At 40.1% G+C, this 288358-nt stretch overlaps 3 protein-coding genes across 9 annotated transcripts; 2 read left to right on the plus strand and 1 right to left on the minus strand.

Moving 5' to 3' along the window:
* Positions 1–2048: 2048 nt before the first annotated feature.
* Positions 2049–121336, plus strand: GLRA2 (glycine receptor alpha 2). Of its 6 annotated transcripts, none has more exons than XM_054271575.1 (10): positions 2049–2703; positions 4863–4996; positions 25567–25634; positions 32429–32652; positions 45377–45459; positions 46410–46547; positions 48891–48967; positions 93012–93161; positions 94944–95063; positions 119813–121336. In XM_054271575.1, exons 1-10 carry the CDS (start codon positions 2636–2638, stop codon positions 120089–120091), a joined length of 1341 nt encoding a protein of 446 aa, XP_054127550.1. In that variant the 5' UTR covers positions 2049–2635; the 3' UTR covers positions 120092–121336. The 6 variants fall into 6 exon arrangements, with proteins under 6 accessions (XP_054127550.1, XP_054127546.1, XP_054127545.1 ...); XM_054271571.1 differs by lacking the exon at positions 25567–25634 and adding an exon at positions 25731–25798 and having other exon boundaries at positions 48753–48967; XM_054271570.1 differs by having other exon boundaries at positions 2051–2703; positions 48753–48967.
* Positions 121337–154535: 33199 nt separating this feature from the next.
* On the minus strand, positions 154536–167324 carry FANCB (FA complementation group B). The gene is made up of 8 exons (XM_054271960.1): positions 166392–167324; positions 165239–165391; positions 164622–164714; positions 160722–160850; positions 159672–159838; positions 157126–157580; positions 156072–156309; positions 154536–154964 (listed from the first exon to the last, which is right to left on the minus strand). Exons 1-8 carry the CDS (start codon positions 167322–167324, stop codon positions 154544–154546), a joined length of 2589 nt encoding a protein of 862 aa, XP_054127935.1. The 3' UTR covers positions 154536–154543.
* Positions 167325–168425: 1101 nt separating this feature from the next.
* MOSPD2 (motile sperm domain containing 2) lies at positions 168426–199568 on the plus strand. Of its 2 annotated transcripts, none has more exons than XM_054272009.1 (15): positions 168426–168490; positions 168698–168764; positions 177673–177828; positions 178581–178667; positions 179923–180077; positions 182444–182504; positions 183677–183715; positions 184694–184818; positions 189727–189897; positions 192062–192174; positions 195454–195550; positions 196322–196418; positions 197081–197210; positions 198339–198441; positions 199005–199568. In XM_054272009.1, exons 1-15 carry the CDS (start codon positions 168482–168484, stop codon positions 199149–199151), a joined length of 1557 nt encoding a protein of 518 aa, XP_054127984.1. In that variant the 5' UTR covers positions 168426–168481; the 3' UTR covers positions 199152–199568. The 2 variants fall into 2 exon arrangements, with proteins under 2 accessions (XP_054127984.1, XP_054127985.1); XM_054272010.1 differs by having other exon boundaries at positions 168472–168490; positions 168701–168764.
* Positions 199569–288358: the final 88790 nt, after the last annotated feature.

Genomic DNA, 288358 nt, shown 5'->3' on the forward strand with positions numbered 1-288358 from the left:
GAACAAGGTCCTGCATTGAGGCAATCCCAAGCACAAGGGATTGTGCAGAGGATTGATTGCACAAGGCTGAGCAGAGGATAGGTTGATAGCAGCTCTCAGGGAAAGGACTTGGTGGTGTTGGCAGACAGGAAGCTGGACATGAGCTGGCAATGTGTGCTTGTCCAGAAATCCTCACACCTCCTGTACTGCACCAAAAGCAGCGTGACCAGCAGGTCGAGGGAGGTAATTCTCCCCCTCTGCTTTGTGAGACCCCTCCTGGAGTGCTGTGTCCAGGTTCAGGGGGTCAGCCTGAACGAGAAGGACATTGACCTATTGGGACAAGTCCAGAGGGAGCCATAAAGATCATCAGAGGGATGGAACACCTGTCCTATGAGAGAGTTGGGTTTGTACATCCTGGAGAAGGTTCCAGGGAGATCTTACAGCACCCTCCCAGATCCTAAAGGGAGCTAACAAGAGAGCTGGAGAGGGACATTTTACAAGAACATGTAGTGATAGATATTAAACTGGAAGAGGGAAGGTTTAGATTAGATATTAGGAAGACATTCTTTACTGTGAGGGTGGTGAGGTACTGCAAAGTGTTGCCCAGAGAGGTTGTGGACACGCCACTCCTGGATGTGTTTGAGGTCAGGCTGGGTGGAGCTTTGAGCAACCTGGTCTAGTGGAAGGCGTCCATGCCCATGGCATAGGGTTTGGAACTAGATGATATCTAAGATCCCTTCCAACCACAACCATTCTATGGTTCTCAATATTTTTAAATTTTATATATTCTATTTAATTTCTGGTTTTTTTCAGATTCATCCTACCCTATTAAACTAAAATAAACAAACAAAATGCAACAGCTGAGTTTCATTTAATGAACAGTATGCGGCTTTGATCTCTGGCTAATGTGTGAACAGAACAATTCTTTTTCAGAAACACTTTTTTTTTTAAGATGACTAGACACATGGTAACAGTAGTTGTCCTGAAGCTGTAGGTTTTTCACTTGGAGATGTGAAAAATGTGTGCTTGTGCAAATACTCTTGTGGAAGTGAAGCAGTGTTCAGATGCACTGGATCTGTGGTAGGAGAATACAACTGGACTTAAAAAATACAGATGAACCTAAAACTGAAGAAAGAACAATAGTTCCTTTTATTTGGGGAGTGCAGGATGGGTAAAAATCCCAACTTCTTTGCAGGAATTGATTTCCACACTGCTGAAAGTCAAGTTGGGCATGTTCAGGTGGAATTTGTGCATCAGCTTCTGCCTGGCGCCTCTCCTCCTAGCGGTTGGCACCACCGAGGAGAACCGGGGCCCTTCCTGTCGAGGCCCTTCCTGTCGATATTCCCGCAGGGTGATGGGGCCCGGCCCAGCCCCTCTTTGCAGGGTGGGTGCCCGGGCAGGGCGGAGGGCAGAGCGGAGGGCAGGGCCGCACCTACGGCAGCTCCCCGGGCAGCGGGAGCGCCCTCAGGGCCTGCCCGCGCCGCGACAGCGCCTCCCCGCGGCGGGAGCGCGCATGGCACCGCGCCGCTCCGCAGCCCCACGCGTGACAAACGCACCGCGCTGGCACCGCCATCCCACACACCGCAGCGCCACGCGTGACAAACGCACCCCGCCGACACCTCTGCCCCACAGACCCCACACACACCGCATCCCCACGCGCGACCAACGCACCGCGCTGACACCCCCCACACACAACACACACCGCAGCCCCACGCATGAAAAAGGCACCGCGCTGACACCCCTGCCCCACAGACCCCACACACACCACACACACCACAGCCCCACGCGTGACAAACGCACCGCGCTGACACCCCTGCCCCACCGTCCCCACACACACCGCACACACCGCAGCACCGCTGCCCCCACGCCGCTCTCAGCCCGACCCCCGGCCCGCGGGTCCCGCCCGCCTCCGCGCCCGCCCGCCTCCGCGCCCGCCCCCGCGGCAGCCCCGGCCCCGCGCCCCGCGCACGCCCCGCGCTCCCCCCGCGCCCCCCGCATGCGCAGCGCGGGCGCGGAGCTGTCCGAGCGCTGAATCCGGCGCTGCCGCCCCATTCCAGCACTGCCCGCCGCTCCCGCCCGCTCCGCCGTGCCCGCAGCCCCCTCCCGCACACCCCGCCGCCCTCCCCGGCAACGCCGACGCTTCCCTACCCAAAGAGGGGAAAGCAGAGCGACCCGGTAGCCCCACCACCGTTCATAAATACTAATTTTCAGCGAAAGGGGAATAAAACATTTCGACAACAGAACTGCTCTCAGCGCTGTTCCCTTTTGCCTGATGCTCCTCGCATAGTTGGGTTTTCTCCTCCTCTCTTTTCCTTTTTTTCCCCGCTTTCTTTCAATTTCTTTTCTTCTTTTTTGCTTGTTTTTTTTTCCCCCTCCATCACCAAAAACAAGTCGAGGGAACGACTGTGTCTGATGCCTTATCTCTTTTGTGCTGACTGCTGGAGATGAGCCTAGGCTTGACCTGACCATGATTCCAAGGACTGGCACTTGTCTTTTACCCCCACTTTGTAGAGATCCAGACCTTCTCTTCCCGATTGTCAAGAAAATTAAATTTTTGCTGAATTTGGAAATCTAGGCAGCAGCAGCTTACTTTTTCCCTGCATCTCTCTGGAATCATTTCTGGGATATTTCCAAATCATCACAGAAAGCAGGAGGAATGAACCGGCAGCTAGTGAAAATTTTGACAACCTTGTTTGCATTTTTCTTAGAGACAAACCACTTCAGGTAGGTGATACCACTCTGTAATAATATTTGTCAAAAGGTCGTGAGAATCATAACTATAAAGATACTACGTCACAATAACCTAGTTTGTTTGCTGTATTTGAGAGTGTTTTGTGTTCATTCTATATAGACTATCCCTTTTTACACTCAGAGACTCGTTGCCTGGTAACAAACACAAAAAATAATAATCTCAAGTTTGGGTGATCTATTTTCCATTTTCTGGTGCAAAGATGTGGGTTTCTTTTCACTGTATATCAGTACAGCTAAGAACATTTTCTTTGGCTTTTCTTCCTAAATGCAAATTCTCTGCTCCTGTCAAAGGTTGTTTAGGAAGTTGCTTTGGTTCCCTCCTCTTCAGTCTTTGGAAATGATTGTGCTGGTTTTGTCAGGGATGTAGTTATTCGAAATTAGAGAACCAGCCCTCTCTGATTTTGGTAAAACCCTGGATCAGACTAGTATTGTGTTCACTTAAAGTCCCAATGTTTCTGATTGTTTTTAACATTTTATGAGCTTTTTCTTCAGCTATTGACTTTTTTTTTTTTTGTGGTGCTAAGCAAACAGGTCAGCCTTATTAACCAGAATTTTGGATGAGATTTATTATTGGACTGTATGCTGCTGTGCATCTGCACGTACAGATGAATCTACACGTAAAAGTGTTGTTCTAAGAGTAATGAGGGATACATATAGAGACAGAGTGAAACTGTTTATATTTGTGAGCCTGGCTTCACAATACTCATAACTAGTGGGCTCTGAATGAAAACAGAAGTAATTTGTAGATAAATAAGTGTATTGTCTTAATTTTCCAATTTTTATTTTCTTAACTGAATTATTTCATTATTTAAGTTGGATAGATCATCTTCTGTGTATTAAATATTAAAAATATTTGCAATGGTGCCCTGTCATTGACAAAAGCAAAAGGAAGCAACTCCCTCCTATAAATGGAACCTGAAAAAAATGTGTGGAATCACACCATGAGAATTTACTATCACCTTGCCTTTTAACAATTCAGATGAATTGTTTCTCTTGTGTAGCGAGAGAGGATTTGATATTTTCTTCTTCTTTCAGATGACCAGATATTTATCTGATATTTTTATACTTGCATGCAGATGCATGAAAATACCCCATGAAACACTCCTGAAACTGAGAGGTTCCCTTTGGGCAAATATTTAAACAGAGAGTGTTTAAGAAGTCAGAGTCAGAATTGCTTTTAATTTAGCTCAAAGATTAAGTGGAAACAGACACAATGAAATTGGTTATTTAAGACTTAAGATAATGTTTTATTATTAAATCTGTGCCTCTACACACCAAATATGATAGTTTTCATTCTAGTTTCTTTTTCCCTGGGGAACAACCGTGGGGAACTCCCAAACTGTCTTTCTCTGCAATGTATGTTTGCAATATGCAATGTGCTGTGTACACAGCATTTCACACACATGATATCATACCAGAAGTTTTCCCTTAAATCCTTGAAACAGGTGTGTTCAATGAACTTGCGTGTGAATACCACCTGGTGATACTAAATTTTATTATTCAGTGCTCATGGAGTGGGGGTGAAACCCCCCTAAGATCAGTTCTGACTGACTCCAGAACCCTTCTTGCCGTGCTGGGAAGGAATCTGGACACTCATTAGCATGATTTAAATACTTTTTGGGCATAATTTGTAAAAAAGAATTAATTTTTTTTCCCATCTGTATCTTTCCCAACATTAAGAAATCCAGTATTTTTCAGTGGTGCTGATTAAATGTTGTTGGCTCTTGTTTGGAAGTTTAAGACCACCTTAAACCAGTGTTAACATAATATTTTAACAGCATCCATGCAATTAAAACAATGATATAAAAAAGGATATCAAAATTATTCTAAGATGTATCTACACATTAAGGTGAAGAGTAAATTGAATCTTCCTAAAGTCTTAAAACTGTAATGAATTTTTTTAAAGCTAAGGCTTTTTCTGAATGGAAAATTGTGTTCACGCATGATACCTGAAACTTGTCTTTATTTCTAGAATAAAGTTTTCAGATGAAAGGTAGAGTATGTTGCTCTGTAAAAACATTAATTTCTACCTTCACTGAGTTGAGACAAATTTATTTAGTTATGTAATTTCTCCATGACTTGAATACAATACAAGCTAAATATTAGCTAATGGTGGCTAATAATTTATTTAGGACGACTTTCTGTAAAGAACATGATTCAAGATCTGGAAAATCCCCCTCACAGACCCTGTCTCCTTCAGATTTTTTGGACAAATTGATGGGAAGGACATCGGGGTATGATGCTAGAATCAGACCAAATTTTAAAGGTAAGTTTTCTAAGACTTCTAATTAATTCATTGATAAAGTTTGGGATAAATTATAGATTTTGAGGGGGTTTTAACCTCTGGGTTTAGAGTATGTTTTCAATAACTTCACTTTTCCAGTGTTATAGTGCCATGGAAAACAGCTGATCCATGGAGTGGATTAGGAGACAGAACAGTGTAGGTAATAAAGGTCCAGAGCTTGAAAACCCTCTTTTGAAATGACAATAATGTTCAGCTGTCAGAAAATGCTTCTGAAGACTTTACTAATTTCACATAGTGAATAGGATTATGGGCTTCAGACTAAAACCAAATGAGATGACTTGTTCCTGAAATTTTTAAGCCACAAAGACAATATCATTAAAACTTTCATGCTGAGATATTGTCTTCCTTATAGCAGTGTCTGAAGAAAAAAAATCTGTTTTCTTTCAGCTTGAAGAAAGTAAAATCTTCTTCCCCAAGGTAGGGGGGACTCAAGGAATATACACAGAAGATTTTATCCTGCAAATGCTGAATGAATGATAAAAACCAATGGCTCAGGATCCCTATAAAATATAGAAGCTGTATTTTGTTCAGTACTTTTATAACAGTCCCCATTTATTCCAAAATTTGGGCTGAATTGTGGAACATCACCACGACCATCCCAGCACAAAGAAGGCCGTGTACTGGAAGCTTCTTTTGCTAACATTCTTTCTCAAAGCAAGTTTTCCTTGCTGTAGTCCTGTAAATCCCTATAGAATAGAGCACAGAACATCTTGTGGCTTTCTATGAAAGGAGTTGGGAGAGAAGTTTTCATTGCCATTATTTAGCATTTTGGGAGAGTCCACCAAAATCATCTCCTCTAGGCCAATTTAAAGCTCAATGTACGGTTTTACTTTGAAAACTGATAGAATGCTTTCTCCTTTAACAAATCTCGTGGTAATGTACATTTGCAACTCAAATCTATTAGCTCTGGCCACTGAAATGCATTTTTTCCTGCATTAAGCCTTTTTAGCAGTGTGAAAGTTGATAATGACTGGAAAAAATAATCACTTCTTAGCCAGTGAATGAACTGTAAGGAGAGAAGAAGCTCACATGTCAATGAGAAAAGTGTTTAATTAAATTTAGATCAAAGATTGGTTTCTTCCTTTTGTTCCACATGTGCAAATTACAAGATTTAGAACAAAGTGCCTTTTTTTGACTGCTTCCTATGCCTGAGCAAGGAGCAAACCAGTATGGATTTCAGATCCAAAGGTTTGAAAGCTGACAAATTAGGAAAACCGAGTCAGTGAAGTCTAAAGTCTTAATTTCAGAGTATTTTTCAAAGCGTTTATTGAGTTCCTGAACTGGTGTCCACATCAGCTTATAGTAAGCAATATTGCATTAGTCTCTCACATTAATTTTTTGTGTTTGCATGAGTATCAGTGAAATTTTAGAGAACGTAAATGAAGGCAGAAGTTGCCTGAATTGAGCACAACATCAATCCTTAAGAACATTTTCCTGCTCTTTAAAGAGGAAAGAGCAGGGGGGTGGGGTGGGGTGTGCACTAAAAAATAATCTCTTGTATCTCAGACAAAAACCAGTAACAGCAACAGTCCCATGTACAGACATGACTTAGAGACAGCTCTCTGTTGCTCCCCAGTATGAGTCTGCAACCATTTCAGGACAGCACAGGAGGCAGGCTCGTGGCTTTGCTCCCCTGACACTGAGGGCAGGTATTGTGTGGTGCACGCTGAGCTGTTTGACAGACACTTCTCCCCTCTGAGTCCTGTATTTTGTTTGCATTCCCAAAGTGAAGTTGCTGCCTGTTGACACAAATGAGACCTTACTGGGAAAGCATCTGCCATATTTTGGTTTTTGATTTATTTATTAAGTCACACTCCAGAGCAGGATGGTATGTTGCGGTAGTTTGAGCTGGTAAATAGATCTTCAATTCTTGCTCATAATTTCATGTCTGTGAGCTCTCCCAGAGCTCTCAGTATTCTGGTGAGGGGCCTGAAAGTTCTCCTTGTTCTTTGCTATGTTCATTTGAATGGTATTTTGGACCTCAGAGTTTAGAACTAGGGAGTTAAGTCATGCAGTTTTGAACTTCATATCACCAGTCAAAACCTTGCCAGCTAATAACCCTCTTTATTAGTCAATATCCATGTTTTCATTGCCCAAGTCTCAGCAATGGTTGAAAGAAATGGAAAATACTAATTGTTCTATATTACATACTTCTTCCTTTTAAAGAATAAGAACAGCTGCAAAGGAGTCAAAATAAATTTATTTTGCTTGAGTTAGTATGATAAAGATTATTTTTTTTACTGAGTCTTTACTCTGTCCATAATAAATTGTTCTGGTTTTTAACATTTATATGTATGTTTAAGATAATTTTGGGGTAAGGCCTATTGCACAATACTGATATTCTAAATCATATAAATGGAAGAATGCATGAAATGCTGAATAAGTACCTGATTCGTGACATTTTTCATATTTTAAGGAAAGAACTTTTTATCGTAAAAGAGGCTACTGGAGCAATGGTTTAAACTAAAGACCTTCTGTCTGGTTTTGATTTTAGTTTGGGGATAATTTTTATTTACTATGTTTCAGAAAAGACATTGTGAATCAAGATAGTTGTGCCATATTCAGCCTCTCCTCATAGGGTCTTGAGGGGCAGCTGTGTGAGGAGTGGCTGAGGGCACTTGGTCTGTTCAGCCTGCAGAGGAGGAGGCTGAGGGAAACCTCATTGTGCTCATGAACATCCTCACAAGGGGAGGTTGAGGGGCAGGCACTGATCTGCTGTCCCTGGTGAGCAGTGACAGGACCAAGGGAATGGCCTGAAGCTGTGTCAGGGGAGGTCCAGGTTCAATATTAGAAAAAGATTTTTCACCCAAAGGGTGGTTGTGCTCTGGAACAGGATTCCCTGAGAAGTGGTCACAGCACCAAGCCTGAGAGAGTTCAAGAAGCATTGGACAATGTTCTCAAGCACATGGTGGGATTCTCTTGGCCCCTGTGCAGGGCCAGGAGCTAGGCTTGATGATACTGATGGTCTCTTCCAACTCAGTTCAATCTGTGGTTCTGTGATTCTACTCATGCGTTTGTCTAGTTTTTTCTGCTTTAGACCAGTTACACAGCTTTTTCTGAGTCCACTACAGGGATTTTAAAGTGTCAGAAAACTCTGATTTCATGGAAATGCAACTGAGTAGAACACATTTATCTTATGCCACTGATTATACAATAATTAAATATACTTTTATGACTAGTTTGAATTACTGGAAAACAGCAGCTATTAGATTAATTTTTGAAATAAAGGCTGTGCACTCTAAAGAGAGAGGAAAATGCTACTTACTGGAACAAGGTGTTTTATCCAGATAAAGGATTTCTTCATTAGTGACTACTTCTTCCTATCTTGTTCTGGCAAATTAAAAAATTCAGGAAGATAGTGAGAGAGCAACAGGTGAATATATAAACATTTAGACATCAACAACAGGGGTTCTTTGGTTGGGATTTTTTTGTGGCTGTTTTTTTTTTTTTTTGGTTTTGTGCTTTTTTCCCAGCAGTACTGTATAATGAAAGGTACTTTCTCTTTTGTATTGTTCTGTCTTACATAATCATTCGAACACAGAAAAACATATTTCTTTTTCTTTTTGATTTCAAGTGTTTGGATACAAAATGTCCAGGCACTAAGAGGGGATATCTCCCTGATGAAAAGCCAGAAGGAAGTTCCAGAGTGACAGCTCTCAATACTGCCCTTCTTTAATCACTCTCTGTCAGATATTTAATGCATGCTTTTTCATTTTCCACTTATCTTTCTTTGAATTGGAACAGGCTAATAATTTGTGTAAGGACACAGAGGGAATACTTTTAAATGTAAATATGAAGACTGCAATCTAGTACTAACTGAAGTCCCTGAGAGTCTTTCTGTTGACAGCAAATATATGCTCATGGTCCTGTGAGTTGATTTGCAGTATCTTCTTCAGTTATAACATCAGTTGAGCATGACTTTTGAAATATAATAAAAGGTGAGACTTGGACAGTGCATTTTTACTTTATTAACATTAATTTTCTATTTTTTTATGGTAAAACACAAGAGAAGCAACGTCTTTTACTTTCTCCAGTTCTCACTTTGCTTTTAAAGTTAAAGAAAGGCAGGAAATGGCAGCGTAGAGCACCTCTGTTATGAAACTAGCCAAGAATGTGCTTTTTCATTGCTAGAAACAAGGGATGGTGAAGTGATATCTTAGCTTAGTGTACGTTCAGCTCAGGCTCAAGAGGACCGCATGTAATGCCAGGATACAAGGGATCAATCTAAAACTGAATTACAACATGAAATGTGGGGCTAATGCAGAGCCAACTTGAATTTAACATTTCCGATCAGGTGTAGATCTTCAGAAGTTAATAAATTTCAACATTTTAACACTTTCATCATCTACCATTATTAAAAATCTAAATGCAATCTAGAAATTATCAGACAGAAAAAACTCCATTATATATAGGCACTGCTATGTCTGTTATGCCAAATACTTTAAGTAACAGGCTGGCTGTCATGCCCTGCAGAAATGTGTTATCTTCAGGTATAGAAAATATTTACAATGAAGATGATAGTGATTTTCTTTGTATTGAATTTCATTCTATGTTTTAAATTCAGTCTTTCTGATTGAATCGCCATTTACTAAAGATTATTCTGATTTTTATGGAATTACACGAAGGTGTGCAGCAATAGTGCCTGTTAATATTACCCTCATAACTGCATGGTGCAATACAGTGTGAATTAACTTGCTCAAAAGCTGCTGTTTTGTTAGTGATGCAGTTTGGGGGTGTAGGGCCATAGTTGTAAAAGATTAGTCTGTGATTACAGCAGTGTAATGCCATTTTCATGCCGAGTTCGTGGGTTTATATCTGAATAATAAACACATGGACTAAGTAATTTACTGACAATTAGCCTGACAACTGTTACAGGAAATGGCTTGTGCACTTTAATACTTTAACTCCTTGGCAGCAAGGATCAGGTTTTCCCATATGTTTAAACCCATTGCTTACTTATTTGGCCCCTGAATTGACCAGTAATGAAACGCTTAAAGAACAGGAATGGAAAACACTGAATGACATTTAAGGGTGAAATTAGTGGCATCAAGCTTAATAAATAAAAGCAGTTTTCATGCACATGATAAGAGGATCTGTCTGCAAAAGTTGACCCTTATCTAGACATACAAAAGTTGAAAAACGTACCAAAGGTAAGCTGTGGGACTGTAGCAATTTGCTCTCCAGTGGTTAACAGCCTCCTCATTCCACTTCAGTTGGTAATAATTACTGGCCCTGAAGTCAGATGTGGTGAATATTCCGTACTGGGCTATTCTTCACAAAGGGCCAAGTTCAAAGGCTCAGAGGGCCAAGTCCAATGGAGACTCAAATCTTTTTCAGGCAGAGCAGTGTGCTGTAAGAAAGGACACATTATTGGTGCATTCAAGTCTTAGGGCATGGGATGAGGATTCTCTATAGGAGCAGGGTGACTAACGAGGCACTCTTCAGATCTGGCCAGACCATTGCACTCCCTAAATACAGTTGCTTGAGATGTCCTAGAATATATCATTAGGGAGGAAAGCTTCTGTTTTATTTTCTGTCCTGAAACACATCTGAAACTGTGCAATGTTTTCAGATAAAGCCATGTACATACACCTCATTGCCCAGCAAGATGCTGCACAAGGATACTTACCCACAGGACATGGGGTTTATTTGATTTTGTTTTATTTTTCTTCAACTGCAAAAATGAAGCTAAGGAAATGGTGCTCAGTCTCTGCCCTAGGTATGCCCATTTTCAGGCAGAAGGAGCATTTTAATTGTGTTTCTTTTAAAACTGCTAGGGAGGAGAAAAGGACTATGGACCTTGCACTTCTCTCTCTCTTTAATTTCAGGTTTTTCCTCAGAACATGAATAGGCTGGATGAGTTGCATGGCTAGTTAGGTTATGTCTGGGCTACTAGACAAATGGGGCCAGACAGCAAGCTCAAGGCACCTTGATTAGCTGCACTGCTTGGCTTTCTGCTCATCCCCTGGATCTCTCTCTGAGCTACCCACAGCCAGCTGCTTCCAGGGCAAGCCAGAAAGGCTGTGAGCACGCAGCAGGGTAAAGCACAAGTGAACCAATGCTGCCTGGCGTCCAAGCTGAGGATCGGTCCAGGTCTTCTTTTATATATAAATGTTTGGCCATGGTCATCTGTATTGTATTGGTGTGTTGCCTTTATTCAGAACCAATTATTTAATTGAGAGATATCAATAGATTTGGGTGTTGTAATGGAATATTATTCTGCTGCTGCATAAACTGCAAAGGGGATTTCTGAAAAAGAAATGTCAAAGCAGAGCCAAAGACCTTTCATATCAAAGGAGTACATCTATTGTTTGATCATATTCTAATATAAGTGTAATGTTTTTATCACATCCAGTGTCATGTTCACACTTAAATTTTTTATGCAGTTGAAGCCAAGGCCCTTGGGTCACTCATTAAGAATCTTGTTGTGTTCTGGCTGTTTTAGAAAGCATGCAGTTTATATTTAGAACATGTACATTAAATTTACTATAAGTATATACATTTATAATCTACAAATCTATTTTACACAGTTACTAGAAAAATGAATTCGTAAACCAGAAATATGCAGTTTTATTAGACAGTTTCAATACTCTATTTTTTTCCTCTGTAGATTTCCATAGAATCCTAGAATAGTTTGGGTTGGAAGGGACCTTAAAGATCATCTAGTTCCAACCCCCCTGCCACAGGAAGGGACACCTCCCACTAGACAAGATCACTCAGATCTCAGGTCAACCTGGCCTTGAGAATAACCAAGCATGGATCCTCCACAACTTCTCTGGGCAACCTGTTCCAGTGTCTCACTACCCTCACAGAAAAGAATTTCTTTCTAATATCTGATCTAAACCCACTCTCTTTCAGTTTAAAGACATTATCTCTTGTCCTGTCACTACAGTCCTTGTAAAATGCCCCTCTCCATCTTTCTTGTAGGCTCACTTTAGGTATGCTGGAAGGCTGCTCTAAGGTGTCCCCAGAGCCTTGTCTTCTCCAGGATGAACAAACCCAACTTTCTTAGTCTGTTCTCATAGAAGAGGTGTCCCAGACCTCTTCTCATGTTTGTGGCCCTTCTTTGGACCTGTTCCAACTAATCCATGTCTTTCCTGTGCTGAGGGTGCCAGAGCTGGATGCAGTATTTCAGGTGGGGTCTCATGAGAGCAGAGCAAAGAAGGACAGCCCTCTCCCTCTCCCTCTCCCTCTCCCTCTCCCTCTCCCTCTCCCTGCTGCCCACACTGCTTTTCATGCAGTCCAGGACAGGGTTGGCTCTCTGGGCCGTGAGCACACATTGGTCATGTCCAACTCTTTCTCCTTTCTCCTTTCTCCTTTCTCCTTTCTCCTTTCTCCTTTCTCCTTTCTCCTTTCTCCTTTCTCCTTTCTTTTTCTCCTTTCTCCTTTCTCTTCAGGGCTGTTTCCCATCCCTCTCTGCCCAGCCTGTGCTGGTGTTTGCCATTGCTCCACATGCAGCACCTTGCACTTGGCCTGGTTAAACATCATGAGGTTCGCACAGGCCCACCTCTCAAGCCTCTCAAGGACCCTCAGGATGGCATCCCTTCCCCCCAGCGTGCTCACCACCCCACCCAGTGTGTCCCACTGTCCATGTTGCTGACAAAGTAGCACCAGTCCCAACATGAGCTGATGGACTTGGACATTGAGCTGTTGACTGCAACTCTAGCAGGATTGATGAAAGAGGTTCCTGCTCTCCAGAGTCCCTTATCACCGTGCTTGGGGCTCTCTGATCTTTCCTGGTGCTCCTCAGGCAGCTCCTGGCTGTGCCACTGGCACCCAGATGAAGCAGCAGCAGTGGGTCACAGTGGGCTGTACGAGGGTGAGCAGCTCACCTCTCTTGAGAGCACGTGGGTTCTCCCTCCACAGCTTGTGGAAGAGTCACCCACTGTCCCCTTTCTCAGTGCACAAGATGCAACACAGGGAGCAGATGGAGCTGCCTTACTCGGCTCCAGCAGCGATCCTGATCTGACAAGTCTTTCCTCTTCACTCTCCACAGCAAAGAAGTGGTTCTGTGATGGCACCTCAGCCTTCAGGTGAAGTCTCATCCTCCTGCAGGTCCATGCCTGTCTAAACTTCTATTCTTCTTCATTACTGCCCCCCTCTCTGTGTGTACTGGGGGGGTGTTCTTGACTGTGCATACGTGTAAATCTCTGATTAAGTCGTCCAAAAATGTATGTATGAAAATTCATCTTCCAAATCAGCATTTCACAGTCTTTCACAGAAAGGTGTGATTTTAAGTCTGCAGAGAGGAGCCCCCCAGATGATGCAGGCAGGGAGGTACAGGGTCTGGCAGATCTCTAAGATGAAGTGTGCACCATGTATGGCATAAATAGTGGCCTGTCAATGTCATAAACACCAAGTCTGTGATTAAAATTCTAAATTTATAGATATAGAAAGGCTCTGATACTGGAAACTGTGCAAGATCTAAGCCATATATACATGAGAGAGAAGTACAATTCACCAAGCATTCAGTTACTTGTGAGGGTTAAATAAGAGCAGCCTAGTGGCTTATTTGAACTGTGCCAGCTACCAGCAATCCTCAAGTATTGCCAGGGAATGAAGACGTTATGATTACCCCTGATGCATGTTTTCATCAGGGGTATTCAGTATTTCATGAGTCAATAAAAGAAGAGAGCATTTAAAATAGGACTTAGGTGGAATATGAGCCCACAAACAAACCCCATGCCCCCTCTCCAGAAATCTCTCATCCACCTGCTTTGTAACTCTTGGCAGTGCATTACTATTTTACTTAAAGTTTCTCAGATTCTCTCAGTTTTGCTCTCAAGTGTGCACAGAAGTGCCCCAGTCTGCTTCACAGAGCACTCACCTCTCTCCTAATCCAAATTTAGACTCTCTGACGAGGCACTGCTCCACCTCCATCTCCCTATGTGGACCAGGCATCTCAGAGCCTGCCTTATATTCCACAGGAAAAAGATTCCTCTCAGTGTGGATCTGTAATCACTTAACATGCCATGCTGCCACCCCCAAACAAATGGTGTCTTCTGGGTGGCCTGACATCCTCTACAATGCATAGAAGGCTTTCTGGCCCAGTTTTCCCTCATCTAAAGAGTTCTCCATCTGACCCAAAGGAGTATAAATGATTCTGAGAGGTCTATTTTGAAGCAAAGAATTCAAACTTGAGCAAGCCAGGAAAAAAATTGCAAAGGGAGTGTGACTTTTCAACCTTTCAATGTAGCTGCTTGTCTGAGAAAGGAGAGCCTTTGCTCTTGACCACTTTGATGAGATGCACAGAACTGCCTGTTCTAGCCAGTACACTTTAGGGGCAACTGATGTGACTGTCACAGAAAATGTTGTAAGGACAGGGTTTGAGAAACAGCACTTCTCTCACATTTCCTGATGATTGCCCCAACCATTAAGATAGAAGTATTTTCAGCAGTAACCACAGATGCACTTTAGGATAAATCCCACCTCCTCTGAATAAAAGACAGTGAGAGATGTCCCACCCCATTTTCCTAGAAATCCACAGCCTCATAATCTGAGATGCAAGTCAACATCCTTTCAATCTGAGACAGACATAGAAGCTCTTAGAAGGGATCCTTTCTGCATGAAAACTCTCATTATTTTGTTATTTGCCACAAAACAGATTATATTTTAGAAGGAAAACCAGAAATTTTGGACTGATTTTTCAGTGTAAGATTGTATATGCTGATCTGGTGCAGTGGTCAGAGCAGTGGATCCTGAAGGGAGGTACCTCAAGCCCCCTGAGAATCACAGTTTCAGGAGGGCACACAAGGAGCCCGTCGCAGATTTCTTGCTCTCTGCAAGTAGAACCCTGCTGTGCTGAAGCACCCTGTTCTGCCCCATGGACCACCTGGTTCTTCACCATCCTGGGTGTTCTGCACCAAAGCAGCAGCCATGCAACTCCTGAGATTTTTTTGGCTGTTATAAACACTGGACTGTCCAGGGAAGCACAGTAGCAGAATGATGCTCTTCTCCCGAAGCTAATAACCTCTACCTGTGTATTTCTGTGTCTCCAAAGCCCAGGGCTGCAGAGAAACCACTGGGCACAGATGTGATGGCTGAACTGTGGGCACTCTCCACTAAGGAATGGTAACCAACACTCAATTGATTCATGCTGCACGAACAAACTCTTTGCTCCTCCACCCCAGGAACACAACTAGGGGTTATCTCCCTTTCTTTTGTCCTTGGGGAAATATATCTGAGAAAAGGCTAAATGCTTTCCTTAAACTGACATAATTAGTCAGGAAAAACCTAGGATTAAAATTTACCAGATCAATACCCTTTGTATTAGGCTGCCTCTAATGGCTGCACTCCCAATGTGTGCTGGTTTATGTCTGTGTCTCAGGCTATGAAACCATGCTATCAGAATTGCTATTTCTTCTTGCACTGTTTACTATGATAAAGTATTAGTCCTAAGTAATAAATAAAACAACAGAACAGTTTGCTCAGAAGGCTGCTGTAAACTCTCAGACTGCAATTTAAATCAGCTGTTGAAGAGATGCAAATTGCATGCATGGTGCCAAAGCAGGAGCATATGTAAAAATTCCTTTTTTCCAGTTGTGAATTTGCCTGTTGCCTGTGCATAAACACATGTGTATGTGTTTATGCACAGGCAACAGGAAAATTCTCCCTCATGTTAAACTATAATGGAGGATGTATTTACTCCATATAAGTTTCAGACTGCAGCAATTTTCCATTCCAGTGATATCCTATCAGATGGAGCAGTCTGAGGTGTTAAAGCCTTTGGTCAGTCTGGTTATAGGAAACATCCAAAAATAAGCATTTGGGAGAATTTTTCAGGTCTTTGCAAAAAATTTTCCACTCTTTGGCTTCATACCCCTGAGAGTTTTGGTTTTTGTCACACTTCAGAGCTGTGTTTTGTGTGAGGCAAAGCACACACACAATCTGTTAAAACCAGACCTTAAGTCCTTTTTTTAAAATATAAAATAAAAATTTGACTTATCAAAGTTAAATATAATTAGGGATAGATTCAATTTAGATGAATAGGTTCCTCAGGGTGGACACATTCTCATTTGGATGACTTTGTTGAAGACCTCTGCTCAGCATGACTGCTGGTGGCAGAAGACAGAAGAAGATCATATGCCCTGACCCTGCAACGCGGTCTATGTCAGCAGAGCTCTGAGCCTATGTGAAAGCTGTGTGGTGCTCCTCACAGCAATGCAGTGAACATCCTGCATCAAAGAGCAGATTTGGTATTGATAAAAAAGTAACGCAGTCAGTTTAGGAGATGCTTATTTTTTAGGCTGGCAAAGAGTTCTCATTCCCCTCCCGTTCTTGCAGTCTTTCTTGCAGTTATTTCATATATACAAAGAACAGATGATAGAAAAAATGCTTGTGAAAGACACCCAAGAAGCACCTTAATGATGTTTTGCAGTAAAAACACTAATTCTTTTTTGTATTTAGGATGTGGGATTCAAGACAGGATATTCACCAAAAGGAAGGAGATGTGTGAGGGAGAGGGGTAGGAGGCTCAGTTAAACAAGCAACAGATCAGCTGATGGGAGCATTGAAGATGAGAGTCAGTATGAAAGAATTAATTTCAATATCTTTTGCACACATTGTGTGAAAATGAGTTGAATTGTAAAGAGGTAAAAATTATAAAATACTTAAAAATAAAAGGAAAATTTTATTTTTTTAGTTCAAGGTCTGGTGGGTGGTTGCATCTGTGTCTCTGGCCTGTTGCTGATTGACATCTAGAGCAGCTCCTGACCATTTCTGTTGTCATTTGTCCCCATCACTGAGCCATCCTATTTGTCTAAATCCCATTGTTCACCGTGTCCCATGTATAATTTGGTGCATAATTCCATATCAGCCATAAATCAATGTCTGCTCTCTAATATTAGTCACCCAAACTGCTTTTATAATTCAAGTCCTGCATATGCCTTTAGACAGTAAAACAAGGAAGATTATGGAGAAAAGCTGATAGAATTGTTAAATAAAATGAATGTCTGAGGCTCAGAGAAACAAGAAAAGACTTAAAATGCGTTCTGAGTCCTTTCTGTAGCCACAGGGATAGGAATTGTCTAAACCTGTATTTGAGACTATAGCTGTTGACATTTATAGTTGAGCTTCCATTAATTTCTGCAACACAAGATCAGAATCACAGAGAAGGAAAAAAGTAAGGATAAATATAGAGAAATGAACAAAGTAACATTTGTTAAAAAATAAATATTTTGAAATGTGTGCCAAGAAAGAGTAATCAGTTCATTCTGACTTCAAATAGAAACCTAGGTTAGCAGCAACATTTTAATATTATTATTAGTACGTTTCCTTTTTTCTTTCTTTCATTAAGTAGTAGATCTTCCCTCCTACCTTCTCTTTTCAGTGAACATATCTGTATCTTTTGAACATATCTATATCTATCTATCTATCTATCTATCTATCTATCTATCTATCTATCTATCTATCTATCTCTTTTCAGTAAATATATATAACTCATGGTCTTGAGACCATGCAGTCTCAGATGAGTTGGCTACCCTGGCTTCATGAAACATTATTAATAAGATTACCCAGAAGGAGTTTGTCTGACCCTATGCTGGAGTGCAGATTTCATGATTTCATGACTGTATATATAATACCATCTTTTGTTTAACCACATACAGGAGTGTCCCAGGCCTCTGCACACATTATGCAGTTCACATGCCAATCAGCAGGGAAGAGCTCTGTTTCCATTAATGCAGAGCAACTGAGCAGTTTCTCAGGATCAGGTGTGAGGAGAATCTCTGCTGAGAGCCACTTCAGTGAGCACTGTTTCATGATAGGAAGAGAAGTAGAGATCCAGATCTTTTCATGTCAGAAGAAAAGCAAAATATTCCTTTTGCCCATATAGTGTCCATTGCTCTATTGCATTGGAAGAAGGAAAACTTTAGAAAGAGATGCCTTGCAAAGAGGTGCTTGTCATGACTTGGAAATTTGAAAGGTTAGTGGAAAGCTCAGACCAAGAAAAATAATTTGGTGGACATAAGAAATATTAAGGATTGATTTGAATATTCTCAAAATTGACATAAATTTGAAATAACTTTGTACTCTAGTCTTGTAGTTCCATTGAGAAGTTTCTAGATGTAAGATTTCTGATTTACTGTTTTTTAGATTGTTTCCACAGTTTCATTTGCACATGGAACATTTTAGCTCTGGGAGTGGCTGCACCCAGTCACAAGTGTTGTTGAAGGCTGTGTAGAAATATCTGAGTGAGCTTTCAAGTGATTTTCTCAGAGATGTGCTGCACAACACTGGGGTGATACAGAGCTCAGCAGGAGCTATAATGTCTGGGGTTAATGGCCTCCAGTGATTTCCAGCCTGCCATGACCACATTGGTGCCATCCCCCAAACTCCCTATGAGAAAGCCAGCTCCAGCACATTTATACAATCCATTGTGGCTGCTGGGGCTGTATATTCTCTGTAGACCAGCTCAGGTTAGCTGGGTAAATCAGGAGCATGTCAACTGTTTAACAGGTTTTTCTTGTCTGAACTCCCGGTTTGTCAAGCGAAATGAAACAGCGCCCGAAAATTGTTCTTGTTCAGTGTCTATTAGATAACCCGTGTGGATATATCCCACTGTAACCCAGAGCTGACAGTAATGTATGTTTCTGTTATCAGCCTCAGCAGAAAGAGTCAGGGAAGAATGAACACATCATATGGACTATCCTGTAATGCTGTAATGCCAAATGCAGAACTGAAGAGGCTTTGTAGAGTGAGACTTGCCTTCCTCTGCCAGAGCTGGGTCTGTGGACAAAAGCATTCCCTGAATGTGAAGCATGCCAATCCAACAATTTTCACAAGAGCTTTAAGGCACAAAAAAGTGCATCTTAGCAGGGATTCTCCTTCCTTGAAATATTGATAGGATTTTACCAGCATGACTCCAGTTAACTTCAGCAATAGTCCCACAGCTGAAAACTCACAAACTACTTCAGGAATTGACTATTCACTGTTTGAGCTCAAGCTGTGTCAATGTACATGTATATAGAGATGGCTTTAGCAGTACTTACTCCAGAGAATTTTCTTTCTGTGACTCTTCCTGTGATCACCTGTACCTGACAATCACTGGAGTATTTGTCTTGGGAGGCCTCAGTGGTATTTTGCTGAAGAAGAGCTTTCAATTCTGCAATATCACATGACCTCTTTACATCCAGGTCATCTCATAGGGCCACATTCTTGCTAAGATGCTTTTTCAAGCAAGTGAAGGGAAACAGCTAAAATCTCGATGTAAGAGTAGAGTTCTCTTTTTGTTTATTTGCTCATATACATTTGCACATGCACTTCTGGAAATAGGCAGCTGGAACTAGGGGAAATTGTACTTTCTGCTGTCATGCTTTCCTGCTGATTCCATCCAGCATTGCCTCTATAGCTCACCTGCTATGGGTAGGGCATGTGGTGTCTCCCCCAGTCTGAAAGATACCATTTTTATAAATGGTATTGCTCACATGCATTTCTCAAACACTCGGTAATTCTTGAACTGAGTGATATCAATGGGAATGAGAGTCCCAAAAAGATTTTAGACACCTAAAGACCTCTTCAGGTTTTTCTCTGATTCTGTAAGTGCTTTTGTGACTCTTATCCTCATTCTGTTGGCCATAAATATATATTGATTACACAAAATACAATTCTGAGTCTTGAATGCAACAGTAAGCACCCAAAATCATTGCCATATTCCTACCAGGGCAAATGGCATTCTCAGCAAGCTAAGTTATTATATATGACAGATGAACTTTCAGAGGATGTTGGTTTTAGCTTGATGAAGCAGAACAATAATTTTGTCTTTATTTGAGTTTACCAGCAAATTGAATCAGTGCAAAATAGCATACAATTACTGCATTGTTTGAGACCTCTGGCCTTACAGATTTTTGTGTTTGGTTTGACTGGTTACTTTTTTTGTTTGTTCTTGTTGTTTTTGTTTGGGTTTCTGTTTGTTTGTTTGTTTTTTCTTTGTTTGGGTTTTGGTTTTTTTGGTGTGTTTTTTTTGTTGTTTTTCTTTTTTTAAAATTGAATTTGGAAAGTTTTTTTCTTTGTTTATTTAGTAGGTATTATTATAATGAATTAATAATAAGTGTCATAAATTTAATAATCCACATTGGATTGTGTTGAACACTTCTAAGGAAGAAGGAATTCTGTGTTTACTGGGCATGATTATACTTAGGCAGTCAGGGTGATGAACTTGACAGAAAACCCATAGAAAGACAACCTCATAGAAGAAAAGCATCACTACCCAGCACAAAAATGTCACCTTGATTTGTCAGCCTTAGGGTAACTATGTCGTCCTGGTGCCATTAATTTTGCCTCCTGTGACTGAGCTGTTAAGACTCTAATGAGAGGATGATGTTTAAATAGAGGAAAAGATTGGTTTTGCCCAAAGGCAAAATGATAGGGAAAGAGAAAATCTTACCTAGGTGCTTGCAAAAAAAGGTACCTGTGGTCTGCCTCCTGATTTCTTACCATTAACCTTAAACAAACTCATTAAATTGTGTGAATTTTCTCATCATGGTTTGGACTACACATTATATGGGCCCTTGGAAACAAGTGTGCAGCTGCACTTCTCCTGGGGTAGCTGCAGGATCCCTGTGTCTCAGAGGAACCTTTTCAGTGCATCAAAGCCACATTTGTCCCCCTGGCCCAACCCATGGCCACTGGCCACAGGACTGGCTGAGCTGCCTTTGATAACTCTTCTCCAGGCGTTCTCCTGCATGCTGCACTCTGAGCAGGGAAGGAGCTAGGATGATGAACAGCTTGTCCCTGTCTAATGGCCATGGCCAGCTGAGGTGTCCCAGCAGCAGTTTATCCTTGTCTGACCTGCAGGGATGTGCCTGCAGGGCCATGGAGAGGTGCCTTGGCAACTCCTGAAGTGGTAACTCAGGCACCCGTAGCACTGCAGCTGCAGCAGCAGAGGCTCCAGAGGAGTCAGCTAGTTTCAGGTCTCATGAGGACTCTGATGGATGTTGGAGGCTGTTCAGTTTGGTTGGGGATGAATGATTTCTAAAACCCCAGCTGTCTCCAGAACTCGCATTTAAAAACCATCTCCAACAAGTTCCTCTATCCTCCCCTGCTGTCCCAGGATGTGTTACTGGTGCTCAGGTCAGCATGTGGGTCTGTCCTGCCACCACCCACATTTTGATCACCTCCCTTGTTTGAGCTCTGACCTGAAATCCCTGAAATCCTACAGAAAATGGGATTCGCTATCCCTGGTGGGATCACTACCTCCCCACTTAGCTCAGGTTCTGTTCCTGGATTCCTGCTCTACCTTCAAACTCAGGTGGGATTGATTTTAGTCTTTTCAAATAGTCTTGATTATCCTGCTCTCTGTGGTAAGGGGAGAAGGGAGATTTGGCTCAGCTTTCTCCTCTGTATATACAAAATAAATAATTTGAGATAGTGAGAAAAAAACCTCTGCATTGTCAAAGAGTTGAATTGAGAAGGTAGACCAAAAAATATTACATATAGAAAAAGATACAAGATTCTTCACAGATCTGTAAATATCTTGCCAATATTTCCACTGTCATTCCATAAGGTGGTTCTGCCTCATTATCTTTTATTTTTGCTTCCACATATCTCTGCTTTGCTCACAGTTCTCTCTGTGTACTGTATTTTAGTTTGCCTTACAAAATCCCTTAATAAATACACTTAACAAAGAAAATTGGCAAGTGCACAGGTATCATTTTAAATCTCTTGTGTGATTATAATATTCCCTTCCCACTAAGGACAATTTAGCTGTATGGTTGGAATTATTGTGAAGAGAAAAGTCTGCCAGGTGTGATCTGGAAACTCTACACCAAAAAAAGACAAGAGTTGGGATGAACTTGAGGATGTAGATATGATTACCTGCAGTTAGGATCATCTCCAGTGAAAGAGTATGAGTAAATCTTCTCAAGAATGTACCAAATGGAGCAAGATTTGTGACTGTGGGCTATCAATACTGAAGAATATTTAGCAGAGGCTGGAGTTAGGAGCTGGATAAGGCTCGAATGTATTCCTCCCAGCACTCATCAGTCCATATGGGATTGTTCCACACATTGGGATGGATTCACCTCCTCTGGCAGCTGAAAAGGAAAAGATTCATTCTCTAGCCAGATGGCAATAAGATCACAGACACCTTGGGTACAGGAGTTGTGAGGCAACATGCCACAGCACATTCAGGGAAATATTCTGTGTTTTCTGGTTTCTTGTGGGTAAGGTGAGAAGATGAGTGCCAGGGACTTTCTGTAAGTGTGAAGCGCCCCAAAGTCACAGGAGGAGTGTGATACATTCTCATGTCAGGGTTTTTCAGGAAGGCAGTGTATCAGAGAGCCCTGCTGACTGCAGCCCCAGCTCCTCTGGACAAGCAGAGGAAAGGGAGCTGCAGGGAGCAGAAGAAATATCTGAGCTGTTTATCAGAATACCAGACATTCACTTTCTGGTTTATTTGAGCATTAGCTGCCTGGTTTGGGCTTGGTTTGGTGGTTTTTTGCCTGAGTCCTTTTGAGAAACCTTTTCCTTATGACTCAAAGAACACTTTGATTATTTTGAATGTGCCTGAAAGGCACCTGGACTGTTACCTTGTTGCATTGGAAGTGACAAAAGGAAAACTAGGGGGAGAAATGGATTTAGTTATAAAGTATACTTTGATTAAGTTTTTGTAGGTAATGTCAACTCTTTTTAGATTTAAGGCAGTAAAGTCAAATTAATTATTTCCTTTGCCTTTAAAGATTTTTAGATTGTGCCTGAAACCTTGGCTATGCTCCATGGAAGTTTGCTGCTTTCATTTTAATTGAACTATTAGATTAGAAAAATCTTATAGAACAAAGTGTGTTTTAGTTTACCATTACGCCTTGACCATAGAATGTCCCCACTAAAAAATTTGTTCCCACCCTTCTTACAGGCCTGCTTTAAGTATTGAAAAGTCACAATAGAGTGTCCCTGGGACTTTCTCTTCTCCGGGCTGAACAAGTTTTACACACATTTCCAGTTCCCAGAGCAGGATGTTGTGGGTGACAGTGTCAAAGGCTTTACAGAAGTCCAGATAAATGACATCAGCAGCCTTCCCTTGACCACTGATGCAGTCACTCTACCATAGAAGGCCACTGGGTTGGTCAGGCAAGATGTGTCCTTGTTGAAGCCATGCTGGCTGTCCCAAATCACCTCCCAGTCCTCCACATGCCTTTGCACAGCTCCCAGGAGGATCTGTTCTGTGATCTTCACAAGCACAGAGGTCAGGCTAACAGGCCAGTAGTTCCCAGGGTCTTCTTTTCTCCCATTTTAAAAATGGGTGCAATACTTGCCTTTTGCCAGTCAGCAAGGGCTTCACCCGATTGCCATGGCTTTTCAAATATCATGGAGAGTAATCTGACAACTACATCAGTCAATTCCCTCAAGACTGGGATGCAGTACTCATTAGCATCTTCACTAATTACCTGGATGATGGGACATGGTGCACCCTCAACTAATTTGCAGGAGATAGAAGACTGGGAGGAATGGTGGATGCCCTAGAGAGTTTCCTGATACTCAGAGAGACGAGGAAAAGCGGCAGAAATGGGCCAACAGGACCTCACTGTGTTCAGGAAAGGGAATGCAGTCCTGCAGCTTGGAAGGAACAATCTGGGAGGTGCCCAGCTGGAATGCAGATTGCAAAAAAGGCCATGGGGCTCCTGGTGGACACCAAGCTGAACATGAGCCCGCAATGTGCCCCTGCAGCAAAGGCAGCCAATGGACTCTTGGGCTGCATTAGGCACAGCATGGCCAGCAGGTTGAGGGAAGGGATCCTTTGCTCTGCTCAGAACTGGTGAGACACACCTGGAGTGCTGAGCCCAGCTCTGGGCTCCCCAGTGTGAGAGACATGGAATTATTCTATGGGTCCAGAAAGATGTTATGAAGGTAGTTAAGAGACTGGAGGATCTGCCATAAAAGGAGAGGCTGAGATTGCTGAGGCCACTCAGCCTGGGGAAGAATGGTTCTGGGGAATCTCAACCATGTGCTTAAATAACTGATGAGGTGTAAGTAAAGAAAAGGTAGCCAGATTCTTCTCAGTGGTGCCTAGTTACAGGAAGAGAGGCAGTGGACACAAGCAGAGACCCATGAAATTCCATTTAAGCACAAAAGAAGCATTTTGCTGTGAGGTTCACTGCACACTGGCACAGGCTGCCTAGAGAATCTGTGAAGTGTCCATCTCTGGATATATTCAGAGTCTCACGTGGCACAGTCCTTCTCCAGCTGCTCCTGCTCTGGGGCAAGATGGACTATGGGGACTGGGTGATCTCCAGAGGTTCCTTCCAGCTTCAGTGATACAGTGGCTCAGTATGTCTGGGTGTAGAGAAACACTATGTTCAAGGTGCCTAGCTAGTAGAAAAACCACCAATTCAAAGGAACAAAAATGATAATATGGAAGGAAAATAGCAGACTATTTGGCTTGGTTTTGGCTTGGTACTGGAAATGGAAACACATTTGCAAAATAAAAAGGAAATGTTTTAAAAACAATTCTTGTAAAAAAACTGAGTTGAACAACACACCTCATTGGAATTTAACAGCCTCAAAACATGTTAATGTTGTGGTTTTTATTCCCAAACCCAACATGATTGTTTCTTTTAAGGTGGGTAGTCTAGCACTCAGGAAATTGACAATGGACTCATTAGTTTATTCCATTTTACAAAAATGAAAGTAATAATTTTTCCATCTTTTGTAAATACATTTCATTATAAATTGAATTATCAACCAAATGTGGATATTTATATTCTCTGCACTAACATTTTTTCATTTATAAGGAACATGATGTGATTAAAAATAGTAATGGCAAAAGAAAGAAGAAAGTACTTGATACTCAATGCTTGTACCAACTTCTGTGTCACTGAAATTCAGGCCTTTAGCATGAATCCTTTTTGATTCTGTTGAGAACCCCTGTTTATTTCGTCACACCTAAAAAATCAAGAAGGCTAATAGGCAACTAATTAAATATTAAATCTCCATTCATTCTGCCACATGTCAGTGACTGCTCAATAACAGCAAAGGTGGTGGGAGGGAAGAGAATGCAAATAGCTGTTTAATGAAAGCTATCTGTTCAAGCCAGAACAGATATTGCTAAATATTTGGTAATGGCGAGGCAGACACTTCCAGATCAGGTGCAGGAAGAGCTGCTTGTGGACTGGAGTCAATGTGAAAATTTCCCTTGAGGGGAATTTCAGTGGCAAATGTTTGCGTACAGAGTGGAGTAAATATGGAGAGAGAAAATTTTAAGTTCTGGATGAAGGGAGAAGGGAGAGAAGAGTGGTTGCAGTGCTAAAGTGTATTCTGCACTGGTACTGTGGGTAAGAAAAACGCCCTCACTCAACTCTCCTGTCAGTCTCTAAATGCAAGGATGTAGCTCTGTGTGTTTATATAACAACTTCCAATGAAAGTAGGTTAAATAAATTACTGTTGATAATGCTTCTCTTTTGATCAAGATTTACATGAACAGTTTGGGAAAACTCACTTTCTGCTTGTTTTCAGCCACATCTGTACCAGATTGTACGGAGGCTGAGGGATCTGTACTTTTGTTTCAATGTGTATTGCAACATTTTTATTGCATTCCACAGGTCCTCCAGTAAACGTTACTTGCAATATTTTTATCAACAGTTTTGGATCAGTCACAGAAACCACAATGGTAAGTGCTATGATGCCATTGGCAAGAGAACAACAATACTTAACATATGTCATGAACAAAACCTGTCAATTTTTCTATTTATTGTTCAACTTGCAGGTCCTCCTGTAAATGTTACCTGCAACATATTTATCAACAGCTTTGGTTCAATAGCAGAAACTACAATGGTGAGTGGGACTGATCATTGAAGCCATCTTGTGAAGGAGTGGGATGTGATGTAGAATAGAGATGCTCAGGATGCGGGGACATTTACTAAGTTATGAAGCTACTAAAAACCTGAGTAAAAATTGCATTAAATAAAATAACATAAAATAAATATAAAATAACTATATATATAAAAAATAAACTCCACTATCAAGTCTAAACACACCTACATAGGGACTGCACCACAGTCTGTAGTGCCTGTGATGGCAGCAAGCACAGGTGTGTGCAAACCTGCTTCCTCAGGTTTCATTAGCTCTGAAGAGGCAGAGGAAGGGCTGGAGCTCAGCTGTGGGTTTCCCTGCCAAGTGCACCATATTTGGTTGTGCTTTACACCACATGCTGAATCACCTGCTGCTGCAGAAAACTGTCTTGTTTAACTGAGACAGATCTCTGTGAATTGCAGCCACTTCAGTCACAGAAGGAAGTGTAAAACTTGAGTCAAATGGCTAGAACACGTGGGTATAAGACTTAGGTATTTTGAGGTTAAATTAGTACTAGGATATGATGGGATTCCATCTGTCTGAAATTTGTATTTTGACTAATGCAAAGAACAAAGTAAAAAAAAGTCAGATTTTAATTTAAAAAATTTCAAAATATAGAATAAATGAAATCAAGCTAAGAAAAAAATTTAAATTAAAATTTTCATCTGACTTTTAAAAAAAAATCTTTTAGTCTAGAAGTGTCAGTCTATTATTTTTTTTCATTATTTGCTAAGAAAAAAAAAAGCCAAAAGTTTTCTGATTCCATTTAAAAAGATGCTGAGTTTCTTCACTCTTTTTCAAAAGTGAATATAAAAGATTTGGTTTTTATTCAAGCCTACGTACTCCTGACTATGTGGGTTAATCCACGGAGATGTTTTTGACTAATTTATCATAATAATGTCATAAACCCATAATAATTATTAGGTGCTCATATCGATGGTACTTTTGAAGAAATTGCAGTGTATTTTCACAGCTCTGTTTTCCAGAGATTCCTACACAGCATCCAGGTTTTTCTGGAATTGCTAAAGCCAGAGGCAATAAAGGTGCTGGGCTTCTTCAGGACTGAGAACTTGGTAATTAATAATGAACTTGCTGCCCACTTGAAGTAAACCAAAAGAGGAGCTGTTTTGTAAGATGGAATAGATACTGCCTTGCAGGCCTTGTACTATGAGGGAAGAGAAGGTCTTTAGCCTGACTTATGTATTTTGTTTAATATTAATTTAGATTCAATTGTAACTCATGCCATCATTTTAGTAAGTGATGATTAAAGAATGTGGGAACACAAATCTTCTGCTCCTAAACAATTTTATTTAAAAACCCACCCTGTTATTTAATGTTTTCTAGAGATAAAAGGCAAGTTATTGCTAGGCTGGGTTGCTTTCTTTAACAGTGTGGAAAAGACTTTGCTATAAATGACAAGCTGTATCATACAGAGGTATAAAACAGATAAGTTAATGCTTTAGACTATGTATCTGTAATATTTTAAAAAAACACCTTAAAAGAAAACTAAAATAAATTTAAAAATTATAGGGAAATAAACATATCAGAGTGTAACATAATAATCAACAGACTTAATTTGCATTATTTTTGGAAAACAGTAATTGTTTTCCTGTGTTTTAAGGATTCTGAGAAGATAGTTGTGAGTGTAGCATTTTTACCCAGTCATGTCTGTTGATCCTAGTGTGTAGAGACATCAGCATAGCATTAAGTAGCAAAAACCCTGCACGTCACTAGCTTTACAAGATGGCATTCAATGAAAATATTTGCACGACCCAATGCTGATTGCATTAATTAGACTCCTTCATTGCTTTGATTAAATCCCCTCATTGCATTTTACCTTCTATCAAATATGTTAATGTGTACCTTTCCAATGTTCATTAACACATTTTGCTGAAAACAGCCAAACATTCAAGTAGATGAAAACAAAGACTATTGGCTTTCTTATTTTGCTTTGTTCATTATATCTGCTGAAAGTGTGGAAAGATTCTCTAAGATGCTGTTCACTGTTTTGATATTGATTTTCTTAATGTTGTCTCTTCTTTAATGACTATTGTGACTAGTTTTAGGAGTCTGCTCTGAGAGGCAGACATCAATTGCTGTTCCAACTACTTTGCCTTTCTGAAACAGATATAATTGTGTGGTAAAATTGTCGGCATCCCTTGTGATAAATAACAAGTTTGTTTGACTCCTAGGAATCATTTTTCCCTATAAAATGCTCTTGATGGTTTTGACATAAAACTAAATGATTCATTTAAAAGCCTGGATTGCAAATTCAATAGAGACACTCCTGTCTCAGAGGAGAGGAATGCTTAGTGAAACCACGTGCATACACTGAAGGGACATTATCAGAATATAACTTGGACCATCTACAGCAGTTCTTTGGGAACTTGGAATATGAAAACTTGCTCAGGGAAGCTTTCAGGAGGAGAGCTTAACATGGCAAATGGGATTACAGTCCCAGACCTACTAATTTCAGTAACATCAGGAGTAGTTTCTGTCCTCTGATTAAGACACGCAGTACAGGATAAAATTCCTCCCTATGTGAAAGGCCAGCACAACTCTAATATGCAGCACACTCTTCTAAAAATTAAAACCTTACATTAAGAAATAAACCTGGGATTTTATGCTGATTCAGATGGATGAATTCCATAGACTCTTCACAAGTTTTATTCCCAAAGATCTAGAGAAACAAAATGCAGATGTAACTGTCTTTCTGCTCTATAGTGCACATATGGGACAGTATCCCAATAGATTATTTTCCTGCAAAAGAAATGTTTTTCTTCCTTATTGAATTATATATATTATACCAAAATGAAAAGGGTAAAAAAAGGCCAGGGTCAAGATTATATAGTTGAAATTTTTCTTTGATTTGTCTTTAAGCCCTAACTTGCAAAGAAGGAGGAAAAGTTTTTTCTGAATAACTTCACTGAATAAAGCAGTTATGAGAGTAAACTGTATCTATTTTTGGAAGTATTTACACATGCAGTATTCAGCAGAAAATTCACTGTACAGCATGACTGCCGTTGAGTATCACAGATGAGTAATCTACATCAGCCTGGGCAGCATCCCAAAGAATTCAGATGTTCAGTGTTCCTAATGACCAGGATTTTTTAGCTATCAGCTGTAGGAGAAGTTAAGAGTGGTTTGTACATTGACAAGCTAATTGTTAATTACAGAAATGACTAACTGTGAGGATATTCTTATTGTTGCTGTGCCCTATAATCAATGACACTGTGCAGCAGGTTCTCTGTTAGGGTAAATAATCCAAACTCCAGTTGTGTTTTGAGTACTTATGTTAGCAGAAAAAATTGCCATTTCTTAATTTCAAAAGCATTGCTGTGGCTGGCTGTATGATACTATCTCCCATTTAGGGGGAAAAACCCCTGTAATTACAAATAAGATTATTAGATCCTGATAAATTAACATGTATACTTTTAACTAAATAAAAGGTTGCCATTGAACTATTGGGGACACACTGCATGCTTATACCCATAGGTAGCCAAGTGCTTTTTCTGTTGCATGGCTTTGGAATAGGTCATCAAACCACTGCTTTTCAGTGAAATCTTTAGGATTTAGAGAGAGAGTAGTCTTTTTGGCAAACCCCTGCTATTCATGGAAGGCCAGCAAAGTCTGCTGTTTGTTTCAGACTCCCAGCTCAATTCCTGGGCAATCGCTGCTGTTGGAGGGGAAGCTGGCAGGAAAGCTCAGACCTAAGACAAGTGATGGTTCAGAGAGAGAAAGCAGCACTGGGCAGGGCAGGGGCTCCCCTGCACTCCTCCTGCCACAGCAGTGCCTGAGGCCAAAGGGATCCAGGGCTTTGCTCTGTGAATCTGGATTTAGATTTGCTGAAAAATTATATTTATCTACGTTCCTATAAACAGACTAAGTATATCTGTGGATCAAGTCCCTAAATCTTCAGATAGAGCTACTAAATCTAATCAGATTAATATTCTTCCAGTGTGTTTGTACTGCTGCGAGCTTATGGCTTGAGAATAGAGGAAAACTGTTTATCTGAGTTGCCTTGAGCTATTGCTGACACTCGCAGTGCATCTGAGGTTGAATCTTCAGGTCCACACTCCTTGTTCAGAGTGGTGGTGCTGTCAGAAGGAATTTGCAGAGTAGGTGTGTTTGTGGTTGTGTAGGAGTGCTTTACTACAGCACACCCACTCCTACCCTCAGGACCTCACCCAATACACACTGTACTGTGCCTCAACTCCATGTTGTTCTACTATTCTCAAGAGAACTTTCCTTCAAAACATAGTTACAGTGGTAGCTCAGGAAAAGTAAATTCAAAATTCTGCACATGATTAGGTCTGACTGTGTAATCCCTCTCTACTGCTCATACAGCAATCATAGGAGGAAAAAATAATGCTGTTCTTGTGATGTGCATGTTATATTTACATTTTTATTTCTCATTAAAATATCCACACATATATATGCAAAGCCTATCAAATGTAAACAAAAGTTTCAGTTCTGTTTTGCTTCTAACAAAAGCAAAGAGAAAGCGTGCAGAGAAAAAGCATTTCTAAGTCTATTGGTGTGATGACTGATAGATTTATGAAGGGACATGTTGAAAAATATAGGGTAATCTTATTATCACTATTTATGATTTTGGTATAATATATATTATCCTATGCAATCTCTGCTATGAATAAAGATTTTCCAGACTGTTTTTTATTATCTAAATCACCAAGCACTGAAGTTCATCAAAGCAATTTTTTAGATATTTTTATATAATTTACTGATCTGACTTATTTATAATTTCTATGTCACGGGCAAAAAAATCCCTCTGTTTTCCAAAGACTTCAATATATATCATATCACAGTGAAGAATTAAAGCCAGTCTCACAACTAGTTGTAGCAATTTTATTCTATCAGCAGTTGCTTCTGCCTTCTTTTCTGCAGAATTCAAATCAGTGCATTCCTGGATTTATAGCTAAAGTTGTCCCATATAAACTCTGAGACATATATACTTAAAGATAAATATAAGCTTAAAGACACATTATAAACATAAGAAACTCTCAGTTTCTAAGACCAGGAAATAAAGGATAGTATGATTATGGATGGTGTTTCCTCACAAGATGTGATGACATTTTATAAGCTCAGAACTGCAAGTAGCTATTTGATATTTAAATGTCTGAGACAAGAACATCATAAAAAGTACAATGACTTGTCAAAAACAGATACAGGCTTTTGTAAGTATCTTTAAAAAATGCTGTTCTTGAGACCTCTCTCAGGTCTGTCTTGCTCTGATTAGTCAACATTCCTGTTTGGAATCACATCTACCCAAGATCAAAATGAAAATGAAAACAAGAAAAAAAGAAAAGTTATTCACCTACTGAGGTTGTAATGCATCTTCCCATTGGGTTCAAAATCTGCATCAGTTTGGATGTCAGAAATATTCTGTCAGGGCAGCAGCACGCCTTGCTACCAGCCCATGGAGCAAAGGGGGAGAAAACTGAATGGAGGGGCTCATTCAGAGTCCGCTTACTGGGCAAGCTGCTTTCTGCAGCTCTGATCACAGGGAGAATATTTATCTACGTTTCAAGGGTGATAAGTCCTTTTCTATGCAGTTCAGGTACCTGACTAAAGCCCAGCCAGCTCATACATTTTCCAAGTCAAAAGCACAGTGTTGCCATTTTAATGTGCAGCTGAAAATCCTAAATGTTAATGCTTTGGAGTATCAGCAGAATTATTTGATAAAGCATTCCTTCAGATAATATAATCAATAAAAATGTTATTAAATATTTTTCTTTTAGAGGAAGAGTAGATGGTATTTCTAAGGGAGTGTTCACAAATTAAAAATTACAATTTCAGAGAGATGAAGATCTTATTTGCTGACTTTGGAAACCTGGGATTAGGAGAGCAAACATTTGTTTCTTTCAACTCTCTTCAGAGAGTTTAGAACTTGAAATCTCTTTTTGTACTCCCCTTTACTAACCAGTTCTTGGCAAAATGTTAATGTTGCTCTAAATGAACTCTAAGTAATTGCTGCCTTTCCCAGTTGTGACTAGCAGACCACCAAGCAGAAGAATACAATCAAGCCAATTTTAACAGGATCCAGACAGGGAGGTGTAAATGAAGGAACATACACAGAATCATGCAGTAAATAGGAAAAGGAAACTAGTAGTAAATAAGAAGTGGTGATTTAATTTCTTCTATAAAATTTTGGCTTCACAGGAATTAAAAACTGTTCATGAGTACCTTAGACATAAATTACTTACATATCAGAATAAATTTATTTAAATTGGTAATTTTGTAGCCTCTTAGATGACATTGTATATATTTAGCTGCAATGCTTTTTGAATTTACAAATATCTCTTAGGTAATCCACAACATTTGAAATAGGATTACATTTAATTGAGGAGATTGCAGTTAATATTTTTCTCATCACTGAAGGAATTTTGATTTGGAAAATGTCTCAGTTGTGTTTGTCTGGTTCAATGCAGCACTTTGACAACTTTATTTCCCAATGACAACTCTGATGTTCAAAGGATAACACAAATGTTTGCTGTAATGCTGGTACTGCAGTGTATCTAACAACATAGAGCAAGCTAAAGTGGGCTTCCAGTTTTGGTGGCTTAGTAACCTGTTTACATGGCATTTCTGTAGGACTACAGAGTGAACATTTTTTTGAGGCAGCAGTGGAATGATTCACGCCTGGCTTACAGCGAATATCCCGATGATTCCCTGGATTTGGATCCCTCTATGTTGGATTCTATTTGGAAGCCAGATTTATTCTTTGCCAATGAGAAGGGAGCAAATTTCCATGATGTCACAACAGACAACAAGTTGCTGAGGATTTCTAAAACTGGAAAGGTGTTGTACAGTATCAGGTAAACCAGCTAATTATTTTCTCTTCATCCCTTTCTTTCCCTCTGTTTTTCTGGATGCAATGTAGATATTTAATTTTTTGTTGTCCCATGTGTAAAGCTAAAATGAGATTTACTAATATCAGGGTGGAAGGAAAATTTGCCTGTTTCTTTGCTAATATTTTACTTTTTGCGAAATAGTCTCTAAGTGGCACAGCGGTACTTCTTGGTCTTGTTGAAAACTTGAGGCTGTCTAGAACTTTAATGGCATGCCTCAGTAATTCCCATTAGCATTAGTTCAAGTCACTCCTCTTGCAAATAGGAAATCATCTCTTCAGTAGTCTGTGGGTTGCAATTTAAAAGTAAAGGGGAATATTAATTTAAATGACTGCTCAACACTCTAAGTAAAAACATGCTTGAAATGCAATAAATTTGACATGCAAGTCACTGGTTAATTGGATGTATCTAGTCACATAAAAAAACCCACCTGGAACTATGGAAAGCGTTTGTTTTTGGTACCAGGAGCACTGAAGTGTGTGTCATGTGACTAGCTTTGGCTGAATTAATAAACACTGACAAAATATGATTTGATATGACCTGATGAAACAGGACATAAGCAGAAAAACAAAATTGCATTCCACAGGCATAAATAGCAGCAAACAACCTGCAGTATTCATTTGACATTCAGCTTACTGTGAGACATTAATTACTTAATAGAGGTAGCCAAAGATGCAAAATACTCTATTATTGCTCTTAGGATTGTTTAAAATGAAGCAATTACTGGAGTTTTTTTCTTCCTGGGGATGGTTCTTGATTTTTTTCCTTTCTTGCATTATAGAAAGTAAACATGACAGTATTTGTTTAACAGATTATCTAGTGAATTTGTTCATCTGTAAAGCAGATTAGTTTAGAAGGCAGTTATTTCTATTGTGGTTTTGACTGTTTTCATTAAGGAATTACTATTGATCCAGGCTTGGAATAGCTGTGCTCTTTAGGATGTTAATAAATATTAGCATGGAACTTACATAATTCTTGAGGAAATTCCTTGATAAGAGCCCAGTAACATTTGGACAGACAAAGCAGGGTTACTGAGCAGGGTTTCAAATTGCTCTACCTGAAGGGTTTGAGAAAAATAGTAGGATACAAGGATGGTACCAGCACTAGCAGAGTGATAAATATGCTGTCACTTACAAATATTTCCTGTTTCACCCTGAGAAGGAAATGAATGCATCTGTTTGTTTGAATGACATCAGACACCATCTTATTGGAGGAAACAGTGCAGTTGGGTGCTGCTCTGCATGCAGATGGATAGTTTTCCTGACATTTGCTCATGCAGCAAAAGCGATATTTTGAGCTGCCATATCACATTTGTAAAATTCCTACACCTAAATGCAAATTAATTTGAAGCAGAGTAAGCAGAATTCCAAGAGAGCGCCGAGCAAAGCTCATCGCTTCTCACTTGTATCACACAACAGTAACAGAGTAACCCAGCACATCCAACGTGGCAAAGAATTTTTTAACACTTTCTGGAGTATGCAAACTTGAAATCAGGAGCAGTTAGAAATACTTGTCTTTACTCTCTAAATACTGGGCTAGAGACTTGTAGTCAATGTCAGCTGCTTGCAGAAACAAACAAGAATATTTTAGGGCTTGGTTTCAGTACATTGGGAATGTTCACTACTGCACCAATAGCACTTTGCCTGTCATTGTGATATTTAACATTTAGCGTGCTTTGAATGTTTAAAGCACTTCACAAATGCCTCTGGGATGTAGCAGGTAGGCTGCTTTGTCATATTTTCAAATTTAACAAAATCAAGATCAAATAAATCTTGCATAAATACAAACTCTTCTTTGCATAAAGTGAGTTTAGATGTGCTCCTGGTAATCAATAGGCAAGAAGCAAGGTGTGTGTATTATGTGGCAGTGGCATCCCTCTTTCCAATGTACTGTACCAAAACCCTGAAATGCACCATGCAGGAGGCTGAACTGCCTTGTGCTGTTAAATGCTCTCAGAGGCCAAACCTGCCCTTTCTGAACAGAATTTGGAAAGTCACCTGAGACAACAGTTCATGGTCCATACTTTACTAAAATGAGACATTTGGTGTAGGGTATGGGTGATCAGAAAAATCATGAAAAGGTGAGTGAGGGTCTGGGCCATATATCACCTCCTGTGCAGTGCTCAGCTGCAGGAATTGTCTCACCCTGTGGTAAGCATGAGGCTCTCCGTCCTTCTCTTGTATAGCTGGTCAAAGAAACAAGCCTAACACAGCACAGAAGAGACAGAATGTAGATTTCCACCAGAGTTTGCCTTATAACAGTCATGATGCTCATACTTGCAGATTCCTTAAACTATATTTAATTCCCTGGGAGTTGCTACAGAAAGTAAAAATTTGTTGATGGTTGATGTACCCACTTCTAAATCATAACTTTTGGAATCCAACCCCATTTTTATATGTTTGCTGCATGCTCAGATGATTACCTTGATATCTTTTTTGATCTCGGATAGCATGCTGTGTACAGCCTCAGGCTCTACAGCTGGGTAACTGCTCTGCACCTTTGGGTGCTGCAGGGAAAACGAGAGCCTTGGGGAGAGAACCCAGAACTGCTTAATACTGCAAATAGATGCTATTGCCTCTGGAGATGTAGCAACAGCTCTCAGAGGCACATGCATTCTGAGAAGTCTGCAATTACAGCAAAGTTATATTCAGCAAAGAACTTCACTTTAGTCAAGATCAATCTCAGTTCCACTCATATACAACAATTGAAAAACTGTTAAATAGCTATCTGTTATTTTAAAGCCCTCTGTAGAGAGCAGTCAACAAGAAATGTTTGTAATAGCAGTGTTGAATAAATTAGTTTGTGTTTATACTGTGTGCTGAAAAAGCAGTAAGAGTTCAAATAATAACCTACACAGTTTCACCCCCTAGACACTTGTGACTCATCTGCTTCCAATCCTTGACTGATTTCTGCATGGATTGGATTTTGGAGAGGGTTCTGCCCTTGGAAAGTGTTGCAGCATGGTGTGATGGTACCAAGAGTCCTGTTCCAGGCACTCACATTCTGTGTGACACCTGCATTTTGCATTGCACACCCCACTGCACGGGCTTTATGTTCCAGGGACAAGGATCGTGTCTTCTCTGCTCCCTGAGGACATCTGGGACATCAGGAAAATGCTAAATACACTCACAGAAAGCTTTATGTTCTCTCTGAGCCACCCATTTGTGCTACCTGATTCCCACAAACCCATTCCAGGCTGCCAGCCAGCTCAGAATATTAGCATCTGCCTAAAAGCTTATTTTAGCAAAATGATGGAAAGTGGTTTTATTTAAAGTTTGTGGCTTTTTTTTCTGCATTAATTGCCTCCTTCTCTTTTTAATATTTTCAGTGCATCTCAGCCATATGAGATTGATGCAGAAGGAGATATAATTCAACTGTAATATTGATCCACAGCATTGAATCTAGAATATAGTGGTCAGGAAGATAAAAACATTGTAAATTTATATATATATATATTTTAACTTGCTGCTCCAGAAAACGCTCTCAGTTGAGCTTTGCTCTGAATTGTAGTGCCAGCGTATTTAGCCAGAAATAGTCTCAAAGCAGATTACTACATATTTTTTAAAAGGAGGAGGTTTTAGAATGTGTTGCATGATTCTTTTAACAAGAGAGACGCTTGAAATTCTAGGCAGGAGATCTGTGCAAATTCACAAATTACATTTCTTTCCCTATTTTTGCTGTTCCTGCTCAAAGAGCAATTAATTACCTAGGAAAATTTTCCTCAAGTCTTTCAAAATACCTTTTTTTCTGTCTTTCTTTTTCTTCCCAGTGCCAGAACTGTTAGTTACGTAGACCATTAGTTCCTTGTGGTTTAACTATCGACCTGGTTTTAATTGCAAATGTTGCTGTGGCTGAGAGCAGAGTGCCTGTTTGAAAGCACTTCTGTGCTGGGGGGCACTGCAAACAGAGAAGGCTCAAGCTGTTGGATTGCTCTGTTTGTGTACCTGCTCTGGGAATGGTTACCAGCCCTCCATCCCACAACAAGTTGCTGACAGGGCAGTAGGAACATCCCAGCAGTGGGAGGTGGCACCTCCCAAAGCCCTCACCTGCTTATGCAAGCCAAGAGAAGTCTCTGTGGAGCAGTGCAGCTATTTGCAATGCTGCTTCCCATGCCAGCTGCCTTGCTCAGGAGTTTCCAAAATCAGCTTTTCCTGGTGTGGCCAAGCACTGAGCCAACTCCCTCCTGCACCCCTGTTGTCATATAGTTTAAGAGTTCTATTGTCATTACATTGCAAGGGTTCCACATTGCTAGCGTTTCATACCTCCTTGATGTTTCTCATAGGCAGCTCCTCTAGGCACTGACTCTGCCCTGTCCTCACAGCAGCCACCTGACTCCATTTCTCCTCAGCCAACCAATCCACTCTTTTATAACACTCTTCTGATTGGCTACAGCTGTGGCCTGTTAACATCAGGCCTGTTCCTAACGTTTACTAATTAACCCGGCTGCAACTCTTTAAGGGTAAGATTACATTCTATACCACCTTCATTTACCCATACTGGTGGGTGTATCCCCCTACACACCCCCACGACCCAATACAGGCCCAGGTGTTAGATCAGGAGTTATGACTGCCATGTCCATCATGTAAACCATCACAAGTAATCCATGACACTTTTATAACCCAGTTTTTCTGAGAGAAACTTCTGTGTTTTGTAGTCTCCTCTGTACTTGTGTTCTTTGCCTTCTGGGAAAGAAAAGCAGGTTAAAGAAATTCATAGGTAGCACTGCTGATCCCTCTGTAACAGACTACTCATGGCAAAAAGTTCACTATGCTGCTGAAATATATTGCTTTTAAATAAGATGCAGTCTGGGATTTTTTGCATGGCTACTATAGAATACATTGTCATGCTGTAGTAAAGTCAGGTGTAGGTTTTCTAAAACAATTTTGGGGTACAGACTTTATCAGCTAAATGATGTTGAGGTTCCATTTATACCCATTATGTGTGAATCATCCATGTCCCAGCACAGTCTGGCCTGGCACAGTGGTAGAAAATGTTATGTTATACAGCCCTGTGTGCATTCTGTGCTTTAATTTGATTACTTCAATTTTATTTTACAATCTAGTGTTGGGATTTAAGAGGATTTCGACTTGACTAGCAGCATTGTCTTTCCATGTGACAGATTGGCAGAGGTGGGATCATGGAGACGTTTATCATGATTGACATGTCTGTTTGCTTATTAAACTGCCACCTCACACAAACATATCTATTACCTCAGGTCCTATCAGAATAACACTAGTGGTATTGACAAGGTGGTGATTTTCCCTTGGAAGTGAATTTCAATAATCACAGGGACATTTTCACTGGGAATTATTTCATTATTGCACTGGCAAGATGGTACACTGCCCCATTTTAACTGCCCTGACTTTACAATAGCATAACATTTCTTCATATACCTATGTCAAAGTAAATTTTATACATTTAAACCAAATCAAAACACTGAAGAATAGTCAATGGAAATGCCAACTGAAACAGAGAACATCTAAAACATTTTAGTAGAGGAGGTAAATACAAAGACAAGAGGGGAGCTGCTTAGACCAGAGGACGATGCTGCCAGGAGAACAAATGGCTCTGAACTGGTCATAAGTAAGCTCAGAGAGGAAGTTACAAAGTTTACAGCCATATGCACGTTGAATTCCTGCAACAATATTCCAACAGAAATAGGGACACACAGAGTAGATTCAAATGAACTTTGATCATTTTTGAAAGGGTTGAGAGGATGTGACTCTGGGAGGAAGGAGATGATCAGACTTGATGGCATGAAATGTCACTTCTACAGCCCTGTATTCCTGTGTCTCAATTAAAAGGGGAGACTTTGTTCTGAGTAAAAAAGTGAGAAATGCTGCTGGAGACCAATTTGAACACGTGAAGTTGATCTTGGCTGACAGGATCAAAAATACTGGCAGGTGGCTCCTTCTGGATACCTGTGCCAATGGGATGGTTGCACAGCCAATAGATGTCTGTGTACCACCCTCCTTATGGCTATTGGCAATGCCTGCCCTCGACTGCTGGTGATCAATCACTTCATTTAACCAGCTAAAGGTTAGGTGTGAAATGATGCAGGTGAAGGAACCCTTCCTAAAAGGTACAAAAAAACATGTTTTCCTAGAACATGGTCCCACGGATAAAGATCTTTTGCCAGTTGGATTGAAATATATGGATTAGAACAGAGATGTCACAATGCCAGGAGGAAAGCAAGACCATACCAAACACACACTGCAGGAAAACTAAGATAGAAAATGACAGAGAAAAAAAGAAAAGGTGAAATACTATTCCTCATGTAAAGGAAGCAGGTACTTACAGAATTTACCTGTTACATACAATCACACTTGAATTTAATTTCATAGATTTGTTTGAGCAATAATTGGAAAATCATTTGCTGGCAGCTCATGTGCTGGCATTGTGTATCTGCAGACAGTGATTGCATTACAATGAGAAGTGGGATGCCTGAAATGAGAGCTCCAGCACCCTGCTCTGTGCCAGCTCCTGTGTTGTTAAGCAGTACATGAAGCAAGGCAAAGCACTGGGGGGACTGAGGACATGCTCAGAAACAGCAGCACTGAAACTCCAGCCTGTAACTCACATTTTGCCATAGCAGAGAGGGTTCCATGTCTCCTCTAAGCTCGACTTCAGCCCATTCCCACCTGGCAGAAATGAAGCTGCAGAACATGAAAATTATTAGAGAGGAATTCCAGGACTCCTCAAAAATAAGGGAAAAACCAGTCAGTTCAACTGTTCTATTTAGCAGGACAAAGCCTGTAGACTGTGAAAATTGCCAGAATCGGCATTCAAAATGATGAGTCAGGTCCCTGAAAAAATAATGAGATGGACAACAAAATGAAAAGACATTTAAAAGAAGAATGCCACTGGGAATTTTTTTCTGCCTTTTGATAGGTGATCAGTGTGTGTGCCCTTCTTTCAGGCACCCAAGAGAGGGGGCTGGGAGGAATATAAAGAGATTTTAGATTCTCCTCCCTGTTTCAGTGTCACTAGCCTGAATGGCATTTGCTCCTGTGTCATGCAATGCTGTCATGGTTGCTGTGCAACTTCATCTCCCCTGCCAGTTTAATAGGGAACTTTATCTGCTTGTGCTTAGGTAATATTTTAATGTTATTTCAGCAGCTAGAAGGATCAGGAGTTTAATCTTTCAAAGAAAAAAAGTACTAAAATATCTTCAACTTTATTGTCAGCTTGAAGCTTTAAGAAAAATACCAGAAACCTTGCAATTTACGATTTACAATAGCATCTTTAGATTTAACAATGCTGGAAAAAAGAAATCCCACTTGTCTCACTAAATCCAGCAGTGAGGGGTTTGCACAGGTATTAGTTTTGTGATAAAAATGGCACATAGCCAATGCTACCAGTGATCATGCATGTGCTATTTATGTTCTGGTATTTGCAGCATAAAATCCTAGATTGTGAAATCTCTTGTCCCAGCAGCTGAGGTGCAGATGGGCGTAGTGTGAAAGAATGAAGGGATAAGAATAGAAACAAAATGTTATTTTTAACATGATGCCTACTCATGGTGAGGCATTTATTGCTTTTCATGCTAGTGAGGAGATAATCTTGGGTTTTTTTGCAGACAGAAGGGATTTATATCCTTATCTACAGGACTTTATAAATTCCCAACAGTATTTCTATACATAACAGGACTGATCCCAGTTATTTATCATTACAAAAAACTCTGTGAGGAGGCTGCTGTTCTGTAGCCCACTCACAACCAACCTTTCTTGCAGAATAACTAATGAAAAGAATACTCCTCTGTCATGATGTACCACATATTATGATCCCCAGGGCCCTTCTCTTGTGGAACCAGTGTCCTCCTCTGGGATGACATGTCACTGTGATCAAGGGAAGTTTTGGGTGTTTTGCAAGGCATCAGGCTAAGGAGTGATGGCTGCTTGTAAAGGAGTGGGCTAGAATACAATTCAGTGGTTGCTGCAGACAAGGCAATACATCAAATCTCAGTTAAAATTATATAATCTCCTAAATTTATTTTTAAAAAATCCTGGATTATGTAATGTGTAAACACAATTCCTTAAGTGTTCAACACAATGCTAGCAGTTCATTACTTCAGATTTGTGTTGCAGACCATTCACAAGCAGTCTGTCTCTAAAGTACTGTGAGGTGTTTTTGTTGCATTGTGAGATTACCAGAGAAGTGGTGTGATGGCTGGGAGCCCCAGCATTCAAAACCCTCCAGTGAAAGAAGGAGATTGGAAATAATCTTCAGAATGATCCATTTACAAAAGTTTTATTTCTATTCATTTTTTTAAAATTTATTTATTTTTTAATTCAATCCTTACTGTCTCGTCTACTGATGGTGCTGCTTTGGGAGTTAGTTGTCAAAGGCAGACTGGTGTCACAACTCAATGCCCTGAAAGCAGGTGACAGTGACATTTGACAGGAATTGGTAAACAGGAGAAGGAGGGGGGAAGGGTGTGAGGATAGACCAGGAGGAAAGGAAAATGTCTGGGCTCTGTGTCATGTTGGTGTCCCTGAGAGAGATGTGGGGTAGATGGGCAGGCATAGGACGATATGGGGAAAATGTCTCCGGGCTGGAGAAAGAGCAGGATGAAGGCAGGAACAGGATAAAGGCAGGAAACGCAGTATCTCAGCCCCAGGAGTGAGCCCAGGACTTGGTTGCCCTGCACATAAACACCTCTGAACCCCCTGGCTGCAGGTGTGTGCCCCCCTCCAGTGCCTTTCCCTCGGAGGGGTGGCGATGCAGTGGCTGCATTCCAGGCAGCAGTGGTGCCCGTGCCAGGTTCTGCTGCTGGCACATCTGGGGCCATGCCAGCTCTCACCAGGGGAAAGCACTGACACTGCAAAACATGCTCAGGTGTGAAAGGCGACCAGCATGAGGGTTTCTGATTAAGCAGTCAGACTATTTATTTTCCCATGAAATGCCTTATTTTGACTTCTGTGACAGTGGCCACAGCCTAGAGGACCTTGCCTTTCTGCCTGCAGAAACTGGGGAACGCAGACCTCTGAGTGATGCTGTAAGTGAGTTCCTGGGGTCACCAGAAATTTAAAGATTTTGAGTGGGGCTGGGAAGAGAGGCAGGCCCAAAATCCACATCTTAGTGTTATCTCAGCACTTTGTAGTGAAACCAGGGGATGAAAGAGGGGAGTTTGAATGAAATGCTGAGTGAAGAAATCCCAGCAGTGGCCTGCTGCACTTTGAAGGCATTCAAGGTGTCAGGAAGAGGGTCCAATACATACTACAGAGAATGCTGCCCTGGAGTACTTGGATTATAGCCCTGTTTGTGTTACAGTACAACTCAGTGACATTATTTATTTATTTATTTATTATTTTTGTCACAGCGGCAGCCAATTGTTCATTCTTTGTTTTCTGGCTCTGATTCTGTATTTTGTTCTGTTCATACTCTTATTTGCATTATTCCAGGGCTTGATTCTTCCTTGGCTGTGGGTTGAGTGAGGGAGCAGGGAGGGACAGAAGAGAGCAGCTTTTCCTCTTCTCTGAGGCAGCTTGCTGTCCCTGGCACTTTGCCTGGTGTGCTGAGGCACTGGAGACGTGACTCCCTCCTGCTCCCTCATGAGCCCTCTCTGCTCAGCTGGAAAATAAAATGTGCTCAGCCCCAGAGCTTTCTGTGAGCCAGCTGTGCCACCTGGGCCTGGCTGCCGTGGGGTGGAGGGTGCTCAGGTAATGGAAGGCAAAATCGAGTCCCTGGTCAACTTCTTCTCACTTCAGTTTTACAGATGGCTCATAAAGCACTTCCCATCAGTGTTTTATGGCTCTCCACCACCAATCTGTTGTTTATGCATCTCAAATGCCTTGGTGGCAGGATGCCTGGAAAATAAAATAATTGTTCTGTAGCAGTTTGTTCTGTTTTATTAACGATTAAAGTATTCATCAGTGTAATTCCCCATTAAATTTGCTCTTTGCTTCAAACCTCTAGGGGCCCTTCTTAAATTTGCCAAGTGTGAGACATTCATTTTGCTGAAATATATTCTGTCAATGACACTGTTATTATCAGCAATGTGGGTAGCTATATCTACCTAACACTTTTCATTTATGACCCCATGTCTTTATTAATGTAGATATATATAAGTAGTGACATGGCACCAGGGTTTGGAAACATTTGCAGGCTCATAGTTTTAATGAAAAGGAGTCAACTGGTATAAATTGACCCACCACCATGGACTTCTGTGGATCTATTCCAAATTCCAGCTGCTGAATATTTAGTGTGTAGTAATCTTGTTGAAAACCAGTGGATCTGTGGATGATGCAAGGCTCTAACCACTGGTTTCAACACTTACATTACTGCTGCTAAAAGGGACCAGAGGCAAATGTGGTAATTCTGAATGGCTACTGTGCTGAGGTGACCAACAGGTAGAGGTAAAACTATAACTAATATAAACATGATGTCTTGAGCTACTCTTATCAACACAGTGAATAGAAATTATTTTTAATTTTTCAGGGTGAGAAGAGAATAATTAGGTCTTTGTGAAAGACAACAATGATTAGGAAGAGAAAGAAGGACATTAGGCTTTGTGTGGACCTACAAAATGAGCCTACATAATTTTCTTATCTCACCTTCAGAAAAAAAACATTGATATATCTGCCTTATATCAATGGAGATATATTATTTTTTCCTTACGAATCTTGAAAGCTGCATCTGTGTCTATTTGCTTTCTCATAAATTTGATATTAAAATAATGAGGGACCTTCCTGACCATGTATGTAATCAAACCCCCAAATTACTTGAATTACTGGGCAGTAGAAAGGGCTGAAGAAGAAAGGAAAGCAAGTCAGTGTGCAGTCCACACCTGACAGTCATTAAAATCCAAGGGGTGAGTGAATAGCCCATGCCTACTTCAATGGATGCAAACAAATAACATATTTACAAAGGCTGCATTTGCATAAAGGCATATTTGAAAAGAGCTTAAAACATCTAAGCCATATTTAGAAGATGACTGAAAATAAGGGAGTTTGACATAGCAATGTTTCAGGAAAGAGACCCAGGCACTGTTTTGTTAATGCTGGGGATTAGCAACTTAATTAGCTCAATCTTTAATGCAGGAAATTACCTAGTGAAAATGAGACTAGTTAACATTTGCAAGGACTTAAAACATTTAAATCAGGGAAGGACAGATTTTCAATGACATACACCTACTAGATAAACTTTTTTCTCTAGATGAAAATTTTATTTTTTTAATACTTCTGCTATTTGATCCCAAAGGTCAAATGTGAGTTTATTTGCTATGGAGATGTTGAGACTGGGGACTTTTCTTCATCTCTCTGCCACATAAATGTGATCTCTAATTTACTGATACTGTCATCTTGTTTGCTGTGTCAAGACTGTGTCAAGATGAAAATAGTGTAACTTTTCTAGGTAACCCACATGTAGGCAACAGTAGTGATGTTGAATGTGGTCTTAGATCTGAGTGAGACAATTTTGATTTCGGTTACCTAAACATCATCTTTTTGTCACAGTGTTTTTATGGCTAGAATTCCCAGCTAGGTGGTCTCCAAAATTTCACATGGTAAAGAAATAGACTGAAAGACCTTGAGTCAGTTTTATGTGGTAAAAACCACAAAATCATCTTTGGAGAGAGAATATAGTCAAATATTTCTCTGTAGAGATCACATACATTTGTGGGACAATGTAGTTTCAAGGTTATACTTCTAAACAGGTGACCTGTGGGTCCACTGACATAACTAAAAAGTTATTGTCATTATAATGTGTCAATGTTTCAGTGTCCCTTCAAATCAGACTTGTTACTGCCCTTCATAATAAATGGGTATAGAGGGGTTTTTTACTTGCATTCTTTGTTTCAGAGTGGGGTTTTTTTGTGCTGAATGTACTCAGAAATCAAAATGTACTTTAAAAATATTATTTAAAACAAAATCCTAATATTTATACTGTTTATCAAAGCTAGATGTTTGTGATTAGGCCATCTCAATATCTTCATTAGCTAAAAATGGTTTCTTCTCACACAAAAAAGAAAAAACCCAGAAAAGACAGTCTTGAAATAGATTTCAATCAAATCTTAAAAGGTTAAATCAACTAAAAATAAGGAAGAAAGAAGGAAACATTAAAAGTATTCCCATTTAAGTAAAGGTATGCTTTATCTAGAACAACAACTGAAAAATTAGAATAGAAATATATTTTGTATGATTATGTTCCTTTAGGCTTACTTTCTTCTATCTGTACTCCTTTAATGCAATCTGATTTTTTTACTGAGTAATGTTTTTTTCCTTCTTTTAGTGGCTGAGCAGTTAGAATGCAGGCTTGGAAATGGGATTCATTCCAACAGAACAACAGCACTCTGTTAAAAACCCCATGGTTGTTGTTTCCTCTTTTTCTGCTTTTCCAAGATAAAACTTAAAACCATGTGTCCCATGACCAGGCGTTTCAGCTTTTGGATTATTTGGTTCGGTACTGTACACAAAACATTCACTGGTGCTTTAGTGGAGAGCATATTTTACTGACCTGATGTTGTCTTCTCTGCCTCTGCTCTGCTCTGCTCAGCCAGGGCTGAGTGTGTGCTTTGCTGTGAGTGCTGTGAGCGCCTGCTTTGCTCACACATTTTGTCCCCACAGCTCGAGGGGGAGATGGGCCCAGCCTTTGAGGTGTTAAGATTTGGTCTTGATCCTTTGAACTCTAAGTATGGGGCTTTAGATGAAATCTGTACATGTCTAACATATTTTTTCCCCTCTAATTTTAGGCTCACTTTAACCTTGTCCTGTCCCATGGACTTGAAGAATTTTCCTATGGATGTACAGACATGTACAATGCAGCTTGAGAGCTGTGAGTGCCCAATTGTCTTATCTATCAAATAACAAGTTTTTACCCTAATATTCAGTTATTAGATTGTATTTATATCATCACATTTGTGTGGTGAGACTCAGTATTCCTGTTTCGTAAGGGAATTATGTTTATCACCATAATGTGAGGGTTGCCTGTTTCTGTGCTGTTCCTGCTCCCTTATCCTTCTCCCTCCTGGGTCACATCACCTTACCCATCCGAGCTGCATCACTTCTAGGGGAAAATGCAGCAATTCTCTCTGTATTCTCCAGCTTGTGTGAGAGAAATTACTAAATCTCAGGAAAGTGAGAATGATTATTACACAGCCAGGAATTTGCTATGTCCGACCGAGTCAGGCTCACTTTTGGGAAATGGAAGTGAAATACCCAAGAAGCAGAGTTCCTATTAGTGATTCCTAAGCTGGTGTGCTACACCCAGGCAAGGCAGGGGCTGGGGACCAGCACACACCCTCCATGCTGTGCAGCACACACCTCAGCACTGCCTCCACCTGCCCAGGTAACCACCACACAAACCCAGCAGTGGCTCAGCAATCCAGTGATCCTTCCCAGTATTCAGTAGGTACCAGCCTATCCTGAATTTTTTTTAAATTTATTTAGTGGAGAAAGGATTTAGCTGTATGGCTATGAACTGTGGGCTGCCACCTGCCTTTGTGCCCACAGAATCTTAGACTGGTTTGGGCCAGCAAAGTGAGTTTCTAGTGGCAAACCAGGGCAGCACTTCAGAATATAACAGTGTTTACTTCTTGCTTTTAATAGAGTAATGGTGTAGTTATAGCAACCGACAACTAAGAGGAATTGTGCTGTTAATTGAACAGTTTGAAAATGTAACTGAGACAACACATGTTGCAATAAAAGACATGCTTCTCAGACATAAGAACATTTGCTCTTTTCTGGTCAGTTGCCATCTAATAGACTCTGATTCCTTTATTGCAGTTGGCTACACCATGAATGATCTGATATTTGAGTGGCTAAGTGATGGACCTGTGCAAGTTGCAGAGGGTTTAACTTTGCCACAGTTTATTTTAAAAGAAGATAAAGAACTTGGCTATTGCACAAAGCATTACAACACTGGTGAGCATTATTCTATTTTTTTCTATCAGGTGTTCCAATGGTATCTATTGTCAATTTGTAATGGAAAAATATGGGTAAAATGAAAAAAAAATCAAATTAAAATCTGATTCAGTCACACTTATTTTTAAATCTGAATAGAAAGAAATTTTCTCTCTGTTATTATTTTGAAAGATTTAATTTCAAAGTTCAATTTAATTTCTTTTAAGTATTCTAATGTCCTTAAAATCATTGAAGTATTTAAAATATTAAAACACAGATAAAAAATCTAATTGTTTTGATATTCTTAAAATGAAACATTTTAAAAAACTTACTCTTTTATTAAATATTGTTTAATCACTTTTAAAGTGCTGATTTTTCTGGACTTAGTTTCTTTCTCCAGCATATCATATTTCCCATGAGGAAAAATATTAAATTTTCACCAGCCTTTATGTGGCCTCTAATTTATGAGATGTAGCATGTGAAAAGACAATATTTTCATTGCTGATCTGAATAGTACAGACATGGAATGTTGGGAAATTGTTTGTTTAATACTCTTAAGTTTTGTTCTTTCATTTGCTGTTTAGGAGTCTATAATGCTGTGGGTTTTAGCTTTAGTTTTACAGAGAAGAGAAAACTCTGTTAAAATTTTGATTTAGCTGCTTGGAGTTTATTTAATGGGGACAGCATTTATAGAACAGTTTTCTGGGTGCTTTCTGGGATTAAATATAATCCCTCTCATCTAAAATAGCTTTTTCATCATTTCAGCATAAGAGCTGATCTGGTTGCATCAAATGCATTTGTTTTAGTCTATGAAATAATACAATATGAGATGTTCTGCCTCTGCCAAAAATAATATCACATTTATTTCTTATGAAAATTGTTTGGTTTAATTTTTATAAATGCAGCCTCTCGTTTTGGAGCCCAAAGTACCAAGGAAGGAGAACTTTGTGACTGGCACCCCCACCACTGTCTTCTCTGTAGTTTGCTCCTTCAGGTTTAGTGTGAAATTAAAACGTGGATAAAACTTATTACACAGCCTTCTCTTAAACTCACTGTCCAGGCTGTGCCACAAAGTCTGGAGAGCCTGTGACAGATGGTGCACTTGTGCCATTGCTGCCACAGGTGGCCACCACTGCCCTTCCCAGTCCCCTGCCAGGAACAGCCTCTGCCCAGGTCTGAGCGTCTGCCTTTTCAGCCACTCACTCATTACAGAACTTCTGGGCTGTCAAAGGATATTATACAGCTTCCACTCCTTTCTTTGTCAAACACCCTCTGCACTCCCCTTTGTGCTGACTCTTGCACCCCCTATTCAGCATTGTAGACCACCGGGAAAATATAGGGACAGCATAGAAAGGAGCAAACAGTCTAATTTCCCCTGAAAGGGTGAAGGAGGAAAAAAGCATCTCTGTTCATTTTCCAGCCATCACACAAGGGCTAGAAGCCATTAGCATGACACTTTAGGAATGAGAGGCTTTCCTGCAGTCTGCCTGGAGTGAGTACCTAGCCCAGAGTAATTCTGAGAGCAGCACAGTGATTGCATTAGTGGCTGATGAGCTGTTGCAGCTCAGGGCTCTGCATCTCCTGCTGCACAACTGCAGGGGTCCCCTGGCAGGCACCCCAAAACCTCCGTCCCCTGGGCTGATGTGCAGCAGCTATCACTTGTTTGAAGAGTCTCTCACCTCCCACTAGAGATGGGTTTAGGCTTCCTGGAGTAAGATTTTTAGCAAAATTCAAAGTAGAGTTTGAGTTGATTCTGCTGTGAGACATTATCCACAGACAGAGGCAAGTGACATTGGCAGAATGAGGAGTGTGATCTACCCTAGGACTGTTAGAGCAGTAGTTTACAATTTGTCTGTTCAAACATGATTACTTAATCTCATGCCTCTAAAAGACCAAAATGCTGCCCCCTTTTAATACTTAATATTATATTTGACTAAAATAAAAGCTAAATGAATTTTGAGAAAAGAAACATTACGTGACATTTTCTGGAGGTGAAACAATTGTGCTAATATTCATTTTCTCAGTTAATATAGAGAACTGGGCACAGCATACTTCAGTGCTCCCATGCTTCCCCAAGCTGGTATGCAACAAGTGGCTGACCAGTGTTTGTGTACCAGGATCTGCCAACAGTATTAGGTTAGGAAAAAGCCCACACATCTATCTTATGTTCAGAAAATGAGATAAAAATGTGCAAAAAGCATTTATGAAAGTAATTTCATGTTCTAGGAAAGTTTACATGCATTGAAGTCAAGTTTCATTTGGAGCGTCAGATGGGATACTATTTAATCCAGATGTACATTCCTAGCCTGCTGATTGTCATTTTATCCTGGGTTTCTTTCTGGATCAACATGGATGCTGCTCCAGCCAGAGTTGCACTGGGCATCACTACAGTTTTGACAATGACCACACAAAGCTCAGGATCAAGAGCTTCTCTGCCAAAAGTAAGGAAATAATTTTGTACCATGAATTTGCTCTTAATAAGAAATGTTTGTGCTACTCCTTTAAATTTCACAAAGATCTGTGTAAATATGGATCTGATAAGGGTACATGAGAAAGTGGTAACAGTGTGGTGTTAAATTTGCAATACCCTTCTTGCATTTGAATTAAGGAATATTTCTGCTGTTTTGTTGGATGGCTGAATTGTGCAGCAGTGTGAATTTTTAATGAGTTTCTACTAGTTTTGACACTTATGAATGTTTAGAAACCAGATTTTCAAGGTATTTAGGTATCTTACTGGATTTGTTTCAGACTGGGGTCTTTAAAACCACTGGACTGCTAGACTCTTATGTATCTTGATGTTTCTAGATTTGGCACTTAGTTCAATGAATATATAAATATATCCTCCAGAAATGTATATATAAAATACATGTTTGTAACATATATGCAACTAAAAGATTTCTTTGGTGAACCTTTTTAGTGGAGAACTGCTGGTGTCTTTGTTTCACAGCAGAATTTGTCCATATTCCACTCATTCAAGTGTCAGCTGAAGACCTTCATCCTATCTATGCACAAAAATATTCTCTCATTCAAATTTTGTGGTCTTTTTAATCCTGGCCAGATGCTGTAGATGAATTTACAGATTAAAGACTGGATTCTCTGTTTAGTCAGGCTGACAGCTCTTTTTAGCATAGGCACAGCCCAAATACTTCTGATAACAGCATTCCCAGCCAAATTCAATGTGCAAGGTTTTATACAATTTTCTCGAAGGGATTTCAGAGGTAGGAAAGTTTGCAATAGTCTAAGGAGTTATGAGATACACTCCCTGAAGAGTCCTTTTCCAGCAGTCCAGCATCAAAGGGACTGGGATCAGACTATCAATGAAAAGCACAAATTTTGAGTGTTTGTGTAGATCATGGTCCATTCCAAGAAAGCAGGCTGTATATTGTGGTGCTTCACCCTCAGTGTTACATTTGGTCTCATTCCAAATAGGAAAGTTGTTCAAGTGGAGGGAAACTTCAAAAAATATAGGGAAACTTCAAAAAATATAGGGAAACTCCAAAAGGTGCACGGATTGTCTTACTCCTCTGTTAGTAATGAGAAAGTATCACTTAAAAATCTGGTGAGTATATTTAGTTCAGCTTCCCTTATTCACTTGGAGAGATGCATAATTTTCCATACAAACTGAAAGCCTCTCATGTATTAACTCAGAATTTCAAACTGAAAATTCATTAAACATTTCTTCAGACAATTCAGTCCATATTACCAGTGAACGTTATGTAAAAAATTTCAGAAAAGATAATCTTGGCAAGAGCATACTGGCTCTTTAAATAACAAGTTTGGAATAGCTGAAGACTGCGTCTAGATGGCACAACATGAATCCATGTGAAATATTCCAAGTTTCTTATAAATTGCCTGGCTTGAGAAGTATAGATAATGGAATCACTGTAGTGGAGATTCCCACCCACATTTCCTACTGGGCAAACAAACCCCCTGACAAAAGCTCTGCAGTGCTGATGTGCCCCAAATGCTTTCAAAGGTGTTTTCATATAGGCCTTTGATCCAGCTGAAATGTTTTCCCTTTTGCATTCTGTTGTGTTTGAGTAGAAAAGTATTTGCTGAGTGGAACAATGGGAAGATGCAAAATATGTTGACCATGATATGTTGATTATTGGAGAGGTTCTTCTCCAGCCTCAGGATTAAATACATTTATCTCATTGGGCGTCAGAGAATGGTGGTGCTCTGCTCATACTCCATCTTCTCCTATTCTGCTGTGTTCCTTTGCCAGAAAACAAGCACTAAGAAAAGTATTTCACCAGAAAGCCCAGTACAACTAATTTCAGTCAGGCTGTTGCATTTTTTCTGTGTAATTCAGCTGAGCTCTGTTTTATAGCTTTGATTTCTATATGTTAGTTAATGCTTGTGGGGGCTTTTGAAGGTGTGTCACTTGACTTAAAAATGTGATTCTAAGTAAATGCCAGCATTCTAGCCAGCTGACTCCCACCTTGGATGATTCAGGTGCTTGGAGAAACATGGGCACCATTCAGGTCCTGAATCACCACTACCTGATTCCTTAGACATAGAAACAAGATTTTCTTGCTATTGCTATTCCAGGCATTTAGCTATTTTAAAACCCATCTGTAACTTAATATGAAAATTGTATTTATTAATAAAATATATCCAGCTGAAATGCACTTAGAAATAAAAATATGAAAAGAATTGAATAAAATCAGTGTGAGATCTGAAGCTTCAAAATTCCTGTTTGAAAATAATGGTTTCCTAAGCCCTGTCTACATATTGCCAAAACACAAGTTAGGCTGCCAATGAAACATCCATTTAAAAGTTGTTCCTAGCATGAATGTTTAACAGAATAAGATATTTCAGGAGGGTTATTTTTGCAAGAATACTGAAAAACACAGATGCAACTTTGCTTTGTGAAAGCAGCCTAGGATTGAATACAATATAACTTCCTCATCCTTCTTTGTGTCCTGTTCTTATTAATATAGATTTATGCAATTTAACTTTAATTTACCCAGTTTCATGCTAAGAGTTTTTTTTCCATTCTTCTCTATTTTAATAGAGCTTTGCCACAGAAAACAATGAGGTATCACAACTTGCCAGCTTTAAAAGCAATAATTTCTTCACCTAAGAAAGACAAAGAAAAGTTGTGATAAGATTCCTCAGGGTTTTTGTCTGTTTCCAAGTCACTATCTAAATGACTAAAGTGTTACTGTTTAGAAGCAATTACCTACGTATTGTTCTCAACCCTGGTGTAAGATAACACAACAATATTCTGTTTGCTTAAAATCACTCTTTTGCATATTAATAATTAACATTCATTTCCGTACACTGATTTCATAATAGTAGGTCGTGGCCACACAGACATTAGGCACTCAGCTGTTGAAAATTAAACATAAGATTGAGATTGCTGAATAGAAAAGAAAGGAAAATGAAAGGAAATGAAAGAATGAAATTAATTCAATCTGAAGCTTATATTTGCTGCATATAAGAGAATTATCTAGAATGCACTCTTCTAAATGAAATATATTACTTTGGAATTTTTTTTAGTGTTTCTGTGGAATTACTATATTTGGAGTATTTTGTAATGCTGTCTAAGAATATGGGGTGAAATTCCAAGAAATATTCACCATGGAGCCAATCTCTTTTAAAGTGATGAAATTATTTTGTGTACGTTACAGAGGACTTGTGAGGTGTCCAGCATCTGTTATTATTATTATTTTTGTTATTATTATGTTACCTGAATTGCCCTGTGTTAGAGGGTGGTAAAGAACTCATCCAGAAAGCTGGGAAGGAATTTCCTCCTTCCAGTTTCACTAATGCACCCCTGGGATGCCCAGGAATGGTGATCCAAAATAGCAGGATTTCTATGATCAGTTCCTCTTCCCACATGTCCATATGTATAAGTATTACCCACATCTGATGCTCTCATGTCTGAATTCCCTGGTCACATCATCCCTTTCCACTTAGGAACTCCATCTGGGCAACGTTTGTGCGCCCAGCTGCACCAGCGGCTCGTGCCGATCAGCCAGCTGAGCAGAAATCCTGGGTGCCAGCTGGGCAATCACTGTGACCACACAGCCACAGGGAATGTCCAGGTAACCCTGGGCTCCCTGTGTGAGCCCCGGGCATGAGGCAGGGACATCCCTTGCAGCTGGGCTGTGCTGGGCTTTACCTCTGCAGAGGAGCTCCAGTTGTGAACCTGATGTGAGCGACTGTACATCCAGGCAGGGTCCAGCACGTGCTTGTCCTCTGGAAGCACCAGTCCCATGGACCCAGAGGGCACCATGTATCCATCAAAATAGGGACTGAGGGTTGTCTGGGCACCACAAGGGACACCAGGACATCTGTCTTTATTGCAGTCCCAGATGTGTACAAGCTGGGGGAGTAAAGTGGGGGTAATTCAAGGGCCAGTAGTGCAGAATTGTTAAGAGGGGTTACAAAACAGTTCTTTTCTTCAGAGCTTTGAAGCACCATTTTCTTGATATTCTTTTTACTTGTAAATGGCTCTCCTGTTGAATCAACAAAATAAAAAGTTTGAAAGGATTTTCAAAAGAGGCATTTGAAAGAATAATGAGTTCTCTGCTGTGCCAGTTGTGTATTTTTCAGACTGCTTTCTTTTTAAAACACTTACATAAACCAAACCTTAGCAACAACAGTCCAAGAAAATGAGTTACTTTTAATGCCATAAAGCAAAACATTTCAGGATATTTTAAGTCAAGTGATGGCAACTGTATTTTACACAGTTGCATAGCATTCATATTGTGTAGCTTTAATGCACAGTGCTTAATGAATGCATTTTCTGTCCCCAGGGAACAATCTGTGCAGAAAAAAAGGCTCATTCAAAGCTCACCAAAACTTCTGGGAGTCCTTTCATTCACTTCATTTTGCTTTAAATCATTCCATATATTACCAAATGCAATAAAAGCATAGGTACAGAGACTTGCAAAACCAAAGCCAAAGAAGTCTATCCCCTTTGGCAGCAAATGACTGTTTTTATGTGTCATCCACTATCCCCCAGATATTTGGAGACTTTTACAGATTCTTTGACTTCTGGCAGGCCAGTCTTCTTTCTTATTTTGAATGTCAGAAGCTATCAAGTAAAGAAGATACAAGAATATGGCACTTTTGATTGTTTGAGTTTTTTTTAAAATTAAGCTTAAAATGATACCATAATAAGAGGGGGGGAAAAAAAGAGGAGCAATACCAATAAGGACAAAGGAATAGATGCTATTATCAGTGATGATTTTGTTCTGTGTACATTTGCTTCCATAGGAAGTAGGGCACCAAAGGTGATCACTTACTGTTTCATTAGCAAAGCACAGAGATGATACATTCTGGGACAGCATTAGGGTAAAAAAAGAATAGTGAAGTGACTTGGAAGGGAAGCAATCTTTTGACAAATTGCTTTCAGTCTAGTCTCCGGATCTGAAGAGGAAATATGGAAGTAATTTGGCAATCATGAGATTTGTTAATTGGCACTTGGATTATGTGGGTGTCTGTGCATTTTACACACTGCTTAAGTGATTAAGACAACCCTATTGTAATAAGCTGTTTACAAATTCCTGCTGGAGACCTAATGGTCCTAAACCTTGGTACTTTAATGTGTCTGGTCTACATCACATATTTATGTATCCAGATAGTGTTACTGTAAACAAACTTCCAGTTAAAACAAATTTGTTTAGAACCCTTGAGTATTTTATTGGTTGTCAGTTTTCTAAAAGAGTGAAAGAAGATATCCTGTCCAAAGTCTTGGGCAGTCAGGCTGCATTGTCAGGTAGCCATGAGGAGCTACTCTTCAATCATGTGCTTGCATGGAAATGTTTTAAGATGCAGTCATTTTAATAATTTCCAGCATTCTTATATAGATTTCTTTTCTGTTCCCATTGTAGTTTTGACATACAACATATATTCCTTCTTTTACTAGCATTAAGAGATCTTGAAACCCACTTTAACTCTTTTTTTGGGGAGGAGTGGGGTTGACAAAGATAAGTACAACTAATTTTTCCATTGACACAATATTTTCAATATCCATTGGTGTATTCCACACAGTATTTGAATCTGGATATAGAAATCTGTTCTACTCTGTATGATGAAGGAAGTAATGTTGACTGAACCTAATTTTCAACAAAAAAGTTCTGAAAGTAAAAAAAAGCTTTTAAGTAAATGGACATTTGTTTGCATACTGTGAATTATTGAAACAATTAAATGGGTACAAACTGATTGGAACTAAATATAGACATTTGTGTGTAAGTAGAAGTCCTATAAAATGCTAGAAAAAATTATTCCTTACAAGTAGTTTATAAGTACCTAATCATAACTTATAGTTCAGGAAACGTTTTCTGGTTCTGCTCTACAGATTTTCGTATGTCATTTTTTTTATTCTTACTTCATCTCCCTTTAAGTATGCATTCTCAATAGTGGTTTTGAGACAGGATATAAATGTCTGTGTGCTTGAGGGCAGGAGGTTGTTGGAATGGCAGTGGGAGATGTGGTGCATGCATCAGATGATACATTGAGTACCAGGGAGAAATTTCCAGCCTCTTAAAATATTCAAAACACTGTGGCCATGCTAGTGCCAGCTTGAAAATACATCCTTGGCCCCACTTAAAAGAATCTGTGGTGCCCAGAAACTTCTCTGCTACTTCCAGGTACAACTGCCGGTCTTGCTAAAGACACCCTGCTTTCTTGAAAATTTTGCCCCTTTGAGACCTAGGTAGATAATTACAGAGCTAGTCTGTGCAGTTACAACTTCACTGGGAGCAGAAATCTCAATTAAAATTATGTTGGATGATCTTTGCCACAGTTATATATGCTGTGATCATGCATTCATAATAGGAAGAATTCTTTTTCTTCCATTCCACCACTGTTTCTAGTTCTATAAAACTAAAGTCTTCAGTATTCTGCATAGGTGAGAAGACAAAACCCAGCAGAATCCATTCTACTTGTGACAAAAGCAGCAGGAAGAATGATATAAAAGTTAAAACACAGCACCTAAATCTGATGCTAGAAATTGCAACATTATTCTGTTCAGTTTGGCTGCCGGTATATGGTACCCTGGACAGTCTTTGGGTCTTGCAATGGTTATGTGTGGGTTCTGGAATTTCCCTCTGTCCTTCATTCTCTGCAAAGCTGAGTGATGAGATATGACTGCTATGTTGTCTGATTAATACCAATACATTAGCATCAATAGCAGATTCTACTCTGTGGAAGTGAAAAATGAATGAGTAAATCAGTCACCTTTTCCACTGTACTCATCTAAACTTCAAAGTTTACTTTTCTGTGTAGTGAAGACGGTGGTATTTACTGTACAACAAAAGCAGTAGTTGTTGTCATGCGTGACAGCTAAAAATATGCAATAAGATGTGTCTGAATACCTCTGGGATGTAGTTTGAGTACTCCTGGCACTTCCTCAGCAGGTTTTATAATGCATTCATCTGGGAGGGCTGGCATTTAGCAGAGCCTATTTTGAGCATCAAAGAAGGGTTGAAGTTATTGTGCACACCAGTCTGCTGATTGTTTCATAACCCTGGCACGATACTGGAGCCTTCAGCCTCATTGTCACACCCTTCTGGTGGCTTTTAGTGTCTCTCTGAGGAGTGCCTTCTGCTGCTCTTTCACAGACATAAGCACTGCAAACCCTCTCTGAAGCAGTGACCTACTCTGTTGTGGCTCATGCATTTCAAGTAATTGCAAGACTTGACTCTATTAGATCATCTTAGACTATTACTTATGAATATATTCTGTTAATATTTCATTTGCAATAATGTTGATGGGACCCCCTGGAGTCTGTGAAAACCATTTTCATTTGCAGTTTACCTCAAGGCTGCTGCCTTCCAGTCTGAATATCAGTGCTCGCTGCACGTGGCTGCTGAAGCAGCTGGGCCATTGACGTCTTACTCCCAAAAGTTGGCTTTGAGTGACAATGGAACCATTTGAATTCTGTTACTTGAATGACAGGTCTTTCTTTTCCTTTTGGGAAATGTTTTCATGGGAAAAAAGAATTGCTTCTTGATATTGATACTTAAAAGTATTAACTCCGTCTTCACCTCTCCCTCTTCCCTGCAAGGAAAGCAGAGGGAGACAATTTAATTTTTCGTGGGTGCATCAAACAAACTTCTGCAGGAGCAGGAACTAAATGACTCAGTGTGTCTTGTTTTTACATAAAATATCTGTGTTATGACAAAACTACAACTTTAATTCGCCAATAGTGTGGCACAATAGTCTTTGCTGAATTAAGATCAGCTTTGGAAATGAAACAATTCTAAACCAGGTATTGCCAAGAAAATGATATAATTTTGATTTTTAAGGCATGTTTGTGCATTCTAGAATGTGCCCTTATTCACAAACCCTTGTCTTAATGTTTTAAACCGTGATGAAATATTGACTTTTTCTTCTTATTTCCTCTTCCTAGAAGCTTGGAGTTAATTGAGATATCTTCTCTCAGAGAGAAGGGATCATGAGAATAAAAGGCTTTGATCCACAGTAGCTTCTATCTGGTGTTAGGCTGCCCTGCCCGTGAGAAACAGACATGGTGTGCTGTCTTCCCTCATTCTACCAAAGGTTAAGGCTCTGGAGAGCAGAGCCAGAGCTTTCAGTATGTCTAGAGAGGAACACAATGACTAAATCACAGCAGAAAATGTAAGCTAAGAAAAAGGGAGAGCACATAAAAAATGTTGCTCAGTTCAATGATTCACAGAAAAGATAGTACAATTATATAACAAATAGTTATTGATAATGACACTTGTAAGGAGAATATATCAATATTTGTCACTTATTGGAGAAACCCTTTCTGTTATAAAGTTGTCTACTGAGAAACTAAAAATTGTCTTTAATTTCTTAATTGATGTAAATTATTGCATTTTCTGTCTCTTTCCTGCAGAAGGGCACTTTCCTTTGTGTGTGTAATAGCAATTGGAATACTTTATTGATTGATTTGTACTAAAATTTTGTTAACAGTTCTATTCTTTATATTTATCTGTGGTCATGAGGCATTGATGTCCATCCATTTCTTAAGGGATGATCAACTTGAAATCACCACTTAATTTCTGAGGGAGCCACATAGACTGGTGACAGACTGCAATAAGAGTACCACCCTCCTGGACACTCTATGCTTGAGTGTGCTCTGCTCATAAAAAATGACTTAAAACCACTTTGATTTTCCATAGAACTGACAAAGACTATAGGAAAAATTAAGAAAGTGAAGCAGCCGAAATGTCAGGATTATAATAAAAACTCTTTATGGTAAGACACTCTGTTCTGTTTCTTTTTCTAATTCAAACAATAAAGATATTCACTAGCTTTTTAAAGAAAGCTGTAGTTGTCTGACAGGATCTATTTTATGAGTTTGTTGGCTGCATTTTGCTGTCTCCTAAACATTCTAGCACCAACAGAGTCTGCTCAGAATGAAAACAAAATCCTGTCACTGGGAATGATGTGACTTTAGATGCTCAGGCTTTACTGCTGCCCTTATTTTTGCCAGGGCTCCCCAAAGTCAAGGATGACAGGGTTATGTTGTGAAAATAGCACAGATCAACTCGTTTATGCATATATCTATGCCTGGATATGAAAAAAAAACCCAAACCAACATTGTTTTTATGTATCTCAAAAGTGATTAAATACCACTCTAGGAAGCTCTATGGTCTCTTTTTTTTTGGTATCTTTTCTTTATCTACCCCATCTAGTGAGGGGGAAGAAAAACATATAATTACTCTCTTAATTGCTTAATTATTCCCTCTGAAGCTGCTTCGTTTCTCATGTTTTAGTAATGGTGTAGTGTTGATTTTAACTGGGTATGCTTGGGGATTTTTGGTAAATGAGAATTTTTTTCCCCAACAATTTTCCAGTGCCCTGTTAGGATCAGGATAAACACTGCATTGCTCATGCTAGAAGTGTTATGTGTCAGCTGCACAGCTGGAACAGACTGGGACAGCCTTCATTGACTGGAACAGCAGACAGATGTTTCACAAAAATGTGTGTGTACTACACATCCTTCCAGGGAACACCTGTAGCCTGGCAAATGATGTCAGGGTGAGTTGTTCAAAGGTAAAATTCTCTTGGTGAGTGCAGTTATAAGAGTGGATTAGCTTCTTACATTAATGAGGTTTCAGTAAAGGCTTTTCCCAAATTGAAAGACATATCTAGTTAAAGGCTGTGCATTGCCTGAATATGGGAACTTCATGGCAGCTCATCTGCCCAGCTTCATTCATGATTTCTGTGATTAGGCTGACTTCCTCCAGATGTACTTCCCTCTTAGTTAAAGCAAGGTGTTTTCTATAGCAGCTGTTGTCCACAGCAGAGTTCAAAATCATCTTACCCAGCTCTTCCGTCTGCCATCTGTGAAAGAGACTTTTAAAATGCATCCTTGGCACTGCTGGCTGCTGTTCTCATTGTGATTATTTTTTCCCTTCAATTTATACTCTTCTGAGATGCTCTTCTAAACAAAAGGCAAGTGAAAATCACCCTGAAGAGAGAATGAAAGTGAATTTTCAGATATGCTATCTCCAGCTAAAAACGAATTCTGCCGTTTACAGCTAAAATCAAATAAATAGTTCTTCCTTCCTCCTCTTTGTGTAGTACACATTGTATTAGATCTGTGCTCCAGCAGTGACAAACACTTTATGTGGGGTCAGGTATTTTCTCTGAGGAACTGCTTTTTGTAAAACATGTCCCTTTGTTGAAGCTATGAAAAAGATACTTGAGTATAACGTTTTCATTTGTTGGAAAAATTCCCCAAATAATTTCTGTTGACTTCCAGCCACCACTGTCTGATTTCTCCAAAACATCTTTTTTATTGTTATTATTGAAATGCCTTGATACCTGGAAATCAAAATTTAGCCAGTCTAAAAATGTCTGAAAGTTTTAACATGAAAATGGAAATTATAGACATTATTCAATTGACATTATTTAAAAACCCCAAATTTCTGGTTTGTGACTTTTTTTACATTTTCTTTTAATTCTAATTTAGAATACATTTCTGAAATGTCAAAAATCTTGAGGGAAGGGGAAAATTGCATACCACTCAGATCTAGCATTTTTGAGATACTGGTAGGTACTTTCTAGCATGAATAAGACTAAAGGTTCAGAGAAAAACTGCTCTAATTAAAAACTTACCACACAAGATCAAGCTCAACACACAAACACTGAAAAGAAAGGAATAAAATCAAACTGCCTCACACTGAGCTCCAGCCATGCTCTTTGTAGCCAACATATGAAGCTTCAAGTTACTGGGCAGAGTTTGGCCTGTTTGAATTCTGATGTGGCTTAGTGACTTGTAGAAATAATTTTCCAGCTCCAGAAGGGCCAATGTGGCTTTCCAGGATAACACTATTTTTTTGCATCCAATTTCTGCTACAGTTGTGTTTTATAGATATTCTGTATTTGGCTTAAGCTTGCCCTGAAAGTGTGCAGTCTTCTTTTGAAAATAGAGTTTGGAATTTTATTTCAATTACTACCTGGGCACACTCTTGAAGGGAAGTGTTTTTTAAGACAGGATTCTCTGGCTTTGTCCTCCAGCCAGTGTTCCTTGCTGTGCAATTCTTGTTTGGTCTACAAATGCTGTCCAGACCCACTGTCTTCTCATTCAGGAAATCCTGTGATGAAACCAAGTGACTTTTAAACTTTTTTTGTTGTTTGTAAACTAAAAATTGAGCTTCTTTTGTCTCTCACTCATTCAATGTCTTTGTCAGCCTTCAATCTTGTATCTTTCTCACTGTGCCAATATAATCTTTTAAAACATAGTAACCACAACTATACTGCTGTGGAAACTCTTGATATAGCTTCCTTCTTCCTGCTCCTCCTCCTCTGTGGGGTTTATAGTCTCGGTCATATTCATAATTTCCAGAGCTGATGCTCCATTGCCAGTCCCTTTCTGTATCTCTTGAAATAAAAAGGGAAAAGTTTCATTAAAATGAGTGGTAACTTAGAAGGAGTATCAGACAGGGCTGTAAAAACTGGCAGTTTTAGCCTCTTAAATAGCAGTAGAGTCTTGGGCAGCTGGGAAAAGTGAGATTGCCTGAGAGCTCCCAGGTTCCAACCAGACAAACAAGTGATGATTTGGGTGTATGGGGGAGGTGAAGTCAGAATTTTTAAGAAGTCTGTGTATCATCAAATAGGAACAATGTGGATTTGTATGGAACATGTAAATGTATGAGTTTCTTTAATTATAAGACAGAAGAATCCCAGTGACAGCATTAGTCTGAGAGAGAAAAAGTTCTTCCTGAATAAAGTGGATAGGCAATAATTTCTAATACCAATTGAAGTGAATAAGACAATTTTAAAAATAGTAAAAAATTCCAAATGTAGAACTCCTTTTGAGTTAGGGGAACTGTACCAATGTAACAAGTCACTTGTTCATCCATGCAAAGTAAAAAAGGAAAAAGAAAAAGCCTTTTAACAGATGGGACAGGGTGAAGAGAGGAAGAAATATAACAAGACCTTTAATAGTTTAAAATCAACTGGTGATGTACTAGTAACATCACTGGTGATGTTGAAGCCACAGATCCAATCTTGTGTTCAGCTTTGGGCCCCTTGCTACAAGAAAGACATTGAGGTGCTGCAGCAAGTCTAGAGAAAGAGCTGGGGAAGGGTTTGGAGCTCAGGTCTGATGTGGAGCAGCCGAGGGAGCTGGGGGTGTTTAATCTGGAGAAAAGGGGGCTGAGGTGGGGCCTTACTGCTCTCTACAATATATATATATATATATATATATATATAATATTCTCTTCACTGCCTGGAAGGAGGCTGCAGCCAGGGGGGTCAGCCTCTTTTCCCAGGTGACAAGCAACAGGAAGAGAGGAAATGAGCTCAAGGAGCACCAAGGCAGGTTTAGATCAGATATTAGGAAAGATTCTTCTCACAGAAGGGGTTGAAAAGCTTTGGAACAGGAAGGGGTTGAGTCACCAACCCTGGAAGTGTTCAAAAAATGTGTGGATGTGACACTTGAGAACATGTTTTAATAGTGAATATGGCGTGGTGCTGCACTGAAAGTTTGACTTGATGATCTTAAAGGTCTTTTCCAGCCTTAACAATTTCATGATTCTAAACATGCACTGAAAATATTAATGTGTAGCTCTATGGAATTTTGTATAGAGGGCTATTTTTCAGCTGTGGTTTGTAAGAGCAGACTAAAGAAAGAGTAAAATAGCCCATAATGGAAAGAAATTGTGTTCTGTTTGCATTTGCATTTCTCAAGTTGTTCAGAGAAAGCCAGATAAATTTTTTCTTTTTTTCCTAGTGATGGCTATTTTATTATATACATCTGTTTTTTTAGCAATAATATTAAATGAGAAAGTAAACAACTGACTTGTAACCCTGAAGTGAGATTCAGCTGTCGAAACTGAGGTGTCTGAAAGTGGTTTTGGACTGTCTTTCTAGCCACCTGAGAGAAGGAGGCACCTCCCCTGCCAAATTCTTCTGACACTCACGTAGGTGTGTGAGGCAGGTTAGGTCACCTCTTGTTTCAGGTGTCAAACCAGCAGTGCCAGCCTGACCAGTCTGAAAGTCAGATGTCTGAAGCAGTGTGAGGTAAATCCCATCCCAAACGTGCAATATGAAATGTACTAAAAATCTCATCATATTCAAAACTTTTTTTTTCAGACAAGTAGCCATACAAGAATTTTCTTACCTACATCTACTGTTTGGGTGTGATTAAGCACAAACCTGTTGTATTTAGGAAAATAAATCAGTTTTTTCCTTCTCACTCTTATTCACGTGCCATGCCAAAAGGGATTAGAAGAAATTAATTGTAGATGAAGCGGTATCCAAATTCTTGTTTCATTTCAGCCTGTTACACGTTTGTTAATCTTAAAGACAAATAGGTTACAGGAGGTGACTGTAAGACCCTGCTCAGAGGAGTGAGGCTGCCCAAAGGGCGTAATTCTGTCTCCAGTCCCAGTTTTGTAGGCAGAGAGCTGCAACTGCACTATCACAAAGACTCAGTTTGACTCCTGGAGCTGTAAATTAGAAAAGAAAATTGAATACATTACAAAGTAAAAATAATTCAAGCATGTGACTTCACAGTGGATTAAAAAATCAATTCTCAACATAAACTGGCATTCTAGGAGGAAATCAGAGGCTGATATTAGTGGTTTCTTCAGTGCATGCATTTCTGGATAAAAATGATTTAAGCATTTCAAGAAGGGAATGTCATCAACTAAACTTATAAAATCATCCTGCTTATAAAATGCTCACATTTCATACAGACTGGAGCCAATATTGGTTTTCTTACATCATTTAGAGTTATGTACCAGTGCAATTTTTACATTTATGCGTAGATCTGCCATGCATTGAGCATTTATGAGATGTTCTGTGAGAGCTCTGGGTTGCGCTCATTCACATGCTGGATGTCACTGTGATTATGCACGTTTGAAGGAGGGAGAGGCAAATGCAATTCTCTGACTTAGGAGGTATCTTTCCCTCTGTGATCAATGCTTGTGTCCAATATATAATTTTAGAGCTTCTTGCTCACTGGGGTCATGTTTTATTTGCTATTTTCTGTGTAAATGCATGAAGAGGTCAGTATGTGAGCAAGGTTACAAGTGTGTCTCAGAATTTAATATAAAGTATTTAATTGAGTCCTTTGCTCTAGTGTGCCAACAGGCTGCATGGGGAGATTCTACAACCTGTCAGAAAATGAAAGGCTGAGCTTTGCCGGTTAAATTCTGCAGTATTTTGTGTGGATACATGGATTTTTCATATGCATGGAGCAAGCACACACATAAAACTGAGATCTGCTTTTTAGAGTGAGGCTAAATCTTCAGTTCCTTTAAAATGACACAAAACCTCTGACTAACTTACCAACTGGAAAACTTACTTAAGTATATTTATTTTCTAGTGGAAGATTTTTTTTTCTTTAATTAAATCAACATTCTGCAGATAAGTGTCTTCTTTAAATGCAAAATTTAGGGGCTTACAAGTAAACCAGGAGAACAAAGAGCTAAACCATATCCCAGAAAACATGTGGTAGTCCTTCTTTATTGAATGATTTTTGATTTGTTCCAAATTTGAAAGCTTACATGTCTATGTTGTCTGTGCTCTTGCTATTTCCAGCGGTCCATTAGACAGAATCTGCTGTTAATATTTCAACACTGTTGACATAACCATTTTTGTGATTTACATCTCCCTGTGTTGTCTCTTGGTCACTTCTAAATCTAGGATCCCAAAACAGAAGGAAGTTTTGCTGATTAAGGAAAACAGATCTGTGAAACCCCGGCCAGTTCCCAATATGCTGCTCTTGTGAAAATGTTTGTTTTTATTTTATTCTACTAGCTAATCTCCAGTGCAAGAGTTTAGCTCTAAAACTAACAGTGGTCACATTACACCTTACTTTTCATGTGCAAATATTTAAATTTTCAGGTGTCATTGTTTATACATGAATTTGGTGATGAAGGCAGAATATTTTGTAATTCAGACTCCAAAAATGGATTGATATGCAAGAATTCTGTGAAGAGATGAAACCAGAAGTGAAATTACATTTTATCTAACAAACAAGCACATTGCCAACTGCAGAAAGCATTCCCCTCCTCTGAGAATTTTATCAAGGCTATTGGGCATGTTCAACAATTCTGCTTACTGCTACATCACAAAAAGCCTTTAACTATTTCACCATTGCTACCAATGCCCAGCAATAATAGCAGACAACAGCACTGCAACTGGGACTTCAGTGTTAGAATAGAAATGAAGGGAAGTAATTATCCTGCATCCTTTTTGCTTTTAACTGTCATTTCTGATTCTAGGAACTTGGGTAAAAATCTGCAAATTGGTGGTTCCATATAAAACCATAGCTGCAATGGAAAAAAAAAAAGTACAAAGCAGTCTGTTGTTGTACTGTACATGCCACTTGTAAAAATGAACCTGAAGTGAACATATTTATACAAGTGTTTTCAAACAGCACCACATCATTCCCCCTCCTCTCTCTCTCCCCCTCCACACAAGCACACTCCATCCAGAGTTGCCAGGATACGGTAAGAAAGGCTGGCTTTGCAGGCTCCCAGCTGCCCCCAGGAACAGAGCTGGGACTGTGGGGAGAGGGCTTCCCTTGCTGGTGTTTCCATGCTGGGTTGGCAGGCTCAGGAGATGTGTGTAGGAAGCACCCCCAGAAGCGCTCTCAGGGTGAGGTACATCATCACAGGAGAGCAACTGGAGCACGTCCTTCTGGAGACTGGCTCCTTGGTGTCCTTCATGGAACGTGAAATGTGTCTTTGGCATTTGTCTCAGATGAGCTTCACTGACCTGGAGACTGCCCAGCATTCATGGCTCTTGGAGGAGCAAAAAGAAGGTGATGATATCAACCACTCTTCACCCCCAGCAGTGCACAGAGGTCCAAGTGATGCTGTGGACTCTGTCAGGGAGCCGAGCACCAGGCTGTCTGATGGTATATATGGATTTTTGATCTTACTGGTTGCAGGGTTTTTTTCAGCACAATCTTATTTTTTTTAATTTGAAAAACCTGATTTGTCCACTTCAGAAAACTTTCCTCAGGACAGGATGCTGTTTTATGATCGAAGAGCAGCTAGCAGAACAAAGCAGGAAATAGAGATCTCTGAATCTGGTTTTACTCCAAGTACTTCCAAGCTCACATTTCAGGAAATAGGTTCTAGAAATCAGTGAATCCCACTTTTAGAAACGATAGGGGACAAGCAATTGCACAAGGACTACAGACAGATGCCATTTAAAAGGGACTGGTTGGATGTCAGTCAGTGGGGCATGAGCAGCTGTACTGTGCATCTCTTATCTTTCCTGGGTTTTATGCCTCTCTCTCTACCCCTAGTCCTCCATTGTTACTACTACTACTACTATTATTATTATTAAATATAGCAATAGTAGTGTTATTTTACTTTATTTCCATTATTAAACTGTTCTTATCTCAATTCATGAGTTTTACCTCCTTCTGATTCTCCTCCACACCACAGCAGGGAGTGGGGAGAGGGTGAGCAGCAAGAGTGAGCTACATGGTATTACATTTGCTGGGAATGCCCTGAAGAAGGCAGGAATGATGAATCTGACTCCATGTTCCCTAGAAGGCTAAGTTAGTACTTTATATTAGTATATTATATTAAAGAATACTATACTATACTAAAGGATACAGAAGGGATACTGCTAAATGCTAAAAGATAATAATAATGAAAACTCGTGACTCTTTCCAGAGTCTCAACACAGCTTGGCCCTGATTGGCCAAAGAGTCAAAACAACTCACACCAGAATCCAGTGAAACAATCACCTGTGGGTAAACAATCTCCAAACACATTCCACATGTGAACACAACACAGGAGCAGCAAATGAGATAAGAACTGTTTTCTTTTTCTCTGAGGCTTCTCAGCTTCCCAGGAGAAAAATCCTGGGTGAAGGGATTTTTTCAGAGAATGTGAATGCCACAGCATGGTACTTAGTTACTGGCTGGGTTAACACATCTGTACCAGGCTCTGCACCACAGAATGTTACTTGTGAGCTCCAAACCCATTCAAGTGAATAACACAATCACAAGCTGACACACAGCAGGGGAGCTGCCCTCTGCTCTGACCTACCTGCTATAGCATGTCCACTGAAAAAAACGAATAAATTTGTTACTATTAGCACCTTAGGACACCCTAGGGTTACCAAGGCATCCTCTCCTGCAGAGAACACCTGGTGGCATCCTCAGTTCTGGTTTGCAAACTCATCTGCAATACTCTTTCCCTGGTGAAGTGTGGGTGAACCCTGCCAGTGAGATGCAGGCTCCTGAGGGAGTTTGGGGACTCCCTGGCAGGCATCTCTTGCCATGCTCTGGCTCCATGTGGAGGCAGGAGAAGAGGTTTGGAGCACTCCCTGCTGTCTCCTGTGTGCTAGGACTCAGTCTTGCTTGAAAGGACCCAACACCAGGCTGAGGTCCCTTGTCCCTGCTTCAGAGGCAGCCAAACAGGGCCTGGATAGAGAAGTTTGCTGGTAGATAAAGTGCCACACTCCTCTGGAGACATTAATTCATTTCACTGTGGGTGTGTGCAAATGTGCTCTGCAGTTGGTGACCATATCTGTATATTCACAGGCATGGTTTAATTAATCCTCTTATGGACAGAGCCTACCATGGCATTAAGAGAGCAAATATTTTTAGCCTGTATAAGAAGTCAGTCCTGCCCACTCACATTAAATCCTTTAGAAGGCAACTTATCTACTGCAGGTTAGCTAGGATGACACAGGAAAGTGAGGTTTAGATTATAGTAATTAAAACTTCTTGGGCAAAGGAAGGCTTGTGCAAAGGGACAAGAATAATTGATGACTTCACCTTTTAAAGAAAAAGAACAACTATTTTGCAATGTGCCAGTCCCCCTCCCTGCCCTCAGGTCCTACTGCTTTTGATCGTGACTTTTATAAAGGTGTGAAAATAAGCCACATTAACAGCTGAGTTCCCATGGCTGACACTGATAGAAGCAAATTGAAAGGACTAAGGCAGAAAAAGCCTTGAGATAGGCAGGATTTTATATAAGAATTATGAACAGTATCTCTCACCTCTTTTTGTTAGTCAGACAGATTTGTACCTCTTCAAAATCATTAGGACAATTGCACATGTGAATTTTTAATAACTGTGCAAGCCTTAGAAGAAAATGAAAAGGAAAAGTGAGTTGCTGTTTGTCCCTTCTCAAAGAAATTGCAAAATCCAACAGAATGTCTGCTGTTTATTTGCCTCTATATTCACAATTTAGGTATAGAAAAGCCCTGTAAGAACACCTGAGTATTCTTTCCTGACTACAAATAATGCTTTTAATGATCTTTCATGACTTTTAGAACCAAAATGAATTCTTACCCTGAAGTTCCTATTTTATATCCCTTGCTCAGCCAAGTTCTACTTTCTGGAAGAAGGAGCTCTAGCATTGCATGTGAGTGTAGGGAAAGTGTTTAGAAGGGTGGTCAAAGGGAGGGACAGTCCTGCAAATACCTGGAGGAACACTGAGCCATGGCAGATACTGTCCTGAAAGTCTGTTGGAGGAGCAGTATTCAGGAACTCATTTAATTGAGATTGGTTTTACTCTTCAATTGCAAGAAACTTTCTTTAAAGCCTTTTATAACCATTTCCTTATAGAGGGCATATACACAGCTCTTGGTGAGAAAATTGTTTTCTGAACATATAATATTTCTTTGGGTTAGAAATTCAAGCAAATATTGGGATACTGGATAAATTGAACTGATGCTTTTATGAGAAAAGGATATCACTCATGAGATTTAACCCACTTACTGTATCAAGGAAATAGCTGTTATTGTTTTGGCATATTTACTTTTTGCTGTTATTATAAAATGGAGGAAAACTATTTTTATGCATGTCTGATCAGGATAAACCCATTTTGATTTAAACCAATGTGCTGTGCAACTTAAACACTTTGAAGGAGGACAAAATACAATTTCCAGTGTGAGGGCAGGCAAGAAGAGGCAGAGAGAATCACTTTCCTTTCCATTTTCCTTGCCTTTGGAACAGGTATTTCCAGTTGAAAGTAGAAAGCAGCTTATCCTAGCTCAGGTGTGTAAGCATTCATATCAATCTGCCAAGTGCAGTGGCCAGTCTTAAGAAGCCTTTTGAAGCCCTCTTTGTTTTGTCTTTGCCATGCCATCCACTCTCCAGCCACAGAACTTTGCTCCGAGATGGGAATCAGAGGAAGAGTCAGAGGAAAGGTGCGCCTAAAGTTCTCTTTTGCCTCACTGAAGGTGCCTGTCCCTTCCTGACAGGCTTCAGTTTCACCTCAGAAACGCCTCTGGATCATCCCTGTCCCTGCCTGTGTTCCTTCTGTGGCCACCCCTTTCCAGCAGCCTCAACTGAGCTAAAGCAGGGGAGGATGTGGGAATATTGGCTCGTTTCCATCAAAGGGTTCAAGGAAACAAGTCTGGGGAAAGACACAGGCACCTGCACCTCAGTGCACCTTTCCATCTGGTTCCTGCATGCCCTGGGGACAGCCCCCTGCCTCCTCCATGAGCACAGATCAGCTGAGAGCTGAGTTGGTGGGGCAGCCTCTGAGGCAGGGAGCAGAGCCTTTGAAGGTCAGACTCACAGCATGAAAGAGGTGGGAGCAGAGAATCCCCTCAGGGAAAGGGAGAAGGGCTCAACAGGCACCTTTATTGTACATGTGCTGCTTTGTTGGATGGTGATGCTTCCTGTCAGCATGATGCTTATAAAGGGTCTCTCATTCCAAGCCCAATCTCTTCTTCTTAGGAACATTGTCTGCCCTAATAAGAGAGAACTCATGTCCTTAAACCCACTTCTTTTTAAATCTGTAGCCCATCATGGCTACAGCAACTCTTCTGCTGTTATTTGTTTGCATTCTGCTGAGTTGCAGTAGATTTAAACTGTCAGCTGCTAAAAATTAAGTCCTTCCCCAATATTGATGGGATTACTTCTGGATAGTCCTGGAAAAATATCCTGGGGTGGCTCTGACTAAATATCTGCCACCATTATCTTCTGCAGTTTTAGTATTATAAAACTGTGCAGTCAAAGCAACCCTTGTGTAGGCTGCATGGTCACTTTAATTACTTTTTAAAATCTAATTATTTATTTTTTTTTTCAGAAAGACAAAATCCACATTTCAGTACCCATTTTGAACAGCCACTGTGAGATGGATCATTTAATTGTGTTTAATATCAGTTGAGTTATAAAATACATGAGAAAAAGACTTTGAAAGTGTCAGGGATTCACTAATGGAAATTAAAACAATATGCATCTCTAGTTAGTGCCGAGTGAAATATCAAACATCTGCTGCAGGCTATTATAGAGGTGAAGCCAAATGAGAAAGGCAAATGTGTAGTCTCAGCTGCAGGGACTGGAAGGAGACGGCAGATAAATACCATTTGGATTCATCCCTCATCACTCCACATGGCTCCTTGGAAAGCCAAGAGCTTTGCTGATGGACTCTTCATCTCCTGAGCAGAGGGTATGCAGAGCAGGGAATTGGCAAATGGGCTGGAGATCCTGGGGAAGGGACCTGGCTGTGGGGAACAGAGAAAAACAGGGAGCAGAGAGTGATGGTTACATGTGCAGTGATCAGATGAGGAGGCAGGAGGGATCCCAGGCTGATTCAATTTGCTTTCCACTGTGGAAATTAATTAGTTGATTGGGAGAGAAGAAAGGCTCAGTAGAGGTGCTTGAAGACAGGGCAGTCAGTGAGAAACAGATGCTTCCTAAGGAAGGGCTCTGAGCTTAGCAGTCTCTAATCTGGACACTGAGGAGTACTTACAGCACATCCCCATCAAAATTAATTTATTTTCCTGGTGATTATTATTCAGGGCTCAAGGGTTTAGATCCTGTTGTTTAGCTCCTACCACTAATTAAGGGCACCTCCTCCAGTGAGGTACTCTGGAAACAGAGTGGGTACTGGTCCAGATACAGATAGGTACAGGTACAGATGAGGAATTCCAGCATTCCTTTGGCCAAGTGCTTTAGGATTCAGGGTACCCACTCCATTCATTGAGATTTTAGGGCATGGCTCAGGTCCAGAAGCAGATGGATTATGAGGATGTCCATACTCAACAGAGCTTACACACACTGCAAACACAGAGCTTCCACATTTGCTCTTTTTATGTTTTCATACTGCAGGCTCCAATACATGCAGTCCTGTAGAGAGACAGTAAATATGGAGATAAAAGCAATGGGAGATACCTAAAACCCCTGGAGGTGCAGCAGGCCCAGGAAGTGTGTTAAACTGCTTGGAAAATCCTCTTCTAGCCCAGGCCTACTTGGCATGGTGAGCACATGCACTCACAAAATGTCACCATTTCACACCAGCCAGCTCCAAGAACCTGCATTCTCCCCGGGGCTCTGCAATTTTAAAACACTTGAACGGTATTTCTATTGTGTTTATCCTCTCCATTTTCACATCAAGGGAGCCTGTCAGCAATTTGCTGTGGGGATGGGTGCTGTACAGAAACACTGGAAAATCACCTGCCATCTTTGTCAGCTCAGTGCATAACAACCCCTCAGGCCAAGCACAGCTCCATGGTTCTTGCTGTCAAAAAAAGACAGAATTGTAACTTGGGCACCTAAAGGTGTGTGTCTACAGGGTGGCTGTAGGTGCTGGCTGCACCACCTCAGCATTCGGCTTTTAATTTTTCAGTTTTAGGCAGTGTTAAACTACACAAGCAACCTGTACAACAATCTTATCTGCTGGGAATGTGCAAACTGGCTTCTGTATACCACAGGTCTGAGCCAGAATTTTTTGAAGGTCCCTGTTCATTGTTGACAATGTTTAAGAAATAAAGGCACCTTGTGACAGGTGTCTTTACTCCAGAAACTGGTACTCTGAAAGTTGCAGTATCTACAAGGTCTTTCTTTGCCTTCATTGACATTCAAACATTTTGCACGTTTTCACATAGGCAATAGTGTGCTGATTAGTGTGGTCTCAAATGAATGTGTCAGTTTGAAACCTTATAACATGCACAAGAGAAATGAAATAAACACTTGGTACGTGTTTTCTTGATTAGACATCAGTTTTCCTTTCTGGAGCCAAAAATCAAACTAGCTAATGCAATGCTCTGCTTGACTGACTCTTCGGAGGAACTAAACATCATGTCAGCTAATTATGGTTAAATAGGTGACAGAGAGAGAGTTCTTCTCAGTTAATGTTGAAAATTACTGGCTACTCTGTTGAGTCAGGTTAGTCACGTCATTAAATTGTGATTAACCAGGTTCCATTTTTGGGAAGTGTGCACGGCACACATGGATGTTCTCCAAATGATGGAGCTGACAGTCTGTCTTCTGTCAGGGCACAGTTAATGAGACAGAACTGGAAACTTGCTAGTTATTTTAATGTTTATCTGAAGTTGACAAAACATAACTGTGACCAGTCTTGGTCTTCTGGAATTTTGGGATACTTGCATAGACACCTTCCAGGGGCTGGTTATCTGTAAGGCACATAAAAGTCAGGGCAGAGAAAGGCAGCAAGTAAACATGATATCCAGCAAAATTACACCCTGTTAGCATGTGCAGATTTTAACTTCTTTTTTTAAATTCAGGATCAGAACACAGTAAAAATATCATGATTGAAGCAAGAATTTCAGCAAGACATTTTTCAGGAAACAAGAAACAATGAATCAGTCTTGTAAAGAGTAAATAAGTTCTTCTTGCCCTTCTCAAGTTATGAATAACTAGTTTTGGCCTATTACTCTTATTTTTGTGTGAAGATTATAGAGTTGTCATACTCCTTCTCTTCCCACAACTCACCCACATTGAGTACATGGGTCATGCAAAAATACTTACAAAAAATGCAAGAAACATCTTACAAAGCATTTGCAAATTATGTCCCAATGGCATCATCATTGATCTTTTAATTCAGCATGTGTTCATGTAAAAAACTAAAGGAATAGAAGGCCTGCTGTGAATCTTAATGTGGTTACCCTTTTATTAAAGAAACCAAAAAAATGCTTTTATTTTGCCCACGAACTTTGGTATTTCTGAGGTTCTTTAGCATGACTATTATAGATTCATAAAACTCTTTTTGAACACCACTTCACGGGCACTTTCTTAACATTTTCCTTATAGTAACATGAAGCTTGTTTCTTGGAAAGAATCCTTTCAAAATCTGAGTGATTCAAAGATGGGAATAGAGCAAGTTTGAACCTGGAGCTGTCTGCTGTACTTTTCCACAAGACAACAAAATAGATGGTATCACTAAGGTTCAAGTTGTCCTCCTCCACAGAGGAACAAAAGGGCAGGAATTTTCTAGTCTTACATCACTATCTCCCTAAAAAACCCTGGCTTTATTTCTGAAACACTTCCAGCTACAATGAACGGGCCCTTAGAAAAATTCTGGGTCAGACCTATGGTTTATAGAAGACAGTTTGCAAATTCCCAGGAGACAAAATTGCTGTATGGTTTGCCTGCCTAGTTGGCTGTTGCCTGAAAGGGAAATGCTGAATGTTGAGGTGGTGCAGCCAGCACCTACAGCCACCTGCAGACACCCAACAGACACTCTATAGCCACCTGCAGACACCCTATAGACACCCTATAGCCACTTACAGCCACCCTATAGAGACCCTACAGCCACCTCAGACACGCTATAGACACCCTATAGCCACCTACAGCCACCTGCAGACACCTTAGAGACCCCTGTAGACACCTACAGCTGCCTGCAGTCACTCTGTATATACTATAGCCACCTACAGCCACCTGCAGACACCCTATAGACACCCTACAGCCACTTCAAACACCCTATAGACATCCTATAAACACCTACAGCCACCTGCAGACACCCTAGAGACATCCTATAGATGCCTATAGACATCCTATAGACATCCTATAGACACCTACAGTCACCTCAAACATCCTATAGACACACTATAGACACCTACAGCCACCCTATAGACACCCTATAGCCACCTACAGCCACCTGCAGCCACCCTATAGGCACCATATAGCCACCTGCAGACACCTGCAAACACCCTATAGACACCTACAGCCACATGCAGTCACCCTATAGAGACCCTATAAACACCTACAGCCACCCTATAGACACCCTATGGCCACCTACAGCCACCTGCAGACACCCTGTAGACACTCTATAGCCACCTACTGACACCCTATAGGCACCCTACAGCCACCTCAGACACCCTTTAGACACTCTATAGCCACCTGCAGCCATCTGCAGACACCCTATAGACACCTACAACCACCTGCAGACACCCTACAGCCACCCTATAGACACCTACAGTCACCTCAAACACCCTATAGACACTCTAAAGCCACCTACAGACACCTCAGACACCCTATAGACACCTACAGCCACCTGAAGATACCCTATAGACACCTACAGCCACCCTATAGACACACTATAGACACAGCCACCCTATAGACACCCTATAGACATGCTATAGACACCTACAGCCACCTGCAGACACCCTATAAACAACTTCAGCCACCTGCAGACACCCTATATCCACCTACAGCCACCTGTGGTCACCCTATAGAGACCCTATAGAGACCCAACAGCCACCTACAGACACCCTGTAGACACACACCTTTAGGTGCCCAAGTTACAATTCTGTCTTTTCCTGAGGGCAAGAACCATGGAGCTGTGCTTGGCCTGAGGGGTTGTTATGCACTGAGCTGACAAAGATGGCAGGTGATTTTCCAGTGTTTCTGTACAGCACCCATCCCCACAGCAAATTGCTGACAGGCTCCCTTGATGTGAAAATGGAGAGGATAAACACAATAGAAATACCGTTCAAGTGTTTTAAAATTGCAGAGCCCCGGGGAGAATGCAGGTTCTTGGAGCTGGCTGGTGTGAAATGGTGACATTTTGTGAGTGCATGTGCTCACCATGCCAAGTAGGCCTGGGCTAGAAGAAGATTTTCCAAGCAGTTTAACACACTTCTTGGTCCTGCTGTACCCCCAGGGAAGAAGAGTTTACAGGATTGTGGCTTACAAGCGCCTGGTCATTTACTCTGAGTGATGGAAAAAAGGGTGAATTGTGTGAGGGGTGAATCCTGTTTGCCCTCCTGATTGATTTGTATGCACATGGTGGAGTCAGTGTGTGTTCTTGCTGCCTGACTCCTCTTTACACCCTGAGAACACAGGATAGTTCCTCAGTCTGCTAAGCATTGGACTTCATTTTGGTAGAGAGCAGAAGCCCTTTGAGGATGGCTCAGGAATTTTACTGTGCTCAGGCTGCTTGGGAGCGGCCCAATTGTCCTGTCACCCATGGACAGTTCCTGTGGTTTCCACGTCCCCATCCCTCTGTGTCTCAGTGCAAGGAGTATGAAGTGCAGCAAGACTTTCTTTTAACTCAGAGATCATTATTCATAAATGCAGCATTTGAAAGGGAAGGAGCCAGCTGGGGGCTGGGGAAGGTTAAACAGCATTTCTTCATCTGTGGTGCTGCTAAAGACACAAAATATGCTTAGGGGTTTTAGCATGTTCTTGTATTGGCCAAATATAGATTAAAAGGGATTCAAGCTCTTCATATCTCCTTTAGGCAGGGAAATTTCATGTTTTACATGGAAAATATGATGGTTTGAAATTTCATATTCATATGCAACTGTGAATTAAAAATTACTCATTGAAAACATGTAAAATAATAATGTAGGGAAAGCTGAAGTTACTTCCACTTGTCAGAAGTCACCTTGCTGGCTTTGTTAGAATCTGTTGTGTCGGGTGCTGAGCCTTCCTCCTCTGTCCAAGCCCAGCCATGTTTCATTTTGGAGTGTGTGAGCTGTGAAGCTGAAGTCCTGCAGTGCAGCTGGGCACTGACTCGAGGATTCAATGAGTGTTTATGTGGAGACTGTGTGTTGCTGGAGACTTCAGCTGATTCCCATCTGCTGCAGATCAGGAGCTTCCTGGGGATGCTTCATGAGGCAGGTTACCATAGCACCAGGCTCCTCAGATGTAGCATTATCTTGTTTCACTTGTCTGAGCAGGACAAAAGAAGTGATGTGTATATTATGTTGCATTTCTCAAAGAAGTCATCTCTAGTCTTGTACAAAACAAAAATCATGGACATTGTGCCATTGCTTAAGGATAGAAATTGAGAGAGGAGGTTCTGCCATTACTTGTAAGTGAAGATGAGTCTAGAAATGACATTGGCATTGATCGAAGGGCAACTTCAGTGAGCCAGAAAATGTAAGATCAGGTAAAGAAGCTACACCAGATTCTTACAAATTGCAGTTAAGACATCTTTTCACACTGGTGATTTCTGTCAGACTCACAGGAGTTAAGGGAAAAATTTCTGCTGTGCTGGAGCCCAGTGAAGAAGAGAAGAAACAAAATCTTCTACCTGGCAGAAGAAATATCTGTGACTGTAAGGTCACTGGAAAATACAAATAAGTTTTGAAAATAGCCCTGTTTTGGAAGTTCTTATATTCTACCCCAGATTTGTGACCAATGACTACTTTTAGAAAGATGATGCTCAACTCATACTCTTAGCAAATTGCTGACATTCCCCTTTTGTGACACAGTTGAACTGTCCAGAAAAAAGCAATGATTTCACATTATATATATGTATATATAAAATAAATGTTCCTGTAAAAGTTATAAGTGGTATAAATGTTCATCACTACCCCTCATATGTTTCATGTTAGAGGATCAAAATCATATCATCCTGACTTCTTTTTTTCTTCTCTTGAATTTCATTCTGGTTTTAATGCAGTGCATCTTAAACCTCACCAAAACCAACCAGCCATAGAATCTGATGGTTTCAGTGTTGTTGTTTTGAGCATACTAATACATGAATCTGTGTAGCCAATGGATCAAGGACAGCTGGAGGCCACTGTAACACAGGTCACTGATCAAAGGTCCATGCAGGAGACCTGGCTGACCATGACCTGTGTATGATACAGCCCAAACTGGGCTGGAGACTGGTCAGGACAACCAATCCCCCATCCCCAGAGACCCCAGGGACCAAAGATCTCTTCATTTTCCCTTCCACATTTGCTTCTGACCTTGCTTAAGAAGAGGATTTGTCAAACAAACACTCTCTAAAGAATGGGCCCACATTTCAGCTGCAGCTGAATGTTAGGAAGCAATGCTTCATTTGAACTTTTCTGCAGTAATCATTATTTCTGCAGTCATCAAAGCCAAGAAACAACGATATATGAACAGCAGGTTAAGCCTTTGTCTCCTTAGAGAATCTAAGAAAGGCTTGTCACAGTTTGCAGTGGTCTCTCTAGCTGATTAAACAAAGCCTTCCTAGCGTGGGTTCTGAAACTTAAAAAAAAATCTTAAAATAATTCACTGAAAGAATAATGGATACATTGTTAATTGCAGCATGACTATATTTGCTACAATTGCACCAAAAAGGATTATCATTCAAATGCAAAATAGGAGGCATGTATAACTGCAGAGTCATGACATATTGTGCATATCATGGCCCAAGCAACTGAATAGTATTTGACATTTGTCTGCCCATATCTTTATCTCTTTCCCTTTGCTTGTGCTCCTGCTTTATCATATACCAGCCCTTCCTTTCGGTGTCTAGGATGAATCATCAGTGCAGAAAAATTCTGATGTAGTCTTGATTTCTGTAGCAAAATACTCCTTATCTAGGAACAAACTGTATGACAATGAATGCAACATCTAAGGATGTATTGTATTTCTAAATATTATATATAAGCATATGTGTGGGAGGTGGCTTTGAAGTTTAGACTACTCCATCAGAACAAAAAGTCTGAGTAATGCTAAATGCATTCATGACATTTATTTTTTTTCTTTTGTCTTTTTTTTTCTTGTTTGTTTTGGTATCACCGTTTTTATCCTGCAGGGAAATTACTACTAAGGAACTGACTTCCATCTTGGTTGCAAAATTGATTATGTTCTACCCTTGGAACCATTTAAATTAGTTGTGCTGGGGGCCTGAAATAAAATGTTATTATAGCAGAAGAAATTCTCAAGGCTTCATGTCCTAAGCTAATAACAAGTCTTGTCAAATAAAGCCTATCCAACCCTTTTAGTCTAAACAAATACTCCAGTTGCGGTTTCAGAAAACATTCGCCATTTGAGCAAAATTAGTTTGGTTGTTAGGATATTTTTAAGCAAAAATAGGGACCAGCAAGGTTCCTTTCAAAAGGCAAAATCAATGGAATAAATGACATTAACATGTGCAACTGCAGTCTGGTGCATATGACAGTATTAAACATTTTTGCAATAAAAAAAGCCATCGGCCTGGAACAGCTCGGCTTTCTAAGCTGATAACATTTCAGTGAGAAAATAACTTTAATAATCCCCCTGAACATCATATGCATGCACAAATTATTAGATTAGACTGTCCTAGTTATTTGGTTATTACAAGGCTTCTGCAGGAATCACACCCAAGCCACAGGAAAACACTGATTAAAAAACTCCAAAGCCTAAAGATAGCATAATTACCAGAGGAAAATCAGTTATTAAACAATAATATTTAAAATAAATGGCAGTGTTGAAAGGCTTTTCCAAAATGTGTTTTAATAATAAGTTTGTCTCTGTTAAGCCTTGGAGATAAATAGACAAACCAGTAGAAAAAACCAGGATCTTCTCTTCCGATTAAAACAGTGTTCACAGCAGGAAGGGGGACAGAGTGAATCAGGGAACCCTATGGCTTTGTGGTTTCTGAATCGAACCCCAAGTTAATTTAATTGGATTCTTCTCCCCTATATTTCTATGTTCGCCTTCCTCCCCCCTTTCAGTGCATGACCTGGTTTTTCAAATCAATTTGGCCAGCAGGTATCCTTTATCATAATTCCCTCTTCAGTGGGCAGAAATGGAGACTTCCAGAGAGCCAATTCATCCCTCTGGCAAATCAACACCTAAAGAGGATGGGTTGAAGTCTTCCCTGGAGCTCCCTGTCTATGCAGATGGTGAGCTGAATCCTCCCCCATCACTCACATGCTGAGGACCTTTCCTCAGACAGCAGCTTGAACAGAGAGCAAATAAATTCCCAACAAAATAAAGTGTTTCTCCATTCTAGCCAGTGAGTGACAATATACAACAGGCAACTAAGGCATAGCTCTTTTTCTCCTCTTCATTGAAACAAAAGTCAGAAATTTTGCTTTCTTTTCTGTGCAGAACAGTTCCCATTTGAGCTTTAAAATCCCTTCTCTTCCCATCTTTGCTCACGGCCTACTGTTCATATTGTGGGAGGTAGAAGAGCTGCACCAATATCCTATTAGTCTTGGAAAGGCATTTAAGGTGCATTTCCCTCTTCCTTGATGAGTGCCAGTGCCACAGATCTTCCAAGAGAAAGACTGGCATGATTTTTTTTTTGCTATTCCTGCAGTTACTGTGGCATTTCCTCAAAGGGCCCAAGGCTGTCAGAGTGTGCTTGGGGGACTCTGAATAAACTCCTGTGCACAGTCCTTAGATGTTCCTATTGTAGCTCCCAAATCATGTTTGACCCAACTTGGAGCTAGATACCTCCCTGCACATAGAAGGGGGGATTCTGGGCATGAGCAGCACTCAGCTGCCCAGAAAATGTGGAAGTTAAACAGTGAAGGACCTGCTGAACTTGGGTTAAGCAGCAGCTGAACAAGGGCAAAGTGTTTGGACTTAAGCACTTAGAGCTTTTCTGTATCTGTGATCAAAGGGACTGGATAGAGAGGAAAGATGAAACAAACACTTCCCTCCAGTTAATTTTTATCCCTTTGTACAGCTACTGGGTGAAAAAGAAAAGAGTAAATACTTGTGAGAACTGGATTGCTAAGGCCAAGAGTGGAGCATTGCTTGAGTCGAGTTGAAACAAGGAACATACAGCAAATTACTTTACAGGCCATTGGACCTAATGCAGTCATGAGAATTCACCTGCCCTGTAAAAGTGGGTTATTTTCCTCAGGAAAGAGATTTTGAGGTTTTATTATAGCAATGGAAAATCAGTGCCAACACACCTGCTGCATGGCAACACCGGTGCCAAGAGGAATATTGACTTTCTGTCTTTCTAAAGATATATTGAGGAGTACTCAAAAAATAACAGCCTTCAGATAAGAATGCAGAGAGCTCCCCAAGAGCTCAGCAGATCCTCTGTGGAGACCATTCTGTGCAGCAATGGCTGCTTTCAAACGTGCAGGGCAGCTCTGACAGTATCCTAAGGATAGGAAGCTTTTGCTTGAGGATGCTTTGTGCACCCCTTCCTCTGGAAAAAGCACATTAATATTGACTGAATGGCACTGATGGATTTTGATGGGATGTGCATGCAAAGGAATGTGGTGAGCATATTTGTTGGAGAACCAGGCCCTGCTTGTGGATTTTTCTAAGCTTTTCTGCAGTTAGTTGGCAGCTGGGGATGTTAAACAGATGTGGGTTTGTTAGAAACAGGAATCGCTGTCAGCTCTGTTCCTTTGCTCCCCTCCCACCTTAACAGGTACACTTTAAGGTAATTTGTACCTGGGACATGACCTGTGTGAGTAGGACTGAGTGGCTGGGATGCCCTTCCTCCTTGCTGCCCTCACAGTTCAGTCTGGGGCTGGGCTGCTCTGGCACACAAAGCATGTCAAAAAAGCAGCCTTTAAATTTTAATTTCCGTACTTTAAAGTGTTTTTGTGTAGGAGTTTTCTGCACTTAAGCTTCCTGATATGCAATCGATCAAAGTCATGGCTCCTGAAATAACTTTAGGTTCAAGGTATGCTTTAGGCAGAGTAAGTGCTGCAAAATTGACAAATATGTTTACAACATAAACATTGTATTGACAACTTAAGCAAAAATCTGTCTTGCAACTGCATATGCTGAAATATCTCCTTTGTCCTCTCCTCACCTTAACCATGAGTATGGCCTGCTCTGAAAAACCTAAATCTGTTTTCATTTCTCTTCACTGCTTTTTATTATGTCCAAAACCAAGCTGACAGCAACAGCCAAGAAGGAGTGGGCACTATGATTGCACATTTTTTCCCTGCCTATCTCTCATTCTTCACCTGTTGTGTCTGACAGTGACACAGATATGCATTTTTTTGCAAAATGCCCTTTGTAGAATGTTGATGATGCAGTCTTCTCAGGAAAATTCTTCTGGGTTTAGGCAGTTCTGTGGAACAGTCAGCACTGTGGATTTGGGAAGGATGATCAGAACTCTAAAACATGGATTAAGATTTCATTCAGAGCTCTGCCACTGGCTCCTCCTGAAAACCTGGGCAATGTACTTACCATACACACAGCTTAATTTCCCTATTTGTAAAATGGAGCTCAGACTATTTCCCTACATTGCACATACTCATTGAGAAGCAGGCAGATTATCTTCTTTAAGACTCATCATTAAGATCTTTCAGAGGAAAGAGGCAGATAAATACTCCTTTTTTGAAATACTTGTAATTTGAAATACTCCTTAGTCTTTGAGTCTCATTAGATGCAATCTACTCTCTGCTAACTTGTGATGTTCCATGCAAAGCAATTCTCTAATTTTCTTTTGTTTGTTAAATTTTCTATCTCCACCATAATTGCAACTGATTAAATGTCATTTCATGTGAGAAACACGTAACAGGGTTCACCAGCCAGGCAAGTACTTCGCCATAGCTCTAACATGATGGAGTAAGTGTAAATGAAATTTCTGACGTCTATTAATAGCTTATCAAACTGAAAGAGAGCTCTTAAATATAATATGAAGTGTGTCCCTTCGTATTTCTAGCCATGTGTGACTCTCCTCAGAAAGTTGATAGTGGGGTTAGAGTTATTAAGTGGTAGGATTTTTCAAAAGATTTATTTGTTTATACTGAATGTGAATATTGGGTAGCATGGCAATACCATCCAGGCTTCTGTACAGGACCAGCAGACTCCTCTTTTGATCTAAAAGGAGTCAAATCTGTGTAATATGTGCTGAGTCATAATGGAAATGGAGGTTGTAATGACCACGTGGATATAAGTGATGTAGGTGTGAATTCCTACATCTAAGTTAGTAGCAGGAACATCGCATTCTTACAATGCTGTAAGAATATTTAGTGCTGGGAAGAAACCTGGTGGTGAGCTACTATTACCCTAGACTTACCAGTAAGGCAAATGCCCACAGAATGATTCAGAAAAGACACATATTCATGTCCAATTAAGCAGATAGAATTCCTGGCTTAGGCAGTTCATTAAAATCTCCTGAAAGAGTCATAGTTTGGGCCCTGATCTTCATGACTTAAAATTCTGACCAATGTGGTTTCTGACCTTCCTTTAAGAGAAAGAGAGAGAGACTGAGGGTGGGGTGGGGGTAACATGACTCACTTCAAAGCTTTGTTCTTCCCCAGCTACTTATGGAACTGACAGGGGGAAAGCTATATAGGTTGTTATTTATATGTAGGCTGTTTTCTTCTTTTGCGTAGGCTGACTCGGGTTTGCAGCTTCTTTTAAGTTACACGAGTCAGCTGAGCACCAGAATTGCCTGAGAGTCAGAAAAACTGTTCCATTTTTCCTTCCTCTCCCACCTCTGACACGTGCTGTGCCCAGCCTGGGGAGCCTGGGCTCCTGCAGTGACTGTGCCAGGTGTCCCCAAAATTGGAGGGACAGCAGAAAACAGCTCTGGGGCACCAGGTCTGTGACTTTGCAAGAGGGACAATCCCAAGCCAGAGATTTGAAGTGGATGTCCCTTTACCTTCTTCTCACAATAAGGTGCCACAAGGGATTAAAAGTTTTAGCTGAAAATTAAAAATTACCCATGTTTCATCAGAACATGAATAAAACAAGAATTTTTTTTTTTTAAATGAACAAAAGTTAGAGCAACTAGATAAGAGTAAGCAGGAGTGCAAAAGTTCATGCACAGCTCTCCTCGCACCTACCCTGTCCTCAATTACAGCCATCCCAATGATTTAAGTGTCAGAAAACTCAGTTTGGTCCCCTCTGGGCTTTCAGGAAATTATTTTGGTCATCATCTCTGAGAGTTTCTCAGTGCAGTTTCTCCAGATCCCATATCACTAAGGCTTTTGAGCCTTCTCTGTTTGAGTAGGATTAGTGCTTCCCCAAGGATGCAGAAATCTCTCTTCCTTGTAGGTTGTTCAACCTCATCTATTTACTGTTTTACAGACACAGTATATGACACAACTGGGAATACAAACAAACACACTCACAAAGAGAAGTAAAGGGACTATGCCATCAGTTTTAATGCCATTCTTGTAGCAAGAATGTAACCTAACCCATCATATGCCAGACCCTTTATATTTGCAAATAGGTATAAGAAAACCAGAAGAGATCTGGTCCTTCTTGCACAGATGAACAATCTTCACCGTGAATCTTCACTGAGCAGTGGTGATACCCTCAGTAGCTCCCTCCAGGATTGTTAGCTCCCTCCTGGTTGTCTCCAGCCTTTTCACAAGGTGAGCATTCATCTATCAGCATCATGAAGTCATTCTGGCAAGATTTTGCTCGCCACAGAGCAACAGAGTTCAAGAAGCCTTGAGCAGTGGTATCAGACTGGCATGAAAACCATTCCCTTTCCTTGTGCTGCAGTGCTCTGACCCCCGAGGGCCATCCAGCAGCCTGTGTGAGAGGTGCCTGTGCTGTCAGAGAGCTCTCCATGGGTGCTCCAGAGTGCTCCTGTCCCTGGCACTGGTGCTGTGGGTGCTGCTGGTGCTCAGTGCTGTGGGGCTCCTTGGAGAGTCTCTGGCTACTTTGACTGCAGCTGCAGACTGCAGAACCAGTGCAGCCACCATGGCTTTAGAAAGGGGATGAGGGAAAAAGAGCAGTTTGGAGGAGTAAACATTGGCCATCGGGCTAAGCAATCAAATAAACTTCAGAAAAGAGTTTTCCTGTTGTGAAAGTCCAGTACTTTGGCTCAAAGTTAAATTGAGAAGGGAATGTATATGTGCTCCATACATGAGAGTGCGTGGCTAAAAGGCTTCTGCACAAACATCTTTCAGTGAGAAGCGATGGTGGTTTTAGTTATTGCTTTGATTATATATTTGTACTGAGTTCCTAACTATTGTGACTCAAAATGATTTCACTCAGCCTGAGTGAAACGTGTGATGACACTGTTTTGAGCAAAGCTCTTGGTATCAGAGTGCTGGAGACAGTTTAGCATTACAGTATGAGTCAGAAAGTTCTTGGATTTATAGATCAGGTGAAAATGAAATTGTGTGAAAAACATGATAACTGCAAACAAAACCTTGGTTCAAGACTCTGCTGGCAGGAAAGGTTGAGGAATTGGGAAAACCAATTTTTACTCTAAATCAGTAGAGTTTTGTTTTTGTCTTTTGAATTACTGAGGAGACAATTGTGCAGCAGCCCATCAAGTTATTATCATAACCAAATCTGCATCAGAAAATGAGCATGAAAGGTGACTCTGTCTCTTCTGTGCTTAAGTAGCCTTGTGAGTCCTTGCAGGTGTTCCTGCTGGTTCCACACGAACACAAAAGGGAGCCTGAAATAATGAGCTCCTCTGCAGGTTTTTCCCAAGGGCTGGTCTTCCACAAAGGGGTTGAAAGCATAATTTACTTAACAATATCAATTGATCAGACATCTCTGGCTGGAAAGGACAGAGAGATCTTGATTAAGAAGTACTACAGAGAAGAGGATAAACGGATCACTACACTTCAGAGAATATGAATAGGGAAAACAGGGAAAAGGCACAGGCCAGTAGTTTCAAACTGTGCTGGTCTGTGCACCCCAAAGCCAGGCGCTCCAGGAGCCCTCAGGCCCAGAGTTTTCTCCAGAAGACGTCGTGCAGGTGGCTGCTCTGTGGCTGCTTAGTGGGGCCCAAGAGTGGGTCAGGCAGGTGCTTGGTTGGAGGAGTCCATGGGAGAGTATGGATCACTCAGCTTCCTCCACCATCCCAAGTGTGGTGAAGGACAGGGGTCTGGGTGTGCAACCTGTGTTTCACCACAGGCAGTGTTGATCCCAGGTCCTGAGCCCACAGGCTCCAGCTAATTTGGATGTGTGATAGGTAAATTTACATTAACGCAGCAGCGCCGATCCCTCTAGGATATGGAAACTGATTCAGTTAAATTAAAAAAAGAACTCTTTGCATGAGTCTTGCTAAATGCTGCTGTTCATTCCCCTTTATCTGAATTCCATTTCCTTTCCTCTAACCTGCCCTCTTTATTCCATTTTCTTTCTTTGTGTTTATTAATATTCAGACCATCAATTTCTTTCAGCGTACATTCTCACCTTTGCCATATTCTATTATTCCCATTATACACCCTCTTTCAATTCTGCATTTCCTTAAGTGCTTTACTGTGCATGAAATGTGACTCACTCACGCTTACAATTGGAATTGGACCATGTTATCCTGCCAGAGCCTGTTTTCTTTGACACCAGTTCAGCTTCAAGATCTGTTTTTTACAGATGTTTACATTTTTAATTTTAAAACTTTTTTTTCAAAGATAGAAAGAGAAGAAATATAAAAAGACAAAAGAATTTTCATAGACTGTATATACAGATCTATTTATGATACCATTAGTTACAAATTGCTTAAATTATCCAAATATAGAACATTTTTCCCTTTCTAGTTGAGTCAGCTGAAAGAAGCAATTCAGAATCCAGAGCCAGAAGATATGCTGGATAAGAATGATAAGTGGCTCAGTAATAGTAAGTAACTGATCAAGTAATAGTCAAGAAAGAAGCATGTGGAGTAACTGAGTAATGTAATGACTCACCCATTCTCAGGGTTTTTTTTTTTTAGACTAATCTTGTATTTATTATTGATAAGGCAATTTTCCCTCACCAAAGGCTTACTCTGATTTACCCATCTCTAATCTAGAGAGATTGGCAGTCATAAAAATAAACAAATGCCCTTTCCCACCAGATTACATTGCTGCAAGTCCTAGGAAATCCAGAATTTAAGAGTATGATCTTAGAGAAGAATTAGAAAATTAGCTCTCTTTTCACAAACAGCAGAGACCAGAAGTGGAAGAAAAAAAGCCATATTGCCCTATGCTTCCTTTTATAATTTGAGGGCTTTGTTGCTTGGTTCAGTGCATTGAATCACTTTCAGTGGTTCACTTAGTTATGACTACAACAGGAAATACAGCCCAGGGAAGATGTTGTAGAATGTTCTGGAGTCAGGTGAAATTTAACACAATTTTTATGCTATCCAATGAAGAAATAACTCCCGAGCCTGTATGTATAGCTGCACATGTTCTTAGCATTGATCACAGTAGCTTCCCTCCCATACTCCACTTCTGTGGCCCTTACCTGGTTTACTTGGAGGGAAGAGATTTGTTCCTATTGCTACAAAAATGAAATCCTGACTTCTTATTTGATAACAGTCATGCACTGAGTCAGTTAACTCTTCAAAGGTCAGTGAATAATGCAATTTGGTGCGATTCTTCCTAACTGAATGGCAGAGGTAATAACTGAACCTGCATGGCTGTGGCTGAGCTGAATGAAGATTACTTTTCACCTGAGGCAACTAAAGAACTTTTGGATCTACAAACAAAAAGAGTTTTCTAAAGCTGAGTTAACAAAAATAAAAAAAAAAATCAGAAAAGCATAATCACAGCAGGAAAGCTGACCTTACAGAAGTAGGCACTCTGCTGTGCTCAGATACATACCACGCTGAATCCTAATTTCAAGTGCATCTTAAATATAAATGCTTCTTTGGTCAATATCAGCATTTGATTCTCTTTACGAGTTTAATGACATTGTTCAAAGATCAGGCCAGTGGTTCTTGCTAGCAAACATGCAATCTTTCTCAGTTTTTTCTCCTTAGTGATTGTTTTCATCCAAGCGCTCAATCACTGAAAAATTTACCATTTAGAGTCCAAATATTCAAGTGAGCATTTAATGACATTAAAGAAATATTATCTGTTGATTTCACTGGGAAGGAAGAGCAAAATCTTCTTGTTGTAAACAAAACCCAAGACTGACATTGTCATCTATCTGCAAGGGCTGACAGGATATGTTTTTACCAGTATCTTAATGCAGCCACATATAATTCTCAGTTTGCACTGAGCTCAGCTCATGTGTGGGGGTGTTTCTGTGTGATGAATGTCTTTCAATTACTTAGCAATAAGAAGCTGCTTCCTTGTAGCAGAGACATCAATCCTTATTTGTCACCTTTGTAAACTGATCACCATGGCTGCACCAATCTGTTGATTACTTACTTTGGTTCATACACAAGAAACATTACAAGTATTGGTATTATTTATTTTATTTCTGCCAATATCAGCTTGCTGTGTTTACAAGCCAAATGAAGGGCACTGAGATGTGCTAAGATGGTAAGGCTGTGGTAACCTGTGGGGGCTGTGCGAGCACAGAATCCTAAGGTTTTTGTGGAGTTTTTGTGGGCCAGGAATATTACTTCTCCCTTTGACTGTAGAAAGCTTTACTGAAAGTCTGGTAGGTTTTCAAGGGAAAAAACAATACTTAATCAAACGGTTGTAAGAGCTTATTCAAGATCAATTTCTTGAAGACAGAAGAGGACTAGCCATACAAAGTGATACCAAGGAAAAGAACAAGGATGTGCAGAATACAGGTGATGAGAAGCTGATGTTTGGTGTTGCAGGTTTACTCCTGTGACAGCTCAGGCACTTTGTGTGGGTGTTGCTGCCTTCTCTGAAGTCTGACCAAATGGTGCTGCCTCTGCTCATGGCATTGGGTGGTGTCAGGGCCTCTTGGTCCCCAACACTCCTGCAGAGCATGCACACATTGGCCAGCTCAGCCATAATCTTTTCACCAAGAGGGCAGAGAGACACAACCAGGCTGAAGAGTTGCAAGAGGCGCAAATTGCTATTTACACATAGTGCTAAAGATGTGTCTGAGCTGCGGGGAGAGGTGTCCCCACCCTGTTCCTCCCCAGCATTTTTCAGGATCAGGGCAATGAGAAAAGTCAGAAGTGTCCTGGTACATGCCAAAGTCATAATAAATAATGAGCAGAGAGAATTTCACTTTTCCCCTCTTGTTTTTCTGTAGTTTCAATCTGTTTGCACTGGGGGCTAGGGCTCTGCTCAATCTTAGTTCCACTCTACCATGGTTTACAAGGCATGAACTCAACATAGTTCTTGGGAGGGGCCACCAGAACCTCCAGTTTCCAAATAATTTAGCATTTCAGTTCTATACTTTGTTAAATATTTCTGCAGTGGTCTGAGCTGGGCTTGAACTCCTGAGATATGAGACATATCCAGACTATTGTCATCTTAGAGGTGTTACAGCCAGCAGTTGACTATCAATTTGTAATAGTGGGCTTTTGACCCTGGTTATAATTTCATTTAGTGTTAGTTGGTGCTCACTGACAGAGGTCAGCCTGCCCCTGCATCATCAATCCACAAGAAAATCTCGCAGTTTGCTCCCAGGCTGAGCACCAGCACCATTTTCTGTCCAAATCACAAGCCTTTGTTTTCTCAGCTGTTACCTGCTCTGTTAGAAAAAGTGCCTTAAGCTATCACTCAGACTTCTTTTTCTTTGTCTGCAAAGCAGCCATACTATTTTTAGAGAAACTGAGGGCCTTTGAATCACAGAATCACAAAATGGGTAAGATTGGAAGGGACCACAGTGGGTCATCTGGTCCAGGCTCCCTGCTCAAACAGGATGAAGTGGAAATGCTGCATCCTGTCCTTAATTTACTCTACAGAAAGAAAGAATTCTCACAAATAGGAAAGACAAAGCAACTACACCATATGATTGTATGATTGCACAAAATGACACATGATGAGTATGCCAATACTTCATATGGCCTTGGGAAAAAGCCCAAGCAGTATTGGCTTCACCAATCTGCAAATTGATTTTGTATTCATGGTATTGCGTTTTCAAAGGTGAAAATACAGCATTTGGGAAGGAAATCAAAATGTGTCAACAGACTCTGCCCATGCTATGAAAAGAAATATTTTACTGCTTTTCTAAAGTGGCTTTACCTGGAAGACAGGTTTACTGCTTTTTCTGCTTTTTTTTTTTTTTTTTTTTTTTTTTTAATTCCTGCAGTTTTGTGGGCTCCAGCCCCATTCTGAAGTTGGGGAGCATTTTGTTTTCTCTCTTCAGTGGGAATTGGATAGATCTGGCACAGAGGTAGCTGTGACCACTCACAAACCAGGCCTGTATTTTTGGCATCTTGGCCTGGTTAGCACAACAAAAATAGCCAGTAGGCCTACTAGTGAATTTTGTTATGTGCCTGTTGGATCACCTCTTCAGGCCCCTGCCCAGGGGGCTCTCTGAGCATCTTTGGAAATTCCTTAACTCGCTGATCATCTTCAGAGACTTCAGAAAATTTCCCTTTATCTTTGAAGGAAAAACAAACCATAAATATTTCCCATACATTTCCTGGCTTGAATGCAGTCAGCATTTATTTCTGCATCAGCAGTGAGTGGGAGGTGTAGCATCTCATGACTTGGCAGAACCAGCAATAGAAATAGAGCAAAAATGTTTGGATGAATAGTTTATTGACTAAAAAAAAGAAGGCAATTTTGGGTGGCTGGAACAAGTTGTGAATTCCTGCTGAGCAAGGTGGACACTTTCATAAGGAATCTGAATAACAGAGGGAGAGTAGTAGTGATTTTTTCACCCCGTTTAAATTAAACATTTCTTGTTTTGTTTTGAAAATTGCCCACTTTTCATTTAAAAAGTAACTTTTGTTTCAGTTTTGATTTAAAATGATACTTTGTTCTATTTCCACCTTTCCAGTCTGGAAAATTCTTTGGAACCTTTTTCTCCAAGAGTTTATTTTAAGGCATGGGAGAAGTTAATTTCAAATTGTAAGATTTCATGGTAGCTGAAAATTTTATTCTTTAAAAAACCTTTTTATTCTTTAAAAAACCTTTTATTCTTTAAAAAACCTTTAAAAATTTTATTCTTAAAAACCCCAAAATATGGCATTGTGTAAAAACAGAGGTTTGTTGCTTCATATCACAAGTAAAAGCTATTTTTTCATAAGATTCTACCTACCAAAAGAAGTGAATATATGTTTTTTAACACAAACTGAGTACCTTTCACTGTATGTTGAAGCTATTTTCACAGTGCAGAACCCTGGGAGTGGATGGATGTGTCTTTATTTCCATTTTACACTCGTTTGACAGAATCAGAGAGTTAAAGCAGTTGTCTGGATTCTCATGAGACTGGCATTGCAGCAAAAACAGAGCTCACATTTGGGTTGATTCAAAAATGTCAACAAACGATAGCTGCTGAGCTGCAGGACCCATGGCCATGTTTTCCCCTGGATCCTCTCCACAAAGGCATTCTTCATTCTGCTGGTGACACACGAGAGCTCTGGGAGAGTCACGGTGACAAAATAAAAACAGTTTGAGAAGTGAAGGTTTAATCCCCTCAAGTCCTTCCCCAACAGAGTGATTCTCCTTGTACTTTCATTTCCAGGAACTTCGCTGGGGCCAGTGATGCTACAGCAGTGTATGGAGAACAAGCTGGTCTTTTTTTATCCAATGGGCATGGCCAAATAACAAATGAGGAAAATTAGGAAGGGAAAGAAGCAGCTTTGTCACATTTACTATACTTAGCCTTACCATACTTGGCTCTTGATGCAGACAGCTCTAATTCGGAAAAAGTTCCCTCATTAGCCGGCCCTAAAACATTTACAAAGCATCTGAATAATTGATACAATTTATGGTTTTATTGGTGGGAGCCATTAAATCCCCTCCTCCCAAACGGCATTAGGGAGGAAGCTTGGCAACATGCAGTAAAAAATGGAGCAGCTATTTAAAGAAAGTAAAGGACAAGAAAATCTTATTGGGCTTTCTGAACATGATAGCACTGAACAAGGCAGAGTTTCCAAATATCCACTTCTAAAAGTATTTTATAGTAAATGCAGCCAGTGTAATGTCAATGTTACAGGCTTTTCAGTGGAAGTTTTACAAGGTCTGCCTTTGAAACAACCCCACTTATTTTTTATTTTATGCATGCTAACTTAATAATGTCAACTTGGAATTTGTATTGGTGCTGAATTCTGTGCTGCAAGTGAAATTATGGGAAAGGTAGCAAATGCTTAGGTTACTGTCTCTATTACATAAGGCTCATGTGGGGTAATTTCTGTTATTCTGCTCTGCTCTGATTAGTTTTACATCAAGGTACTGGCTAACAGATATAAGTTATAGGTTTTATCTAGCCAAAGTTAGCATATATCAAATACACATGTATACCTGAAATAGCCTTCCAAAACTCCAGTCTTGGTCAAAAAAGGAGAGACTGGCATTTTTAGGGTACAGTTTATTTGACTATAGTCAAACATCTGTGTTCCACTTAAAAGAATTTCGTCCTAAAATTGCTTGTTTCTTAGCATTAGTTGAAAAAAATCCCCACATGTACATAGTGCTTTTTAAAGTAGGTGAGAAGAAACATCCGACAAAAAATCAGTCTGCACTGTCCTACTTGTACCCAGCAGTGAGTATGGAGCATGGAGCATGGACATGGTAGTTAAGGAAGCTGGAGAGAGAGTACTGTCTGATGAGTCCTTATCAAAGCCAATGCTATAAGCCTTTAAGTTGAACAAGCATAGGAGTTCTAATGCTTTACTATGATCTGGGGGAAAATCCCCTAGCTGATAATGTTGGTTTTGAGTTTGATGGAAGAACCTGCCTGAGCAATGGATGTGTCTAGGCTTTCATGATTTACTCAGTTTTGCAGACTCCAGGTTCTATGAGCATGTCAGAAAATTCCATAGGATTTTAGGCTTTGAGCAGCACAATTCTGTATATACTGGAGGTTCATAGGTAAACTACATAAATTGATTTGAAAACAAAGGTGCCAGCTTTTACTCATTACAGGATTTTACTGTTTATTTATTTTTAATATGGTGCTGGAAGCAATTGCTTTCTGTTTTCTTATTTAAAGCTGGGCCATGGTGTGGCCCTGGCCAAACAATAGAACAAGCTACGTATCTGCCAAGGATATCGTGATTCTCTGATTCCAGCCCAGCGGGCTGCAGTTAAAATAATCCAGCTGGCTCAGCAGCTATGGGGATACACATTTGTGGTAGCACAGTATAAGTGGCAGGACTACTAACTCAGGGCTTCCTTTATCATTCTGCCTTTCCTGCTTTAGGCCCACCAGGACAGGATTTGCACAGTCAGAAATGCTGATTCTTCTGACTTCAGCTCCCTGTATTGTGCTGTTTCTGACAGCACAGTCCAGCTGTTTATTCATGTTTAATACATCTCCTAAGGGCGTTTGTAAAGGAAACAAACTGCCCCTTCAAGGAAATCAGCAAACAACCAAATCTCAGCTGCATTTTACACAAATTACAGTGACTTGATTCCTGCTGTGCCTCAGCCTGTGGCACAGAGCGTCTGGGACACTGTCGAGTTTTCTCTGGTTTTCACAGCTGCTCAGTAAAGACGAAACTTGTACAATTTTTTATATGTGAGGGAGTGAGCTACATACCTGCTGTGTCTCTAATTGAAAAGCACAGATTCATGGTGTCACCTCAGCCTGTGTGAGCTGCATGGTGGGCGCTGCCACGTGGAGCTGCACTATTGCTGCTGAAAGGCATGTTCCTCTGATGCAGGCTGAATAACAGTGCTTGGCTCCTCTACAACGTCATTCTCAATGTTCAGGATGTGCAGGATGAAGCTCTGTATTCTTTCTGTTGTGCTTTAAATGGCAGTTCCTCTGCTCATACTGCTTGCTGAAGCACATAGCGCAGTATACTCCATTTGACATTAACAAAAGCTCTTTTATGGAGTTTGAAAAATGATGCTATTCAAGCAGATGGCAAATAGGAGCAAAACCTATTTGCACCTAGAGGTACAATTTACACCTAGAGGTATGATTCCTTCCATCACAGAGTGGTTGTCCAGCCAAAAGAGTGAGGTCATTTTGAATAGTATGCAAAAGGACAGAAGTGGAGTTTTCCAAGGTGGAGATTTGGTCTCCTTAACATGAGTGTCAGGAATACAACATCCTTTTCTGCTGCCTTTTCAGACCACTGTAATGAATTTTGGCTGTAATGAAATGTTTTGCCTGCAGGTTATTATCTTAATGTTTATAATATTTCGGGTTTAGGTACAGTCCATTTTGCTCATCTTGATTCATCTCTATGGGGGTGCCATGGGTCTCTGTCAAACTGAGGTGACCTTGAGTATCTGAGGCATCTCCAGGGCACTGGTTAATGTGAGATACTGAAGCTTTGTGCTCTGCTGAATTAGCAAATGGATGTTAGGTACCTAATGTGTCAATTTGTGATGCTGTTATTTAGACAACTATGTAAAGCCCTGGGTGCCTCTGCCTACAGAGGTATTCTAAGCTCCTCCTTCCAGACATGAAGAAGAAGAAACTCTATTTGGGTGTTATTAATCTCATTGTAGAGAAGACATGTAAAACAGTTCAAATACCTTGCATCCTAGATATGCCCATTTTTCTTCATTCCTTGATTTATTTATGTCAAAGTAATTTATGCAACTAGCTCACATGTACATTGTAGACATTAAGTCAGATCATTGTAATTCCACTCAGGAGGTAATACCTGATAAACAAAAGAGACAACCTGCTGTTACCTAATCATAAGATCTCTGCTTAAAAACCGCAAGACTACAAAGAAAGGCAGAGACCAAACACCCATGGAGAATGTGCCTTTGATATGCATAGTGTGTAGCTCATTAATTGGCTACTGTTTGGCCCAATGTGGGTAATATGATAAACATCTTGTGACATTGCAGTGCTGTCATATATCTGATTTTACTGTGGACCAGTCAATTAAAATCAGAATAGATTTTTACTAGAACAGAGGCAGATGGTATTTGGGTATTTTTAGTAGATAATATCTATGAAGATTTATTTTCTTATAGAGATGTTGGGTAAAGGTCTCAATGGAATGGATGGAATATTTAATTGGTAAAGTTGTATCAGCCCAATAGAATACCCTGAGTTTACTTTGAGGTTGTGGATACCAAATATAGCTAATTAAGCATTATGGTATAAAAATTTAAAAAGGTGAAACCTATAAACTTTCTACAATTGTTTTTCAGTAGGTTTTTTATCATATCTTGTATTTGTATTCTTTTTTCCAAACTTTGATTGTGACACTAAGAACACTTGTATTTTGTTAAAGTAACCCTGATCTTTCTCTAAAGGCAATAGCACATTTGTGCATTCTTTGTGGACACTCATTTTCATTAATAGTTGAATTATGTATTTTTTATCAGCCAATGAGTTAACAAATCAAAACACAGAACAAGAAAAACCCACCTCGTGGAACTCATGCTGTGCAAAAATGTGTTTATTTTTTTCACATCTATATCTTCAGCTTAGGAAGTAGTTTTAGATATAACATGCTGTGTCTTATTTCTTTCTAGGTCTCCTATGTAAAAGCCATCGACATTTGGATGGCTGTGTGTCTTCTCTTTGTCTTTGCTGCTTTGCTGGAATATGCAGCAGTCAACTTTGTTTCACGGCAGCACAAAGAATTCCTGAGGCTTCGGAGAAGGCAAAGAAGACAAAACAAGGTACAGCTGCTCTTTACCTGGGGAGGCTGAATGTGCCCTGACTGCCCTGCTCATCTGCAGCTGATTTCCCACCTCCCTTCGTGCCCTTGCAGGAGAGCCTTTTTCTAAACTTTCCTTTTGAGTGATTTACTCCTCGATAAAGAGTTCGTAATTGGCTGCTGAGTTTATTTGCAGTATATTAAGTTATTGACAAATGTCAGTTATTGGTCACCAATTCCAAGAATTTTCTTCCCTTCATGCAACTGCTGAGACAGCTGGACCTCTACAAATACTGTGCTCCTACATGGCACCATCAGTGGATAAGGAACTGTTGGATGCAATGACATAATAGAGGAATGATATTATCCAGGTGTGCTGTCATCAGAACATGCCTGAGATCTGTCTTTTCTAGTGCTGCCCTAGCTATGCTAAAATGGGAGATTCCCTAGGATAGCCCGTTGCAATGATTTGCAGTTCTGCCCTCACTTTTACACCACCAGCAGCTGGTGTCTTTCCCAGCTGAAACCAGGAAACATGGCCTTTTTTAAAAAAAGGAGAAGGATTAGGAGAATTTCCTCTTGGGCTTCTGTCATTTCTCAGTTTGCCTCTGATGCAAACTTCAAATTTTTAGCAAAAGACCTCTTTGTGACTGTCATCATCACAGAATTTTATGCCAGTGACTGACATGTAGAAGAGGGGATTGTTCGTAACCTAGATGTCAGTCTAGAAATAATTTTGGGAAGACTGTCCATCTGTCCTGGGTTGTTTTGTTGGGTTTTTTCCCATTAAATGGGAAGACAAGAGTAGACATTAAATTGAATTTTATTCGAGTCATGATCATTCCCATGTCTAGAGAATCTGGAACTGTAAACTCTACATATATATTTGTTAGGTGAAGTAAATATTTGCTTGAGCTGCACGAGTGCTTCAAGCCACAAATAATGGTTTCCTTTACAAGAGGGATGACAACAATGGCACAGGGCATTTGTGTTTTGACAGGCCTGTCTAATAAATGTTCTGTATGTAATGTAATATTTGATGGATACTCTGGGAAGAAAGCTGTTCTCTAGTTTAATATTATTGTCAGATGAATTGAGATTCCATTGAAGATTAGATTACAGGAGAGAGCAGAGCTGCTTGCCTGTCTACAGGCCACACGCACTGCCACTGGAAGTCTTTGTTTTCAATCCCAGCATGGCAGCAGCAGAAGCTTCTGTATGGCATCTGTAATTTCATTTTTGGATGCAAGATCTGTTTTTGTGAGCAAGTAGCCGTCCTTGGTAAGTAACAGTATCCAGTGACATTACTCAAGTTTATGAGATTTCAGTAGTAGTCATTTATCTGCTTCGAAAGCTATTATTTTGGTGACTGTGAAAAGAAAGTTATTTAAGCCAAATCAGCAGAAGACTTGTGTTTATCCTAAGCCTCGTGGTGCACGGATTCTTTGCAAAATAGGTAACAGCATAATTAAATACAAGGAAATATGCAGCTGAGTAAGCGAGACCTATCCATTTGCATAGGCTTGCTTTTTTCCTATGAATCTGGTTGTACACATTTCAAAATAGGGAACAATATTACTAAGACCTCTTTAGGAGGTATTTTCTGCACCTCTGTACTTGATTTTGTCTCTCACGATTTTGTCAGTTTATTTTGCCTTGAAAGTGATTCTCGTTGTTTTGCATGATGGTCTTCTCTAACCAAGCCATTCTTCTCTTTGCCTGTTGTGTGTGTGTGTGTCGTCATGCTGCTGCTGTGGTATTCCCATTCTTGCTGCTGCTATCTATGCTGACACTCTGGGGACAGGCACAGACTGTGGCTGTTGGGAATGAGAGCGTTGAGTCCGTGCGGCGCATGAATGGCTTGCGGAGCAAAGAGTCATCATCTTACGGGACAGTGAATCAGATCGGCAATTCAAGTTTGAGGGTAAAGCTGTAGTGAGAAAGAGAAAACAAGAGAGATTTAGTATGTGCAACGATGCCAAAAATCAGCAAAATGGACCATTTTGATTGGCATCACTAGTAGTCTCTTGCATTCTCTTTGCTAAATGCCCCCACAAAATACACAGTGCTGTCCCCAGCATGAACAGCAGTTTCATGTTGTATATTCTTATGGCCCACCCTTATGCTTGCTTTTACTGTGGCTGGGCTATGCCACCCCTATTCCAAACCTCTTGAGGAAAGTGCATGCGTATTCAGCAGCTTGGTCCTGTGTAAAGATAGAGTGAATGGGGTGGGGGGAGAGGGCCATAGGAAATGCCTTGAGACAGTAAATCCCACATTGTGTCATCTTTCAGATGAGCGTGTTCCAACAGAATGCGGTATGTATAACAAAATGCATTTTTCTTGCTGTGGTATTTACTCCTGAACTGTCAACCTGCAGCCTTCCTCATCATGATGTCCCAAGCTCTGCTTAGTGGAGTATGAATAGCTATGAATGAAAAAAGTATTTCCTTGGTTTCTTTTTATTTGCTTGGAGAAGAGCCATGAAGTTAAAATCTTTTACACCGTGTAACGTAGCAGATCAAAAGCAATATGATAGCAGCTGATGCATCCAGATCAGGGGTGAGTTGTGGAGGCAATAAAATCAATGATGGAGAAAGAAACAAGCTTAGTGTGCAGCTCACTGCTTGCTACTAGTGGCTGAGGAATGAAATGTGTTCATTTAAATAAAATGGGACTGGGGTTTTAATCTTTCAGACTTGATTTCCCAGAACAAAAACATTGTCTGAGATACTCTTGAGCTGTAAAGGGCTTCCAACTTTGATCAAGCTCTGTGAAGTCATGTTATTATAAAATGCAGATGAATTCAGTGAATTTTGTGCACTGTAAAGGGACTTAGTAGCTTCCAAAATCAAAGCAAAACTCACAGTTCATATTACACAGCAAAATTAAGATGGAGGGTTTACAATGCAATAAATAATTTGCTTTCAGAGCTACAACATCAAGCAGCAGAAGAGAGCCTTACTTTCTGGATACTTTCTATTGTACTTTCTAATAATATTTACATATATACAAAAACTGAATATAAAAAGAAGAAAAAATCAGGGGCTCTCTAGGAGATATGACCAGTATTAGTATGCTGCCACTGAAAAGCTGATGCATACAGCTACAAAAGAAGTCCAAGTACTCAGTGCTGCATATCTCACCAATTAGAAAGTGCTGGTAGTCCAGTTAAAGTTTGTGTAAGTTGTGGTTATCCCCTCCTTTAGGGAAGCTTGCAGAAACCTCTCCTCTCCTTTAGAATGTTGTGCATTACACAGACAGCCAGGGCAGTGCTCAGGGGTGCCGTGTCGCTGCAGTGCCTTTGCTGCAGAGCCCTAAGAGCTGGAGATGCTCTGGTATTGCTTTCCCCTGGAGAACTCCCATCACATAACTGATGCACACTTGAGAGGTCAACAGAGGAGATGTAGCAAGGCAGAGGTTTCTGGAGCAAAGCTACCATGGTTGCAGCTTTCTGCTCAAGAGAAGGATGTTTGTGCACAGAAGAGAACATAGGAGCAGAGCCTGTGGTGCCACAAGGAGCCTCACAGGCAGGGAACTTGATTTGTTGAGGTATTGCTCACTGAACCAAAGCTTGTGTTGAATGCAAATGTGAAAGTCGTAGTCAAGAGCAGACAGTGTAAGAGTGTGGTTGAGTATCTACACTGCATCACTCAGTGCTAATCTAGGGAGAGGAAAAAGGTGCTGAAGCGCACCTAGCCTTGATTCCTGGATTTGCAACTTCATCTACAGGACAAGAAAATACCTGTTCTCAGTTTTGTAAGCCTGTATCCCTGGCACTGCTTTTGTCATTGTCTGTGCTGGGACTTGCTCTTCTTAGTGCTGCAACCCTCAGACCAGTTAGTCTGAGCAGACATCTTAAGAGACCATCAAATCTCCTAAATCAAGCATCAGATTGTTATTGTTTTCCTAGGAAAAGTCTGGGTTGTATTGTTGTAATACAATTGTCCAGAAATTGTATTACAGATGAACCATTTGAAAAGACAGCTTTATCAGGACTTGTTGGCGTCTTCCACACACGCAAAATCCCATTATTCTCAGGTTATCAGTGCTTCACTCTGTGTTCCCCATACAGTCTCTCTTGAAGGAAGCATTCAAAGTTTGTCCTAAAGGTTCATGTAGTCTTTCTGCTCAAGTTAAATACATACAGCAGTGGAAATGAACTTGTATTCAATACTTGATTGCTGAGAGAAATAATTGCCTGTTTCTTCTATATCATGGTACAATAGAGAGAGTACAGGCTGCAGAAGCCAGGAGTCTAATGGTACTGGGGATGTAGTGAAGTTGCATGATATTAAAATCTAAATTTTTATGGTGCCAGATCACTTGAAAAAAAAAATTATTTTTAAAATACAATTTTTAATAATTAAACATTATTTCTTAATTTTCAAAATTATGGATTTTCAGGGAAGCAGAACTCTTTACTCAGGTTCAATCATTCCTTTTTGAAAACAATAATTATTATATTATATGATCAGTAGTCAAAATGAGTCACAGTACACTAGTATTCACATTATCATCTCAAAGATAACTTCCTAAATTACATGTGTGATGGTTACCACCGTGACCAAGACTAGGGGCTAAGTTTGGGATGATTAGTGTTAAAAGCAGTACGTTCTAGCTTGAATGAAGAACTGTGCAGCAGGAAGATGTGACAGGTTTAATCCCATGTGCAGGGAGCACAGAGCAATACAAATAACAACGCTGCAACCAAGGGGGTTCATATGCATGCAGATTAGCAAAGGGGTCACAAATGGTGTTTTCAAACGAAAGAGCTGGGACTGGGACTAAGTGTGATTACAGAAGCAAAGGATAACTCTTTAAGTAGAGCTGGAAGCACCTGGTTGAATTCTTCAGAGCATTGTTGGCCTTGGATGGAGCTGCCAGTGGTGAAGCAAGTACCACAAGTGCCCGAACAAAGTCACTGAGATAGTACAGTATCTCTACCTTTCAACAGGACAAGAGATATGCATTGAGCAACACCAGCTTCTACAGACCATCTCTATCATTTTAATCGTACTGAAATCCCTCTGTCAGATCCCCAAATAATTTTCTATGGTTTTCTAGACTTGCCCCTAGAAAAAAAGTCAGTGCCTTCAGCCTGGCTTTGCCTTTAAAGCGCTTGGCACGGCTGTCCCTGGTGGGAATGTTTTCCTGCTGTCACCGTGCGCAGCGCGTTCGGCGGGAGGATGTGTGCGCGCGCGTTATGTAAGGTGCCGCATCATGTGAATAATGGAAGTGCTCAAGGAAAGCCCTTTTGCTGAGCTATTTTTGGTACTCACTGAACAAGCTCAAACGCACGAGTTTCATTGTGAAAAACATGAATCTGAGTCTGAATGGCTCTTTCTCTCTCTCTCTCTCACATATTGCTTACTTAATGGATTAAAGCGCATGTAGCTTCTGCTGCAGATAAACACCCTCAAGATGCTGTGGTTACTTTTATTTCTCCAGGGCAATTGCATTAGTGCTTTAATGTAACTGTGCAGATAAAAATCCAGTAGAGGATAAGCACAAAAAAAATTATCATTTAGCTTGAAGTTATAGTTCCACATACAACTGCAGTGAATATTTAGCTGTAGTTAAACAATAGACACAATTTGCTGCATCATGTTGCCATGTCACTTTGTGGCTCGTCTGAATGTCCTTTTCTGTCTTTTTATATTGAGCTTGAATAAGCTAAGAGTGGCCCTATTTAATATCAGTGGAAGTATCTGTATTGTTTATGAAATGGACTCACCTCACGTACTTTAAACATTTTAAAACCCCGTCATCTCAAATTTGAAAATTATCTTGATATAAGTCCTTAGTCTAGCTCTAGGCACAAACCTAGAGACATGAGTTCCCAAAGAAAGAGCAACCTGTAAGAAAAAAAGCAATTCAGCCATGGGGGTGGTATCCAAGCAATGGATCAAAAAATTCTAATAAGACCAGTCTGACCAGATGGAGAGCCTAAGTTTACTGGAAATGTAGATTTTTCGGTGAAAAGCAAACATAGACAAAGAAACAGTGGAAGAGAAAAATTGGGTTTCATAGTGTCCTGTTTACAAGGGTAATTGAAAGTGAAATGGAAGCTTTTCCCTCCCTTACTGGAGAAGGGAAGGTTAAAAATTCTAAACAAATACTGTGTTTTGTGTGTGTTATTGCATCAGACACAAAATGATGATGGACTGCGGTGGGGTGGATTTTTTGCCCCAAACCAAGAAACAGAAGAGAAAATGGATAGTTGCATTTCAAGAGAGAGAATTCTGAAAACCAAATAAAAAACCATGAAACATTCTGTGACAACAGGCAGACCAATTTATGGAACATGTCATACCAGTTCCTGAGAAAGTCCCAAATATCTAAACAATAATTGAAGTGGGTAGAGTCTAGTGCACAAGATGGAGTAATGGAATCCAGGTACCAGAGTAGAGGAAAAACCAGGAGAACAAAATCAGGAGAAAAAAATAGAATTTCTGGGGGGAAAAACCCCCAAACAAGCAGCACCAAACCACAAAGAAGCCACAGCAAACAAAAACAAAGCAAAACAAACAAACAAGAAAAGAAACACATAAAAAATGAGAACAAGAGAATCATGGCTAATCTAGGAAGGGTAACAACCAGAGAAGTGGGTAACTGGTGGGGAGAAGGTAAGGCTGCAGAATGATGAATTTTTATACCCACTGAACTGATCAGAGGTACAACAAGTGGTACTCTGTGGGGCAGGGGACAGATATTGGAACTGTAGGACCATGCATGGCACCAAAAAAAGCAAGCAGGACATGATGCAGTATAATACCTCACATTGCCCAGCTTGCAAATACTTAAACAAATTATTCCTTATGGTCTAATAGGATAGGAACAGGACATAAGCTGCAGGACAACAATATTACAGTACTTCCAGTCTGGGGTGATGAAGTGACTGTGTGCTGTACCACATGGGACAGGTAGGACTGGAAAAGTCAGGAGTACTGGATAAAGTTTTTTCTTGTTTGCTCAGTAGTGGAACTTTGCTTTAGAAACTCTGAGTCCTCTCTTGTACCTGCCCAGCATGCGGTGGCTGGGAGGATCAGCTCTGAACTGACAAGCCTTAGAGACTGAAGTTTGCACTTCACTCAAGTTTGTCCTGTTAGTTACTCCTGAACAGCAGGAGACACACCAAAAATGAACTCTGCAGTTTTCCAGCTCATGAAAGGTACTCTCCAGCTGGGTGCAAATGTCTTATTTCTTATTATACCTAGGGGAGAGTGCAAACTGAAAATAGGGCAAAGGAAGTTAGAAAGAGACAGGAAATGTTCTTATTTTTGAATCTTTAAAGCAGCAAATGGCTTTTCAAGAACCATCTGCCACAGGCACCAGATTTTTGTTTTCCAGATTATTTTAGAAAATGGTGATTCTTTCATTGGATGTGTTCTGGCCCACCTCATATCACTCCAGACAGAGAGTGAAAAGCCATCACAATCCAAAGATATAGGCTTAGGCAGCACAGGAGACAACTTCACCCCCAAACTTTGTTCTTTCATTGTAGGTAGCTTGACTCTTTCCATGGCCAGAGTCAGCACCAGTAAGGCCTTGGTGTCAGGGTTTCTCACTGCTGTGATGGCCAGGTCCTCATTCCAATGGAGGAAGTGAAGGCACCAGGATGGGAGCAGTTTCTGATCCATCGTTGCCAGAGGTCTGTCATGATGCTTCATATCAGTTCTGAGTTCTGTCCCAAGCCTCATTTTCAGCAGCAAAAAAAATATTTCAGTGTTGGCAAATATAAATTAGTATTTCTACAAGAGAGTGAAGGGGTTGAGCAGTTAGAGCCAAGCACAATGCAGGCTGAGAATGGCAGCACTCTGTACCCATGTATTCCCACCCTCACTAGCAGCCCTGCTCGCCCTGTGGATCTCCAGAGCATACTACACCAGTTGTATCAAATTACATGGAAACTGGTGAGATGGGCAAGTGTTCAGTCGGATCCATGAAATGCATATTTACATCTGACCCAATTAATCCCCTTCTCCACAGGGGATAGAAGCTGCTATTTGAATGTAATTAATTGTGAAGCATTCTGTAATGATGTTGTCCAAATGGCATTGTTCAAAACCAAATTGTATTAAACAGGCTGCTGAAAGTTCATTCTCTCTCAAGTCTGAAAAACTTCATGGGTTCCAGTAAAATCCAGTTTTTACAGTACTTTTAAAAAAGTGACGTTGAAACCATTTATTTCTCCACCTTTATTTTTTTTTCCTGGGGGAAAACAGCCTTGTTTATAGTCATTCCTGTTCAAGTTGACAGCTTTTCTTATGGCAAACTGATCACTCAGAGCCTGATTCTGACGCATGTGGCTTGATTTAATGATCAGATGTGTTTATTCCTCTTGATCCACCGCTGGAGAAAGATGCTATTTACTACAATATGATAACTTGTACTTGGGTATTTCTCTTGTGGCCCGATATTTTAATTTGTTTGTTTGGTTGGTTGCTTGGTTGTTTTTTGTTGGTGGTTTTTGTGGATTTAGTTTTTGTTTGGGTATTTATTTTTGGTGAGGGATAACACTAATCTTGCACTGCATGTTACTGGAGGTAGATGGATAGGATAGGTGAGGAAGGAGATTTTCTTTTCTACAACATGAGGAGGGGACTAGGGGTAGTTGAACTGGAAGGAATTAACACCTTGAAACCCTACATATTCTGAGCACTTGTTGCTGAATCTTGCCAGAGTCCTCACAAAGACTCATTTCAAGTTGAAAACTCCATGTCAAGCCAAACCATAAGTCACTAAAAGTTTACTCACTTCCACTCTGTGAACTCCCAGTGGTATCTCAGAGCTGTCCACTGGCTCTTCCAACACTCTACATTCTTCACTACAGAATGATCAATGTCAAGAATGACTTACTATTGAAAAGCTCCGTTTTCCATTGGCTGCTTGAATATATCTGGCATACTGAGTATGTCAGAGTGTTTTTAGCTCCTGGAGAAACAGATTGGAAAGGTCAGAAAATGCTGCTGTGTTTTCCAATACACATGAGGTGCCAGAAGTCCAGAATCCTACCTGTGAATTTCTGCACTGATCCTGTAACTTCTCTCTGATTAAGGACATAACTCTTAAAGTCATTTAATTTCTAACTTTTATATGTAATTTTTCATATATAATACGTGTATGCATTTATACATACAAATAATCCACCTGCATAAATGCAAGTTTTTCACCAAGGGTCCAAGGTTTTATTTTCTCTGCAGTAACATGACAAGATTCTTAGGAGACATGACACCTTTGCTTTCATGCTTCACCTCATTCTCTTCAAGTGGTTCTCCATGTGTGTTGTGATATAACCCTTTCTGCTAGTCCTGTGGAAGTGCTCTGCCTGTGACTCATTCCCTTTTCTGTTAAGCCTTCCCAAGCCTGCTGGTGGTAGAGACTTGCTTTCAGGTTCTCTGTAATCTTCATCTGTCAGAAGAATAGCTACTTTAGAATAGAGAAGATCACAAACTCTGTTCATTAGAGATTATCTGAGTTGCACACGTGTGAGATCTTGCACACCATTCTAGTAAAGAAAATTGTGCATTTCCTCTTCAGGATGTAGAATCTTACAGGCATCTGCAAGTAGCAGCCTTGACACTCTCTAGCACAAAGTTTCCATTAAATTTATCTATCTGTTGTCTGTTAACTTATGCCAGCTTTCTTTTTGACTTCCTCAGTGGGATCAGGCACCAAGTCTACTCACTTGCACCATCAGCAGAATTTTCCTCTTCTAGGCTTTTTTTTGTGTGCTGATCCTCACAGGAAGAGAAATTCTACCAAGTCTAATACAGCATGAAGCCACTACAGGCTGGTGAGATAGAGAGAACTTGTGCATCACAGGATGCTCTTTTACAGCCCTTGGTAACCTCTGTCTGTAAGTCCTTCAAGGTGCGAATGCTCTTTTTTCACCATTAAAAACCTAGGTAGATGAATCAAGGGGTATTTGTCTGGTGCAAGTGTTTCATTGCGTGTCCAGAATGGGTGGGGTATACACCAGTGAGTGGATAATCAAATCTTCTGAAAAATCACTATGTGCTCTTATTCAGTAGTTTTCCTGCCCTGCTAACAGACTTTATTTGTTTTACTTATAACCTTCCAGCAGCTCTTGCAGAAGACAATGGCCTTTCTTTCAAGATTTGCAAGCTCTTGCCCCATTCTTTCTGGAGGAATAGAGGCAAATTATGCATCTATTTCATTACAGTTTCCTTGTTTGACCATAATGACAGCTGATATTCCATCAGACAGGTCCCTTCTGGGGTACAAACAAATACCTCCAAGGCATTTATTTTAGAACGTGTGTGTGTGTGTGTGTGTGTGTGTGCGTGCGTGTGTCCAAGACCAAAATGCAGAAGTGGCATAACTTATTTTAGATACTATTCTCCCTCCATTAACTTTACACTGTATTCCCCACAGAGGTCTTTGGATTTCTTTTGTGCCTGTCTACTTAGTAATTGCCACTTTTCCCATATATTGGCATATCCTGCCATGTTCAGTTCTCCTGAATTTATTAATTCTGGTTCTCCTTTTGTGCATCTTACAGTTGGATATATCATGCTTCTCACTCCAGGTAGCCTCACCAATATTTCTAGCTATGAATTCTCAAGCAAAATTAAAGAGGATTAGGGTTTTAAAAATTTATCTGCTACTTTCAAAATTATTGCTCCATATAGCATCTTTTTTAATTACTTCTCATCTGTTTCCTACCAAGCATGAGCTTAGATGTTTGTCCTCATTTGCAAAGATGCTTTTTGGTTTTTCAGCCTACTCACTGTGTTTTTCATGTAGCATTTGTTTTCAGCTAGCTAGCAACAGTCTAATTTCTTATCATGGACCCCATAAAAATGGATTCCTATCAGAAATAAGATATATCTTTATTGTAGATATTTTTTTTAATACTTATAAACACTTGTTTTAGCAATGCCTATGGAAAGGCATAACATTGAATTTAGATTCTCATTTTCAGGTTTACATCTCAGGAAAAACAGACTTGTCACCTTTTCAATCTTAACATGCAGCATTATAGTCATAAAATGAAAGGATTTGGTAGGAACATTTATTTGTGTCATTATCCAGACTTTTGAGTTAAATAGCCAGTGTAGCTTTGAAATTCATGAGGCAGTTGTTCAGCAGCTGGCCACATCTCTGTGCTGTGGGAAGCTCCATCTGGAGATCGCAAACTCCAAGAAGGCTGTCCTGTGTTGGGCCAGGGCTCTGCCTTGATGGGAAGCTCTGTGTGGCAGCAATCTGTCCTTGATGCATCCTCCTGGGCTCCAGGACTTTGCAGCTCAAGGACTTTCCAAACCAGAGGTGGTATTTTTGTGATGAGCAGCCTTTGCTATTTATGGATAGAGCAGTCAGTTCAATGTGATGATTCATGAATTATTAAAATACTTTTTTAAAACTTGCTATGAGTTGTTCATATGAGGTCTGCATCACTTGTGGGACTAGGAGTCTGTATGGCCACTGGAGCCAATGGGAATGCAGGCTGGAGGGAAAAGGGTATTGGAAGCAGAGGAAGATCTGGTGTGAGGTGAATCCAAAGATAGAAATGACCAAAGCTCAGTATTAGATGAAAGCAAACAGGATGACTAATGGTTTTGCAAACTGTAGTGCATATCCACAGTGTTTGGTGGGTATTTGTCACGAGCAAAGCAACCCTGAGTTCAGTGACTGTGCCTGCAAGGAGGGCAGGGTTGAAAGACAAAGGAGGGGAGGCAGTTGTGCTAGTTTTCTTTCCTTATCTGATGTATTTCTGTTTGCACAATTACACAAACAACAGCAGGAACAAAGTCGGCACATTTAGGGATTTAGAACAAGACAATTTCATTCTGCCATTTCAGGTTTCTGAGGTGGAGGCTTGGGGGTAACTGGTGGTCCTTAGCCCACGCAAAGAAGAAAAAACAATAGGGAAAACAAGATTATTTGCTCTCATAATTAAAAACATTTTAAAAGGAAATCATTAAACACTAAGTCAGTGCTGCTGTTCCAAACTTTCACCTTGGCTTTAGACTTTATTTAAAAGCAATTGATTATCTAGCTGTTGCAGTTCTCTTTTAAAATGTCTTTGAGAACTGACATTTTGTTCCTTATCTTGAAGATGTCCTAGATTTGTCTGTCATGAACTCTAGTGGAGTCAGTTTTATATTTTTTCTAATGGGTTGGTCTTTTATTATGCTGCCCTTACTGTTACCTGTGCTAGATGTTCATGCAATGGAGACACAAAATGTACTTTTTTCATAGGGACCAGACAGGAGTGTGAAGAAAAAATAATAAAAAAGTCGAGAGAGAGTAGCTTATTTCAGGCACAGAAAATGTTGTCTTGCTTCCTAAATGTAAATACTGCTTTTTTTCAAGTTTGCACAAAGGATGTTTTCCCCCAAAGACATGACAGCTCTTTTGAGATGCTCTGGTGCTGTATGCTGCTGTTCTTTGACTTCTAGATACTGGGGATGCCTGTTTATGTTGCCTGTCTCTTATTTGCTCTTTGATCTTTGTTCACTTTCCCTTGCGGCTTATATTGTGTTATTTTGTTGTAAAAATAATCTATTTGAATTTTACTTCTTGATGCATGGAGACTGCTGCTTTTGTCACACTTCTCTGTACTGTTAGTGTTTTCCTCTTTGGTGGGTTCTCTTGTGAGTATTTGTGTAGCTGGGGTTGAATATCAGACTTATATCATGACAACAGATCTTGTTCATCAGATGCTGTATTTGAATCTAACAGCTGCTATTTCATGAATATTTTTTGAAGCCCATGTGAGGCTTAGTGATGTTTTTATTGCATGTGGCATCCCAGCCAGTGTTCTCAGCACGTCACCCTTTTCCTGTCACTGCTGTATGTTCCTTGCTGCCACATTTGGCTCTTGTGAGTCTGTCCAACATTTGACTCCTTTAGCTATGAAACATGAACCCCATTCTCCCATGGTGAGGTCTCATTCACCTGAGGGGAGAGAGAAAGGCATTTAGCCAAAAGCATCATACCCCAGGGGTAGAGGGGTGCCCAAAGGGTAATCAGTATGACATGGTGGGATGTAAATTCTGACCTTTCTTTTACCATAAGTCTTCCCTCCTTGCCTTCAATTTCAGAGTGAAGATGTCTTAGGAATTGGTACCGTATGAATCTGGGGATCTTTTCTGCTGGCAGCTTTCAAGCCTTCAAAGCAAAGAGGCTTAGAGTTTAGCCTCTTTGCATTTTTAAAGCTTTACAATTTAGAGGAAGCTGTTTGGCCTGGATGGTGATTGATTTCTATTCTATTCTTCAGACTAAAAGCACAGAATTGTAGGATGGCAGGGAACAGGACCAGAAGAGCCCTTGAGAGCCAGCTGGCAGAACCAGCACCAGGCAATGCACTGGACAATTTACAGTTGCTGAAAATATTAATCAGTGCTGTTAAACATTCTTCTGTAATGTGCCCAGTATATCAGGAGTGAGTTTAAAAGAGATTTGTCAGGGATTGCTCCTAAGGGAGAGTGTGAGTTGAATTATATCTTTTTGTAGATGTGCTGACCCATAGTTGAGTATTTACAATTTACATCCTGTAATTCTCTTTGACTTGCAAGTACTTCTGGAGCAAAGGTGAGTAAAAAAAGTCTCTGAACAATTTACCGCTCTGGACAGAAATAGTAATAGGCTCTTTCTGTCCTAACAGTGTTTGCTTCCCCTTCCTTCTGCAGCAACACAGATTACAGCTGCAGATATGCTGCTGAAATATAGCTACACAGGTTTGTATTTTGTAACTCATGCCAATCTTCTACTGAGATGCCTGTTTTTTTGCTTGTGGGATCTCATTCTTTCTCAGCTGTCCTTCACCCTTTAGCCCCTTTTAGAGGCTGCCCCAGACTTTAACTTCTGTCTGGACTGAGGAAGCAATTTCTCAACATGTAGATGAGGAGCCAAGATTAATCCAACACTTATTTTGACAGAGATATATAACCTATAAATGCATTATACAGTCTAAAAACAACCTGAGCAATTAGCTCAGTAATCAGACATTTTAAAACAGTGGCAGAAGAGCAGAGCTATGGATTATGATGCACAATGATTTAGGTTATTTAATAGAAAGCATGCAGAATTTTAATTACAATCAGAAGATTTTACATTTGCTGCAAGTACTCCTGTGGGTTACTAATGTGACAACTGTGGTATGACGAGGAGGGAGCACATAAGGCAAGACTTGAAACCTGGCAGACAGGAATACAGAGACTATTTCATTTCAGGCCTGCAAGAGAGCACATTTCTGAAATGAATATGTGACAAGAGGGAAGTATTGGATTTCTGTGTGAGGAGCTGCCAAGTCAGACAAACAGCAGCCATGTATTATCTGTGATGGTGAAAAGATCACATCAATTGTAACCTTTGAAGCAACAGGGAAACTGAACGCGGCGTCATTTTATAATGATCTAAGAGAGAACCCTCTCTTTCCCTCCCCTCCCTGGTTATATATAGCTGTTAGAGAGAGCCCTGCTGAGCAGAAAATGGAGCATATGATCAAGGGCAGTCCAGTGAGTCAATTTACTGACTAATACTGTAGATTATCATGTCAAATATATACCATCAACAGTATGAGCAAAAATGAAGCCTAGTTTATTTCTTTCCTGTAAATTGAAATCAAGATGTGATTGGAATTGTCACACCTTGGATATATGAGCCCTATTCTCTTAATCATCCAAAACAAATTGCTTTATTCTTTATAGTGACTTGTATTTTAGGATCTATTCCAAAACTGGCAAGCTGAAACCATCTATTTAAATGTGTCAAACACGTTTAAAATATCCTCTAGACCACTGTCCCCTTAGGTGATGGTTCACTGGTCTCACACTTTGAAATACCTGCTCCCTTCAGACACAAAGAAGGGACAACTCAGCCTTAGTTGGGAAGGAATCATTCAGCACAGCTCCATGCAGAGACACCCTAAATGAACTCCAGTATCAACAGTAAAACATCCAGCTGTGAAGCCAACAGGGAAAAACACTCGTGGAAACCCCAGATGGCCATTGAAAGGACCTTTCCTTGCCTGGTTTTCTATTTTCCTGTGTCTCAGAGTGTCAGTGAGCAATTACGAGGGGGATATTGCCAATACTGTGCAGTCAATACTGGGTCAAACTGATCACTGCCTGAAGAGAAGTTACAGTTAAGCAACCTGCTAAAAATTCCACTCCAAACAGAAGGAATTAATTTTAATTTAGCTGTACAATATCAGACTTGCATTTTACTGGTTTCCAAGTCCAAGGTGAAAGTCTAATTGCCTTTGGGTCTGTCAAAATTTGAGTGGGAGCAAAAACTTAGGGAATTAACATTTGAATTGCAAATTACTGCCATTCCTTCAGGGTTAAGAATCATAATCAATGTTATTGATTTCCAAAGTCCTTTGTCTAAAAGATGAGTAACTGAAGAGGCTTTTACAAACTGTTTACTAACAGTAAGTCACAAAACCCAAATATTGCATTCTGTTAAGTATAATTTCCTGAAACTGGTGAGTAAACTTTTACAGAAATTAGCAGAGTGTTATAAATTTAGCACATATAAGGAAAAGCAGATGGTACTGCTGTGATTGGACATGTCATTGGAGTATTCCAGAGCATGCCAAGTCTTTAATCTCTTACTATTTGCATATACTACCACATTACTCAGTTTTCAGTAGACTAGAACATGTGCTATGCACAAACAACAACCCTTTTTACTGAGCTTTAAACTTAGAATAAAAACAAAATTCCATTTGCTAGTTTTGCAGCACTCGTGATCATTTTCCAAAGCCTCCCAAAGGTTCCTATTGCATATTCTGGTTGGTCAGAACACAGTCACAGATTGCTTCAGGGGCCCACGCACTTGGTGATCCTCAGCTTTCCCTGCCAGCAGTGGGACAGGCTGTGTGTCATGAGCAGTAGATCAAATGAGAAGCATCACATTTCAAAATGCTTTATGGTACTGTAAATTCTTTGAGCCCTTATCAACTCTGTGGATTTCCAAAAGCAGATTATTTTAATTAAAAACAAGCAAACAAACAAACAAACCCAACATCAAAACAAACAAACAAACAAACAACAACATCAACAAAACAAACAAACCCAACATCAACAAAAGAAAACAAAATCTAATTCCTGTCTATTCTTAAAACATAGAGTAACACCTCTCAGTTTAGAGATGGTCTTGACAAGGTGGAGTTCTACTTTTATGGCTTGCCTTTTCTTTGGAGGAAGATAATTTAGCTGCTAAGAGCAGAAAGGGCTACAGAAGATAGGACCTAAAGAAGGAACTGAATTTTGCGAGCAGAAGGTATGGGCCACATAAAAGGAAAACAGTGAGGATAAAAGCATCAAAGAGGAGGTAGGCAAAATCAGATCTGGGAGGCAAAATGTGTCAGAGAAAAAAAAAAAGTTAAAAAGGAGTTCAAAAGAGAAGAGACAGTTGCAGAAAGAAGGAGACAGGAAAGCAAAGGACCAAGAGTAGATATCAAATTGCCTGTGTTTCACATTAGACCCCATTCTAAGACCCCATCCATGTTTCCAGCTCAGAGGACAACAAATCAGTTTAATGCCCACCCATTCTGACTGTACAGTGTGTGTGATATCCTACTGTACAGAACGTAGGTTGTCACCAAACACCTCTTGTCTTCTACTGCCTGGTACTTATGGAGCTCTTGGATGTTCAGTGAAGTGGAAATCTGAGCTGCCAGATCTCCCTGTCTCTCAGGGTGCTCCTGCTTTGCTTTGTTCCTCGGCTTATTGGAATGTTTCCCGAATATCGTCCTGGCTCTGGTGCTATCCCTTCTCAGCAGTGGAACCCCAAGGTCAGGAGGGTGTAGGCAGTCACAGTGAGTCCTGACCTCTTCCATGCACCTCATGACAGGCCTCTCCAGAGCTCTGGCACTGCAAACAGTATTTTAGAATTACTCCAGGACATGATAGATGTAACATACAACATACACGTCTCAGGAAGGCTGCTGGAATAGCAACCCTTTACTTTTGTGTTATCCTTGTGAGCTGTCTTTTAGGTAAATTAACCAGGCATTTATTTTCCTGTTTTCCTTGATATTCTTGAACAAAACTTGAGTGCCAAGCATCTGAGATCTTCTCCCAAGAATACCTTTTCCAGTGCTACAGCCATGCTTCCACATTTCATGTGTTTGTACCTCAGTACTGATTTCTCTCTTACACCATTAAATCTCTTGTTTCAAGTTATCCTTGTATCAATTTTGCCAAGTAATAAAAGGCCATCACCAGGAGATCTGTTGCTTAGTTACTGGCCTGGCCAGATGGTCCTCCTGGAAAAATGTCAGCATCCCACCAAAGAGCCTATTATGGGCAGAGAGGATTGGGAAGGTTTAATGGCCATTGTCTGTGTGATCTGTATTCTTGCTCCTCAGAACTACTGCAGGGGAAAAGCTAGTGTAAAGTTAGCATTTTGAAAAGTTATTAAAAATTAATAATTAATAAATTCTCAGGAGAGTGCCCTTAATCTTAAAATAGAATAAAAATGTTCCCACTAGGTGAACTTGCCACTAGCTAATGCCTTCAGGGAATACATTAGAGGACTAGATTAAGTAATTGCCCACACCTATATGCAGGTACATCTGTCTCCATGGATGGGCGCATGCAGACTGTGTGTGTGTGTTTAATATAGTAAAAGAAAAACTATCAAACCCATTTTAAATGAAATATTATTTAATTTCCATTGTATGCATACTTCCAATGACCTTCTAGAATTTGTGGACTTATTACTTATCAGATGAGAAAAAAACACCCCAACAATTCCATGTAGAGATTGTACTGTCAAGTTGCTGTGGCATTGAGTGTCATTGATTTTTACCTCATGATGAATGTTTATTTTCCTGAGAATAAATAACACCAGAATTTTATAGAGTAACCCTCACAGAAGCAAATAAAAAATGAAAATACAGAGGTCTAAATGTGTAGTAAATTTCTAATACATTCAAACAGTCAAGGTGTTTCTAAGATGCAACAATTTATTTTGGAAGCAAGTTTGAAGGGCAGATAACTGGCAATTTTTTTTTTTAAGCCAATGATGCTTTAGGCCTGTACAAGAATAGCTAGAGTGATTGAGATCTTGACTAAAAACAAGAAATAAATTATATGGAAAGCCAAAAAGGGTAACTTGTGTAATAGAAGATAAGGAAATGAAACCAACTCCAAAACATTATTTACTGGAAGCCTGGTATTAAGAAATGATAACTGGAAAAGAAAGGCTTATCCAACTTCAGGAACAAAAAACACCCAAAACCAAAAACAGTGAAAGAAACAAAATGCCCCCCACAGCCGTCCCTGACTAAATTTATAAAATTTGCATGTGAACACTTAAGGATTATTCAAATATTCTTGACTATTTTTAGCTACAGAATTTAAATTATTAATGCAATTTGCAATATTTAATTCATTTTGTTCAGTATTTGCATGAATTAAATGCATGAATGTCTGAAAAAGCCCTGGTAAACTCTGTCTGCATTTGCTGGGGTTCATTCTGGGTGTTGGTTGTAGAAAATGGCTTGAAGGTGAGAGTCCGCCACCAGAGAGGAAAAAATCCTTTTCCTCGTCCTTCCCTTTGCCTGTCCCCTTCCTGTGCCCCTTCCTGGCACCGAGCAGGAGGCCTCAGCAAGGGGTGGGGATGCCTCAGGCCCCAGCACTTCATCCCCACCCTGGCCCAGGCAGGGACAGTGCTGCGGGTGGGCTGCGCATCACCCCAAGGAATGGGGGAGCTGAGACAATCAAAACAATGAGCCCTGAAACATCCCAGCAATGTATTGTTCTAGAGGGTAATCTGCAGGAATCCAATAATGAGTGCTGTTTATGGGCCCTGTGTGCACATTTATTTATTTTTTAATTATGACTGACAGAGTAATGAGGTACTCTGAGATGGCACAGCCAGGGCACAGGAGTGCTCTAGCAAAGTCTCCTAGAATAATTGCAGTTGAAGAACAGAACACTGAGAAATTTCACAAAGGTGTGATAAAAATCATCTCCTCCAAAGTATTTAAATCTTCTTTGAGAAAAGGACCAGAGAACCTGATGGGAAAAGTTCTGTGTAGAGGGTAGCTCAGATATTCTTGAGTGGGGTATTTGGGTAGGGGTGTCCCGCATGTTGCTGTGGCAGTTCCCCCATGCCTGTCACCCACCTGGGGACACCCTGTGCCCTTGTCCTGTGATATTGACCCTGCAGCAGGTTTCAGGGAGGGAGGGAACTGGAGTCTGAGGCTCAGGCTTGAACACTGCTGAAAGGAGGAAGGTGAGAGTCTGCTCATCTCTCCTGATGTGGACATCTTGCAGAAAGCAAGAGAAAATGGACTAAGTGAATTTTAGGTACAGTTCCATTGGCGTTTCAGGTTTTTGATCTAAAATTTTAGCTGATGTAGTCTTGCTTTATATTGATGTGCCCATTAACAGCTATTTCATGTTCTAGATGAAATAGTCACATATTTAAACACCAGCTTTGCATTTTACTCAGCCTTGCATGCAGACAGAATGAGCAGAAGTCAGTTGCCCTTTATCCAACAGATTTCTGGTCAGAGCAGATTATCCTTCAAATCTAGGTCACCAACATGTATTTGTCTGATGTAAAACAGAATAATGTGCCATTCTCACTGATAAAGTGGCCAACCTCTTCTTTCTTTGGAGAGAGACTGGCAGAAGTTACCCAAGAGCAGTCAAGTCTCCAGACTTTACTGTCCTGAGAGAATTTAATATCCAGTAAAATTATACCTGTAAGACTCACAAATCACTGTATCTGAATATTTTAAGGCATAACTTTCATTTAAAATAAAAGGAAACAAGCAACCAAGACTGTGTCAGGAATCAATCTACTGGTGTTTTAGGAGGAATGACTCTCTATCATAACATTTATGGTGCTTTGCAAAACAGTAGTTCATCTGGTTCTCCCTCCCCTAAAATGAAAATATTCATTATATTATATATAAAACTTGAATTTGAATAAGACATTTTCATTAATTGTGTTTGCAAAATTTACAGACAGAAGCCATTCTTTACTGAAGAAAAAGCTTTCTTTTTTTTTTTTTCCTAGCAAATCACTCATCCTTACCAACTGTATAATCTTTAATATGAAAGTAATTTTTGCAAAATTTTAATTCTACTTATAGTTATTTCAGGGCAGGAAAATATTTTTGCTCACAACATGTTTAAATTATGTTACTCTTTCAGTTGGATAATGTTCAATTCCTACTTGAAAAGGGCGAAGCTGCATTAACTACCATTTCATTATTGCATTAACAACAGTTCACTTGCTGTTCTTACAGACTGTGTAAGTAAATCACTCATGCTTCAGAGACTTTTTTGCTGTTTATTGGAGACAGAACATACTACTAAACACAGGTTTCCAAAACAAGCCTAAATTTGTGCAATGGAAACCCTCACCAAAGACAACAATGACCAATTTCACTTCCATTAATTAAAATGTCTATTTATAATAAAAGGTCTGTTTTACTTAGACTCCATAAGGCACGAGGGTTCAAATGAGAGCAAAGCAAACCTCAGTGAGCAGGAAAATCACTGTTAAGAGGGGCAGGAACAGGGTGGACACCACTGTCACATGCAGAATGATGGGTCCTGATGGAGTGTCATCTTGCAGTAGGATTAGTCAGAGACTGTTTATAGTTTTGATTAAACATCTTGGTGAATATTTAGAAAAAAATATATTTAAACCCAAAGTCTGGAAAGTATTTGGTCTATACTTTGGGCAGGATTGAAGTGAGGAGGTGACAATTTTGCATCACCTTCTGCTCCTCTGAAGTCTGTATTAAGAAGGAGCGGGAATGACATCTGGCATAGGTGAACTGACATCCAGAGCTTTTCAGTCTGTAAGAAATCAGAGAAGCTTGTTAGCATCCTGTGGTGTCACTTTCCAAACACAGCTTTTCTAAGATGAGGAGATCTCATCTCTTTTCTTCTTCCTTATGCAAAATAAAAGGCCTTTACGATCCTTGCAGCTCCTCTTTGTATTTTATCTACTTCTGCTATGTCTTCACTAGGATTTAGTGGCCAGAAATACCTCTAGTGTCCAAAACTTGAATGCTCCATGAGTAGATAAAATGGCAGAATGTCATTTTCTGTTTGTTTGCCCATTTCCTGACTGCTATTTAGCAGAAGACTAATGTCAGAGTAATTTCCCAAACTCACAAACATTTTGAGGCCACTACCATCTATGTGTAATTATGGTTATCTTCTGCAATGCTTTACCTTGCACTTATCAACTCTGTATTTCATTTACTGCTATTTTGTTACTTAGTCACTCATCTTTTAGAATCCTTCTGGAAATCCTGGCTTAGCTTTGTCTGCTTTGAATATCCTATTTCACCTGTGTACCTCCCCTTGGGAACCTTTGTCCCAGCTTATTTATAACTCAGTTCCTTCTGAGTGCTTCTCACACAGATTCTTCGAGATCCCCTGCAGCGAATCCCCCAGTTATGAAATCGATCACTTGCTCCTAAACTTCATTACTGCCTTTTAAACAGTTAATCTGTGAAAGGACCTTCCTTCTCATCTCCTCACAACTGAATTAAATTGAATTGAATTTTGTAAGAGGTTTCTGTGAGGAACCAAAGGGGATTTGAAAGCCCAAATGTGCTTCTCAGCTGAACTGTCTTTGTCCACATGCTCAGTGACTCCTGAGAACTGAAACCATGTAAGCATGACTGCCTGCAAACCCACACCATGAATTATGTAAAGTATGAGAGATGGGAGGTGTCTCAAAGTCGTAAAGATGATTTAAGAATGAAATCTCCAAAGATATTTTGGTGTCCACTCCCTAATGATTCCATTTTGCATTCAGGTCTGAATTGATTCTAGGTTTCCAACTCTGTGCTTATGAATACCAAAAGGAAAATTTCTCTGATGTTCTCTATCCTATACCTAAAATTAATAATCCGTGTCCTTGAAATTTAATTAAACCAGATAGTATTTTAAATAGTTTTTCCACCATATGTTGGAAAAAGAGTAGCAAAATTAAAAGAATAAATCACATCAGAGAGAAAATGAAATACACTGTTTGAAGCCAGCCTCTCTCTCATTTTCCTCATTGTTAAAACTTAGTCAATGCTGACAATAAGCATTTTAAAGTGGTGGGGACAAAGCACTTCAAAATGCATTGTACAGAAAGCTGAGCATGGAAGGCATTGAATGGGCTAGATTTTCTAAAGTGTTTTTCCTATTTCTGATTGCTTTGGTGTGAAAGTAGTAGTATGAAATACATTATAGCCCTGATGGAGTAGAAATAAAAGCTTTACAAAAATGAAAAAAGAAAACCATTTCAGAAGTATTACCCCCATTTATATGTTGCTTACTCTAAAACTAAATCAAGAGGACTTAATGCCATCAATTTGTAAAGCACAAAAAATCACTAAATTCATAAAGGGTAATTAAAAATGAGAAAAATATGTAATTCTTGTTTAATGAAAATTGTTTAAAGCCAATATCTAAGCCTGTTCATTATGATATCTTAAGACAATAGTCAAATTTATGTTGTTGAAAAAGCATCTATAGAAAGTATTTGCCCAAATCTCAGGAAATATAATTAGCTTTCAATGGATAATTCTTCTAAAATATTCAGGGTGTGAACATCTGAAAGAAAACTATCAAAAGAACACTTTCCTCTTGCTATTAATTTATTCTGTGTTTCTCATCCTAGTTTGTGACCCTTTCCCCTGTGCCTTAATCAAGGACAGATGGAGTTGTGACTTTTTTTTATGTAACACCTAACTTCACATCCTTTTAGAAAGATAAAGTTAATAACTTCAATGGCAGTGGATTCTGCCACTCCAGATGATGTCCAGTGGCTTCCAGCTGCTCTTTGATTTTTGTTTAAAATCTGCAAACACATAAATAGTCCGGGATTTATGCAAGTGAGATTCTGTCCAGTTTAAAATGAATATGTTTTAAGTGTATTCTGATTAAAATAATGATAGAGATGTTTGAGAAGTCACTTGGACTACTTTAGCAGTGACTAAGCTAGAGAGCAGGTTGAAGATTGTCAGTGGATGGGTGTCCATGGTAGATATGTCAGAGGGTATGAACTCAGTGGGACCTTGAGAATGAAGAGTGATTTTGGAGCCCCAGCAGTGGGTACCGAAGGTAAGTTGTGCAGTAATTCACCCCTAGGTCAAAGGAAGACATGTCCACTACTTAAGGGAAAGCACTTAAGGTCAGTTCTTCATCTCACATTTTGAATTATAATTTTAAAAAGGTTCTTTATCCTTTCGTGTATGGTGTATAAATTTGTTTTTCTTTCTCTGTGAATATTCCCCCAAGTCCTTTATATGTAACAGGATGTTGGAAGATTATCTGAAATGTCAAATTGTAGTTTTGTCATAGGATTATGGTGGTTTAGAGACAGATTTTTTAAACTACATCCATAATGCTGAAGTAAATCACACTGTGGGTTTTATTGTTGCTGAGGCCAGGTATCCCCACATGGCTCATGATGGCAGTTGTGGCAGCAGTCCCCAGTGGGGCAGGTTTCTCTGGGAGAAAGCTTTTTGGTATGATCCACCCCAGGGTGAGCTAACCCACAAGCAGCATGGACTGCAATGAATTTCCAGCACCTGGGCTGATTCCCCTGCCCCCCTCAGCAGTGTGGAGAAAACCTTTCTGTCCCCTCTCCTTCATTGTGGGTGGAACCAGTTTAGGGGCCCAGAGGCCCAAAAGGACACCAGCCCGCTTCTGCAGTCTCCTGGCAAAAGTATCCCCTTATCACAGACATGTGGGTCCTCATATCTCCAGGGTTTCATGGTTGACTTTCAACACTACTGGCCATTTTCATGGGAAAGGGCAGAGTTCTCACCCCCTGAGGTCTTTCAGGTGATGTCTGCTCAGGTGGAAGACTCTGATGGGGCCAGGTCCTGCCTGTGAGTCCTGGCAGCGCTCAGAGTGCAGGCACAGGCCAGGCTGCAGGGCCCCTTTGACTCCTGGGGGATTTTCCTGTTAAAAATTCCATGGTGGTTATGGAGCTGTGGCATCTCCAGGGCTGGACGTGGGGCTGTGAGGGCTCTGGCTTTCCTTGCTTCTGGTGGCACTTAAAAGATACCAACAGCCACAGCTTGTGTGTCTCTAGTGTTGTGTTTGTGTAAGTGCATAATATCAGGCACAGTAACAAGTGAGTATAGCAAGACAATGCTATTCTCCTAATCCATTATTTAGTCTTTGAAAAAGGTTTTTTTTTCTGATAAAGGTTAAAAAAACCCTACATAAACACTTCTTGGTTTTTGTTTTTTTTTGCAACCAGCAAATAGCTCAATGATAGGAAAACAAACCCATCCAGAGATCTATTAGGGAGAAGGAGATTAAAATCATTAAAATATGTTCAAGCAGAGAGGGAAACTGACCTCTGAGGGTATCACCCATGCCCTCATACCCCAGGTGAATGCTGTACCTCTTGTACCCAGGGTAAATCCCATCTGCTGCAGTCCTAAATAAAAAACTCATGTGGATACTGTACATGCTTCCCTCTGGCTTGTGTGAGAAAGAAATGGCACAGACAACTGTCTGGGTAGGAAAAGCAGGGCTCTAAATCCCATTGGGACATAAGTGGCTCCTTATAGAGAGGGCTGGGTGCTGAATAACTAAAATAATTTTATTTAAACATCCCTGTCCCTAATGTCAGATGGCCTCCCACTCAGGTTGCTACAGCATAAGCTCAAAAGGAAGGCTGTGACATTGAAGATGAATTGCTCAGCCCCATGTGACAAAGCTGTGATCCACCAGGGCACAGTGGAAGTCAGGACTCTCCAAGCTGGCGTTGAGCTCAGTACTTTTTATTCTTCCCACAGATCTCTCAGGAGCAACAGAAATTAAATTTTTTAAAAATGAATGAACTACATATGGCAACACAGCTGCTGAAAATCTGTTACCCTTTTTAATCACCTCTCATGTCCTGGGCATGCATTTCATCCTTCAAACTCAGTAAAATGAAAAACACTGAGAGGAAGGCATCTCCCTGTATTACTGGGGGACTAGGCAGTGTTATTAAGTCATTAAGTCATGCCAGAGAAGCCTTGCCTAATAGGGCTATCCAGAACTTAGGTCTCAGTGGGTTCATCTTTAAAAACATTTTACATGCTTATAATCACCAGGACGAGCAGTGTTTTCACAGAGGTACTGCAAACTGCAAATAAATAAAATTGAAAAAGGAGAGGACCATCCTTTTTCTTAATGATGGTGAACTTTTGAAATGGAAAGGTTGTAAGCCCTGGATAAGTGCTCAAACAGCCTTGCAATGATGCAATTTTCCACCTGCTTATGGATACACTGTGGAATAGACCTTCATGCTGGAGTGACAGGGTCTCCAGAGCACTGTTTACTGCCTACCCTCCTTCCATTAGCATTCAATGCCATGAGCAGTCAGAGGGACTATTTCTCATTTGGTAGCCTTGAATCACACTACTGATTATTCACCCTTGCGTGTCAGCTCCAAGGTAAGGACAACAAGTTGGGTGATATATTCAGTTCCAGTCCTGGAGCTGGGGAGAGAGAAAAATGCTACTATTGAAAGAGGTTCCTCTGTGAAGGAGCACTGATTTACATCCTGAATAGGTGCAAATTATCCTCCCTTCCCACCCCCAAGTTCAGCCAATATACTCATTATTCAATATCTTGCTGCTGTGATGCCTTTTTTTCTTGCAGTTTTTGATTTTCTGCTAAGTTCAGAAGGCTCTGGTTTGGTAAGAGATATGAGGATATTAAATATCTTCATGAGGGACTGGGCTCCTTATCAACCCAAGAAGTGGTTATTTTCAGTCAACAGTGAAGCATCTGTCAGTCAAATAAAAGGTCTTTAACTGGAACAAGCTCCTGAACTTACAATTCATCCCTGCTGGAATGAAAAAGAATAGAGCTGCTTTGTCTGTTGGTTTTGATACCTTCATGGAGAGCTGCCAGCAACTGTAAACTTGTGTATTATTGTTGTATCAGACAGGAGAAACATCAGGGAGAATTTACCAGCACAGTCACAAGCCTTTCATCACACAGTTATTATAGTGATAAAGTTCAGTGGTAGTTACTCACCTCTCCAGAAACAAATATCACCCACTCAGACCAGAGAAAATGGATTTCTGCAGGGTGAATGCTACATTAGCTTGTGCTCCTGCACCTGGCTCCCAGCAAGCACTAAATCCAAGTGCCCAGTGCACTTTGAAGTACAGATTGTCAGAGCACTCCTGTGAGCAGGGAGGGACCATGATCTGCCCTTGTTTCATAGGTCTGAGATGGAGCTGTGAGGCTGCTGTGAGGCTGAGCAGTGGAAACCCACCGACATGAGCTTGGGCCCTGGATCTCTGGGTCACTCAATTCAGCCTGGCTGCAGCAGACACCCTGCTACCAACATGAGCATGTATCCTCCCCACAGAAAGCTCAAGGAGAGCAATATAAACCTGTGGAGTCAAATCTCTTCCCTATAGGGCTGGGATACAGCTGACTATTCAGGGCACTTGATTTAGACATAGCTAGAAAAATTAAATCTTGGATTCACAAACACTGTAAGTCACCTGATTTCCACATATTTTTTAATGGGGTTTTAAACTTCTTTTTTGTCTTTAAAACCCAGACTTTGTATCATTGTGTAACCAGGTAATTTGCTGAGGTGCTTTGGAGGGGTGCATCTCAAGTACTCAACAACATGGCATGCTCAATAGACAGGTGATTGTGTGTCTTATTTGTCCTCTTTATCCTGCAGGAAGATGAAGTTGCTCGCGACAGCCGATTCAATTTCAGTGGCTATGGCATGGGCCACTGCCTCCAGGTCAAAGATGGCACAGCAGTCAAGGCTACACCACCCAACCCAACTCCAGCACCACCAAAGGATTCAGATTCCATCAAAAAGAAGTTTGTTGACCGTGCAAAAAGGATTGATACAATATCCCGTGCTGCGTTCCCACTCGCCTTCCTCATTTTCAACATCTTTTACTGGATTACATACAAAATTATACGGCATGAGGACATTCACAAGAAATAGGCAGCTCTGGTTTGCCAGGACTTCTTAGCCAAAGTGATCCACATGTAAATAAACAGCAAAATGTCATTCTGTCATATGGACTAAAGGTTTCTTCCCCACTCCCACAGAACACTGGAGAAAAAATTAGCAAAGAGGAAAAGAAGTGTAGAAGGAAAAGTGATTCCATGACAAAATATGCCGCGAGATCAGGCAGGAGGTTCCCCCTATGTACTCCTAGTGTGTTCTTCCAGATTCAGCATCAACAAGACATCTAAAATTGGGGCCAAATTATACCCAGCTTTATCACCAAAATATTACCTTTCAGAACAAAAGAGAATCAGAAAACAAACAATTCTCCTAAAACATCTATCAAGAGACTGTGGTGGCTACAGTACAGTGAGTTATAAGAGGACCAAAATTTTTCAGGATAATGTTGCCTTTCTATTTGAAACAAGTCTACTGAGCTACATTCCATGATCATGTCTGTAGGTAGTGGTTTCACCAAGGAGTCCTTTTGTGGGTTGTAAATTATTTCTACTGATAAGGGAGAGGGAAAAAAAAGGAAAAAAAAAATTTATACTTTACTATCCTTGTGGGTGTGCATTTTAATATTATCTTGCTTTACTAGAATTGTAATTTTGGGGTTGAACTTGTGTGTCATGTGATTTATTTGATAGTTGACACTCCAAAACCAGTGAAACTGCCTGGTTTATTTCTGTTGGGAGACAGTGCACTTACTTCATTTTATTTCTGCTGATTTTACATGCAACTTGAGGTGCCAAACTGTATTTTACCTATTGTGCTACCCTGTACCACACTACTTAGTAAGAACTTGTTTCCTCAAAGGTGTAGCTCAGTTTAGCGTTGAGTTTCTATTATCGCTCTCATTGTAGCTGCAGTCAATAGCTCTATAGGTAAACACAACTTGTTTACAGACCTCTAATTTATATCTTTACTCAAAGTGGCTATCATTTTAAATATCATTAATTAACCTAAGAATTTTAAAACTGTACTGTGATTTTCAGAACCTGTTACCTTTTGGTGCCGGATCTGCATTATTCAAATCCTTGCTACATGTTTTAAAGTAGAAAATTTAAAAAAAAAAATTTAAAAAGAGGAAAAAAAAGATGGTATTTTTGCTTACATGGAAGAAGACAACCTGTAACATAAGATGAGTAAAACATTAAAATTTTACACTTGCTGTAAAAAGGTTTATTAAAAAAAGGTATTTGTTCAATTTCAATAAAGCTAAATGTGGTACTAACATTTCTTCACTCTCCTCTTCATTTGCAGCAGCAGCAGCAGGGCTGTTCGTGCCATGGCCCAGCTCTTCCACTGCTCTGTCAGCAGAAAGAAGGTGGAAAGCAGCCTTCTGCTGACATGACTTAGCACACCAAATGTTTCTGTCTATCCTGCAGCAAAGGGACTACTGCAGCCCCTGGGAGTATGTCAAGGACTGTCAGAAGTGTGTCTGGGATATGATGGGAGCATTTGTAGAACATTTGGATGTGCTGAGCCAGGCCTGGGGGAGGAGGGATGCTGCTCCCCTCCCACAGCAGCCCTGCAGAGCAACAAATCCAGCCCAGCTTCACACGCGCTGTGCCTGGCTTGGGGCTGTCCTGAACTTTCATCTGGCTTTCTTACAGCTTCACCACTTTGGTGAGCTGGAGGACATGCTGAGATGGCCTGTGCCAGGTGCCTCTTGTAGACTTGGGAATGACCAATAATTTAAAAGCAAATTAAAAACTGGAGTCAGTTTTCTGCCCTTCCCTTGTGAAGCCCAAATACACACACTGTAGCTGCCCAGTACAGGCATTTATTCTCACTTCCCTAATGAGATGTGGAGCTGAGACATCTGAACCTTCAGCACCTCTCACTCTGCTTTGGCTCCTGGACCAGCTTCTGCTGAGAGAATTCAGGTCCACAGCCTGTCTGAGCCTGTATCTGTGTGTTCATGTGTCTGTGTTCCCATCTCTCTCCACATGGCTGCCTGTAGCTTTGTTCCATCCCAGAACTGAGGAGGGAATCTGGAGGTGGTGACAACTCTGATTCCTGAAAGATAAATGGGTGACAAAAAGCCAGTCATGCATTTTATCTTCCCATACCCTCCTCAGCTTTGTAGACTCTTCTGCTGCTTGCACCTCTGATGGAACTGGCAACATCACCTCCACCTTGTTGAGACAATGGATCCAGATGTGACTGACAGTGTGAGAACTCAAAACAACTGTCCAAACTATTCTGCTCTAAAAAATAAGCTTTTGATGCAAATTCAAATATCATAATATATGCAATTTTTATGGTATCAGATTTGCTTTTATTCATTTTTAAAATGGAATAGTATTTGAATACAGATAATGTAGTGGAGGAAAACCCCAGCACAATCCTAGCACCATGAACTGGGGCAGGGTGAAGATACCCAGCTGTAAACCATGTTTGTATGGGAAGTTAGGAGCCTTCACTGGTATGTAAACATTCAGACCTCACTTTTACTAACCCCTTGTTCCAAAACCAGTTTTTCAAATGAAGGTGTAATGCCAGCATTAATCAGGATTAATGCTGAGTGCCCAGATGTGTTGCAGAGATTCTCATGAATGTCAGAGCCTGCTGCTCACAGCTGCCCCAAATGGCTGCAGGCCACAGCCATAGGAATGCAAACCTGCTCTCAGCTGATGGATGAGTCTTTATGGCCCTTCCTGCGGTGAAGTTCATGTGCCTCCAGCATCCACATCACAAATTCAACTGCTCTCTTTGCAATTCTTGGCTATTAGCATTTATCAAATAGCTCACTAAAATATCTTGCTGATCAGAACTGAGCTTTGCTGACAGTATCCATGGGAAGATTGCTCTGCTGTTGCTTTCCGTATAAACTTTGGTCCAGTCACAAGAATTATCTGTGCACAAAATCTGAATAGGTCTGTCTCTCTCTTTTGAAGACAGAATTTAGGGATACATGAATATTATTCAACTAGTCATGAATATTGAAATTATCTAAATAAATTTTGGAAACAACATGTGCAAATGAACAAGGCCAGCAAGCCTTGACAAATAGGAATGGCCACATGATACAGAAAAGTTGCCACATTGGCTGTGACCCCTCTGACACAGAGATGGTTTGATACTGGCCATCTATTAAAGAACCTTCTCTCAAAGAGCATGGCTGGCACCAGAAACTGCCTGAGAAACTGCCTGCAGATAACACATCAATTGACAAGCATAGCAGGACACAACTTTCCTAAACAAATTCTCAGTAGGGTTAACAGAGAAAAAAGACACAAAAAATTATCACCTTGCACTCAGTGAAGCAGAAGAATTAAATAGTGAAGCAGTTTTATTCTAAGACACCATTGCAAGAGGAAAAAAATGGCTTAGAAAATAACTCTGAGACAAATAGCCTTTGTGAAACAGGAGACACATCAGGATGGAAGGAAAGAGACCCAGGATTAATTCTGAAGAGATTCCACACATGTTAGAATGCTTGCATGCTACAATTCTAGCTGGTAAAATAAAATCAGGCCCAAGGGCATTTAAACTACTTGCAGTTTGGTATAAGGCAATTATGATGACTTCTACTTTACCAAGATAGCTTAAAAAACTTTAAGAATTCTTTAAAAAACGCAACATCAGGTCTGGTCATTGGCATCCTGTTGTTACAGGCTGGACCTGAGTGATTCAGTGGTCAAAGGGAAATGTTTATGCATCTCTCACCAGATAGATGCTGTCAGGTGCTGTGATAAAACCTAACTGATAAAAGAGATCTTTAAAAAATCTTATTACATTAGGAGGAAAATGAAAAATAAAAAAAAAAATAGTGCAATGTGAAATGAGAGATTTCTCTTTGTTACTCTTTCCTGGTTTTTTCTCTTCATATTTTTTTAGGTAGCAGAGACATCACTTGTGATGTACTGAATCAAATGTGGTGTAGCAATAGAGGCTTCTGGATTAACCAGTATGAGATATGAGCAATTCCCAACTGCTGGAGGACAACTCTGGGATATGCAATGACTCTGGGGTCAGATGTTTTCATGTGCTACAGAGGTGATGAGTAAGAGTGAACCTCATCCACAGACATTGAGGTTTTCTTGCTTTGATTCCATTTTTTCCCAGCATGAGATGTTGAAAGCAATAGGAAAGAGCTGATGAAGAAACAATGTTTGTCTCCTGCAGGCTGAACTGCTGCAGCTCTTCATCTTCATACAAAGCTGCCTGACATGGGTGGCATTGGAGCTGCTGCCCAAACTTGAGGCTCCAGCCCAAACTCACAGCCTTTTGCAGCTGATGTTACTGAAAATATTGTGGGAGAATCTGAGCAAACCTTTGAGATTACAGACATGGGCATTTCCTGGGAAGGGCTTTCATTGGGGTGGTGTCTGAGTCAGCAAAGGGATTCTGCATCTGCACCTGGAAGTCACATTTTATGAATTTATTTAAAAGATCTTACTCAGTCCAATAGTGGCATTTCTGTAATTAGAAATATATTACTAAATACAAGAATAAATGTATTTAATGTGTGGTTATAAAAAGTATACACACAGCTTTCTTAACTATTTAAAATTAGAACACAGAAATGAACAAAGAAACAGAATTTTTGTAAAAATATCAGCTTTTTATTACAGAAAGTAGTGTGAAAATAATTTTATTTAATATATTCATTTTCATTATCTAAAATGTAGTATCTGTGGAAAATGATCTTCTGCCAGACTTTGAAAGTAATTTATTCTAATGGTTTTTGGCATAGAATTTTGTGTATTAAAATGTTTTGGAAAACTAAAAACCAAACCCAAGGCTGCCTAGAGAAACTTGTGCCTGTGAAAATACTCTAAGCAGGAACATATTTTCTCCCTAAATGCCCCTCACAGATTTTACATTAAAAAAAATCAATCTTCTCTAGCTTAACAGAAAGATAAAAAGAAGATATTTTTATCATTTGAAGATATTTTGTCATTTTCCACCTTTCCTAATTTTTCAAGGCAATTGTGAATTATCATCAAATTTAGGGCTTAGCTTCAGAACGAGAGAAGCTTCACCAGTTCCAGACAAGCTCATCTGTGCAATTACTTCCAAATCCAATGCAGTGCTAACTGAAAGCAGAAGGAAAAAATTTCTTCAATAGCTTCTAGATCAGTTTCTTTTAAAGGATTGGTTTCCAACACTAAGCACTAGAAATAATTTGAGAGGGAAAATATGCAGAGTGGATTAGCTCTCTTCCTCTCAGGAGGAATCGAAAATTGAGTCAAAATAAGCATCTCAGATAATAATTAGGAAAACTGACTCTGAAATACATACACTCAGTTCTTTAAGTTGCCACTGAAATGAACATGCTAAATAATCATCTTTGCTATGGAGAAATGCTCTGAGGCAATATCAGGAAAAAAGTAGTGAATACCAGGGATCCTGATCACATTTAGATTGTGTTAAAATGGGATTTTACTTGGACAAATTATAGAATATCCTCTCTAGTCCTCTGAACAGCTGTACCAATGATTCAAAACCAGCTCCTTCAGATGATCACAAGGCTTTAATCTGATGCCCAGCAGAGTGAGTGCCTGTTGTGGAGATGGTGGGCAGTGTGTGCCATGCCAGGAAGATGGCAGCTGGATGCATCCCTCCATTTCCCACAGGGAAAACAGCAAGGTCCCTGAGAGTGCACACAGGAACGATATTCCACAACAGTGCTCAGTGAAAATGCTTTAGACAGAGCAGTTGAGGGACTCACAGATTTCCACCTTACCTTTGCTTTGGCATGAATCCATTTTCCTTGAGGTGATTGAAGAGTGCTACCCTTGACATCCCAGGGTCAGGGCTGTGGCTGGACATGCTTGGAAATCACATTTTTATTGCCTGGCTTCCAGAGAATACCTTCCCTGATTTCCCTTTAATGCAATAAGAGAAAAGAGCTATGCCACTGTAGGAAACACTGTGGAACCAGGAAGAGTCTTTAGCAGGGTTTGCCAGTGAGAAAATGAGAGAACCAATGACTTAATCCACACTGGAGACACTACTGTCACAGACATCTTTTGTGAAAAATCCTTTCTTTAGGATTTTTCCCCTTTCTGAGAAGCTGTAGCCTCAGCAACAAAATGTAAACAATGGGTATCTGCTGCTGTGGAATGTAACAGGTGGATCCGTGATTGGTCTCGGGTGAATGTTTGGATTTATTGACCACTCATTCCTTTTCTATTCTTAGCTTAGCAAGCTTCTGAGAACTTTTCTCTCTATTCCTATTAGCATAGTAATAATGTAATATATAGCATAAAATAATAAATCAAGCCTTCTGAACATGAGGTCAAGATTCTCGTCTCTCTCTTCACCCTGAAAAACCCTTGCAAGCCCTGTAACACACTACCTGACACTAACTCCTCCTCCCTCTGCATGGTCAGGCCAAAATGTTATGGAAAGGCAGGAGAGCCTGGCAATGAAGAAGCTGCCAATGCATGGTTAAAATTTTCCTCTTAGCCATTGCTTGGAGTTCAAAGGGAACACATGTATGGCTGCATTAGGGGGAGACCAAGGAAAGCAGCATGGACAAATGCCTGTGATGAGCTAATTAACCTTTAGAAGAGGAGAGTGAGCACATTTTTCCTGTAATAAGCTAATGAACTCTATCCTCGGGGGAGATGAGGGACATAATCAATGAGGCTCCAACAGGGGTCTGCCAAAGATGCTCTTCAGAGGAGGGGTGAAGAGCAGGGCTGGCACTGAGTTGTTAGCTTAAAAACCAAGAGCTGAAAGAGCTGCCTGCTGCAGGAAAATTGGGTTCCCCTTCCATGTGTATTGCATTACATGGAATAAGGCTTTGAAAGCATGTTTTCTGCTTGGAAGAATATCACAATTTTCCGCTAATCCATGCAAGAAGCAAAACTAAAAAAAAAGATAAAGTATCTTTTGCTTGGCAATTTTTCCTTGTAGTAGCTCAAGTCAAAACCAAGAGAAACTTTGATGCTGACCCCAGATGTAAATCAAGTTGTTACAGGTTGATGGTGAAAGTTTCAGTATGGGCAGGGTCTCAGCCTACATCTTGGCTGTCTGCTGTTGTGGCACATTTGCTCCACACTTTGGAGCCCAGTGACTTTGTTTTCTTGAATTACCACAATGAGAGGTTCCATCACCAACCCTTCTGGTGTTGCAAGTGCAGTAGGTGAGGTCAAAACTGAAGAATTTGCTAAAGAACATTTAGAATTTCAATGAAATTTCCCTCTCATCAGAATCTGGGTGTATAACAGTCTTTCAAAGGCCTTTTCAAAAGGACACTGGCAGAGGCTAAAGAGCATTTTAATGTTTCCTTTGATTTATTAACACTAGCTCAGTTTTTAATTTGCAGAAAAGAAGTGCTCCATTAATACCCACAGTAACATTTCACATTAAACATCCTAAATGTTGTCTAATCTATTTTTAAAGGAATAATTCCCATGCACTGGTTGACTTATTCCAGGCATCACCAAGGCTGAAAACACGAGGTCTGTTCCAGACATGCAGCAAGGTTTCCTTGAACACCTGCACTGTTATTCTGCCTGTAGTTTTCTGCAATAATATCAGTGGGCAGGACTTGCTTTATGGCACCAAGGAAACAAAGGAGGATATTTTATCACAAAGGAAATTTGCTTATTTTCTGCTATAATAGCAGAGAGAATTTCCCTGGAAATAGATAGCTTCTGCAAATTGTAAAGTTTGTATTGCATTTGTGCAATACACACACACATTCCTTTCACTTTGCTTTCCTCAGCCTTATTGCAGTATTTCTTTGACTGATGTCCCTGGAAATTTCATCTGCTACACATTGCTAGCTAGTGTGGTAGCACAGATAAATATCCACCTTCTTTTTCTCTGACCTAGATATGGAAAAGGTCCAAAAGTTATCTTTAGCCTGATTAATCTAAGTCTGATCTGCTAATATGCTGTCGTGGATTAAATATATAATATATATGTCATCTGAAACAGCTGAGGCACAGCTCAGATATCCTGTAAATGGCAGCACTGGGATGCACCTGCAGTGGATTTTGCTAAGCAGGCACTCTGCCCAGGGCTCTCTGATAAAGTTTCTGGGTCACATCTGAAGACTTCTGCAGCAAATGTGATTGTGGTTACTACTGATGGGCATTTTTCCTGCAAATTAAAATTCTTAATAAATCACAAGTGAAACATGTACTAAAAAGGGAGGCCCTTTAACCTCTCCCTCTGCGTGGTGCTGGCACAAGAGCCACAACAATGCAGAAGGACACCAGAAGCCCCTTTTGCAGCTGAGGAGCATCTCCATGTCACTGGGGAAGCAATTCCAACATCCCAGACATGCCTGAGGGCACAGAGGGGCTGCCCTGCAGCAACAGACAGGTCAGGGGACATCCAGAATGCACCATCAGCAATGCTCACCCTTGGAGCAGCCAGGAAGAGGCTACTTAACAAGTGCTTTATTCTCATCACCATGGCTGGATCAAATTGTCTTTTCAAGGTTGCCCACACCCTAATGTTCACACTGTTCACACTTCAGTTTTCAGGCTGTGGTCGGGTGATGGCATGGCTGCACTCTGGTGCCTTTTGCAGCTGCCTCATGCACATCTCAGCTCTGGCCACTCCTGGGGTGCTCTAGCTGCCCTCCCTTTCCACTTGCTGTTCTCCCTTCAGGCTGGACAGAAGGAGTGAGCAGGTCCTCTGTAAAATTAGAAAGATGGAGACAGAAACCTATCTGCTATCTCCAAACCACCCAGAGAGCTGCTCCCCAGCTCAGCCACACAGGGGTGGGAGGCTCCCTATGAGCTGATGGAAGGGCAAGAGGGTGCAGCTCTGTGTGTGCAAAAAACCCCGAGTGTAACTGGAAAGTAAAAGGGGAGCAGGTTTTGAGACACCTCAAAAAACTTCAGAGGTTTCAAGACAGTCCCAAAAGCAAAAGGAGAACTGAAAACAGAGAGAAAGGATCCTCTTGCTCATTTCAGTGGTGATATGAGTGAGACAAACAGATCTCCACCTCTCCAAGGATATTGTCACCAATTGCTGTTTTTAATGAAAATTGCCTGGCAGATCCCCAGTTTCAGCTACTCACTCAGAGGGGCTTTTCTATTATTAGGACAGTCAGCTGGGAGAATGGCCAAGGTCTGTATTATCTCCATTACCAGCTGGCTTTAATGGTACTGGAGAGCATCTTTGATTTTTGGAAGAATAACTGCATCCTTTGGACACTACTCCAATATTTCTCTGTTTCAAGAAGGTCAGCACTGGCTCCTCAAAAGAAAAATTAAAGTTCTAGGCTGAGGTAATGAAAAATCAAGGTGTGAATGACCTTAAGAGACTGCAAGGTCTACTTTGGCCTCAAAGTGACTGGCTGAAGATGGAATAATGGCTATGTGTCCCCTGGAACCTCCTCTTAGTTCTTCTCTATCTCAAAGCAAACCTTTTGTCAGAGCATTTTCTCATTTATATATCCTCATAAGAAAAAAAATCAGTTTCTCCCTACAAAAACTTGCATCATCTTTACTAACTTTTCCTATCTCATGGGGGTTTACAAAAACAATTATTAAATTTAAAACAACAAAGTCATTCAGCAAAGAAACAGTTTGCTGGAGAAAGCATCATTCAGCTTTTTGGTCTTGAATATACAGGTGTTTATCCAAGCTGTAGGGCAAACTTGATTAAAGAGTTCCTGAAACCCCATTGTTTCTGCTAATTCCTGTAGAATTGTTATTTTCTAAACTACTGCATCTCTGTTCCAGAGGAGTGGCTTACTGGGAGGATTTTTTTTTTCTTTTTAAATTATATGTTTCCAATTATGATCGCTGGGCTTCAAGGACAAAGGATTTTTTTGTTATTATGCTTTTCATGCATCATTGGAGCACCTAAAGAGCTTCCAACAGATTCAGAAAATCAGGCTGCCTATAGTGAATGAATTCTTCAAAAACAGTGATATTATTAGCTCTTCTGTGTCATTGAACAGACAACCTAAATGCTAAAACCAGAAATTTCATTAAAGATTAAAGAAAAATCATTTCATGTTTCACCTGCTCCATTAATATCAAATATGAGTTCTATCTTTCATGACACAACTGAAGTGCAGTGTAAGATTTCAGATATACCAGTATTTAATGTTTCAGAGAAAGGAAAAAAATGTTCAAAATCCTTGAAGAGCTATGTCTGAGCATGACAATATGCTTTGTCTGACCATTTTAAGGCACTAAAGAATATCTTGGCCTTGTGATTTTTCAATGCCTCCTGTTCTTCATGCACCACTTGAAATATGTTAATGGAGACATAACTTTCAGGAAATGCCAAGCACTTATTCTCAGAGTCTGAGGCCTCCAAAGACTTCTCTGCTGGAACACCCAAGAAGTGAGGCACTCAAAATCACTAAGTGCTTTTGGAAATCTCAGTCTTGAAAATATGATCAAACTACTTTTACCTGGAGCTTTTCCTGATCACTTACTTGCAGCTCCATCCTTTTCCTTCTTCTCACAAAGAGTATTTTTCTGAGTTTCTGAGTTTCAGATTCCTGGCCTTTTCACCAGAGGCCAAAACCCCTGGGGACATGGTAAGTTGTATTTTATATCTCTGAAGTAAGAAGAGGACTGTAAAAGTTGCCTTAACAGGAAAAACTGGAAAAGATACCTGTCAGACATTTTTCTAAGAGTAGCATCCTAGCAAAAAGGCAAGTTCAGAAGGTCATTCCACCAGGTTAACATTCCCTATGTACCTTATAGCAGAAGATTAAAAAAAGACACCAAAAATCTTCCCAGAAAACACATCCCCATTGTTTCTGAATAATTTTCAGCAGAGGCTTTCAGAAGACTATCAATAGTCTAAAGATAAACTCTCTCACAAGTGGAGTGTAGTTCTCAGTTTTGTCCCCTTCCTGGGACTGTGAATACATATATTTGTCACACCAGTCCCATTGTCCTCTAGCAGGAGCCATGGGGTGCTCTACCACAATTCTCCATGTTGCCAGTTTTTGCATTTTCTCTGTGCTTTTTGCATTTTCCCTGTGCTTGTTGCATTTTCCCTGTGCTTGTTGCATGTTTCCACTGCTTTTTCCAGTGGGACATACTGGTGTCAGCATAGGGCAGGCCATGGAGCTTTGTACAGCAGAGAGATGAGCCTCTCCTGGGAAAAAGGAAACCTCCTGACAGACCCATCAAGCTTTTGAAGTGATTGAGGTTTCCACAGCACCCCTCTGGAAAACAACATAGCCAGGATTCCTCAGCCAGCCCTTCCCTGCCAGATATGTCCTGGCTATGGCAGAGCTGTACAGCTTTCCAGTCCTGAGCAAGAAATTGAGCCTCTATTTTAAGAAAAGAATAGCACTAATAAATAAAATGGAAAAAAAGGATAAAAGCATGCACAGCCCCAGGGCAGCTTTACAGAGACTGAGTCTCTGGAGTGCCAGGAGTGGCTTTTAATCTCCACTGTGCTTTGGGAAGTGGCTGCCAGCCCGTGGCTAGGTAGGACCTGACAGGTCTCCTCCTGTTCCTCATCACTACCCTGGCCCGTGCTCACGTGTCAGCACCAACATTCCCTTTTGCTCCAGCCTTGTCTGGGCCAGGGTAGAGCTGAGCCCATGGGAGCCACCCCTTGTTCAGTTTAGGCTTTCCCTCACAAGGTGGGCGCACAGGCAGCCTGGCCACAGGCTCTCTGCCCTGTCCCCCCTCCCTGAGCCTGTTTAGCCCAGGGCAGGGCCAGCTGTCCCTGAGTGCTCCCAGCTGCCTGGCACACATGGCTCGCATTGCCGGGGCAGTTCAGGCAGCGCTGCCAAACCCACAGTGACAGGTTATTGGGCTCCTACAAACCTTAATGTGATGTTTACTGCTCACACTGAAGCGCCACATGGGCTGCAAGCTGTTTTCTCTTGGCTTAGAGCTCGGAGGGAGACAACCCCAGCTGCCTGGTGAGCAGGGACTTCTTCCCCAGCTGCCGACCAGGCAGGGCAAGGGCGCGTTTGCTTTCTGTTTGTGGAAAACTCCTGGCAGGGATGCCTCAGCTTCTCACAGAAATCTCCTTCCTCTAGGTAGTACATGAGACAAAGATGAAAACACTCTCAAATGCACAGCCTTGAAAAAATCCAACCACATCTCAGCTCCCTGAAGTTGCAAGGAGCACAGGTATTTTCTCATGATCGATTTTCCCACTTGATCCTGAAAGGTTACAAGCATTCCTGCAGCAGCAAATGACCTCCACAACATTTGCTCCCAGTCGAATTCTCCTGGCTGACCTTCAAATCCTTTTACAAAGATTCCTGATATTCTCACTGCCCTGCCAAAAAGATTGCTGGGATTGGCAAAGGTCTGGTGAGCTGGGCAGACAGAGGAGAGCAAGTGCAGCTGAGTTCCTCGATGGTCCCAACTTGCTTCTCAGCCCACTAATTGCTCAGCAGTGCAAACAAGTGGAAAACAAACAGCTCCTATTGGAAAAGGGCTGTGAGCAAACCTAAATTATTTGGGAAAGAGAGTCCCTTCAGAGTCCCCTGTTTTCCTGACGGAAAGCAAGCTGAAAAATTGTAATGGAAGGAAATCTTCCTACTGTGGTTTCTACACTGAGGCTGCCATCATTCAAAACCACAAATTTGGGGTTATCCAGAATTGTTTCACAATCTCTCAAATAATCTTTTAAATCCTCCTACAAACTTAATATTATCCTTCAAGAATGTATCAGCAAAGAATTTTTATTTTATAAGTACTGAAATCTTCGAACTTATAAATTTAACCTTCAGTAGTACTATGGCAGTCATTAAAAAAATCTGAATTCATATTTCAGTAGTCTGAAAAGGTTATATTTAAAATTTTAGTTTAAAACTTTTTAACCTGCTGGTCTGGCCAGATGATGTCATAGGAAACATTATGGATGGGAGCAACCTGGTAAAAACATCTCTCCAAGGAGGGTTGACCTCACTAATTCAATAATAGTGGCAAGATCAAGCAGTTCAGTACTGGAACAAGCTTAATCACAATAACAACAGCAATGCAGATACAGCAGCAATAACCTCTCTGTGCTGTTCTCCAGGCAGCCAGGCTCTCAGATGGCTCTGACAGCTTGGAGTTACCAGATCATGGGTCTCAGTGCATTAACATGATTCTCTGATTGATTGGTATAATTTATGTATAGGGAATTCATGCATTCATTTCAGGTCAATACATAACTGACCTCTTAATTCAAAAAACATCGCCCTTGTTGGTATTTCAGAGAGGTACCATGTTGGAGAGAACCCAGAAACCCCTTGATGCTCTCTGTCCTCTGGAGAATGGCGAAAAGGACAAACAGGCATTCTGAAATGTTGTTGGACGACTTCTTTGGAGCCACTGTCAAAGGACACATTTTCATAATTGATCTAGGAGACTGAATTCTTTCCATTACCACTTGAATCCATATAACCCTCTGTAGTTCTGGCCAAATTCAACTTTTTTAATTACATTTTCCAAAGCAGAGTAAGCTTAAATCAATAATTAAACAAAAATTAGTTAGCACTTTTGATTTACTTTGCATTTTTAATGTAGACTTACTGAAAGCTGACATAATTTATGGACATCTCCTTCAAGCATGTACAGTCTAAACTATAATTTAAATGAACTGGAAAAAAAGATTGCTTGTATAAGTCCAATCAATATGTCATGAATTGGCATACAGCATTAAGCAGGGCAAGTAAAATTGGACAGAGCAGTTATACATTCTAGAGTACAAGGTGGTGGCTGTGTTCTCTGAACCTCAACATTTCACCTTCATGAGTGCTGAAGAGCCTTCTTGGTCTGGTGGTGGCAGCCCTTCCAGACTCGTCACTGTGGGCCAGTCCAGGTCCCAGGCTCTGCACACCAAGGGATTTCCATTCTTCATTTCTTCCCTTTTACCAGGCAGCAACCAAATTTCACAAAAGCCCAGTGTTAAATGATGACTGTGAAGTCCACCTGCCACAAAGGGTGCCTGTATGTGTAAAGACAGGAGGGAGAAATCCTGATGATGAGTGTTCACAGTGAGATAGGAGCAATTTCTGTGAAGAGGCTGTTGGGCTCAGTATGCCCCTGTCCTGCTGAACAAGAGCAATGGTATTTGAGAGAACAGAACCAGAGGGTGAGAAAAGAGGTGGCTGGAGGCATCCAAAAGCTGTCAGGCGTGTGAACTGGGTGATGTGGAGAAATCCTTACCAGCATGTACACCCTAAGAGCTAGGATAGCTGCCACAGGGAAGACTTCAGCCCATCTTGGAGCAGCCTCCAAGTCCTACTCTTGTATTTAGATTTCAGTTTACAAGGTTATTTTTAAAATATATTTAAAAGAAAGTAATTGGAGACTTGTATAACATGCATTCAGGATTGCAGAGATAACCTAAATGCTGATATTTTCTGACTTCAGAGTGATTGAATTACCACTCTTAAAACACTCTTAATGTAGTTAGTGAATGTAATTAGATCACAGCAGCTGGCTTAAAACATCACAACTGCATCACAAGTGAGATGTTCAGCATAATAACCCCTCATTTCATATCTCTCTGTGCATCAGCCCGGCATGCTTTAATTCAGATTCCCCCCATAATACCCACTGTTGATCAAATCACTTTTTTGAGAGGTAGCTCTGACATTCTGACAGCAAAAGTAGCAATGTTAATATCTTATTATTGTCAACAACAGGGAAGTGTCACAAGAAAGAGATGAAGGGTGAGAGACAAAATGCAGTCGGGGGAAGAGGAAAGGTAAGAAACAAAATTCTTTTTGTTCCCACTCATTGTGTGCTTGGCTAAGCAGGTGGGGCAGGGAAAAAATCCAAGAAAGCCTAGAGTCAAAATATCTATAAGACAGGAGTGCAATGGGAACTACCTTCCCCCACCAAAACACATTTGATGTTGACAAGCATGAAGCCATGGAGGCTGAGGTGGGCCAGTTCCCATGGCTGATGGCCTCTATTGCTGCCTCTGCTCAAGATGAGGTGAATATTTTGGCAAGCACCACCTGTGATGAAGACACTTGACGCCAGCAGCTGGATACATTACACATAGGTCATGGAATAACCAGGGCCTGAGCAGGTACCAAGCCTAGTACCAGAGATTCCCATTCACTTCCATGCCAGTAGAGTAGTAGCTCCTTTATAGAGGATGCTTTAATAAGTTAATAAATGATATATAGTTCCTATAGATGTAAGATACTTACATCTTTTCATACACCTCTGCAACCTGTATATGAGCAAGTGGATAAGTGATTTTACAGGATCTGAGTCACACTAGATGGAACTTCCCTAGTTCATCCACTGGATCTTTTTTATGCAGTAAAAGATCTCATGGGAAAAAAAATTAATCCCTTCATCTCCCTGATGAAGAGTTAGGCAGATTTCAGGTAGAACACATACTTGTAACAATTGCTTGCTGTGCAGCTGGCAGGTATCTTGCCCCCAGACTGAGCTATCACAAGGGACAGACAAGGAAACTGAAATTACTGTAAAGCAGGGAAGGTCTACAAGTATAAGGCTTTATTTCTCCTCACCAGTAGAATAACTGATTTTTCCTTTCACAGACTACTGAAGGGTCCTACCAATGGCACCACTTGAAGAAGAAATAATGAAAAAAGAGTCCATGTCAATGCCTGTTCAGCAAAGAGGCACTCACTCTAAGTGAGCCTGTGTTGTTCTCCCTAAGCCTTTGACCACCTTCAATGCCAGGTAAAGAGGTAGTGCTGATAGCCTCTTGGATTTAGGACTTTGACAGAAAATTCAGGGGTTCCTAGACAGAGCTGTCAATGGCTCACTAGTGCAGGCAGCAGCCCTACTGCATGAACAAGGACATGTGGTATCCCAAATCAGCTTTTCTCTGGAACCAGCAAGAGAACTGCTTTTAAACAGGCTTAAATCCAATGCCTTAGACATTCTCAAGTCTTCCTCTTCCCAGATGAACTAGACCAAGATGGAGAAAACACAAATTGAAGAGTAATCCAAGGGACATGGACATTACATGGAGATGTTTCATTACCTTCAAACCATGCATTATTTACCCAATGTGTTTATAGTTAATGTTTTATTTCAAAGAAAGGGAAACAATTGCAGGAATGAGAATACTCAGCTGGTGCCTGTAAATAGCCCTAAGTCTACCCTGCAGTGACACCTTGAGGGGAAAACATTAAAAATAAATAACCAGAATGTGTATTTAAAGTCAACGCTAAAGAAAGGAAGAACAAGACTACCTGGATGGACAGCTGGCTGGTCTCCTGGAGCAGCTCATGACAATGTGGGATCTATAGCATCACTCCTGACAAACAGCTTTCTGTTAAGCTGTACTGCTGTACTACCTCTCAACTTCTCTTGTACACATCCCATATTCCTGGTCTCACTTGCCTTTCCCTTTTTCCTCTTCTCCAGTGATACATTATCTTGTGATTTTCAGAAATGGCTCAACATTTGGTTTTGACATTACTTCTGCAACTAAAAATGATTTTACACAAAAAAAAAAAAAAAAAAAAAAAAAAGAGACCAGAAGAGACCATTTCTTATTCCTTGTGTCATCAAATAAATTTCTTAGCCTCCTGGAGAGCAAAAGAAGGCCCCAGGGTGACCTGGAGGGGGTTGCCCTGTGGGAGCCTGGTCTGGTCTGGCAGATTTGGTTGTGGGGTCAGCCTGGTGGGTTGTGCCCATAGTGGGGCTAATTTGTTCTGGCCCCTCTACTACTCACCAGCCTTTTCTTTTTGTTGCACACTCAAGACTGCTCGTAAATACACACCCTACAGAAGCTTTCTGTAGACATGACCCAAGAATGGCATCAGAGGTGCTCCTGGAAATGGCCCCCACTTAGGGCTGTGTGTCTCACCTCTGCTAATTGCAGAGGCAAATGTTGGAGAAATGTCCCCTCCTTTAGCAATCTACAGTGACCATTGATCTTGGGTGTCTGAGGGATTGTTGCTTATGCAGAAGAGCAGCTGCAAATGATCACTGCTCTTTCCAAAGGGCATCCATATGGAAATGAATATAAGTCTCCCACATATGTGAGCTGCACCTCTGTGCTGTGTGGTCAGCACTCAGAATGCTTTCTAACACCTCCAGCAGGGCTTTGGTCCAGTGAAGCTCAACGAGGGCAAGTGCAGGGCTCTGCATCCAAGGAGGAACAACCCCAGGCAGCAGCTCAGGCTGGGGCCAACTTACTGGAAAAGCAGCTCTGCAGGGAGTCTTGGTGGACAATAAGCTGGAAGGAAACAGAGGTAACTGAAGGATTGGAGCATCTCTCTTTCTAGGATAGGTTGAGACAGCTGAGCCTGTTCAGACTCTGCAAGAGATGTCCGAGAGGGCACTTTGGTGGTGTTAGGCAATAGGATAAGAGGCAATGGGCAGAAACCAATGCACAGGAAGTTCCACCAGAACACGAGCAAGAACTTTTTAATGTGCAGGTGACTGAGCATTGGAACAGGTTACCTGGAGCTGGTGTGGAATCTCCCTCAGGGAGAGTCCTCCCTCAAGAACTTTCAGGACGCAATCCTCCGCCCTGTGCTCCGGGATGACCCTGCTGGAGCAGGGAGGAGCCACTGCAGTCCCTTCCAACCTGATCCATTCTGTGATTCTGTTTCAGAGACCAGGTGACATGGCAGGGTTTGTGTAGCTTGCAGGCTCCATGTTTTGTGAGTAAACACAGCTGGTTTGAGTTCTGCTAGGGGAATGGGGAGATGGAGTGCTTTAGTAATGCTGCTGCCATGGACAAAGCAAGAGATAACAGTGCATGCTTTTGCTAAGGAGATAAAGGGCACAGGCACAAAAAATTTGCACATTGGTTTTTGCGTGCTCTGGTGTACTAATATGAATCAATTTTAATTTCTAATCACTATGTTTAATTTGTAAAGCCTTAGAAAATACAATTGATGTCATTTGGGAAGGGCACATACAAAGAAAATGAGAGGCTTTGAGTACAAAATTCATTTTAACCCTGCCTGTAGAGCTGCTCCTAACCTTCATAATTAAACTATCTCAAAGGTAAAAAAAATTATAAAATACATTTAGACTGAAGGTTTGTGAATTCAGTCAAATGACATAGTCAGTACGCTGTTTACTGCTGCACATATGAAATTCTACAAATTAAATTATATTCAAGGCAGATGGTGTCACCACAGCAGTCATGTGTCCTGTGTGTGCTGGCTCTGGGGAAATGGGAAATATTTTTTTCTAGTCATTGCAAGATTAGTCTCAATTACCTTGAAATGAAGCTACCAACAATATCAACAACAACAAAAATGTCAATCTCTTCTTTGTTTGCCCTTACAAACAGCAGCAAATGGGTTTGTAAGGAGTTAATCAATAATCATAGACCATTATGGGATTCAGCACATCAACATGTTGCTGACAGCCCTCTCTAGGAAATTCCACAGGTGTGGAACAGGAACATCAGGCACTGTTCCTGCCTTTTGCATGCCAGTATCCTTTACTGGTCAGGAAAATCCTGCCCCAGAGAAAATGAAAGTAGGGGATTTGATCTAATCCCAAATACCCATCCCTTGGCACTGGTGATGCACAAGCTCCATCAGAGGCATCTCATGAAGAGCCATGTTTATTAGGTGTGAACATGACTGCATTGTTTCTAAGAGTGCCTTGGGAGGCAGATGTGCCATTCCAGCTTGGTGAGACACCTGGACCAAGCTTACCAAACCCAAGCTCACCACACACAGAGCCAGACATGGGCTGCTGGCTCATGGTCCCTACAACTGGACAAAGCATCATGAGCACAGCTCACCTGTATCCAGCCTGCCTGGGAGGCAGCAGGTTTATTAAACCTGGGCAGATGTGTATACTTGGATAGAACCCAGCGGTACAAAACTTGGTGTAGGATATGATGGAGGGGAAGGTGATATTTAATTACAAACATCTGTGAGAAAGTTGATGTTACCTGTTCACAGCCATTCTCTTAAACACTTTATTCACACATTCTCTCATTCCACATAGGTACAAGAAACAAGATGTCTTGGACACCTGTGTGTGACACTAAGGACAAAGAACACAGGCTGCCAAGTCCTGTATTTGTCCCTGGAATCCTAAAGCTTTAACATCTGTGGTGCCTTCAGCCCAGCAGCACAGCCTTACAAACTGGAAATTGTCATTGTACAACTCAGTTCTGTATTATTGCATGAATGGTGCTCCAGCCTTCAGAAACTATCATTTACAGTAAAGACTACTGGGTAAGCCTTTTAAAAAAGGGTGAAAATAGCTTTGAATTGAACAAATTGCAACAAATAGTGGGTAGTTGTATGTATGCCAGTCTGTGCCACAGGGAAGGTAGATATTACAAATGCTCTGGGATTCCACTTCATCCTTTTCTAGAAGCTTTTTCTCCACCACTGCATCCTCTCCAGTAATGGTGTTAAATAATGCATATGTAATTTTGGTGTTTTACGCTGTGTTTTGCTTCTAACACTGGACTGAGACTGTGTTTCCCTCCCTACCCTGAAATTCAGTTGAGGATATAGAAATTCTATCATTTGTTGCTGCAGCATGTGAAGAATTAGAGAATATTGTTTGGAGCACACATCACTTCTTCTTTGGCCTCTCTTGACTGGATCAGATGGTCAGACACTGTCATGCCATCTCTAGTAAGCCCTGCAGGTGGATGTGCCATGCCAAGAGATTCTGTTTGACAGCCTTTCTTCATCAGATGGTTTTGCAGGCAGCTCATTACAGAATGATGAACCTGACTGTTTCTGGTTAATTATCAGCTTCACAGTCCGTTGGGTGAGATCAGCTCTCTTGTAAGTGACCACTGATTCCTGTAAAAATGATTTTTTTGTCTTTTTAATGCACCATTTAAAGGTAAACCAGCATTTCAGAAGCTTTAATCACAATTGCCTTTTAGTCTTCTACAGAGACATCTCCACTAAAAAAATAAATCGCTGATAATCACATGTACAGACTTCTGGTCATCTTTGATAAATCCTTTGTTTTTGCTTTTAGCACATGCACACTATCATTCATATTGGATGAAAGGCCAAATGCTCTCTTCTTTTAACTTCATAAACATCAGACAAGCTGCACAGAGAAGAGACAGAGAAGAGTTTGGCAGAATGAACAATACATATTTTTCTCTCTTTTCTATGTGATTAATGATATAAATATAAAAATTAGTCTGAAGGAATCATCTAGTTTCTTTTAAAGTTTGTGTTGTTTATTTGACGAGTTTGCACCTTTTCTTTTGTTGCTGGAAAGCATCTACTGCATTCTGGGTACTAGTTTATTTTGAGAAGTTATTTGGTTTGTTTACAAACTTTACCATTCAGAGCTCCAATATATGCAAAGGTGGATGAATAATTCCTTTCTTAACATCTTCCTGTGGGTCAGTGCAAGAGAAATGAGTCCAGAGCAACAGGAAATTGCATCAGGAACGATGGTGCATTGAGAGAGACTAAGCAAAGAGTCAAATGCCATCAGATACAGCTCTCAAAAGCACTTCTCACACCAAGAGAGGATCAGGGATGGTGTTTTACACCTGGAAAAATACTGCATTTGTTGGCATCGTAACAGTCACTCTGCACATTAATTCAATTTTTATTCCAGGGCAAGCTATCAGGTTGTGATAGTAGCATCACAGAAAGCTGTGCAAGGGAGGAAGAATAGTAAAGCATCACAGTAAAGCTGTGCAAGGGAGGAAGAACAGTAAAGGATCACAGAAAGCTGCGCAAGGGAGGAAGAATTGCACCCCTGGTTCCTCTCTTTGCACAAGGCTTGCAGGAATGGGGTGCCCCACGCTGCCCTGTCCCAGCAGGAGTGCTGTGGCCCCGTGCTGGCAGTGCTGCACAGTGCCCATGCAGAGCGCTGCCGCTGTCCCTGCTCCCCACAGCGCCTTTCCCCGGGCCCTGCCCAGCCCCGGGTGCTTCCTGCTCTGCAGGGGCCACAGCCTGACTGCCCAGCCTGCGGGGAGCACTGTGCCAGTGCCCCTGCCGAGCTCCGGTGGCTCCCAGCCCTGGGCTGCTCTGTCCCTCCTCTCTCGGGCTGAGTCACACGCTGGGTGCACCCACACATCCCTGTCCCCATGGCAGGTGTGGCTCCCTGCAGCAGCTCCCAGCCAGCACTGCACAAACACCACTCCCCAGGAATGCAGGGCAGCCCACAGGGCTGATCCCTGGAGGAAATGGCCCTAGCTGGTTTTCCCCTAGTTTCCAATAGGGGAAAATGTGGTTGAAATATGCAGGTTTGAGAGTGCAGTAGCCTGCAAGGGAACTCCTGGTAGGAAATCGTAACAGGCAAAACAAAGCAAAACAAAGCATTTTCTCTCAACAAAATGGATTCTGTCTTCACATCACTTCTCCAAACAGAATGACACAACTCTGGAGAAAGGACACCTTTGCAAAATACAAATGTTGTTAAGGAATACACAAACAAAAATGCCGTGCTCTTCCATAACAGAATTCTGGGTGGATTTTCAGAAATGGCAAAATGTCACCAGTGTAGGAGGTAAAACAAATGTCCCATGTTATCCAGCTGGCTCTCCATTCTGCCTATTGCAACACATCAAGAGGCATCTTGGGAAATGCTACCTATAAAAACTATAGTTAAAATGGACTGAGAAGCATTCTCTTTGGGAAAATGAATCCCAAGAACATTAAAGGATGTTTCATAACTGTATGGTGTTCTAATGAGGAGCTAAGAAATTTATTTAGTCCCAGTATGTATAGATTTTATAACAGAGTTCTCTAAGCACAAAGATAAATTATCTATCTTTAAAAATTATTCCAGCAGCCAGTTTGTTGCATTCAATACAGCAGTGTAAATCATCAGGTGCAATTCCTGCTGTAATCACTGGGTGGCATTTGGATGTGTTGGAAGAGTTCAGTTTTGGATGGTAAATGGAATGGAACATTGCATTTTGGACAGGGTAATGAAATGTGAGCAGCAGATCAGTGACAGAAATAAGAATTTCTGGCAGGAGAGTCCTAGATATAGGTTTATAAAAATTCTAGAATAAATATACATATGTCATTAAAATACTTAAAGATTACCGTAAGGTGCTTGGTGATAAGTAGAGTTACTAAGGCTAATCTTAGGATAAGCTTTTTATTGTGAGAATAGGGACTGTTAGTCTTGTGGCTATGTACCAAACATCATCCCACTGGGCAGGTGGGATCCAGGTACATTGCTCACCTCACCCTTAGGCTCACACAAACTGTGGAAAAGCAAAAAACCATTGAGCTCCCATGCTGACCCATCCCCTGGGTGCACCTGGATGGCCCCATACAGACACAGCTGCAGAGGCCACACCAGTCTGTGATGCTGCTCCTGTACAGGTTGGACTTCCTTCCTTCCTTCCTTCCTTCCTTCCTTCCTTCCTTCCTTCCTTCCTTCCTTCCTTCCTTCCTTCCTTCCTTCCTTCCTTCCTTCCTTCCTCCCCTCCCCTCCCCTCCCTTTCCCCTCCCTTTCCCTTCCCTTCCCTTCCCTTCCCTTCCCTTCCCTTCCCTTCCCTTCCCTTCCCTTCCCTTCCCTTCCCTTCCCTTCCCTTCCCTTCCCTCTCCTCTGTTGGACAAACCACTGCTACATACAGACAGAAATGTGAGTGCTGCTGAGCCCTCATGGTCTGTGAAAGTATGGATTCTGTGTGTAATGAGGTGCTCCCTGGTTCCCGCAAAGGATTAAAAAGAAAGAGATCAAGTTTTGTTTGTCATTTGAAGGACAAAATCAAGGAAGAAAAAATCTTTTAGAAACAAAAAGCATGCTTTGTCTGCTCTTTGAAAAGAAGAAAAACTAATCACAAACTGCCTCCTTCACTTTGCTTCTAGAATTTCTTCTAGACAGAAGGAAAGAGAGGTGAGAAGTTTTTTCTGATTTAACTTCAGGTCTGGCAGTTCTTACTAGGAAAAAACAATCAAACTTTGAATTATTGTGAAACTGTAGAGGAAAAAAATTGGGCAAATAAAATGCTATGAGGGAATTAAACATCTTTTCTACACAGAAATCCACCCTACCTCATCTCTAATATAGAAACTCGGGAATTTTGTACTGAGCAGCAAAGTACTAGCAAAGACTTAGAAGTATATAGTTCCCATCAGTATTTCCCTATACAGTCATCTGTACATATTATGATTGTTGAGATGCCCCTTTTCCTAATATTTGCAAAAAAGTGTACTGCTGGATGTAAGTCACTGTGTATTTATTGACCTGAACAATATGCTTTAAGAGAACAGCCCCTCAGTTTCCAGCAGAAATGCTACTGCTAATGCACATGTTATAAAGAAACCTGTTTTATATCAAAGGAGGAAGTTGTTTCTCAAAAAAAGTGGCGACAAGTCTTTTATGGAGCCATTTATTTCCCTTGCCTCCATCATCATCACCCCTTTTCCAACATACGCAGTCAGGACCATGAACACCAATTGTTGAGTTAGTGAAGTTGCAGAATTATGGTTATTTGCTACACACTGCTTCACCTCCCTTGTGCAGGACTCTTTCTCTGGCAAAAAAGCAAGAATTGAAACAGGAGGTCCATCTAAAGGTGAGACATCTGCATGAGACTCATGCATTAACCTACTCACCACAAACAATTCCTGCTGCCTCCTAATCAGCACATGAACATCACCAGTCTCCAATAATGATGTCACAAATATTGCTTTCCTGACATGTGTGCTCTTCAGTCTGAACCTGCCTGCACCCACTGGCAGCTGAGTGCTTCAGAAACAGATCCATCAACTTCTGCTGGGAGCAGAAAGCCAGTCAGTGGCACTCCCTGTTCAAACTGCAAATGGAGATGTTTATTTTTCAGCTTTGCAAAGCTACATCTAACCACCCATCTCATAAATGATTTTTTTGCTTCAAATCTGAATCACAAAGTCTCTGGGTCATCCCCAGCCTGGCAGGAGCTGGCAAGATGGAGATGTCCAGGCCTGTGTGTCCTGGTCCTCTGTGTGCAAACAGATGAATCAATGCACAGTTTTTGCTCTGTAAAAGTAAAGGTACTCCCAAACTGGGATCTGCTCCTAAATTTGGTAAACTCTTTTTGGTAGTTTTCACTGTAGGCAAGAAACTGAGACTGATGCAGGAAAACAAGGATTTTTATAAATCAGATTGTGTTCAGGGGTAAAACAATCAAAACAACTCACAGCACAAGCCTGATACTGCGTTATGAAGCTCAAGGCACTTCCCCAGCTATAAATAAACCAGCAGTGTAGTAGCCTGCCTCTGTCACTCAGCAGTGTGTGGAACTATTTTTACATGCAGGAGCGCTATTTCTGCCACCACAGCCCCTGGGGCATTGCCTTTGGCTGTGACTGCAGCTGCAGCCAGAGCCACCTCCCCTCCGGGGCTGGGGACACTGAGCATCCCCGGGGACAGCAGGGCAGACTCACGGGGACACTCCCAGAGAGCAGAGGATTCTCTGAAAAGGTGTCCTAAAACTTCTCTGTGCAGCTTTAAGAGAGACATCCACTGTGCATAGACACAAACGACCTCACGGCATCACCTCCTATTTTACGTATTCCCAGAGGCCAGCTGCAGACAGATGTGCTTCCACTGATTGGCATCGTAGTGCACCAATGATTACTAATCAGCAGACATGCTGTAGGCTAAAAGTAAGTAAATGGCAAAGGAATGTTTAAATACAATTTTTTTCCCTCCAAGAGTATTTGAAAGGTATCTGAATTAGTATTTCAAGTATTTGAATTTTGCCAATTTCAAGTAATATATAGAAATCACTTCTGCTTTTGGAAATAATATTTCATTTTTCAGGTGTCAGGGTCTCTTTTCCGACCCTGGCACTTGAACAAGGAGTCAGAGCACTTCATTTCTTGGTCTCAAGGTTGTTTTTTTTATCTTAGCTATAAAATTCTTTCTCCTGACCTGCTGAGATCCATTCAGCAAGACAGTCCAGTCACTCTACCTGCCCCCAGGGTGGCGTTATGTCTTTATACTAAAAATTATGTATACAATGTTTACAATTACTTTCCAATACCCATCACCTATGTTGGACAGTGAGCTTCTGCTCTAAACCAGTCTAAAAGTGCCACCATCACAGCAGAAGATGGAGGCTAAGAAGAAGAAGAAGCAGAAAGGCTGGACACGCCCAGTTCCCTCCATCTTGCCTCCTGAACCTCTATTCTAAAAAACCCCAAAATCTGTTTTTTCACCTCGTGATAAATTCACTATCATTCTACTTAATTTGTTGTGGCTTGCAGATCTTCATCTAAGGTTGGTAACTTGCTCCACGGGTCACAATCAAAACCACAGGAGCATTTTGGGCTCTGTGTCAGGGTCTCTGAGCCCCCTGGCAGGGGTCTTGGCTGCTCAGGACAGCCAGAGGGATGTCCTGGGTCCTGACATTCAGGTATCAAATGAAGATCATTATTCTTTCTTTAGTGATACAATCTTGTTTTTAAGACAATACAAATTCAACTCTTTTCTTTGTTCCATAAAACACAATCTTGCAAACATTTTTGTAATGGCAGGATGTTAGAAATGAGAAGCTCAGCAGTTTACTGAGGTAAGATCTGCTCTGACTCAGAGTGGGAAGGTGTACCTCACCTGCACAAAGGTGAGGTAAATCAATACACATCACCTGCAATAAAAATACAAATTCTACATTGATAAGTGAAGAGTAAACCCTGTTCAAATATAAAAGAAATTACTGATTTTTTTTGTAAGTAATCTGAAGTAACACCATTGTTTAGAACCAACAGATGCTTTTGAAGCATTTGATCAGGACCACCTGTCTTGTAAAACTTCTTAAGCTAAATAAGAGGTTCTGTACTAACATTACAATCTGTCCAAGACCACAGATAAAGTATATAAAGAATGCCACAAAGCCAGGAAAGCTGATTCCCAAATTGCAATCTCACAAATCATCAAAATCACCTCAAGGTACCCTACAGCTACCTTGCTGGTGGCCTAAAGTTTCTGTTCTTCACCTTTCAGACTCATAAAATGGCTTATGTAGCTTAACTACATTCATCATTCCAGTCTCACTTTTTCACTTGATAGCACCTCCCACAAGGATGATGGTGATTTTTGAGTGGAAGGGTAATGGACAAAGAACTCTTCATGTTTTGGTTGGCATACTTGAAATAATTTGGTAATTCCTTCTGGAGATGTTTATTTGAATATCTGCAAGCACTATTTAGCTTTCAAGCTGCTCTTTGTGTCTCTCAAACTTTGTGATAGAAGTTGGAAACATGAACTCCTAAGTGTGTCTTTATTTCTTTGTTATATTAGAAGAACTTGAACCTAGACTGGAAAAAGACCCCATAAGTATTTCTGCTACAACCTGAAGAAGAAATAGTGTTTCATTGCTCTGAAATTAAAGCTAACTTTGATGGATTCTCATAGTTCACAACTGAAATCTGGTTTTAAATTCTAGCACAACTTCAGCATTCAAAGCACAGGTATTTTAGTATTTGTTCAGTCAATCCTCAAAATGTGCAGTTTGCCATGAAGATATAGAGCCTGAAATATCATTATCAATGACTACAACAAGCTGTACAGTGCTACCTTTTAGAATAGGGGCACATTATTGGCCAGCTTTACTGCAAACAATTTCAAATAAAATTGAAGCATCACATCTATTGCCAATGTAAATATAAAATAAGTACGAATGGAGACTCAAATAAACAGTGACAAACTGCAGAATAAATGCAAGCCTGAATTTATTGCTCTGTTTAGAATGTATTAGTTCTCTGCCTTTACTGCTTCAGAAAGGCATCCAAGTTGTACCTACCAGAAAGTTACAGTAATGACTGAAAAAAGGCTGGGCAGAGGAGTAGAATATTTGTGAATCTAGATCTGTGAAACCCACTAACTCCCCTGCTAAGACAAAAAAAGCAGGTTCTGGATCATGACAGGGATGTGCAGACCTTGGAAGTTCTCAGGAAGCTTCCCCACTGTCTTGGATTACGTCTAAGCTAAAAAGTGTAAGAGGTATAAAAATGAGTTCAGGACAGGGGAAGGGGAGGCAGTGGAGAACAGGAGGCATTGCACTGGATTCCAAGTTTAAAAATTGACATGCAGAGGGAAAGGGTAGTTAGGGTTTAGACACAGATGAACCAACACCTCCCAGCCAAATGAAAACAAAATGCTGAAAATCAAAGATTCTGTGATATTCAGAAGAGAATATTCTAATTTAAGTGTACAGCTGCAATGCTTGAGGGTACATGGAGTGGGATGCAAAATCCATGTTAGGAGGGCATGAGAGCTAGTACTGGGCAAGGTGATGGCTCAAGAATGGCACACAGCAGTGTGAGAAGGGAATTCTCCATGACTGAGCTGTATCACTGGGTAGGCTTAACATGTGTATGAGTGGCTGATATGCAACAAATTCTTAATAACTTCAAGAAAAGAAAAAAGCATTTCAGATGGTGTTAAGGGAATCATTACTACAACCTCAGGCTATCCACAGTCAGATAAATCATTCAAATCCTGGATCATTCCTACTGTTAATGTGTTACTGGTTTAGACATGCTGCTAATTTATAGAAGGTTAATGTGGATTGTTGAAGAATTAAATTCACTCCGAGTGTTTTCAACAGCCAGTAAGAAAGAATACTTATTGTAGAAAAAAATCAATTTCAACATGACAGGGTTCCTCTTTTCTTTATCCTCTTTTAGATTATAACATGACAATTTATGGAGAAAATACACCAGTTTGCACAAATTCCTACCTCTTTGGTGGGAAAGTAGAGGAGGGATTTATTCTTTCCCTAAGTCTATTCATATTTTTTTAAGATTAAACACTTAATATTATTTTACTTGATTACTTAGTTATAACTTCACAAGATAATATATCCTTCATTGAGGAAAATGCAACCAGCAGGGATAATTTTTTCAACCTATTTGATTATTTCTGCCAAGTCTACTTTATTATCCCTGTCCTACAAAATATAGGGAGAAGTTTTAAATTTAGCTATTTCTTTCTGAAGGAAAATACCCCTGTACTAAAGGATGATGAATTTTACACACTGGGTGATCTATATATATGGTCTATAAATATTCAGAGCACATGTTTAAAAATTGAGCTGCTTTGAAATGAACACTGATATATTCTTTCCAGAAAATTACTAAAAGCTGATCTGTAGCTTAAAAATTATGACATTTATTGGCAGGGTGATGTGTACTATGGAAGTGCTTTGCATTGGAATAGTGCACACTGCAAAAGTAAGTGAGATAAAGATATATAAAGGTAGTACCTTAGGAACATTTCTTTTTTCATTTCTGCATTTACACAGGCACTCCTCTGTCCAATGGCTGGTAAATTATGGAGTAAACTGAAATTATAAAATTCTTGAGTGTTTTGGTAAAACTTTCACAACACAAACACCCTTTCTGAGTAACTAACTAGAAATCACGTACTTTGAAAACAGGGCTATCATTAGAGAAATCAATCCCAGTGAAGCCATCAGCATTAGGTGATCAGCCATTATTCTCCACAGGAATGTGTAATTTCAGCTCTGCTCCTGTTGAGGTCACAACTGCTGCTCTCCACAGGGTGGTAGTTGTATTTACCTTCCTGTCATTAATCCACAGAAAACCTTGGTATGGGACAGTTGTTGTAAAGGCCACTCCTATGTACAACATGACAGCTACACTAACTCTACAGCTTGGGGAAGAACTCATAACCTAATGAATGTGATCACAAATGAGAATCATTTCTCATGGACACTGCATATTCTAAGGAAGGTCATGGGATCTTCAAATCCAGCAGCTGCTCTCCTGGACTATTCTACCTTATACTGACCCACAAACAGAAGCTGTTAAACAGGGAAGATTGCTGAACCAGCCTGACTGTCTTGTATTATTTCTCCTTACATTTGTGTTGAAAAATATATGTAACTCCAATGAAAAAATTTTCTGTGCTTTCTCTGATGTAACTATCTTATGCAGCTGATTTGGGATTATTAAAACAGCTGGTATACTATCTGCATTCAGACACATCTGGATGATTTAATAATTAGAAGGTTTCACACTACTTTAAAAAAAAAGAAAGGGGATTCTGATAAACTCCCCAGAAATTCACTCCTTTCTGCAAGTTTGTGTGTTAAAAACTCATATCTAAATAGTGTTTAAAAATTCTAGTAGTATGCTAACTTGCCCAACAAGTGCTGAATTTTCCTAAGTGAGGCTGAGAAAAGGCAAAATTAAAGCAAAACCTTAAAATGGTGTAGGCAGCATTAAATTTATTACCAACAACTAAAGTAGAAGTGTGAAAGAGCTTTAACTTCAGAGATCTTATAAAATGAACAAAAAACCCTGTGCAGCATAAACAGCTATGAGGAGCTGGTAGAAAGCTCAGGTCAGGGCTGTGGAGAGAAAATGCTTTTTTCTGTGTTGCATAATTACTTGCAGCACTTGAAAATTTCATCTAGTTTGTTCATAACTCTTATGTGTAGATTCTGTGATTCAGCAGTTTGGAAAAGAACATATACCTGTTTCCTACAGGAGAAAGCATGGCAAAGCGATTTTGTGCTTTGTTTTTTTTATGCATTTTAGAAGTGACTGTGGTTTTGGTTTTCACTATTTGATCACTGAGGTGAGGGGAAGAGGGAAGCATGAAAATACAGTCAGCAGAGGGAATAGTACAGACTTCACAGAAACAGCAGATTCCCACCAACCATAAATTTTGGAAGCTTTTGGCAGCTTCTGCATTTCCCCTCATGCTTGAGAACATTTCAAAGGCAGGATTACAAAAGAAGACATGTTCAGTTGGAAGCTGTAGCTGGGGCTCCGGGGAGAGGGAAGGGGCAGGCACAGAGGCAGCGCACGCTGTTTTGAAGGACTCACTTCAAAGCTTTCCCTTTCTCCCTCTCTGCCAGGTAAGGATCACAGCGGCTCATGAGGCACCACCTCCCCGTTTAGACAATAAGGAGGAGGATTATTTAACCTGAGACTGCTTCACCAACCTGTGCCTCTGACCTAAATACCAGAGTTAAGCACCAGGGTTCTGTGAATGCAGGATTCGAGGCAGGAACCGGACTGATGCAAACCCGGCAGCCTTGGCTCTAACCAAGTGCTTTACAAACATACACCTCTGAATTATGAATTTCTCAATATATTCATGGGATAAGCTTTTACATACCACAAGTATGAGGTCACAGAAAAGACCTAAGTAGTATCACCTCCTTAAAGCAATAATTACCATGACTAAACAGCAGCGTCAAACCTCCTACTCTTTTGCTTTTTCCCTGGGAGGATTTTCTTGGCTAGAAACTCCTGCTACATGCTGGTGTTCACCTTGTTCTTAATCAATGGCATGCCTAGAGTGCAAAAAAGAAAATATTGAAAAAAACCACAACCAAACCTCAAAATAAATGAGACCTGGCAATAAGAAAATACTCAAATTTACAACTATTTGGGATTTTAAATCCTGGCATTGATTTTTCTTTCCACTGTTTAAAACTTTGTTTCTCCCAGGGCAGTAGAGAAGGGAGGAGAAGAAACTACCACTGTTTGAATACTCCTTTTGCTGAGCCTATCATCTTTGTTAATGGCCTGTAATGAATAACTCGCTCAGGGATAAACATTCTACCATTATTATTTTGTCAGCAGAGTCAGTATGATTCAGAAGAGAGCAGTCATATGACTGTCACAGTTCCCAAATTGTGAAAAGATGTGGGAAAACAAAAATTAGCAGCTGAGAGAGAAGGCCTAACTTATACTACTGTGAAGAAGTGGGCAGCCTGTGGCTGATTTGGAATACATACACACACAAAGTTATAAAGGAAATATTACTGTCCAACAGAAACCACTCTAGAGCAGACAGGTTTCTTTTCCCTGAGAAGCCTTAGAATGACAAAGAAAAATTATTGTAAATTAATCTATTTCTTAATTACTGTAAATTAATTAATTAGTGTAAATTAATCTGTGTTATATTTACACCAACTTGGCCAGAAAAAACAAAGATATTTGACACACAATCCCTCTTAGGGTCTTAAATCATATTGACTTTAAAAGTGCTAACATTGTAAGAGTGCATCCAGTCATGACAGCTCATACTTCCTATATCAGACTTCCTTTTTGCATATCTGTCTTTTGAAACATGTGATAAGAGAGTCATTGCTAATTAAATATCTGCACACAGAACACTGCCATGGCCAGAAGATTGGGACCATTCCTACAGATACCTGTCAGACACCACTGACATCTGCTGGTTTCCAGAAATCAGGCCTACTGGGGTCAAGACAAGTTGATTCTGGGCACAATTTTACTGCTTATCAAAGGTCCCTTTGTGTGGGCTTATGTGACAGGTTCTCCAGCTCAGGAGGGAGGAATGTTTACCAGCAAGCAGCAGGCTGAGGAGATTATTACATGCTGAGAAGCAGCATGTGAAAGTCTCCCAGGACTGTTAAGCTCTGGAGACCAGTTGTTCTGTTAAATCCACCAGAACTGATAAATTCAGAACACCAGGAGCCTGCTGGCTGTGTACAAAGCCACTGCACACATGAGTATCAACCATGGTTTGCATTAACTTGGATCATGCACAAACAGGTAGTGGTTGCTACATGCAAACAAAAAGCCCTACAGGATTACACATCCACACCTGATGAAGCAAAGAGCTCTTCAAAGGACTTTGTAACTTACCTAGGAGCCAGAGGTCCCAGGGTGGGGACTGACCTCCCAGTGTACATTCGTGACTACTCCTAGAGAGGAGTCATCAGTGTTAGACAGTGAATGTGATGTGAATAGTTATCTGCTAGTAGTAGCAGCTTCAGCAGCAAAAAGCCTTCTGTTCCTTGGGATGTGTATGTTTCCCAACTTGATCTACTATCATGGAAGGGGGAATTTGTTTACAGAATCAAACATCCAACTATTTTATCAGTAATTTCTTGGCAGTACTAATTCCTACATAACTAGGACTGCTGCTGCCACTGATTTAATTTCTCAAATGACTTGTTCAGAAAAGTACTTGCAAAACCCACTTTATGCAAGATCTCATTTCCAAGACCTTCTTGGAGGTCCAGAAATGGGACTCCAACAGCTCATGACAGAAACGTGCTTAGGCAACTTAGCCATTTTTCTAGTCCATGTAATTTAGACTTCTCATTTGAACACCAGCATGCACCAGACATTAATCATCACGAGAGATCAAATGCAACCTTTAGTTGCTTTTACCTCTGAAAGGCAAGTTTAGGAAAGCAAATACCTCTAAACAAAATGTCTGCTGCTGCCACTTGAAGATAAGTTTCTAGAGAGCCTGAATCTTTGCTAATGTCCGCTCCATTTTTACCTTATCCCTGGCCAAAACTCACACATATCAGCAGAAACCTTTCAAGTGTTTCCAGGAGACCTTTAGATTTTGGCACATAAAAGTAAGGCACATATGCAGTACACTGCATCACTACCACTGAAAGTTGTACCATGCTATTATGCATTACTAGACAGTTGAAGAACTGCTCCCAGGAATCCTAGAGCTGTTGGGAAAGTGTTTAATGACCTCATCTGATGATTTACAAAATAAGCATTCGTGCCTCAGGAAAGTCTCTTTAGTAAGAACATGTTGTTACTATTCTACTCTTATAACTTCACTTCTACACTGCTGTGATTTCACTGTTTGGTTCTTTAAAGTAACAACTCCATGGAATTAGAAACAGCCAACATTTGTGTTTAGCAGCTTTTCCTCATTTGTCCCAATCTGTTTTTTCAACAAAGAGATGTGAACACAAATGGAAGTTTCTCTTTAAAGACAGACAGACCAACAATAGTTAGTTATGAGAGCAGGCTGCTATGTGCTGACAAAAATCAACTGCTGGACTGTTTACTCTGCTTTGCAAAATCTCCTTCAAGTGCCCTGGGCTGAACAGGAGCTTTGTTGCTCTGAAGGTTTCTGCTCACATGGCTTAGCAAGGTCCTGCCCTTAGCTGCAAGTTACAGGATTGCACCTTGAGATTTTTTGCTTCATTTAAGTGTTTATAATCAGGAACTTCTGGAAATTTCAGTGACAACTGACTGCCAAGCCCTGACAATGGGTTCTTAAGCTTTGACTATTGCCTGACTGTGGCTTAACAAAGAAAGAATTGTAAAAAAACCCTCAACTTTCTCATCCAGTAAATACTGAGGTCCAAATACCCATGACAACAATTTCTTAAGACATTGTTGACATCTTAATGGAAGATTTCCTTTTTCTATAGCTAAAAAGGAGTAATTTAATACTTTGAGTGTCTCAAAAAGGAAGCTATATCACTAAAGTGGATTAAGGTTACAAAGTACAGCTCTCTCATTTACTGTTTTTTTAGGCAATGTTTGCATTTAAGGTGCACCAGTTTACTCCTATTGCCAGAATGAAAAGATGCCTTGGACTGAAAAACATCACCACTTAATGCTTCTAGAGGACATACATACAGGAGCTGAACTTTCTGATGAGACAAAAAGAATTGTTCTGAAACATCAGTATACCTTTGAGTTAATAAATATATTCCACTTTTCCTACCAGACTTTTATTGTCAGAGAGAGATCATGCTGGAGATGTCAACTATTAACTCTGTTTGCAGAGAAAATGAAAAGCAAAACTCTGACAACTTCAGAAAAATGGTGACAAGCAATAAGAATGTTTTACTTACATAAAGCAGAGATAACAGAAAGCAAATTACTGTGATTTGGGATTTTCTAACCTCTCTGCCTCTCAAGAAGCTAGTGGGAAAAATTTGATTAGAAATTACTATCTCAGTAAGTAGTACAGGCCATTCTCTTCCTAGAAGCATAAGCAGGATATTTCTCAAGCCAGCAAACAGAGGAATAATAACAGAGTTGCCCAATATTATTTAAAGTACTTGAGATAAGCCAAAACCACTGAGCAGCTAGCATCAGCAGACAATCATCTGACTCTGGGGTTGAGCAAGCCAATCTCCTGACTGAAGCTAGGTTAACATCCAAGGAAGGCCAGGATTTACCAGTGAGACTAGCCCTACCACTAAAGTGTGTGGGAATGGACCTCTCAAAGCTGAAGCAGCTTTATCATGTAATGAATCTTCATGAGTTCTTGAAATTTGGTTGAGAGGTCTGATCTGGTTCTCCACCTCCAATAAATACTCCATAAATCTGAGGCTGGACACCAGAACATAAGGCTCAAAGGTACAGAGTTCTGTTCCTCAAGTGGTCGCACTAGAAGTTATTTAAAAGGTTTGACATTTGAAGGTAAAATCTCTTCTTTGAATTTGCCCATAAACTCCATACTCAAATTATGAATTACATTTGGTTGTATAACCTAAATCCTTTCTATACCTGCTTTAAGATTTCTAAAAAGGGCTTACATTTGACATGTATAAACAGTCATCTTTCAAGGTTCAACAGAACTATTTTAAAGAGAACACACACATTCTTTTTTTTCTACAATAGTTATTTTATAGTCCAAGAATTATGATTTTGGAGTAGGAATTATTAGAAAATATCTTAAAAATATATTTTCAAAATCTGTAACAAAACAATGACTCAATCTTAATATTACATTCTTCCAATAGTCATCAATTAAAATACCAGTATTTATCTGTAGAAACGACACAGAAATGCTATAGAATACAAAGCAGTATAAGTACCCATGAAAATATAAATATTATTTAATGGTACAACTTTAATAATTTTTTTTTCAAAATAAATTTAGTCAATGGTTTCTAGGACTTGGCCAGTCTCCACACAATCATATCTGAACTGAGCTGAGCTTCTGCTATTTTCAAAGCAGTTTTCTGGTACAGGGCACCATTCAGTGTTTGGTTCATACTTTGCACACTCTCTTCCCTCTCCTTCTGAAGCTTCTTTCTGAATTGCTGGACTCCTTCGTCAGTGTCCAGTAAAGAAGCCAGAGGAGCATTATTGATTTTCTTGCCAAACTCATTCCCCCATGTCAAACTGTTTCCAGCTTTAGTTTCTTTTAAGAAAAGAGAATTCTTCAAGGTGAGCATTTCCTTTTCCAGAGCCAGTGCTAACTGTTCAGCAAGTACTGCTTTGCTTCCAGATCTCAGGAGTTTTACACTGCAGCTTGGAGGGAGAACTCTAGTGAGGCTGTGAAGGCACTGGAACAAGACAGTCAGATTTCTGTAAAACAAAATTATGATGGTGTCAAAAAAAGTATACTCTGTAGTTTCCACCTATCACAGAAACATCCTAGGCAGGTAAAAGATCAATCCAAACACAGGAATGAAAGATACAGAAAATGCAATCACAGCCCATAAACATGGGGCTCAGTAATTAACAAAATGGGATCAAAAGTGAATGGTGAACAGTCAAAGTGAATAGCAAGTAAAATCACCTTTCAAAAGGAAGAAAAGTCTTAAGAGTTAAAATTTTACTGATTGCTTAAACATTTCATAGAGGAAATCAACTCCTAATTTGAGGAAAAGGCTGAACCCCATTACAAAATACACTCTTAGCAGTTACACCTTCTCTTTTTTATTTTAGAGCTTGAACTCTTCAAAACAGCAACATTTTTCAATATCCCAGAAGTACTTTTTATGTTATAAGCCTTAACCAGCTAAGTCATAAATTGTGGCAGCATTACTAACTTGCCTAACCTGGCTTAGGAAATATTTGTCCAAGAATCTGCACAAGAAAGGACACCAGTCAGACTCTTCAGAGTATTTCCTTTTCATAATCATGGTAGATAGGAAATAACCATAGCAGAAACATGTACAAAATGAGACTACATTAATATTGCAATACTAAACTAAAAAATGACCCAGCAATAAATTTAATTTAACTTGGGGTTTGCTGTTTGGTTGTTTTTTATTTTAGTATTAATATATAAATATTTAATATTGAAGGGTTTTTTTTAATTAACACACATGGAAGAAAAAATTTACAAATAACATATTATAGTAAGAATAATGTAAGAAAAAAAAGAATATAAAATTATGATGCAGCCAAATGAAGAGAAGGAATAGTACCAAGCAGGTATTAATGGAGACTAGACTTATTTGTAATTCAATGTTCCAGCCTAGACAAAATGGAACAAGTCAGTTCAGGTTCTGCCATAGTTCTGATCTGAAAACAGGTCTGTTATTGGTGACTGTTACCATATCATCATATTGGCAGCCTACTGGTTATGATCCTGGCTGCTGTTTATGGTACCAGTAAGAAACAGCACAAAGATAAAAAATAGTGTATGGAAGATGAATATAAGCTATGGTCTTCAAGTGATTTTACCTGCAAAATATTGTTAGAACTCCTTCAAATGGATTATTCAGGGCCCAATTAAAAATTGTACCATGGACATTTCCTGCTTTATGACAGAATATGTTGTCCTGGCATTCCTTAAATGGTGTGCACTCCATTTCTCCCAGTAACCATGAACTGACTGGAGTCAGTGTGCAGTCACAAGACACAATCTGAAAGGAGAATCTGACAGACACTGCAAGGACAGCAAGTATATCTTCCATGGAACCTGCAAGAAAATACAGTAGAAAAAGGTATTGAACTAAATATTTTGATCATGCCGCATGCATTAAATGAACTTTGATTTTTGGTTCATATTCCCAGGTTTTTTGTGAAAGATTTGCACCTGACTTTAGGCATTCTTTGGGAATTTTCTCCTCACCTAAATTCTTATCCCTACTTCTGTCAGGCAAAACAGTTGATTAATGGAGCACCACCAGTATAATGAAAGCTCTTAAGATAAATATCACCTTGCCAAAAGAAGACTATTAATAGCCTGTGATAGTAAGATGACATGTTGGCTTTACCAGTGACACAGCATTAAAGGAAGAAAAATTAAAATTCATTGCAAACAATAAAAAAGATATTTCATTACCTGAGCAAAAGCCCAGTTCATAATCAATTCAATCAGGAATATTGAAAGAAATGAAAATAAATTACCCTAATATATGTGTAGATGAGGAAGAGCTTCAATTACTTTGGTATTATTTAAGAGGTAGTAGTATGTCAGAAAAAAACTTCTGTATCTAATTACAGTATCTTATTTATAGAAAAAACATAGGTTTCAGCATTCTTTACTCAAACTTATCTTCAAAATTATCCTTTCCAGATACCCTTCATCACCAATGCTAGCAAAACCTTACAGCAACTCACGAAACATTTTTTTGAATTTGAAAAATGTTCCATCTCCTATTTCACCCAGCTTTAATTCCCAAAAAGTCTGTGCAGTTTGTGTTCAGAGAGAAACTTAGCTGGGCACCACCTAGAATAAACAGAAGAATTAAATATATATATTTGTAAATCCCAAATATATAAATCCATTTACCTGTACAGTAACTATTATCCCTGAGCATCTTTATTGAGTATCTGCCATTTGAAATATCTTCCAGACTTAACAAAATTTTCCCACAGAGTACAGTAATCTTTTTGCTCTGCTGTAAATCATCATTCTGATGGTTTTGCTTCCTGGCATGCAGAAGAACCACACAGCACACACGATGAAATGCCAGTAGTGGTGAAAGGCTGGTGACAGCAGTGACTGTCTTTGCTCCATCCAGCTGAATCCTTGAAGATCTCTTAGGAAATTCTTTTCTCAGATCATTCTTGCTATGCAAGTCCAATTTCATCTTTTTTGGAGGAGGTTCAATTTGACCTGGGGAGACTGCCAATGCTGAGAAGGCTTTGTTCAGCTTGATGATTTTACTTTGACACTTGATAATTGGAGAAATCGAAGAGAAGTCTTGATCCATCACTAGAGATAAACTGACATCACTCAGTGACCTGTGAAAATCCATACAATATGACTGCACTTCCAGCTCACATTTTTGCCTTCTGACAAATAACCACAACTCTGCAGACTTAATACAGACATTTAAGACATAAATTCCAATACCATTCCAGATTAAGTCATAGACTTTGCAAAGAGGCCAAGTCCTTCACATGACTGTTTCATATAAACCAAGTATAAAGATTTTTCAAAATGTGGACTGAGTTTTTGAAGAGCTTCTACAAGTCAGACACCTCATTTCAACCAAAAGAATTTGAATGTTTAATTCAGCCAGAAAAAGCTGAAAAGTCTACATAACCTATAAAGATACTCTGACATTTATGGATTTTTTTAAAAAAGATTTGACTTTCTTTTTAAGAAAAAACTGCAAAAAATATCAATTCTGCCCTTTTGAGGACTAGAAGCTCTTCTGACACTCTACATTTTTATAGATATTCAAACAAAATTGAATGTAGAGTAAAATAAAAGGTTTAAGATACTATTATCTTGAACATGCAGCAATTTCCTGAAATGCATGAAGTACTTTATTTATTCAACACAGGACCCTTTCAATGAAATCCTAATATTACTGTTCCAGATCCTCTCTCAATGAATATATTATCCTGTCAATCAATTCAATCTCAAGATGTCAGTGACATTTGAAAATCTTATGAATGTCTAATTTTCTTTACAGAGAAGTATCACCACCTCATAAATCAATCTATGATATCACTGCAATCTTGCATTAGTAGGAATCACAAAAATAGTCAATAAAGAATTACAGTGTTGGGACTAGAGATAAAGCAAGTCCTTTTCCCCACAAACACAGATTGTTGTGCACAGTACTGAACTGGAGCTCAGAAGACCCAGGTTCTGCAGCTGGCCTGTCAGGTAATCTTGGACAAATGGCTTCTCCACAGATCTTTTGTCAACTCTAAAAATGCGGGAGAGGGCTAGACTGCTGCTGGTTTTTAAAATCTGCTGAAGATTTCTGAAGTTATAAAGGAATAAAGCATTTCACTTAAAAAAAAAAAAAAAGCAAAGGCATCATCATCAAAGCTAAAAGAACAAACTCTAAAAAGGCAAAAAACAGTCTTTTGCCTCAGTGGCTCTTAAGAGAGGCTGTCAAGAGGATGAGGTTAACTTTCTTGTAAAGTTACAGCAGCCTGGCAGCTGAGGAAGAATCCAGCCACAGCTCCAGCAGAATGGCCAGAGGGCCCAACAGGTCAGCTCCCTCACAGCCACCTGAATGATTTCCAGTGGCATCAGTAGTCTTTGAGCTCAGCCTAACACAGCCTCAGCTACACTGCCTGTGGGAACATGGGTCAAAAGAGAACTTCTGACTCCACCAAAGTTTACATTACACAATTCATGCTGTAATTTTATATTTTACGTAATCCTCTTTTTTCACACTGTTTCAACTTAGTTCCCTCTCTGTAAGGGAAAATGACATAAGTAGTATTTACAACTAGAACTGAGCAATTAAAATAAATAGAATAAACAATTTTAAAGATAATTAAAAAAACCCAACCAAATTATTTTGAAGGTTTAAGTATTGTATGGCTGGTTGTTCCACACAAATTACACAAAATACAAGCAGTGCAAGCATTTTGATTAGGTACTTGACTAGAAGAGTTCAATTCAAAAGCTAAGTACTAATTAGTTGGTAAGAGAATTTAATATATTTTCTTTTGTGCTTCTTGAAGCAAATCAATTAGGAATGGCAAGTACCTAACAGTAAAGCATCAGGAACCAAGTTAAGCTAAGACAGACCTTTATTTACAGCACATACTGATGTCAGCATTGCTATGTCAACATGGACTACAAAGAGCCATAATTTTTGTCAAAGAAGACTCTTTTGTAAAAAATCTCCAGTAACATTGCAATAATACTCACACAACTGATTTCTGGCTGTATAATGTATTTTTCTGCATAGTGCTAGAGAGCAAGCAACCAGTAGCAAAAATACTGACAAAGACATACTTGAAACACTTTATATGAACATGTTCAACATGAGAAAGTTCAAATTTACTGCAGAGCTTAATCTACATATTCATTTTCTACAAAACTACCAATGAAATGATGGGATAAGTGTATATACTCACAAATAAAATGATTCAGTTAGTTTTACTCCAACTACCAGGCTGTCTCCCACAACACGCTGCCACAATTCCTCTGTGAAGTGCTCTGGGGCTTCAGATGCCGATGGTGTCTCTTTACTAAGAGAATCAGGAGGATTTTCTACATCATCCCAGAGAGAGACAAGGCCTTCCTTACAGAAAAATGTGGGTTTTAGATAAATTAAGCATAGATTTTGGTATTTTTATACTGCATTACTTTGTGTTTTACCACAAGTGACTGCTGGAAGAGTTTTTAAGATACATAAAATGAAAGAAATATAAAAACTAGTTTATTCTCTACAATAAATATAATTGAATTTTCTTAAAACACATTATATCATCATGTAAAGTACAATTTATTCTCTCCTTGCAAACATCATATGTCAAAATCTTGACCTGTCATACAATTAATTGTCCAAAGATATAAGGTGCTAGAATTTATATTATTGCATTTAATTGCTCAATACTCTGTGCAAACCCAGAAAACCTGAAAGATGCCACAACAGTAACTGAAAGAGATCAACTCCATTTCAATTAAATGAGGTTTCTTTTGAGCAACATATTAAAATAAGATTTTCCCAACCTCCATCACCTTCTCAGCCCACAGTTCACATCTGCCCCCATTATAAAATCAATTTTGTTCACATAGTTCTATGACAACTCCCTTTTTTAACATGTGAGATTTCAGACAGATATTCAATATCTAGGCAACTGTGGCAATTAGAACTCTACACTCCCCTCCTGTTTGTCACTAACTCTGTAAGAGGTTACTCCTCCATACCACTCAGTTGTCAGGAGATATTGTGCACATCAATTTCAAGTAGGAACAATGAAATTTACTCCTAACTACATATATTGGCAAGTTAAGAAAAAAACAGACTTAAATAGCAGATTAATGAGTTTTGATAGTGGCAACCCCTACAGGCAAAAGGGGCAAGTGGTTGATGGCAAAAGGGGCACGTGGTTGATGGCAGCACCCTGTACAAATGGCTTGGCAGAATTCTGAAGTGATCTGGCCCATCTCCCGCATTTTACCTCTTTTGAGTTTGGTAGAATATGGGGTCTTTCTTCAACAAGATCTATTAATGCTCTGCAAGACTCAAGAATAACCCTCTTCTGGAGTCCTAAATGCTGCTGCAGCTCTCGAACAGAAGTCCAACCAGCCTGTATAAGATAATCATTAGACTACTGCATATAAGAAAAGATATTAAAGCTGTCAAAATATCTTTACACCTTTCCATTTTTATGCAAGAATCACAAATAGCATTTCTAAAAAATGTTCAAGTCATGCTACTCTGTTGTTAAAATATGAATCTCAGAATCTTGGTCTTTCAATATTAAACCTAGAGTTAAAGATAAATATTAAGGTAAACTTAATCAAATTACATAGATATTCAGATATATTTCCATAGATATATTTCTGAGTGATATCTTTCATTATTAATCCTGCTTCACTTTTTCATGGAGAGCAGTTTCATCTTCTTCTCAAGATTTATATTGATTATTGGTCAAGTAAATATTTTGAAGAATTGACAGATATACAAGCAGACACAATTGGCTGTGTCTCTGTTAAATAAAACACAATGAAAAAATCCCCCAAAAAAACCAACCAAGGCAAACCAACCAAAAAAACCACAAACCAAGCAATAAAGAAAGAACATCATGCCAGCTTCTCAGGTTTTAAGAAAGCTCCTCAAAAGCTATTATCTGCAAAGTAATATCCTGAGAAGTCCAACGCTGTCAAGGAGAGAACTGAACTCTGGGATGCAAAACCAAACTTCCCTCTTCACTCATCCCCTCAGAAACGCCCCCCCAAACACATAACACACATAAATCCATTATAAGCCCAAATAAAAAAGCAGGTCTTATAAGTAAAGTGATGTCCTCTGCTCAAGCTGCACTGGCAAAGGACATTTAGGCCAACAGCACTCATGAAAACTTGTGCAAAAAAGTTGTCACCTATCTAAGTGTGAATCTAAGCACCAGATTCCAAGCAATAATCCAAGGCCAGACTTGACTCAAGAGATGAAAATGAAGGTGATACTTCCCTAATTTAGGTCATAAGAACACTAAACCATCATTCACTCTCATTGGAGCCAATTCCTGAATAAACAATTGAGAACCAGAAAGCAAATGGGGAAGCACTGATGTGCAAGCAGTCAAAATGGCCAAACCTTTACTGTTGTATCCTTGCCAACCAATCTGGCTTTTGCAAGCCTTTTTTCCTCCTAGAGCACAAGAAAAAGACCTGAATTCCCCCACACAGCAAACCCAAGACTGAGTTGTGTCCCCCTCTGTCACAAGTGACAGGCACATCCTTCCTGCTGCATGCCAAGATGCACTGCACAACAAGCACCAGCAGGAGTTACAAGTTTTGTGCTGTGAAACCAAGAAAATAAAAGTAGATCACCTTAAAGGTGAAAATAAACAAGAACATAAAAACAAGGCAGTCCAGAGCCAAAGACAATAGAGCTGTGAGTAAATCCAGAATTAATAGTCCTTACAAAACTGTCAAGTAATGGGGGGAAGAACAGACCAGTGGACATAAAGACACTTTATTTCTGCCAAAACAATCAACTAAAACCATGAGAAACCCTGGAACCTCAGCTGTTGCAATGGAACTGCAGTACTCTGCCAAAGAATGTCTTCTTCAGAAGATACCAAAACACAAGTAAAAAAAAAATTCAAAGGAGAAAAGGCTGGATTCAGGCCCAAAATAGTGTATACAAAATAAACATAGAACAATTCAAAATTGCTCAAGCTGATCTATTTTTCAACTTCACTGCCTGCAAAATGCAGTTATATATATTACTAGGTATAACTTAAATAAAACTTACTTATCCAGTGGACTATAATTCATTCCTGCCAAAGTTCTCACATGGTTAAGAAAGCAGCTGTGCAGATGTAAAACAAGGGTTAAGAAACAAGGATGCAAAAAGGCTGCATCTGCTATTTTATCTTGCTCTAAAACACAAGATTCCATGGAGACTGTGAAAACTCAATTTGATTGCAAATTTCTAGAACACCTGAATTTTGATGATAAATATCAAGAGGCACCACTTCAAGACTAAATAACCTTTGAAAATTCCCAAGCTAAGCAGAACCCATGCAGTATTGCTTCAAAACAAGCATCCTTGAAATTCAATTATATGTCAGATTATAAAAACCAGCAAGAGTACTTCACTGTTCAGCAAATATAATACAGAACAATAGGGATTTCAACAAGTTAGCAACAGTGAGGTTAAAAAGAAATATCTGCACCTATTTCCAAATTCATAAGCTTGACAACTTCAAAAATTTACAGCAATAAAACACAGTAAATTTCCAAGTGCTTACAATGCCTGTGCTAGCACATGGCCTTGAAAACTAGAGATTAAAATGGTCTAAAAGCACAGAAATGTTAGGTCTTGGGAATGATTTGTGTCTGTAAGAACTACACCAGCACACAATAGATAAAATATCCAACCAGTGGCTAGTTTCCAGCAGAAACAGTCACAAGTGCAAAACAGATAATTCCTTTCATCCTGACACAGATTCACAGAGCTGTACAGCTGGAAGCCAGTTGGAGTATTGAAAGAACAAAGTTATGGAACATAGAACATACAGCTGTCAATGGCAGGGTGGAGAAGGTCATTAGATTCATGGAAGGAGCAGCCAATAAGAAACAGAAACTACTTTCTGCTTTGTAGAAGAGGAAAGTAATGTAATGAATGAGTAGGGCAAGAATGCAGCACTGAAGTCAGTTTTAAAATATGACTGCCAAAAAAGAAAAAAAATGCAGAAACAGAAAAAGATGCATTTGGAAGGACCCCTGCACTTCTGCTAAAGCCAATAGGCCTCTAACATGCAAGCTGTAAAAAAGTAGGATTGGAAGGGACCTCAAGAGGTGTTCAAAATTAATCCAGCTTCTATTTTCTTGGTCTTCTAGGAGTAAAAAAAACATATTGTCTACTGATCTCCAAATAGCTTCCATTTTTTGGATGATGCACTTTAGATATCTTGTTTGTCATTCGAACTAGAAAAGTCTTTTCTTTTTCAGTCTTTTCCTAATATGTCCTCCTTTTATTTATTTATTGACTGGTAAACTATTTCCAATTCATTTGCTTCATTTTTAAAGGCTGGAAATAAAACTGCCACAATACCCTGCTTAGTTTTCACTAATTCTCAAGTGTCAGAAATAATTACCTCATATCTAGTCTTTAAAGTACGCTTAGCAAATTAACAATAGCCTCACATCCTTGACTCAGTATGAGATTCATGCTCTCCCCTAAAGCTTTTTTTCTTAAATGATCTTCCTATTTGTCAATTATTACTCATTTGGTAGAGGCTAATACACACACTGCTAAAGCACTCACACTGACAGGTATGTTGGGTGGGAAACTCCCAACTTTCCCCCAGTTTGTTTAATAAATTATTCTAGTTAAAAGAAGGACACATTTTAGCTTTATCTATAGTACATTTCAAAACTACACTTATAAAACCACTAGTAACAGGACCAGGAACATCAGAGGTGGTGAAATAACCACTGCCACCAATTGTGCAAATGCACTCACTGGGAACCTGCCACTATGGGACCTGAAAGTTTTGTATGTAATGGGGAGCAAAAGAAGTAAACCTTCCAATTTTTTAAAGCTGGTATTTAAACATGAGTAAAATGACTGCTAAGGAGCACTGATAAGACAGCTTCAGCATTATCTCAAACTTTTAATTAAAATTATGTTAGACCACTACAATTACGTAAATGCACTTAAAACAACTGAGAGACCTGAAACACAGATTACTACTGAGTCAAGAATAAATACTTAACCATGTTGACCTTTTCCCTGAACCACTTCTTCAATAATAACAGTATCATTAGCCTCACCCTCTAGATAATGCAATGATACAGAACAGTAATTTACAGAAAACATGGAGGCAGCACTGTTGAGTACAAACCTGTAATCTTGTTTCAAGGGCTCGGACAGTAAGCAAACCATTCTCTTGCAATCCTTCTGCAGCAGGAACATCATGTTTATAATTGATATCACTCTGAAAGAGGGAAAAAACCAAATCAAAACCCTGAATGAATTAAAAAGCTGAAAGTAAGGTACAGGCTATTACACAGCATTATAAAAATCTGGGAGAAAATACAGCAAGCCAGGAGAATCACATTATGTCTTTTAAAAGCAAAATCCTATTTTCTGAAAGCAATTAGTACATATGGATAGTACATATGGAAAGACCCAATTATGAGAAGATAATTAACAAGCACTATGGCTTTAATTAAATTAAGGGTTCTTAGCTAAAAGGTAACCATTTTGGCAAAACTATTATGTATGTAAAGCATTTTCAGCTGCATTAATTTCCCAACAGAATGTTGATACAATCAGAGAAGCAAAATAACATCTTCAGATAATTTAAGATTACAGCAGGGAATATTGTATTCAAACTTCAGGGCATTTCACAGCACACATCCAATTTCACTTTGCATCAATACTTTAATGAGTTGTTGAGATTTCTTTTAATTTAGTAAGCACAGACTGAGTAGCTGAGAAAAGGCAAGCTCAACTTACTGCATAGTTGACCTCCCCAAGATCTGTTATTTTGAATGTACTTAACACGTCAGTATTGGAGTCATCCTTAAAAAGCAGTAACAGCTGCTCACTTCCAGAGCCAATAAAATCATCCACCAGAACACACTTCACTTTTTGCCATTTGGAAGCCACCTACAGTAGAAGAGGTTTTAAAACACATTTGTTAGAATAAATCTTTTATTAGAATAAATAAATAAATTGTATTTGAGATCTCATTTTGGTGAAGCTTGCTTTCCATTGAGAGAGAGCCTATTCAGTGGTGTGAAATACAATAATATTTAGAAGTTTCAAGCTCTCACTCTCACCCCATCATTTAGAGCCTATGTAACTCTGGGAAAAATTAGCCATTTCTCTGTAAAGATCACTTTCCAGATTACAGGCTGCAGAGAAGATGACAACTTTTCAGTGTATTCAAACACCTGAACTGAATGTTGTAACATTTATTTAGAAGCAGTAATCCTTGAAGATCAGTTAAAGGCACTGTACCTTTGATATTGAGAAATATCTCTGTTTCACAACAGACTTAACTATGTTTGAAAGTTAAAGACAATTCTTTATAATAGTGCCAGCAACTAAATGGTACAAATTTTTATTTCCTGACTTATAAAAGTCTTGCTGTCAGACTAGTAAAAAACTGTAGCAGAAATTTGTCTCCTTATTTTAAGAAACAATAGCAAGGCCTTTTCCAGTCATTTTCATAAAACAACATTTTCTAGAAACAACATTTTGTTATTAGGAATTAGGCCTCAAAAATCTTTGCTGTTCCAATGAGCAGTTTATACTTGGCAAAGATATGAGGTTACTTCTAACACAAATCATCCAGGCACACTCATAACTGCCTAACAACTTCAAGTTTTCACACTACTGCAGTTTTCAACTAGCAACAGAAGCTTTGGTCAGATTCATAAATGAGAAAATGCAAGCTTCATTATCAGATATATAAGCAAGCAATGGAAGCAAAACAATGTCATACTTTAGACAGAGGTTAGGTTATTTTGCCAGCAGCAACAATAATAACAAACAAGAAATCTAAAGAACCTGAACATGCAGGTTTTTAGTTGCAGGACTTTCAATAAGACAATATGTACAAAAAAGACTGCAGTAAAATGGAGCTGTTTAAAGCCCACAGTACCTGTAAGCTGTCTCTCCTCTGTACAACACAGCTATTTCCAGAGGCAAAAGACACAGCAAATAGCAAATCTCTGCTGCTGGTTAGAGCTGGTGTTACTGAACATGGCTTTTCATAAGGAAGGTCACAAACACCTTTAGGGGCACCATTTTGGAACCAAACGAGCTGGTTCTTGTGGGTTATGGCCACAAGTGATATTCTGAGCTGTCTCCTCAGTCTCTCACTCCTGCAGACATGGACAGAAGACACCACTCTGCTGTAGGCATGAGGCATGAAGCACGTGCCACTCAGAAACTTCTGTGATTGAATTGCATACCCAAAGAACTCACTGCCCCAGATGGCTCTGTCTGAAACAGAAAACCCATCTGGGACTTCAGTCTCTGGCAGGCAAGCAGTTCTTATCCCTAAGACAACAGTGCCTTCACCCACAATTTCACCTGTCCACACCACACAAGAAAGATGAACGGGGGCACTTTGAACCACACAGGTGCTGGAAGAGATGTAGAACAGCTTGTTGTCATGTCTCCACAGCAGTGATGGGCCAGCAAACAACCTGATGTCTTCTTTCAGCTCATAGTCCAATTTAAAATAAAAGGATGGCTCAAATTGGTTAGAACTGTGAAGCAACAATAAAAAGTACTTGATACTGTTCCGTTTTTTCTTCTTCATCAAAATGCAGGGAAGAATAATCCCTGTTCTGGAATCTGTTGTGCAGCTACAAGAAATCATTTCAATTTTTGAGTGACTGGCTCCCACGCTGAATGCTCCAGAAGACTTCTGAACAAACAGCTTAGTGTCTCTGTTGAACACCATCCTTCTGACACTTAAATTCATTGTTTTATCATCTGCTTCCTCTGCATGCTTTGGTTTTGACAACTGAAATACAAGGACTTCACCGTTGTAGGACAAGAATTGATCTTGCTCACCCAGCAGCATCTTGATTTATCTTGATGTATGTCCCTCTACAAGAAAATCATGCGTCCCTATTTCCGTCAGGCTTATTTCTGTGTGGAAATTTTAACTTTCTGGACATTTTCCACCTACAAAAAGCAAATAAGAAAAGAAAATTAAATTGTTTTGGGACAAGCTGAACTGAGCCTCAGAAATAACGATGAGTTGCAAACCAATAATACATAAAAATTTGAGAATGAGGCCAATATGTGCTTTAATCTCACAGATTAATAATGAAGTTAAATAATTTTGTACTGAGAGATTTAACTAACAGAAATATTTCAGAAATGTTTCTTTACCCAAGTATGAATTCTGTCGTAATCAACAGCTGCACTGTGTAATATAAATGGACAGAACCAAGCCACACACTCACAATTCATGTGATTGTATTGAAGAAGCCACAAATATACTGAGGAGACTGGAAAGCCACTATGCTTTGAGTTCTGAAATTAAAGAACCTTCTCTCAGGCGTAGTGCTTGTTAATAGCTATAATTTATTTTTTGGTAAAATTATAAGGCCTCGAAGGAGAAAGTTCTCTGAAGACATTTTGCGGCCAAGCAGACTCCCTCCCACTCTCCCTCCTCGCCCCGAGAAGGCCCCGGGGACCGCGAGGGAACCGCAGCCGTCTCACCGAGCTCCACTCAACCGGCAGGACCCGCAGCGGCCGCTCAGGCCGCAATGCCGCCCGCTCCTATTCCCGCACAGACACCGGGTAAGGACAGGGGCAGCGACCGCGGGCTCTGCGCCGTTCCCGGCAGGGCAGTGCCGCGGTTCCCGGCCGGCGGGGCCGCTCTGAACGGGGCCCCTTGAGGCTGTGCCGTTCCCGGCAGGGCAGTGCCGCGGTTCCCGTGCCGCGGTTCCCGGCCGGCGGGGCCGTTCTGAACGGGGCCCCTTGAGGCAGTGCCGTTCCCGGCAGAGCAGTGCCGCAGTTCCCGGCCGGCAGGGCCGCTCCGAAGCTCCCGCCGCGGGGAGCATGACGGGAGCGTGGGCGGGGGCGGAGCCATGGCTAGGGGCGGGGCCTGCCGGGCACGGCTCTCCCTGAGGCCCCGCCCCCCGGGCGCCGCTCCATCCCCTTTTCCCGCCGCTCCTCGCGCTGCCGGAGCCGCCTCAGTGCGGGCGGCGCGGGCGGACCCGCTGGATCATGGCTGAGGTGAGTCCCGGCGCCCCTGCCCCCTCACTGCTGCCTTCTTGCCCGCCTGCCGGCTGTTCTGTCCCAGCCGCTGTCCGCAGCCACTCGGGTTTGTGGTCTGGTGGGGCGGGTGGCCGGGCCCTGCCGTTCAGGTGAGGGTCTGGGGCTGTCTGGCGCCCCGGCCTTCCCCTTCCTTTCACGGCCCTCCTGTTCCATGTTTCCTTTCAGCAGCGGCAGGATAAGGGGGCGCTGATAAGCGAGACCCGGCGGCGTTTCGAGGCGGAGTACCTGCCAGGTGAGCGGGGGGTGCGGGCTCTGGGGCTTGTTCGCTGTCACTTTCCTCTCGGGGCTCCGGGTGTCCCGCTTTCCCAGGTCTGGGAGCGTCTGTGCCTTTTCACAGAATCCCCTGGGTCGGAAAAGGCCTCCGAGGTGTTCGTGGCCAACCTGTGACTGAGCACCTGTCAGCCAGCCCACGGCCCTGAGTGCCACATCCAGTCTGTCTTAAACGCCTCCAGGGATGGTGGCTCTGCCACCTCCCTGGGCAGCCCCTGCGAATATCTGATCGCTCTTTGTGTTAAGAATTTCTTCCTAATGTCCAACCTGAACTTGCCCTGGTGCGATTAGGGTGTCTGACTCCATGGGAGGGTGCGATGCTCAGCAGGTTTCTGTGCTGGCTGTCGGTGCTCTGTCTGCTGGGTTACTGTGATGGGCAAAGCTCTTGGTCCCTTTCTCTTGCAGGGTGTTTGGCTGGCTGGAGACCATGGCCTGGGACATTGCTGTGCTTGGTGTTCTCTGGACATAAAACATGTCAGGGAGGGGGAGTGGAGGCATTCTGACCTCACCGAGTCTGTCAAAGGAAGAGTTGTTTTTCTGGAGTAACTTGCACTTGAGTTTCATGCAGGCCATAATTAAGGTCATGCTGCATGTCCAACTCGGGTCTTAAGTGCAGGTGCATTTGAATGTGTAAATGAAGGCCAGGAGATGCTGGGGATGCCTAGGGGAGAGGGAGGACTGGGGAAAGCCTAGAGTGGTTTCCTTTTATTTCAAGGTTGATTTGCATTGCTTATGTTGAAGGAATGTAGAACATGCGAACAATTGTAGTAAACAGGCTCTTTCATTGTGACTACCTAGAGACTTTTTACTAAAAACATGATTCTATGCAAGCTTTAGTGCAAATACAGTAAAAGTGCAGTAGTTGTGTTGCCTGCATCTCCTTTAATATGAACCTTAGTTCTCCCAGCAAATGCCTTGCTTTGATGTTTCTGATCAGAACTATTGAGGTTACCTTGCTATCTGTCACTTTTGTGTAAGGGTTATGTGCTTCTTCATTGTAGTGGGCTGGAACATGCTTTTGGAAAACTTTGGAGGTCTTGAGGGTGGTTCAGCTTTGTCTCATATGGTTGCTCTGCTAACTTTCCTATAAGAGACTACTTTGGCCTTGGTTAGAGATGACCTTTATTTCTGATGACAAAATTTGTTAGAAAGTCTTGAAGTAGAGAGAGCTTATTTTACCATTTGATATTTCAAAGTGAATAAAGATATCTTTGTAAAACTCAGACTTGAATGAGTGGAGGCTCATCTTAAAGTCTAAGTTTTTCTGTGTCTTAATGTTTTCAATTAGTGTTTTCATATGGTAGGTGATTCAACTTGCTTTGTATTCTGTTATCCCAGAGTCACACTCATAAATAATTATTTCAGAAAGCCTAGGGCTGCTCTGGGACAGTAATTGTGGAAAAGGTGTATTACTCTTTTGAGTTACTCAGTTGATCTGCTGCTTAAAATCTTGGAATTCCACAAGTTTCTCTGGTTGTAATGATGTCTCTGTTAGGCTGGTTGATTCGGCTATTAAATAACTGAATACTGTTGCAAGGCAAGCTGTAATCCTATTTGCAGAATTTTGAGCACTATTTCTCAGTAAGCCCATTTTTGGGTCATGGTTTTAGGCTCTTGGCCCTTTCAACAAAATAGGATTAAGACTTTTTTGAGTTTGTGTTGTTAAGATTTTGCCACAAACTTAAGAATGCTACAAGCAAATTAATGTTCTCATGACCACAATCAAGAGTGAAAACCACAGGATTTTAATTTTGTACTGGTCTATCAGCCTTTACTGTGTGTGTTCTAAAACATATTTTTATGCTTCTTAATCAAAGGGATGTGGGGCTGCATGTATGCAGGCACCCTCAAACCTGTGCCTTTGGGGTGTAAAGGTGCAAATGATTGCTTCATACCCAGGAATTTTAGTCTGCTTTCAAAACTAGGGGCACTCTCAGGCTACACTGAGAAGCTGATCCTTCCTGTGAAGTTTAGTGTGGTCATAGAATTGTGGGCCTCTACAGAGCAAACTTTATTCTGTTTACAGGTGAACTGCAGCTGTTAAAGTTGGAGAAAAGTTTTCAAGCAGGTTTTTGGTTTTGGTGTTTTTTGTTGTTGTGTTTTTTGGTTTTTTTCTGGAGGTTGCAGCTGCTGCTGTTTTGTTTTCCCTCTGGGGAAAACAATGTAACTGGTTATTCTAGAAACACAGTAATTCTGATCATCAAAGATGAAGTGATTCTTCCATATTCTGTAACTCACAGTTACTAGCTTCCCTCATGCAGGAAGATTGGGTAATGGTCACAATGTTGTGATGGCCTTACAGTAATGTTTACTTCTGTTATGAAATTAAAACCTAGAGGGTCCTTGAAATCTTACTTTTTCATTGAAATTATTTATTGGCAGAATACAATATTTAGATTAAAGTAGAACCTGCAATTTTAGATTCAGAGAAGTCTAATATTCCAACATATATTAATATTATAATATGCTGTGGTCTTGGTAATTTCCAAGGTTAGGTGGGAAAAGTTCTGTTCAGCAATTGAAAGCACCATAAATCTGTGTTTTTGAATTATACAGTTGTTTCATTTATGTGACCAAATCAGAAGATGCTTTTGATGGCCAGATACAATGTGAAAGTGTCAGAGAACCTTACTGGCTCATTTTCCCAAAATTTGTAGGAGAACTTTCTTGCTGAAGTTTTTCAGCTAATTTGGCCATTGAAGTGTTCTAGAAGGAAAGCTTGGCCACTGTTGCATCTTATCTGCAAAACAGTATTTATTATTAACTGAAATCTTGGGGTGGTTTTTTCCTCTTCAGTTAACTTTCCAGCTGGATTCTGAAAACAACTTCAGTTCTTGTGAGGAATGTATGTCCCAATAATGGAAGCCTTGTATTTAAAAGGTTTATCTCCAGTAGTGCCCTGTTAGCCCAACAGACTGGCAAACACTGTCTGATGTGGTAGGCAGACTGCACTTTGTCTTCTCTGGTTTTGGGCCTAATTTTTGTTTTGCCTGTTTAGAGTCTTTGTGAGAATTGGTGACGTAAATGATTTTACTGGTGAAAGGAACAATGGAAACAAAAGATTTTTTTTCTAGCACTGACTGGCACTAACATTGTTTTCTAGCAAACAAGCATATCTTTCTCTATAGTGAATTTCCATTCCTTAGAGGATTTCTAAAATTAGCTTTTATTTCTGGGCTATTGCTTTCTATTTTAATGTTACAGTGGAAATTATTTACAATCAAGTCTTGTTTGATTTTTTTCAGTACACTAGTTTTGTTCATATTTTGTTTTGTATATTAACTGTTTCTAATTGTCTGTTATTTCCTGGCCCTCCCCACTTACATCCTTTTCCTTTCTCCTTGAGGCAAATCTTAATTTTCAAAAAAGATTTTGCAAGAGAGATTTCCCATCCTTCCAATGCCAAGGATTAAATTTCACCATGACCTTCTTTAAGCCAGTAGCAAAGGTGTTTTGTTAATCGTATGAGCTGATTGCAAATAAATTTTTGGACATATGAGACACTCTTAAAAATCAGTGATAAGACTATTGTGGAAGACTCCTAAAGTAATGTTTTGGATACCTGCATGTCTTTTTATGCTCTGAAAAGTCTGTTTCCCCTGGTTCTTGGCTTTCAGGCTGAGACTGGTGGAAGGATAGATGGGAATCATCCTTTCATAAAAGGCTCTGTAACATTAATGATTGAGCTTTTTATTGAAAGCAGTCTTAATTGTCACTGACAGCGTTCAGCTTTGCTAAAATTTTATTGCACTTTGTGAATGCAGATATTTTATTTGTCTATTGCTGTTTGAGATTATTGAAATGATTCCTTATTGAATAGAAATAGTGTTCAGTTTGTTCTTTGTCTCTGTCCCTTTTTGGCTACTGACCTTCTTAATTTGTTTCTAGTCTTGCTGATTTTCTCATGGAGCAGCTGAAGGCACATACCTGAATTGTTACAGAACTTAGTTTAATGTTGGCATCAACAGCCAATTAAAATGGGTTTCCTCTTTGTAGCCAAAGTCAGAGAAATGATTGTGACCATTTTAAACTAAGAATTCTTGGCTGGAGTAGCTTTAAGACAGTAGTTAAATTGAGTCTTTGTGTAATGTATCACTTGACATACTTTTCTAAGTTACTTTTTTTCTCTGCTTTGTACAATAAAGGTTTTGGGTTTGTTCTCTATTAAAAGATGCAGTTGCTGTTCCTACTTAGCTTTATGTATGGCTTGTTCTGTTAACACTACTTTTCTAGATAAGAGTTTTTTCTGAAGGGGGAGGTCATTCAGATTTTTAATTCTGAACTTCTCTGGATTAATTTAGGGTGTGACTCAGCTGTGCTGCCTGGTTTTGAGTCCTGTAGTTCTTCTTCTGTATTCCTGCTGAATATTCTCAAATTTGTATTATTTTTCTTAAAGCATAAACACTAGAAGAAAACCCAGCAGCACAGCACTGTTCTCCTGGTAATCACAGAACAGGTCAAGTTGGAAGGAACCATAGTGGCTTGTCTGGTCCAGCCTGTTCCAGCAGGGTCATCCTGGAGCACAGGGCACAGGTTTGCATGCAGACAGTCCTTGGATGGCTCCACACCCTCTCTGGGCAATCTGGTGCAGGGCTCAGTCCCACACCATGAAGAAGTTCTCCCTCAAACCCAGGAGGAACTTCCTGAGCATCTGTCTTTGCCATTGCCTCTTGCCCTGTTGCTGGGCACCACTGAGAAGAGCCTGGGCCCAACCTCTGCCACCTCCCTGCAGATGCTGACAGACATTGATGAGGTCTCCTCTCAGCCATCTCCTCTCAAGGCTGAAGAGGCTCAGCTCTCTCAGCCTGTTCTCGTTAGAGAGGTGCTTCAGTCCTTTAATCTTCTTTGCACCCCTCCACTGGACCTGCTCCAGGGGCTCCTGACATGGAAATTTGATGGCATTGAAAAAAAGAGTAACAAAGGAAAGGGATTTTACAATTTGTGCCTCAGAAAACTTAATGGAATCTTCTAGTGAAAGTATTGCAGTGAAATCTGCGTGCATTTAGTTTTGTGTCATTCTGCAGTTGTTTTCAGAGGTGTTCTCTGGTGTTACAGAAGATTCTTTATGTTGGAATGTAGTAATTAAGTGGTAGAGTTTCACTGGAAGCTTCTCAGCTTGAAGAAGACAACTTTTAGAAGGGCAGAATGTGCTCATGGAAAGGACAGAAGTCCTCACTAAAGCAAAAAAAAAAAAAAAAAGGAAGGCAAGTAATATAAGAAGTTGCTGTTCAAACAGCTTTTGTCTTCTTCCAGTCTTTTCTCTTGACCTCAAATACCCAGTGAGAAAATGACAGTGACTTTAAACAACTATTTTCAAAATAAGGTTAAATACCTGGTTGGTTTTGCTTACTGACATTTTCCTGAAGAGCTTTCAGCTAAAGGAATAAAGAGGGTTAATAATGGCCACATCTCCTTGCTACTGTCACTCCCTTTATGTGGAATTTAGAATTTGGCAGATTATGTTTTTTCTTGATTTTTTTGGATCTGAGTCTTGCTTAGTTTCTACAGTTTCCTGGGTCAATGGAAAAGTATTGCAGCATCCCAGTTTTGCCTCTTCCATGGCTGTGGAACTATTCTATGATACAGAAAGGTTGGAGTGTCTGGGCTGAGGGAGCAACCAGGTTTCGAAGCCTCTGGACTATGAAATATTACACAAAAGTCTGGCACTGCTACTACACAGGTGGCTTTCAGTAGCCCTTTCTGAACAGAAATATCTGATAGTGCTGTTCCTTGTGTTACCTTTGGGGTGAGTGCTGTGTGCTCCAAATACCTCCCAAAATTCTGTTCATTATGGACTCCGTTACAGAGATGTCTCTTCCTGAGCTGAGGGTGACTAAACTTAGTGTCTCAGTGTCCTGGTGGCACTCCTGAAAGTGTGAAGAAGCAAGCACCTAATTCTCCTTTGAGAAAAACATCAGTATATGGTTACAGGTATCTAAATGGGTAGGCTTGGAGATTGTCTGAGGTAAGTTACTTCAGTTTGTAGTTCCACCTGAATTTCCATATGGGTGCCCCTCAAATATTTTCTTTTTTGGCCTCTTAGTTGTTGTGCAGGATGTATTTAATTTTTTTTGAGAATCTCAAAGGTCTTATTTTATTTCAACTAATTCTCATTCAACTCCAGAAGTTTCTAATAATACAGTAACTGCATCCAAGTGTTCCATGAATGATTTAAAATTAGAATCATTCTGATTATTTCACAGTATATTTTGAAAACGAGTTTCCAGATGTCTGTAGAATTATGTGGCATGTACAGATTTGAAGAGGAATTCCTCTTCTGAACTGACCCATTTTTAATCACTGTGTTCTTGGAAGGGCTCCATCAATTTTATATCACTCTGCTTTTTGTGTGTGACACAAGACACCTTTGTTTGGTATTCACGTTCTCATTCTAAATTTTACTTATTTTGTGGCAAGAATTGGATCAAGCAGGTAAAAGTCATACAGAATTTAGTACTCAGTACTGTTGTTCTGTCAGTCTTAAGATAACCTGATACAAATACTGGCATTCTGCAAGTGCTTGTGGATTTAGAACTTGAATAGTTGTTTCCCCTGGTTTTTGGGTATATTGTGGCATATATGTAAATTCAGATTACATGTGTCTTGCTGAGAACTTAGTTACAGAAGAGAGGGAAAGATGCTTTTTCAACTATCCTAATCACTTAATGCAGCTTGCTTTCCATTGATGTTGGAAGCTTGGATTAAACATTTTCTCTGTTTCTCTTTCACTTTCATTTTCTTAAAATACTCACAAAGTTAAAAGTCCATGTTCTTAAAAGCATTCTCTAAGTTCAGAGTTTGGGAAAACTTGTTAGTGGCTGAGAAATGTTTTCTGAGGTTTGTTCCATGTAGTGGTATGTCAATGGTTTTAAATTACAGTTTGATACAAGGTGCACAATTCTCTCATTTTGACAGTGCTGTTGTGCTTTCAGACAGATACTGAAAGCAAAGAGAGCCTCAAAAAGTGATGTGAAATGTTATCCTGTCAGTTTTTACCTGATGGTAGGTTTTCTCTTTAATTACAGAGTACCCTAATCCCTTATTTATATAAGATACACATGGGACTGATCTCTGCAAAGTGCTTGGCTGATTAACTGCAGTCAGTCATAGCTTGAAGCCAGTGTGTATTAATCAAACCAAGGTGAAGTGAAGTAGTTAAAACTAAGTACTGCTAGCTTTTCTCAGACAAAACTTCCTAAAACATTGGGGGAATTACAAATTTCAAATAAGCAGTTGAGACTACAACATTTCACTCCCAGGATTTTTGCAGTTCATTTGTCGTTCCTCTAGAGCCACAGAGAAGTTGAACACTTCAGTTTGATGCTGAGTGATCACTTCACTGGGCTCAGAATATAGGAAATCTGCTGTCCAGTGCAAGTATGGAAATGATGAGAAAAGGAAATTAAGTAGTTAAAGAGATTTTAGTGGATTAGAGGCTTTTGGGCAGAGGAGAAAGTAGGGGACTAAGATTAAGGAAAGTGGGAATAAATTCCATGATTATCTAAGGAACAAAGTAAAGCAGTGGAATGTGGGATTAAGGGAGGGAGAAATTTGAAACCTAATGAAGAAGGGAACATTCTGTATGTGAGAAGCAGTCAGATGTGAAGAGATGCATTGGGGAGTGCAACTACAATTTAGTGAATGGGCACATTTAAATAGATATATTCTTGTAGTTATATTGACTAATTTATAATAGGAAACAGTATAAATGGAAAGACAAGTAAAATAGATCATATTTTTGCATGTAGGCCAGTAAAACAACAAATATTAGCAGAATTTAGTGGTGTCTTTTTCTGAACCTCTTCCTCAGAGTTGTCTGACTGAAACACACATTGCCAAGCCATTCCATCACAGTTCTAGATAGTTGTAAATGGCTCTGAAAGCAGTTTGTTATTGACAGAGGAACAGTTCTTTCCAGTATGTGAAAATTAAATCTCTTTTATTAAGTCTTAATTTTTTCCATGGTAATAATGAAATTCTGTGAATACTTTAAGAGCTTATGTTTTTTTATTAGTTAGCAGAGATGTGTATCAGTGTCTGTTGCTTTTTGAAGCCTGTTTCTATTATGGGCTCTTGATTTACATTCTATTTTTACCAATTTCTCAGACAGAGGATCATTGATTTAAAAACCAGGCTTTTGTTAAAGTGTATCTACAGTAGAAATAGGTCCATTTAGCATTTGTTTTACTTTCCTGTTTAAAGCTAAAAAAAAACTCAGAGCAGCAGTAAGTCTTGTTTCATCGGAAGTACTTCCAAAAGCATGTAAGCCTCTTATCATGTTGCTGATGTGATACAAGAAGATACCAGAAGCCTTGGGGGCTTTTATGCTACTCTGGAATTGCATGTAGTTTTTCTTGGGTAGGGTAACAATTTATAACAAGTGTAAACTGTAATTTTTTAAAATGGAAACAATTTTGTTTAATGCAATAATGTATAGTGCATGCTCAAACCCAAGAATTTTATATTTGTTGTCAGACATTTTATTTCTAATATGCTGATACCTACAAGTTTGAGAACTCAAGCATGTACTGGTGATGTTTAGTATATACATTCATCAGTACACAGATTCTAATAATTGCACAAAACTGGTTTTAGAAAAATTACACCTGTCCCAAATGCACCTTGTATTTTTTGTTGCATAAGGATCACAGAAAATATTTTTCTAGTGTGAGTAATGTTGTAGTGTCCCTAAATATCATTGCAGCAGATAAATGGTTTTCATTAATTTATCATGCTGTGTTTTGTTTCCTTAAATTTGAAACTGCAAGAGAACTCTTATGTACCAAGTAGATGCTTATAGACTTAAACTTAACAAATCTCTGCATGTTTCTGAAGCAAATGCTATAGACACTAACTTATTTATTTCCTAGATAAATCAGATAAATATGATTCTAGAGATGTGGAGAGACTTCAGCAAGATGATAAATGGGTTGAGAACTACTTGATTTGGCGTCATGATGTTGTGGATGATACATTAAAGATGATTGATGAAAGCTTTCAGTGGAGGAAGGAATACACAGTTAATGGTAAGCTATGATATACAAGGGTTCTGAAGGTGTGTGTTGCTTTTCTCTTGAACTTCCACTGACCTCTATATGTACTTTCATTAAGAACCTCTTAAAGGTTTGCAAGTACCATGGAGAGCTGAGCAAGAACTTTCAAAAGAGGAAAAAAGGAGAAAAAGTATTTTTTTTTTATGTTGACCAGTAGTGTCTCAGTTTTGTTGTGGTTTCCATGTGTCCATTGAAAGTTTGCTTAAGGGGAAGGAAGGAAGGCAGCTATCTCTTGCTTTGTCTCTTTGCATCATAGAGCTTTAAAAAACAAGCAAATAACAAAAAGCCTCACAACAAACAGAGCTGTGTTGTTCATTGTAATAGCACTGGTCTGGTACATTAAATAAAAGATCTCATGTTTGTGCTGTGTAAATATTTTGAAGGTGAGCTCTATGTACAGGACTTCACACTCGGAAGGATAGAGCATGGTGGGGAGGCTTCAGATAGAAAAAAAATAAACATTTGAAGCATTTTTTTCTGTTGATGTTTTTCAATTATTCTTACTTCGTAAATAGATTCTACTCTGTAGCAAGAGAACAAGATACTGAGAAAATTTGAGATCTTTACTATTTGCATTAATTTAATAAAGGCCTTGGAAGGTGGCTTATAAAGATGTTTTTGGGGTTTTTGCTAGACTTTTCCATTTTTAGTGACTTCTGTTAAGTTACAATGTGATTATTAATGATTACTTGATTACTGAAATAATATTTCATTTGGTTTTGCAGACTTATCAGAATCTGTCCTTCCAAAATGGTTATTTGAAATTGGTGCCCTCTTTCTGCATGGATATGATAAAGAGGGCTATAAGTTATGTAAGTTATACAAAATAGACTATTTTCTGCTTTTGATTATTGATTTGTTTCCAGCATTTTATCATCTTGAAAAATAAGCATTTAAGAACAGATATAGATATATATTGGCTACTGCTTTTACTTAAAAAGGTAATTGAGTTGTAAAGTTTTTATTTGTTATAGAAACCACAGAGTTGGAAGGGACCCAGCAGGGTGATGGAGTCCAGCTCCTGACCCTGCACAGAGCAGCCTCAGATTCACAGCGTGGGCCTGACTCTGACAGGCTTGGTGGTGTGACCACTGTCTCAAACAAGAATATAACAGTTTAATGTATGTTCTGTGTTTGAATGGGGGTTTCTCTTCACCTTGAAATACAGTCTAGCTAACATGCTATATTTAAAAAGATTTGTTTCTTTACATGAAACATGGAGAAGAAATCTGGTTTTTACTACAGCTTTCCAAGTTTCAGGGAGAAGACTATTGAGGACATCTAAAGTTATTTTCAGGCTTGTCTAACTTTTATACAATAAAAGTAGCAAAAATGAAAGCAACTCTTCACAATACTGCCCTGAATATTTGTTTTCTCACTTACTGTATAATCACTAACTTGGTTTCAGACATTTTTATAAAATCTTTTACTTTGAATTATGCCTATGGATTTCTTGGTTTTTTTTTCTATGGAAAAACAAGTCTCTGTATGACTCATTTTTTTATTCCAGAAGAATATATACTAGGCTTTCATTTCTAAAATGTTGCTCACCTCCTGGAATTTTTCATTTTATTTTAGAAAGATATGTGGCTTTTTATATAATTCTTAATGCATGTATAAGTAGATTTTCAAAACACATCAACTGCAGTGCTGTAGGAAACCTAAGAAGAAAAGGAAACATTAATTTTGCAGCCATACTTAGAATATGTGCTGTACATAATATTGTGTGAAGACCATGTGGTTTAATTTTAAATTATGAAATACTAATCTACGTAAATAGTCTTTAAATACACAAAAAGTGTTTTTCCACTTTATTGTTTCTTCTGAGGTATAATTCTTTGTATTTTCAATTTCTAAAAAATTATAGTGAAAAAGTGAGAAATGTGGGGTATGTGAAGAGGTGTGCAGTTGTTTTTCTGGCTGTTCAGTGGTCACAAAATCAGGAAAAATATTAAACACAAACTCAGAGGTGTTAATACATTTCAGTGCATCCTCTGTAGTTATTTGGATGATGTTTTCTGTTTGCTTGGATCTTTCCTTCAACTTTTGTGTGTGTTTTTGTCCAAGTTTGGTTCAAAGTGAAGCATCATACAAGAGATCCTAAACAGCAACTTGACAAAAAGAAACTGGTGGCTTTTTGGTTAGAACACTATGCAAAGAGAGATCATGGAAAGCCCTTGACAGTGGTATTTGACATGGCTGAAACTGGAATCAGTCACATAGTAAGTATTGTTACTGTCTTTTCTGGATTGCTTTTGAAATTATTTAACCTGTGTTACAAGAAAAAAAGAAGTCACTGTGCAGTCATTGACACATAAATAGCTTAAGTCATTGAGATAAGTGATATGGTAGAGCTTTTTCCCATGACATGAGCAGTTTCCAAAATGTTTTGTTACATATTAAATTTTGTCTGCTGCAACATGCTGAAAACTTGCTTTTAGTTTAGTGGCTGAGCTAGTTTAGATTGCAAGGTTGAGATCTTGCCTATCAGTAGATATTTATTAAATTAAATTTAAGAACTAAAATTAGTAAATTTAGTTATTAAATTTAATAACTAAAATTCTCACAGACTGTCTATAGGTTAAAAATAAAATGTATTTCTATAGAATAATTACATTTTTCTTACCAGAGTGCCATGCTGTCCTGTTATTACAGGAATGGCTGAAGTTTGTGTCTTTGTGCTTTTTTTGTCTGGTGTGGTGGTATAGCAAGAATTAATGTAAGCAAAAAAACCCCCATCCCCAAACCCAGCTCCAGAAGGTTGTCTGTATCTGGCATGGGCAAGATTATTAATGTTGCATTGGGGCCTTTCAGCTGTGCAGTACAGGGCCACCAGCTTATGGGGAGGCAGTTTGACAAATAAATGTGATGTGATTCTGTTTTGCAAGGTTGGTGCTCTTACCTGTACAGGGAGATCTGTCTGTTCATGCTCCTAAAGATAATACTGGAGCCAAAGTTTTACATAGCAGGAGTAAAGGATTGTAATAATTTCCTTGATGCAAAAGGCTAATTTGATTTGGGCTTTATGGATTATACCTGAAGCAGCTTACTTCTTTGAGACTCCCAGAGACAAAATCTCAGCAAGTGCTGTCTGTAACTGTCCCATTGTTCAGCCTTGCTTTGTAGTTAGTATGTTTATCACAGAACAAGAATATTTTTAATGGCTGTTTGTAGCCATGTGGAGTGATTGATGAATGTATCCTAAAAGAAAAAGAACTTGAATCTCGGAGTTCTCTTCCAGAGCTTTCCTCATTTGTTTGTTCTGTTGCTATGGACATCTACTATATCACTTTTATCACTAGTATGCAGGAGATAATTCTGATAGCTCATGGCTTCTTGCACCAGTTCAGGTAACTAGAATAGATGCAGTTATTGAATAGTCTGTGAAATCTGCACTTCTAATTCCAGACTTTCATCAAAATAATGGATCTATCCCTCTGCTATCTGATAGTGCTGCTTTTGGATAGGCAGCAGAATAGAGAGCAGCATCCTGATTAATGGAGATTCTAATCATTCTAATCTATCATTGTGTTTGTTCTGTTAAATGAAAGATATTGCATTTGGTACAAGCAATAGACAGTTGAGATAAATGCTTCTATTAGAGGCCACCTTCTGCCTGTAAAGATGTCAAGTTAGTTTCTAGTTGCTGAAGCCACTTAAAAAGCTTTCAGGTTGTGGGTGATCCCTTTACACAGTGTTATTTTTTGGGGGCTTTTTTCCCTCTGTCCAAAAATGTTTTGGTAGTGTGTTTACATCACCCTAGGAGCTCCTTCCCCATTGTTACTGGCTGAGGCTTTGGATCCTCAGCCAGAAACACTCTGTACTATTTCTGAAAGTAGTAGTAGTGGTCATGTCTGTTTAAAGAACTGGGAAAAGTACTCATGGCAAGCTTCCCACCTGAGTACCTTATGGCAAGGTATCTCTTACTTTAGTTCTTTGCCTGTTTCATAAAAACCCTTCCTTGCTGTGTAGTGCAATTCCATTATAGCTGGATTTTGCAAAGGAGACTGACTGTACTATTTCTGTACAGTTGCTCATTGGATAGAAGCATCCTGAAAATGGATGGTATAGAAGCAGCTCTTTTGAGCACTGTCTCTGCCCACAGTTTCTCTGCATTCCACCAACTAATACTAAACCTAAAAATTCTTCTCAAAGGAAACCTATTTTTTTTCCTTTGAAAATATAATACTGAGTGCAGTAGCATATTGAGTATTCTTCCATCTGTCAAGCTTCTCTAGTGCTAAAGGTTTCTTTTTCCTGTATCTTTCCTGTGCATCTTAAGCCTGTTGATACTCAGCATAGTTTAGATATCTTAATTATTGCAGTGATCAGAGGTCTGTTGACTTCTTTCTGTGATTATAAAGGGAAATATGACCACAATCCTGCAGCAGTTTAATGGAGGGAAAAGCCTTGCATTGTGTTTTGAGGATATTTGTAGTGTATGTAAAATTTGATCATAGTTGACTACAAGATATCTATCTTGTGCTTTTTATTAAATGCTTTAACTAAACCTGTACTTTTTAATGTTTTGGCTTGCTTTGCTTTTATGCTGTGATTTTTTTTAAATTTTATTTGATTTTTTATTTAGGACTTGGATTTTGTCCGGTTTATTGTCAACTGTTTTACAGATTATTACCCAAATTTTCTCAGTAAGTATTGTATAATAAGTATTAAGCATTGTAGAGTGGTGTAACAAGAGCATTGCATAATATGATAGAAGATGGGGAAAATAAGGGTTTTTTTCATGTGCTTTCTGGGGTAACTTCATGAAACATAATTTTGTGAATAAACTTTACTTTCATCAAAAATCAACTGTCTTTTTGTGAAGTAATAATGTTTATTACTAAGTAATAGTTCTTACTATGTTTATACCTAGTAAGAACTATTGTAAGCTCATAAGAGAAAAGAATTTCTCTCTTCTCTTTTCTTTTCAAGCAAACAACCTTTGCTTGTTTTCCTTTGCTTGTTACTTGTGTAGAAGCTTTACAAACTTTGATAGTTTGTATCCTTTAGGAGCCTTGAGTGGTCAAAGAATGAATGGCTCTAGAAGTTTATGAGGAGCAATGGTTTATTCTGAAAATGAAAATGGTGTATTCTGAAAATTATTTATTCTGAAAAGGCATTTTTGTGTGCATACTTCAAAAACTCTGCATACTTACCTGCTAGATTTTTGATGCATAGGCAAACACTGCATAGTTTATGCTAGTTCATCTTAAATATGTTGTAAATTTTAGGTGAAAATGGCTGTGAATGTTGAACTTCCATACAGCAACTGCTTAAACTCTGAATATTAAATTTTGGCTTGCTGATCAAAGTTCAAAGCTTTGATCAAATATCAAACTTAAAGGCAAGTGCAACATTGTTTTTGACATTCAAGAGGAAAAAAAATTGGGACACTTAAGTGTTTTCTAACCTCTATGGTTAAATAAAGAATATTTGGAGAAAATAAAGACTTATTTGTTTCTTTGTGAAGTAAGGGGGGGCTGAATATACTTTTTAAACTTTCTTCTTTTCAGTAGCTGGTTTTCTAGGTCAGGTTGAGAGCTTGTCTTTGCTTTATATGTGATAACAAAATATCAGAAAGTAATATCCCAGGGAGTACATAACCAATGTATTGCTTGGGATTTTATTAAGTTTTTCCAAACAAACAGCTAATGTTTCTAAATAGCAATTAATTTGTACAAAATTGCTTTTGCAAGGAGGTGAACATGGAGGTTTGTAAAAGTGAATATTTACTTTTTACATGAATGTTATTGTTGAACTTGCTCTTAAATAGAGAAATACCTAGCACTTGGTATTCAGATGTTTTTTTTCTTTTCAGCAAAGATAGTAATATTTGAAATGCCATGGATAATGAATGGTAAGTTGGGGTTTTTTGTTGTTTTTTTATGTTTGGATTGTGACAACTTTTAAAATTTAGCAGCATAAATAAGAAACATTGTTCTACTCTGTGTAGATACAGATGAATAATGGAGTTTGTTAAACGTGCATCTTTAAATCTGTCAGTTTAAAGGTTGCATTCTTTCTATTTTTCTTTCTATCATTGTATTTTAGATCATACTTTACATGAAGTCTGTATTCATCCTGTTGTTTTCAAAGGCTAGGAGATCTTGATAAATAATCTATTCCTTGAGTGCTGCTAACTAGAATCCTTTCAGCAGTCCTGTCATTAGCAGTGATGGTGACTTACAACCAGCTCAAAACTAGAATGCACAAGTTAGGATAGATGCCTGAGACTGGTTGCAGATGTGGTTACATTTCTTCTGATTTGGATACTTTAATAATTAGTTGTAACTATAATGTACAGGATAAATACACTATTTCTCTGTTGTTGACATATGAATACATATTTTTATATTGGTTTTATATTTTCCTGCATATTCATGTTTTACTGTCACTGAATTAACAATGGTCTTTGTAAATGCTTCATTAATTTAAACAAATATCCTTTAAGTGAGCCAAACATTTCTGCAAGGGAGAGTGTATACATCTTTCCCAACCTCCCTCACTCAGATTTGGAAACACAATTGGTTTTACCTGCTCAGTACTTCAAAGGCCAAATTCTAAAACAGCAGAGTTGTCAGTTATTCAATCAAAGATACTCCTTCCATTTATCTGTAAATAATACCTTTTTCCCCTTGCATTGCTCATTCCAATTATAATTGATAATAACCTGCTTTAAGAGCAGGTTCTGCAATATTCTGAGGGATGTAACTCACTTGTGTTATGTAAGGTCTACCAATACACTGAAAAAAACCTACAAAAACAAAATAACAAAACTGCTTTCCTGTTAACTCATGCATATCTTTTGTTTTGTTTGGTGTTTTGTTTTTCAAAGCTGCTTTTAAAATCGTGAAGGGTTGGCTTGGCCCAGATGCAATAAGCATGTTAAAGTTCACAAACAAGAATGATGTGCAGGAATACATCAGTGCAGAGTATCTGCCACCTCACATGGGTGGAACTGTAAGTATGAAATGTCATGTTTCTGTTGTGATAGTCTGAGGCACCTGTATTCCATATGTGAGGTTGAGGGTTGGCTCTTCACAGATGAGAGATTTCTTTAAATTGTTTTGCCAGTGATAATTTCAAAATCACAATAATGTAAAATAGGTGAACTTCATGAGAATTTGATATCTACATTCTTAAGTATATTCTTAACTACTGTTACTATTTTTTCTGAACTATTCATCTCCTTATAAGTCACTGAAAACCACTTAGTTTTTCAGGCTTTCAAGAAAAATTATCTGTCATTGTCACTTGTACTTTTTTTACTCCCTGGTAAATTAGAAATGGTGTATGTTTATGAAACAAATTCTATGAACAGAAAGTAGGTTTCATTGTCCTCTGAGAGTTCTAGCCCTGCTCCAGAGCTATGATTCAGTAAAGACACTTATATTGGAGCTGTTTTTCTTTTGCTGTCTCTAGGGCTGCATTTTCAGACATGGCTGTAGAAGTTTCTTTTCAAAGAGTACAGTAGAGCTCCAGTTTAACAGCAGCATCAGTTTAACAGAACCAGAATCCAGTTCTAGTGCAATCTAAAGAGTGCAACAGCACCAAGCAACTTGCACAACAGGTTTCACTTTTCACAAGGCTAGTAGATCAGTATTGCATAACCTTTAAAATAAATTAGCAGAAAAATTATGCTTTAAAATATTAATAGGCCATTTATGGTAGAAGAATAAGCCCACTGCAGGAGAGTTACTTTTCATGGTTCTTTTTCCACCTTTTCTTTTCTGAAGTACTTTTGGCATTATGGCAGCAACAATATGGAGAAAAGGAGGGTTGTGTTTCAGCAATAGTAGGGGAGGCCATGTTCCTTTGTATATGAATTCAGGGCAGTGTTATTGTGGCCAGGACATAAATTTGTTTAGGTAACATAAATAATGTTACTTTGATTTTCATTTGACTGAGATTAGAAGCCTTTAAAAAGTGCATGTGGCTCTTGAGGAAAAGATACCTTTTTCTCCATGGAAAATTGCTGCCCCAGCTCCCACTCTCACATAGGAACTTCCTCATATGGAAAAAGTGGAAATTACTGCACAGCAGGAGTGGGCATTGAGGGAAGGGCTGATGAGGTCTGAAGTGGTTTCAGTAAGGAATAAATGTTGTTTAGCACTGGTTCTGGGATTGCCTCCTGTAGTATTGTCCTATTGTTGCAATAGAGGGACAAGTATTTTTCCTTATTAAAGTTGAGTATCTCCCATCTGCTTTTTAGACTCTCTTACCTAATAGTTCATTATGTCTTTAAAGAAAAAACTTGTGTGGTTTTGCTATATACCCTACTGAAGCATCTGATGGAACACACAGTTATTTGTAATCCTGCCTTGGGCCTGAACGGTCTGATTGCTGATTAGTGATTGTTGATCAAGCTGGCTCCATATTGCCCATCTGAGAGCATGAACAAGTTTCAGAATCATGGAGGCAGCTTATCCACATCATCTGCCTGGGGTAAAAAGTTGCAGTGGCAGAAATAAAGTAGTAGAATAGTAGTAAACTTGTCTGACACAACTCCAGGGGTTTTAACAATTTCAGCAGAACAGTTTTATCTCTGCATATTAAGAGCCCTGTATTTTGAACCAGCATATTCTTTGTCTAACTACTGAGTTTCACTTGGTGGATGTTTTGAGCTGTTAACCTCAGAACTGTCAGAATTTGGAAGAATTGTTAGCAAATACTGAGACTCCAAAATTGTGCTCTGAATCTTTCTTCCCAAGATTTTTTCAGTGTATACAGTAAAGCAGGATCTTTGCATCTCTGATAGCAGGGAGTTTTTCACTGACCAGACAACAGACAACATAATGCCCTTTTCTCAGAATTTAACTTTTCTTGATGTGATTAACCTTGGCTTCTCTTGAGGCAGCTAGCTGGAGTACAATTCACCATTATTAGTATTGTCAAGCCTGGCTTTTTAAAATGCAGTATCTGACTTGCACAAATTGATTCCTTCCATTTTTCTCTCAAGTGTTTGGTTTTGTTTGTGAGGCAGTTTGGGTTTTTTTTCCTCCTTCTGATTTCCTCTCTGTCATCTTTGATTTCCACGCTTTTAGTTACAGATCTTCATATTCTCCACGAGCCTAATGCCAGTGAAGAGCACAGCATGTCTGCATCCTTTGCTGTGTCCCCTACCAGGATGCAATTTTGAGGAGCCAGGTCCTGCCAGTGGAGCAGATCATTTGGCTGGTTAATTTGGGGACATAACTAGATTCCACTGCACTTATGTTCTTTGTATTTCAAAGACTGTTAGACTAGTTCTGGAAGCAACAGAAAAAAATAATCTGTAGAATTAATAGCGTTAAACCTGAAGTCAGTGATTACTTTGCTTAACTAAGGGAACTGTTCTTTGTCTCTGAAAGCATCCAACTTCAATGTCTCAATTAAGTTATCTTTAAGCATATTTTAAGTCTGTCTCAGGGTCACTCAAAAGGTGGATTAGAAACTTTCCATAGCTTTAAAATCCTTTGATTGACTGTGAAAGAGGAATATTACATGCTTTATTTTTAGACAACTAGTGGGCAAAGGTGTCTCCAGAGTACCAAAAGCATTAAAACTAATTATGGAAAATAGAAACTTGGGTTTTTCAAGACTTCAGAATATGGATTTGGTCTAAGTTCCATTGAAGTCCTCATCAGTCTGTTGGCTGTGGCTGTTACCATATTGCTAATCCATACATGCTGCACATCAGATATGTGGCTTTGAGTTGTTCTTGTCCATAGTGCATAGAGGTCATTTGCTTTATAGCAGTAGATCTTGTCAAAATGCCCAGGACAGATCTAGGAGCAAGCTGATGCTAGCCAGCCTGGAAAATTAGGGTTAGGTGCTCAAGAGCCACTTGGTAATATTTTTTATTTAGTAATAAATGTAGCCTAAGTCAATGTTTTCTGGCTTTCCTATCTATTGCATCACACATTCTGCCATGTCCAGCTGTGGGAACAGTCCAGTTCTTAAGGCATACACATTTCTGACTGAGAAGAGAGATTTGTCTCTTCAGTAATATTTTCTGCAAGACTCAAGTACGTATTGTGTACACTTTGATACAAGACATGAACACACAGTAGGGTTTTGATTTGTTGTTTTGCCCAACCTTTCTCTGTCAGAAAATGGATTTAACAAGGATGAATTGATTGAGATTGTCTCTACTGGTGCCAGTATTGAACAATGTGTGCAACTGCTGTGCTCTTCACCTGGGTTTCTAAATTGATAGCCCTCAGGTTTTCTTGGAATTACCTTATGTAGGTCAGTGGCCTGAAGTTAAGACATGCCTAAGCTTGCATATGACTTCATGGCCACTGTGTGCATGTAATCTTAGAATATATCACTACTATGATTAAGACATCTCTACAAAAACTGCCAAAAATTGTAGCATGCATTCTCTAGATCTGCTGTAAAAAAGAGCCATAAGTTTATAGAATGGATGGATCAGGCATTGAATAAGTGTCTTGTTTACCTGGCTGAGGTTTTCACCCTGTTAGTAGATATACCCATGCCACTGAAACTTAGGCACTGTGACTAGGAAGTATGGGACTTGGAACAGAATCTCATCAGTGGGACAACTCAGCTCTTGAAGCTATCAAGCTGCATGGATTAAGAAGGCCAAGTAATATGTGCAGCAAAATTCATTTCCATCTATTAAGTTCACTTTTTTACATGCCCTACATCCTATGCTGGGAGGGAATGACAAGGCTTTGGTGGTTTGGGTAAGTGAAAGCTGGATGTTTCTGTCAAATGTGGGATGTCAGTATTCTGTAAGACTGCTGTAAGATTTCTTGTGGACTGGAGTCTTCTTTTAATAGTGATTTAGTCTGTAGCTGATACCTAAAACTTGTCCTTCTGGTCCTTAATAGGATATTGTTTGTGCCAGTGAATACCTGTTTCATTCACCTAGAGGTCTTTGACTGTTGCTACAAAGGAGTAGATGAGATTAAGACCTTGATTATAGATGAGCAGGAAGTATACTTTTGAAACACCTTTTTTGTAACTCCCTGCTGAGGGAGGCTTCATTTGTGAAGCAGGGGCATTGCTCCATTCTGCCTCACAGGAGTCAAAGCTATGATATTTTTCTCCACTGGAAAAGCTGACAGACTAGATCAGTTTACTTGATGCTTAAAACTGCTTGAAAATGCAGTAGGAACAGAGATCCCTGTTCAAACACTGCCTCTAACATTAAATGTAATAAAACAATTTAGAGAATGTTAAGAACATTTCCAGTTAGCAAAAATTGTTTTTTACTGATCTTCCAATGGAAAAGGTACCTTTATTGTAGAGTCATTGAGAACTTAAGTATTCTGCTGCTGCATTACTCAGATGTCTTAAATGTGGTCTTTAAATTGATTTGGCATTCCAAAGACTAGAGGTCTGAATTGCAGAATATGCTAAAGGTCTACACACACATTATGTTAAGTTTAAGGGATTATTTGGGGTTGTTTTATGGTTTTGGGCTTTATTTCCTTTTTTTAAAGTGGCCATTGTGAAACTAACATGCAAGGAACTACTGATGTTTTTCATCACTTTTGAAATATTTTCAGAAATAGCTGTCATAAGTTTTAAACCACATTTTTGAGAACTAAGGCGAGAACTTCAGCAATTAGACTCTGAGTGCTGATCCTTGATAGACCAGCTTCTGTAGTTCTGCTGTGACTATAAATCCAAGTTACAGTTTACTGGCTTTGTTGGATGACTGTATTTATTTGTCTATTGATAAAATAGAAATTCTTGGTGTCAGCTTTCTGCAGGGGTGCAACTTGAAGTGGATAAATGAAACATAAAAGTAATGTGAAACAAGAAACAAAGACACTATTTCCATTTAAAAAACCCTAGAGAAGGCACTTCTAATCCTTTTGAATAACTCGTCTTTTATAAATCCTTATCTTTCAGGATTCTTTCAAGTACAGTTATCCTCCTTTGGTTGATGATGATTTTCAAACTCCTTTATGTGAAAATGGGCCCATTACAAGTGAAGATGAGCATGAAAGTAAAGAAGAGATAGATGCAGACACCAAGGAGACTGGGGAGCTGAATGAAGCACAAAACCTTAATCAGAAAAAGGTATCTAAGTGAAGATTTAGGCAAGACTAGCTAGATGGTTACAAAGTGGGACAAGAGGAGTATAGTTTTGGTTATTTGTCTTTGTGTTGTATGTTTTTAACAGTTTTTCTGTCTTCTAATTTAGCAAAAGAACACAGGAAAACTGAAAAATTATAATTACAGTTTCAACCTTGCCTCTTGGTTTGTTAAGGTTCATGCTTCAGAATGCATAAAATATGCACCAAGTATTTAGTCTGTCTCTTGGAATATAGTGAATTGTACAGCAAAAGGAAAAAGGTTTCTGTGTTTTGTTTTCAAAGGTTGTCTTTCTGGTAGATTTCTTTTTAATCTTGGTATATTTAGTGGTGATCATTTTGAAATAGATCTAGTTTTCTCTGATACTTAAATCAGTATGTACATGAAAAAATGTTGTTAAATATTTATGCACTATTGGATGTTACTTTGTTTTTTAAATTATTGATAAAATCTCAACATATAATGTTTTCATTTATTCTCAGGAGAAATTGTATTCCTACTCCATCAATCATGTTTTGCAACATAATCTTCCTGCAGTGTTGTTTATCCAGAAATAAAGGCATTGTTTTGCACAAGTTCATATGAAGAGATATTTAGGAATATGCAGTAATATTAACTGGGGATGTTGCTCTTGAAAATAGTAGAAAAGAATTTGAAATTCACTACTTTGTTACCATAATTAATTTTGGAATGTTACTTGCAAAACTTCTGTTTAGTGGAGTAGAATACATTTTCATTTACTGTTACGGGTTTGTCAGAATAATTTGAAATGTGCGGATCACTAAGTAGTCCAGCTGTTATTTGAGACTTTGCCAGCTTTAAAAAAAAAAAAGATAATTTCACTGACCTTAAGGTCAAAAGGAAGCATTACATAACCATGGTTAGACTCAGTAGCTTGTTTTCCTTGGGGCACATTTTAGAAGCTATGATTCTCACATACAGAAACATGAAGAATTTCTACTTTGTGTGTGAGTTGCCTTTGGTGCTTAATAAGCCTCAGTGTTTGCTGGATTTTAATTTGCTTGGGTGATTTAGCTTTCTACTTAAGGTATTTTAGGTTTTTTACTTTTTTTACTCTTGAAATACCATAAAGCTTATAATTGTTTTCACTTTTATTCAGTGTAACCAAGGTAACTCAATTTTTTTCAGTGCAAGGAATCATGAGGGATAAACCTGGTTAGTAAGTGCCTGTCCTGTAGGTGCTTCCACTTTTGTAATCTACAGTAATATTTTTTCTGGTAGTTTTATGTCAAACAAAGCCTAACATATAACTGGTGCAGTGTATTTACACACTAACCTTTTTCTACCACTTTTATATAATTATTTAAAAAGTTCCCATGTGGGATCTTTTTATACAGCCTATTTCATATAAAGTTTTGTATTCCTTTCATTCCCATACTTCAAACTTGCATAAACTGAGTTCTCTTCATGTCTTTTCTGTGTATTAAGAGGGGAATAAAAAAGGAGACTAAGCAGACTCTTCAGTCAGCTGATCTGGAATCATGATGTCACTAATTCTTTCAGTCTTCTGTACCCCCCCCCCAGCACCTGCCCTGTTTTGCATGTATTTTCCAAATATTATAGAAGAAAACCCTCAGAACCTAAGATTTACCTGCAGTTTTGAAGGCACCAATTCAATCAGCATTATTTCTTTTATGTTCTGCAATACTTCAGAGTTTCATCTAAGAGCAATGAAGATATGTTTAGCTACCCTGCAATGCAATGAAGTGTGGAATTGGCACTGTGCTTTCTGTTACAGTGGTACAGTGATGGTATTGTTTTCATCTGTTTTAATTTTAATTTGCAATGGATGAATACCAGTGCTTTATAACCTTTGATGTGCTATAACTTAGTGTGTCTGGAATTTTCAAAACCAGACTTGACCAGCAGGAAAATACCTGGTAAAAAAAAACAAACCAGAGCAGAGTTTTTGTTTCATACACATTTAATGTGTTATGTAACTTCTATAGTAAAGAATTTTATTCAGTGGACTTCAAGCACCTTCTGAGAATGAATATATATATAAGGCTTGGTCTATAATTTGTAAACTGTTGAATAAGCCTCATCATATTCTTTGAAATGCCTGCATGATTCTGTAATGTGTAATCCAGGTTTCTAGTTAATCATTATAACTATCATTTTTACTCAGATGAATTCTATAGAACAAATTTCCAAATCAGAGGAAACTGACAAAACAGAGGTCAAACCAAAAAATGCAAAGAAAGCATTAACTACTTTTAAAGGACCTTTATTACATATCAGGTAATAATAATTTTCTTAAATTTTCTTTTTACAATGTGCCTTGGACACTTGAGTACTGAACTAGTTGGTTTTCAAAATAAAGTTTTTTCGGACTGTTAGAGGAAAAAAAATTATAAACAACTTCTTAGGATGGATTTTTACAAAGCTTAAAGAGTTTTTCTGGTTTTACAAGTTTTCAGTGAATCTTCTGGTGTCACTAAAGATTGGTATACTTTTTGTACTTTTGTACAAATAGTTGTATATTCCATAGAATTGTACAAGTGTTTTGTTTATATTGGGAAACCATCTGACTAAGTTAAGTCCTTATCTGTAATGAGAGGACTGGTTTGACATGGTTTGATTTCATTGGCTCAAGAAAAACCAATGTTTTTTCAAGACAGTTTTTACTCTCAAATCTTGCTGGAATTCTTTTGGCTTTTGATGGTATAAATGTCTACAGTAATAGTTTCCACCAGTTGAACTTGATTAATGGATCCAGTTTATTTTGTATGGAAAGGGCTCTATAATGACATATCTACCTAGAAGATTTTGTCATCCATCTTGCAATTATTTTTATCACTAAACTAAAATAAAGAAATCAATTAGCCAATATCACTTTTTCTTTTCACTGCCTTTTAGGTTAAGATGATTGTTTAGAATTTGATTTAGATGTTAACTTTTATTTTCACTTTCAGTTTGCTATTAGATGAATGAAGAAAATATCTAATTTTTAGGTAATTTCTTAGCTAACTTTTTAAGTGCTGTAATGAATTAGTTTTGGAATGAATTTTAATAATGACATGCTCATTAGCACAAATATATTTTATATGTGTAAATTGAAATCTGAAATGAAGAACCTCCTCTGTATAGCCTTAGTTTCTTGTATGGCAAGGCAAAGGCATAAACTGCAAAATTGTGATTATAAAAGAATGTTGAACATTTTCTGTGGCAATCACAAATGCTAGATGTGTTATTCCAACCACTTTTTAATTAAAAAAGAAAGGAGCAAAAATCATAAGCAGACAAGAAAAAAAATCCAAACAAGCAGAAACACCCCCAGAAACTTCCTTTTTTCCTCTTAAAATACTTCAACCTGTCATTGAATAGAAGTAACTTAAATGGACTGCAACACATGGAAGAGTAAAGTTAGTCAAGTATAGAGGTGTTAATACTTGTAGTCTTGCTGTCATAGAAAATAAAATACTGGTGTCTTCATTGTTCTTGCTGTTTGTTTTGTTTTTAAAGTAAAATCCTGAGTGCAGCTGTTGCTCTGCCCATTTTACTGAAAGTGATTGAACCAATAATATACAGTGCCATTCATTACCACTTGTAGGCACCCACCACAGAGACCATAAGCTCTGCCATCCTGATTGACTTGCACCCTTGCTCATCTCCCAGCCTTGCCCTGTGCAGGGAGCAGCCTGGAGCCTGAGCACACAGCTGAGGCACTGCAGCTCTGGCACCAGAAAATCACGGGCCAGAGCTGCGTCCTCGTGCTCTTTTGTTTCTTGTATGTTTAGTCATGCTTATGAGTCGGCTGTCTCCCTCATTTAGACCACAATTGTGTTTGCCTTGTATACCTTTCAATGAAAGGCTGCCTCTGACTTTCCTCCTCAATAAATGAATTTGTTTGGGCAGACAAAAAGCAGCAGCTTCCTTGTACTGTCTGGTGGAGGAGTAACTCGTGGTGTGTTGTGGTACAGGAATTTCTAGCACAAGCTGGTTATGTCACACACATCAGATTAAGGAAATTCCTGCATCTGTGAAAGTTAAAAAGCTTGGGTGTTTTTTTTAAACAATCCACCCTCCTAATAGATACATGCCACCTACCTTCAATGCTGTGGAACTTGATTTCACTGACAAGAGCCATAGACCTGTGGTCCCCAAGCTTTTTTTTTTTTCCCCCATATGACCATAATTGGTAGAACAAGAAAGATCAGGCTCTGGCAGAATATTCCTTCCCTTAATCATGTTTGTGGCTTCTTTTGAGGCTGATTATTATCTTGTTTCATTTATGGTCCATCTTGCAATTGCTGTTACACACGGCCGCAGTAGTACAGTACTAAGACAGCTAAAGTATGTTGTAGCTACAACCCTTCCCTAGCACTGGTTATTTAAGCTGACAATTTGGAAATGCAAGAATACTGAGAGGAGGAGGGAATTACCCTATGAAGTGGTTTTAAACCCATCCCTTTACTGGTTTCTGCCTTATTTGGCCCACTTGCCCACTTCCTTATCCTCACCACAAAAGAAGTAGCCTTGTCATGTAAACTGACTAATGCCCTGTAAGACATCAGCACCCCAACATCACAGTCACCCCCAGAACCCGCTTCCAGCAGGGGCGTTCACACTCGCCCTACAGCACCAAGGGCTTTTCTGCTCAGCTCATACCCTGGGTGAAGTAGGAGAAGAAGGATTGGTACCATAAAAGGAAGTCTTTTAGGGAGGAGGTCAAACTAACATGAAATTGCCATTTCAAAAAGAGGACGTGGGAAAAAAAATCACGAGTTTTGAAAAAGGATATGCAGTTCATTAGTACGCAGTAGAATGGCAGTTCTTTGCGTGCTCCTCATGTGACATAATGAAAGTTCTTCACTTGCTACTCAAGTTTCCTTTCAACAATTATATGAGCATGCCCTACATTTTACCTACTGGTGTTCATTTGAATGCTTATCCAAATTGAGTTGTGTTAGTTTGATGTGGTTTAAATTATCTCATGCATGACTCTCTTAATTGCACAAGAATATTAAAAACAAGCAATAACTTTATTTATGCATGTGGTACCACAAGTATGTGAAGACTGACTCATAAGTACAAGTGGACTCAGCTGTCGTGGTTGAAATGATTGCCAGGTGTGGATATCTGCCTTCTCTTATGTGTGCACTATACCCATGACAAGGATGGATATTTGAGGTTGAAATTCCTCCCTGTCTGTGACACCTTATACTCCTTAACATGAGCATAAATTAAAGTCAGCAATGCTTTCCCTTACCACACTGCCCAAAGATGCAGTAGCTGACTCTGAGTATCTGTTGGCTGATCCTGCTGTTACAGATGGCAGAAGTCAAGGGCAGTTATCAGCTGAGGCAGCCAGTTCCACTTGTCATGAGTCAACCCTGAGCTTCACTACAAAATTTCTGCTTTTTGTTTTCATAGCTTTTTTTGATGAAAATCTGTTAATGCTGACTGTAGCTTCAGGGTAGAAAGTATCTTATTTTCCTGGAGGTGTGGTCAAGTTTTTTGTATGATCTATTGTAAAGATAATCTGAAGAAACTAATTCTTTTTAAATTTCCTATTAGCCCAGCAGAAGAGCTATATTTTGGATCCAAAGAAACTGGAGAGAAAAAATGTTTGATAGTTCTCACAAACATCACTAAAAATGTAGTGGCTTTTAAAGTAAGTGTTTTATGTGTGGTCTGGTTTACTAAATGTGTAACTTTTTCTTGTTTTCTGTAAGGAGGAAGAATACTATGAAATCCATTTTACAGACAAATTTTTTTATTGTGTAGTGTTGTTTGAGGCAGATCAAAGATCTTCTGGCTGAATTTATGCCTACAGTGTACCACCTCAAAGGGGGTAATTATTATTACAAATCTTTGGAGCACTCACTAAAAAAGAGCAAAAGTGATGGTTGGTTTTTTAGTGAGAGTAATACTTTTTGAAAAAGAAAGGCTTGAGCATTGAGAAGTCATCTTTTTAGAATTTTTCTTTTAAAATACTGGCTGGAAACAAGTTAGTTATACTCCAAAATGGTGCAGATCCATCTGCAAATGTCGCCATCAAAAGAATTAGTAGTTATATTTGCTTCAGAAAGATAGAGTTTACTTGCATCTTTGTGGATTTTTTTCCCATTGTTTGCATTCTCTGCACATTAAAATAACTTAAAGTTTTCATATTTTCATATTTATTATAACATGTTCTTGGCTGGTTTTAAATATGTATGCAAAAGAAAAATAGCAAATGAAAGAAAAGAAAGGATAAATGCAATTGACAGGGAGGAAAAAGAAATATGCAAGAGTCCTATTATGCTTACAAAATGATGTATTTTAGTGATTTGTCCTAATAGTCAAGCTTTCAGGGATTTAGTTATTACAGAATGAGAGAAGTTATGAAGCAATTGTAATTTCTGCATGCACTTAATGTATCCTTCATATTTCTTGTTTATAGGTGAGAACAACTGCACCAGAAAAATACAGGGTTAAACCCAGTAACAGCAGCTGTGAACCTGGCACCTCATTAGATATAATAGTTTCTCTTCATGGTGGTAAGTAAAACTGTAAAACAGAGGTTGTAAGAAATCTGGGCAAGTAGCATTAGACATGCTCTAGGCACTGATGGTTGTGTGTGATTGCTGGTGTGTGGGACTGACTGATGCCCATGTCTACTTGACTCTTGTGTGAGAATGGTACCATTTGTTAGAAAAACATGGATGTCAGAAAGGATTTGAGTAACTGCTTGTACTGATTTACTTCTCCACTCAGGCATAAGCAGCTGTTGTCTGCAACCCATTTTGTTTCTTGTCTTAAAAAACAAAAAAACTGAGTGGCACTTGTCTTACTGGTTCATTATTACAGTAGGAGTTTATCAACAGTAAATCAGTTTCCTAAATTGTTGCAAGGACAGGTGAATTTGCTGGAGAATATGTTCTTTACAAAATTTTGGGTTGTCTTTGAGCTATTAAGATTAAACTAGTTCTGTTAAAATGAACATATATATTTTTGGGAAAACTGTAATTAGAATTATTGGGCTTCAGAAAATGATTTCCTCATTTTTATTTCTAGCAAGTCAGTGTCTGGTGTCCTGCAATAAGCAAGTTCTTATTTTATGGCACTTTTGTGCAAAATACTTCTATTCTTGCAATATTGTTGTTTTATCAAAGCACACTGTTGCTTTTTTTTGTTTTGCTTTTTTCTTCCTTGAGGGCAGGTTTTGCAGCTTCTTTGCAGGATCGTTTCCTTATAATGGCAGCAGAAATGGACCAGTCCTCTGGAGCAGGTGTGCCAGAACTGACTCAGTTTTGGAAAGAAGTCCCTAGGACCAAAGTGATGGAACATAGGTAAGCATATGGTTTTCTGGTAAACAGGGGTTTGGGGGTTTTTAAGCTTTTATTATTTAGCTGATTTATAGCACTTGTGTAATCAAAATCAATGAGGGATTCTCCAAATTCACTTGTGTGGTTACTGAACAAAATACATTGCTGAGACTTCTGCTCTGTTTTAAATGATTAGATGTGGGTTTCATGTATAAAATGGTATTCTGGATGTGCTCTTCTTTTTTTCTAATTATTCTTGTGCTAATTAAGAGTTAAGTGGAAAAAATGTGAATGCATGTGACAATACACATGAACAATAGAGGTTCTGGTTTTTTAATAAGAATGTGTCACTTGAGTTTTCTAAAAGGAAGCAGTCAAGGAACGCAGACATATAAACACAAAACTATTTTCTAGACAGTATTAAAAATGTTCCCTTTCTACTAGGAAATTTTGTAGAAAATTTCTGTAAAACTTATCACATGTTCATATGTGTATTTTGATATTTAATTGTGAAAAAATCATCTAGAAAAATCGCTTAAAAATACATTTCCCCATACACTTCTTTAAATGCACCTGTTGCTCTTCTCTCTCATCCAGTCATATTGGGTGATATCACTGAACTAGGAAAGGTTCCCTGCAGATTTGACTGGTTTTTTGCCGTAGATGGTTCCTGGGGTTTTTCTGTGAGTTTGTGGGGATGGGGTTTTTTTTGAGCTGTCTTTACCCCCTCATGGCCAAAACTACCGTGGAAAAAGTATTTTGTGAGTCTTGATGCCTAAATCTTGTTCTGTGTTTGCTTCAAGGGCTTATCCCTTACTTCCCCTTTGATTAAAATCTGCATCATGTGAGTGACCTTGAGCTTCCTTGCATAAGTGGTGCAATTTATATGGGTTTTTTTAAAGACAGACCCTGAAACAATAGAGAGAGGTAATTTGATTACAAGTGTGCTGTGTACATTAGTTACTCACAAATACAAACCTGACCTTTATTTTTTGGTAAACCTAGACTAAATGTAGTGTAATTATAATTATTGTCTCTTAAATTTAAAAGTGCAGGGACTTTATCCTCTTAAGATGGATTGTTTACTCCTAATTATACAATGTTGCATTACATTTGTGATTTTCGGTGTGTGTTCTTGTTTCCTTTTTACAGGCTCAGGTGTCACGTCATAGAAAGTAGTAAGCCCTCTTCTCTGACATTAAAAGACAATGCATTTAATATTCCAGCAAAAACTAATGAAGATTTACATATACAGGTAATAGCTTATTCCTTTGTTCTGAATATTCAGCAAAATTATAGAATATGGTAGAGATAAAAAGAATTTTTACTGAACCTTTTTGGTATTTTGTGAATTATACTATTTGAATGTCTCAGCAATTTAAGGTAACTACATCAGTTATAGTGATTTAATTATTTTGTTTAATGATAATGATTTAATAATCATTAAACTTTCAATGCAGTTTGCTCATTGTTCTTTTGGATATACAGATCTGGCATATCAATGAGCATCAGTACAGTCTTTTGCTTCTGAGTGTAAAGATGTCACCTGTTTGATGCAGGCCTTATTGTTTATCTATAACTTAAGATTTGAAGCTCCTTTAGTGGGAGAGATTCTTGAAGTGTATAGTGATAGAAAAGGTATTGCTGAGAGACCACTGAGAGAAGGCTTCTTTTCGCTTTTCTTTTCTTCTCTTCCTCTTTTTCTTCTTTTTCTTCTTCTTTTTCTTTATCTTTTCTCCTTATTGCCAGAATAGCTCAAAATTGCCAAGTGCTTTCAAGTGCAGTAATTCTGACTTAATGAAACTGTTCTATTTTCAGCTAACTCATTTACTGCAGATTAATAAAAGACTTGAGGAGCAGATGAATCGCTGCCTCTGGTTCCAGCAGCTGTCAGTTGTTTTATCACTGCTATCAGTTACTGTTGCTGCCTTCTGTTTCTACCTGGCCTATGCCCAGAGAAGCTAAAAAGAATTGCTGTGCCCTGGATGTGCTGCTGCCTGTCATGGCTCCTTGGAGTCAAAAAGATTGCAGTGCTGCACTTGGATTCTGGAACTGCCAAAATGAGGTTTGTGAGCCTACAGCAATGAACAAGGAACAGTTTACTGGGGAAAAAAAGATGGAAGAAATGAATGACCAGCCAACAAAATTACTGAAATTATTGTCTAAGTTGACTCTTACAATAGGGCATGAGGAAGATGTTAAAGTTAGGACCTATTTTCACTGTACAACTCAATAAAAACTACTGAATGGAAGGAGGAAACCAAATACAACATTATTTAAGACTGCTGTGCTTTTTTTTTTCTTCTATTCAAGTACTTAAAATATAATATTTCATTTCTTTTCATCATATTCATTCTTACATTCTGAATCACTCCCATAGAAGATGCAAACAGTCAACCTATTCCAAGGTTAATCTGTTCATCCAGGAAAATTTACAGCAATTATGTAGTACAGGTGGATTTTTTTATATAATCGGTGTATGTATGTACACATAAAGGAAGATATGTATTGTTAGTAATTATTTTGATAATTCAGACTCATTGCTCTTATTGGTTAAATTCCTTATTTTTGTGCTTCTTCGAAATGAAAAGTTATTGCAAACATTTCTTACAAAGAAACATACGCACAAGACAAGACACTATTCCTATTCTCTTTTTTTTTTTTTGGAAAGAACTTCTGTTCAAATTGCAGAAGGAGTGTGGGAGCTGACTTCTTTACTGTGATGGCCTATTATTGGTTCATAAAAAGGCTATTAAATAGTCAGTGTAAGAACTTACTCTGAGCAGTGCAATATGGTTAAATTACATATGAAATTATGAAAAAGGCAAGTCAAATCAGAAAGATTAAATACACTTGAAGGCAGCATAAAAGTATTATATCTGCCATTTCACAGAAATTGTTGTGGAAATGGTGCATGAAGCTAGAAAGAACTTTGCTAACAAGGATTCTTTGTACTCATTGCTGTAAATATGTATATTAAAATGATGAAAACTTAAAAGGAGACTGATGGTATCTTTCATACTTTTAAAATTTTCACTCTTAGGAGATTTAATAGAATTATGTTACTTGAATTAATTTTTGCTACAGATTGGCTTTGTAACAGATTTATTGGTTTTGTCTGCTGACTTCAATAGATGAGAAGTGATTGTTAAGGAAAAATAAAGGTCATACTCTGCTTCTGTCTTTTTGCTTACAGTGTGTTGGTGATGTAGGATTATTTCTAGAAAATAGAAAAGGGCAGTTTAAAATAACAAACAGATTAACTAATAAAGCCAGCAATATGATTACTAAAAAAATGCCATGTACAAAGCAAGGCTGCATAAGTGTTTGTTGCACAGTCTTCTGTCCTCTCTTAATTTATACAATGGTTTACCACATCTGCTTTTTCCTAATTTTTCACTAATCTCATTTCTGCCTATTTTGTTTCTCAGTATTTTGTATTTCTAATGACTTGACAATTAATATTGTTAACTGCTTATAATGAAGCCGTTACTTGGGTTCTTTTTTATGTGCATGCAACTCAAATGCTTTGCTTACAATGAAATGGGTTGTTGTCTTAGTGAGAAAAGTAACAAAGTAATTTGTAACCTTAAGATAACAATAACCATGCTATTAAAATGCCAATTCCTTAATTTGGGTGGATTGAATAGCACTTTACTGTAAAATTGCCAGAAATATATTCTTAGAGTCTTTGCCAATATGAATATTTTAATGTTTTGGTGCTTTCATATATTTTCAGTATTTTATTACTTATTTTATTATTGGTATTTTCTTTGTATGAATCAGATGAACATCTTTTCTATTTTAATATATTTTAGAAAAATACAGTTAAAAATAAATATGAGGAAATGCATAGTCTTGAATGTTGAGTCTTTTAAAAATAGCTGCATCTCCTGAGGTTTTTGCTTTCTCGTTAGTCTGCAGATACTTCATATGGGAGGGGTGAATATGGTGCTGACCCGTGGAATGTTGGGAACAGAAGTTGTGGTGGTGCCTGTCAGACAAATGTGGAACAGGTGACAATGGCTTCTCAAACAGAATGCCTGACAATCACATGGACATGGTACTGGCATGTCAGTGGTACCCTGGCACAAGGGAGGCGAGTCCACACAAAGTTCCTGTAGGGGTTCATAACTTCACATGGACAACAGTCAATTTGTATTTTTCTTCTTTGAAAACATCATTCTATCAATCATCATAGAGTATTTTCAAAGATTTCAGTTGTTAGTAATTTCAGATTTTGTTTGACAGTCCTTGGAAAGGGGTCTCACTGTGGAAGGTTTTGTGCTTAACACACCCTGAAGTTACAGTCACATGATTTGATACCCAAAATCAAGAGAAGAAACTAAAAAAACCTGGGTTTTTTTCACACTATGGGAACTCATTTTAGAGCTTGGAGCATTTTAGAACTTGGACAATTCACAAAATAGGATTTGATTACATGAACTATCAAGATATAAGATTTAGTTTTCCTTTCCCTCGTTGTAGATTTGTAGTTAATTTGGGCTTTTACAGACAATTAAGAGACAACAAAGATTGTAATCCTAAAAATTAGCAATTTTTGCTCCAAAAGAACACATACTCTTTCCTAGCAAGGAATTTTGGTACCCTCTTCTGAGCTTCATTGTTCTACTTTCCTATGTAAAAGGTCAGGCATTTTGTAAAAGGAAAAAACAACAACAACAATATGGGAGTGAGGGGCAGCAGGAGCAGGGATTTTAAATTACTTTTATATTTCATCAGTGATTCCCTGCTTATTTGAGAGAGAGAGAGAGAATAATTTGTCTCTGTTGTTTGCCTTCAGAATCTCAGTTCATCCCTATTTCCAGAGGCTGTTAATTTATATGGGGTTTTTTGACTGTAGGGGGTTTTATGGGAGAACATTTTAAGTCTGTGCAGTGCTTTGGTGTTTCTGTGTGTTGCACTGGCAGCACGAGGATGTAAATGCTGTTCTGTTGGTAAGCTCAGTGTAAGTTCACTCATGTTCTGTGGCTTTGTTGTGGAAGTGAACATTCAGTCAGGATAACAGCATTCTGCAAAGCCCATCACAGGGGGCTGAGAGAATTCACCAGTCTGGGTCTGCTACAGCCCCCTGAGGTGTTGTGGCCCAGACATGAGGGGCCACAGACTGTACATAGACAGTGTGTGTATTGATTTAGGAAGAGCTAATCACTTCTAATCAGCTGGGAAGAGCAGGTTGTGTCCTCATTTCTGAGGCTAAATAAGACATTTCAGTCAGCTTCTGCAGTGCATGTCTTATTTTCCCTGGAAGATGGCTCACGGAGGAATTACCAGCCTGGTGTTGTGCAGTTGCTACATTTCCATTATGTTTGTGCTAGCACAGGTATGTGATGGTAAGTGATGATTCCAATTAGGCTTTTCAGTAGCCCTGTTTCCTTGGCACATTCCAGCATCAGCAGCTTCTGGCTCTGTGCCTCCTGCAGATGATGAGAAACAACCTCCCTCTTTCAGTTTTCTCAGTAGTTTCAGTGTCACTTTTCAATTGGAACCTCACTATTCTTGTTTTTGACACTTCTATAGTGGTTGCACACAGTAATACAATATACATAGAATGCAGAGACATGGCTCAAAACATAAAGCACAGGAAATCCATCTCTCTGGAGCATGGCAGGGGTGAGTTTTCCTTTTTTGTGGAGGAACTGACTGAAGTTCCACAAGCTGGCCTCTTCTGGGCCTGATACAGGCAGCTTCCAGGTAGATCTGAGCAATTACTGCTTTGCTACTTCTGAGCAGAAGCACTGAAATTCCCAAGTTATGTGAGCAAAAAGTAAGCAGCAGGACAGACTTTTTTCTGCTAGGTATCTCATCTCCTGGCTCTCTTGATTCCCAAGAGTGGTGCACCAGCCTATCTGTTTGTCATGTTCTAAGTCACTTCTGTTTTCCTAAACACTGAAGGAAGCACAGTGTGCTCAATTATTGCTGTATGATTGCAGCTGATAGCACTTGTTGGGTTTAGATTGCATTAGGCAATTCCTTCTGATGTTAATAATGAGTACTTATACAAAACCCTTGAAGGGGAAAAAACCCCAACTGTTTACCAGTTGCCCATTGTTGTCTTCACCATAGCTTGAGAGTAGCAGCAGCCCACCCAAAGGACTGCTCCAGTCTTTCTCATGCCAGTTCAGGGTCTCTTGATCTGTTAGTAATTCTTTATTGAGTGCTAATTCTCTTAATGCTAGTTGTGCCATGCTGCACTGGAGTTATTTAAAATGCTGGAAAGCCTGGATATGAAACAAGAGTCTGTAACTTTTGGTTATTTATCTTTAAATTTTTTTAGGCAGCAATAGCACATACTCACTATTTTACTGTTACATGGTGGTTTTCACAAAGTATTTTTGAAGGCTTTCCTTTCTCTTAAAAACACCTTGTTAGAATGGTGGTACATTATGTATTTCATTCTTCCTGATTATTCCATAAGGTAGGCCAGCACCTGATGGTGATTCAGCTTGCAAGAAGCAGTGATTTCTTTGAAAGTATTCAAAGATTTGATTTTTTTTTTATTTTTGCAAAAACTCAGAATTTCCTTCTGAATCTACACAAGTTTACCCAACACAGGAGCAAAAACCGTGGCCTGTGGGAACTTCCCAGAAGGAACAGATATTTGGATATGTACTTTCTGTTACAAACCCAGCTAAAAATAACAGCATTCATCTACTCATACTGTTCCAGTACATTTCTATAGGATACTGAGGAGGAGCCACAATAATAATAAAAACAAACAATAAACTGTCATTGCTGCTCAGTGAGAAAATTGACCCCATAGGTCAACGTTACCCAGACAGTCTGGAGCACAAAGTGGAAAAATGCTACATAAGGATATAGTCTTTTCTCAATAGGCTATTTAAGGGGTCTCTCTAGAGAAAGTGCCCCCCTAATTAGTCCTCAGGAAAGGGATCAAAAACAATCTTGACAGGTTCTGATTCACTGTGTTTTCCTTATGTTTGCAAAGAAATGCAAAACAAGAGACCAAAGTCTGTTGTCATCTTATTGCAAAGTCCCATACCTTCTTGGTGATTTCTCATGGACAGCTCCCTGCAACACTAACCCGTTCTGGGACACAAAATCAACAAACTGCAACTCTTTTCACCCAGCTAACCCACTCTTTGTAGCACTTGTTGTCTCACTGGACACAGCTGTGGCCTGTTAAGGGCAGGCCTGTTCCTAATCTTTGGTCATTAGTACAGCTGCAACTCCTCAGGTGTGACTACCTTCTGCACTATCTTCTTACATTCTAATCCCTCCGCAAAAGTCCCAGTCTCCACTATCAATTCCCCTATAACCACAATCCCATTTTGTTTTTATGATGAAATCTAAAATATCCTCTGGGCAACCATGATGAAGTCTGACAAAGCCTCTGTGGCATTTAATTTTTCAAAATTGCAACTTTCTTATATTTCCTCTGACCTGTGTCTATTAAAGTCATTGCCAATTTTATTTTTGACAGCTTGGAGCTATATTTGAGCACTTGTTCTTCAAGCTGCAGGGAAAATGACAAAAATAAGGAATACCATTTAAATAAACATAGATTACAATAGTAGTGTGAAAAAGAAGCATAAAAAATAGAATATCTTTAACAATTTTTTGTCTAGAATGCTACAAGTGATAAATTGCTAAATGGAAAAGTGAGTCTGTGCAAACACCACAGATGCTTCATTAATCTGGTGCAACTAAAACTTACAGATTGATGCTTGACCTCCTGGCATCTGAATTACTGTAATTTCCATGCCCTGCAGTACATTTTCCTGTACCCAAGTAGCATTTATCATATTTTCTTTTTTTCTTATGATTTTGTTTGGAATTTAAACTTGCAGCTGATGGTGATGGTTCACAAAAAGATTTTTTAGTGGATTCTAAGTTAAGTAGCATTTTCTTCTTGAGTTCATGGTTTAACAGAGTTTCTTCTGCAAAGAGGACGTATAAAGATGGCTCCTGAGTGCAGTCTGGGATTAGGTGGGACACCTCAGAACAGCAGTGCTCATTCATGCTAATCTGTTGCAAATTTAAACTACAATCCTGAACAAACGCATGTTGGTGTATACATAATCCCAGACACTGCTGGGCAGTTCCAGCAGGCATTGGGATTCACATGATGTGTCCTACACTCACCCTGGATGTGTGTTGAGGTTGAGAATAGGTGTTAAATCACATGTTCCTAGCCCATACTGAAAGCAGACTCCAGTATGCCTGTGCTGGCTGTCCCATACTGGTATATGGATGAGGAATATGGGGAACTGGTACAGCCACTCTGTTCTCAGACTCTTCAGAGAGAGCATTCATTTACTCCAACAAGTTCCCAAATTGAGGAGAAATTGCAAAAGCACCAGAGAAAGAAACTACTTCGTTTCACTTCTCTGCCTAAGTGCATCTGGTGGAAGACTTGAAGACTTAAAGGTGAAATAGCCAAGGAATTGCCTTCTCTAAGCTGCACATTGAAAAGACACAGTAGACAAGTTGATTTTATACTTTGCCCATTTTCAGTGAGATTTACCTTCCATTAACCATTTCACTTTGGAAAAATATCTGAAGTTCCTTATTCACATAGATGCCATCTCACAGAAAAAGTGTAAGTAGAGCATATCACATTATGATCAAATCACAAAGAAACTCATGTGGTAAGTTGTATAAACATACTTTAATGTTTTGCCTGACTGCTGCTCCCTGGGGCAGGGGGGAGCCTGCAGAGAGCTGGTACCACTCTGAGAGTTCCTGTGTGGGCCACAGGGGCTCCTGGGCTGCAGAAAGGGACAGGCATGGAGGGACAGAGCAGGAATTGGCGTCTCTGGGGAGAGGAAGGTGAATTTCCAAAGAAAACCATGAAAAAGTTGCTCCCATTAGAGATAAGACTGGAGGAAATGCCTTGACCTGCAATCCAGTAACACAGGGCAGGGAGTTATTGCTGAAACTTTTGTTTCCACCTGTCTCACCTAAAACCTCTTCCTCTCTTATAATACACCAATAGAGGCTGAAAATAGTGAAAACACTGTTCTTGGAAGAGTGGCCGTACAGAGGAGACATACACAGATTTACATCAAACTCTGAGTAATTTGGAATTCTGTCATGACATGCAATATCACAGTGCAGGGGAGACTCCTGCTTTCCTTACAGCCTCCAGGACCTTTTCCAAGCACTGTTTTGCCAGCATGTATGAAATTTCCACTGCCAATTTGCCTAGCACCAAATGTCCTAGCCTGGCCCTGCATATGCAAGTCCCTGCCCTGTGTTTGCTGGCTAAGGCAGAAGTTTTCAGACTTGCCTGGGGGGAGTGCAAGAAAGAGAGACACCTCATGTTTGCTGCATGCAAGCATAAAGCAGCTTTGCTGTCCTTGTGGAGCAAATCAAACACTCTGCAGGAAGAAGTCACAAAAAAAAAAAAGTGGAAATTGCTTCAGTAGTCACACTGAAAATTGTTTTGATCCACACAGTGAAAATATTGTCTTGATCAGCAAAGTCAGTCTCTGTGTAATGATGGGCAGGTGTCCATGTGAATGCCCTTGCAGGTAAATTTGCTGTCTCTCAAAGGAAAATACATATTAGTGTTTTTAACCATATGCATCAATGCAAGGATCTTTCTTGCCAACCTGTCTGGGCCAGTGGGCAGAGCACCTGGGTTACAATGCCCCAAAACACAGCCTGGCTTTACCAGGGGAAGGGCTGCTCTTATATTTTCTCCCAGACAAATTTCAACCTAGAAGTGGGATGATTCTTCAAATACAGCTCTGTCACACCAGCAAAAATGGCCTTCAAACAGGTGTAATACTGGACAACTTTTAGGCTGAATAGTGAGTTTATCCTCAAGAGAATAAAAGGAGAAATAGGAGACTATTTAGTGACCAAATTGCCATTTTTTTCAGTATTTCCCTGGTATCAGTGCAGGCAATAACTAGATACAAAACCTGTCTGTAGAGGACTACAATTTTAGTTGCAAGAAAAACCAAATCATATAAAAATTGTAAGTACTGCAGATTGTATGATACTTCTATCTAGCTCAGCTAAAAAGAAAATAGTAGTATTTAGTAGTACCTAGCAGAGTTGAGAGTGCCTGCACTGATGTTATTCACATCAAGCTATGATGTGAATGGTCAGTTTTCAATTTTACAGTAAGGGAAAATATACTACAGAAATGCCTCAATTGCTGGAAAGAGAGATATGCCTGAAACTGATGCTTTTCTTAAGTAAAGAACTTAATACCAGAAAGTAATCTTAACCTCATATGAACTGATAATAAAAAAATTAAGAAAACTATATTTCTAGGTTTTTTATTCTATATTAAAATATTTTAAATATTTTTACTTAATTTTTTTAAAAGTAACATTTCTAAATTGATGTAAGGCTTCTCTAGGAAATGTATAGTTTTGCATCAAGAAAATGAGTTGCCAACTGTCTATCTGGAGACATACTTTTCTGGAGTAGGGATCTGTGTCTTCTTTGAAATTAGGGATATGTTGTGCTGTTATTTGCAATTGGATTTCCTTCCAGAACACATCTGATAACTCATAGCAACTCTGCCAGAAGCTGTAGGAGGAACTGATAGACAATTCCCAATATAGTTTGCAACATAGTGCTGGAGGATAAGGGAATCAAAATATTACGGAGTTAGAGAAAATATTTGATTGCTAAAGGCAGAATGTTGCTAGGATTTAGACTCGAGGGCCCTGTGTAAAGGTGGTAGGTACTCCAAGAATTCTGGGGGTAAATTGGAAAGTAAATTTAGGTTACTGAATGTAAAGGACGATAGTAGGAGTCCTAGTAAAATATCTGTATTGTATATTGAATATCTGTATATAGGCCTTGCCCTGATAAGCCCTGGTTGTTTTTGATGGGCTGTAGCTGCGATGTCCTTAATTGGGCTGCAGCTGTAGCTGGTGAAGATAACTGTGATAAAAGGGGGTGGGCATGGCCAGTCAAGGGGATCTTGGGAGGATCCCTGACCAAGAGGCAGCAACAAGCTGAAGAAGATGGCTGTGCTGTGAAGAACTGCCCCCAAGAAATATCGCTGAGAAGGTACGAGACTTTAGAAATGTGTTTGCAACAGTACGCGACTTTGGAAATACGAAATGCAACAGATAACAACAAAGGACAAATTTTTAGCAGCTGAAATGAAAATAATAAGCACCTGTGTTCCATGTGTCTCAGCCAAGGGGCACTTGGTGGTGCTGAAGGGAAGGGCAGGTCCCCAGGTATGATGGGGGCTACTGGCCCTGGGTGCATCTTTGCTGCCATGCCTGGCTCAGGAGGCTGTGTGCAACAGGAGCCCAGCAGGCAGGGAGTTGCCTGCAGTCTTTTTTTCCTAATAGCTCTGCATTATACTTATGTAAATTGTACTATAATTGCTGGGTGATCCAATGCATCAGCTTAAAAATACGAGGCTGACGTTACAAGGAAGTGTTTTACTCTGCCTGGGAAAGCCAGCTGGAGAGAGGGAGTTCCTGAGAGCTGCGTCACTGCAGTAGGGCTGTAGTGAAAAGCAGCAATTTTCCAAAATCCAGGCTGAAACCGATCTGAACTGTCCTATCAGGTTTGTTTTCCAATCTGATTATATAGGAAGAAGAAGCATTAAAAGGTCGAAGTCTTAATCAAATCCCAGAGGCGACAGGACTGAGCTCTATTAATACCATATCTGGAAACAATCTATGTAGATATTGCATACAATAGTCATTCTACTGCCACAAAAGAGAAAACATTTTTTCAGATGACTAAATTTTCAAGGTGTGAAATGGAACCCCCCCAGTTTTAGTGCTCCCTTTCCCACAACCCTGATAAACCACTGGGATTACACTTGCACGTATGCTAGTGATATACTGATGTTGAGAGGTCTGTCAGCACAAATCAGAGATTTCTTGGCTGTGGATAAGCACTATTCATAATTTATAACAATCATGGTACTGATGGATGCAGATTTGTTTATTCTTCGGTGTGAGACTGAAAACTCTGGTATGATGAAGAGCTGCTGGGTCTCTCATTGCTCAGCACTCTAACTGCAGGCTCTGACCTGTGTGAAAAACAGAGGAAATCTCTCAAAGGCATGACAGCCAGTAATGTTCTTCAAGTGGATTGATCTAAATTAGACAGATGGGATTTGCACAGATGGAATACCCAGTGTCATTGGCAAAAATTACTCAGCTGCTTTACTGGAAATGTTTAAACCCAAAGCTGGGTAGTACTCTTGCCACATCCACCAGGAGACTATTTGTGCCAAATGAGTTTCACAAATGTTTTAAATACTACTCTCTGTTGTATCAACAAAGTCTGTGTGAAGGCATTTCATTTCAGAGAGATTTGCAAAAAATGACAAGCTGAGGAAATGAGTGCTCCTTTGCAATCCTTGCTGGCTGTCAAAGAGAAAAGCTCTTGAAAAGTCTAGCAGCTAAGAGAACCAGTGCTAAATTTTCTGATGGAGAGTGAATGTGCTGAAGACTGCAGGCTACTTGAAGATGGAGAGTGGATAAGCAAGCTGGCTTTGCTCACAGATATTTGTTTTTTCTCTTTGTGAGCTCAATATGAATCTCCAGGGGAAATATTGCCTTTTGGAGTTCTGTGTAAGGTAGTTTCTTTTCTCATGAAAATATGTAGACTTTCACATAGCAATATAAACCATTTTTTCCCCCCACAAACTTTTAGAAATGGAACTTCCTCTTAAATTCATTCAGATCCAAGCCTGAGAATTCTGAGGCAGAAAAGAACTGTTTCTGCTTACTGCCTCAGACAGGGGTGCTCACAAATGCAGAATGCTGGGTTGGATGACCTGGCATGGCTGGGAGAAACTGGGCTACAGCATCAGGAATGAGTATCTGCAGGTTCTACTGCATGGAAAGCTGGCCTACCCAGTAAAGGCACTGGTCTTCAGTCTGTGGAAACCAGATTAGAGCCTGTGCTCCATTTCAGAGGGATGGCAGTTCCTCCAGATGCTGTGCATCCTCTTGGAGGGGAGACTCCCAGTGCATCCACAGAAAGGGAGGGAGTTCCTTCACACTGCTGCAGGTTTTCTGCAGTGCCACAGAGAGCTTAGTGCTCACTGCATGTCCTGCTACTTCCAGAGCTGGCAGGAGCTGAAGTTCTGCAGGGCAGGAGTGGGGCAGTAAAAGAGGAACTGAGAGAACAGAGAACAGGATGGAAATTCTCAGCCCAAACTCACAGGAGATCCACACCTTTCCCATGTCAGATGTCTCCTGTGCTCCCTGTGGAGACAGGAGGCAAGAGGGAGCTCCCATTTTCCCTTTAAACAGCATGACCTGACCAGCCCTGCTGAGCTTGTGCCAGGACAGAGCAGTACATGAAGGTCCTTGGTCCCAGCGTGGAGCTGAGCTATCTCAGCACAGTTATTGCTGCTGGATCTGGGGATGCTCAGCACCTCTGAGGAATTCCTGCTTATCCTTTCTTGCATTTGACACCTAAGGAGTCTCCCCTTCCCCAGATCCTGAACAAACCTTGCTCTTCTCATATCAGCTCATAGTTTTGCAGAAATCAAGAGTAACATCAGGGCTGTTGCACACATTCTGTTCACTATTATACAGGTACACATGCATACATCTGTATGTCTGTCTCTATTTATCTGTGCACTTCTATTTGCATAAATACTTTGTTTTTACCCATTTCAAGAGACTCTGCAGCATAAATGTCAGTGATTTCTGACATTTTCTATCAGCGGAAAAAGAAAAATTGGGAAATAGCTGTTACTCTGAAAATGCCTTTGCCATGACACCACTCTAGTTCTGCTGTTATTATGTGAGAAAAGCATTCAAATCCCTTTTCAACAGACTCATAACTGAGCCTCACGGTGTCTTGCTGCTGTTCAGGAGGTGCAGAAATATGCAGAGTGCACCAGACACAAAACATGACCTTTTCTTCCCCTTGTCAAATGCAAACCAGCCTCCCCCAAGCAGCTGGAGAGCTTTGTAGACCAGCTCAGAAATGTGTGTCACCAGCCTGAGCAGGTTTGTGCCATGTCTGGGCTGTTCCCCCTGGCAGCCCACAGCAAGGCTGGTGGGAACAGGTCCCTTCAGCATTTTAGGTCTGACAGGGTTGCAGTGCTGACAGGGAATCAAACAATGCCAGGGCCTCTGGGACACTCACAATTCTCACTCCACACGTGATTCTGGCTACAGCTGAAGGCCTTCACTTCATCGTCTGCTGTTTCCAGAGGCAGCAAGGACAATCTGATTGCTGGGGAGAGAACACCCTTAGCAGGAAAGCTTTAGCAATGACATGGGTACAAAGGCATTGGGGGGAGGTGGTGATGTGTTAAATGGAGGTGAAAATATTTTCCCTTCAAGGGGTGAAATGGAGGGCAGAGTGGGGAGAAGGAATGACAGCAGCAGCCAGGGAGCGCCTTTGGACACAGGGATGCAGGTTTGACAACTCCTGAGATGGCAAGAAGTTAGAGGAGATACCTGGAGGTCAGAAAGTGAGTTTAGGTCAATGAATCAGTCAGGTATGTAGGGGTGAGCACAATCACAGGGTTTTCTTTCCACAGGATGACCCAAAACCATTTACCTGGGATCCAAGGATGGAAATTCCAATTGTGTGAGGAAAGGCCTGAGCCACACAGAGTTGCTTCACATTAGTGCGTGCTACAAACACTACTGGACATATCTTGATAATTTTGTCTCATTTGAGAGTGGGTTCAAATTTCCTTATTTCAATGCCTCAAACATGACACTTATATGGGATAATTTTCTTCCAGCTGCACAGACTCATTTATAATTTAAGTTTCACCAAACTGAAATATCATTCAAGTTCATATGAATTTAATGTACAGTGTGGAGGGAAAATGAAAATCAAAACATTGAGAAGAGGCAATATTACAGTTCTAGGGGTTATGATCTCTCCTCTGACAACTTGACATCACTATTTGCAAAGTCATGCACATCCTAATAACTGAATATATTTGGATGGTCTGGTTACTTTACAATCCTAATCAGACACAAAAGAGTCTAAGCAGTAACTGCAAACATATATAAAAAATAATCAACTGAGCCAGCCTGGGTTTCCTATAATTTATAGCTCAGATCTATCTTGCTTCTCTTGCCTAAACAGTGTCATGACTGTTCTGTCTCTGATTGGTACTTTGAGAAGAGTGTATCCAGCTAAAAACAAACCAAATACAGGTTGCGATTTCCTCTGATTCCTTGTGCAATTTCCCTTAAAGGTGGTGTTCAAACCTGTTTCTTAAACAAGAGTGTTTATAACAGCATAATGATTCTATCACAGCCTGGCAAGTGATAGGAAAATTACAGCAGAGACCTTTGCACTGATACTTGGAAGTTATTTCACATTACTGTTCTAGTGGGTTCTTTATCACTTGGAACTTCAGGAACATGAAGTTTGTTGTCTTTGGGAACAGCTTTTGCCATCCTTGTCAGATATTTTCTGCTTCCTGGCAATCTTTAATATTTCCTGGACAGTTTGATTTTCTTCTGAGGTTGGCTTCAGAAGCAAATTACTGGTGTTTAAAAAATCTTTAATAAGGGTTTTCCTCTTGCTTGCTGTAATAATAAAAGCTGTGTCCTACAGCATTTTTTGTGAAACCAGTGGCCATTCAATATATTTTTTGCATTGCCTTTGTTTTCCATTTGCAATCCCATTAGTGTTCTCTGGATAGGGAAGCTGCAGGATTATCACTACAGTTGTTAATTTCACCCCCTGAAGTGAGGATTTACTGGGAAACTCTGAGCATCAGATATTTGAGCTGAACACAGAAAATGTGTCAGATGAAGAGCAGTTCTCCACAGGGTGCTGGAGTGCAGCCACCCCTCCACAGGCTGGACTCCAGGGGTGAGCCAGGTGTGGAGCCTGAGTGCTCCAAGGATGTTCCGCTGCAGACTGGGATGCTGTGGAAAGAGGGGTGAGACAGGGAAGGAGCCACAGGGATCTGCTGGGCCTCCTGGGATGGAACAAGTCTAACTGGAAAACATGTTTAATGTTAACAAAACACAGCAGAGCAGCCAGGGCACCCACAGGAAGGCAGTGGGTAAGGTCAGAGCTGACTCCTGTATCCCCCCACCAGATGGGGAGGGAGATGGAGCACTAAACTCACACACACCTCACAGAGCCACCCTCAATAAAATCAGTCCCTTGCGGGTCTGAGTATGGCTTCCTCTGGTGCTTCCCTGCATTTAATACTCTATTTTTAATAGTGAAAATGAAATTGGGGGTGTTAAACCTCTTCCGACTGGGTTCTTATAATAGAAGTGTCAGACTTCAAAGGAGTCATTAAAGGCAGAGCTAAAAGCAGCCACTGGGCTCAGAGCTGATGGGAAAAGAAATATAAAAGGTGTGTGTGTATGTGGAGGGGAAGCAGAGAGGCAAAATGACAACAATGTCAAATGTAGTGGGAACAAGGACAGCCCTTCCCTTGGTGATATTCATAATGTGGCAGAATTTGATGTTACTGAGTGAAAGCAAAGTGTGCTGGATTTCATGTTCAGAAATATTTGTCATTGACAGATGAATCAAATTCATAAAAAAGACATGGTAAATCTCTCTTGGATAAGAAGAGTATTCAAAATGTGGATTTTAATGTAAAGGCATGACTATAGTGCATACTTGAGCTTGTTTGAAATTATACTCTTTATCATTGTTTCAATGATCTTTCAGTATTTGGATTGCTTGGCTAACGGTAGCTTGTAATTACATAACTAAATCTGATGGTGTACTGCCTTTCTTCAGTGTCCACACTTAGTTCAGAGAGAAGTCAAAATTAACAGGATCTATCACAGTGCTAAAACGAGAGAGTAAATATGGCTAAAGTACAGCTAAAATAGGAACAAAGTGATATAAAACATGTAACATACAATTCCTTTTTTTCTTTTTTTTTTTAATAAAACTGTGAAAAAGTCCATATCTTGATGCATATAACTCCTACTTCAGATATCTCACATATCTCACAGCCTTTTAAAAGTGCTGGTTTTGATGCACGATACCAGATAACAAAGAAAATCAGAGAAGAATAGTATGAGAAATAGGGATGCCAGCAAGGGAAATGAAACTCTAGAAAAAAAAATTTTGGTATTACATGGATGTATATAAACCCATCTGGCCACAATATGTGGGAGAAAAGAGTAGTCTGGGTACCCTAAAAATAACATGTGTGGAAATATTGAAGATAACTGGGTATTTTATGCATGCATCATTATGTGTATAATTAGAGAAAGATGAGGAAAGAAATTCAGGGTTTTCCTTTGCCATTGATATAATGTCTGGACTGCCAAAAAGGCCATGCCATCAACATTGCTAGCACAGACAGGATTGTAGGCTGGGGCAGCACTATTGAGACAAATAGATAGGATAGTTTCACACACCATTTTTAAAACAACAGGAAAACTGAGGGAAAACTCATTGGGCATAAGATAACAGCATCCCTGTGAAAAAAGAAAAGAGACCGAGTGTCAGTAAGGCTTTGTCCTGTGTTCCTGTCTTAATTTTATTGATTTGTGTAGGATACAGTAGTTTTCAATTTTGGAAGAGAAGGAGCTCATAGGGCACTTTGAAAATTACATTGGGTCAAGAAAGATGAAGGCAATGTCATCAAGAGATCAGACCAGAGGGCTGCACATCAGAAACCTCTGCATCCATTACTGTGGCTTCTTGTGAGACCTCAGTGAGCCTATTTCATCTCTGTGTTCTGACTCCCACTTTTCCTGGATGCCACCTTTGCCAGTAGATTGTGTTGAAATGTTTTGAAAAGTGCAGAATTTTAACTGATTGAAACTTGCCAAGAACTCCTCTCTTTTAGGACACATAGAGGTGGTAAAGTCTAGTCAGTCAATACAGTCAGAAGATTTATTTCAAGTTACCAAGATCTACAAAGGAGGGTCCCCAAATTCCTGGGGTGCCAAAGAAAGTTCCCTGGTCATACCAAGAGTAACTACATCCAGCTGTGTGTTACAAAAAAAGAGGAGAAACGTTTCCCAAGGTTTTGCCAGCAGCTTGATGGTAAAAGCATTGTTGCAACTCCACTAATTTTCCTGGGAAAAGGACTGGGCTTTGAGCTCAGCTCTACAAACTGCTTAGGCATATTAGAGTCATTGGTAATTTCTCTATTCACAAGCCTGAAGTAATTTAAAACTTAATTCCATTTTCAGTGACAAACTGAGGTGAATCTCCCAACATTTTCCTGCTGGCATGGAGGAGGTGTGGGTGACTCTGGTAGGGGATAAAGCAGCATTAGGTCCTTCTAACCTCAAAACAAATGAGAATGTCAGCTGTGCAAAGTATTTTTATGATTTAATAAAATATGTAAGATGCAAATAAATCCAAAATTTAAAAATGTAGGAACTCTGCAAAATTATGTTCTGTGTATTATGTATAAAATGTTGTACTTACGTATTGTGTACAATAATACAGTTTCAAACACTGAGTAAAATCTAGGCTTACTGACTTGATGGCACCACAAAAAAAAAGCATACTGAACACTTGTAACATCAGCACTGCTCTCTTTCATTAAGAAGGAGGAAAACTGTTGTGAAAGGTGCTGTTAACTGCTTGGTCAAGTGCTTAACTCAGATAATTTGGGGAATAGAATAGAATAGAATAGAATAACACAGTTGGAAGGGACCTACAAGGATGATCTAGTTCAACTGCAAAAACTCTTCAGGATGGACCAAAAGTAGCAAGCTTGCTTTTAAGGGCATTGTCTAAATGCCTCTTAAGCACTGCCAGGTCTGGAGCATTAACCATCTCTCTAGGAAGCCTGTCCCAGTGTTTGGCCACCCTGTCAGTAAATAAATGATTTCTAATATTCAGTCTGAACCTCTCCTGGTGCAGTTTTGAGCCCTTCTCATGCATATTGTCACAGGAGCCCTGGAATAAGAGATCAGCACCTCCCTCTCTGTTTCCCCTTTTTGGGAAGCTGTAGAGAGCAATCAGTTTGTCCCTCAGCATTCTTCTCTCCAAACCAGACAGGCCCAAAGTCTTCAGCCATGACACACAGGACATTCCTTCCAGACTCTTAAACATCTTTGCTGCCCTGCTTCGAACCCATTTGAATTCCTTCACATCCTTCTTAAACCGTGGGGCCCAGAACTCCACACAGCACACAGGTGTGGCTGCACCAGCTCTGACGACAGTGGGGTGATCACCTCTTTTAACTGTTGGTGATGTGCCCAGTGTGCCCCAGGACATGCTTTGTCCTCTCAGCAATAAAGAAGTGACACCCCCTGTGTCAGACCAAAGGGAGAGGCAGGAACATTCTTGAGGGGATGCAGGTTGTCCCTAGACCAGAGTTCTGCTCCCCACACTGCTCTGAACACCAGGCTCCCCTTGCCTTTCATGGCTTTCACAGACAAATTGGTTCAGTGTCTGCTGCAGTGACAGCCCAAAAGGCAGACCCACAACCTGAAAAAGCAGGAACATACAACCATCAGCCACTACATTTCCAAGAATGTCATAGAAATGCAAGTTTCAAAGCTCAAACATTTACCCTCTGTTTACAGCTACATTGTGAAAAAATGTCATCATTTCTTCTTTTTATTTTTTTACCTTTTGTGACGTGCTGCTTGGAGATATCTGCTGTCCTACACCTGGATGAATCTCTACTGAGTCACAATAAATCAATGATGGTATTGCAAGTCCAGGAACAATTTATTATCATCCAAGGATATTAATTGTTATAGTATTGAGAGATAACAAAGGAACAGGCTGCTCTGTGCTGCTATGGAGTTACCTGGCTCATGAGCCATGAACAGCATCATGACTGGAAGTCAAAACCTTTGGGGCCAGAACTAGTGCAAAAGGTGCAGAGCAAGGTGGAACCTGTGCTCATTGCAGCCACACAGCCTCTCTGGGAAACACAAATAATGTGTTTCTTAATGGGAATTGTTTCATAATGGAATTTTTTAGAGAGATATATTTCCTTGTTCAGGTGGTGGGGTCCTTCCACAAATCTTGAGCAATTGTCTTTTTTAATCAAAAAGGCTGGGAGGCATGTTGGATCACTCAGAGAGTATTGTTCCTTCTCCTTGACAACTGAACATAAAGCAATATCGTTTCGTTATTTTATTATATAACTAGCAATAAGAACACCAAATAACCCAGGGTAATATAAACAAAGACTTCACTACTTCCCACATTTTAGCTGTCACGCAGTTTTAACTCTATGTGTGAAAATCTGTTTATTCCCTAAAGAAAAAGACATGATTTGACACTAACAATAAAAGTCGAATTTCCCAATATTTTATACCCAAATGCCTGACCTTAGATTTTTAAGTAACTGTCCTTAGGTATAATGTCAACATTAGCTGAATTGTCCATCTCAATTTTTTTTCCTAAGAAGACTTTTTTCCCATTATTTGCCAGTTTGTGGCTGACAGTCATCCTTGACATTGATTGTCAGGTTGATTTATATTAACAGGATCAAAGGGAGAGTTTTCCTAGGCTGTTCCCTCTGGGATATGTCACTGATTTCTGTAGCAACACTGCTATAATTTTTAGGAGCTGCTTTCACCAGGTCTATGGCAAAGATGATAAATAACAATGACTTCTCCCTGTAATGTTGGTGCTTCTTGACTACAGGTCCTTGTCACCACAAAACCATGCTTGTGGAAATCCTTAATGACTTCAGTGAAAACACCTTCAAGTGACTTTGCTGAGTGCTAAGGATAAAGAAAAGGAGACAGAGAACAAGCAAGGAACAAACTTTGTGACACTTTGGGCTAGATTAATTAACTTGCCAATTACTCATATGTAATAACAAAACACTTAATGCCTTCTCTAATGTCAAATATTGGAAACCTTATGCACCATTAATCACAGGTCTGTGCCTCTAAATGCTAAGCACAAATAATTTGTTATATACTTATCTCTTTTTAAAAATACAGTAATTACATGAGCTCAATTTGAGAATGGAGACACAAATGTCTCACCCATTCCCAGCTTCTTAATATTCCTGAGAGTTCCATTAGAGGTTGCAGTAACTTAAGAAAGTATTGTGAGTCCTTTGATCCTGTTCAGACAGATAATTGGTAGCATGCAATGGTAGACCCATATTCCATGACTAGCAGAAATAGTATCTGATAAGAACAACCAGGGGCATAAAAATTTAAAGTTTGGATATTTTCCTCAACGTGCAGGTGTCAAGTCATGGAAAGGACAATAGAAAATGCATGCCAAGAGAACTACTGGGCTTGAGAAGAATGGCAGGTAACTTACACAGGGAATTTCACAGGTAAAGACATATTTAAGACTCTGAAAAATAAAGTAATAGATTATTTTTTTAGTATCTATGTATCTGTATTGTCATTTCTTTTAATGGAATTGGTCTAAAAATATTTACCTTTACCCTTAGACCATCACAACTCTTAACTACACTATTGGTAATTGGTTTTGTTTGGGGTTTTTTGTTAACATGTATTATTGTGATGAGGCTTTGGTTTTGATTGTGCTACAAGGTACAACACAGATGTGTGCAGGAAATCTGTTTGAAGTGCTCTTGTGTAATTGAGGCAGGGATGACAAAGTGCCCAGGCCATGGGGCAGCATTGCAGGATGTCCTGATGATGCAGTGCCCAGACCATGGAGCAGCACTGCAGGATGTCCTGATGATGCAGTGCCCAGACCATGGAGCAGCACTGCAGGATGTCCTGATGGTACAGTGCCCAGACCATGGAGCAGCACTGCAGGATGTCCTGATGGTACAGTGCCCAGACCATGGAGCAGCACTGCAGGATGTCCTGATGGTACAGTGCCCAGACCATGGAGCAGCACTGCAGGATGTCCTGATGGTACAGTGCCCAGACCATGGAGCAGCACTGCAGGATGTCCTGATGATACAGTGCCCGGACCATGGAGCAGCATTGCAGGATGTCCTGCTGTACCCAGCCCAGTCCCTGTGCCCTCAGTGGGGAAGCACAGCTGGCCTGGGGAGCTGGGGCTGTGGCACAGCTGCCTGGCATGGGAGCAGCATCTGGAAGGAAACATGAGGCAAGTAGTGGAACCAGGGCAGCAGAGGCCACCCAAGGAGTGGCAAAGCTGCCCAGCGGGGCTGGGCTGTGATCCCAACAGCATGTGCTGCTCAGGGCAGAAGTATCACCAGCCCAGGGACACCTAACCTTTGTAAGAGTCCATTGCCTACATGGAGATGGCTGCTGCCCTTGAAGATGAGCCAAGATATCCAGGATTTTGTGGCATAAAATGAGGTCACATGACCTAAGACATGTGGGACACCCATGTCCTCATGTGGTGAGTGTAGCCACATTTCTCTTCACAGAGAAATGCAAGGCACAACTTCCCCAGGGTATTTTCTGGGTTTCACATTCTCTGAACCTCAGAGAAAGAAAAAACAATTCTTATCTCAATTGCTGCTCCTCTTGTTGTTCACAAGTGGAATGCATTGTGGAAGATTGGTTACCTGAAGGGAATTGGTAATTGGATTCTGGTGTGAGTGTTGTGATTCATTGACCAATTGAATCCATGTGTGCGTTGGGACTGTCTGCTGAAAGTCATGAGATTCTGTGCAGTGGAGTTGAGTACTTGTGCAGATTCAGTTTAGGTGTAGTGTAATATAGTATAGAATAATATAGTATAATAAAGTAATTAATTAGCCTCCTGATTTCCATGGAGTCCTCCTAGTCATTTCTCCCCTACGTCAGGATTGCTCTGATTTACTCTAGGTGAGCATTAAGGGTCAGGCAGGAACCCCCTCAGACTCATGTTTTGGCAACTAAGTGGTGCCTTGTGTATCTGGATATCAATTTCAAGCACTGAAATCAGAGTCGTTCATTTGCACAAGGAGCTGAAGACATGAGAAATCTTGTTACAGGCCAGCTGACCTTCTGGGTCTCTACCTGCACAGGATTTTGTGAGGAGAAACGAGAAATAGTCTTTTAAAAATACAAAGAAAACATATGTAACAAAAGCCTTTTAAAAGTGTAGTAGCATGCCCAGGCTTGCAGCAGCTGGAGCTCTCTCCCTCCAATAGGTTCTACTGACACACTGCAATAACTAAACACAACGGGACACCATGGTGATCAAGTGGAAACATTGAGGTTTCCATGAACTCATGAAACATGAGCACCACTGCTCTTGTCTGCAAGGCTTTATTCATTTACAGGCTCCTACCTTCTCTAATATTTCCTATATCAGAAGACATTTGAATATTGTTAGAGCCTTCACTGAGAGAAACAGCACAACCAGGAGAGCAATACATAAATCTTATTAACCAATAGAAGCTTTTCCAGTGGCTGAAGCAGTCTGGGATGTCCCAGGGGAGAGCAGGGGAGCACACAGGGATGCTCTCACTGTCAGCTGTGCACAGTGCATTGTGAGTCCTTGTTTTCCTTCCTCTTTATTTTATTTCTTCCCTTTATCTATTTTGCAGAGCTGGTGAGTTGACCTCACATTTACTCATCTCTTACTACAGAGATGAACCATTTCTCATCAGTAACCATCTCCTTCAGCCGTGCCAGCATTAGTGTACATACCAATAAACTTCATTTCAAAGCTAGCTGATGTAACACACAGGAGTGAAAGGCTCTGTGGATGTGAGGAAATATCCATGTCTTCACCTAACTATCCATGGAACAGCAAATCCAGAAAAGGTGGGGTGTGAGTAATCCTGCTTGTGTACAGTAATTGCCCCAATACCTGAATGCATCCCTTTTATAAAATTGAGTTCAGATCATTTCTCCTAGTCAGAGAACATGTCATTAAAATAATTTCTCAGCTTGAGAAAACTATGTTTGACAGAGTCTCGATGATAATGTCATCTGAGGACTTTTGAAGAATTTAGTATAAAAATTTTTAAAACATTTTTTGGCATCTGGACAGTGGATTGGTGCATTACAACAGAAAATGTCTAAATCATGTTGCAGACAGTTTGTGACTTCATAACTAAAGGACAGAAGTTAATATGGTAATAAGCTGCCCTCTGATAATTCTTTATGCTAAGTGACAAATCATTCCTAATTTCTCCTCTGTAGCATAACAGTTACATTACTCCCAATTAATTACAGTGTTTCTCCCATGAGAGTCAGGCTTACATTAATTGTATCATGAATTATTTGGCTCCCCACCACGCAGGAGCTGAGGTGGTGCAACAGCTTAAAACCACCAGCAGGAAAAGGCACTATGGTTTATCCATCTTTAGTCTGAGGCAGCAGAGAGGGGCTGGTGTGTGCAGGGTGTTCTGCTGGAGCCTCCCAGTACCCCTGAGGAAGGCACACACGTCGATGAACAGGTGAATTGTGTGCAGTACAGCTCATCCCTGCAGCCAGAACAGCAGCCCCCCTCAGCACCCCTCAGCCTGCTGCAAAGGCCCCAGCGAGACAGGAGGATGTCTTGTCCTCCAGAGATATTTCCTCTGAATCCTCACAAGCATTATTGTTTGCTTTCTGAGATGTGCAGAGCAAAACACAGCCTTTGTTTCAAAGTCATAAAGTTAGCAAGAGAAAATGAAGAGAAAATGAAAAGCATCTCAAGGGAAAGAAAATATCCACCTTCATCTCAAGGGAAAGAAAATATCCACCAAACCTGCATGTGAACTGGATTAAGAAGAGTCTCTGGTGTATTATATTTGCAGTGTGCAGTGAGAGTTCCATTAGAAAGACACAGAAAAGGACTTCTTCTTGGTGTCATGCATATTCTTTAAATACCCCAAGGCTGCCATGAACCCCATTTATGCACCTGGTCTCCAATTCACAGGGACTCCCTGTGGGCATTCAAAAATTGCATACCAGGGAGAATACTTAAATAGCTTTTTCTTTAATATTCTCCACATTAGCTGTGCAGCAGCAATTTGTCCCAAAAATTGGGTGAAAAGATGAAAATTGAAATATTTGTTAAATATACTGGCACTAGGCCTGTTTCCCAGCTGACATCAGGCAATGTGAACAATGATTGAACCTCTAATTCACCTGGGAAACAAGCACCCAGCTAGGAAAGAGTATTTCTACACCTAGCTAGGAAAGACCAGCAGCACATTCTTCATTTGCATCCTTGAGCTGTTCCCCTTCTGTTGAAAGACAAAGGGCTTTCTTCAGCATTGCCTAACAGGATGCTTACAACAGGATGCACAAATCCATTCCTGCCCTGGTCTTAAGGGATTAGTTATAGATACATCTTTACAATGCAAATTATATATTGGGGGAAATGGAAGTTTTAGTGTTTGTTATACCTGCATAAGGGTGTAGGGATGGTGCAACACAAAGAAGCCAACACATTCAAGACTCAACTACTACCAAAACAGGATGGACAGAAAGGTTTCACGTATTCTTTTTGGAAAGCTGTCTTTTTTTGGAAACCTAATGTAGGTTTTGCACCAATTCTCACCCCAAATCCTCTCATGTTTGACATTAGTTAATGTATTTTTTTCTCCTTACATGAGCTAATGTGGTTTTTTCTCTTTATGTCCTCTGCACTTCCAAAAATATGTATTAATTCATGTTCAGCAAAGACTGTGTTATCAATTGCAGCCATCTAACACTGCCTGGAATAACACATCTGAGCAAGACAAGGTTTATGTATCTTCTCTTTAAAAGCTTCTCCCCTTTCCATGTTGGGAGAAAGAAATAATATTTTCAAAATTATGTGACCAGCCTTGTTTAAGCACTGCACCATGGAATTGCCCAGCAGCTTCACCCCACGTTTTTGGATATGAGCAAAACACTGAACTGAGCTCAAACATCCCAGTGTTATTGAACCAGTGGGCCTTGCAAGGTTTCTGGTTCTCCTTCACCTTTTTTCCTTCCATCCTGTCCTTCACTGGGATGCTGGGACTCCTACACTGTCTGTCACATTTGCATCCAGGTAGCCACTGGTGAGTTGTTCTTCACAGACTGGACTCTGTGTCTGCCCAATATCCAATCTTCTTTTATAAGGCAGAAAGAAAAGATTGTTTCCAAAACAATTAGGCACCAAAAAATCACTGGAGATTAAACAGGGACCAGGACTTTTCCTGAATTTAATTGATAAGAAAGGTGGAAAGCTCCATGGTTATCTATGATTTTTTTTTGGTGTTTTGTTCTGTTATAGGCCTTGTCTACTGGACTCCTGTTCATCTATATTTAGAGTCTGGCCAATATCTGTTTTAGACTGCCTATCCCATACTACCATTGATGGGGAAGGAGAATAAAGGGGAATAATGAGTGCATGTCATAATCTAGACTTGATATGAAATCCTAATGTGCCAGTGCAGCAGGCATGAATCTATTGCATATGAGACATGGGTCAGGTCTGAATTTATGTTTAGGGTTGGGTGTAGTATTGATATCAACTGTACCATACAGCTATTTGGTTTAGGAAGTCCTGTAAAGCCAGAGTGAAGTTTGGTGATGGAGGTAAGAATGGCTGATGGGCAGCCCTGCAGCAGAAGTGGATCTTGTGACTGAGTCATCTTTGAGATTAGGACTAAAATTAGGAAAATTGAGGTATAAGCTTAACCTTACTTTTAGACTTTACAGGAGGGGGGAATAAGCTAAAAGGGCAAGAGAAAACTGGAGAGTAAATTGAATTGCTGTATCAGCCCAGGCCCGCAATTCCACTGGACTCAAATTAGGGTTAGTGTTCAGGAGCTTGTCCTCCAAGGTCACCAGGGCAGTACATGACATGATACCTAACTGCAAAGCCAAGATTATGGTCAATGCCAGGTTACCAAAACATTGTTCATCCTTTTCACCAAAAAAAAAAATAAAAAAAATAAAAAAAATCAAAAAACCAAACCAAAACAAAATGTATTAATTCCATGTAAACCAATTCTAAACATGAATCTGAAATCTGTTTCACCCTAAAATAAAGTTTCTGTTATGAGCTACAGGAAACTAACCCCCTGGTCTGCCCTAATGAACTGAACAGTGTTGAACAATCAGAAATGCTTTCTCAAAGGATGTCCTTAATCACAGCCTTCAGGTACAGACCCTAATCTGGCTCATCTCCTTTGTACTGAACTCTATTTCTCCATTCTGAAATCTTGCAATTTTACTGTTTGGTTGGCAGCCTCAAGCCCAACACCATGCAAATAAAAATTGTTATGCTGCCAGAGTTTGAGGAGTCATGAAATAAATTGTTCTTCAAGTCCTTTTATCCTGAATACTGACCTAAATCCCACAAAAGTCAAGACATTTTTCCCATGCCTGGTAATAGCAGTACTAGTTTCAAATGTTCTCATAAAAAAGCAGTGCTATAACCTCCATGGACTGAAATGAGAAACAGAGCCATAAATCATTGAAGGCCCCAGGCCCAGTATCTATGGAACACTATTAAAAAAATGAGAAAAGCTGATCTCATTGGTCAACCAACCTTTCAGAATTCCACCAGAAAAAAGAAAACAGACCAGTCTTGCAGACTTGTTACTATGAGATCTTTTCAAAATCCTTGACACTGTAAGGCTTACCCTGGATAAAGACCTAATGAGTCTTTCAGCTCCAGTCAGGACAGAGGTGGGAGAGGTTGAGCAGGTTGGTTAACAGGTGGTTAGTCTTAAGCGTAGGTTTTGTTTGGGGTTATAGTCTTTGTGTAGTGTAAGGGACCCAGCAGACACAAAACTACCTTGCTTTTAACCTCATTTGTAATAAGCCTACATATAATATAGCCCAGTGAGTTCTCCAGGAACCCCTAACAATAATAAAACTGAATCCTGTCGATTTTTCAAATATTAAAACTTTAAAAATTCATCTATCATGAATCCAACAGTTTCAAAAGTATTTCTACACCAGTTGATCCTACTGCACCTGGTTCTCATCCTAACCCAGTGGCCTCTAGCAGATTCTGGATGTTTGTTCCTTTCACCATCATCCACATTTAGTGCCTAATTTTGCATTTCACAATTCCCCTGCTGATAGCAACCTTTCTGGCAAGTCTTCACCCTAAACCAACCCTATCCTTCACACTCCAGTGACTATCTTCAGTGCTAAGATGATGCCATTTTTGCCTGTCCATATTTGCCTTGTCAGGTACCAGCAGCAAATCTGGCTCCTTTACATTTGCTCTCTCAAATCCTAACAACATCCTGCAATGGCTGTGAATCACTCACCCAGAAAGAATCTCACTGCACTTGATCACTTCCCTTGGGAACAAGCTATAAACTGTATTCTTCAATTCTGCTGGTCTAAATCTTTGCTTTTAAAGCTAAATCTAACCTTTCCTCTAACATCAGAGTCTGGCAATCTTTGCCAAAAAAAAAAAAAAATGGAAAAAGAAAATAACTTCATACAAAAAAAATTTATTAAGCCCAGACATATTAATGCACAATGGAGAGTCCAAATAAAATACTGCATCTTCAGTCTTGGCCATTAAAAAGTCTCCCTCTAGTCCTAGCTTTAGGTGTAAAGATATAAGGCTGACCTTTCATTAAACCAACCTAACACAAAGCTCTTTTCATCTGTCACTGGAAAACCCAGTGACAAATCTGGTGGCTCAGCCTTTTCATCACTACATGTGCTCTTAAATGCCTTCTCTGACCTTTCTTTAACACTCCAGTGACTCTTGTTAACACCATTTAATTCACCCACACCGCACCTCATCCCAGCTTTACCAACCTTCCATTTTCCATGACAATCCAGCTCCAAACCTAGCTTTATATTTTCTCTAGCCCAGAGCCTAATCTAGTCCCAAATAAAATCTACCTTTAATATTAGAGACAAGTGACAGGCATCCTCAAAAACCTAAGCTGATCAATCACATTGGCATGGCCTGCCAACAAGATCCTTCAGGCTTGGACTGCCTGAAAGCAGGATGGGGATAGTGATGTAACCTCAACTCCAGCCTTAGCCATAGCCCATCTTGGAGCCAACCAAAAGTTACTTGTATTTGTCATTATCCAACATCACCTTGTCTCTGCAGGCCTTCCAAAATCTACCAAAAAGTTCTCTGGGCCTGTTTCCCCTAAGGCTAAACTAATCTAAACTCAAATGTTGTCTGACTTGAATATTGGGTAGGACTTCACCAGATATCCAAATGGAAATAATCCCTGGAAATAATTCCTTCCAAACACAGTAAACTGTTGATGGTTGGTAACACATTTATGTCATCATTTCATGGTAGCTTACACTCTAATTTTGACACATGTCACTGTGTCACTGCCTTATCCCCAGCCCCTTCTAAAGGCTGAACACATCATTTACACTGCTGGCAGCAGATCTTGTACTAGGCCTGCAGACAATTTGGGGTCCAGCACCAATGTTACTTTTCCCCTTTTTCTGGCCATCATCCTCCATCCCTCATCAGAGGGAGGAGCCAAGCATTCCTACCCGGATATAATCCTGAGGTTCTGGAACACCAGCACAGCTTCTCCACGGGATTCCCCAGAGGAACAGCATCTGCCTCTTCCACTGGATCTTCAGAGGAAGACTACATTCTTTTCTACAGGATCCCTGCTCCAACAAAACCACACCTGACACTCCAGGAGGACTGCAGCCACAATTCCAATTGGACTGCTACCAACACCCTGACCCACAGGCTGTAAGGTTGTGTACTGACTCTGTCAGTGTCGTTTTAGTTTACTGCATTGCTTATTTTATCCTTTTATTTTCTTCTCTAATAAAGAACTGTTATTCCTGTTCCCATATTTTTGCCTGAGAGCTCCTCTTAATTTCAAATTTATAACAATTTGGAGGGAGGGGATTTAATTTCTTCCATTTCGGGGGAGGGTCCAGCCTTCCTTAGCAGACACCTGTCTTTCCAAACCAAGACATTCAGTCTACAGGCTTTGGGCTGTTGGGACAGAGGACACTCTTCATGTGAACTTGGGATATTAAGCACCCAGGGCTGTGAGGCAGATGGATGGATGGCTCTGTGTGTGAGAGTGAGTGTGTGCACCATGGCACACAGTGGTTAAAGGGGATTATTTAGGATGGTTTGGAAAGCTGCCTGCAGCCTAGATGACTAAATTTCTTCCTAAGCCACATCGCAGGGGGAAATTTTGTTAAACAACATCTTAACCTCTGTGCATAAACCTATCTGTCTGTCATCCACAATCAAAAAACAAGTTAATTCACTTTGTCACAACAGTTTTGATTGCCTCCACCACAGCTGACATAAATGTTTTCACCTTTCCTTCCTTGGAGAGGAAGAAGCTTTGTTGCCATATGCCAGGTGTCAATGTGCATCACCCACATCCCCAGCAGGACGTGTATTTGAAGTGGCAGTGTAAAGAATTGACACTGGCCACAGGTAATCTCTGTGTCATGGTTTTGGCATGTCACCTGTCAGAGGATGTTCCTTAATGGAGCCTGTTCATTCTTGCCAGATGGGGCACCAATGCAGACACGAGACCCTTGCACGGAGGCAACTTGATGTTCAAGAGGAACAATCATCTGGGAGAAGGGGGATTATCATTTCCTCAGAATGAAGGAAACAGCTAAGCCCCATTCTTGCTGAAGTCCGTGACTGTCAGCAATGATGCTGAACTTGGACTGAAACCAATGTTATTGCTTTTTCTAAAAAAGAAAGAAAAAATAGATAAAATATGTCATTCAAACTGTTTTAGTAAACTTGGAAACTCAAGAAATCAAAATAGTGCTGTGTAAATAAGGAATTTTGGTCTTCATGACAGCATGTAGCTTCTGTTGAATGATGGAGATATTTGCCAGAGTGAAATGGTTTATTTTTATCATAGCTCTCTTTCTATTGCTACATTCCCTTTTGGATTGGAGGATTATATCTATTTTGGATTGGAGGATTACACCAATTTGTTTTGCTACAAATGCAATAAAAATAAAATCTGAAATGACAATTAAATCCAAGAAAGCTCAGCTGGAGAGCATGCAAAATTCCTCTTCTCTAATTAAAGTCTGTGCAAACCACAGCTTTACAGAAGCATCGGGGAGGAAGGGAATAAAAGGAGCATGTTCCCATTAACACATTTACTGTAGCTACCTTTCAGGCCAAACAAATTACCACAGAATGTTAACTCAGAGCAAGGTCTGCACAGTCTCCCCATTCCGGGAGGAGGAAGAGAAAAGTGAGGCTGAGTATGTGGAGGTGACATGTGCATCTCCTGCTGCTGGGTGTGAAGCCCTTGCCATGTTCCCTGAAGACCGGTGAAGTTTGTAGGAACTGAATTCAGTGGGCTTTGGGTGAGGTCTCTGATGTGATGAGGAAGGTACAGTAAAGGCCAGATAGTCTCCCTCTTCAGTCTGGGCAGCAGCAATTGGCAGATAGAACTGCTGTTTTGGAGCCAACAGGTATGAAACTGGGGGACTGAATAGTAAATAAAGCCAGTGGCTTTCTGTGATCACTCCATGGTAGGCTGCTGCCTTCATCTGCTCATGGCGCTTCCAATGCAGGCACTGAGGAAAGCCACTGGCACTCCTCAGAAGCCAAATAAATAAACAAAAACTCCAACAACCACAGCAAAACCAAAGAACTCTCACAACATAAGAGAGGAAAATACAGATGAAAAAATGTGAAATGAGAAGAGGGAAGAAAATGAGATGCATGGGAAAAGCCCAATGAACTGCAAGGATAAAAATTTGCACTGCTGCAAATTTAGTGTGACAGAAAAAAATTCAGAGGCAGATACAGGCTCTATATTCCTGCAGAACAGGTTGCAATACTGAATCTAGGGACAAAACAGGCCACAGGCTGCCCTTCCATATAGGTACTTAAGAGTAGGTATGGATTCACCAGTGAACAATGCTGGATTGCTTTATCTCAAACCCAAATTTACCTCTTTTGGCATCACAGCAGAGTGTCTTCACAGCTGGCTGCCATCAGTCTGATGTGGTAAGAAGACACTGTTATTAATGATAGGCTCTACTGCTAACACCTCGGTTTGCCTTTAGTGGACAGGCAGAACAAGATGCCGTTGCATATAGCTAATGCATTTTACATAACCAGTGCCAAACTGGAGCTGCAAGTCATGGAACGATTGCAGAACACCCATCTGTGATGCTGCTGCCTTTGAGCAGTCAGCATTTCCTACCAGTGAAATCAATGGATGCACCCCAGGTTAGCCCTACAGACTGCAGAACTTTTCACATCAGTCAGGGAGGTATTTTGCACCAGTAATTTTACAATAAAAATGTTCCAGACAGTGTTCAAGCAACACTTTCCCACTGGAAATGCTTGGTAGCTCCAGGATTTGTGTCTCTAAAAGAAAAACTAAGCACACACACTTATTCTGACAGGGGCTATTAAATTGCACACCCGGCCACCCACAACTGTCTGTGAGGGAGCTCAGCAAAGCCTGATGGAGGCACACAGCTATGAAGGGCACAGGCTCACCTCTCAGGCATCTTCTCTCCATGGACATGCAGCTCTGCTGGGTAATGCAGCCCTGGCTGCTGCAGGAGAATCCCCCTAAACTGGTCAAGGTAAAGCTGTCTCTCAAAACAAAGATATTTAAGCTGACAGAACTACTTGTCTGCCTGCATAATTCGATATCCATCGTGGGTTTTGCTGGCATACCTGTCATGATGGGGAGAAGGAAGTTTTTTCCCCCTGCTCTTTTCATTGATACTGAGCTGTTGGCTAATTTCAAAGCGAAGACCACATTTAGGATTGCAAAATTATACTCTGCTTGAGACAGCCTCAAAAAGGATGCCTCAGGCATAATATTGGGATTGATGCTGATTAGCTGGTCGAGACAAAAATAGTAATGAAGCCTGTGAGCTCCAATGGAGTGTCTTTGCTGCTCGTCCTTCTCTAATGATGTGCTGGCACAAACCACCTCTCCCCAATCCAGTCTGCTGGTCTATGCAGAACTGCAGTAGTTAACCTTGACTGGCTGAAGAACACGGCTTTAAATTTGATATTGTGTTCATTTCTAACCTTTGCTGTCGAAAAATATTAAATCTTCCCTCAGCCACTTGCTTTGCATGGTGAAAGACAGATGGTTGTGTTGGATCATTCCACAGCAGAGCAGATGTTGTAATCGAGGACACAGAAATCCTGCCAAATTAATTAGACTCTTCCACTGATCTGGATAAAAAGAACAGCTCACTGGCATTTCAAAGAGGTCTGGGTTATAATTTATGCCACCCTGCCAGGTTATCTTGTGAGAAGTATAGGTATGATGGGGTGTTTTTCTGTGGCATCATATCAGATTATTTTGAAATAGAGTATAAACTTGGTAGACAGATGTCAACTTTTTAATACATTATCCTAAAATGTATATAGGAAAATAATATTGAATTAGCAGGGTAGAAATTGTTATGACATATATGCACCCATGTAAAATATATTTTTATACTTTGAAGGAATAAATTTCCTTGTGTTTTAGCTTACTTCTTTGTCAGCTAAATTTGCCACACATAAATCCATGAACTATAAGATATATGCATTTTTTTGCAGAATATCACAATCTTTTCCATTAGGTCCATTAGTAGTACTCAGGGTTTGTACACCTTTTTTTGCCTTACCAGAGAACTGTTTCAGAACACCTTGATTCTTGGCACAGGGAAAACGTGTGAGGAACATTGCAAGTTTTTGAAAAAAAGGTTTTTTATAGAGTAGGTAAGTCATGTACAAGTATTGTATTGCTGAGCTGCGCACTGTGAAAATAGCGTTCCTCCTTGTGGACCATATTTCCCCTTGGTGCAACACCAAAGCTAATTCTCTTGGCAAGGCATCAGCATCCACAGGAAGATACTAACAGTGTTTGGAAAAAACTTGGTTCTTGAAATAAAACTTTTAGTAAGAAACTCACTGAGAAAGAGAAAGGGTCCCTGTGGTTTCCCTGGTTAGCTCCTTGCACTGTTAAAAGGGATCTGTGCAGACAGATAAGTGTACGACTTCTATATTTCTATTATGGCAAACAGAGGGACTTCATTGCATAATTGGACTTGCATGTCATCATTTATGGGGTTTTATTCTCCATTAAGACTTAAGACACCTATTTTGATTACTATAGAAAAAAAATGTAACAATGTAACATTTCCCAGTACTGTCAAATCTTTGATGCTAGAGTACATAAATAACCTTGGTTATTCTAGAAATCATTTTTCCTTACCGCATATTTCTACAATACTAGAAAGAAATAAGCAAAAAGCCCATGTATGGCATGTTTTCATACCAGAGCACTGATCCTTCTGTTTAAAAACTGAAACTAAAGGGCAACACTTTCAAGTTGTGCAAAGCTGAGCAGTCCCATTGATTTTCATAGAACATTGTCAGTTAATACAAACTCAAATCTGACACCTAAATTCATTGTCAAGCCACATAACAGTGTAAGAAGGTCTGTTATGATGGCAGACAATGCTTAAGCAGTTTCAGAAGTTGTGGCATCAAAGACACGTCTAGAAAACACAAAAGCTAATATCATAAATGTTGTTAAAATAGCACCAAGTGCTATGATGCTGTGGCTTATTGACTTTTGTTGTGTGTCCCATCTGATTCTCTTGGGAAGTTAGGAGCTGTCAGGGATTTCTTGAGGAAGTATCTTATTTTACAAAATCCTATCCTATCTTTTCCCCTGAGCATGACTGAACCAAGCCAGGACAGTTTCCTTGCTCCTCAAGTCTGAGTCAGCAGCTGCAGCCTGTGCCTGGAACAGCTCTGCTGGGCAATGCCCTTGGAGTCTTCTCCAAGTTCTTGGCCCATCCTCTCTTGGTGACCACTCTGCTTCTGTGCATGTGACTGCATCCATGAAGTTCCCAAACATCCACAGCTGGGGCTTGAAGAGATTCCTGTCCTTCTCCCCAAGACACGTTGTGCTCAACCCCTTGTGGTTGTAACACTGTTCTCGAGTCCAGACTCCACAAAAAAAGTACTTAATTTCTTCTTGATTCAGGCGGAAGAAAAGCTCTTCCATCAGGTCACATCTAATGCCAGCTGTAGCCCAGGAATCATGGCACATGGCTGTCTACTCCTAAAGCTTTCAGCACCACAGGGCTGTCATCCATGGTGGAGCCCATTTCTCTGCCTACACTTCTGCCATCTGTCCAGATGCACTGTGTCTCATCTTTTATCCAATAACACAAAAACCTCATCTGGCTGCAAATTTGGAATTTGTCTGAAACCATATGCATTGGTTAAACTGGACTTTGAATTCACAGCTCTTTCATATTATCCCTACAGTGGCCAAACCGGAGTAGTGATGGAATTATTCCCTTCTCCTTCCTCTGGTAAAAGAATCTATGTGCCAATTACTGCCCAGGCTGCTGCTGCGCACACACAGAGTGCCAGCATCTTTTGTTAGCTCTTCCTTAATGACATGTCTAGTTTCCTCAGGGAAGGTGTGCCTTCAGAATCATCCCCAGCTTGAAGGAAAAGGGCCAGACTTGAATTTTGCACTGTTGCACTTGTACCTTTTTGAGGAAACAGATCTGAGTTAGGTTCCCCTGCTACTCCTCAGGTTATTCCTCAGCAGCATGAAATCAGCATGTAGCCCAGTACAGGTTATTAAAGGATAACACTTTCCCAGTTATTCATCTTGTCTTAGCCATTAAAACAACCCTTTGGGCAGCTGATCAGTCTCCCCAGTAGTTTTACTGTGCTAACTCTCCAGGGAAAGCCTGCTATGAAAATATATAGCTCAACAAAGTTAGTTGCACTGTCCCACATCCCTTTTTACTATATAATGGCATTCTAGGTTGTAGCTTTTAATGCAAATTAGGCCAGAAAAAACCTGAGTTGCTGAAGCCTGTCTAGAGATAAAAGACTCTGAAATGAAAAGTCTCCACTACAGAAAGGGAGCAGCACAGAAGGGAGGTGTGCTGGCCTGGGCAAGAGGCTGGTGGGAGGATGAGGGGATGCTGCTGGAGCCACCTCACCCCAGCATTTCAGACAAGTTAAAGGCAGCCATCTCATCCATGAGAGGCAGCCATTCAGTGCAGGCAAACACAATGACAGTGTTTCCTGCTAAACACACAGTACAGATTGTGAAAAGATCATACGTAAATCAATGGAATTTTTTTCATATACAGTCATGAAATGGTACTTTTTTTTCAAACTCCTTACTCTGCTGTAAAATATATGAACCATGCCAGCTAAGAGCAATAAGATATTTTCTTCCCTGACTTGGCTCTATTGTATGCTTATTATATCTTCAGGGAAGCTGGAAGTTTACAGAGGCTTCCTAGAATAGGAAGTTAAAGATATATCAGAAAATATTAGTGCAGTGTGAAGGGCTTTCTTCCTCTCATACTTTCAAATGTAACTAGTATATCCTTCCTGGTATGCTTTGGAGCTATATATCACACCTTCATTTTTGTAAAGGAAAATCTGCCCCTAAGTGCCAGTGTCTTACAGTACCAGTCCATTATCAGAATGCCATGGAGCTGATAATGCTCTGGGGCAGCGCCAAAATCCATCATGGAGCATTTGCATGGTCTAAGTGTTTCTACAAGGTCCCTTAATAAGCAGAGAGGGCTTCTGCCTTCCAAAAGCAAACAAATTTGACTTTTTTCAAGAGAACATGTTTGGGTTCTTTTTCCCAGAATTACAAAGAATTTTCAGGGAGATGCAGAATTTATATTACATCACTATTTATTTTATGAGGTAATTTGAGGCTCATTTTAAAATGAGCTGTTCCAAAATCCAGATCTGGTATTAAACATAAATATTTGAAAACCAGCTAATTAAAAATGTAATGCAAAATGTCAGAGTTTCATATAGTGAAAGATGTGAGAAGCTGTGTTCTCTCCCTATTTCTCTTACTTCATATATTATTATTCTCAGCTGAATGCCTGAGAACAGAGATACTTTCAACTAAATGATGGTCTTGTGCAGTGGGGATTGTTAGTTCTATTTTGTTCTTTTTCACTTTCTAGGTCAGAAGAAACTCTGGCAGATACTTAAAAAACGATGCCCTAAAGACTGGAATGTGCTTTGTCTTATCATTCATTCTGGATACACAGATAGAACTGAAAAAAAAATAGCCAAGGCCTGAATCCCAGCATGGAGAGAAGGTTGCTTCACTTCCTCTCACCCGTTCCTGCTGTATGTATGTCTGTATGTATGTATGGCAGGGGCTGAGACTGGGACCCCCAGCCTGATCCCATCAAGGTCACTGAGCACCAGGAGCTCCCCAGCTGCCATGGAACAGGGCTCCTTTCTGGTCCATTTTCTGCTGTAGGACAGGGCTCCTTTCTGATGCATTTTCTGCTGTAGGACAGGGTTCCCTTCTGGTCCCTTTTCTCTGCTCCAGAGCAAGCTGCTCCTACCACCCAAACTGGTTTGGGAATCACCTGGTGGCTCTTGATTCCTTACCGGTTTCACACCTGGCACATCTGCCTGCTTCCCCAGCTGGTGAATCATACTGCTTTGCATTCTGTGCTTGGCTTGCTTATGCTGGCTTTACACAGTTGCAATTGACTCCAGTGGCATTACTCCTGAGGCTAGTGAGGGATGGAGATAAAGGCATCTTTACTCCAAGATGAATGCAGGTATGGATTCACAGCCTCCTCATAAGGCAGCTGTGGAAATGTCATAAATTAGGCTGACTATTCTCAAAGGATGTTTATAAAAAATGCTGATGTATCCACAAACAATATTTGGTTCCTTGACTTCTTAAGGAGAAAAATGCACCCATAATGGAGTACTGATTCCCTGGATAACTTCAATTACATAGAGCATCCAGCTGCTCTGGATTCCTGTCACTGACAGATGATTCTGAAGACTGCTTAACTGAGTCTAGTACTGAGCTCCTGGCATGCTTGGGATAAAGGATGCCTAAAGGTTTCTGTGTGCACGTGGGTTTTTTGAGATGGTGGAAGGCATTCTGCATTTCTGCTGTGTCCAAATCCGAGAGCACCAAGCTCTATGGGAACAGGAGCACCTGAATCCTCCAGCATTGATAAGCAGATAAAAATCTGCTATGATAATGTCTTCCTGGGTACAGTGGCTTACTGGTTTCTGTACAGAGAGAGAAAAGGAAACAGATCCCCTAGCCCAAGTGTGTGCCTGTCAATGAGCTGGGCTTTCCTCTGCAGCTCCCTGGTCCCCATTCACTCGGGCAAATACTCAGTTTGCTTCACATGGCTCTCCAGACAGGAGACATCAAAGCACCAGACACCAGTGGTTTGCCACTGTACAGCTTTATAAATAGTCTTGCTGGCATCAAAACCAGGTGCCCAACTAATTATCTGCCAAGCTGCCAAAATAATTATCTGCTATTTTAAAGTGAAAAATGACTCTCTAATATTGTGTTCTTGTGACAGTCAGTGCTGGGTACTCACACACTGCTACTATGAAAGAAAAACTGAGGAAGTTAGGGCAACATTTGCAAATTTAAAGACTCTAAAAGACTTTTTTTTTTTTTCTCCCTATAGGTCTAGTAAGTGCTAGCAATAATCAAAAGTGCATTTAATAATTTATGATATCTTCTCTCAAAAAAGGATAGAAATCACATATAGTCCATGGGCACATTTTTATGCTAATATTTACTATTGTATATGCACATACTTGAGGGCATAGACACTGGTTGGTGTATTGATTACACTAGACTAAGATGTCTTCTATTGCTGAGTTCCCAGAAAACTACTGGTCAACACTGGGAGGTTATTTCTCTTCTCTGAAATTTTTGTTTTTCTCCTCAAGGCCTCACCTAAATGATGATATTAAGGAAAATTTAATTATGAGTTTTTAAACCCCATGGTTCATCATTTTTTTCTCCAGAACAAGATCCTGCCTTTGATGGGGAACAACTCCAGTAAGGACTTAAGAACTCACTGAGCTCCAAAGGATGGAGTTACCCAACCTGTTAACATTGTGGAGTTAGCATCATGATGCATTAACATCAAAAGGGAGCATTTTGTGTGAATAACACATGTCAGGAAATATCAGCAATCTTTGGGCAATGGCTTAAGACAAGTGTGATACTTTGGGGTGATTTTTGAGGTCAGGGGAGGGACCTGGGATCACCTCCCCAATGGCTGTGTGTTGCATATTGGGGAATTCCACACCAGTGTCAAACACTTCCCCTTTCAACCCAAACAACTAACTTTTATTGATTGCATACATGGTCTTCCATAGACTTAGAAAAATGGGCTTTGTACCACTTATCTCTTTTTGACAAATTCTAACATGTTTAAAAATATTTTCTTCTATAAATACTTTTTTTTCAACTGGGGTCTGCATAAGTTCAATTTAGTTTCATCTAAGTGAATTTTTTTCTTTTGAATGCATCCATCTTGCACACTGCAATGCAGTGTCCAGAGAGCTCATTTTGTGGCAGCTATGCCCAGTACAGCAATTTAGCCATGGAAAAAGCAATGCTGCACAAATTTACTGCACTGAAAGTCTAAGGAAGTGTGGCTACATCACACTGAAGTTTATTTCAGACACACTTCCTCCTGTCATCTGTGCGTTTTGGTTTTGCTTTGTCAGATCTTATTAGTTGTTATTACAGAAATCACATTAATTTATGCTGAAATTCATTCTATTGTAGAGGCAGAACCTTCCAGAACTAAGCATATAATAACACCAGCATTATTAAGAAAATGGCCTGCAAGCACAACAGCAAAACAAAAACATTATTCTATTAATCAACTGGGCCCAGCTAGATCAGATTAATAGATTCAGAATTTTTAGAAGTCTGTTAGCACTGGTTGAAACCTCTTGTGTGGCAACTCAATACATAAACCAGTCAATTTATTTTCACTGGAAAAGTTTTCCTGAACCTATATTACTTAGAAAGTGTTAGTAATGAATGTTCTTAATTTGAAGCTGAAATACCTTTGATCTCACAACAAATTGAGATCCTTGAAGATGAAAGAGGTCCCTGCTGTTAGATAACTGGCAGAGCCTGTGAAAATAATGAGCACTTGCACTGAGCTACTGAAAAGGGACTCCAAGCTTGGAGTGAATAAGGATATTCACAAGCTTGGAGTGGGTGAATAAGGATATCATCCATACAGTTCACAAAATTGCCTCTAATGATTTCCCACATTAAGCATTGTTTGAGAAGAAGGCGACAGGTTGATGCAAAGGATGAGTAGAAAGGACTTCCCCCGCCCCAGACTGCTCACTGTCTGACTTGGCAGGCACTGCAGTGTCTGTAGGACACAGCCATGGATGGGGCAGTCACTGCCCACAGGGGAATTGGGTCAATATTCCTGCAGGTTCCACCTCCTCACCCACTGACAGCCTGGGAGTGTTTGCCTTGCAGTGATGCTAAAGCAGGCAGACTTTCAGCTTGCAGGTCTGATAGCAGCACAGTCATCTGGAACATTCTCTTCTGTTCTGCTTGGAAAGCCTTTCCTCCTTGCATGCCACCCTGTCTGCCCAGTTACTGCCCTTTGTTGATGGGATCCTGTCAGTGAGGTAGGATGGCTGGAAAATGGGGTGTTACTGGCTTGGGTCTACCCAGTGGAGCTGCCCTGTTCGTGAGCTCCAATCACCCCAGCCACAGGCTGGGCTCACACCTCAGATGTCCCCACTGCCCCAGAAGAAGCCAAGCCCCTCTGGTTCATCACAGCAAGGGACCATTTCCAGCTTTACCTGCCACCACCACAGCTGGCCTTGCCTCTGCCATCACCCCTGTGTCCCTGTACTCCCAGGGCAGCGCGGCCCAGCATGGGCTCCATGGGAGCTCCCTCAGAGCTGCCCCTGCTGCTCAAAGCAGGGCTGTGAACTCGAAACTGTTTACAGTGAAATTGTCTTCCTGCTTTTAAGGAAACAATCAGGTTTTTCATGCCTTTGCTATTATTTGAGCAGAAAGTTCTCTCCAGACCAGGGAGAGCTGGGTGCTATGCAGGTGTTTGTGTCCATTGTGCCCTTTCATCCCACCCCAATATTGCTCACATTTTGCTTGAGAATTGATGCATTCCTCTTGTTCATTCCTCCCTCAACATGGCAATTCTTAATTTATGATAGTTTATTTTCCTCTGAGATGTCCAGCATGGACCTTGCAGGCCATGAATACAGGCAGAAGGAGAGCACTTGCAGCCAAGTTTGAGCCCCATCCTGTGAGGACTGTAGCCTTTCTTTTGGTGTTATTTTGGTCCCCTGGGTCTTGGGAGCTGCTGCACCTTTTCTCTAAAACACCAAAGTCTCCAGCCCCAGCATATGCCAGGGTTGAGAGGAGCTGTGACAGCAGCTTCACTGATATCCTTTGTAGTTGCTGCTTGTAAGAGCATCCTTTGTAATAAATTAGAGGACTTTAAAATACTTTTACTGTCTCCAGACCATCTACCAGCAAATGAAATATGCACAAGAACCTATCACTACCAACTAAAAAAAGTAACAGAAAATGCAGAAAACTTATAAAGGAAAGGAGCTTCTTGTTCTGAAAACACCCTTTTTGATTTGTAACAAAGAAAGACAAACTGAACCCTGCAGAGGAGCTGAAAGCATAGGTGATTCCTGGATTTCCATCACACCTTCTAGTGTATTCCTGAAAGGACAGAAGCATTACATCATCCTTTTCTCTTTGTCACAGGGAATTGACTTCTAGTATTACTCTTGTTCTCCCTTCAGTAACCTCTCCCTGCCATGGAAATATGTGGGTCTACTCACAGAGACTGAATATGTCCATATTGCCAGCCCCATGTAGCCCAAAGGAGCATACATATTCACACAAGGTGGGGTATACAATACTCAGAATACCCCAAATCAGACACCCCTGGGGGGTGGCACCAGGGATTATCTCCAAGGAGATGGACCCTGACACTAATGAGCCATCCCAGAAGGGTTCAGGCTGTAAACTTTTCATACAGGCCCTTATGTGCCCTGTTGCCTAAAATCAAAAGACAAAAAAACCCTTGCAACAGTGTTAGAATAATAAATTAAAAGGTAGACCTTTATTGGAACCTTCCAGGTGTCCCAGTGGTGATGGGCACAGTTGGCACCAGATTTCTAGAATTTTGTAAGGTTAATTAATGAGGATATCTAACAGGCACATCCAATAGGAGATTCAGTTGCCCCAGTAACCCACCCCTGGGCCGACCCCTTGGAGTTGCTCCAAGGGCTTCTTTGCCCTTCTTCTTGTTATGATTTCTCAGATTCTGGTTGGAAAACAAAATGTTCTTCTTGTAGGTTCTCTTCCTTACAATAAGACCAATCAGTATTTCAGGAATGTATTACAAGGTTAGCTTATTTTTCTAAAATCTAAGAAAAAATGGTAGGAAAACCACTGGAGCTATAGGCATGCATTAGCAGTCTACAAAGCTACAAATATATAAAAAGCTTAGGAATCAGCCCTAGGATTGAAGGCCTAATAGCAATATTTCAAGTTCTAGTGATACAAGATGGCTTTGGCATTGACTTCCCTCTCAGCCAACAATACTGTATTTAGTAGTGACAACCCCCATTTCTATGGATATAGGCAACCAGGGCAAATGAATCACCAGTCTCTACATATATAATTGTATTGTTCTTGGTCTTGAAAAGTTGAAAATAGATGGGCATGTTTTATATTCCAAGGCATGAAGCAGGTAGATGATGACTGAATGCAGCTGGGAATTCATCGCACCTAGTTCAAGCAACATGTATTATTCATGTATAGTCAATGACAAGGATGAGTAGTCAAGCTTGAGAGTCCATTAAAAAAACAAATACAGATCTTTGCAAGCTAAATTGGTTGGAGCTACTTTGTGTTTTTCCAGACTGTGGCTACAATGAGCGGCTCTGATGAAGTCAAAACTCGTGATCCTTCTGAGAAGCCTTTGGGATTGGAAGGCTGGTAACAGTGGGAGACAGAGAGTCCTCACACATAACAAAAGCTCTGAAGAGAGTAAGGCATGACTGCCCATGGTTGCCTGAAGCCATTAAATTTAAATGAACTGTAAATAAAGTTAAACCTAAAGGATTAAAGAAGGTCAAGAACTGTCAATTCAATATTGGCAAAGGAGCAGATGTGTTCAGGCAGCATCAGGTTCTGAAGCTATCTATGAGGATCAGGAGGCACAGAAAATCCACACCAGGGGCAATGACTGTTTTTCTTCTCTTTGGCTTTCAACTGATATTCACTCTGCACAAGTCAGAGCTTGCTTGGCATCTCTGACAAACGGCCACTGGCACAGAGACACAGACACATCTCTGACAAACGTCCACTGGCACAGTGACTGCATCCAGTTAACCCAAGTTAACCCAGCACTGCCAAGTCCACCTTGTCCCTAAGTGCCACATCTACATGTCTTTTGAACATCTCCAGGGGCAATGACTCAGCCATCTCTCTGAACATTACACTACAACATTTAACATTTTTACCCTTTTGGTGAAGAAATTTTTCTTAATATGCACTCAAAACCTACCCTTGCACAACCTGAGGACATTTTTTCTCTTGTCACTTGTTACCTGGGAGGAGAGACAGACCCTACACCTTGCCACAACCTCCTTTCATGTTGTTGTAGAGACTGATAAGGTCACCCCTGAGCTGCCTTATCTCCAGGCTAAACATCCCCAGCTCTCTCAGCTGCTCCACATCAGACTTGTGCTCCAGATCCTTCACCAGCTCCACTGCCCTTCTCTGGACAAGCTCATTTTCCAGGACCCCAATGTCTCCCTTGTACTGAAGGACCCAGAACTGGGCACAAGATTTGAGGTGTGGCCTCCTCATCACTGCCAAGTACACAGAAAAAATCACTGCCCTGACCCTGTTGGTCACACGATTTCTGGTCCAAGCCAGGATGTCACTGGCCTTTTTGGCCACCTGGGCACACACTGGCTCAGTGGCTGTTGACCTACAGGTCCTTTTCCACAGGGCAGACCCCAGCCACTCTGACCCAGCCTGTGGCACTGCATGGGGTTGTTGTGACGGAAGTGCAGGAGCTGGCATTTGGCTTTATTAAACCTCACAAAACTGGCCCCAGCCTGTCAATCCAGCCTGTCCAGATCCCTGTGCAAATCTTTCCTACCCCCCAGCAGACCAACACTGCTTGACATGCAAGCAGAGCAGCACCTGACATCTGTGCAAATGCTGTGGTTTGTGAGTTTTATGTGACACAGAATGAGATTCATCTGCCTCCATCAAGGTGTCCAATGCCCCTTGAGATGCTGTATGAGACCACATGACACCTTAGACCACATGTCCAGAGAGGTCTCTGCCTGCTGCTCCAGACTATCAAAGGGACCATGAATGTCCTGTGCCATACCTGCTGGCTTAGCAGAGATGTCTCAGATACCCTGGAGCTGTCTGAGTTAGGTGTCTGGGTTTAGACAGATGATCCATCCCCCCCTACCTATGCCAGCCACTCTGGCACTCTCCCTCTGTGCCCTGCAGCAGCAGCCATGCTGTCCCAAGCTGAAGTCAGGATAGATGGGAGGTGTCTGTGAGCTGGGGGTCATATACAGAGACTGGAGTGACCCACACCAGATCGCCTTCTCCAGATGGAGAGCAGCTATTGTCCACTTCAGTCTCAGAATACTCAAAGGGGGCACATACACCAGGAATTGCAGAGAAGACCAGCAAGCCTTAAAAAATAGCCAGAGTTGACTTGTCAGGAAATTTTTAAGCTTTTCTATATTCATTATATACCAAAGGTCAGACATAGATCTTGCTGCAGGTTAATTCCTGTATTAACTTTGTGGGAAGGGAGTTTATTTTGAGAATAGATCTGGCAGATGAATGAATATTGTCATCCGTCTGTTTTAATTCTTAAATTCAGAAGACAAAAAAAATCCCTCTCTGGTTTGTAAAAAGACCTGAAATATGTTTGCAATATTACAGCTCTTGATATGTTCTTCTATCAGCAGTTTATATTTTTTCCCTTAATTCCCCTCCTCAAAGAGCAACAAATCCTAAATAAATGCCTGGACTAGAAGTCACCCTCTGTCACGACAACTGGTCCACGTAGGAAACATAATTGGATTCACTTTACAGTCCCTTGAGGAGGCAAGAATTTCAGAATATAATTAAGCTGAATTAATCTGTTTGGTATTAACATCCCCAGATTTAGCTTTAGCTAAAATAGGATGTTGTGTCTCATCAGATGGAATTTAGGCTGTCTCAAATCAGCCACCTGTAGTGCTGAGTAAATGACAAACTGAAATTGTGGATGCTGGCTCAGCACACACTCTGATTAGGGCACCCTTCAGAGACAGGGGATGTGCTGTGCAGTCTCTTGTGGCTGCAGAGTGAACGTGAACACCACGGGTGCCACCTGCCAGGTCAGGGCCTCACAGCGCAGCACAGCTCCTCACCTCCTGCCCAGGTTCCCTTCATACACATACTTGGGCAAAAAAAGGTGTTATCATAACCACACTGTTGGCCACAAACAACAAGTGGGGCTTCAGCCCCCAGCAGCAGGTACTGCAGGTGCTTTCATCATGTCACAGACATATTTTATGAAAAATCCTTTCATTAGGATCTTTTCTCCTGAGAAGCTTCAGCTTCTCCATGTTTTGCTGCTTTGGAATGTGATTTGGAGAATTGTTTACCCAGCATGTGAAATTGTTTTTACTTGATGACCAATGACAGCCACCTTTGTCGAGGCTGCAGTCAGTCACAAGATTTTATCATTCCATTCCTTTCTATTCCTTTCAAGCCTTCTGGTGAAGTCTTTTCTTCTATTCTTTAGTATAGTTCTAATATATAATTTTCTTTTAATATATTATATATCATAAAATAATAAATCAGCCTTCTGAAACATGGAGTCAAGATTCTCATCTCTTCCCTTGTCGGGGTTGCCTGCAAATTCAAGATTTGGTGACCCCGAGTGAGGAACACCGTCACACTCACCACAGTGCCTTCCTGGGCAATGTCTGTGTGTCACCACACTGAGCAGGGTCCCAGGGCAGACTGGCTGGGAACAGGAGCCCATGATGTGCGAGAAGAGGAACAGGAGCACATGATGTGTGAGAAGAGGCTGAGGGAAATGGGTTTGTGTAGCTTAAGAAAAAGAGCAGGCTGAGGAAGAGGAATGGTAGTAGTCTTCTACCTCTTGAACAGGAGATGATGGTGGATGGTGAAGACATAAAATTCACAGGTTGCAACAAGAGAAAATTCCATCTGTATATAAGGAGAGAAGTGTTTACAACAGCTTAAAACTGAAGCAGCTTATGCAGTGGAGTTGTGTCATCTCCATCCCTGAAGATTTGCATACCTCACTTGGAGAAGGCTCTAAGCAGTCTGACATAACTTTGAAGTTGGCCCCGCTTTAAGCAGGCAGATGGACTTGTTCACCCCAGGAGGTTCCTTCCAAAATTAATCTTTCTGTAATTTTATGATTAATTTATGCACACCCACACATACCCTCAGTGTAATGATTTTGTGTATTCTAAATTATTTCACTGAGTGTTTGATGATTAATGCATAGTGATGCCTTAAACACCCACTTACCTGTATAAATGCCCATATCCTCATCATGTGCTTGCCATTCCCAGACCTGTACCAGTTTGAAAATCGTCCCTGATCTTTTTGATAACTGGGAAAAATACATACTGCTGACTGCAGAGCAGGCTTGATTCATCTGAGTGATGATCTTGTCTGTCTCACCCTGCCCCAGCCCTGCTCCATGCAATCAGCCCAGGTGAGCAGGGGCAGCAGATGCCCTCCTGTTACTCACCACACTTTGCTCTGTGGTCAGCAGGCACAAGGGGAACGTGCTGCTGGGGTTTGTACTGGAGCTGACTGGATGGAAATGTGATTCCTGAGACCTGGCATGCACCTTCAGCTGTGCCTGCCAGCCCTGCAATGCTTAAATGGTGAAATACTTGCAGAACACTTACCCTTCAGCCTTGCCTGTTAGCTAAGATGATAGATTTTGGCATCTCCCTGTCTGAATACTTACTTGCAAAATATATTTGTGCTTTGAGAGGTAGAGGGAGCAGGATAGGATGACAATTTCACACATCCTTTGTATGCTAATAATGAAACATCAAGAATATTATCTTATCTGAATATCATTTTATCTGGATATCTTCTATCAGCAGTTAATATTTTCCCCTTCTTCCCCTCCTCAGAAAACTACAAATCCTAAATAAATATCTGGACCAGAAATCATCCTGTGTCATGACAACTGGCCCATATAAAAATATGATTGAATTCACTTTACACTCCCTTGAGGAGGTAAGAAATTCAGATTATAATTACATGTCTGTGAATACCCGACTGCTGGCAGACACTAACACTTAAAAATCTGGACTAAGACACTATTAAAAAATATGAAGTTAATCTTTCAAAAAAAATACCTGTGCCTACTTCTGAAGCAACAGCATGAATCCAGGTAAAATATTTTCTCAATAGGAACCAACCATAATTCATCCACTTAAGAATGTAAAGCAAAATATTTTCAAGAGTCATATAGTGATTTTACAATTTTTTTTTTTCCCTGGAAAAACTGTAAAGTATAAAATACCTAGCTGAAGCATAACAAAATTCCTAGCAAGGAAAGCAACTTGCTCCTTTGCAAAATGGATTAATGTAAGAAGAAGGGTTTAATTTTCTTTGCTTTCCTTGCTTCTTTTCTGTACCATGAAGTACAGCTACAGAATTCTGGTACTTAGGTGACCACAAAGGGGATGGAATATCTCCATATACAAGGCAGCACATACAGAAGAGAAGGAGCAACAGCAGAAGTTGTCCAGGGGAAGGTTCCATCTCAATATGAGAAAGAATTTTTTTACTTTGTGAACAATCATTGACTGGGGCAACCACCCCAGGTGTGTGGTGGAGACCCTGTCACTGGAGGTTTTCAGGATGCATTTGGACAGGGTAATAGACAAATGCCCTCTAGGCTTCCTTCCCATGGAGGGCAGGATCAGCTGATGCCCCAGATTCCTCCTAGCCTGACCTGTTCTATGATTTTATAGTTCTGCTAACTCAGAGGAAAGAAAGCCACAGCAGTGTGCCTACTGAGGCTAAGGATGCTAAAATACATTTTTCATTTGAAACAAAGTCTAATAAACAAGGCATAATGTGACTTTCTCCTAGCGAGCAAAACTCTATCAATCAAGCATATTTGATCCTCTCTGCTCACTGGATATAGGAAAATAAAAAGATGAGGATCAGATGAGCAACTGTTGAGAAAGAAATTAGTAACAGCAAGACATGAGTATAGAACCTCACTTTGATGTAGGTAATACATTTTCATTGAAATAAAAGCTGCTTAAATACATGTGTTTCTATTCTCAGAAGAAAGAACTGTCAACACAGAAAGTTAATTCCAGCATGATAATTTACTTCCAGGGAATAATGGAATTATTTGATTTCTAGTGAAGAGATATAATTATTTTTTCAAGAACTTTTCCTGGATATAAATCATGTTTTGTAGCTTTCTGATAGTCTGATCACTAAACCTCAGCTTTAGTCTTGCCTTCATATGCCTGAAGAATATCTCCATGTTTGCCCCTCTCATCCTTTGGATGTACAATTATTAGCTCTTGCTCAATGTGCCTGAATCCAACCTCTGTCCCCTTCCTCCTAAGTCCTCCTCCAAAATTTCTTTCTCAGTTATTGCATTACAGCAGATACTCCTGTTACCTGCTCACTTCTGCAAGCCAAATCTCACCCGAGGCTCTTACTCCCGCCTTCATTTCAGCATCATTGCAAAACACCTGAACCTGGCTGCTGGTGCCCACCCACTGGCAATGCTGCTCTCCTCTCCCCACACCTGCAGGATGCTCCCCTGGCTCTCACATCCCATCCTTGCTCTGTCTGTGCACACAGAAATGCAGTTGCAAAAATAACTTTACCCCATAATTTGACCTTGTTGCATGACCTGCCAAGATGCAGAGGCATGGGAAGGAACAGGACACGAGATAAGGCACGTGGTCAAGGCTGCCAGGCTCAGGCAGGACCTGGGCAAGACCCAGAACCAAATCACAGCTCCTGCAGAGGGCACCATGCCCCATTTCCTGCAGCTTTTTCTCAGACACAGAGAAATTTCTACCCAAAATTAAAGGTCCTTTCTGGCCTACCTCACTTCCCTATCATCTCTCACTGTGGATTAAGAAGGTAGTTTCCATACCTGAGCTTCTCTAATTCATTTATTATTGTTATTATTATTTTTTTAGCAATACATTTTTCTTTTACCTACTCAGCTTTCCAGCTGTGGGATGCTCTCTTTGTGCCAAGCCACATAGTATTCTCCCAGAAATCCAGCTTAATTCTTTGTTGTGTCTGGAACTACACACAAATGCTTGATGTATTTTAGACCACCAATGTCCTAGGATTATTGTCTGATATGCTGACCAATATTGACTTATTTTATCTTAGTATTCTCCAGACTGTCTACATTTCTATATTATCACTTCTCCCATGTTACAATGTCCTTGGGCTAGATCTAAGCTCTTTCCTATCTTTGTTTGTATAGCATTTATCACAGTAGAGTCCTCCTCCCTGAGCAGTGTTTTAAACACTTGGGCCATATAAATAATAATGCTTTATTGCAAATGTTAGCAAAGCATCTCTTTGAATGAAAGCCGGGCATGAAATACAGGCAAGTCATTCCCTGTGATCCAGCTCTGAATGTGAACTTTCCCATTTCAAAAAGGCAATGCTCAGGTGTGGGTTGTAGGCTTGTGATTCTTCAAAGCAGCCTGACTGTGGAGATTTGTACACTTCTTAGTCCTGCTTCTCTTCCAATCTGATGATCATGGAGCAATAGCTGAAAACATTGATAGCGCCTGGGAAGCCCAGCTGGGATTGGGTCAAGTGTCAAATAGATACACTGACTGAAATCTTGATATCTGCAAGTCAAAAAAATTATCTTTGAGTGCAGCAAAGGCAAGACTTCACAGAGTGAAATTCAAGCCAGCAGTCATGAAACATTGCAGCAGAGAATGGATGAATTGGTAAAAGGTGTGACTGAGAAAAGATTATATTGGCTATTCCGTTTTTTAATTTTGAAAAAAATAAACTTACAAATCCCTTGTGCCAAGGAGTGTACAGGTTTTATTTGGAGATTAGAGATTTGAGTTGGGATGATGGACGAAAATAGTTTTAAATGAATATGTTTTAAAGCTTTGCAAAGGTGACTGAAACCAAAATCTCATTTTCCAAGGGCAAAGGGCCTTGGATGCCTAATGCCCATGCATTTCCATAGGCACCTTGGAGAGTTTGAAGCATAGGCACTCTTGAAAATCTTTTTTGGTCCCTTTGTAAAAACTTGGCCCTTTTCTAGACAGCTCTCATTGAAAATCACTATTACACTATGACTTTGGAAAAGCCCTCACTAAACTGCTTTATAGCCTGAAAGAGAGGGAAAAACCCAGCACAGAGGATGACTGCCAGGATTATTTTTCCCATCCATTTAGAGAGAAGTGTCACTGGTCACAAAAAGATATAGCCAAGAACTGCCAAAGAGTGAGTTCAGCACCCGCACTGACCAGGACTGCATGTTTGTTCAGCATGAAATATTAGTCTGGAAAACAGATACTGGTGTTCTTGCTCTTGGATGGGACACAGGTCTCCTTCTGGCCATGTTAACACATTGTATGAATTTGATGACTATACACTTAGTTCACCTCACAATTCCTTGGGGCATGAAATGTAGATGCACATTACAACCCAGGAGTGCAGAAATGAGATATTTGCTATCAAAGGTAGTTTATTGTTCTCCCATGCAATTACTGTCTTGGTGCTCTCTACTCATACTATAGTTTAAAATAAGACACTAAAATGTTACATGTTTGATTAAGGAGGCGACACAGATTAGAGGTAGAAAATCAGATTTGAAGATTTTAAGGATGCATTAGCATTCAGATACTCTGTTGCTGGCTAGATGGAATTCACTTATAAAAATGACAGCAAAACACATTGTCTCACTCTATTATTCATTACTTGATAGAAATTCAGTCCTGAATAAAGGCTAGCTAGAAACTGAAAAAAACCCCCAAAAAAAAACAAAACAAGAAAGCACCTAAACTCAATGATGCCTCCTGTTTCAGATTAGGGCCCTCTAGACACATCTTCAAGAGAAAAAAATTGTGAAAAAAATTTTGAAAAAAAATTTCTAAAACCCCAAGAGGAAGCATCCTGTCTCCCAGCCTGGTGTCCCATGGACAGTGGAGGCTTGGGGCTCCCAAGCCTGCAGAGCCCCTGGGCAAGCAGCAGGTCCCCCAGGCTCCTCCTGGCCATGGGGCAGAGGGAAGCAGCTCTGCTGGGTCTAGGGACAGGTTGGAGCAATGGCTGCTGCCAGACATGGACCATGGCAGGGCATCCAGGAGCCTGGTGGATTTTTGTGACTCTCCCTCAACACTCAAAAGCTCTGAGCACTGAGTTAACTTGTCTGATTTTCAGCATTAAAGGGTTCTCACTGCTATCACTGTTAAAAAAGCTGTTTAAGCTGTTTCTCAGTTCTGACTGTCAAATCCATGTTGCAGGCTCCTACTTCCAGACATGTCAGAAGGCAAAGCCCTATTTTGCCAGCCCATGGAGAATGGTAACCATACTCTGATGGACACAGCTTTCTCTTCAGTAAAGGCAGCAGCTCCTGGTGATAAGGAGAGAAGGAACATGACTACATTTCCTCTGCCTGGCCTCTCTGAGGTGAGAAGGAATTGTTTTAACTGGCAGCCATGCCAACCCCTCCTTTTCCTTTTCCAGCAGCGTCAGATTCTAGGCAGAGCTAAGGCACAGAACAGCCAAAATCTGCGTCCACAGGTACAAACATAAACCCAGCCTAAGCACCAAGATATCATTACTGCATTCTGAACTGCCTTGGCTCCTTGCCCTTTTGTCTCCAGAAGGTCTGACAAGTGTGTGTGTGTGTGTGTGTGTGTCTATGTGTCCATGTGTCTGTGTCTGTGTGTGTCTGTGTGTGTGAACAGCAAAGTTAAAGGTATCCCTGGGGTTGCCAGGCCTTTAATTTATCACTTTTCCCTGCACAGCAGAAATAACACTGATGAACCACTCACAGCTGGGCTGTGGAGGTACCTGGAATGGGAGGCTTCCTCCCACTCTGGCAAATCCAAGCCATGCTTCAATTACATTTCTGCTTTACTAGAGGAAATATAATAAGGTGTAAACACATGAGCAGACCTGAGCCTGAAGCATTGACCTGATAGAGACCTCAGCTGGAGCTGGACTATGCCCAATGACAGCTGGATAATATTTCTTTTTTGTTTATACCTGCTTTTTATCTTGTTTGTTACTTGGTTTTTGCACAGCTGAATTATTCCCACTTTTTATCCTCTGGAGAAACATCCATTGACTGCAGTAAGATCTTGCTTAAAGGAAGATGGTGCTGAGCAGAAATTACAGCTGCTGTGGGGACACAGTGTGCTGCTGTGCCCAGCTGCTGAAGCCAAGGTATTTCAGTAGAGGTTATTGTTTTTAGGGCAGTAGAAATCTGTGATTATCAGACACCTGGGAGAGCTGGGTTCATTGTGTCTTCCCAAGAGAAGGGGAAGGGATGTGGGAAGGTCTTGCTGCTGCCTATCACCCTCTAATGAGAGATTACAGACAGGACTGAGCCAGACTCTCCTTGGTGGTGGGATGAGAAGCAGGGAGCACAGGGAGCAGCAAGAGAAATTCTGACTGGGCAGGAAGAAGCATTTTGCACCACAAGGGCTGCCAGACACTACCCAGACAGTTTGCATTGATCTTTCCCACAGACACTGTCAAAACATGACAGGACAAGCCTGTCAGAGATCTGATCTAGGTTTTACCATTATGAACTGAGGGTTGGACTACCCAGCCTTCAAATCCCTCCCAGCATGAACAACCCTGTGAATGTCTCCTTAGAATTCTAGATGCAAAAGGTACGAAGATCACTTTCCAATAAAGCTGCACAGGCACAGATACACCTGGGTGAGCATCCAAGATGGCATTGAGGGAATTTTTATGTAGGCAAATGCTTTCATAACTTAGCAGGTAGTTTCTCAAGATGCCCTCTCAGTGACATATTTGTCACCATCACTTCTGACTTACAAAAGCCTTTTGCCATCAGGTGCTGCTGGGAGCTGGGAGGTATTTACCTGGGGATACATCAGTATTACAGCGACCTGATGAAGGTCTTCAGGGTGAGAGAAGTGGACGAGAATCTTGTTTCATGATCAGAAGGCTGGATTTATTGATATATGATATATAATACATTATTACTATCCTAAAAGGAATAAAGAGAGAAGTTGCAGAGGCTGCTAACCTAAGAATAGCATAGAAAAGAAGAATAACAAAGTCCTGTGTCCAGCAGAAAGCAAGGACAAACTCTTTCTGTGAGTGGTCAGCAAATCCAAACACTCATAGAAGACCAATCACCGCTGCACCTGTTGCATTCCACACCAGCCGATAACAATTGTTTACATTCTTCTTCTGGGGCCTCAGCTTCCCAGAAGGTGAACAAATCCCAAAGAAAGGATTTCTATGAAAAAATGTCTGCGACACATCAGTGCACAGAAAAGAATCTTTCTTTTCCAGCTTCCAGGTCTGAAGTTACTAAACATGCCTTGAACCACCCCACACCTCCCATCTCAGGGAAAACACACAGTTATTGGGGGCAAAACCTCTCATTGGAAGGTAAACTACAACAAGTTTCATTTGGGCATGGGAAGTACACAAGGATTACTGCACCTCAAATCTGTCTGTAACATGCTTTTTTGCAAATGTTACCAAAGCATCTCTTTGAATGAAAGCCAGGCATGAAATAAAGGCTAGTAATTCCCAGTGATCCAGCTCTGAGTCTGGGGACAACATTCATACCTTCTTACACCCTTCTGTTCAGAGATGCTCAGTGTCTGGGCCTAGATTGTTGAAGTGAAGGGAGACGACCCATCCTTGTTGATCAGCATCGAACTCCAATTTATTGATCTCACTTACACACTTTTATAGTGGTGTTAATTAAGCTCATGCATATTGCAAAATCCAAGCTCATCATAGGTCACAGATTACACATTAACCCCTCCTTTTGTTTTCAATACCTGTGGTTTGTTATTGAATCCAAGATTTATTTTCTCACCCTGTTATGAAAGTTCTCAAGGTCTCCATGTTTGTCAACTTTTGCTTTCCCAAAACTTATCCAAGGACAAGATATTTACTTGTTATTAAAAACAACCTGAGAACTTCTGCTGTTTACATAAACGTGCCTGAGAACTTTTGTTGTTTACAGAAACAGGCTGTGAGAATTTGCTCCTCATAGCTGCCTTTTACTTTTCCATCAGCTGTATATGATTATGGCATGTCTGAAAAAAACTCTATAAGCCATTTCTGAGCAAAATTCTCCAACACTAGATTCAGTGGAAAGTTAATTAAAAAAACAAAAGTTATGCTTTATATTTTACAACGTGGTGAGAATTTTACAGCCACAGATTTTTAAGCTAGACATTTTAGGTGGTTTAATTATAAAAATAATATACATAACACTGTCAAGCATCTACAGGTTAGGACTGTGGTTGTAGATATGGCAGGTTAAGTAGCTTGAAAAGTCATTCTTGCTGTCACAAAGAATGACTTTTCAAGCTACTTAACCTGCCATATCTACTGGATTAATCTTGTTCTTGGAAAAAATATATAAATCTTTTATTGGAAGAGCACTTAAAAAGTGAAATTAAGCAGACTTCTGGATATTTTCATACCTAATTATAATGTTCATCTCAACAATTTCCATTTGCTTCTGTCCATTTGTATGCTTCCTTTTTTTGACAAAATGTCTGAACATGAGACTGTAGGTGACTTGCTGGGATCTGACATCTCAAAGAAATCCCCAGTCAATGCACTGCTAGGCCAGCTTAACTAAAAATTGTGATTTTTAATTTCTTCAGGCTAAAGATTAAAACAAACTGACCACTTGAAAAGTTTATTTATTCATTTCTCTGGGAGGGTATTGAGGCTCAGTGGGACTTCCCTCCCAGGAGGTGCAAGGTTAGGGCAGCAATATGTGTAGGCAATCCCAGAAAGCAGCACAGAGAGGGCACATCTGGAATGGTGGATTTGGGAGGGAGAGCAGAATGTCTTCCAGGGGGTGCTAAACATCACCCTGCAGCTCCATTTGTGCAGGGTGGACATTGTTGAACCTGCAAATCTCTGTTGGACTTATCCAGCACCTGAAAAAACTGCAAAGCAGGATTTCAGCAGCACATGATGCTTAACATCTAAATATGGTGCTGTGGAATTTCATGGGAACACAAATGCCTCATGACCAAATCCGTGAGCTTCACCACACCATGAGGCACCAGTGTGAATCCTACAGCACTCTGGAATAAAACACTTCTGCAAACAGCATCACTGTTACACAAATTAGGTTTGCATGTTTTAACTGCTTTTATTTCTGTCAGTGAGGGGAAAAAATATCAGATGAGGTGACAACATCCACCAGATTGTGACTGTAGTCTGCTCTCTTCTCTTCACAAGTCTTGGGAAAAAATAAACACAACAAAACAAAACAGAGAATTCAGGCAGAAGGGCTTTGTCACCAACCAAAGTAATTTCTCCTATAATTTGCTTTCCATGTTATGGATTTTATACTCCAGACATCTTTGCAACAGAAGGAAAACAGGTAACAGATATAATATGCTTTAGGAACTTGGAGAATTAATGAATTCAGAGAACTCCATGATTTTCTGTGTTTGGGTGTTTTTAAGTCAATCCTCTTAGGAAACTTTTGGATTCAGGATTTTGTTCACTTTATTTTGAACAGATCATGTAATCTTGAGACAGCACACTAACCTGGCACTGCAGTAATGGGCTTAAGGTGAGGCTGAGTAACAACATGAAGGATGCATATAACGTGAGCTCATATGGTCTAAGTCTCTAAAGGTTTATTAGATGCAGAAATAACTTTGCAAACCCAGGAGGAGTGTCTGCAGATGAATACATCAGTATTGTGCACCAGACAGTGTACTGGGTAATTTGAAAGTCACAACTGCTTTCTGAAATTCTGTGTGTTCAAAATTTACACCTCATTAATATTTATACTGGAGTCTGATAAGACCTGCAAATATTTAGTGTTTAACTAGGAAATATTTTAATTAAGGAAATGTGCTTTTAAGGGCTATTTTGAGTTCACCTGGCAAAGACTGGACAAAGCTTGATGTTTCTAATTATTCAGGCTGACTAAGCACACTAAAGAGTGTGCTTAGATATACACAGAAGGTGCTGCATGACCCCCAGCTGACTGCTCATGGAGACCACAGAAGGTGAATGTCACTCAAAAATTACATCTGAAATCTTTTTCATGCTCAGACTTTGCATTTACTCATTGTATCAATGTCCCAATATCAGCTATGCCAGAACCTTTTGCTTGGCATCAGCCAGAACCTTTTGCTTGGCATCAGCTAATCAGGGATGATCCATAGCATTGCTTTGCAAGGTCAGGTCTACCCAAGGAGCTGTTTCTAACAACAAGCTCAAATCCATCAGGGTTGTTATCATTGACAGGTCACTGACAGCCCTCAGTGTCACAGCTATCAAGGTAAGGGCCAGCACCCACATTTCCTGTCAAGGGACTCCTCCTAATGCCTAAATAATCAGCACAGCCCTTTCTGGGGTAGCAAATAAGATCAGACATAGAAAATGGGTTTGTGGGAGTGACTGAGAATGAGGAAGGCTTTCACCTTTGTTGTTGGAGAAATCTGGAAGGAAGGAGACACATGTGAAGGGGTTCTTATGTGTCTAGTTGTACACCACAGGACACACATCTTCCCTTCACCTCTCACAGAATGCTGCCCAGGGAAGTTGTGGATGCTCCATCCCTGGCACTGTTAAAGGCCAGATTGGTTGGGACATGGAGCAGCCTGGGATAGAGGGGAGGGATCCTGCCCACGGCAGGGGGGTTGGAATGATGTGATCCCTTCCAACCTAAATCATTCTATGATAATATAAAAAACACCCAGATCTGTAAGTCAGGTCCAAAAAGACACAACAGCAGTGGATTCCTATTTAATTTTCCAATCCTTGGTTATGGTAATAAATATTTTAGCATATATCTCTTCTGTGATATCTATCTATATATTCTCAGATACATTGAATGTGTGTTAGAAAGCACATTTGAAAAGACAAATGTACTTATTTCTTCCAGTTAATTCCCTTGGTAACAACGTACCTAAAATTAAATTTACTGGGGTCTATTAGGAAACTTATCCCTTTTTTCATTTTTAGTTGCAACCGAAAGCCCATAAAGAATGGTACTATATGCAATTTTCCAAAGAGGTGAAACCAGAAGCTATTAGGGACCTTACAAGATGCCTACTAACTGCAAACCACCATATTATTTTAGCATTATATCCTACAGCTCCTACTTGAAATGTGCTAGAACATCCACTTGGCAGAATAAATTGAGCACAGAATAGGAATCTCACAGATTTCTGCATAGCTTGGACTTTCCTGTTGAAAAAGGAAGGTTAGATGCATGCCATGAAATACAGCACTTCCATAGGTAGGAGCAGCTGCTTCAATGAAGTCCTTGTCACAGGTTAAGAAGTGGTAAAGGTTGCTACTGATTAGTATTTAAGGTAAATGCAGATTAGGATGGAATTTAAATTTGCAATAAGGCATCTACAAATTTGATATGATGATAATGAAAATAGCAGTAATAACAATAATAATAACGATGATGATGATGTAATGTAACAGATATTATCATATCCCTAAACTGGTGGCTGAAATGACAAATATTTACACAGAGGTCTTCCCAACCACTCTGCTTTTAAAAGTCAAATGAAAAAGAATAAAATCCCAAATTGTAGTTGAAACAAGGATTCAGGGGCATTATGTTATTAACATGAGAATGACTAATATTATCAGACAGTGGACATCAGATTGAAGCCATGGCAGGAGTGGTACGTTGGAAACATCATATGTTGGCAGTGGTTCTGCTGTCACTTATGTTCTTGCCATGAATTACACTTAAAAACTAAGGTCCTCACTCTGTGTTTAAAGATAAAGCAAAAGCTTCCAAAAAAGCAGCTGTTGCATGCTCATAGGCTCAGAAAGTTCAGCCAAATATTTACTGAGAAACATTGCCTGCAACACAAGAGCACAAAGCTTGTGAAATAGAGCTCAGAAATATTTGGGACCCACAGCACACACTGGAGTGAGAGGTAAAAATTTCCTTGTTTTCCATGAGGTTGTAAGTGGACTCTTGACCTGCAAGAGTGAAGTTGCAGACAGTGAAGGCAATGAACACTTATAGGATGGAGAATAAAACCAGTCCTCTTGGTTCTGGCCAGTCAAGGAAAGCTTATTCTATTAAGTACGCTGGAAGAGTAGATTTTGAAACTTTTTTCCATTACTGGGTCCTGAAACACCATTTCATAGGATCCCACATAGGAGCAACTGCATTGTGTCCGCAATTATTTTCTTTGGGAAACCCAGACCACAGCGAGACACACAAGGACAAAGAAATTGCACCCAGCCTGCTCCAAATCATAGCCAAGGCAGCGCAGCCTGACCTCCTGTTACAGGGGGAAGCAGAGAGGATGCCTCCCTTTCTCCAGAAAAATGCAGGACAAGAGACTTCGTTCCTTTCAAAAAAAAAAAAAAAAAAAATAAGAAGCAGGGACTCTCCTTCCCACCAAGCAGAGGGGTGGCAGGTTTTATCTGGAAATCCTTTCTCAGCTGTGCAGCAAGTCACCCACAGCCCTGTGACCTGTCTGTGCTGTAAGGGAGGTGTTACTGCTCATCAGCAAGGCATTACCTTGCAAATCAAATCCCATTGTAAGCTCTGACACCAAGCTGCATATGCAGTAAAAAGCAGATAAATTATTATCCAAGCTCTGCACATCCCACTGGAAAGCTACTTTTGGGAAAAGCTGTTCTAGTAGAGATCTATATTAAAGATAGGAAACTATAAAGAAGACATACAGTTACTTCTTGTTCCGTAAATCACTGCAATAAAATTTAGAGATTGGCAAATGTGCCATATGTGTGTGTGCTAAGAAACATTTGTTTTTCTGTGTTCTGCACCTTTATATTTTCTAGGTCTGAAGCCATCTGAGCACTGTTTGGCTGTGCTAAATCATTAGCATGTAGATAAAACAAACAGTTTCTCTTGGAGATATGACTCTAGCTTTTTAGATGTTTTGTGGCTTTTCCTTCATCAGGAGTAAGTTATTTGGGCATAAACAAGAGCTTTTTTGAGCCTGCAAAAATATATTGACAAGAATGAACATTCTTACTGGAAAGTGAGTTTATTTAGTTAGCATGTTAGCAATGACAAGGATGAGAAAGGAATATGTGACATATACATAAAGAACTCATAAATATACTGCATTAATCTCTTGAAATGTTGAAGCTATATTTTAGAGGTCATGCCAATATTTTAATGACTTCATTGTGGCCCAAGAGTGGTTCTTAATCAATATGTTACACAAACTGCAATAGTAAATTCTACTAATGCCCACTCTCTTATTCAGATGACTTAAACTTTCATTTCCAGGTACCTCAAAAACAGTTAGTGTTTATATTCAGTAGCCCTATTTAGAGCTTGCATATCTAATGCATGGAATTGTCTGTGTCCTGTCTCTTCTCTATTATTAACAAGACATTAAGTAAGAGCAGTCAGAGTGCCCACCCAAGAAAGGTGAGATCTGGGGCTCAGCCCCAGCAGAGATAAATATTTAGTGCGCAGTAATCACATTTACTATTCACATTTTACTAATTTAATCTGTAAAGGAGTGAGAGGCTATAAACCTCATCTTCCATGTGAGATTTCCAGCAGCCAGGCTCTGGGATCTGTACAGTCCTTTTCTCCGACTCAGACTAGAGGTCACCTTTTCCACAGCAGCAGATTAACATTAGCAGCTTAAACCTTGGACTGGATTTTCCTGAATGCCTGCTCACTTGGACTAGAGCTATGTTGACAAACTAGACAGGGAAAAGGAGGTGGCTTTCCAAGGACCTTATCCATGCACATTTTGGATTCTGGCAGCAACCCTATCTTTGGAAAGGTGGAGAGTGTAGGTGTGAGTTCTAGAGCTGTGCTATGCCAAGCTTTAGATAATTTTATTCATTAGTAAAATTGCAGCCAGGAAACCCTGGTCTCACTTATGGATGAGAGTGAGGTTCTGATCCTGCATGTTATCTTGCAGAGCTCCAGCTGTATCCCCACATCTTTGGTTAATGCTGTAAAACTTCCATCTCTCAGCTGTGTTTTGTGACCAGGGCTGCATAATGTACAGATTGTCTTGGGTTGCAAAGTCACAAGTCTCTGTAATAGGGCTGTGAGCCCTGGGAGCTACATTCCTCCTTGCCACTTTTCTTGTTTCAACCTGTTTTCTCATTTATTCCATTTGCTTCTATCTAAGATAAATCCCTCTTGTGGGATGTGGGAACTCAGCACATCATTCCTGATGTGCAGAGTGGCCGAGACAACCCTTGGGGGACCCGAAAGTCCTGGAACGTTGCCAGAAGTGTTTGGTGGTTGGACTTTGATCCTGCACTGGACGCAACACCTGTATGGGGATGGGAGGATCACACGGGGATAATGGTGAAGGGATAGATTAATTATAGTGTGAAACACAGGTTTTAGAATCTCGGTACAGGGGGGTTCTGGAGACAAGATGGAGGAATTAGGGCATGTCCTGTCCTTCTTCTTCTTCTTCTTCTTGTCATCCATCTTCGATGGTGATGGTGGCACTTTGAGATTGGTTCTTACTGAATGTGCACTTGTCAATAAGAGTGAAAGGTATTGGGAGGAAAAGGTAAATATCTTACACGTAGTTTTTGGTATAAAAATAAGCGGCTGCCCCGAGGGCAGTCAGTGTGCTCATGGCTGGCTTGCTGTGCGGACCTCTGTCGGGCCGGGAGAAATATTGTAGATAAGAATTAATAAACAACACTGAAGAACTGAAAAACCTGAAGACTCCTTTCATCCTTTGGAGCACGGGCTGCCTCAAGGCCATCCAGAGCCTTACCAGGCCATTTCAACAGCCGAGACGGGACAGTGGGATAACAGATAAACCCATGGGTTGGGGTGTTTGATTGTGTCAACTTTGGGCTCACAGTGCAAGGCTGAGGACCCTGTGTGGTGCTGGATAGGCAGTGCCAGGCACTGCAGTGCTGAGCTCTGCCATGTGCTGAATCATGTATAAGAACTTGCAGTGAACACACTGCATTGACATAAAACATTTTGAAATATGTGAAGTCATGATGGAGCTGCTTCTTGGTTTTCTTATGAAGAGCCAGACATATGTGAAGCACCACAGAGTCCAGTCTGCATTTGGGGTGTGATACTCACATACATTTTCTTTCTATTTCTCCTCTTATTGCGTCATCTGAAGTACATCATTCCACATGATATCATGGTAATGCAAATGTCATTTTGTTAGACCATGCCCTTAGAGGGAGGAACTCTGTATACTTTAAAGAGAGCAGGTTTGGTCTATAAGCTAGGCAGATAACAAAACACAGGCCACAAGTAGAAGGGAAAACCCTTATCTTATTTAAAGTTGAGCCAGAGAAATAGTCTCACAGATGCATGCCAAAATTTTGACTAGTGCCTAAAGTTCTGAGTTCATTGGTACAATGGTGGCTGGATGGAGTCTCTGACATCTCATTTTCTTTACATTATGTTGCATTACACAATCTGTTGTTGCTAAGGTAAGACTTCATTGTTTGAGTTGCATTTTTTTTTCAAATAATGATGCAGCTGCAGATGCTACTGGTACACTAAAAAACGACAGGATCACAAAATCCACTCATACAAATAAGCATTAGCCAAACATCTAAAAAGCCCTCTCAAAGCTGGTACAAAATTATCTGATAATAGTTGCCTTTTGGACAACTAACCAGGTAATGCTAAAAAGCTGTCTGGTTGTGTGTGCCATGAAGATGAAAAGTTGAATTTGTCTAGTTAGCACTGCAGAAGAGAAACAAGAATCAGAACCAGAAGCAGCATTTTTAGAGTGAACTGGCAGCCCTCTGGTGTGTACTCAGCATTGTGCAAACCTTGACCTAAAGTTCTTGTTATAAATTTTCCTATTTATAGTGAAAAAGCAGGATTTATAGTTTATTTTTAATTGTGATTTGTGATTCATAATGTCAAATATTAAAGAAATGAGAGTGTTTCTGAACTCTTAATCTTTTTTAACCATCAGATTGGGAAGTTTTTCGAATATGTGGTACTGACTGATGTTGTTTGCCTATTTGATGATTAACTTCTGAAATCAATTTGGAACTAACTTACAGCAAACTGGCTTTGAAAGTAGATCAAAGAAGGATTTCAGAATTACTTTATTGTATTTTCTGTCATGCTTGTGCAGTAATCTGAATAAAGAGGATTTCAGAAGATGAGGGTGATTTAAAGGGGATAATTGGTAAGATACTACACAGTGTTTACATCTAACAGAAAGAAATAAGTTGATCTCACATCTCATTTGGACACTGAGGAAAATATATATTTTCATCATAGATTCTACAGGTAACAATAAAATAGAGACCACATTTAACAGTAAGAAAGAGAGACATCTAATTTATCATTTTTTCTGCTTCTACAGAGTAGGAGCTAAAACAGTTGTGTTAACTGCAAATAAAGCTGCAGTAGGTACCATTAATGATATTACAAAACCTGAGAAGAGTAGGGGTTTTCCAGATGAAAGTGCCTTCAGAATAATGCATTGGCTGACTTATACAGATTCTTTCCCTAATGCAGCGCTCTCACTGACATCTTAATTTCATTATGCACTGACACATTTAATGAATGTTCCTACTGCACACAGAAATTACCACTTTGATTCTCAGCCCCATGGAGTTGGTTTGAAAACTTCCCTCTGAGTGACTTGAATAATCTTGAAAGAAAGAGGGGGTTCATGCCCTGGTGTGCTGACAAAGAGACCTGCTGTCAATCTAAACTTTAGGCATGGGCTGTTGCATGCCAGGAGTGTGGTGGAGGGTGATAAACCTGTGCTTGCATTTCAGATGACATTTCTATATAAAAGGAACAGCTATAAATAGTTTATGGAGGGTTAATTAGTGGTACCAGCATGTTACAGACATAAATAGATAGATGCATGCACCCCAACAGAAGGCACAGGTAGGGATGAGATACTGTTTTAGACAGCCTGTTCACCTGATGGTCTTGCTCCACTTGGCTCCAGCAATTTATTAAAATGTCTATTAATAATGTAGATAGATGGAAGCTAAATTTATATACTCCAGCTGACTGCAGCATTCCTTACAGGGGTTTGGATCACTTCAATGTGAGTTGGGAGTAAAAGTCAAGTCATCTGACAGGGGTGCCAGGGCTGCTGCTGTAAAAGCAGAGTGTGACGATGTTCACAGGGGTTTTCAGGTGAGGGAAGAGACGAGACTGTTGACTCCATGTTCAGAAGGCTGGATTTATTATTTTATTATATATATTACAATAAAACTATACTAAAAAGAATAGAAAGAAAAGTTTCATCTCAGAAGGCTAGCTAAGCTAAGAATAGAATGGAATGAATAATAAACGTTTGTGTCTCGGACAGAGTGTCCGAGCTAACTGGTCTGTGGTTGGCCATTAATTATAAACATCCAAGATGGGCCAATCACAGATGCACCTGTTGCATTCCACAGCAGCAGATAACCATTGTTTACATTTTGTTCCAGAAGCCTCTCAGCTTCTCAGGAAGAAAAATCCTAAGGAAAGGAATTTTAATGAAAAGATGTCTGCGACAGCAGAGGGCAAGACCAAGTGTCCTGCTGCAGAAATGGGCTGCAAGAGCCCAGTTCCATGAACACAAACATCTCTTGTGCTCTGATGTGTGACAAGGCTCTGCTGGAGCACTGGTTTCTGATCTCTGGGCTGGTGCAGCTTGATGGCTAATAAAAATTCATGGGCAGTTCATGGAGCTCTGGCTGCAGGGACTTCAGTCATTCCCTGCAATATTCTGCCTTTCTCTAACCCAGGTGAGCTGTAGTGTGATACAACAGGAGAGAGGCTGGATGCACTCACCACCAAACAGCCTCAGACTATCTGCTCCTTTGAGGATAAGAGATATGGATGTGAGCTGCCTGAGGGTGAGGATGAGCCTGAATCCAGTTTTTCTAGTGTATGCACAAGTAGTATACACTTGTAAAAGGCAAGAAGAGCAAAATCTTACTCAGTTTTCATTTGCTTTGGGTGACATTTCAATTCAGGGCTTAATGTCCTCATCTCTGTGCCTCCAAGACTGGGCTTTCAAAGTATTTTCAGTCACACCTTGAAGATGAGCAAGATACAGCCCTCCCTTAGCACTGGGCTGCTCTCTGTCCTACAGTACCAGTTCAGCAGTAGTGCTGCTCAGCACGAAACCACCTCCTAGATTAAATCAAATTTTCTTGGTTTCTAGGTGTACTTATTTCCTACACATCACAGGGCAAGAGTGTTAGCTACAGGGTAAGTGGGGTGGGTGTGTGTGGGGTAGAGAGGGAAGGGAAATACAGACAGAGGAAAACCAGCTGTGGTAGCCTGGATCACTGTCACTCTCCCAGAACACAGCAGCTCCTGATTCTCTGGATTTTCCAACTGAACAGGGAGAAATTGGAAGAAAAATCTGCTTTTAAACGAATATGAGAATTTTACTCTTTCACAGCTGTTTTTTTTTTTTTTCCTGGCTATTGCTAAAAGTGGTTCTGTGATGTCTACCTACATAATTAACCTCTTGCCCATTTCAGTTTTCCTTTTGCAAGACTGCATCTGCTGCTGGTACATATGGCTAGGACTAATCCCATTTAAAATGTTACGTTAATTAGAATTTGCCATTGACCTTTCACTTTCACATAGACTGTGGCTTGAAGGAATCTTTTTCACTTATTACATTATAATTCTGCTTTGTGATGGCTGTGTTGTTCCTTTCAACACACCAGCAGAAAAGTTCTCTCTCCTTTCTGTGGGATATACTTTGGTTCCCTGCTCTAAGGGGACCTCCAATCAATCCTTCATTATTTTCTGAGGATTACAGAGAGGATAAAGACAAGATTTTTTGAGTCTGTGTTTTCTGTGCTACCCTGTTAGAGGAAAATTCATAGTACAAATCCAAACCAAAAACACACCTGGCATCACCCGACTCCCTCACTCATCTTTTGTGGGTCTCCCCCTCCTTCTATCACTGGGGCATCTCTGTGGCTTAGTGAATGGATTTCTTCTTGGAAAAACCTTAAAGCTCCATCTACAGGACATGACTGGATTTACAACGGAAATTTACAGTGGGGTTTGTAGTAAAAAGCCCAATGACAGTGGAAAAATGCACAGGCTGGGGGAAATAAAGAGAAATTTTTAATTGTTGCTATTTCTTTGCTTCGAAAACAAAAAGGAGGTGCCAATATTTCAAAGTGAGAATCAACAGGGAACTTAGCACTCAACACAAAAAACCCACACAGTGTTGAAACACAACAAATTAAAAGGCAGACACTATTCAGAGAAGCAAGTAAGTTACTAGGGAATATCTCTGTAAGATATAAATGTAGTTCAAAAAGCAAGAGAGTGCTGCTTAAATAAAGAAGCAGGAATTTTTGTCTTTCTAATTATACAATAAAGTGACAATTGTCACAGGGAGAATCTGGTTTTGGAGAGAAACAGTGAAGAAGGGAAATATATTTTCAATGATCAGCCAACCAAAATTTGAGATACAGTTGCTAGGATCCAGATTTTGATCTCATCATCAGGAATATGAGTTAGGAATAACAGCAGTGGTTTACCTAAAGAATCCTTGTGACACCAAAGAATTATTGTAGATTTTTATGCCACCACTACAGTGACCACAAACTGACCACTCATGTTAAAACCTTTAGAAAGAGAGGAGGCTCTCTTCACAATCACAGCAAGAGTCCTGCCCTGCCACACTGTGCTAATTAAAGAAGAGAGCTCTTGTGATAAAATGTTCAAACAAGTTGTGTTGAGCTGATGACAGGCAGCACAGAGCTTTTTCTCTAGCAAAGCAATGCCTATTTAGGTTTGCCAGTGTATGCAACCATCCTGTGAGTACAGCAACTTTTGTGTCTTCAAAGAACAATAAGCAACCTGCATCCATTTGATGGTTAGGCAAACTTTAATTACTTTGTGATTATCACAACATTAGCTATCCTTAGGAGACCTAAAGGGTGCTCTGGGCAGACTGACTACTCAGCAATGGAGCCAGTACAGACAGTCTAGAGGAAATCATGTAGGAAAACCTACACTTTAGAACACATAATTCGTATTTCAAGATTCCCTCTGTACTTCAGATTTTGTTGAGAATTCTCCTTCAGGTAAGGAGCCATTCTACACATGTTCATTGCTATTCTAATTCAAAATTTCATTTAGTTTTTAATGGCTAACAAAACAATTTGGCGGTCTTATCTGTATTGCTGCTTTAAGCCTTAAGAAACTTCAGAATTATTTCAGCTCACATCAACATAAGCCTACAGGACTCCACCCTTAGCATCTGAAAATTTATGGCAAGTAATTCATTTGGCATGAAATGATACTACTTAAAGAATTCAGCATATCCACATATACAAGATTTCCACAAATGTTTGCATTGTGAGACCTTACATTTCCACATTGGCTTGTATTAATACTTTGTATCAAATAAATGTGCTTGTTCAGTCTTTTATTTTATGTAAATCTCAGTGTGTATTATGTAACTGCTTATCAAAAACAGAGGTGTGAATTCCATCCTCAAGAGACAAAGTGGTTTAAGGTGTCTTCTGTTTTGTTCCCATGAAGTTAAATTAGAGACTTCATAACATTTGCAAAGGTATCTAGATGGCTTTGGAATTTACACCTCAATTATTTAAGAAAAAAGATATTTGGACCTTTGGTATACATCCTACACCTTGTGGCATTCACATAGGCACTTTGAAATTTTACCTTATGTCATTCTGACCCAGGTTTTGGTGAAAGATCTGTGTGGTATTTGTAGTCCACTGAAACTGGGTCTAGGACATGATTAAAATAATGCCAAAAATACTGAAAAACTGAAGACAAAAGCCAGACTTGCACTATCTCTGTGAAACAAGACCACTATTTCCTGGCCAGCTGACAGGTGAAGGGTGGAGTATTCAGAAAGTGGGGAAGCAAAAAAAGATTTCCCAGGGTGGGATTTTCTGCCACAAAATGGTCTGTGAGTGGAGCAGCAGGACCTTCACTGTGCCAGCCCAGCAGCACCACCTTGTGTGTGTGAGCTCACGTTACTCCTGTATTACCTGCCAGGACCTAGGGACTTTTGCAAGTTCTAGCGCACATCCTGCTGGAGTAGCATATTACATCTTGCAAAGAAAAAAAAAATCAGACATATGTCAGTCCTAGAGGAACTAAAATACTTCTTATAGCAAATTATCTTTATGTGCACACAGTACTGATATGTGCATGTTTCACTCCACCTCCAGGACTGCATTAGGGATATTTTCACAGGGTAGCACGTGCATCTCTGCAGAGTTTTGTTATATTCTTAAAATGAAAGTTGAAATTATATCAGTCTGTTGTCATTATAAGGTAAGTTTGATGCATAAATTATTTGTGAAACACTGTATGAAATGTGTTCCAGATTTCAGTACAGCTGGAACAATTTACCCCAAGACTACAGAACTGCATATCCATGAAGGCCGGAAGATGTTTCTAGATCATGACATAAAATTGTGCTCCTTTTTCTGTTTTCAGTACTTTCAGACTTGTCTAGTCCAGCTTACACTCAGTACCTTTAGAGCTGTATTAAGGATGCTATCTGCAGACTGAGGACATATCTTAAAGCCCTGTAAAAGCTCTGTTTTCGGAAACAATCAATCTGAAAATAGAAAAACCTATTGTGGACAAGACTGAGAACACAGAATGTGATGAGAACTCGCACACACTCATACTGAGAAACGTCCTTGTGTCTATTTCTGTAACACGAAATTTGTCTGGTTAATATGTGCTCCGTTTGTGTTTTCCCCTTCAAGAGGATTCCACAATCAAGATTTTGACTTGACAGGGACATCCCTGAGTCATCTAAAAATAGCAAGAGAGATAACATATTCCTGAGCTTGTATCTAGGGTTTATACCTTACTCTGTAAAAGCTCTTCCTTATTTGAAGGACAGTAAGGTAACAAGGATGCTTAATGTAAGTTGACTGAAATATTTTGCCAAACATAAATATATACCTTGTAAATGTTGCACCACTTCACTTTGGCACCCAGTACTACCAGTCCTGAACATGCCCTGCATGTCTGCCTTTGTTGCTTGGGGCAGAGGAAACTCAGTAAGAAAAAACAGCTTAAACTGTGTTATGAATCACAAAAGTAGAAAAAGCATGAAAGTAAGCCCTAGTCCCTACAAATCTTCTCTGCAGGAAAATAATTTTGGGTGATATAACTAGAAGAGTACATATCCAAAAATGTGGTCTTAAAGAATCAAATTGCCAGTGAGGGGTTTATTTTCTACCATGATCTAGTTCTCTATACATTTGGGTAACATACTACTGGTTTCATTACACTCATCTGCCACATTTTTGACAGAGCTGCCTGCTGCTAAATCAGTATTTGCTGTTGGGTAACATTCTCTGTTTCTTCACATTCAGACTAGAAACAGATAATACCTTCCTGCTTGACCATTCAGATATTCTACAGAAACAAATCTCTATTTCTGCAGTGATTTCACAAGGCACATCCAGAGCTCACAGCTCTCAAGGGAATCAAGTTACACAAAAACTGCTTTGTGGCAGTAAATTCCATTCCTCCTTCACACATGTGGAAACAGAGGTCTTGGAGAGACCGTCAGAGCACCCAGAGCAGAAGGAAGGTTCTGTGGCTCCCAGCACTGCCTGCAGTATTTCTTGATGGATATCTGTAAGAAAAATTTGAAACGAATGCCTTTACTGTATTTACAAATATTTACCACTGTATTCAAATGTTTTTATGGAGTGCTAGTGCTCAACCCTTGCTGGGCTGGCTGGCCAATGCTGTGCCAGGTTGTGCTCTCAGCCCTGCTGTGGCTGCAGATGATCCACATCTGAGCCAGCTCCAGCGTCCTGGGGGCGTGGTGGGCAGGAAGCTGATGTGGGAAATACTGAGCACATCCTGAGCACACACTTGGGCAGTTAGACCCTGTTTGGTGCCTACACAGCAGCACTGATGGCTTTTGCTGACTGTATCCAGCTAATTATTAGCTCTGGCTGCAATCCTTGTGGTCAGGAGCTGACTGCTGAACAGACATACCTCAGTCAACAGCTCAGCTTTTACCCACTGAAAGTGGCAGGCTACTAAAGACTCTTCTGTCAGCAAATTCAAGCCAATTAGACCTAGAAACTCTTCCCAGCTGGTCAATTTTGTTTTTCTGTTATTGAATAAACTCTAATAACATTATTATGGCATGGAAAATACAGCCACTTGCTATTAAAGAAAACAATAAAATTAAATCTACATTAGTCACTAGAGTGGTGATGTCTGAAAACAAATATTAGTCCTTTCTTGTGAGAGGCAGATGGTTACAGGAATTTACAGAAGAAATCTCCTTTCATATCAGTATAGTTTCCTTTTCTTTTCTAAGCTGCACTGTTGGCTAAAGCTGAAAATGGGCAGTTGTCAGTGACAGATTTAAATTACTATTCTTTCTGTATTGACTCTGAAGACTTTTGACATGATGGATTAAATCATCAGTGCTCTTTCTCTGTTCAAAAATAAACTCAACAGCAGGAAGCTGTGTATCCTTGTTCCTGTGTTACCCACATGAGGCCGAGCTCACACTGTTTACTCCTGCCCATTTCAACATTGAAAATCACACCCTGCTCAGCTGAAGGCATGTCTGCCTCCCTGCAGTCTGCACCATACTTCATATGAGGAAACTGAGCATCCACATCATTAAAAGTTATTCAGAGTCAGCTACAGAAGACACAAGGGCACTCTGGTGTCCACTCTTCCTGTGCATAGCAAGAAGCCTGCCTAGCAAGCACTGCTGCATTCCTTGTGTTTGCTCCTTGGCTGTGGGAGCACCAACCACCACCTCCCTGCTTGGCTTGGCTTCCACAAGCTGTCACATTAAAGGCACTCTGACAGCTGGTGTATCCCACCATGCACAAAGAAGCTCAGAAGCACCACTCCTGCAAGGTTTTATAGCTAGCTCTCAGGTTCCACTTGGCTGTTTTACAGCAGAAAACATCTAATGCTGTCACAAGTGCTGAGGTGTCAGAACTCAGGACATCTCTCTGGCTGTCCTGGTTGGCTCGAGCCCCTGCCACGGGGCTCAGAGACCTTGGCACTAAGCCCAAGACACCTGTGACTTTGATTTTAACCCATGAAGCAAATTACCACTTTTATATGAAGAATTACAAGTCAAGATAGTTTAAGTAGAATAATAGTTTATCACAGGGTGAAAAGTAGAATTTTCGAGGTTTTAAAATGGGGGCTAGGGGTCCCAAGATGGAGGAATCTGGGAGTTTCCAGTCTTTCTCCTTCTTCTTCTTGACCTCCATCTTCTGCTGTGATGGTGGCATTTTTGGATTGGTTTAAGGTAGAAGCTCACTGTCTAACATAGGTGATAGGTATTGGGAAGTTATGGTAAATAATGTACATGTAGTTTTTAGTATAAAAGACAACACCACCTCTGAGAGTGGTCAGCGAGCCTCTGTCTGACCTGCTGAACAGACCTGGGCAGGCCAGAGAAAGAATGTTATAGATAAGGAATAATAAACAACCTTGAGACCATGAACAGAAGAATCCTGACTCCTTCTTCGACTGCCAGGCTGGGAAAAAGAGACTTGTACATATCTTGGGGTCACTCTGATCAGCAGAAATCCTGAGACTGAGGATTGGCTTTGCTAATCAAGGAGTCTGTAAATAGCCTATTCTTGAACCCCCAAAATTCCATAGTAGTTGTGATGCTACTGACCAAAATGGGTTTCTGACCCTTATTTCACTGATCCCCTTCTTCCAGGCAGCGTTGCTAAATAGAGAACTACTTCATTCTGCAAGAATTGCAATGATAGATAAACTCTGAAACTCTTCCCAAAAGTGGGAAGGTCCAGAAGGCAGTAGCTAGTTGGCCTTTGTGAACACAAAATCCCTCCTGACCAACCTGGTAGACTTCTCTGACAACCTGACTAGCTTGATGGACAAGAGGAGAACAGTGGATGTTTATCTTGATTTTAGAAGCTTTTAACACTGTTCCCCATTCCATTCTTATGGTGGAAATTAATGAAGTAGAGACTAGACTCAGAGGTTTCTGATCAGCAGCACTAAGTCCAAGCAGTGCCCAGTCACTATTGGTGCCTCTCAGGGGTCAACATTGGGAAAAATACTGTTTAGTAACTTCATTAATGACCTGAAGGGACAGAGTGCATCTCACAAAGTTTGCAGATGTTGCAAAACTGGGAGGAGTGACCACTGCAGCAGATTCAGCCTTGACAGGCTGCAATGCTGGCCAGTGAGGAATCTCCTAAAGTTCACCAAAGATAAATGGCAAAACCTACCCCAGGCACCAGAACATGCTGGGGGCTGATCAGCTGCAGTGCAACTTTCCAGAGATTGGATCTGGGGAACTGGTGAAGGGTAGGTTGATCACGAGCCAGCAATGTACATGTACAATAATTTTACTGTAAAGAGTTACACAACCCAGGAATCTTCCTGGTCTCTGCCTAATTTGCCAGAAGAGAGGTAGTCCGCTATTTTAAACATGCCATGTCTCATGAAATATTTCTTATGGTCATGGTTGATCATTTGCTTGAAGTGTTCTCTAGTAAGACTGTTGTAGAGAAGAGTGTATTACTGTTTAATAAAAAGAGATTTCTAAAAACAAAAAAAAAAAAGCACAACAACAAATGCAGCTTTGCCAAGGGACTTTCTTCCTTCACTGCTAATATTTCTTCTTTGAAATATTTTGGAAAAACTATTCTTTTGTGAATAATGGAAAATCCTAAGTTTCTTCCCAAACAATCCTTTTTATATAAGATACTTCAAGACATATATAGACCATATATTAAAATTTTTCAGTTCCCAAATTTCTCTTCCTTCTCCTCCACTAACTTTTCTATGGTAAATTAGGAATAAGCTTCCTGTGTAATTTCATTTAAAAAAAAAAATCTGCTGCTTGGTGTGCTCTTACAGAAGTGAAATAAATTTAGGAAGACACTCTCCCAGCAACCTCAACAGGTTGCTGAGTCCTGCTTATATGGGTGAGTGTAAGAAGCCTCACATCCAATTCACATCTGCACCAAGGCAGACCTGAGCTAAATCAGTGCTCACAGTGAGGGAGCACAGTCCTGGAGGCAGAGCTGTGAATTGCTTTGTTTCTGCAGATTATGCAAGACAACTGTGTCAGTCATACACAGAGGTGGATGGAGGAAGGACAAGCCTGGAGGAAGACTGGAAACAGCTATGAGCTGCCATCAGGACACTTTATCTGCCCACAGTCCTTTGTTTTTCTCTGAATTGAGCTTAGGAACAAAACACAAGATACCATGGGCTAAATTAGTGATCCTTATGGCTAACTGCACCCACAAGGGAACAGATCCAATAGTTCCTTGGTAGAGCAAGGCAAAGGGGCAGTCTGAACACAGAGTCTATGTATGAGACTAATGGAGATATGAGGATCAATCCTTTTTGTGTGAGTCTCCATTAGTCTCATACCTACCTTCCTGTGATACCCTGGAACATCTTTGGTGCCTTTGGATATCTAGATCAGGCAGCTGTGTTCCTTGCTGGATGTGGACCATGAGAGGAGTCAAGAGACAAACAAGACCTGGTGCCATGTGAGATGTGTGACACGTCTGCATGGGCTGGCAGGTTTGTCACAGGACCTAGGAAGGTCCATTGTTCTCTAGAATGGCAGGAGTATCTCACCTGGGCTTCTCTAGGGTTTCTAAAACACATATATGGACAGCTGGATCCTACTCCCAGTATTTTTTTCAGACACAGAGAGTGCTACTGGCAATCATACAGCTGGTTGCAAAATGAAATTTATCTTTCTTTTTTCTCTACTGTAATACATTTCAGCTAGTGATGTCTGTATAGGTAATATTTGCATGAGCATGTGTCATCTTCCAGGGCATCAGAAAAAACCTTTGCTTTGGCTCTCCTGCCCCTAAGTGGTAGCTTGTTCTATTCCCCACCAGCTGGCTGGGGACCTTTTGGGAGAGAGAAGAGGGAACGGGGCAGAGCAAAGTTGTGTGTTTATGGTACAAATTGCTATGAATTGCTGGATGAAACAACACTTTGTAACTGCAGAAAGGCCTGCTGTTCACTCACAAGTGCCTCATGACAGAGCACGTGGAAAATGAGGGGCACTGAGCTGCCAGCCACCCAAATGGCAACGGGGACTTGGCATGGAAAGAAAGAAATTTGAAAAATAATTATAAAGGTTTCCCCCCATAAAAGGCAATTTGGGGGGCACACAGAAGCAGAACTTTTCTCTGACAGGCAGAGTGCTCCTTAGCCTCCCCTGACACACTTTAGTTCAATCAAGCCATTCTCCTCTAAGTGTTAGGGATTTATTGTTTCTCTTTTTTGGTCAGTTTCACATATTTGGAGAAGACACAGGCAAGTGAGGTGCTGTTTTGTGAAGTTGGCAAGAAGTCTCAGAAAATAACATTTCAAGGTCCAAACTATGACTGTAGAAATCATTGACCTCATGTCTTGCTTCTTCCCTTCTAGCCAACTTTACTTCATCTGAAATACATGATTTTCTACCTGTCCTTTTCATTTTCAGGTTATTTTGTCCTAACCTAAGGAAATAAGAATACCAGATGCCTTTTGGTCTCCTTACATAGTATCTAAAGCTACATTTAAAGAAAAACATCCTATATTGAGTCAAAAATGCTATAATGATAATATTTTAATCTAGAAAATTGCCATCTGTGGAAACCTGCTCTGTGCTTTGCATCACCAAACGCAAAATGCCATTAAACACTTATCCTTATTCTTTGATTTTTTTGACAAAATCTTGATTTGAATTCGGATTCATTTTCCATTGACATTTCAAAGTGGAAGAAGAACAGCAGTTTCAGTACTACAACTATAATTTACTTTGGATGCTTTTACAGATTCTTTGTATCAGAAACTTGGTTTACAGAAAATACTTCAGGGCTTTACATTTGCTGTGCAGTCTTCTTGCCTGTGCAAGAGTTCCTGATACCCATAAGATTCCTCACAGGGCAGAAATGTGCATTCACAGCGTGCATTCCCACTGCTTGGGAAATCAGTGGCAGACACAGGGCTTGCTCTTTGGCATAAGAAGAATAAGATTTTGTTTGTTTCTTCTTTTTTTGAAATTCAGATCATGGTTTGTATTATTTCAAACCCTTCATTTAAGCTGTACTCAAATGCTCAGGACTAAAAACTTCTTCCCAAGTCAAATGAAGGAATTTTTCTCTAGGGACTGTGCTCAAGTTATGTTAGAACTGAGGAAGAAAATGTATTGATATTTAACTTCTGGAGCCACTCAATGTTATTGCTGACCTTATCTCTCACGGATTTGTGCTGTGCAAAACCCCACAGACTACTTTTGTTCTTTGTTGGCATAAAAAAATGCTGCAAAGGCTTTTTACTCCCCTGTCATTTGTCATCTCTCGCCTCCCTTCCAACCCCTGAAATCCATCCTCTCCCTATCTGTCCAAACCTGTAACATACTTATTCATCTAATTTCTCAAGGGCACTAGATTTTCAAATCAGCCTTCTCTTTCCTTCCTCTAGACCTGGATAAAAATGAATAGCTTAATTTAATGGAAAAAAAACAACTTTGCATTCATTTCATTCCCTATTTGAATGAATAAGATATGTACAGCTGAAAAAAACCATAGAAATGGCAGGCCAGGCAGGCAAGAGCCTGGTTGCATCATACCTACCTTCTCAGGAAAAGCTTGATGCTCATCCCATAATAACAGAGTTGCTGATTTCCTGGAAAGTGTCTGGAATTTTGGTCTTTGTGTATGACTACCATCCTTTGTCTTCTAATGTGTCAGTCTTTCCAAACCGGATAGAGAAGCCTAAGTTAAATGGATGAATATAGGCCACACATTGGACAGATGGTTTGGGAAAGAGGCCAGTCTGTTGTGTATTTGAGCAGTGCCTAACAACTTATTTAAGTCCTGTGCAAGAGTGGAGGGAGGTTTGTAAATGCTGTGTTAGCACAGATGACAGGAATACACACAAGAGCTGACATAAACATACCACATTTAGGTTTTGAGATCTCTTCTGGGGTATATATGGCACAGCGTCTGAAACGAAATATTCATCTGTGACAATTTCAGAATGTTTTACATGACTGAAATGTGAGATGATCATCCTGACCTCTCATTACATGCTCTTCTTTCCACACCCATGAGCACATTTTACTCCTCACATATGTCTAAATCACACTATTTTGAATAGATTTACAATTCATGTGTGGTGTGATGTATATACACAAACAATGTAACCTTCCCTTTCAATATGAAATTTAAAAACAGGTGGCTAATATTGGATGTTCAAATGTTTTTAGTATACTGATCTGCACAAGGACTTCTGCTTAAAGATGAGCTGGTGATTTATTTTCACATCTATCAGGTACATTTTGTTAAGATCTCTTCAGAAATCCTCTGCAAATGCAGCTGCTTTTTCTAAGATAAAATATAACAACTAATTGGATGTCTCTAAAAAAGTCTTCTAATAGAGCTGAAACCACAGTGACATGAACCCTGACTATAAGTAATTAATTGCAAAATAACATGGCAATGGCCGTGTCCAAGACTGTCTGCCAGTAAGTGCTTAAGCAAGGGAGATCTGCAACTAATTTTTTCCTGCTCCTGTAAATCAGCAGTTCCTTCACTCAAGACCAGAGTACACTTTTATTTCTCCACTAAGTTAGAGTTAAAATGCTTTAATAAGGTTATTGGAAAGAGTCCTACTGACTCAAATGGATTTGGGGTTGTCTCTTGACCCTGGACCAACAAAGCATTTCTAGAAGACTTTTTGCATGTTCAGATACATATTGCTCTTTTAGGTTTCCAAAGGCTATTCTATAATTCATACTTATTTCTGCCATGGTAGTACCTCAGAGTTCCTGTAAAGATACAGGTTTTGACTGATGAACACTGTATCTACAGAACAAAAAGCCCTCACTGAACTGAAATCAAAGGCCAAGAACATATCCCACTAGAGGACCCTACTGACAACTGAATTCTTTACTCTGTCACATTTTATTTTGCCCAAGCACCAAAAGCATCTTGTTTCAGTCTGTCTTTAAAAGGATCTTCTTTCAGTCTGTCTGTCTTGTTTCAGTCTATCTTGTTTCAGTTCTGTCCTCAGACCTTGGAACAATGTTGGTAGACAACATCTCTAAATATTTGACAATTCTTCTGTTTTTCCATACACCATCAACCAAACTGACTACAATGGCTGCCTTTCCATGCTGTGATAGGGATGGGTTTCATTAATAAACAACTGAAGAAAATTTAAAATGTATGTGTTCACATTAACCATCTACAAAAAGGAACAAAACAGAAGAGGTCAGAGATCTCAAATCTCCCTGTAGTTTGATTAGCCCTAGTTAAGGGTAATTTCAGCCTAGTTTCTTTTGTTTTTGCAGTAGTTCCGTGGCATCAAGTAACACAGAAAAAGGGGGCAGAGCACAAAGACATCTCTGCACAAGTGAAAAGTAAAATTACTAAGGGAGCAGAGATGTGCCTCACTTGTTTTTGGTGTTAAACTCATACCTGGGAATCTCAGCCTTGTGCTCAGCCATGACCTGGAAAGCTGAAATCAGCCCAAATCCAGAAGTTTGGAAGGATTTCTTAGGTGAGACCGAGCATTCAGTGCATTCATGGGGTGCTTGGTTGTTTAACACATATGATATAGTAGCACAGGTTACATCCCTCCTGCTGTTGCCATATGGCCTGTAAGGCAGTAGCTTCCTAAATCACCTCTCACTGAGAGTTTTACACCTCTGTGCTCCCTCCCAGTCAGACTTAGGGCAAAACAAAAAGGGTGAGACTCCACAAAAGGACCTTCTTCAGCCCAGAAATGAAGATGTTTACTCTCACATTGATATTTAAGAGTTCCTGACCAACTTCTCCTTCAGGGGTTTGAACATGCACTATGTCACCTCCCCATTTGACTCTGCTAACCCAGCAGTGAGGCTTTTATCAGCCCATTTTATTCACCATTGCTCCATTCTCATGTTCTGGGGGACTTCAAGAATTTTATATGAAATTGCTATTAGATCAGACAATGTAAATTTCCTTCCCATTTCTTTTATTCTTCAGGTGTCCTTTACATTAATCCCACCCTCCAGCCAATGTAGGTTTTTTGAAGAAGGTGCAGGTCACAGAGAACTTGCTCCAGCACATGGCCAGAGTCCAAGGAGACATGGAGACTGGACTGAAATGAGGGATGCTGCTGAGGGATATTGCACTGGGTGTACAGGTGCATAGGCCAACAATCAATCCCTGGCCAATAAAATAAAATAAAATAAAATAAAATAAAATAAAATAAAATGCAGTAACTTTGGCAGGGAATTCAGGAATACATCATGCTAAGACCTTGATGTACCCCAATGTTTAAGGCATGTGAGAAATTAGTTTAAAACCCCTCTAGCAAAAGAGGAATTCTACCTATGTTACTCAGAAACACTGTATAAAATTTCTGCTGCATTGTGAAACAAATACTAGAGGCAATGTAACTCTGTTATTCTGTGTATGAGATTCAGTTGCCTCCGCATAAGTTTCTGGTGCTATATCAAATGCCCAGGGTTATTTTACATTATTTCCCAGGTGGTGTTCCAGAAATGTCCAAGTCTCCTAGAGATTATTTATCAAATTTGTTCCCATGTGGATGTTACAAATATCAATGGACATATAAAATGGTGCTGAAATAATTTAAGACTATCTTCTCCTCTTTTGAGATTAGTGTGTTGCAGTTATCTAACAACAGGACAGTTTTAAGGACATATGGACATTGACAAAAGGACATATGTTCTTCATTGGCATGAGGAAGGAACCACTCTTGTCCCAAACCTGGGCACCAGTTTCAGTAAGTGTCACCAGAGCTGGGAGTTTCATGGGACAAGAGGGTACAAAACCAGAATCATCAGTGCTGCACAGCCTTCTGATGTGTAAATAAAAGCAAGCTAAAACCTGACTCAAAACAATCCCCCAGGAGTAGAAGGTGAGACATGCTCTGTGAGCACTGTGAATTTTAGGCTGTTTCGTTCATTTAAGGGCTAATCATGCCTGGTTATACATACATCATATACCCAGGTGAGCACCCAGAAATGCACAGTCAGGAAGCTGTTACTGATGAGAAGGTTAAATTTAAAGTACAGCCTTATTTCTTTCAATAATAATACTTTTTTCAGAGGCTTACTTCTATCACTTTCTTACATTAACTTTTAAGGACAGAGGACCTAATTCTGAGTACATTAAAGGAGGTGTGAATGAGAAATAATTTCACTGAGTTGAATTTTGTTTCACTCACACATCAAAGTCACAATTTTTTCTGAAGGTCTTGCTCTTGAGTTCACATTCAATTGAACACATGTAGACTTTGAAACACAGAGGAGCTGAATAAGCCTTTTAAGCAAATCCAGAAATTACTGAAAGGGTCATTAGACTTTATCAGGGCTCAAAAAAATCTTTTTTTTTTTTTTAATGTGGAGAAATTCTAAATTACTAAAATTAATACAAGATGTTCACAGGGTTCTCTAGTCACAACATAATGAGTCATAGACTCCAGCAACTTGGCTGATGTGTCTAAGTTAACTGCCCTTCATTACTGTGACACCACTATTATATATAATTGTTACAACACATCCAGATTGGCACCAGTGTTTGGTACAGATAAGAATTTCAGCTGATCAGTTAGATATGCTTCAAAGAACATAATTGCTGCCCTAGGGTTACTTTAATCTCCACATTTTTGTGTGTATATGAAACATGTCATAACTGTCTTTTCCCTTGTACTGTGTGAAATGTGTAAGTCATTTCAGTTTACAGTACACTTTACATGTATATGCCACCAGATTTAAATGCTTCTGAAATTCCATAGCATTAAAGGAAAAGTTTTCCTCACTCAATTAGTCCTTGAGCTGGAATCTCAGTACCACCTGAGAATTAGACTTACTTGCAAAGTAAGTTAGCCTTTTGAGAAGTGGCAGCAGGGAGGCCTGGGCAGTGGCTCACTATTCCTCGTATATTTTATATTCCCTGTGAGAGGAATTACACTGCAATTCTAAGTGGTAACCAGATGGGGGGAGGATAATATAAGAGCAACCTGAGTTTGGCAGTTCGTCTAGGAGAGGAGCAACATGGATTAAGATGACTGAAAAGGGGCTGATTCAAGCTTTGTCATCAGGAAAGCAGAATGTTACTGCTTCAAGGGTGAGAGATATATATATTGCTTGATTTTGACCCAGTGCCAAACAGACTTAGAGGTTTTGTTGGTTTTCATACAACAAAATGTTTCCCCTTCCCTGGATGTTGCTGAGGGGTGTTGTTTGCACAATAAGCAACAACTGCAAAGAGTGATGTGAACAGCCCTGAATGTAATTTCATGCAATAAATAACCTTGTTAATGCCATCTGTGAGCACTGGGCTTTGGCTACCAAAGGGTCTGGCTTTCTTCCCCAAAAAAGAAAGATCACAGAATCTTTGTGGGGTCACAGGAGGGTGACCAGGAGGTCACAGCCTACTCACCTGGCTTGCATTACAAAGCCCACTGAACAAAATTGCATCCTCCACTGAGGATGTCAAAGGAACCAGAAGGAGGAGAAAGCCATTCCATCTTTCTTTGTGTCTGCAGCCTACAACATCAATCCAGAACTAAGTACTTTCTGAAAAGCATGCTGGATGACTGTTCTTGTCAGGAGGAGGTTTGCAATCAAGGAACAAAATTGTGTTTGGATAGTAAATCAAAGTTTCACAGTTCTTTATTTCTGTCCCATTCCTATTCAGTAAGTTTCACTTTGGTTTTCAGAGTGCCATCAGCTTAGTGCTATTTCTGTCCTCCTTCCTCTTCTTCCTGTCTCCCTGCTTGGTTTGTTTCTTGGTGTCTATCTCTACCTGTGGCAGCTCCCAGACAAAAACTCTCTAGAGATTCTTTCCCAATCCAGGTGCTAAAACAGCTCTTGGTTAAGTTATGAAGGCTGGTTGTGAAATGTCTTTGTAAGATCCTGCTCCACTTGGTTTTCAGCCCCATCAGAGCTTTGTCTGAAAGGGCAGGAACACCTTTCCTTGCTGGAAACTGGAATTCTAGACCAGTGCTCTGTGTGCTGGGACCTTCCTCATAGAAGAGACACCTAATCTCCTTCCATACAGCAAAGAAGTTTCAGGTCACAAATATTTCAGGAAAAATCCTCAAACAAACAAGCAACAGCAAGAAGAGCATAACCCAAACCCAACAGATCTCTGTCAGCTAGCTCAGTATTTGTTCTTATTAATAAAGAAACTCATTGCTCAGCTCACAGAGGTGTAATTACATTCACAGAGGTGCAATTCCCTTTTCATACTTGTTTTTATCTATTCAGTGCCCTCCTTTCCATGGCTGGCCCAGAATGTCTTTGCAGCATCGCTGTTCACTTGTTTTTAGGGTCCTTATGTGTATCTGCATAAGTATTTCAAGAGCTTTCACTTCCAGCAGAGACTAGTGGAGTCACTGTCTGCTGCATTAAACATCAATAAATGCTGAAAAACCCAATTTAACATTATTTTGGCTGACCCTTAAAAGCAGACTGCCTCTGCCTTAGAAGAGATGAAAAGGGAATTATCTGACATAAATGACTTGAAGGAAAAGGCTTGGAACAGATCAGACCATTTGTGGCAGTTTTCATCCTGAGGGATGCCTGTCAGTTTTCTTACAGACAATGTGCTTTTGGAAAGAAAAAAATAATTTGCACTAGGACGCAAGTTACAAGCTCTGAGCTGAAAAAAACCCACCCAACTATAGAAGAAAAAGGTGTGAATTAATTGCAGCAAGAAAAGCAGACTATAGAAATAAATACTTCTCTCTACTAGTACGTTACAAAATACAGTAATGGAAGACTTTTGACAAAGTTGTGGAAGAGATTGTGTTTCTATCCTGTGTTTGTGCAGAATTGGCACAATAGGGTGTAACCCATGGTATATACCCAGAGATTGCATCTAGACTCATCTTCTAGGAAGTCCTTTAGGATCCTAGTCCTCTGATTTTCCAGGTCAAGGAACTGGTAGAAGTCATTTTAACATTCTTCTGCCCTGTTTGCCAGGGCTACTTTTTCCTGGAAATATAGGTGCAAGGAGGAGAGGGTTGCAGAACAAAGACAGATAGGATCTGGATGAGCCTGAGCCACATGTCTTTGCATCATGGATTAATATTCATGTACACACAAGATGTACAGAAATACAGACCTCCACTGCATACAGAGTTAGAAAAGCATGAGTTTCCAAGGCCTGTACTAAATAGGCATCAAATAGAGCAAAATTCATTAATACAAAATGTATTACAAAATACAAAAAATCTACTCCAGAATTTCAGGAAATATCAATCCATGGAAGAGGACAGAAGTCAGGCTTGCACTTTGGCAGGGCTTGCAAACTCCATTGAGGGACAGGACACAGATAGGACATGTGTATTGCTACAGCAATATACCAGTATGCAAGTAAGCCCTGTGTCCTGTGGCTTTGAATACACAGCTCCTGTAGACTGAAGACAAGCATCCCAGATGGAAATCCTTCTCAGAAGGAGTCTAGAGAACCGTGACTTGGAAGAAACTTCTGTGGCATAGATGCAAAACTCTATTTACAGACTAACCCTCAGTGGTACAATATCATATACAGGGCAGCAGAGGCCTATCTGTTTTGGAACTGGTACTTTTTAATATTTTGAATAATGGCCTGAAAGATGAGGGATAATATTAAGAATAGGAAGGATAATTAAATCTACAGATGGCAATAATTTGTGAGCGATAGGACATCTAGGGAAGGGCAGGACAGACACCAATTTCGTTCCGTATCTCAGAGTGCCCACACAAGCAGTCCTGCACCACACAGTGCTGCCATCATGTGTGTGTGGAGACCCAGAGGCAGGTTTCCTGCAGTCACCAGCAACAGTAGAGGCAGTGGTCAGTGAAGCTGCTGGGTGCTGACATGGTCATGGCTGCTACAGCCCCTTGTACCCTGGTAAGCCATGGGGATTTGAGAGGCAATGGGCACAGAGACAGTGTGTGCACTTCAGGTCACCACAGAAAAAACCTGGTCATCTAAAAGAGATTTAGCAATGCACAGTGTGGAGGTAAATCACAAACTGAGGTGTGTATACAAAGGCTGCTAGCTCAGACATGACCTGCAAGGGCTTCTACAGCACCCCAGCACATCTTTCATTTCCTTTTTTGCTTAACTCACTAAGTTGTACTTGCTTCACTTCAAGAACAATGGAAAAAAAGGCTACCTGCATGAGTTCTCTCTTATTTTTATGTTTCCTGGAAATGTCTAGAAAGCAATGAAATTGATGCTTTAATATGCATGGAAATTTATGAAAACAACAGGATTTCATTTCCTAATATAATTGCTGAATTGATTTGCGTATGCAGTGAACTGCTCTGATTTTCTTAGTGGCAATAATAAAGCAGTGTCTGCAGTAATTTAGCAGGTGTTCACAGCTATTCCAAGTGTATGTAAAAGGTTACCACTTTGATTTAAAAGGTTCATTCAAACTCTTCTTTCACTTTGCAGAAGTCTAATGGAAGATGAAAGGTTCAAGGTAATGAGAACAAAGCACATTTGAATCCAGGATATAATTTTTTCCCAGAAAGTCTGGGGGTTTTTTTCATATCTCCAGGACATTCTGATAAGAGTTGCTTTTTTCTTACCTTTTTTCCCCCCTAATATCTTACTCTGCCTATCTTGAAAATTAGGTTTACATTTACGGCTCTAATATTTCTTAAGTGTATTCTAGTTAAGTCTTATTTTTGTTCAAGAGAGACATAATACATTATCTTCAGCATGAAACAGTTGCTATTTCCTATTCTTCCATTCCCATTTTAAATAATTCTAAATGAAGAGCTATGTCAGATTGATAAATTTAGGTGAATGAAGCCGTTAAACTCCACATTTCTTGCAAGATTAAGACACACTTTTCTTGCATACTTTATAACAAGAGGCTGAGGGCACCATTTATGATAATACAGAGGGTCATACTGAAGGTGAATGAGAGGAGAAGTTAGTTACTGACACCTCTCCACAGACTTGTCTGGTGTTTCTCTCAGGGGAACAGTTAAAATCCTCGTGGTGAGAGCTGTGTGAAATGCTCCTGGCAAGCCTCACCTTACGGTTAAAGATTTCGTGACTTTTTAAAATCTTCGCCTGCGGTTTTCAAAGCAGAGAGGGCTCCTCACACAGGTGATAGGCAGGAAATCTTTCAACAGCCTTCTCTCTCATCACAGCACAAACATGAGCTATTTTATCTCTATTTCCATTCCTGCAGGACAGAAAGTGGGAAATACTGTCAGAAATGTATGATATGAGTTAGAAACTGTAAAAGGAGAAGAGCAATTACCACAAAATCCTCGAAGGTATGAGTTTCTCCAGAAAAGGAAAGATTTTGGTTAAGAACACAGGCAGTTCTTAAGATTCCTCAAATTGGTTTCTGGACCTCCCAAAAGCTTATTTTATTACACTTGAAGAGACTCTCAGGCCCAGACCATATTTAGTTTCCTAATTTCTTATTCCTTATGAGCATCTGAATTTCAAAGGAGCCTTTGGAAAGGGCATTTATTCTTTGTGCTGAATTTTTCACATATACCAGATTGGGAGCAGATAATCCTGCCAGCTTCCACAGAAATGTTGTGCAGTTAATGGCTTGCATTTCCATGAAGTGCTTTAAAATGACAAGGAGAATCATTGCAGGTAGGCAGAGAAAAAACACTGGAGTAACTTCAGTCCATCAGCTTCTAAATATGTCCTAGAGATCTTATTGCTGTGTACATTAAAGCTTTAGCAGTAAAATCTCCCTTTGTTTGCTGAGCACAGTACACGTGACAGAGAGGAGAGTTCATGAAGTTCTCTCTTCAAACACACAATTAGTTCTACCGAGTCTCTAATAATTTGTCTTATGAAACCTGTTGGGGGTTTCTCATTTTAAGAGTTAAATTGATTCAGTCAAGTTAAAGGGAATCATCTATTTACTTCTGTTCCAAACACATTTATTACTCTTCCATTTTCTTTCTATCAAGGCAGTGCACTGCAGGCCCATTTCATCATTTTACAGGGAATCATCCTGTTCTGCCTTCTGTTCTGCCAGCCTGTCAGGAATAAATAGTGGAGAAGAGGGCATGCCAGGTGGTCACCATGGAGAGAACCACACAGAGAAACTAATTGGGCACTGTGGTTTTGGTTTGAAAAGGGCACAGATGTGAGATTTCTGGGACAGCACGCATGGCAAAATAGCAACATGGACAAGAGATGGTGATTCAGGACTGGTATAGGATGCCTAAATCCTTCATATGGCCAGAGATCTTGGGTAAAACTCAGTTGTTAGATAAATAATGGACTTTGAAGGAACTATTTCTGCTGATGGGTGAAATTACTCCTATCAAGAGTAGTTGGATCTGGGTATATGGCTTTCATTCACAACACCCCAGAGTCCCAGATGCCTCCCCTTGGAGTTACAAGCGAGACCACAGAAATTGTGCAGATTCAGAGGCATTGTTGCTGATGGGAAATTTAGTGAAATGTTTGCTTCACAACTTGCCTAGATTAACTGCAGGAAAAGAGTGCACACCTGAAAAGACTTTTCAAAGTTGCCTGACTACATTTTTGCATGGACCTTCAGTTCCAAAATTACCTTGCAATTCTTTTGGTTCACATGGGACTTACAGATTTGCAGTTCCTCATATTACATAACACCACATCACATCACTGTTGGCCTCTCTGAGGACAGCAAACACTTCTTCAATAACGAATATAACTGCATGAAGAAGAGAGATTTCTGAAACTAGTGGGGTAGCTTACTGTTTTTTTCCCAGGTTTCTTTGCTTTGAAAATGCCATTTAACACAATATCACAAGACCAGACACTGCCTTTAAACTGTCCTGCCAGTTTTAGCTTTTATCAAGGAGAATAGTATGCAGTCACAGGCTGATTTTCTTTGTGTCTTTAGGTGAGCAGTAGATATGGTCTGTGTTTCTCGAGTTCAGGCCTGGTACATGAGTGTGCTGAAACTTTTAAGGTGATGTAGTTTTATAGGCATTTTGAGACTAACACTTTCCCTTCACTTTATTAAATCCTGTGATGCTACTAAGTCAGTGATATGCTTTATTCCAAGAAATAATATCTAGTAATTGCAATTTATTTAAACATTTTTAATCACCTCCACATTCAGTGGAACTTGGTTCTACTGATCTTCAAATTATGCAAATAGTCTTCATGTGAGGTGTTTCATTGGTTTGTAAGCCATTTTTGCACCACAAACTTTTGTGTCATCATGCAGCTTTCTGAAGCATTTCTTATCTTGCCAGAAATACCAGTTTTTGTCTATAACAAAACAGACCTATTGTAGAAAGGATGTATTGCTACACTGAAATATAGGGCACAGAGCAAATGATCTTTCTTCTGACATGTCTCTTTATATAACCAGTGTTGTCATGACAACTGCAGAGCAGAGTTGCGTTTTCCGTAGCAGATGCATGACTAAGGGCCTTTGTCTTACTGATGAACGTCTGCAATTCTCAGCTTCTCAGCAACAGAAAACACAAATAACCATCCCACACAATTTGTTCCTACTCACAGAACTTTCTGTGTAAATGGCACATTACTTCTAAACAGGGAAAACTTTTGATTCTGCCGGCACTTTGCGCTTGGGAGCCAAAGCAGCTCTGCAGACCATACGTGGGTGGTGGGTGCAGGAGCAGGGATTGAGGGAGGAGCAGAGGAGCTGCCCACAACCTTCTCCCTTCTGTAATAAAGCAGATACCCCAATGCATGGCACTGATGAAGGAACCTACCATTCCCTTAGGTTCCTGATGAGTCTACTCCAATTTTTAGGTGATACCTTGCAGTGAGAATGTGTATAAAACAATAGGTGTAGTAAGTTAGAGAAACAGAAGCCTTTCTTCATCTCAAAGAATGAACTTATTTTCCTAGTGCCCACAAACCTTATGTCTCAGCTGTGTCACTTTAAGGCCAAGGGCAAAATACCTTCCTGACTCTCACAGCTACTTTAATCAATGTTTTATTGATGGCTGTGAGATGATTCCCCCATGAAAAGAAATACAGATAGGAATCAGCATTAGCCAGTTACAGAGAAGGAAACTAAGAGTGAGCTTATGCTGCATTTAACTGAGCTGCTGTGATATCCTGCTTTGTAGAGTGCTTCGACAAAGGGCTGAGTGAAATTGTGGGTTTGTAAGCTCATGAGTTAGTTACAGTTCAGATTTCTGGTGGACTCACATCAGTAGCCACCACTCTAGCTGAGTCTCACAAATTTGCTTGGACACAGATTCATAAAATGGCTTGGGTTGAAAGAGACCTTAAAGATCATCTCATTCCAAGCCTCCTGACATCCCAGTTGACATCAGGATGAGCAGCATATACATTGGATACTATTTAAAAAGCTAGACAACATCTGGGTCAGAGGCAAAATGGGAAATAACTGAATATCATTACACACCACCAAGAAAATAGTATTAAAAACTTCAAAACAGGACCAGTAATCTTTGGGAGCTTTGTCTAATCTACCACTGATTATGTAAAAAACACAGAAGCATGAAACCATGGACAATGAAGTTGAGTAACTAGTTTTTCCTTTAATTTTGTAATTGTTGAGTGGTGGTGGAGTGCAACATCCAGCTCTGTCCTCACTGCCAAGAAACTGAGCTTGTAATAGAGGAGTAGCCTTCTATAATATTCACTGTGCAGGCAAGGCAACTTAAACAGAGTGTATTAAGGCTATCTCATATTACAGGGTTTGTTGACACTGGGTTTTCATCAAAAAGAGCTCTATTGTTCTGTGGTGCATTGCCTGTTGTAGTCAAATGCAGTGCTCTCAGTTCCTGTGTTACACAGGCAAAAACATAAGCTCAGAAATTAATACCAGTCAATTATCCCACAAAGCCATTTTCTGTTTCACTGTTTCCTGCTGACATGTACAATATTGCAATATAACACTAATGATCACTATCCTAGAATTTTTTTGAGTAGCAGTCTAGGAACATTTAAAACACCCAGCCACTGCTGACCCTCACCTGTCACTGCCTGGGACTTTGCTGTGGTTGTGTTAGTTTGAACATTTTGCTGTTTCACATTTCCTTGCTGTTGGTTTGTAGACAGTAACTGGGAAATTTGGACTGCTGCAACATATTTTATATGAGTTGATCAACTCAGCTTTTGATCTTAGCAAGCACAGGTGCCTGCATGTTAGTTTCCTTTAACAATCCACAGAGAGAAAATAGGCATCTCTTGCTCTCCACAGACTGTGAAGGGAGCTGAGCTGTGTGTATCTCTGCCAAAGAAGGTGTTGTATCTTGTATCAGAATGAGTTCTGCTTCCTTTGAACATTTCTGGCTAGAAAGCATTAGCTTAAATAATTACATGAAGCACAGAGAGGAGTAGGTGTGCTAGGAACCAGAACTTTTCTGGGCTTATTTGGCTATGAGGCCCATGCAAGGAGAAGCTCCCATGAAAACTCATAAGGATGACACCTGAAGCAGCAAAATCAGGAGCAGAGACACATCTATTCTGAGCAGAGTTGTAGTTTCCCCCAGTTTACACAGATTTAATGAATCCTGAACTTTGTGTCAACCCTGTAGGTACAAGTGCCAATCACAGCTTAGAGGATCCCATGGCATCTTAGAATATTATATCTGGAAGGATGGAATTGTGACAGTGGTCCCAGGGGTTCTTGGATGAGGCAAGAGACGAGAATGTTGACTCCAGGTTCAGAAGGCTTGATTTATTATTTTATGGTATATATATTACATTATAACTATACTAAAAAGAAATAGAAAGAAAGGTTTCTTCTCTGAAGGCTAGCTAAGAATAGAAAGGAATTAATAACAAAGGTGATTGGCTCGGACAGAGAGTCTAAACTCTCTGGTCTGTGGTTGGCCATCAATTGTAAACATTCAAGATGGCCCAATCACAGACAAACCTGTGGCATTCTACAGCAGCAGACAACTACCATTTACATTTTGTTTCTGAGGCCTCATCTTCTCAGAAGGGAAAAAATCTTAAAGAAAAAGATTTCCACAAAAGATGTCTGTGACATAGAACAGCTTTGAGATAGTTTATATTGTCATGTTGACTTATTTTCCTGTCATAAGCACTGAAAGAAAATGCTTATAAGTTTAGATCTTTCCAAAATATCTCCAGTATCCCTCTTAGAAATGTACACAAATCAAGATGCATATTTCAGATATACCAACTGGGAACACTGCAAAGAAATAAAACATTTGCCCACTTTAGGAAATTAGCAACAAATTTTCAGGGTTTGAAAAGCTCCAGATTAGGGACAGACATGTCAGATATGTTGTCTTTACAAGAAAAGGAATTAATTTACTTTTTCCCACCTTTTTGACTGGCCTGGCAAGGCCTCTAACAGGACACAAAATGCCAAACCCTGTCTGAGGAGCCACCAGATAGCTTTTGATTTAGGCAGCAATTTCTTAAGAAGTCCTTTGCCTTTTGTGTATTTCTTTGAGTTATTTCCCTTTGTTGATCAACCACTACCACCTTTGATACTTCACTAATACCCCGCTGAGGTAACCACATATCAGACAGATTCCAAACGTGGATGGGTCCAGGTGGCTCCAGTCAGACAAAACAGAAGCTTATGGCCACCCTGTGGTGTTGAAATGTAATTAAAAGGGTTCCTCTCCTGCTATCTGTTTTCAGAGTTGCTGCTGGGAGAGCACAGGGCAGGGGACCATGCTGAGCCAGGATGCTGTGATCACTCCTTTGGCTCCACGCTGCTTGAGATGACAGAAGGCAGCAGATCACAAGTCAGCAGGGCACTGAAAAGCTCCTGCAACTGCTTTCTGTTTGTATTATGTTGCAATAATGGCAAATGTGGACCCTTTGACCCACCCTGTCACCATGGGAAGGAAATAAAAAGGGAATTTCTCATTCTGGAAATTGTTCTGGTTTGCTTTTACCCCCCACAAATGATAAAATGGTCACACCCTGCTGCCCAGGGACTGCCTGGGAGAGATATAAAAGTTTCTTCCAAGGATTGGTTATAATTAGAGATTTTCCTTATTTTATGTAGCTCTTGGATGACAAATATCAAAAGCCATGAGCATGGCATGTCATGTACAGTTGGAATTTCAGGTATTGCTTGTGCAGTTTGATTCACAGGGAAAAAGACATTCCAGAATGCCAACACTGCCAGTATGAAATTAACAGGACAAATTATGTATACAGGTTTTAAAGCAGAGCCAGCCATGCTAAAATCTGCTCTTACATGCTCTATTATCTCCTTCCCCTCCCAACCATCTTCTCTTCCTCAATTTTAACAAGAACCCCATTGGCATAGAAACCACTGATGGAAGCATAACTTGGAACGAGACTGGAATTTGTTCTGGGATTTAATGGAAATCTATGGGCTTACACTAAGGAGTGCTTCAAAAAGGACTCAATTCTACCATCTTTCCTCTGACTGAATTGGCTGGAGTCTCTCTGTAAACTTATGAACAAGAACTCTAAAATTCTCTGACACTTTCTGATAAATGACACTGCTGCTTCCCATCAGAAGAGCCTTAGGAGGTCAGTTACACATTGGGAGCTCAGTTCAGGAGTGTTTTCTGCCTTAATGGAAAACAGCTGCAGAGGCAAACCTGCCAAAGCTGAGCAGGATATCAGCAAATCTGCACTATATAGGGTAATTACTCACTTCTGGAGGAAGACAACAAATAGAAAACCCCTTCCTTAAAGGCCTCCAGGGCCTCAAAGAAAATTATGTAAACTGAAAAGCTGATGACTGGAGACACCAATACAAACCTCCTCTACCAAGAGCCCAGTAGGGAAAAGACAAAATGGTTTCTCAGGTGTGAGGCTATGGGATATGTGAGAATATTTATCTACACCATGGAAATTCATGCCAGGTGTGAACCCTCCCAAGGAGCCCCACACTGAGTGCAGCAGCTCTGTTACTGAAGCATTAACCTCAAGCAGGGAAACAGCAGGAAATACATGGTTGTTAAGTGATCAAGACTTAATCAGCTATGGCTGTCACTTGGTCTCATCTGCCTGTGCCTGTGAATGTGTTTGTGCCAGCTGCAGCAGTCCTGGAGGAGCCCAGCTGTGGGAGTCATTCCGGTGGGTTTGGCCAGCGCTTCTGGCCAAAGTGAAAGATGTGGAGCACTGGTGCCAGTGGGGAACACCAGCTGGAGCAGCAAACTACACCTGAGAGCAATTCAGAGGCACTGTTTGAGGCCATAGCAGGGTGAAAGAAAATTTTTTTGAACAAGGCCAAAGCAGAGTCACCTCAGCTGATCACAGGCCTGAAACACCTCTCCTACGAAGACTGGCGGAATTGGGGCTGTTCAGCCTGGAGAAGAGAAGGCTTTGGGGGTATCTTGTAGCAGTTTTCAGTACCTAAACAGGCTTACAAGGAGGTGGAGAGGGAATTTCAAAAGGGTCTGTAGTGCTAGGACAGGGGCCATTGGCTGTAAACTGAAGGAGGATAGTTTAGATTAGATATTAGGAAGAAATTCTTTACTATGGAGGTGGTGAGGCAGGAACAGGTTGCCCAGAGAGATTGTGGAGTCCTCCCCCAGAGCTTCTCAAGACAGGTTGGATGGGGCTCTGGTCTAGTGGAAGGCTCTCTGCCCATGGCAGAGATGTTGAAACTAGATGATCCTTAATGTCCCTTCCAACCCAAACCGTTCTATGACCCAACAATTCTATAAGAAGTCTCTCACTTTCATTTGTTAGAAGAATTTAGAAATTCTCAGTTTGTGAAGCAGACTGTCTTACTCACTAGCTATCCCTTGGCTAAAGATAGATATCAGGACTTTCTTCACTTAAAAGTAATGTCCTGACTTGATGAACATGGTCATGCCATGTGTCATATGAGCATGTACTCCTGTCCTGAGACTGGCAGCTCTCCCAGTGGTGCCTCACCTGCTCTGAGCAGCTACACAGGGTAAGCTGGGGGGAAGATGAGCCCCTCAATACACCCTGAAGCAAATGTAGAACTCCCTTTGCTCTCAGCTTTGCATCTCAGGGCTGTTCCACAAGCAACAAAACCCCCTAAACTTAAAGGATTTTTCTTACTTTATTCTTCTTTAAGCATGGAATAACTGTGTGACTGGAGAAACAGTCAATAATAAACTCTTCTCGCTGTCTGCCAAGAGAAATATCAATGGGAGCCAATTTTCTTTGCTGTGAAGATTGTTAGTGTCATCTACCCAAACTTGTCATACCAGCAGCAATACCCTAAAAACATTTAGAACTTTTTCTAGTGCTGTAAGAATAACAGTGAACCTACAACAAAAGTCAATTGTACATAATACCTGCCACTGTGACATGTAAGACAGCACCATGGAAAATCCCTGCTAGTGCCAAACTCTAGCACAAATCCTGACTGGGAACAACTGACTTGTAATTTTAAAGGCTAAAGACAAAATATTATTCTGCAGTAATTTCTCAGCATAAAATATGAAGTCAAGTCCAGAAAATT

Source organism: Melozone crissalis, unplaced genomic scaffold (assembly GCF_028551555.1).
Source record: "Melozone crissalis strain CALT ecotype California unplaced genomic scaffold, PUWL_Pcris_2 ptg000013l_1, whole genome shotgun sequence".
NCBI lineage: Eukaryota > Metazoa > Chordata > Aves > Passeriformes > Passerellidae > Melozone > Melozone crissalis.

What these genes read in the sequence shown, in the direction of transcription:
- GLRA2 (XM_054271571.1), top strand. Translation starts at nt 2,636, where the DNA reads ATGAACCGGCAGCTAGTGAAAATTTTGACAACCTTGTTTGCATTTTTC. An exon ending in CACAAAGCATTACAACACTG is followed by an intron (nt 46,548 to 48,752) that starts GTGAGCATTATT and finishes TTCATGTTCTAG; the next exon opens with GAAAGTTTACATGCATTGAA. An exon ending in TCGGCAATTCAAGTTTGAGG is followed by an intron (nt 95,064 to 119,812) that starts GTAAAGCTGTAG and finishes TTTATCCTGCAG; the next exon opens with GAAGATGAAGTTGCTCGCGA.
- FANCB (XM_054271960.1), bottom strand. Translation starts at nt 167,324, where the DNA reads ATGCTGCTGGGTGAGCAAGATCAATTCTTGTCCTACAACGGTGAAGTC. An exon ending in TTGGGGAGGTCAACTATGCA is followed by an intron (nt 164,715 to 165,238) that starts GTAAGTTGAGCT and finishes TCCCTCTTTCAG; the next exon opens with AGTGATATCAATTATAAACA. An exon ending in GGATAATAGTTACTGTACAG is followed by an intron (nt 156,310 to 157,125) that starts GTAAATGGATTT and finishes ATTTTCTTGCAG; the next exon opens with GTTCCATGGAAGATATACTT.
- MOSPD2 (XM_054272009.1), top strand. An exon ending in CGAGGCGGAGTACCTGCCAG is followed by an intron (nt 168,765 to 177,672) that starts GTGAGCGGGGGG and finishes TTTATTTCCTAG; the next exon opens with ATAAATCAGATAAATATGAT. An exon ending in GGACCTTTATTACATATCAG is followed by an intron (nt 192,175 to 195,453) that starts GTAATAATAATT and finishes ATTTCCTATTAG; the next exon opens with CCCAGCAGAAGAGCTATATT.